This window comes from Xenopus laevis, chromosome 4S (assembly GCF_017654675.1).
Source record: "Xenopus laevis strain J_2021 chromosome 4S, Xenopus_laevis_v10.1, whole genome shotgun sequence".
In the NCBI taxonomy this organism is placed as follows: Eukaryota; Metazoa; Chordata; class Amphibia; order Anura; family Pipidae; genus Xenopus; species Xenopus laevis.
Window position 1 is genome coordinate 114,858,189 of NC_054378.1, and position 208,855 is coordinate 115,067,043.

General features: G+C 39.1%; 2 protein-coding genes across 7 annotated transcripts in view; both read right to left on the reverse strand.

Annotated features, from left to right (window-relative positions):
* The window catches only part of copg1.S (COPI coat complex subunit gamma 1 S homeolog), a 33,018-nt gene extending 25,900 nt beyond the window's left edge, over positions 1–7,118 (reverse strand). The window contains exons 1-3 of the mRNA XM_018261398.2: positions 6,950–7,118; positions 2,821–2,873; positions 2,323–2,403 (exon numbers count right to left, since the gene is read on the reverse strand). Of these exons, the coding sequence (XP_018116887.1) occupies positions 2,323–2,403; positions 2,821–2,873; positions 6,950–6,986 (171 nt within the window). The 5' untranslated portion in view covers positions 6,987–7,118. The remainder of the gene's footprint in view (positions 1–2,322; positions 2,404–2,820; positions 2,874–6,949) is intronic.
* A 27,613-nt stretch (positions 7,119–34,731) lies between these two features.
* Positions 34,732–173,242, reverse strand: LOC108715880 (collagen alpha-1(VII) chain). 6 transcript variants are annotated; one of them, XM_018261401.2, is made up of 117 exons: positions 172,930–173,242; positions 157,235–157,319; positions 153,519–153,699; positions 153,119–153,278; positions 151,240–151,333; positions 150,654–150,815; positions 148,722–148,885; positions 147,439–147,568; positions 146,375–146,497; positions 145,468–145,617; positions 144,855–144,974; positions 140,580–140,723; positions 139,125–139,247; positions 136,892–137,035; positions 135,379–135,504; positions 133,966–134,109; positions 132,275–132,400; positions 130,229–130,372; positions 127,747–127,869; positions 126,239–126,385; positions 125,849–125,977; positions 124,553–124,699; positions 124,210–124,346; positions 123,647–123,773; positions 122,152–122,295; positions 120,649–120,815; positions 119,378–119,404; positions 118,762–118,788; positions 117,367–117,411; positions 116,687–116,776; positions 116,035–116,106; positions 115,897–115,932; positions 115,704–115,757; positions 115,044–115,118; positions 114,317–114,430; positions 114,019–114,045; positions 112,957–113,010; positions 112,430–112,501; positions 111,979–112,038; positions 111,147–111,182; positions 109,230–109,274; positions 108,840–108,875; positions 108,064–108,108; positions 107,431–107,466; positions 105,466–105,501; positions 105,342–105,374; positions 103,444–103,515; positions 102,708–102,767; positions 102,475–102,510; positions 99,987–100,103; positions 99,415–99,459; positions 98,091–98,162; positions 97,965–98,009; positions 97,264–97,299; positions 97,105–97,146; positions 96,594–96,674; positions 95,922–95,957; positions 94,908–94,943; positions 93,572–93,652; positions 92,299–92,334; positions 92,129–92,200; positions 90,726–90,770; positions 89,469–89,504; positions 89,134–89,169; positions 88,663–88,767; positions 88,298–88,333; positions 87,737–87,772; positions 87,608–87,655; positions 85,784–85,819; positions 83,369–83,491; positions 82,841–83,050; positions 82,279–82,314; positions 81,326–81,370; positions 80,439–80,510; positions 79,794–79,838; positions 79,531–79,593; positions 79,354–79,398; positions 71,297–71,332; positions 69,089–69,124; positions 68,954–68,980; positions 68,209–68,241; positions 67,410–67,472; positions 67,286–67,321; positions 67,095–67,175; positions 66,162–66,230; positions 64,869–64,904; positions 64,179–64,220; positions 63,847–63,891; positions 63,103–63,147; positions 61,852–61,887; positions 61,702–61,761; positions 60,687–60,812; positions 60,428–60,499; positions 58,201–58,236; positions 57,495–57,554; positions 57,310–57,354; positions 54,786–54,821; positions 54,137–54,172; positions 53,984–54,040; positions 53,299–53,370; positions 50,697–50,768; positions 50,433–50,468; positions 50,259–50,339; positions 49,048–49,101; positions 48,483–48,536; positions 48,040–48,102; positions 47,638–47,700; positions 46,582–46,698; positions 46,206–46,283; positions 45,456–45,509; positions 44,886–44,934; positions 43,625–43,633; positions 40,429–40,527; positions 38,477–38,596; positions 37,365–37,427; positions 37,097–37,273; positions 34,732–35,188 (listed from the first exon to the last, which is right to left on the reverse strand). In XM_018261401.2, the coding sequence occupies exons 2-117, from the start codon at positions 157,308–157,310 to the stop codon at positions 35,163–35,165; spliced, it is 8,736 nt and encodes a 2,911-aa protein (XP_018116890.1). In that variant the 5' UTR covers positions 157,311–157,319; positions 172,930–173,242; the 3' UTR covers positions 34,732–35,162. The 6 variants fall into 6 exon arrangements, with proteins under 6 accessions (XP_018116890.1, XP_018116888.1, XP_018116889.1 ...); XM_018261399.2 differs by having other exon boundaries at positions 140,580–140,726; positions 172,930–173,241; XM_018261400.2 differs by lacking the exon at positions 71,297–71,332 and adding an exon at positions 71,530–71,565 and having other exon boundaries at positions 140,580–140,726; positions 172,930–173,241.
* Between the last annotated feature and the right edge of the window lie 35,613 nt (positions 173,243–208,855).

A 208,855-nucleotide genomic window follows, 5' to 3' on the forward strand; every position in this document is an offset into this window, starting at 1 on the left:
AAAGCAACTCAACTTCTCCAACAATTCGGTTGGTCCATCAACTGGAAGAAATCCAATTTACAACCCAGTCACCAAATGATATATCCGGGCCTAGAATTCAACACCACCACGCAGTTAGTGAAACTCACACAAGACAAACAGTCCAAGATCAGAAATCTAATTCATTCTCTGCTCTCCCTGCGGAAGCCTACAATCCTCATGGCAATGAAGGTCCTGGGACTAATGGTGGACAGTTCGGTGGACAGGGGTGGACGTTCGAACTAGCATACACTTTCCCTCCACTTCCAATGCTGCCTCGAGTACTCAAGAAGATCAGACACTCTCTCACCACAGTAATAGTGATAGCGCCTTATTGGCCTCGAGCACGCAAGCATTCATCTTCCAAATCATACCATAGAGTACAGCATTCATATCTCAAATGGTGTGTAGAATCACAGCTACATTTTCAAGAACTCAACATTCCTAGTACTATCTTTCCTACAAAGGGGCCTACAGTTAGGACTTAAAACGTAGCTCCTTAAAAGTACAAGTGTCAGCATTATCCATCCTTCTCTGGCATAGATGGGCCGAGGAAGACATGATATGCACATTTCTACAAGGGGTGGCATATGTCAAACCCCCCTTTCGACCACCAGTAGCTGGCTGGGATCTCAACCTAGTACTCGAAGCCTTGTTAGATCAGCCATTCGAACCGCTGAGCTCAATCTCTGAAACATGGCTGACCTCGAAAGTTGCATTCTTAGTGGCTATTTCTTCAACCAGAAGAGTTTCCGAACTGAGTGCGTTATCCTGTGATCCTTCCTATCTGGTTTCCCATAAAGACAAAGCTGTTTTGAGGACGGTTCCATCATTCCTACCAAAAGTAGTTTCATCCTTTCACATAAATCAAGACATTGTCGTACCGTCCTTGTGTCCAGATCCTAAAAATGTCAAAGAACGACATCTTCACAGTCTAGACGTAGGTAGAGCACTTCAGTGGTATCTGGAAAAGTCAAAGTCTTTCCGTAAATCCCAATCTCTCTTCATTCTACCATCTGGACCTCGAAAAGGACAAACAGCTTCCAAAACTACCATTGCGAGGTGGATCCGACAAACAATCACACAAGCCTATATCGCCAAAGTAAAATCTCTGCCAGATGGCATTCGAGCACATTCATCAAGGGTAGTTGGGACCTCCTGGGCGTGGCGCTTCTTTGGATCAGATCTGCAAGGCGGCGACCTGGTCTTCAGCGCATACCTTTACCAAATTTTGCAGCATTGAAACACTTGCATCAGCCGAGGCTTCCCACCCTGCTGTTTGGGGGGCCTGCTTTGTTAAGACCCCTAGGTCCCTGTGTCGCCCTAAGACGACAGAGAAAACAGGATTTTTGTACTCACCGTTAAATCGGTTTCTCTGTAGTCAAAAAGGGGGACACAAGGCTTCCCGCCCTTAGGACAAGTCATTGACCTGCTGGTCGCATTCAGAATAACCACCTGGACTACCGACCTGCCAGTTTAATAGTTATAATATGTTGTATACATGTTGGTTATTGTTTTTTTAGTTGGTACAAACTGAGTGGATTGGTACAGTGTACAGGGGTAAGCCCGGTGTGGCATGCCCCCTTAATAAATTTAAAGTGTCCTGCCTCCTGGAGGTTTCAGCTATAAAATGGAATTATATATGGGTATGTATGTGTAATTTCCTTAAGACTGTGAATGGTTTAGCCATAGTATTGCAAAATACATCTTCTAAACTCAATTCTCCAAAAGTGAGAATGCTAAGCTGCATGCAACAGGTTGTCAAATTAGGCGTGGTCTTTTATCAATAAGATTCAAAAGTCCCACCAGAAAATGTACAGCCCCTTAAAAACAGGACTATCCCTAGCAAAGCCCTGCATCTCAGTAGTGGTAAACTAACTTTTGGCTAGACAGTCCAACTCTGCAAGCTTCGGGCATTGTGCAACCCTGGGTCCCCATATAAAATCAGTAACAAGGCAAGTGGGGACCAAGCTATGCTACCCAATACTATCATATCATCTAATGCTGTTTAAAAAGCAGAGAAGCAGGGATGTATCTATATGCAGGGCTGAAGTTAGAGAAGAGAAGGCAGTGAGCCTCACAATAATTTGTTGCATTAGTTATAGAGGAAAAAAGCTGTGAAAATCAGGGGAAATTATTGAATAAATGCTGGAGTGTGGCAGCCTAGACACTGCTGGGGTAAATGAAAAAGACTATTAAGAATAATTACACCATACAGTAATGTGTAATTTGCATTAAAAGGCACTCTCTACCATGCCCTAAAGCCAGCACTAAGTATAAAGAGCAATCTGTATGTTTACATACCTGGTTTATTAAATAGAGTATCTTCGTCAAGATGTGAGCACATTTTCGTGGGTTAATTGGAGTCTCGTTAAACAAACGAGCCTATAATTCAAAGTGAAGGTACAAAAGAGAATTCATTACAAAAGGAATTGTTTTTATAGATGTTGAATTATAGACAAAATATCTTTCAAATTTACAATGACAGTCAAGTTGGCACAGCTGCAAAATAAATGAAAAGTAACTACAGGTATGGGACCTGTTATACAGAATGCTTGGAACCTGGGACATTTCGGATAAGGGCTCTTTCCATAATTTGGATCTTCATACCTTAAATCGACTAGAAAATCATGTAAACATTAAATAAACCCAACAGGCTGATTTTGCATCCAATAAGGATTAATTATATCTTAGTTTGGATCAAGTACAAGGTACTGCTTTATTATTACAGAGAAAAAGGAAATAGTTTTAAAACTGGGATTATTTGGATTAAATTGATTCTGTAAAGAATCAAGACCTTACCTCCTGGAGCACTGCACTTTTTTCAAGGTTCTGGAAAGGGTTGGAGCTGCCCCCTGAAATTGTTAAAGTAAGAACTTTTAAAAACAATGTAAATTAACTATAACACAAGCAGGTTATATAAATGAATGCAAATGATGTTTTAGTGACATCAGCCTTTCTACGCTGTGGTTAAAGGGTAGGTTGGTTACTTTCTTACTTTTTGCTTTCTCCACAATACATCTTTACTCACTATAGGCCCTGGCCCAGCAGGTTTCCATCCATCCAAATACATTGGAATATAAAGTAACAAGAAACTTAAAGAAGAACTAAACCCTAAAATGAATGTGGCTAAAAAATGCCATATTTTATATACTAAATTAATTGCACCAGCCTTAAGTTTTAGCTTCTTAATAGCAGCAATGATCCAGGACTTCAAACTTGTCACATGGGGTCACCATCTTGGAAAGTGTCTGTGACACTCACATGCTCAGTGGGCTCTGAGCAGCTGTTGAGAAGCTAAGCTTAGGGCTCGTCACTAATTATCAAGCAGAAAATAAGGATGACGTTTAATATAGGATGATGCTACAATGCTAATTATTAAATTCTGATGCTAGTTTCTAAGCTGCCGTGTAGTAATTATATGTATTAATTACTAATAAGCCTTATATTGTGACATTTATTCTATATGTACTGTATATTGTGAGTCGGACCCTAAGCTCAGTAAGTGCTTGACTATTTGCAAGTGGTCTTGTATTTTTGTGTGTGTTTTCTTAATGTAAATATTTTGTTCTGCACGTCTCAGGTTTGAGATTTAAACGGTTATATTTGGTTTGCTAGGGGAGAATTATCTCTGCAATCAAGAATTTCGGAAATCAATATATGAGACAAATACTAAAGACCATGAAAAGGATGTGTCCTTTGAGATGCGAAGATGTGCTTTTCCACCTACATGGAGGAGACAGGGTTTGTTCAGACCATCGGTAAAATTTGGGCATATAGGGGTTTAGCTGATGCAGAGACAAAGCCCCATACTTTCTACTTGTTGTCAAGAAGAAATACATTTGAGGGGTGCTATTAATTTGGGGTTCCCCATTGGCTGCATTTCAGGACATAAATCAGACCACAACCTGATTTTTTTTTGTGTTAAATGGAGAGAGACATTTGTTTTTGGGTTAATATTATAAATAGATGCTGATGGCTGCTAAAAAAACCTTGACGAATATTTAGAACATCCTTGAATTTCTAATAAGACAGTGCAAATAATAAACAGAACAATTACATACAAAACTGCAGTGCAGCTACTGACAGCAACTTACACCAAGCTCTTTCGTTGTTGTGCAATGTTTCATTATATAAACTCATGTACTCACAGAAAATCATATGACTTTAGTTCTATGAAAGGTGTTTAAAGGGGTGGTTAACTTTCAGTATGTTATAGAACGACCTATTTTTAGCAACTCTTCAATTGGCCATCGTTTTTTTTCTTTTATATAGTTTTTTTTAAATAATTTGCCTTCTGACTCTTTCCATCTAAAAAAGAAATGCTCTGCACGGTTATAAATGCATGGTTATTGCTGCTTTTTACTACTCCTCTTTCTAATAAGGCCCTTTTCTGTCACTTTAAATAAATGCACGGTTGCTAGGGTAATTTGAATCCTAGCAACCCAATTGCTAAATTGCAAGCTGGAGAGCTGCTGTATCAAAAGCTCAAAATCCACAAATAATAAATCTGTGTCATACTAAAAGTTAAAGGTGAACAACCCCTTTTATTACTTAGTCCTGGCACATACAACATGCACTCCAGTGCTGAACCTGCTCCTTACAATGGCGTTGCTGACTGTTTACAGCCTGCATCCTATTTGTACACCTGTATTCTGCATGCAAGTCACCATAAAGCATTTGTCCACATACAGTTTCAAATCTATTCCCTATTGGTGGATGAATGTTGCCAAAAATCAAACCCATGAATCAGCATGGAGCTGCATTTGCAAACACATCAACCCCGAAGGAAGCATAACAAATGACTTGAATTAACACGTTTATAACAGAGCTCAGTTCCTCCTCTACCTCCTACTAAATTAAATGAATTTCTGGCCACTGGCATTCCCCTATAAGGCCAAAATAAAAAGGAATGACCTGGTCGCTCTAAATTCCAAGGGTCTGTCCCCATACTCTCTGGTTTTAATATATTTATATTTAATATACAATTGTAACACCACTAGATACAGATCAGCTTCCCTTACTAATTCTAACAACATGTAGGAATGTCATATCCAATGTATGGTGTTAAACCTACCAATCCCAGCATCCTGGGATCCTTGGAGTGGACACTTAAAGGGGTGGTTCACCTTTGAGGTAACTTTTAGTATGAGATAGCATGTCCAATTCTTAGCAATTTTGCAATTGGTCTTCACTATTTATATTTTTTACTTTTTTAGTTATTTGACTTTTTCTTCTGGTCCTTTCCATCTTTCAAACAGGGATCACTGACCCCCATCTAAAAAAACAAATGCTACAAATGAATTGTAATTGCTCATTTTTATTACTCATCTTTCTATTCAGGCCTCTCCTATTCATATTCCTGTCTAATGTCAAATCAGTGTGTTGTTGCTTAGGTAATTTGGACCCTAGATTGCTGAAATTACAAACTGGCAAGCATCTGAATAAAAAGCAAATAACTGAAAAAACCACAAATAAATAAAAAATGAAAACTACAAATTGTCTCAGAATAACACTCTCTACATCATACTTAAATCTTATTTAAAGGTAAACAACCCCTTCAAAGGGGTTGTTCACCTTCCAAATCTTTTTTCAGTTCAGTTGTTTTTTCACCCAAAAAAAAGACTTTTTCCAATTACTATTTTAGATATTTATTTTTTACCATTCTACCAAAATCTAAGTTTACAGTTTAATGTCACGGTCTCTGGTGTTTGAGGTTGTCAGCTCAGTAATTCAGGCGCAGACTAGTGATGTGAAGGCCAGCTCGAAACCCGCGGGACGGGCAGGAACGGGACAGGCAGTTTCAAACCGACTCCTGCATATAATCTTCGGGATTGCGGGCAGGTCCTGGTTTGAGCTCTTCTCCTGCTCTCCCCGCCCGCGACCTAGCACTTCCGGCGCCAAAATTTATAGACTTGCCGGGTGCTGATTGGGATGGAGTGGGTGCAAGAGAAATTATCGACCCGCACATCACTAGCGCAGACTTTAAACTGTTAAAATTTTGCAACATTTAGTTGATACATTTCTCAGCAGTATCTGTGGGGGACTATTAACAAATATTGTATCAATTCTAACAGCTGCCTTTAAGGCTCTTACAAGGAGGCGTTTTTTTCCTGCGCTCCCCTGCGTTGCGCTTTCTTCTGTTTCGCCTTCTAAAGCAGCTCTGGGATGGGGTCATCGACCCTGTTAACTGTTCTAAATTGATACATTAGTTGATGCATTTGTTATCGTTGTCCCTGCTGAGCAGAATCCCTGAGTTTCATTAAGGGCTCTTATACATGGGCTCTTTTTCATGCGCTTCCCTGCGTTTTTTCCGTTCAGCTGCAAGGGATCGCAGGAGTAGACACACTCAATTATTGTGAAGGGGGCTGTACTCACACAGACGCATATAAGTGCTGAACGCAGGTGAAATGCAACATGCTGCGTCCCACCTGCGTCTGTGCGAGTACTATGTATGTATCAATTTAGAACAGTTAGGGTCGACGACCCCATCCCAGAGCTGCTTTAGAAGGCGAAAAACAATGCTTTATACTTCAATATAAAAAGTCACAAGTAGAAAATAAAGTAATTTGAAAAAGTTTTCATTTCTGATGAACTATCTGAAACCAACTAAACTGAGAAAAAGTTTAGACTTTCTGAGGGTTACTGAACGAAGTAGTGCACGACGGGAAAAGAATGCTTCAGCAGGTGTTTCACCTCTGTCACCTGACCACCTCCTCAGTCACAGGCTGGGATTCCAATGAACCCCCCGACCCTCTCAGACTTACATGGGTTCCCAGCTGGTCCCCACACAACGCCAGGGGCCTCACACACAGTATTATGTACTTCCTGATGCAGGTTTAGCCCAGTGACAGCGCTCGCCATTAAAACAGATATATAAGGGCAATAAATAAAAGGCGGCACAATAGTACAAAGCCCTTATATCACTCACCCGACTCCTCATCTTTCTTATCGAACTTCTTCAGCATCTCTGCCCCTCAGTCAGAACCAAGCCACTTCCTGCCAGGCTGTCACCGGGACACGTCACTCCTGAAAACGTAACCTACGCATGCGCCCTAGCGAGCTGTAGGATTGCCGCACACGGAGCATGCCCAGAAAGGCAAAAACGTGATTGGTCGCATGCGCGTTGTCAGCGGAAGAAACAATATTGAAACCGGAACTGTGCGCGAATCGTCCACGCAGTAAGGGGAAGACAGAAACCGGAAGTTCGAGGCAAATTGTGAACCAGTCATGTAAACGTCGAGTTAGGAGCCCTGGATTTCCAAGCAAAGTTCTAAGGCGTTGTAAACCCCAATATAGAAATTCGCCTTCGTGTACGAAAGTACCGTTCTGAGGAACTTTACAGAAAACTCTCATGACAAATGGCAAATGTTGTTTTAATGCGGCTGTTCACCTTTACTTTAACTTTTTGGTATGTTGTAGAATGGTTAATTATAAGCAACGTTTATTTTTTATAGTTTTTGAATTATTTGCCTTCTGACTTTCCAGCTTTCAAATGAGGGTCAGTGACCCCATCTAAAAAAGCAAATGCTCTGTAAGGCTACACATGTATTGTTATTGCTAATTTGTATTACTCATCTATTTATTCAGACCCTCCCCTATTTATATTCCACTCCCATATTGAATCAGTGCATGGTTGCTAAGGTAATTTGGACCCTAGCAACCAGACTGCATACCTCCCAACATTTTGTAAATAAAAAGAGGGACAAAAAAGCTGCCGCACGCATTGCAGAAATTTTTTTTGACCACGTCCATTTTTGTGACCACACCCCCCAATTACCATGTTCAATTTTCAAATTTTGAAAATTTTCAGTTATTACAGTTTTGCTAATGAAGGTGAATTGCCCTTTAAGCTGGGAGTCTAACTTCTCCCAATTACTTATTTGCTTATCTCAAACTTACAAAAGTATCTTAGCTGCAGCTGTGGCTGTTCTGGGCTCTGTGCCAAAAGCCAATTAAGTTAGAAACATTGTATCTTTTTCGAGCTGTTCAGTGCAGAGAAAATCAGGACTTTCCAGTACAAACGAGGGACTGCGGGTTGAGCTGTCAAAAGCGGGACTGTCCCTCTAAAAACGGCACAGTTGGGAGATATGAGACTGCAAGCTTGAGACCTGCTGAATAAAAATCTAAACACTACCACAAATAATAAAAAATGGAAACCAATAGTAAATTTTCTCAGAATATCTCTCTACATCATACGAAAAGATAATTCAAAGGTGAGCAACCCCTTTTAGTGGTGAACTACTTTAAAAAGGACGAGATAGTACCTTCTGTCTCCCTGTTTGCGTTCTTTAGCTTTAATAACGCTAAAGTGCATTTTTTCATAATTAAAACAATAGCTAAAATGTGTGGTGAGTATAATATTTATACATACAATTAAAAGAGGGAGGAAGGATTATGGTTTATTTGGCCAGGTCTAGGGCAGCAGAGAAAATGGCAAAACAGTAATACTTGCAATGTTTATAATTTAGACACTTTTCAAAGTGAACTGTAGGCATATTTAAAATAAGTCCCCATGGAAAGGCCTTCCCAAACTGCACTCCCCTAAATATTGTCCAAACCTTTTCCAAAAAGACAGTAGCACAAGTTTTAATATTGTTTCTTCTTCAGTTCCGGTTTCAATATAGTTTCTTCCACTAACAGCGCTTATGCGACCAATCAATCGTTTGCCTTTCTGAGCATGCTCCGTGAGCGCCAATCCTATTGGGCACCATCTTGTGCCAGTTAATCTTCTCGTTCAAGTGATCACCTGCATGGAGCATGGGTGATTGAAGACAGGTCTTGAACTGCTTCAGCTTTGTAAACTTTTCTCACAAAATCACTGTTAAGAAACGTTCAAGAAGTTTGCAATTGTATCCCCAAACAACCTTGCCACACTGCTCTGCTTTTTTCTTTGCAATGCATAAAGCAAACAGAGCAATACTGAGTTGGTGCAGTTCAGGAGGGTGGAGGGAAACTTCTTCATGAGCAATAATTATAAAAAAATGCCTTAAGTTTCCCTTTAAACTTTTCTCATGCAAGGTTCAAGCTAGGTGATGTTCAGTTGCACAATTTAAGGCTTTTGGGCCATGGGGCAAAATGGCACCAGGTCCCAATGGACCCGCCTCCCACTCCTGCAATGAGCTGGCTCGCAATGCAGTGGGCCCCAATGCAGTTACCCCCCCTGCTCCTTAATTGTGCAGGGGAGGGCGTGCTATTTTTTTATTTAGTCAGAATGTCAGTACCAAAAGTTGTAGGAGTTCTGAAACTGGCTCAAATTTATTCTATTCTTATTTCACACTTCTCCAACAACCAGTTATTAAATCCATACCATTCAAAGCAAAAACTCAAAATTATTCTATTCCTATGAATAATGTAGTTAAGAGAAATCCTTTGAAAAGAAACCTCCTGGTCAGATTCATCTGAAGAATGAACCACACAATTTTTGCTATATACATAGGGGTATCAATAGGTTGAACCATATGACCAATGAGGATGCTATGCCAAGCCGTGGGAAATGAGGTTGAACCACATAATTGATATCAAATTAAAGTAGTAGTGGAATGCCATGCAAGGTTATAGCAATTGTTACTATGTTATTTTAAGGATGAAGTCTTAACATATTTAAAAACAATAATTTTAATATGATGCAAATAAAAAAATTCCTTGTGTCAGAATCTTGGATATACAGGTAAGGGACCTGTTATCCAGAACGCTCGGGACCTTGGGGCTTCTGGATAATGGGTCTTTCTTTAATTTGGATCTTTATACCTTGTCTACTAGAAAATCATTTAAACATTAAATAAACCCAATAGACTGGTTTTGCTTCCAATAAGGATTATTTATAGCTTAGTTGGGATCAAGTACAAGGTACTGTTTTATTACTACAGAAAAAAAGGAAATACGTTTTAAAAATCTGGATTATTTGGAGAAAATGGAGTCTATGGCAGACAGCCTTTCTGTAATTCGGAGATTTTTGGGTAACGGGTTTCTGGATAACAGGTCCCATACCTGTACAATTTTAGTAACTGCCAACACCTAAACAACTATTAATATCAATTGCGGTAAGGTGTAAAATGTTGCTGTGTGGATTCAGTTCTTTGCTACTACCGCTTCTTTAAGTATGCCAGCTGTAAAAGGTGAAAGATTATAAAAGAATAAAACACAATATATAGATATAGATAGGTGAAATTATACATACTATGCTGGTATTCATCAAAAAACATGTTGTATCCAACATTAAATTCCACGGGTCAGCTGCATGTAGTATTCCTTAGTGCTGTGTTGTACACAGAGTTGCCTGTACTTTGAACGCACCTGTTATCTGAATGTCTGACTCATTTGACATCTGTCTTTTATAATCGTAAAATCAGAACATATAGGCTTTGGCTGTTGAATGGCTTTGGCCCTTATGCTGCTGTGGTTTTACCTTGAAACAGAAACTATAAAGAAGTTGAATGTATTTTATTGGCATACATGTTGTTTAGTAAATCTAGAGTGTGTTTTATGAAAGCTATTAATGAAACACTCAAGTGTGAATGAGGCTTAGAGTAAGAGACACACATGAAGCAGGGTATATAATAGAAAACTGTCAGGAGAACTAGTGGATAGACATTCCAGAAGAGATAGGTAATAGGGCTGGTAAAATCAATGCGGGTAACCGGCAATGAGAATGAGGACTATAATTCAGAGCCTAAGGCTGTAATATTTAGATATGTTAACAGGTACACATTAATGTATGTTTGTTAATGCAAAAAAACTTTACTAATGAGCTTGAATTATTATCAATAAATAAGCACTATGATGTTATTAGTATTTCTGTAGGACTAGGCAGTTCAGGGCTGATGCCATTGTAAGTCTGTCCCTCCCTGTTCATTGATGAGGCGGAAACCATATAGGTAGAAATGTTTACATTTCTGCAATGTTTAGGACTGGGTTACACATTGGTGTTTATCCTTTCCTCTCTGGGTTGTTCCACCATACAGGTTAACTTATAAACATAAAATCTACCTGTGTCAATGCTGTTCAACACACAAAAAGTTAAATATTTAGTTTAATATGAACTCACCCAGAGTAATTAAAGGGAGTTTACTCCATTTTTATTTAGACCTTTAGAAAGATCATTTAAAATGTACTCACTTTTTATGTGTAGTAAGAAAGGAACCTGGGCAGTAAGGTTGCAGTATACATAGCTTGCTTAGAGTTTGCTACAATGCCACATAAATGCTTGCTGTAAAAACAAAATTCTGATAACAACCCCAATCTTCAAAGTCTTTCGTCATAGTTTATTTCTTCCATTTCTTTTACCAATTTAGTTGCACATCTCTGCACACTTTTTAATGCCCTAGACTGGAGCCCAAAACTGCATTGCATATTCAAGGTGAGGCTTTACCAAGGACATATAAAAGGGTCAAAATTATGTTTTCATCCTTTGAGTTAATTCCCTTTTTATGCAGGACAACACTTTATTTCCTTTAATAGCCAATGAGCCTAGAGTTGAACAGCTTGTTATCCTCAAAAATCCCAAGATCTTCTTCAGTTACAGATTCTCCCAAAACACACCGTTTAATGTATAACTCACATTTATGTTTGTAACATACTAGTTAAGCCAGAACCCAGAGTTAGGTTGCTGGCACAGATCTAACTCCGGAGATAGTCCCGGTTTTCACTGATGCCCTTTTGGGCCCCCGAAACTTTGCTGCGGTTCTAGCTGGGAACCTACCAACTTCAGAAGTTACAAAATAAGGTACAGGCAAGGGTTAAACAAAGATGAGTCAAAAACAGGTCAAGTCAAGCAGCAAGTTTCGTCCTTAAAGGGCAGACCAAAGTAAAAAACCGTGATCAAATGTACAGAAGGGGTTGAGCAGGATCTAAGATAACCAGGAGCCAGCTTGGGCAGGGAGGAAATGACAGAAGGGGTTTAAATAGGGAGTTTTTGCACCAAAACTACAGGAGGAAGTGATCCAGAGTCAGAAGGACAAAAGTTTTGGCAAAATGGCCCTTACAGCTTCATTATGCGCTACCGCATGTTTTACCGTATGTTTGGTGACGCGACAACGATGATGCAGGCCCGCATGCAGAGGCCTGCAGGATCCGGGCTGCAATCGTTGGTCAACGCGAACCGAGGTAGGCAGGGGCGATCCTGGCCCCTCTGCCACCTGAGGCAGCAGCAGTTGCTGCTGCCCCCCCTCCCCCGGAAATTCACTCTTAAAGTACCAGGAGCAGCATTTTTGCTGCCCCTGGTACCTAGTGGGGCGCTGCCGCCTGAGGCGACAGCCTCAACTTGCCTCATTGGCAAAGCACCCCTGGAGGTAGGAGAGCGTGCCTTACAATGTTAATTTTACCAAAGTGCATAAGCTTGCATTTACTGACAACCTGTCCTAGTTCTTCAATTTGGTCAGATTTCTCTGCAAATCGGCAAAATTTAACTTATCACTTTGCAGAATTTAGTATCTGGAATTGAGACATTACTTACAGGCCCAACACAAGGTCATTAGTAAGCAAATAAAAAGCAAATGGCCAATGACAGAGCCCTGCGGTATTAATGTTCCATTTTCCTCAATCTTTTGTTATCTATCCTTCAGCCAGTTCTATACATAAGTATGAATATTATGTTCCAGAACTATTATCTTAATTTAATCAGATTTCTTCTAAGTAGTACTGTATCAAATGCTGTATCAAAGTAGATCACATCCACTGCCATCCTAATGTCTAGGAGTCTGCTCACCTCCTTATAGAGCAAAGTTACATTAATTTGTTTTGATTATATTTTGAAAATGTGCATAAAATATAGAGCAGAATTAAACATTCAATTGGAATATAATAAAGCTATTCATATAAAATTCTGTGACTTAACACTGGGCAAGATGTATACCAAAGCGGTCCCCTATAAGAAGCAATAAGCAATTTGCTTTAACCAGTTTACTAGAGACAGAATAACGAAAACACATGATTAATTGGTATCTACGGGTTTCTGGCCGTGAGCCCCAGTGCTTTATTTATTTTTAATGCTGCTATGCTAGTCAGTAGAAAATTAAAAGCAGAATTGGATTATGCATAAAGGCATTAGCAAGTCCAGAAGAGAAAGGATTAAGCTCAAATTGTCTGCAGATGTGTTTACTGTTTGACAAACTCATTACTGGAGGTACACATTAATTAAATGTGATGCTAAACCCACAAGGAGGTTTCTTTGGAATAGAGAGAGGCCCATGCAAACTCTCTTGACTTTATAACCTTCTAATACCAATTGTAGGTACATTTCCAAACTTTACCACTAGTCAACTAGTCGATACCTATTGGAAGATGTTGCCCAAACTGAACAATAAAGTCCTAGTGCTAATAGCTCTTGCTTTAGTACTCCTTTGAGGCTCTTGTTTGTCTGCCATATAGGGTTCGTCTGCCTTTGCACAGACAGGGGCCCAACGGGCATTTACTGAATTCACAGATGGCCAGTCCGGGCCTGCCTGTAATACAAGGGATTTGGATGAATGTATTACACCAGGGGTCCCCAACCTTTTGAACCCGTGAGCAACATTCAGAAGTAAAAGGAGTTGGGGAGCAACACTAGCATGAAAATTGTTCCTGGGGTGCCAATATGGGCTGTGATTGGCCTTTTAGTAGCCCCTATGTGGATTGTCAACCTACATTGAGGCTCTGTTTGGCAGTACACCTGGTTTTTATGAAACCAAAACTTGCTTCCAAGCCAGGAATTTAAAAATAAGCTTCCGCTTTGAGGCCACTGAAAGCAACATCCATGGGGCTGGAGAGCAACATGTTGCTCATGAGCTACTGGTTGGGGATCACTGTATTAGACTCTTGCCTTCCAAACATATTATACCCCAGCCTGTGCCAGCTGATTATTGCTGTAACAATTAATATATGCACAGTTTTGCCAAGTTGTGTTATGTACATTGTAAATGTTATTTACAATTGTTGTATTGTGCAAAAAAAAAATCTATCTCTATGCTTCTGGTAATAAGTTGACTCTACCCTATCAATATCTTGTGTATCTGGCACACAGTTGCCCTGATTAAGTCGACCCAATATGGGGATCATAGTTCATCAAGATCCAGGGTAGATGCTTTCACAATTAAACTGGGATCTGCTTTCCCACACTCAAACCAAACCAACATCCGTGTCTCTTCTACCCTTTTCTTCCTTCTTATCTCCTTTTACACTGTTACTGTAGCTGTTACATTAAAATATTAAAATAAAAAATGTTGTGCTTTTTGGTAACTTTCCCACACAGGCACTGGTGCCCTTTACACGGAATGGAACAGAACATTGCCTTCAAGATAATTATATTGCTAACCTTCTGAGTGGTTCATCACTCAAATGAAATTTACACACCACTTTATTTACTATATAAACAACTCATAGATCATATCAACTTTGTAATATATCCCTGATTATTCTCATAATCATTATTACAATAACACGCCAGTGAGATTTTGCATGTTCCCACTGGCTAAAAATGACATCCAGCAATTTTATGAAACCATAAGCTGCTAGTACAATCAACTAAAATGTAAAGAATTCCACTGTTTTTACACTAAAAGACCATTTTTGTATCTGAATGAAACTGCCTTTCTTCTAATCTCAGATGTTGCCTATAGTTACAAAATCCAGAAACTACCTCTTCAAACTACTGTGTCAGAAATCATTTCCCACTTTTGTGGCTGAATAACTACAGATTCAGATTTGCCTTTCTCTGGATCAAGTAGAATCCAAAAATCATGTACTGTAAGCATGGGGTTGCGCCCTATACTCACTGATTTCATGCTGAATATTACTACAGGGGGTGCATATGCTAGGGATGCCCAACCTTTTTTTTTATTACAACGTAAGCCATATTCAAATGTAAAAAGAGTTGGGAAGCAATGGGGGCATGCAAAATGTCAAATAAGGGCTGTGATTGGCTACTTAGTAGCTGTCAGGCTTACCGGGGATTCCAGCGAAGATGGATTCAATTACGCTAATAAGGACCCACAAGTGGCTCACACAGCGCAAATCCTATCCAAAGGTGAGACAGGAGGACAGCATGTGAAGAGAAGCAAGTGAGGCTATTATAATAGATAAGTGCGGTACCAGAGGTAGGTGATAGGCTTGGTCAGCAGAACCCAGGTCAAGGGCAGGCAGCGTAGATTCAGTCAGGTCACAGGCAGAAGGATGAAACAGGTGGCAGAGATTCGTGGTCAAAACAACCACAAACAGCAACAGGAATCACAGAAGTATATATAGGCTATGCTTCAGGAATATACCTTAAAAACCAGGCACAGATTTACTTCTGATCTTCCTAGAGTCCATTTGGATGCCCTGAGGAGAAATAAGAAATCCCAAAAAGTCCTTTTCAAAATGCATTCTAATTTTACATAAAGTTGATGGGTACAAAGTCGTGCGAAGACTTTTTTCATGTGCAATCTGTGTTTGAAAGACCAAAATGTTATCAAGGTAAATGACATGAAACGTAGCTGGTGCATTACATAAACCGAAAAGCATGACAAGATACTCGAAACGAATCTTTAAGCTCATCTTTCACAAAGTTTCTGGTCCAACTGAATGGTGAAGAGAATGAGATCATCTAGTGAATCTGGTATACCAGTATGAGCTAACTCATCTTTCTTTAGAGAGGCCCAGCCAAAACTGATGTTAAAGGGCAGCAGAATTTCAGTCAGTATCAGCAGCAAATTTACGGAATTCGACTGTATAATTCTGTTACAGACGCTGTCCTTGTGAAAGTGATCGTAGCGAAGCTTCCGCAGCAGAGGTCCTATGCAGATCATCATACAACACTGACATAGCTTGAAAGAATGTCTCAACACTCTGCAAAGTTTTACTCTGTTGCTCCATCAACCGGAAGGCCCGGGCTTGTGGCTCCCCAGCCAAGATGGAAATTATGGTTCTGTTCACTTCTGTAAGTACGTGGCTTAAAGGTGAACAGAAGCTTTCAATTATGCATAAAAGAACAAAAAGCCTTATGATCTCCAGAGAATCTTTCTGGGAGCAGAATCTTAGACTCTGGGGAAGAGGCGGAGGCGGTTGTACTCACAGAAGGAACGGGTGCAGCAGCTGACGTAGAAGGAACTTGCAGACTCTGGAGTATCCTCATCTGTTCCTGGATTTGATTATAGCCCCCAAGCAGCACTTGGACAGCCTGTGTGAGAGCTGACAACTGTTGGGTCAGGAGAGTGAGAGCTGTGGAAGTTTCAGCTTGATCCATCATGTCTCTTTATGGCCAGGTTATTCTGTCAGGCTTACCGGGGCTTCCAGCGGAGATGGATTCAATAACGCTGATAAGGACCCACCAACTAAAACTTGCCTCCAACCAGGTAATCAAAAATAATCACCTGCTTTGAGGCAACTGGGAGCAACAGCCAAGGGGAGCAAGCCACTGGTTGGGGATCAGTGTGCTCGAAATTCAGGTGTAGGTTATGCACTTAGGCAGACATTTAATAAATTAGAGTTATACACTAAATGGAAGTGTGTTGGGGGTTTCCTTAATCGAAAAGGGTCTGGGGATATTTGCAGATAACAAGTTGTTTAATTCCAGGCAGTGTCATTCTGTGGCTACTTAAAAAAAAGGACATTAACTCAAGGGATGAAAACACAATTAATTTGAAACAGTGTAGGTGGTTCTTCACAGTAAAGGCAATGAGGTTGGGGAATGCCCTGTCGGATGATGTGATGGTAGCTTCTATTAATTCCCTTATACAAGGGGTTTGGATGATTTCTTGTGAAAGCATAATATCATAGACTATTGTGATACTAAAATCTATAGGGATGCACAGTATCCACTATTTTAGGATTTATCCAAATAAGGGATGTACCAAATCCAGGATTCGGTTGGGGATTCAGCAGGATTCGGTTGGGGATTAAGCAGGATTCGGATTCAGCGGAATCCTTCTGCCCAGCTGAACCGAATCCAAATTTGCATATGCAAATTAGGGGCAGGAGAGAAACAAGGAAGTAAAATTTTTTTCCCCTTCCCACCCCTAATTTGCATATGAAATTCGGTTCAGTATTCGGGGGTTCGGCCGAATCCAAAATAGTGGATTCGTGCATCCCTAGTCCAAATTCCAAATCTTTCACAATAGATTCAGCCGAATACCAAATACAAATACTAATATGCTTAGGCAAATTAAGGAAACTTCAAATTTGGTTCATCCAGGCTTTAAGGTATGATGGTAGTCCAGACCAATCAGATGACGGGGCAGCACCTTCAGATTTCACAACACCAGCCCCTGGAGTCAGAACAAGAGAGGATGTGTAAATAAGATGGCGTGCCTCACGCGCACACTCGTTCAATTGGAAGAAAGGTCACGGAGTACATGTGGGTGAAAACCAAAGATAGCAAAAGCTGGTATTTAGTTTAAGGAACTATGATAAGAATTATTGTATGCAAATTCAACCAGAGGCAGTAACGAAACCAAGTTGTCTTGAAGAAACATGGACAAACTTCTATGGTATTGCTCTAAGGTTTGATTTGTGTGTTCTGTTTGACCATTGGATTGCAAATGGAATGTGGAAGAAAACTATGTCTTGATCTTCAGACTGGAACAAAGGGTTCTCCAAAACTTTGAGGTGAACTGGGTTCCTCGATCTGAAATGATTTCCTGAGGCAGACCATGCAACCTGACCAGGGGCGATCCTGGTCATTTTGCTGCCAGAGGCGACCTTCCTTTTGCCGCCCCCACCCCTCCCCACAGCACTCACCTCTTCAGTGATGGAGGGGGTCGGGGGGCAGTCCACGTCACTATTGCAGAGAGCGCAATTGCGCTCTCTGCACTAGAGCCAAATTTCCGGGTAGAAAAGCGGAAATTCGGCTCTTAGTTACCAAGAGCGGGATTTTTTATATTCTAGGTTCTTACGATCAGAAAAGATTAGTATGGGATGTAGCGCACCTTCGAGAAAATGTCTCCACTGCTCAAGTTCAGACTTAATTGAGAACAGTTCTTTATCATCCACAGAGTAATTTTTTTTAGAAGCGGAAAGTTTCTTAGAGAAGAAAGCTACTGGGTTTAGATCATTCTTAAGACTCTTTCTTTGAGATAACTCCGCTCCCATAGCATAATCTAAAGCATCGACCTCCAGAACAAAATGGGTTGGAAAGCTGGAGAATGGGTGCAGATACGAAGAGACTATTTATATGAGCAAAGGCAAGTTGTTCTTCCATAGACCATCGAAACCTCTTCTTCACAGATGTTAAATCCGTGATCGGATGGATTACTGAAGAAAAATCCTCGAAATCTTTCGAAATTTCAAAATTTGAGATGGACAGCCTTGCATTTGGTGCTAATAATAGCCTCAACTTTCTTAGTGTCCATTGAAATTCGAAATCCCAAGAATTCAATCTCATCCCTTTCAAATTCACATTTTTCCAGCTTGGTGGGAAACTTGTGAGAATGCAAACGAGGGGGATTCAGAGAAAACCAGTATATCGTCTAAATAAATAAACGAAAATATCAATATAGTTCCTAAAAATGTCATTAAGGAAATGCTGAAAAGTGGCGGGTGCGTTACAAAGGCCGAATGGCATGACAAGGTATTTCAAATGCCCATACCTAGTCTGGAAAGCGGACTTCCATTCATCCCCCTCTCTGACACGTACTAGTTATAAGCCTCTCTCAAATCCTGGTAAATAGAAGGCAGAAGTGAAGTTTATTTAATCAATGCAAGAGAGGCACCAGGATGAGAACTGGGAGAGTCCTTTAAACAATGTTCACGGCAAAAGGAAGGGGAAAACAGGATTTCTTTGGACATCCAATTTTTTAAAGGGTTGTGTGTAACCAACCAGGGTAATCCCAACATGGGTGAGGTAACAATATCGAAGATAACAGTCTCTTTGTGTATACCAAAAGAAGAAATCTTAGGGGGCAGAGTCTCTGAAGCTGTAGAGTCAATAATAGCACATGCTATTATTTCTTCCTGGGAGCTGAAGAAACCAGGGAACAGAAAAATGGGTGTCTATACTTTTAGAGTAAGCTTCCAAAACAGCAGGAGAATGGAACCTACCCTCAGGACGAATCGGAAAGAATCTGAGGAGGTGGCTGGCATTGCCGCAATACAAACACAATTTCAGTTGTCTTCTACTAGCCTGTTCTTCAGGAGAAATTAAGGGATGAATTAGACCTATCTGCATAGGATCAGGCGTCCCTGTTGTCACAGGAGAATCAGGAACCAGAGGAGCCTTAGGCGTAGCTTGGTAAGTTGTATTGGCCTTCTCTGACCGGCGTTCTCAATCATTCTGAATGACCAATGCGAAAAGTTTTTCCTAAGACTCAGATACGCCTACTCAAGCAAGTTCATCTTTTAAAGAATCAGATAAGCTCAACCGAAATTGATGTCTAAGAGCCTTATCGTTCCATTCAGTGTCTATGGCCCGGTGCCTGAATTCAGCAAAGTAGTCTTTGATTATGGCATAACGAAGGAATTGCCCACACCTGCCCATGAAATAGCCCTTGTGTCAATTGTCCAATTACTTTTGAGCCCCTGAAATGACGTGATTGTGTTAAAAAGTGCCTTTAGTTCCTCACATTTTTATGCAATCGTTTTGTTCAACCCACTGAATTAAAGCTGAAAGTCTGCAGTTCAACTGCATCTGAGTCGTTTCATTTAAAATTCATTGTGGTAATGTATGGAACCAAAATTAGAAAAAAAAGTTGACTCTGTCCAAATATGTATGGTCCTAACTGTATTATATTAAGTCACACGGACACTATTAAGATGTATTTTTTAGATACACAAAACCCCTGGCACCCTTGTCAGAGTTTGAGGACAGTAAATACAAGGCTGCTGTGATTATACCAAAAAAGCAAACAAGGATGAAGGTATTTACCTTGAAAAAAACACAGGAAAGACACCCTATCCATCATTCTTATAATTGCAAAGGACAATTAAATCACAATGATAATCCTTAACTTATTAGATACCTCAATTATGCCTTAATTTAGCGTGAAACTCATGCTAAGTGAGTGATATGTGCCAAAATAAATGAATCTCACCAGTGTACTAATGAAAAAAATATTGAATGAATGACTGTTAGTAGAATGGGGCAGGAATGAATGGGTTAAAATCATTAACATTAGAATATCGCCTTCCCTTTATATTGCTACATAGGCAGCAACATAACTAGAGTGCGTCGGGCCCCCCCCGCAAAAAAAGTCTTCAGAGGGGCCTGGCTCACTCCGATCCTCCCGCCCGTGCAGACCCCACCCACTCCCGTCTGACTTGCTTTCCCCTTCCTCGCTGGTGAGAGAGAGCGGCTAGGGAGGAGGTATTTTTATTAGCTATAGAGGAAGCAGACCCCACAGTCTGACTGTGGTGTCTGCTTCCTCTATAGTTACACCACTGGGCAGCAAAGTTAGTGTAGCCGTTCCATTTTCCCCATTCTTATAGAGTATGAAGACCAATACTGGGGAAAAAACTTTGCAGATGGTCTTGATTCCTAGGGTGATTGAGGGGCTTGCACTAAAAATGTTAAACGGGCACAATTGCTGAGCAAGAAGTGATAACACTGCATCACCAACAAGTCATGCTTTAAAGTAAATGGAATACTGACGCTATGGGGCCAGTCTATTAAGCCATAGGAATGAAGAGCAAAAGTGAGTGGTGAGCGGTAATCTCACATTTTAATAACTCTGCCCCCCCCAAAGGATATTGCAACCCACAGTATAAAATAAAATATTTAAACCATGTCATTCTCCCCAATAAAAATATTATGGTCTGTGTCATTTTTCTGAACAACAGAGCCTGGTCTACAGAAAGTCAGTGGCTTTAAGTGTTTATGCTCTCACTGTCTCCAGACGTGTTTGCTGTGAGGGAGACTCCAGGATGTCATTAATAATAAAGGTACACAGTATTAAAGTGTCACCTACCACTGACATTTGTTTTAGGGTGGGCTCATGCCTAGGGCATTAGAGGGTCTCTTTTCTCTTTATTTTGCTTCCCTGGACATTTTTAATAACAAGTGACCACTTCCAGCAATTTGACCAACATCACTAATAAAGACACATATATGACCTGTATGTATCTGCCATATTTATATTGATGTAAGTGTAAGCTTGTTAAAAAAGTTTCACTAGGATGAAAGTAGTGCCAGGCCTAGCCCCTTCGTGAACGAGGGAGCAGATGCACAAGTACATTGTGCAGACAGAGCAGGGACGCGCATAAGCACACGTGCAATGCTGGCATGCTGGGGTTTAGTAATATGCGATAAGCGAACATGCTTCTTCTGCAGGGCTGGAACTAGGGGTTGGCAGAAGAGGCACCTGCCTAGGGCGCAATGCTGTGGGGGCACTGGGCAGGTGCCTGTTCAAGATTCTTCTGCCTACTCCTAGTCAGGCCCGGATTTGTGGCAAGGCCACATAGGCCTAGGGCGACAAAATTTTTGGGGCAGCGCTAGGACACTGCGAACACAGGGTGGCGCGACCGGAAGCAGCAAGGGTATGGCTCGTGTGGCCTTGGGGCGCCACTTCGTTAAATCCGGCCCTGCTCCTTGTCCAGATTCACGCCCCTCTGACGCTTTCACCTACCCCCTCTGTCACTAGCTTCTCTGTCCCTCCCTCCCCTGCCCCAAACTACCCCTCCGTTTCCTCTTCATTGCACCTGTTATGGTGTGCTCACACACGCAGAGGGCAGGGTTAGCCGACCGGGTTGCCTAGGGCTCTGAACGTCTTGGCCTGGCCCTGCTCTTCTGCCTACCTGTAGTTCCGGCTCTGGAACAACAATATTGATAAACTTTCACTCAGACAATTTTTCGCTGGCTAAAGTACGCCGGCGTTCATTTGCAGAGACAAAGTTTCGCAGTTTTATAAATACGCATATTTGCCACTAAATAACATCTGAGATAGTATAAATGAAGTGAAAATTTGCACTTAAGTTAATATGCCCCTTGGTGTCTTGGCGCCTGCAGTAGCATCACTGATTCGCTATAAACTAAAACTATACATTTGGGCCAAATTTGAGAATGCTTAAGTCCTGAGCAACTTTACTGCACATGCATCACGTCTTTTTTAAAAGTTGAGTGCTGGAACAAATATGTTTTGAAAATACACATACATATAAATATCAGATATATAGTGAATAAAGTACCCCCTCTTGTAAAATATAAGGATATTAAAAGTTACCGAGGAGTTTCATGACCATATAAAAACACGAGGCCGAAGGCCGAGTGTTTTTATACAGGTCATGGAACTCCGAGGTAACTGCTAATATCCTCATATTTTACAACTGGGGGTACTTTATTTATTATAATACACAAATTCCAGTGAGTCATGTGACAGAAATGACATTAGAACTCACCGTTTATAACTGATGACATCAGAACTCACCGTTTATAAGGATATAATTTACAAGATATTCATGGCTTTTGTGTATTATATCATTATAATGACCAGATCATGTGATAAATCACAGGTACTTCTAGAAAGTCCAGTAAAATTAGCTAAACTGATTTCATATTGACAACCTACATATGTTCTTTAGAAACACCCATTATAAACTACTTATATTCTCCATTCATCCTGCTGTAAGTAAATGTCCTCCATGAAGACGAATTTAGAGACATAGAAAATGATTACAAAATAGTGCCATTGCTGTTGTGGAGAACCAGTGACAGCATGTAGATTTTGCATAGGTTATATACAATTTCTGGTTGCATGAGTTGACTGACATTTAAGTTGCTGGAACCATTGCTGGAATGCATTTTATTAATAGTGAGTTAAAAGGAAGCTTCTCCGGGTTCTTAGGGTGCAAATCAATATTGGTACTGGTGTCTGTGCCAGCACAAGGAGGGAGGAATAATGAGGGGTGGGTGTTTCACCAATCCCTTGTGAACATTACAGTTATAAATAGAAGGATAATTCTGATGAGAGAAATACTGCAGTCTCAACCCAGAGGATTGGGCATTTTCTGCTTTTACTCCAAAAGTGTCTTTATACAGGTGGGTACAAATATAACTGCATATTTTATTTTGTGTATTTCGTTTTTTTCGGGGGGCACTGGTTATTTATAGTACAAGTATGGTATCCGTTATCTGAAAACCCATTATCCATAAAGCTCCAAATCACAGAAAGGCTGTCTCCTATAGACTCCATGTGATCCAAATAATTAAAATTTTTAAACATCATTTCCTTTTTCTCCGTAATAATAAAACAGAACCTTGTACTTGACCCAAGTAAGATATAATTAATCCTTATTGGAAGCAAAACCAGCCTACTGGGTTTAATTCATGTTAATATGATTTTCTAGTGCACATAATGTACGGAAATCCAAATTATCTCTTATTTGAAAAACCCCAAGTCCCGAGCATTCTGGATATCAGGTCCTATACCTGTACAACTGAATCTTTAATGTAACGTAGAAAATAAAAATAGTAACGAGCAGGTGACTGGGCCAGTCGGGAATAAAAAAAGAATTTACAACACCTGGAACCTCACAAGGTGATATGTTTTTTTCAGTATTCACTACTGTTGAGTAGTTACTTTATATAGATGAGTCATTGCTGTGGCCTTGTAAGAGGGTCAGACATAACTAATAAATGTCACTTCAAATTATGATGTTGTAGCTTTTTACTGAACATGGCTAACTTGAGCCCAACATATTGTATTCCATAACTGTGGCTCAGTCACAGTGTCACTACTCCCACTAACCTCCTCATTGGGCTATCCCCTTGCTAGATAACCTAGCTACCTGCCAAATCTGAGCGAGCTATTAAACGGCTAACCTTAAGTAGTCATAGATACCCAGGAACAAGTACCTGGGTCTGTCCTGCCGGATCTCCGATTTTCACTCCTAGATATTAATCAGGCACAAAGACAGAGAGGTTCTTTCTCCCTCTCCACCCCAATAATATAGGTAAGATGGCTTAAGATATGACCCACTTTAGAAAGTAAGCAGGGGGTTCCTATCAGACTGATCTTAGGGGTTGCTGCCAAAAGTTCAGGGAGTCATGTGACAAAAATGACATCAATAAGCACCATTTATAAGGATATCATTTACAGGATATTTATGGCTCATGTGTTTTATATATATTTATATATATAATATCTAGTGACATAACTACCATTCAGATGGGGGCCAGGGGTGGTGGGGTCTACTGTATTTATGGTCTCTCCCTAGCCCCTTCTGCTGTTTCATTTTTGTTACCTGCTACAAACGAACAAGTAGGTGGGTGGGATGGGGCCAGGCCCTCTGAAGTTTTATTCATGGTTGGGACCAGCCCAAGGTTGTTAGACCACTGTGAATATCCTGTAAATTATATCTTTATAATACACAAAAGCCATGAATATCCTGTAAATTATATCCTTTTAAACGGTGAGTTCTGATGTCATCAGTTATAAACGGTGAGTTCTGATGTCATTTCTGTCACATGACTCACCGAAACTTGTGTATTATAATAAATAAAGTACCCCCATTTGTAAAATATGAGGATATTAGAAGTTACCTCGGAGTTTCATGACCTGTATAAAAACACTCGGCCTTCGGCCTCGTGTTTTTATATGGTCATGAAACTCCTCGGTAACTTATAATATCCTTATATTTTACAAAAGGGGGTACTTTATTCACTATATAATACACAAAAGCCATGAATATCTTGTAAATTATATCCTTATAAATGATGACTAGTGATGTTATCAGTTATAAACGATGAATAGTGATTTTATTTTTGTCACATGACTCACTAAAACTTGTAGGCCTTCGGCCTTGTGTTTTTCTATGGTCATGGAACTCCTCAGTGACTTATTATTACCATATATTTTACAATAGGGGGTACTTATTCACTTAATAATTTATCATTTATCAGTTATGATTAGTACTGTAATTTGTGTCCCATGCCTCACAAAAACTAAGTTCAGTGTCCTGTATAAAAGACTTCATATGGTTATGGAATTTTTTGTTTATATACAAATCATGATTATATATATATATATATATATAATATTGTGATAAGCTGAAAAAATTAACTGTGGTATGCAGGTAAAGTAGGATCAGGAGCATAGAGATGGGAACACTGGGCTTTCAGGCAAAACAAAGGTTTATTTAGCCAACTCTTCCCAACATATAGAATGGCATACAGGAACACAGTTCATTAGCGTTGTAACAGCACATATTCAAGATTTTTCCCCTCAGCCAGGTCTGGACTGGGAGTCAAAATAATCCCTGGCATTCCAAGTACAGAGAGGCCCAATCAGTTCCCCACCAGCCCATTAAATAGTGACTTTCTATGGCATCTTATGGCAGCCCCTCTGGCATTTGCCAGAACCCACAAATTGCCAGTCCGAGCCTGTTCTCAGCATACATGGTGGCTTCCACACTCTGGAATATTCTGGGCTTCTCACTAAGCCCTGCTGATTCTCCCCTTCAGGGATACAAATACCTGTTCTGTGCCCTGCTCAGAGAGACCTTCCTAATACTCTCATTAGAATAAAATAGCTTCCCACAGGACAGCCTTCCTGTGGACAGTGAGCTCCAATATGCAAAGTGAACTACTGGAATGGATTATCTGCCTCACCTGTTCCTCCCAGAACACTATGGGGCAGATTTAGTGAAGTGGCCGTCACTAGCGACAATTACCAGAAATCTCATCCACAGGGACATCGCCAATTTACTAACAAGCGAGCGTAGAGGACAATTCACTAGCGAAAGGGATTATTGTTGCGCAGTTTCATGCCCTATCACCAGGCGTATTTCCTAACTATTAAAGATTTTTGTGTTAACAATTTTTTTAAACCAATTTAAAGGGCATGCCACATTTGTTTTAGGGTGGGCTCATGTCTATGGCATTAGAGGATCTCTTTTGTCTTTATTTTGCTTCCTTGGACATGTGTAATAATAAGTGGCCACTTCACGCATTTGCACCAACATCAATCATAAAGACATATATAATATGAACTATATGTACCCGCCCTATTCAAATTAAATTCAAAGTGCAAGTGTACTAATGAAGTTTCGCTAGGCAGAAACGAACGTTAGCGAAAGTTCGCTATGAAATGCTTGCGCTGACCAATTAATGCCAGCGAAACTTCATCAGTGTTCGGCTGCAAAGACAGAACTTTGCATTTTAGTGAATTGGTGTACTGGTAACGAATTTACACCTGACGAAGTGGCGCAAAGTATGGCAAAGCGGTTGCTGGCGAAAATTTACCCTTCATTGATTTTGCCTCTATAGCTTCCAGGGCAGGATAGCTTCCAGGGCAGGGGAGAAACCCACCTTGCAGCTTCCACTATGGGGCAAACAGCACCTTTTAACACATTTTCTCGGGCACTCTACCACATTATTGTGGTATAGTGCCTGAGGAAATGTGTTAAAATGTATATATAAACTAGGCATTTGAGCACTGTCTTTTTAGTGTGAGCTACAGTAACGGAATTACTGCTAGGAGTGTGGCTGCACTAAGGCCCGCACAAGTGCAAATCCACCGCCAACATTGCTTGACTGCACCCGGGCCCTATTCCAGGTAGTTCCGTTACTGGTGAGCTATGTTTCAGTAGATACATAAAGATTGAATCCTCTACTTCTGCATTATATGGATTTTATTGCTTTGTTGCCACCAAGTGAGCTTCGTCTGTTTTTCCTGCAGACTGAAAATGTTCTTCCAATTCACTGTACTCCTGTGTATTTTAACTCTACCTGCTGTGTTTATGGAGGATTGCACTGACAACAGTGTCCCAACAGATGTAAATGCAGAAGATGTGAATATGGAACCAGAGTTAAATGTGGATATTGGCAGGCAAGTAGAGGACACAACAGAAACTCGCAAACGGAGGGAAATAATTGAATAAAAAGTCAGTAGAGACTTTTGATCCGGTGGCGTAAACATGGGATTCATTCTAAAGTACCAGCACACGTAAATATTTTAATCAAAACTTCAGATGTTGCAGGACTTATACTTCAAGAAACCAATCACAAGCTCAGTTGTGTTGCAGTCCTGCAGCAGCCAATCATTGTCCTACTGGCCTATCATTGCTTTCACAAAACGCTGGAGTTGGACGAAATCATATTTATTGCATTAATTGTATAAGCATAAATACCTATATAAGTGCCCTACCGGTATGCAAAAAAAAAAAAAAAGCGCGACTTTTGAATTTTGACACGAGTGACTCTTTTGTCCAAATGCATTAAATTCAATGGGCGTCTAAATAATTTTGAAAAGCGACAATCTTTTTGTCGCAGCTAATTTTCCGACTGTGAATTTTCGCTGCAGTTTCGTGAAAACATTCGCCGTCGACGGAATCTGGAAATTCTCCACCAATCCATGCCTGAATAAATTCGCCCATCACTAGTTACAACCCTGTCAATATTAATGGGCTACATACAGATTAAAAAGCAATTCAAAAGTTGGAAACAATAGAGACCATGTAAACTGTTGCATATACAGTAGTTTACTATTGGTATACAGGCATGGGATCCATTTTCAAAGCGATTCGCAGACCTAATTTGAGTACCCTGAGAAAAAGTTTATTTATGAAACTTAACATAACAAAAAAGAACTTTGATACCAGCCAAAATATTTTCCACTAGCAAAACCTGGGCACCAGATCTGGTAATATCCTGAGATCTGGTATCACCCATTTTCCAGAAAGCTCCAAATTACAAAAAGGCTCTGATAGACTTCATTTTATCCAAATAATCCAAATTTTAAACAATTATTTCCTTTTTCTCTGAAATAATAAAACAGTACCTTGTACTTGATCCCAACTAAGATATAATTAATCCTTATTGGAAGCAAAACCAGCCTATTGGGTTTATTTACTTTTTACATGATTTTCTAGTAGATATAAGGTACAAAGATTCAAATTACATACAGATCCATTTTCCGGAAAACCCCAGGTCCCAAGCATTCTGGATAATAATAGGTTCCATACCTGTACTGCTTTTTGACCATGGAAATCTGTTTTTACATTAGCAGCACCACCCTCTGTATTACCTTTGTGAAATAGCATGAAATAAGGTCATTTGGTTCACAATTAGTGATGGGTGAATAAATTCGCCAGGTGCGAATATGCGCAGAAGTTCCGCGTTTCGCCGCTGCCAAATAAATTGACGCGTCAAAGTTTACGCAAATTGACGCGGGCGGAAAAATTTGAGTTTCGCTAATTTTTTTAGGAGAAATTCGCCCATCGCTGTTCATGTGAATATGTAACACCCATAAATTTAGACATGATTTCTGTATCCAGACAGCAAGTTTGACCCTAGATTTTATTTGAATTGACATGATCTCTGTTTAATTTGCTGGGTATTTCTAATGCTTCCTTACTGATAATGGGTGGCTTTGCTAGGTGTGTTTGGGCAAGGCCAAGAGAAATGCAATCTTGTGCCTAATAAGCAAAATAAGCAGATAAACGTCTAAATCTAAATTACAGGCTTGTTTTTTTTTTAAATTTGCTTCAAAGCTGGCCACACAGCAAAGAGATAACATTGACTGGAACACATCATGTGGGTACAGGAACCTCATTATGTTCATTATAGTTTTTATTTTGATCTGACTTCTGAGCCAAAATGGGAACTGTACGCTAAAAGAAACTAGTGTATGATTGGCTCCTATGTATTATTGTCATTCTCAACTCAATAAACCATATTATCTATTCAGGTTTTGCATACGTGACGTGATTTAAGCTTGCAGTTCTCTTACCATGCACATTCTCCCAACAACTAAAGATTTGGAATACCGGTATGGCACTTATATTGCTACCAAATATGAATTAGGCATATCAAGGTCTAAGTGTCTCTTTGCTATGGTGAATAAGTAATAAAATTGTAATCCAGATTTAATGGAAAGTTATTATAAGGTTTACTATACCTGCTATGTTTACTCTTCTGTTTATTTTCTCTAATGCTGCTGTGTGATAAAGGCATCAATAAATTACTAGCAAAGCAAAAACTCGTTCCTTTTTTTTTTTTATTTTGAAGACAAGCGGTAGTGCTTTCTAGTCCCAAAGTGCAAAAGGGTACCCATATTGCCACCCGAGTTGGCCTTCATTCTGACGCCCCCCCCCCTCCCCACGGCACTCGCCTTTTCAGCGCCGGGGGGGGGGGTCTCTGCACTAGAAGAGCCAAATTTCAGAGTTGAACAATGAAAATTTGCCTCTTGAAGTTACCAGGAGCAGCATTTTTGCTCAACTCGCCTCACTGGCGGAGTGTTGTGTGCAAAGGGTGCCAAAAAAAGAACCCTCCCTAAAGCTGGCCATAGATGCAAAGGTATAGTCGTACAAAACAAAGTTTTGTACAATTTTCAGATTGTGTGTGGAGTGTCCTGACATTTTTCTTACTATGGGGATCGGTTGTTTAGTTGATTGCACAGCTTAAAAGATTTATGTCTGCATGGTATTGCCCATATAATATGCAATTGTCACTAATATTTGTCGGACATAACTTTTGTACATAGTAAGTAAAAAGACACACGTTCATCAAGTTCAACCTTTTAGCTCTATTTTAATCTGCCTAACTGCCAGTTGATCCAGAGTAAGGCAAAAATAAACATTTGAGCCTCTCCAATTTGCCTCAGAGGGGGGAAAATTCCTTCCTGACTCCAAAATGCAATGGCACTAGTGCTATGAGCTATCTTCCATAACCCTGTACCACTGATTCAGGGAGAAGCCACATTTTCACAGCTCTCGCTGTAAAAAAAATCCCTTCCAAATATTTAAACGTAACCTCCTTTCTTCTAATCGGAATGGGTGACCTCCTGTCAGCTGGAAAGACCTACTGGTAAATAAAGCATTAGAGAGATTATTATATGATCCCCAATTTGGCCAGTCTTTCCTTATAGTTAAAGGGATACTGTCATCGGAAAACATGTTTTTTTTTAAAACGCATCAGTTAATAGTGCTACTCCAGCAGAATTCTGCACTGAAATCCATTTCTCAAAAGAGCAAACAGATTTTTTATATTCAATTTTGAAATCTGACATGGGGCTAGACATTTTGTCAATTTCCCAGCTGCCCCCAGTCATGTGACTTGTGCCTGCACTTTAGGAGAGAAATGCTTTCTGGCAGGCTGCTGTTTTTCCTTCTCAATGTAACTGAATGTGTCTCAGTGGGACATGAGTTTTTACTATTGAGTGTTGTTCTTAGATCTACCAGGGAGCTGTTATCTTGTGTTAAGGAGCTGTTATCTGGTTACCTTCCCATTGTTCTTTTGTTTGGCTGCTGGGGGGAAAAAGGGAGGGGGGAGATATCACTCTAACTTGCAGTACAGCAGTAAAGAGTGATTGAAGTTTTTCAGAGCACAAGTCACATGACTTGGGGCAGCTGGGAAATTGACAATATGTCTAGCCCCATGTCAGATTTTAAAATTGAATATAAAAAAATCTGTTTGCTCTTTTGAGAAATGGATTTCAGTGCAGAATTCTGCTGGACCAGCACTATTAACTGATTCATTTTGATAAAAAATCTTTTTCCCATGACAGTATCCCTTTAATATTTCCCATACCTTTTACCAGCTTAGTTGCACTTCTCTGTACCCTCTCTAATACAATAATGTCCTGTTGAGCAGTGGATACCAAAACTGTACGGCATATTCTAGATGGGGCCTTACCAGTGCTATCTGTCAATTAATGTCCAGAACATCATTTGATTATTTTTCTTACTTATTTATCTGAATGGTTAGTATATAACTGATCTTTTATTCAGCTTGTATCCTGTGTAGAAGAAACATATAAAGCCTGGGGGGTGGCCAGATGACTTCTGCATGGACTGGAAAGTGCCTGGTTATCTTTGACTCAATGCTGAGTTGTTGTGGGGAAGTCCCTCAGTCAATTTATGTCCAAGGGGCCTAGGGGCCTAGTTACTAACAATCAAATTTAAAAAAAAAAAATCACAAATCTCTAAAATATGAGTTTTTTCTTTATTTCTTTAAAACGCAAAAAATTGAAGATTTACTAGGGGTAAACCACCAATACAAAAGTTCACCAAGTACAAGTAGTCAACGTCTTTTAGAAGTCAATGGGAGCTGTACTAATCTTATTGGACCATTTTGACCATATTCAGCTTTTTAGAGGTTTTTGGGATTTTGCTAGTAAATGTCTAAAAACTAAAATTTGTATAAGTTTTAGAGGTATTCTATTTTTTTAACGCTTAGTGCATCGTTCAGCATATTTTTCAAATTGTAATTTTTATATTTGGATCGTTTCATTTAATTACTTTCATGACATTCATGGTTTTTAATACAGTATCTCCAAAAACTCTAAAACCACTAAAATTTTGATATTTAATACATAGACCTCCATCATCAGTTTAATCATCCTGCAGAACCTACAAGAGCCCTTCACGTGACAGAACCCTTCTTTGCCAAAGCTAAGGAGGGCCCCTTTACCACCAAACCCTTAACCTGAAGGCATAAAGGGTGCCAAAAAAAAGAACACTCCCTTAAAGGACCAGTAACATCAAAAACATTTTTAAAAAAATTTGTTAGTATACCACGATAAAAAAACGATAATTAAACGTTTCAATCGCACAGCTTTTATTAAGAAATAACTTACCGAAACTCCGCTTGCGCTCCTCTTCAGTAAAGGTGATCCGGTGATCCATCGTGTGGCTCTTGATTTCTCCTTCCATATAGGAGATAGCCAGGGAGGAGAAAGCGAGTGCCGCATGATGGATCGTCGCCGTATCGCCTTTTCTGAAGAGGAGTGCAAGCAGAGTTTCGGTAAGTTATTTCTTAATAAAGGCTGTGTGATTTAAATGTTTAATTAGTCGTGGTGTTTTTTTTTCATGGTATACCAACAATTTTTTTTTTGATTACTGGTCCTTTAAAATGGAATGGTTGCATGAATCCCAAGTCCCACACCACAAACCCAATAAATTCTTGAATTTTCAGACTCTCCTTCACCTCAAGGCTGGGAAGGGGGCTTTTTGTTGGTTCGCCTGATGCTTTCTCTCCCCCCAAATTTCTTCAGTGTATTTTTCAGGGACAGCCGGAACATGATGGCCACAAAGACCTCCCTAATGGGTTAACTATACCCATGTCAGAGCAAAAACACCTAAAAAGAGTATCGGCGACACACATAAGTGCATAAAAAATAATACAATGATATGAAGCACTTAGAAAAAAATGTGTATTCCCCAAAACCTCTACACATATCCTTATATTCACCATCACTATTTGTAAAAAGGTAAATGCCATATTTAAACAAATAATATGGGCTAACTCATGGCTCAGACCTAAGGGCTAATGCCGCAAAAAAGGCAGAAGTGTAATGTGCACAGTTATATAATTCCACCTTCATGAACTGCTAGAATATGTATTTGCACTGCTCGCAAAAGAAAAGCACAGAAACTATTTTTTAAATAAACTTCTTTTATTCATTCAAAAAACATAAGTGCAGGAGTGAAGATAAAAAAAGCACTCAGTAGTACTTCTGAAGCAAGGCCGTTCTAATACTTATCTTCCTACAGAACATAGAGAACATGATTAGGATATTTCTGTTTTACAAGAAGAGCTCCAGATCACAAAGCAGCCAGAGAGTTGTTGTCAGCATGTTTTCTATACCTGTCAAATACTTAAAAACATCAGTATCCGTTTTTGCTAATGTATAAATAACGGGAAATCTACTTCCTATAAATACATTATGCCTACCCTTGGTAGAGCTGTATGCAAACAGGGTGGGCAATGGGCAACAGATGGCATCCCTTTGGATAATCCCAAATCATTGAATTGTGCAAGCTAGAGGAGCACTAGAGGCAGCAAGATGAAGGAGAACCCTGGACTTACCATCTGCCTATGGTGTAGCCTGCATCCATGGATGGGTCCTAAGGGCAAAATATAGGATTTGCAACTGAGGCCTTGGAAGGAAACGCACACTCACATGGCTATGATTAAACATGGGAAACTAGCTGGCAGGATACAATACATGGATTTTAGGAAAACCAGTGGTTTCATCCCTATTTGTAAGTAAACCCTAAAGCTGGCCATAGACGCACAGATCCTATTGTACGAATCGAGGATTCGTACAATTATCAGATCGTGTGTGGAGAGTGCCAACATCTTTCGTCCGGCAGAGCTTGGTCATTCGGTCGATTGGACAGCTTTGATTTTGACCGATCCCGTCTAAGCCCATTGCACATCGTAATCGGATCATTCGGCCATACAGCCAAACGTTCAGATTACCCCCGATATAGCCATGCTCATTAATGGCATATCGGGGAAAGATCACCAAACGAGCGGATCTTTGCGTCTATGGCCACCTTAACAGACCTGTAAAGAAGAATATCTTCGCTTGAATATTATTAATGTAGCAACCTGTGTTTAAAGGTGATGGTCACCCAACATTTAAAATATATATATTTTGCATATTAAAGAATGTGTAAATGTAAGCAACTTTTCAATATACATTAATTAAAAATGGTCAATGATGAAGTTGGCATGCTGTCAAGTGACTTGCACAAACGAGACTGGAGTGTGTATGATCTGGCCTGTGCTCCCGGGTAAAACAGAAATATCTTGGCAACCATTTGTTGCATAGAAGTAATATCTTTGGCAGGAGTTCACAATAGCACCATATTTATAGTCCCTGACTTCAGTTAAAAGCAGTATAAAGGTATATAATGTATATTTACATACAAACATAGGGAAGCTTTGGAACATCTTCCACTTGCAAACCTCAGCACCTATAAGTGACGGCGAGGGAAATTTTTGTCAAATGAAACCGTTTTAGGTCATTGATATGGAACAGAAAACACATTAGGTAGCTAAAGTATAAAATGTAAAAGTTGAAAAAGTCCAGTGATAATTAGTTTTAGCGTTCCTTCCAAAAACGGTGGCACCTCCTCAAATCACAGACTCAAAATGGGTGGAATTTACACAAAAGTTCAACAAGTGTGTAATGTCTGGGAATTTACTGTATATTAGTGTGGCCTGTACATGACTAGCGTGGATCAGGTGGGGCCAGGGTTGTTCACCTCAGTCAGTTGCATCCTTTGAATATATCTGCACCCATCATTGATCTTCCCACCAACCAGAAGTGACTGGTCCCTGTTTCCACAGGAAATAATTCAATTGTGGAAAACTCGTTTGATGCCCCTCTTTCATGTGGGAAGAACTCACTCTACAGAAACACAGGGGTCAGGAAGAAGTTTATTTTATGTCATAAAGAATTCCTTTCTGAATTTATTAAGTAATGTATGGCACAAGGTTATTTTACCCCAGATCAGGTTGAACTTACAATTCAATGGTTTATCTAGATGGACCTGAAATGTATAACTTCACTTGCAATGGAACGTTAAAGGAAAACTATACCCCTTGAACAATGTAGGTCTCTATAAAAAGATTTTGCATAAAACAGCTCATATGTAAAACCCTGCTTAATGTAAATAAATCATTTTCATAATAATGTACTTTTTAAATAGTATGTGCCATTGGGTAATCCTAAATAGAAAATTGCCATTTTAAAAAAATAAGGACAACCCCCTGGGATTGTAGGATTCACAGTGCACACAAACATGTTAGGTCACATGAGCCAATTAACAGACAGAGTTCTGTCTCTTGCTTCCTGTTACAGTTAGAGCTGCAGTATTTCTGGTCAGGTGATCTCTGAGGCAGCACATAGACCATCATGAAATGGTGGTTCAAGGCAAGAGATGTAGAAGGACAATATTTACTTAAATATATATTCCAGTTTGATAAGATTCTTTAATATGCCACTTAATTTGATATAATTTATCTTTTGCTCAAGTATTCATTTTGGGGGTATAGTTTTCCTTTAATTTATGGTCAATATATTGCCCATAGGTGGTTGGTAGAGTTTATAAAGGACATAGATTCTGTGATTATTATAGAGTCATGCTAATTTAAAATTAACCAGAAATGTGTAGATATAGCGAGCCAGCTGGGGATCCCGACTAATGATAAATGTGTGCAGAAAAGATTAGCCAAGGTTTGAGGTTCCAGTAATGCATTGTCAGATTTTATATATTTCTTATAATGACCTTATTTCACTTGATAAAAATTTCACTTTGGATGTGGTATAAAAATAGCACCATTTATAACAAGTAACAGCTGTAAGAATTATATTAATATTCTAAAATACACAACAATTTCCCAGATGTAACAGCACAGGAATACACTGGTCTTTCCCTGTTGACCTTGCAGATTGCATTGTTTTTACAAACTAGGCAAACCATACAAAAATTACAATGTACATCAGTTTTCTCCCCATTTGTAGGTTTTCTTAGCTTCTGTCTTGCTGTGTTTTAGCTGCAGAAACACAAAACAGAATGATCTTTTAATATTTATTAGTAATCACAGAAGCTTTATACGATTTATGTAACTTATTAAGGTGCAGCTACTGTAAGGACTGATCCTTGTACCTATTAAGTGATGACTTCTAGTATCAACATATATAACAACATGGAGTAGATTTTTTTTTTTTAAATCACCACTTTTAATGAGTCATGTCCACAAATTATATCACTTTTTATGTACCTGTAAATTATATCCTTATAAATGGCTTAGTGATGTCATCAGTTATAAATGGAGCTTAGTGATGTCATTTCTGTCACAAGACTCACTGAAACTTGTGTATTATAATAAATAAAGTACCCGTTGTTGGAAAAGATGAGGATTTTAGAAGTAACCTCGGAGTTCCATGACCATGACCTGATCATAATAGCCTTATATTTTACAATAGGGGGTACTGACTTCACTATATAATTTACAGGATAATTCATGGGTGTATCATGTATACGTATTAACTGATTGGTGAATGAATTAAGTGGAAAAAGTTGGTCACTAAGTTAACTGATACACGGTCCATAGAAGTGAGGGTTAAATGTAACCGTTGAAGGCAATTTGCAGTCACAAACAAGGTTCTTTGTCTCTTCTCTTTTTAAACAATCAATTTTATCCTTGTGTGTACTGTAGTTTTACGAGACACTTTAATAAAGAAAGTTAGTGAAACCCTTTTACTGGGAATATCATTTAACTCCAAAATGACTTTTAACTCCCTCATATTTTAAAGCAGGAGACATTAGAGGGGTCATTAATATAAGCTCACACAAGCAGATTTGAAAATTCGAATTCAAAAAGACCAAGGCCGAAATGAAATCGAAGGTTTTTTTTTGCCCAAATAGGTTCGTTTTTGATCGAATAGGTCCGTTTTCAGTCGAATTCGAATTGTACGAATCGAAGTAATAGCGCATTCGAATCATACGATTCAATGTTTTTCCCAAAAAAAACTCCAATTTTTCAAAGTCCACCAATTGACTCCAAATAGGTTCTAGGAGGCCCATAGGCTAAAACAGCAATTCGGCAGGTTTTAGATGGCAAATGGTCGATGTCGAAGTTTTAAAGAGACAGTACATGATAAATTTCGAAATTCGAATTTCAGATTTTTTTTTCAAATTCGAATCGAATTTGGACTATTCTCTAGTCGAAGTACAGAAAAATTAGCTTGAAATTTTAATTTTTTTAATTAGAATTTTCACTTCTACCTTTGATAAATCTGCCCCTAAGCTTAGTTTTTGTTCAAAGAGTAAAAAAAAAAAAACATGGCAGATTGCTCCTATCTTTTGCACATTTGCCCTTGCCCTGCACTAGGTAACTAACCCCTTATTTCGTATAATACCAATTTAAATTAGTTCTATGACGCAAGCACAATGGGGTGCCAACTTTTCTGCAATAAAAAATACTGGCCTTGGTATATTTCTTTTTTTATTTTCCTTCCCTATTTATAACATTGACAGAAAGTATAATTTTGCTGGCCAGGTGGCAACCCTGTTTATGAGGAGAGATCTGTGAAAGTTATTCATGTCTTTTAATTATTCTAAATATTTTTTGCAGGAGTTGGCAGCATGTGCTGTGTGGTATGACCAGCCAGCAGCCAATCTGAATAAGAGTTATCTCAACATTCCTTATTTCTTCTAATCCATCCAAGCATTCCTGAGCCCTCATATCTTTTTTTCAGTAAGCTCGTGCCCCTTTACAGGGGCTCAGATCAAAACTATTGAAAAAGGGAGGCATTTTAGTGGTATTAAAATTAAAACACACACTAGAATGAAGTAATGCATTTAAAGTGAATAATCTTCATGAATTAATTAAAAAATTAATAAATTAAAAAATAAATGAAAGAATATACTAGGTGGTAGGTTTGTATCTCTAACACACCTGCTGCTTTCCTGTGATCACATCGCTGCTCACATTGTTCCTTCTCATCAAATCGATTGAGGTTTCCGCCGCAGCCACTGTAAACAAACGGGCGGCATTCTCCGACGACATGGTTATAATACCATTTCAAGGTGTATTTGGCACAGTCTCCCTCCCCCATTGGGAAATTGCATAGATCTAGAAGGATAAACAATAACAAACCACATCAAGAATACAAAACAATATATCTACCTATAGTGGAAAATATATATATATATATTTGTGTTACCTTGATTTGATACATCTCTTTTCCTTCTCTCATTTGCAGCTGGTTCAGATGCTATAGTCACATCTGAAACATAATGAGAAGTTCTTTCCTGAGCTTTCAGGAAACTATAAACTAAAAAAACTCTTATGCCAAAAGTCTGTTCTTTCTATTACACCCATTTATATTCATTTCTATTACTGAGGCAGGGCAGATATGGCATCGCACAAATGTAACCGTACCTATTAAATGCTATTATACTATGTAATGTCTTGGATATGCTTTGTAGTAAACTCAAGGAGGTCCAGACAACTGAAGAAATGAGCACGCACTCCTGATGCACAACAATGTTGGTAAAACTTGATTTTATTCCATGAATTCATGGAATTAAATTGAGTTTTACCTACATCTGTGTGCATAAGGAGTGCGTGCTCATTTCTTTCAGTTGTCTGCACCTTCACCCCAAGCTACGGCTTCTGGGCAACTTCGGGCGACTATGGAAAATGCATTGCCGCATGTGCTTTAGCGCAGCCGACTTTTCATTATAGTCTGTGGGAAAACATGCTGAGGCAGTTCAGGGAGATTGTCGCTCAGAAGATGAGGCGATTAGTCGCCAGGCGACAAAATCTCTGCGAATCTCCTCGTGTGAACTAAACCTTAAGTGCTGTTCTTAGATCTTGCAGGCAGCTGTTATCTTGTGTTAGGGAGCTGCTATCTCATTACCTTCCCATTGTTCTGTTGTTTGGCTGCTGGGGGGGGAGGGAGGGGGTGATATCACTCCAACTTGCAGTACAGCAGTAAAGAATGATTGAAGTTTATGAGAGCACAAGTCACATGACTGGAGGCAGCTGGGAAATTGACAATATGTCTAGCCCCATGTCAGAATTTAAAATTGAATATAACAAAATCTGTTTGATCTTTTGAAAAATGTATTTCAGTGCAGAATTCTGCTGGAGCAGCACTATTAACTGATGCCTTTTTTAAAAAAAATGTTTTCCCATGACGGTATCCCTTTAAAGAAAACAGACTTAACTAAAGGGACATTTGTATGGAAATGTATTCTATGCATAGGACACAAAGCTGGGAGCTATTTACAACAATGCTGCATGCTTAAGCACAAATATGGAATGACTTGCCATCAGCTAACAGAGTACTTTCTGTTCCATCCTCATCCAAGTATTCCTTGTAATCCTCTTCTGTGTATACATGTTCATATTCAGGATCATTAGAGTTAACCACCAACTTCACCTCCTTTCCTGCAAAGGACAAACCGCAGGCAGCAGAATTAATAAATAGCCTTTAATATAAAAGAGCTGGAGAAGACAAGAAAACGAAACAGAACCAGACACAGCTTCTATCAAAAGATATGTGACAAAGAAATAAATCATTGCACAACAATGCTAGCATTGTAATTTATCAAGTAGAATGAACTCCAGGGAGACATCCTTCATGCTTTTATTATTTATTTTAAATAAATAGCAAAACTATCAGAGTAACAGAATGAAGAGCTACACAGGGCTAAACTAAGGTTGCACTGAATTCAGATTATTTTGTAATGTAGTTATACAGGTATCCAGAAACCCTATATACAGAATGATTGCAGAAAGGCCATCTCACAATTTATCCAAATAATCCAATTATTTTTCTCTGTAATAATAAAACAGTACCTTGTACTTGATCCCAACTAATATATAATTAATCCTTATTGGAAGCAGAACTAGATTATTGAGTGTATTAAATGTATACATGATTTTATACTAGACTTAAGGTATGAAGATCCAAATTACTGAAAAATCCATTACCTGGAAAGCCCCAGGTCCAGAGCATAAGAGGATAACAGGCCCCATACCTGTATATCAGTTGTGAAAGTACAGTTAAAGGAACTGTTCAGTATAAAAATAAAAACTGTGTAAATAGACAGGCTGTGCAAAATAAAAAATGTTTCTAATACAGTTAGTTAGCCAAAAATTTAATGTAAAAAGGCTGGAGTGACTGGCTATCTAAATATATTAGAAACTATATATTATTACTATATATCTAACTATATTAGAAATATTTTTTATTTTGCACAGCCTATCTATTTATCCAGTTTTTATTTTCTACACTGAACATACACTGTATGTAAATATGTAAATACAAAGGCTTGGATTTGTTCTGCTAAAAACTGAATCCCGTATTCAATACATTCTCCTTCAATAAGAGAAGACTTGGGAAAGCAAGAGGTAACATGAATGAAAAGTCCTCAAAGAGAAGGAGCAATGTGAAGGAACTATTACGTCAATGACAAGCAAAGGAAAGCCAACCATAACCACTTACCTACTGTACATCATAGAATCTTAAGTACTGGCTGTCAAGTACCTGACTGCCAGCATTGTAGACCCTAAGTTTCTTAGTTTCCCTTTGAGCTTTGCTTAACAAAATGCATTGTGGCAACATTAAAACCAGACCACAGGGAAATGGTTAGCCAGAAAGAAACTGTTGATTAGTCCTTAGTTAGAAGCAGTTGCTTAACAGAGAAGATTCAAAAACACCAGCCCCAGCTCCAGTCCCTTGAGACATGATCTGCACCATAAAAACTCTTGAGAGACCATGCCATATGTGAAGCTTTAAGAATGAATGGGTCAGCCTGAATTGGTTTAGATTTACTGGAATTGTGTAATTTGGGTCTATAAATCAGGACCTGGCATAAATTAGGCATTTGCACATCACGAATCTCCATGATTCCTACAAATTAATCAGGATGAACCAACAAATGGCACTGCTTATACTGTACATAATGTACGTGCATTATCCAATACTGACCTGTTAGACCTGTATTTGTTTAAAAGACATGCTTAGTTGAATGTTACATACCCTGCTATTCCTCTACTGAGCTTAACTATAGGAGTTATTGTTTAGACAATGAATTTGAATAGAAGAAGACCCATTGTTTTATCCCAGCAAGAGACCACAAAGCTGAGAAGACTACAGAACCAGGTAATTTATTGTCAGTGGGTATTTTATAGAGCAGAAAAGCTCCCCTTTGGATGCAGAATGCAAAAACACCATCCTCTTGTTGCAGCACACAAGGCTGCTGGTTTAAACTCACCATCATCTTCTTCAATATGAGAGAACTTTAGGGCTGGGACTGGGACAAGACGTGGGTTAGGTGGATACGATGGGGGAGATGGATTGTTGGAAAGAAAACCTGGGTGGTGTAAGGACATAACACACAATTTAAAAGAAGGCAGACATGATGGCTGACTTCACAATGATGACATGGGACAGAGTAACAAAAAAACAGTTTCAATGTTAGCCAACATGGCGGTTTTTATAGATTTTTAAATGTTTTAAGAGATACTGACATCAAATATGAGCAGGGCCCAATATCATGTGGATGGCACCTAGTTTTGTCCAAATAGCTGTATTGTTAGAGCTACAAAAGAAATACAGACCCAGGTAAGTAGCAACGATGGTCAAGTTGTACTTGTACAGCAACCCGACTACCTAAAGCACTCCTAAGTCAGTCGCGTTTGCAATTTCAAAATGTATCTTAGAAAATACAAGTGATGGCACTAGGGGGCACATTTACTTAGCTCGAGTGAAGGATTAGAATAAAAAATACTTTGAATTTCGAAGTATTTTTTTGGCTACTTCGACCATCGAATTGGCTACTTCGACCTTCAGCTATGACTTCGACTTCAAATTGAACTAAAAATAGTTCGACTATTCGACCATTCGATAGTCGAAGTACCGTCTCTTTAAAAAAAAAAACTTCGACCACCAATGTTAGCCTATGGGGAAGGTCCCCATAGGCTTTCTAGCCAATTTGGGATCGAAGGAAAACCATTCGATCGATAGATTAAAATTATTCCTTCTTTCGATCGTTCAAACGAACAAATTGCGCTAAATCGTTCGACTTCGATATTCAAAGTCAAAGGATTTAACTTTGAGGGTCGAATATCGAGGGTTAATTAACCCTCGATATTCGACCAATGGGAAATGTGCCCCTAGGTGCCATCCCCAGCATATAGGCTTGAAAACAGCAATGCCAGATGTAATTTTTCTATAGTGAGCCTTACTTTACATTGCTTCAGTACTGAGTTGTTTTGGAATCAATATAAGGCACAAATTTAAAATTATTCCTTTTACTGAATTTAATACCTTTATTATATGCTGTTTATTTTTAAATATTTTAAAATCAGAAGACCAGTGTCATTAAATAAGTAGCTCTTTATGGAATTTGATCTAACCTACATATTGTTTTGAAGTGAGCATTATACAATCCAGATTTTACAAGAAGACTCCATTATTAAAGGGGAACTATTGTGAAAATGTAAAATGTAATTTAAGCTTAAACTCATGAAAATAAGAAACTTTCTCTATATAATCGTTTAAATATTACCTACCATTTCTAAAATAATTAAGTTAGTATTCTGTATCCTCCTCCCAGCATCTGTCTCTCTTCATGCAGGAGTCGGAGAAGATTTTTCTTGACAGTTAGGTCTATTACATCTTTTAGATGGGCATTCTTTGCTTAGAAGGTGTATTAGAGATCACTCTAACCAACTGCAACAAATATCCTTACTGTGAGTAATATCTAATATATCTAGGCAAAGGAAGTCCCTCTAAACCAGTGATCCCCAACCAGTGACTTGTGAGCAACATGTTGCTCTCCAACCCCTTGGCTGTTGCTCCCAGTGGCCCGAAAGCAGGTACTTATTTTTGAATCCTTGGCTTGGAGGCAACTTTTTGTTCCATAAAAACAAGATGTACTGCCAAACAGAGTCTTCTGTAGGTTTGCCAGGTCAGATAGGCCAATCACAGGCCATATTTGGTATCCCCAGGAACTTTTTGCATGCCTATGTTGCTCTCCAACATTTTTTCCATCTGAATGTTGCTCACGGGTGAAAAAGGTTGGGGACCCCTGCTCTAAACTATCAATCCAAATTTGACTTTGACTCCTCTATGATGAGAGAAAGAAGAGAGATAGATACATGAGAGGAGGATGGTGAAAATTAACCTGATTATTTAGAAACAGTACAGAATTTTCAACAGATCCTATTTAGAAAGGTTCTGTTTCCAGGAGATGAAGCATATATATTAAATTTTCATATTCTTGATAATTTATCTGTAAATTCTCTATATCAGAGCCAGAGTAAAAGGTTAGGGGGCTCTAGCTATAATAAAAGAATGTAAAAAATGAATATTACTCAGGAATGTCTAGCTTGTATCCCTGCTGCAGCTATTGAAATCCAGAAACCTAAGACCTTTGACAACATTATGCTATTGGCGGGATGTTGTGATTTGCTGGATGGACACTGGTTGGACCTCACTAATATAAAAAGGTAAAATGACATTACATCACATCTAAAATTACAGTTTTTAGACAATATTATATACCTTATAGAGATATTTTCTATGTCTAACTAAATCACCGCTTCTCTTTAATACTGTTTTTAATTTACTCTGCTTTAAAGACAAACGTGGGATAGTTCATCATGCAAAGGGGGAGGGGGGTCATCACAAAACAAAATGCATGGGCTGAGCAGTTAGTACTGGATAAAGTGGAAACTCTAAATATCTAAGATACAGGCACAGGCTCATTCACAGAAAATAGAAACACATTGGCCTCGTGTGCCAATGTGTTTCTATTTTCACTGATTGAGGGGAGAAGCCGTACTCCTGACACTGTGCACCGGACGTTATCTGTCTAGGATTCTGTAAGAGTGTGCGCTGTCTCATCTGTATTCTCATTCACAGAAAAGACACAGACAGAACCCACAAACCTTGACTGGTGCCATGATGAAATGAGTGAGTGTCTGATCTAGCAGTAGGCAGCATATTCATGACACAAATGTGCATGGATGGATTACAAAATGTAGTTGAATAATGGGTGATTTATTAAACCAACATATGGATACAGTCATAGTTGTGCTTATCATAGGGACCATACCACCAAAGGTCTAGGGCAATAGTCTTAAGGGATTTATTATAGAGGCTCTTCTGCTAGTTCTGATAAAACTAGTTTTTATCTTAAAAATCATGATTCAGGGTAGGCCTAGACTATTGGACTTTTGGGCTCTAATCTCCCTAACAGCCTAGGTCCTCACAAGCTATGAATGCACCCCTTAATAAAAGTGACCCTTTAACATGTCAGACATATATCTCCAGACGTTGTTCCACTTCTATCGTAGTAAACTGTGCAGTAGTGCTATCATATCTCCGTTCTGTAAAGAATGATCTAAAATTGCATGGCAGTTGTAAAATATTACCCACAGGATTTACATGGAATGACAACTGACCTCCACAGGCTGCAGAAAAAAAAAGAAAAAAGACTAACATTAATTTGGCAAAAACATCTACCTGACAATTAAATCTTGACAATTTGACTTGTTCTTTCTATTAGTGATGCACGAATAAATTCGCAGTTTAAAAATCTGTCATGTCAAAAACAATTGGTGCGCATCAGAATTGTTACTCGCTTCAAAATTGCCAACCATCAAAATGATTCGGACACCTATTGACTTAAATGCATTTGGACCAAATAGTCGCGCATATAAAAATTGGCGCTTGCGTCAAAATTTACATGCTTCAATGTGTTTTGCGAATTTAAGCTTACATAGAATTGTTCACTGACCTTCAACCTAAATAATGTCCATTGCATTTAAAGGATAACTAAACCTAGAAAACATGGCTAGAAATGCTGTAATTTATATACTGAAATTACTGAACCAGCCTAAAATTCAGCATTCCTATAGTAGTAATGATTCAGGCCTTCAAAGTTGTCACAGGAGTTTACCATCTTGGATTTTGATAGTGTCTGCGAAACACACATGATCAGTGTGCTTTGGGCAGCTGTTGAGAAGCTCAGATTAGGGGCCATCGCAGAAATGAAGATGGGGAGCTACTGAAGGCAATTTTGGAGGCACGCATCATTATTGCTGAAAGGATGTGGTTAGCTTGGGTTGGTACAGAAGCCCAAATATAATGTACAACATTTGTGCTCTACTTCTTTAGTTCTCCTTTAAACCATATGAGAATACGGATCAGCGGTATGCTGCCTCATAATGGTACATGTCAAAATCAAGACAGGTCTGGCGAGCCCTCAAAATGTCACCAAACTACAATTTTCAACATCTCCTTTGACTGTAAGTTGGATGCAGGAATTTGGTATGGCACCAATAGCCTATTGCTGCCAATAAGAGCATTTAAGAGAATGACCATTTTATATCAAGAATCAAAATGAAGTAGGTGAAACAACCAACCCAGAAAACAGACGCTAGATATAGCAGGATAAGAATTAAATGCAGAATATATTTTTATTTTCAATATTTAAAGCACATGGTTTTTTATCAAGGGAACAAGGTAAAACAAGGCATAGGTTTGCCCTTAACTGGCCTAAGGCAGGACCTTAAATTTATGAGCATTACCTAAAACTATGGTTTTATAAGATCATAGCTACATATTTCTTGTTCAAAGATTATGGGATCAAACTGCTCTAAACTGGTTCCATTGCATATAAAGGCATAGGTTGTATAGAAAAGGTTTGTTCAGGTAACTCACCGCAGTTTTGGCTCATTTCCTGCCTTACAAAATTTCGAACGTCTTCTTCCTGAAGACAAAAATAATTAACAATAAGGTTGATGAATACAATCCCCATTATGATTTGGGCATGTTAATAAAGGGACATTGAACAAGTCACAGTATTGATCCTTTATCAATACTGGTGTGAACACAAATGGGCATATTGTAAATAAAATATCTGGACTATAAAATGAGTGTTGAAGTACAGGTATGGGATCCTTTATCTGGAAACCCCTTTATCCAGAAAGCTCTCACAGACTCCATTTTATCCAAATAATCCAAATGTTTAAAAACAATTTCCTTTTTCTCTGTAATAATAAAACAGTACCTTGTACTTGATCCCAACTAAGATATACTTATCCTTATTGGAAGTAAAACCAGCCTATTGGGTTTATTTAATGTTTACATTAATTTCTAGTAGACTTTAAATATGAAGATCCAAATTATAGAAAGATCTGTTATCCGGGAAAGCCCCTGGTGCCAAGCATTCTGGATAACAGGTCCCATACCTGTACTGCTTTGCAGAACTGAAATAACTGAAGAACATACCGTCATGCCTGGAGTCCCCTTTTCTCCTTTTCCACCATCTACACCAATCATACCCTACAACATGTATGAAATCGGTGTAAAGAAGAATTTGGTCAGTTACATTTATGTCAGGGTCATAATATTAAAAAAAATTGTAAATAACAGCAAAAGTGAAAAAACAGAACCCCAAGCAATGCACAACAAAAAATCATATACATTGCAAAGAAGTCCAGGCTTCTTCCCATCCAGCATCCTCCAGAAGCGAAGGCTGTAAAATCAACAAACTTAATAGGGCTTAATATATCAAAGGTTAAAAATAAGGTTCACTACAGTTAAACAGAGGGAAACGCCACAGCTCTCTGTTGACTATGATTTTATGGGCATATTCACCAAAATAAAGCTGATACTATCATAAATATAACCCTAACGTCCCATAAAAGTGTAGAATTCCCTTTAGGGACAACTGCTACTAAAATATAAAAAACAGATGCGGTAAACATAAAACCTAAAACAAGGAAAACCTGTTTTCAAATCTGTGTACACCTGCTAGATCAAGAACTACTCAATAAAGCAGGTGGTCTGTTAAAACTATTTATCCACTCCCAGAGCCTGCTGTGCACTCATTAGTATACAGTATAGGAATATCTCCTAAATAAACAAAAGTCCAATTCTTGTAGCCAATAACTTTTAAGCTCGTGTTCGCAGATAAATGATAAATACTGCAAACTCCATATTACGGTGTATGTAGAATGAAAAGAAACGACTCCACACCTGTTCCCCTCGTTCTCCTGGGATTCCTGGGATTCCCCGTGGTCCAATAGTTGATTCCCCAAGAGGGCCTCTCTCACCCTGCAAATGAAGTTAACAAGACTTTTAAAGCATCTATACAGGTGTTTAACAATAAAAAGTTTTTCGGGTCCTGAAAAGATTTTCTGTGTGGCCTTTGCGCTCAGAATGACTTGCGTCAAGGGAATACTTTGCAAAAAGTGCTTACAGGCAAACTATTCAGCATCCCTTTAAACTGAAAATGCTTAGACTAGACTGCAGACCTTAGGGAAGATGAGGCTTCTAATATCCAATGACACTTTATATAGGATAGATCGGTATCACACATAGTAATATCCATTAAAGTGATCATTTTACATACCTTCTGTCCCTGAAGACCTTCTGGACCCTTTGAACCAGTAGGACCTATAGGCCCGGGAGGCCCTGGTAATCCATCAACTCCCCTAGGGCCAGCAGGGCCAACCATTCCAACAGACCCCTAAGATTAGATCAGTGATATATATTAGGGGATCCCAACAAAGTATCTCAACAATGACAGAGAGAGACAGATTCCAAGATGGAGTACAATGTGTTTCTGAATTTACCAACTGGTTTAAAGATACTGGTAAATGTATTTAACAAATTAAAATTACTTAAAATTCTTACTGGCCCAGTAAGAAGTCCGGGTAAGATACCATACCTTGTGAGGGGTCTGGGGCTTTGTGCACCCGGACCAGCAAACCCTAAGGGTGAGCTTGAAACTGGCATTAAGCGGTTTATGAAAACATAATAATTTATTAAACGAATTGATGTGTAATAAACAGAGGAACAGTTTATCGCAGGACTCGTAGAAAGAAAAATTAATTTTTTTGAATCCTAATAAGTAACACTGAGAAAGTCTTTTTGTGACCCAGTATAATCATGGCCTTAATGTTGGTAACCTCAATCTGCTTCCATTTCTTTCTTAAAGTGATACCGACACTAAAAATGTTATTTCAAAATATTAATCTACATGAAAAGTTACCTATAGGTCATGTTGATCATTTTACGTTGATAGTTCTGCTTTTATGAGTAATTATTACTTGAAGTTCATAAACCTGACTGTTTTGTCAACCTGACTGTCCCTTCTCAACTTGCTGCACAAATATGGCAGCACCCTTATAGGGAAAAAAGGTGGTAAGAAAGGTAATGTAAAAGCATCAGGCAAATACTTTTATGGCAAAATTATAAATAGCATTCAAAGATAATGTTATGATAGATATTATAAAAGGTTATTTTCTGGTGTCCGTATCTCTTTAAACTAAGCATGGTTGGGATATAAGGTAGGAATGTCCAGCCTATCACCTTGCTGCTCTTGTAGGACTTCAGATCCCAGATATGTCCAACAGACCTTAATCAGAAGTTGGGGTCTGCCATAACCGTATAATTTAATACTTACCCTGTCCCCTTTTTCTCCTTGGTCTCCTTTTGATCCCTGCAATCCTTCCATGCCTCTGTCACCCTGGTGACAAAAATTGTGTTTAGGTGTTATCATTTGCATTTTACAATGTACTAATTAATTCTGAAATTTAGTTCCATAACTTTATTCTTCTTCTTCTTATTGTTATCGTATAAAACTTTGTATTTTTTGACTATTTTACAACAGTGGACCCAAGAACTGTGTTTTTATCAGTCTGTGACTTTGCTGTGATCTAAGATTCTAAGAGAGTGACAACCAAATCTTAAAAACATAAAGGGGTGCCCTTTTATGCAAAGGTAAGAAAATATTAAACATGCTCTAAAATAATGAATCTACAAATCTGTTTGTCCATTTTATTTTCTCTAACCATGTGATCTTTACCTTTGCTCCAACAAGTCCTTCCTTTCCAGGCAGTCCTGGATGTCCTGGGATTCCTGGTTCCCCCTAGGTACAAAAACAGATAAACGAATCCACTGTATGATAGATTATCATTTTATAATACACAAAAGCCATAAATATCCTGTAAATTATATCCTTATAAACGGTGAGTTCTGATGTCATCAGTTATAAACGGTGAGTAGTGATGTCATTTCTGTCACATGACTCACTGAAACTTGTGTATTTTAATAAATAAAGTACCCCCAAGTGCAAAATACGAGGATATTAGAAGTTACCTCGGAGTTCCATGACCTGTATAAAAAAACTCGGCCTTGGGCCTTGTGTTTTTATATGGTAGTAAACTCCTCGGTAACTTATAAAATCTTCATAATTTACAAGAGGGAGTACTTTATTCACTATATAAAGTGCACAAAGAGTTCACTCACAGAATCTCCTTTCCTTCCTGGTAGTCCATGACGTCCAAGCATTCCAGTGTCACCCTAAAAGACAGGATAAGTATTCTGTTAATAAAAATGTACATTTGCTTAAAACAAAGCTTGCAGAGGACCGGTGATTTGGTCATGGGATGAGTCACTATTTTAAGGCCAGCCTTGTAAGGTGTATATAGCACTAAACAGTGACAAGATAACAATAGTGATGGGCGAATTTATTCGTCAGGCACGAATTCGCAGCGAATTGCCGCGATTCACTTCCAGCGAATAAATTTCACGAAAAACGAATGCCGGCATCCAAAAAAACGCTGTTTCACAAATTTTTTCAGTTTTGCGAATTTCATGGGAAATTCGTGATTATTTCTGCGAAGTGAAATGCCCCAAATTCGCCCATCACTAGATAACAACCTAAACTTTTTTTTAGTGTTCAAGTAGGTGACCTCATTATGAAGTGAGAATATTGGCTGAAAGGCAATTTTTGGGCGCACGGTACAGTGCTGGAAATTAAACCTGAGTCTATTAATATAGATCATGCATTTTTGCACTTCTCATACTTTACCTTATCTCCTTTTTCACCATCCTGCCCACAGATTCCCTTCATACCATGATTTCCCTGAAACACACATCAGAGCAGAGAAAAGTTATATCTGCCCTCTTGGGTCTCATGCAAGTGTCCTAATCATTTGTTCTTTGCTAAATCTATTTTGTGTCATCACACACCCACAAAAGCAGCACTAGGGAAGCCTAGGAGACCTAAAATGGCACAGACCTCGAAGTATGTGTGGGTATGCCTGCACCTCTGTAATCAGTCAGCTCTAGAGTTCATTTACTACATTTTAAATTCAGTAGTGATGTTTCAGCTGGGCGACACCTGAGGGTTATTAAGAAGTAAGATCTGAGCTCTGACATCTGAACGTTTTTGTCTTGATGTAGCCTTTCTTCATGGTTGTGGATAGATGTAAATACATTGTAATCCAACCTTTAATCCAACAGTAGAATTGCATTATAATCCTCTATTGTAGGCAAGGGCATTTAAAGTTGTTTTAGGCCTTCCAACAGGCATTCTAGTAGGTGTAGTTTATCAACTGAAGGGCTTTTGGTTGCTCATCACTGCTCTGATACATTCATTTGGATAATTTCAAAAGTGACCTGAACAAGTAAACTTTACTTTTAGGGGGTTATTTAGTAAAATTCGGTTGGCATTTTGGATGCCAAACTCTAATTTAACAGGTTTTTTTTTTTTTAACTAAAAATTTTTCTGGATTTAATAAACTTCGATGCTGCAAAAAGTCTGAATCCAAAAATCTGCCATCTCAGATCTGCTGAGGTTGTATTTCAGTCAATGGCAGAGGTCCCTACCCTATTTGGAAGTTTCTGTGGTCTGCGCTGGAATCATCGTCATTTATTTAAACACACAGTGCTTTATTTAAACTTACACAGTGCTTTAGACTAAAAATTCAAAAAATTGGGACTTTTCAGGGAAAATGCCTGAAAAAATCGTATAATCCTGGAACAAAAAAATCATACCTTTCGGGTTTTTGCTTGATTTTATTGAGTTTTTCCCCAATCAGAATAAATAGTGCTTTTTTAATAATAAATAAGGAAGGTAAAATTGTGGATTCTAGTTTGGTCAGACTTTTTAATTTTTAAAAATCTGAAAAATTTGGATTTTGATAAATAACCCCCATAATGTAAAGTAAACGACAAAGTTGGTTTTTTTGTAGGGGCTTACAGACATGCCCAGTCGTATGACTGACAACACAATCCCACCTTTATTCCCTTTAGCCCATGGATTCCAGGTTCTCCTCTTTCTCCTCGAATTCCTGGGATCCCATCTTTTCCCGGCATGCCCTGGGGAAAAACACAAGTATGACATTTTTTAATGCTTACAACAAAACTTAAATTAGGCAATGTGTAATGTTGATAAAATATAAACAAACTCACAGGCTCTCCTGGTTCCCCAAATGCACCAGTTTCTCCCTGGGAAAACAATGGAAGAAATCAGTTATCTATCATGCAATGTGTGTGTGTATGTGGTGGCCATACCTAGAATAAGGTTGACACAGCTGACATAATTTCATCATTGGGTCATATCTGTTGGTGGTTATGGTAATATAATTATGATGATCTTGTCTTACACCAGCACATGTAATACTGACCATGCATGACATAAACAAGATATTATAGAATTAAAAAAAGTGTTCTTACTTTTTGCCCACCAGGGCCACGAGCCCCTACAAAGCCAGTGGCACCTTTGTCTCCATGTTCACCTTTGACTCCCTGTTGAAATTAAGGCAGATTATATAATATAAAGGCAATGAAGAATATAAGAGTAAAGGTGGTTTGGTGTTCCAAGAATGCTGGCAATGACAATTTGACAATATCTACAAGGTGACAAGTTTTGGCATTTCAAGGCTACAGACAACTGTAGTCTACTCCAGTAAGTTGTTTTGAGGTTAAATTCTGTAGTTGCATAGGGCAAACTGGATGTGCCCAAGGCGAGGGAACATTAGAGTGACTTTCTAGATTAGAAATATCAGATTTTTTTAAAAAGGTTTTTATTTTGCATTTTCTCAAAACTAGGGATGCACCGAATCCACTATTTTGGATTCGGCTGAACCCCTGAATCCTTTGCGAAAGATTCTGCAGAATATAGAACCAAATCAGAATCCTTATTTGCATATGCAAATTAAGGATGGGAAGAGGAAAACATTTTTTACTTCCTTGTTTTGTGACAAAAAGTCCCTCCCCGCCCGGATTCGGGTTCGGTTTGGCCAGGCAGAAGGATTCAGTTGAATCCGAATCCTGCTGAAAAAGGCCGAATCCTGGCCGATTCCTGAACCGAATCCTGGATTCGGTGCATCCCTACTCAATACACAACAGAAACATAAGCATAAACAAGCATTGCTTTGATGGTTCAGCAGCACCCCACGAGTTACCAGTGGTGGCAATAAGCTGCTCCTGGTAACTTTAAGAGCTGAATTTTCAGTTTTCAAACTGGAAATTGTGCTCTTCTAGTGCAGAAAGGGCAATTGGGCTCTCTGCACTAATGACATGGACTCCCCCCCAGACCCCCTCCAGCGCTTCAGTTGTCAAAGGGCCAAGATTGCGCCCGAGAAAGCAGTGTCGGACTGGCCTACCATGATACCAGGAAATCTCCCGTGGGCCAAGGGCTCAGTGGGCCTCTTGCTTTTAACCATTTGGCCTATTTCATGGTCATTCCCTATTTCTTTATGAGAATAAAGAGGCTTAATAATGGAAGAATAGAGAATAGTATGTAGAGAAAAGAGACTAGGAGAATAAAGAGGTTGAGTGAGGAGGGGAGGTATAGTAGTTTGTAAAATGGGCCCTCAACCTAAGGTTTTCTGGTGGGCCCCTGGCATCCCAGTCCGACACTGTGAGAAAGATATGTGCTATGCCACTTGTGTAATGACTTATTCTTGTTGGGCATTGTACTCCTACGCCATAGTAGCAGATATCATGAATTAGATACAAAGAACAATACTAGGTGCAAGGGAGCACTGTATTAAACAGCTGCTACTGTTTCACAGCCCATTTATTCCAAGGGTTCATTAGTGATCTGAGCCTGCACTCAGATTATTTAAAACTATATAGCCAAGGGGGAAGGTGTGCTGTATAACAGAGCACCTACACCATGCCTATATGATACACATATGTTTGCCCCTGTACATTTGGAGGCCCATTTATCAAAATTCGTATTCAAAATAAGTGGTTTTTTTTACCACTATAAAACAAATTTTCACTAAAACCATGAATGATAAGTAATTTATTAAGAGATCTGAATGAAGAAAGCACAAACCAATAAAAGAATAAAAGAGTGAAACAAATCCAAATCTGAATATGACAATGAAAACCCCCCAAATCCTCGTTTTCGTAATAATTCACCAACGAAAAAAACCCAAACACTTCATAAACTCAAAAACCAAGAGAAAAATTTTATTATTGAAAATGGACAGCTCCCATTGACATGATCTTTTAGATGGTCACGATTTTTTTAAAGGAAAGTATAATCCACGATTTTTAGTGCTAAAAAAAAAGATTTGTGACAATTAAAAAAATATGAGACTTAGGGGCAGATGTATTAAGGGTCGAATATCGAGGGTTAATTAACCCTCGATATTCGACTAGGAACTAAAATCCTTCGACTTCGAATATCGAAGTCGAAGGATTTAGCGCAAATGCTACGATCGAACGATCGAAGGATTATTCCTTCAATCGAACGATTAAATCCTTCGAATCGAATGATTCGAAGGATTTTAATACAACGATCGAAGGAATATCCTTCGATCAAAAAAACTTAGGCAAGCCTATGGGGACCTTCCCCATAGGCTAACATTGACTTCGGTAGCTTTCAGCTGCCGAAGTAGGGGGTCGAAGTTTTTTTTAAAGAGGCAGTACTTCGACTATCGAATGGTCGAATAGTCGAACGATTTTTACTTCGAATCGTTCGATTCGTAGTCGTAGTCGAAGGTCGAAGTAGCCCATTCGATGGTCGAAGTAGCCCAAAAAACGCTTCGAAATTCGAAGTTTTTTTACTTCGAATCCTTCACTCGAGCTTCATGAATCGGCCCCTTAATAAATCAGCCCCTTAGAGTGGGATTCAAATTGTTACCTTACCAGTATTTTATTATAGCTTTCATCTAGTGGTGGGTTTAATGATCTGTGGAACATAGAATTATTTTTGTTCTGTCCCCCGCTGCTTGTATGCAATGACTTTTGTGTCAGAGGCACAGCACTTTACTCAAAGCCAAATCCTAGCAAAATTGAATTTATGACAGCCGATCCTTACCTTTTCTCCATGGAGACCTTGATCTCCTTTGTCCCCCTTTTCCCCATCTGAACCTTTTATCCCTCGATCCCCCTAAACAAATAGAACATTTACATACAATAAAGCATGTATAAATATATATATAAAAACATTTGCCATGTAAATATTACCCACTGTACAATTAGGTAAGTAGCGAGAACACAAATAAACCTGTTTTTGATGCATTCTATTTTGTTAAATTAGAAGATCTATAATTTTACATTCAGTCTGATTTTTTACATTTTAAGGTTTAATGAAACCTATCACCTGTTGTATTTTAATAGGTACAGGCATGAGATCCATTACCCGGAAACCCATTAGACAGAAAGCTCCGAATTATGGAACGGCTGTCTTCCATAGACTCCATTATATGCAAATAATCAGACTTTTTATAAATTATTTCTTTTTTCTCTGTAATAATAAAACAGTACATTGTACTTGATCCAAACTAAGATATAATTATCCTTATTGGAAGCAAAACCAGCCTATTGGGTTTATTTAATGCTTAAATTCATTTTAAGTAGACAAAGTATGAAGATCCAAATTATGGAAATATCCGTTATCCGAAAAACCCCAGGTCCCGAGCATTCTGGATAACTGGTCCCATACCTGTACTATATCACAAAAGGACCTTAGTGATCCCAAGTTTTCACCATGTTGCACATACCAATTCTCCTTTGTTTCCCCTTGGACCAGGAGGTCCCTCGATAGTGAGTGTTTCTCCCTGCACAGAAGGAGTAAAAATAAATCTACATTAGGAAAAACCACAACAGAGAACACCTTTATGAAGAAGTACAATAAAAGCCATACAACTACTTACCTTGTCTCCTTTTAGTCCCATTGGGCCTGAGTCACCCTTAGAACACAAAGAAAAAAATGTAAATCATCATGTCATCTTACTACAAGATAATGGGAACACCTGAGCCAGGGCTGTGTGAGACTTGGGATTTGATAGAATAACTAAAACGTTTCAATGCTATATGGAGAAACATGCCCAGTTTGTTTATTATAATGTAGAGTCTAGGATAACACTGGAATTTGAGTTTTAACTGCTTTGCCTATTACCCTGGCTATACGGGAAACACTCAACAGCGTGTTGAGCATGTTGAGGCAGAAAAACTATGCAATCTTGGTGGTGGTATCCAAAAATTAGAACATTAATTCTTGAGTCATGGGCAATATCATGCATATAGCAAAGAATGGACAGAGCCACTGCATGAAATCCTATTGGGTAAAAATATCAAGACAGTAAAAATATCAAGACAGCAAAATGGTTGAACTCTTCTAAAGTGTGGTTGCACCTTTCTATAATTTGAAGCAAGAATCTAATTTTAATCTTTATTTCAACAACACAACACAGTTAATCTAAGACTTACATTACTAAGAAATTTACCAAACATTTGTAATTATTTGTAAATTGAAACACTATAGCAAACTTCTCAGATTTTAAGAGATTTCCTTTGGCCCACCTTGTCTCCTCTTTCTCCTCTATTTCCAGGAAGACCCTGAAGGAGATCAAACCAAAACATGTTATAAAGCTTTTTTTTCTTTCTTTTTCAAAAGTTTTTATTATTTTTCAAGATAACCAAGCAAGCATTTATAAATTGCAGACGATCGTAAGTGGCTTTTTAAGACGTATAATATGCAGATATGAGATCCGACAAATTAAAAAATAAAAGAATGACACATCAAACAGTGTCTTAAATTGTAAAATTTAAGACTAAAATTGTAAAATTATCAAACTGTAAATATGTATCTTGTTTCTCTCTGCTTTGTAAATAAAGAAATAATTATTCGTAAAATTAGTTATAATTTTGTGGGACACCAATTTTATATCTAGCAGCCTCTTGTAGACAAAAACTATGTAAATTAAACAAAATATTTTCTAAGCATGCAGCCATATCCTCAATTCAATGTTGAAAAAGTTACTTGCGAGCTGAGGCCATAGCCATAAATGGATAGTGCTCTGTTTTCTTAGATAATTTCGGAGCTGCTTTACCTCCTTTGGAAACAGAATAGTTTTTGAATTCTAAGAATGCTAACTGTGGAGTTAGGATATAGTTTATAGAAATTTTTGGTATAGACGGTTAAGAAATGTTCTAAAGTTGACCTTATTAAGTTTACTTTGGGATATGACCATAAATAATGAAAAACATCAATATGTAGTTGTTTACACTTAGGACAAAAAGAGAATGAATTTGGGCCAAAGCCTTTTTTTAATACATAACCAAGATGTAGGAATCTAAATTCTCGATTTCTCTGGTCTTCATTATATTTAAGTCTAATGTAAACTGAGACAAGGGTTTTCCATCTGATGTCCATATCCATATATTACCAAGTTAAATTTGTCAACTTTGTTTAAATTATAGCTTTCTTTAATATGATTCCAGGGAAGTATTTCTCCAGTATCAGGATCCACAACCTGTCCTATCTGAGAAATGCCCTTATTCTTCCAGGAGAAAACAACTGTATTTTTGTCACGGCTGGCACCCTAAATTCAGAACAGATGTTAAGCACCCTGTTCTCAACTCTTGCTTCCGCCTTTCACCTCGGGAGGAGCCCTCGGCTAATTAGATGCCGCCAGGAGAGGTGCAAAGCGAAAGGTTCTGAACGAGCAAAGGGGCACAACGGTAAAGTCTTTTGGGCAGAAGGTCGCAGTACAAGGTTTAGACAGAAAGCAAAGTCAGATCAGGCCGGGTTGGGGCAGGCAAAGTACAAGCGGAGTCAAACAGGCAAGGGTCAAACCAGGAGATCAATCAGAAGGGTTACTGAATAGAGAAGTCGGTTACAAGGCAGGGTCAGAATTTCGGAAATCAGGATCGTCAGAAGCAGACAGGGGTCAAACCAGGTAGTCAAATCACAGAATAGCAGAAGCTTTAATAGCACAGAAGCACCAGGAACTCGCTAACGGGAAAGGCAAAATACATTTTGGGGTTTAAATACTTTTAAATTTTGAGCCACTGACGTCATCACGCCAACAAGGAAGTAGCGCGCCGCGCATCTTAACAACATCACTTTTGTGGCCCAGAGGAGTGGCAGCGTGGCAAGTGTCCCCGCCGGGGAGGCTGCAGGCGTCCCTGCAGACCTCCTCCCACTAGACCACCAGGGTAAGTTGTTACCGTTTTTTTTTATTTAGGAAATATGTGTGAATGGAGAAATGAAAACATTCACTTTATTTTGTTAAAATAACATTTTCCAAAGTGGAAATGGTGTCTCTGGATTTCTATTATATCTTTATGTTGGTTCATTTTATGTAAACAAGGAACAGCAGCTTCTTGAGAGTTCTTGAGAATAGTATTTTTTTCATTCTCATATAACCATTCCACTAGGCAACTAGCAGTTGAGGCCAAATTAAATTTTCTAAAATATGGAATATTGAGTGTTTTTTTAACTTAAAGACAGACCCATAACATCTTATAAGATGGTTTGAACCTAAACACACCTGAAATGAAATTATTCTTGTGACTACAGTAGATTTGGTTTGCACTAAATGCCTTGTATCTTGTGACAGAATAAGTGGATGGAACCTCGAACATTACTAACTTATAAACAGAACACATAAAAAGCATATGATATGCTAAATCAATTAATTTGCAATAACTACTTTTCATACAGAACTCCAGATAGTATATATAGTAGGCCATGCTTAGTATATTTGTTTATATAGTAATTTTTTGTTTTGCACAAAAGTCCCGGTGTTGCTGGTCTTCTTGGATATTGTATGATGTTTTATCTTGCACTTGGGTATTGAATGGAAGCTGCATGACATCCTCCAGCTTATATATATTCAACAACATGACTATATATATTTATATAGATATATATATTTATATAGTTATATATATATATATATATATATATATATATATATATATATATATATATATATATATATATATATATAATTTAAAGAGTGCCACACAGAAAAAGAAATTTCCTAGTGTGTATGCAAAAAGAATTCATTCAAAAATATATATACTATCTACTACTTACTGGTGGACCACGGTCTCCGTCTAACCCTGGGCGACCATCCTCTCCCTACACAGACACACATTGAAGCAGTTAGAATAGTGATAAGAGAGAATGTTCCATTATCTATTTGATCTATTATGTGTATATATCAAGAGAGCTAGATACATCTGTGCATCTAATGGAGAATCAGTAGCCAAAGTACTCACCCGTGGGCCTGCATCACCTCTTTCTCCTCTAGAGCCTAACTGGCCAATTCCTGAATCACCCTATACATAAAAGAAGAATATTGTACTATTTAGCAGAAACAACAAACAACAAAAGCTGAAGTTTTATCATTGGTACATTACTACAGAACTCTCATTACTACACTGGGTTGCAAAATAAAGGCCCCCGCTCACTATATACTCTCTCTTAACCCTTTTTGCAGGGTCGGACTGGGCAGGCAGGACACTGGGAAAAAACCTGGTGGTATGATGGGGCCCGAGAAGGCTGCACGCGGCGGAGGAGGGGGGCCCCAAGAGGGTAGCCCCAGTAGGCCCCACGCCCCCCAGTCCGACCCTACCCTTCTGGAATTTTCAGGAGTCTTCCATATTTCTAACTGTTATGTAGGCTGAGTAAGGGGCATAAACAGGACATTATGGGTTCTTGTTGGAGAATGGTTTGGTGGCCAAAAATAACCTGGATTTGGATCTTGGGAGGTTGATGTTTCAGACATCAGTACAAAAGCGGTATCATTTCTGGGGCTTTGCCATTGTAACTAAATACTGCCATCAGGTTGACAATTTCTCCTGACCATGTTTTAAATAGGTTGTGGTGTTTTTAAGTAGTCTTGTTTCATTTATACATCACTTGTATTTTTTGTTTGTAATGGTAGGTTCAATTATTTTCTAATTATAAAAAATACATACATACCTTATCACCTTTTACCCCTGATGGTCCTGCGGGGCCCTTAGATAAACAGAAGTATATTAATTAAATGTATTTTAAGCACCCCCATACAACTACTTGAAAAAAGCTAAATTCCAAATTGTGGTGTCCAAAACATGGTAATATTGAGCCAATCAAATATTTCATCAGGGCTGGAACTGGATAAGGCAGAAGAGGAATGTGTCTAGGGCACAAAGCTTGGAGAAGCCAGGTACTTATCTTTTCTGCTGCTCACCCCTAGTCTGGCTGAACAAGTACTGCAAAATGCACAAATGTCAGCCTGGCCTGGCCCTGTCTTTCATGGTGAGAAGTAGATCCATGAGTGCACACAACTCTAAAGTATATGTAGGGATCCATAGGGTTAAGTTACCCTATGGTCTGAAAATCTCTCATGGTAAAAAAAATCCCCTGCTGTGGCCAGCTTGGTGTTAGATCTAAATTGGAGTCCTTTGTCCCATGTGCAATGAGCCCCGGCAGATAACAGATTTGACCAGAAGACGTCACTGTTGCGCAAGAAGTATAAAAAGCTGAACTGCTGTGTGCTCAGTCGTTTTCCCTTCAATCCCGGGATGGGACTGAGGCAAATAGATGCCACATGGGTGGTGAAGCTCTTAGTGGGCTCGGGGATACCGGAACCCAGAAAATTGTGAAAGAGGCTTGGGAGTGCTCACACTGGATGGTTTTGGAGTTGGCGTGAAGATTAAGATTCCTGTGAGATGCTGTGAATGCCTGTCAGTCAGTTTGAACCCTAAGTGAGTGGCCTGGGGAAAGGGTATTGGAAGGTCCCGGCATGTGTGCCCTGTTTGAGAACAGGTGTTGTTTGGGTGCCTGCTACATGGGAGCTACTACCTCTATCCAACAGGAGAGGTATTTGAGGCAGGTAGCACTACCTGGGGTAACGAGCTCTTGGGACTTAGAAGACCACACGGGTACCCCAGGACAAGGTTGATAACTGCATTTTATTTTTCTCAGTTATATACAATTATATTAGTTAGTGCACTTGTGTGTTTACTTTTTGTTTTCTAGTGGGGCCACCAGTAGGCGTATCCCAAGATCCCACTAGATGGAGGCAGTATCCTGCCATTATACTTTTTCAGTATCTTTTCATTTAACAAAGGGGATTCAGGACCTGTGTATGGTAAGATATTAATCATAAACATCATATTATACATGTGTTGTCAAAATAATGTTATATAATCACAGGGTACTCATTTGTAAAGTACACAAGGCACTTACTTAAAAAAACCACTAAGGGGCACATTTACTATTGGTCGAATATCGAGGGTTAATTAACCCTCAATAGTCGACCGTCAAATTAAAATCCTTCGACTTCGAATATCGAAGTTGAAGGATTTACCGCAATTCGTTCGTTCGAACGATTGTAGCAAAAATCGTTTGAATCGAATGACTCGAAGGATTTTAATCCATCGATCGAACGATTTTCCTTCGATCCCAAATTGTCTAGAAAGCCTATGGGAACCTTCCCCATAGGCTAACATTGGTGCTTGGTTTTAGGTGGTGAAGTATTGACTATCGAATAGTCGAACGATTTTTAGTTCGAATCGTTCGAGTCAAAGTCGTAGTCGAAGGTCGAAATAGCCAATTCGATTGTCGAAGTAGGCAAAAAAATACTTTGAAATTTGAAGGATTTTTCATTCTAATCCTTCACTCGAGCTAAGTAAATGTGCCCCTAAAAGTTACAACAGATTTTCCAGAATGCCAGGCAGGCTTTTATAATCAACATAACAGAAAGTTGCCACCCCCTGTCCCAGTTCCAACATATCATCATACTTGGTTGCATACTTAGCGTGAGGGGCATGACAGGACCAAGATTTGTTAGAAGGATTTTGACCTAATACTTAAGGCCTAGCTGAGTTAGATAAGGCTAGTCCAACTTCTTTCCCTTGAGAAGGCTATTTATACTATGTGGGCTCAATGGACATTTGACTGATGGTTCAGGTCAACAATTTTAAATGAGTACACAACGTTGACTTTGTGTAGTCAAAAGGGATACATTTACTTGGTGCACTGCCCATGCTCACAAACTAAACACCCATTGTATTAGATCATTTTCCTAAAACACAGTCATACATGCAAGCTCAAAACATGGACATCAGGTTAGAGAAGCAGATGTTTCATTGAAAGTTGTATAACTTTGAGCAGAATGCAATTTCCCTTGCGATACAAAAGTTGGCAAAACCAAATAGCTCACCATTGCTCCAGGTGCTCCAGGTGGACCTTGTGGTCCCACATTCCCCTCTCTCCCTGCAAATCCCTGCAAACCCTTTAGGAAAGGAAAAACAAACACTCAACTTGTTGCTTGATATGATACATGGTTTCAGATACATATGAGTTGTAAGTAATGCTGTTTGTGTTAACACCATTCTGTATAATCTGATTAGTATTTAGGCAGTAATCATATACATTTCTTTTCCCAATGTCTTTTTTCTAAAGTATGTTTGGACACTTACCCTTTCCCCTGGTTGGCCACGGGGACCCAGCTGTCCAACTTCTCCTCTTAATCCTGGCTGACCAGGTATCCCTGCAATGCCCTGCAGTCCAGGAGGTCCAGGGGGCCCAGATAAACCAACATCTCCCTGGTAAATAAAAGGAGGCAGTTTAATTAACTGCAAGTGATTACAAAGTTTGTATAACGTGTCTATTCCAAAAAATATGATTTATTTTTATTTCTTGCCTACTTACTAAAGCAATCGTTAGGTGCATAGTTTGTATTTTCTTATACTATTCACAGAGAGCTTGTAAAGCTAAATGTAGTATTCAAGCATCTTACTGGAATTATTTACAGTGGCAATGAACCTACTATTAAAACCTTTTCCTTTATAGTTTTTACATTTTTTTTTCAAAACCAATTATTTTGAAGTTCTCTTAAATTATGACTCCTAGGATTCTTTCAGCTGTTAGTGATAATACTGAGCTGCCCATAATTTTTGAGCTGAATGATAAACTAGGAATCTTAAGCTATCCAGGACTTTGGATCTGAAAGGAAAAATTAAGAATCCTGTGCTAAAAGACCATACTGAGTTAAATAAGAATAAAACCAATCCTGTATTTAATCGTCTTTAATTACATGCAATTCCTATAGGGATAGTTATACTTGGCAAAGAAGTAGCCTGACAGATTTGTAATTGATTGACCCCCCTTCACAATCTATTATTCTGTACATTCATCCATTGATATGACATTGGTGCAAAACCCTCTTTATAGATGATTACTGTAGGGTTCGGCCCACACACGAAGCTGTGCAACAACAATATTAACCAACTGATTAGCTTCGGACTCCAGTCCATTGGTCTATCAATTTAAAATCAAACATGCCTGACACATGTCGTATGTGATGCATTTAACCGAAGGGATAGTTGCCTATGATTAAGTATATTATGTACAAAATGAACCAGGAGTGTTTGATTTTAAACAGAAAAATAAAACCTCTAAGTGTAAGATTTTTTACAGGTCATTATTATGTACCTTCAAGCCTGGGGGTCCAGTTTGTCCAGCCGGTCCAGGTAGCCCAACTCCAGTCTCCCCCTAGTTAGAGAAGATAGAATAAAACATCAGACTCTGTGTATATTTCATAGCATTCTGAAACATGGAAGGGAATGGAAGCTGTGGACTCACCTTTTCACCTCTTGGGCCAGAAGATCCTTTGAAACCCTACAGCAGTAAGAAAAATACATGTTAAAATGCACTTTTATTTTTTAGTATAAATTAAAATATTCTCCTGCAGTTTATAATTAAGAATGTTGATATTGCATCTTTTTGTACAGATGGCTAAAACACTCCAGATATTTCTATAGGGGAACAATTACTTTGTGTTTTTTTTTAAACTGCATTATTGGGACTTAAGTATTTTTATTTATTATACTGTTGACATTGTGATCTTTGTGATGGCAGCCTAGCCAAGACAGAGACTCATCAACACATCCGTCTTAGCAGAAAGCATATTAACTAACTACAACTACAACGAGCTAAATCACAGTATAACTTTACATGGCACTTCATTGGAGGAAGTGTGACAAAGGATTTTAATAAACTAGTAGATTTGGCATTTAATAAAAAGTCCCAAAATAATAAGTTTTTGCCCTTTTGGTGCAATATTACTTAGATCTGCAAGTCTCCAACACCAATGTCCAGTAACAGTTCCAGTGAATGAAATAAATGTATGTTTTTACAACATGTTGAGTTCTTATATGTCCACTAATGTATGTCAGGTAACATGAGAGCAGTATATAAAACAACCACAACAGCTTTTACAGAGGTGTGATTCCTACTTTAATTCTGTTGTATTTATACAAATGATCAGATTAAAAAAAAAAAAAAAAAACTTATAAATGGAACTTTTAAATAAGTGAAGTTATTTATTGGTGGTTATCAATGTTCAATGGGACCAAAACGTTGATTTATGGATTTATATATATTTATATGCATGTTCAATCTGCCATAAGTACAAAATAAAGACAACAAAAACAAGCTGCATATCCTCTTTTATAAGTAATGAACGTAGAATACTCAAAAGCAATTCATCCAGCAATAGAATTGAGCAGAAATATTCATTTACATAAAGAAATAAAAGTTCAAACATGGAATGGACAAAAGCTAATGTTGAAAATCAATGTTTTTTAATTTAGAAACATTAAGATGATCACCATTTAAAAAGACTTTAGGTGGGAAATGTAATTATATCAGATGTTAAAAAACAATTCCTAGTTTTCTCTGAGAAGGTTTTGGTTTTATCAGTTGTAGCTCTTTAACAAACTAATCCTAGAGCTAGAGGCAGAGTTTACTAGACGGATATAGGCTAAGGATCTGGAAGAGGTGATGGGAAGGAGCAGTCCTGTTGCTTTTGTTTTTGTTGTAAAGTGTACTTACATCTTCTCCTGGATCACCAGTGTCTCCTTTTCTTCCAGCTTCTCCCTATCGGCCAATGAAACATGTATTAGAACAAGTAAAATGTGATGGGATTATTATTTATACAGTGCAGTGGGGTTGAACCATCAACAGCAATATTGTGACATTAGCTTCCATATACATTTGCATTTTATGACATGATGTGAATTCTTGCATACTACACAAATTAGCAAAAACCTTCACTCTAGTGAACCGCATCAAGATCAAACCATCTGTTTATTCTGCACAACACATATTATTCAGATATAATACTCCTTCATCAGGTATTTCATCAGGTGGTGAAGGATTATTATATCTGAGGGTTAAAAGTTTTATTGATTTGTCAAGTTTGGATGGTTTGGCGGTAACATGTCTCTGTTGAGAAGAACCCTACAACGAGTGAAACACGGGAAGTGCATCACCAGAATTACAGCACTGTAATTACTGGGACAATCAAACCTGTTTAAAACTAGGCTTTGGTAAAGTCCACATGGCAGACTCTGGGCTTTCCAAAGTTTTTACTGTAAATCGTAAGTGATTAGAGGTTCACGGGGTTACAACATTTGTCAGAAACTTTGTCCATAACCCCTCTAGGTTGCTACCTTGACATGTTCATTTCTTTGTAATTTCGGTAGATGCATGTAGCTTTTTTTATTACTTTTATGGTTAGAACATACAGTATTTATAGGTTAGTAAGAATAGTGTTTAGCATTTGCCACTGCTTACCCTCTCCCCTCTTGGGCCTGGAAGTCCTCTGTCTCCTTTCTGCCCCTGAGGTACACAAAAGATACTTTATCAGTTAAGCCTGTGTGTGATCTGTAAGGTCTTTACTTTGAGGAGAGAGTATTGTAGTTGCGAATGATTTTTAAAATGTTTGCACTAAGAAATATACTTGGTTTCTTAGAGTTATAATTTGTCAGTTTAAAGGCCAAAACACTTTGTCACCACTATAACTATAATATATATACAGATAACTATAATATATATACCGATAAGGGCAATTTCTTTGAAATAACTTAGATCTGTAAAAGGTCCTTCTTGTATGTACATTTACTTACAGTTTCTCCTGGTATTCCTCCTGTCTGGTCCCCGGGAGCTCCCTGGTAATGTAAGAAAAAAATGCTATAAACCTACACAATATAACGTTTTAAGTTATTTAGCAAAATCTGAATTATTTCTAAAATAAAGGAGTTCCGACCAAACTAGAATGCACAATTTGACCTTATTTATTATTGGAAAAAAAAAACATTTAATCGGATCGGGGAAAAAATAGATAAAATCAAGCAAAAATTAGAACCATACAATTTTTTTTTATTTTTTTCCTGAACTGCTCAATTTTTTTCTGGCTTTTTCCTGAAAAGACAGAATTTTTAGGATTTTTGCCAGAAAAGCCTGAACTAGTCTGATTTTTGCCTCAAAAGTGCAAAATAGTCGTCTTTTTGGGCTAATTCCAACACAGAAACTTCCAAATAGGATAGGGACTTCTCCCATTGATTTATATACAACATCGGCAGGTCTGAGATGTCGAAGTTTCAGAGATTATTGCCTCAGGGTATAATAAATCCCCAAAAATATGAGGTTTTTTTCCCACAAAAAATTTGCTAGTAAAAAAAACCCTAGAATTTTTAAGCATTCAGACTTTAATAAATAACTTCCTTAGTCTATTTCACAGCTAATGCGCTAATGGGGTTAAAGGCTGCAAACAGAATGTGCATGTATAGATGCAGAAAATACTTTATTTTGTGTACCTTATCTCCTTTTGCTCCAAGGGGACCAACAACAAACTAATGACAGGAAGAAAATAACAACATTAACATCATTCAAGTAATATAAAATAAAGATATACATATAAATTGAATATGTTTGAGTATATACAAACACACACACAAGATGAAGCCTATATGCTGTAGTTAAAAATAAAGTTTAGCTGATTCTTTATGGTGAGTTTGAGCTGGTTGCTATTAAGCCTCCCTCTATATGTAGAGAATGACTTTCAGTAGACAATCATTTTTCTGGAGAAACAACATACTCAGCTGTATCCTACAATGTAGAATTGACTTCTTAGCAATACAAAGAAATAATGCTAATAATAAAGATTCAGGAAAGTCATTTAACACAAACATCATTACGTTGCACTTAAGAAGTCAAACCTATAGCTATCAGTTTGCAGACTGTACCTCTAACATGTTACTACCTAGACTGGTGCTGATGTTACATTTTATTCTGATTACTATTATTCATATACTTAATTCATATAGTGCCAATATGTTTCCACAGTGCTTTATAAAGATTGTGTTTCCACAGACTTCACTTTATGACATCATCATTTTAAAGGAAAACTAAACACTAAAAATGAATATGGCTAAAAATGTCATATTTTATATACTGAACTCATTGCACCAGCCTAAAGCTTCAGCTTGTCAATAGCAGCAATGATCCAGGACTTCAAACTTGTCACAGGGGGTCACCATCTTGGAAAGTGTCTGTGACACTCACATGCTCAGTGGGCTCTGAGCAGCTGTTGAGAAGCTAAGCTTAGGGGTTTACTCTAATTGTACTGGTTTCTGTGCTGCCATGTAGTAATTATCTGTATTAATTACTAATCAGCCTTATACTGTGACAGTTATATTCCATGTGTACCATATATTGTTGATCTTTGAAGACACAGATCTTTACTGCTAAAGGTTTGGGGTTGCCTTGGGCTGGTTCGGAAGTAACATTTCTAGCTACTTCTTGAGTTAGGCTCAAGTTCTCCTTTAGTGGAATCTAGCCCACAAACATGCTATTATGTGAAAAACCCACTAAATGTAATAAATTGGACAGCACGTAACATGCAGATATTGGCCAGATCATGGACCAACTCAGGACTCCTATTCGGCAAGGCAGAAGTGATAACCACTGGGCAACCATGCTGCACCTTACTATAATACTTGTAAATGGAGCATATTTGTCACTTTCTGGTTTCCTTTGGTAACAAGTTATATAGTGTGCAGTGACTTCTGCCTCTCGTTAACAACTTTTTACAACTGAAGAACACTTACTTCTCCAGGAGTTCCTGGCTCGCCTGCTTCTCCTTTGACTCCTATGGGACCCTTTGGGCCCGGCATACCCTGCCATGACAAAGAACCGAGAAATGAGTGCTGGAATATAAGAATGCTTAACAGAATGATTCCATACCTTGAACCTTCATAGGCCTAGTAACATAAATTAATTAAGTCTAATTGTTTTTAGAGACTAGCTAATTATTTCAATCCAGGAATTGTAAAACTATTTTTATAAAGTTGATTAGCCATAATAATGCAAGTTATAACACTTTATGTATTCTGCAGAATGTTTTACCATACCTCTCTCTGTTTATTTAGGATAGTAGCTGCCATATTAGCTTCGCGTGACATCACTTCCTGCCTGAGTCTCTCCCTGCTCACTCATAGCTCAGGGCTCAGATTACAGCAGGGAGGGGGAGAGAGGAGCAAACTGAGCATGCTCAAGCCCAAGCCCTGGAGTTTTTTTGCTGAAAACAGGAAGTCTGATACAGAAGCCCAAGTATACACAATAGAAGGAAAGAAACAATGTGTTTCTTTTTATAGAGGACTCAGAGCAGCATTACTTTGAGGGTTCACTGGTGTATTTATATAGACCTTTCTGATAAAGCTTACTTCATTTTAACCTTTCTTTCTCCTTTAAGTCAGCTCCCTAAAGGCAGATATCATTAGGTTAGGCAAAATATATCAGTATATGTGTCATTGTCTTCAGTTGAACCATATGTGTATTCATGACATAGGCTAAAAGCCCTACAAAGAGTAAGTAAAGGTTCTGATTTCTAGACATTTTTTTTACTTGTGTTACTGTCCAATTACGTTGCCTCCTATATTTAATACATAAGGTATTCCCACAGCATAGTTTAATTGCTTACCACTTTTATGTTTAAAGGTTTTTCTGTGATATAAAGTTATTATTTAAGAATCCATACTCACCATTTTTCCTGGAAGACCAAGTTCCCCATCTTTGCCTGGTGAACCATCTCTCCCTGGGACCCCAGGCTTTCCTGATTCACCCTAGTGCCAACACAATTTAAATCATTAATGTTAGATATTATTTCCAGGAGGTGTCTAAATATAGTAATCTCTCAGTTGTACTCATGGGAGTGGCGACAGACAAAACATACCACTTGTCCTGGAACTCCAGGAGGCCCCTGAGGTCCCTAGAAGGAAATATTATTAAGGTCATATAGAGCAAAATCACCTTATATTGTAGCACTAAACCAACAAATTATTTATAGAGGTACTTACTATAAGGCCTGGCAGACCAGGCAATCCAGGAGGTCCAGCAATCCCTTGAGGACCAGGTTGTCCCTAATTAAAAAAACATCCAATATTACTCTACTAAATAATAACCAGAAGTTCAGAGCCATTTAAATGTCCACTGTATAATTTTTAAATGTTTTTGATTTGTGTGTTTATTTTATGTTCTTTTGTAATGTTGCCCTGACTTTTTTGAATGTGTCACTGGCTTAGCTGTTTTAGCCTTGTCAAAACTGCCATTCTCAGGCTGGCTGTCACAAGCAGTCTTTCACCTCCCATGCAGTGGTGTTACTCTTGAGGGAGTGGGGGTTCGCTTGCACCCTTGAGTCTGCTGGAGCCACTGAACTGAATTTAAGCGTGCACGTCCAGGGGGCACGGGTTCAGTCGACCTGAGCCCAGCCTAGCATCGTTATGTTACTGTGCCCATGGTCATTCTACTGTGTTATTATCCCCTAACAAGAAACCAGAAGTGTGTAGTGTAAAACCAACAGCCATTTTGAATAGATACAATAAAAATCTCGCAAAATAGCAATTCCCCTCTACTAAGCACAGTAAAGCAATAAAGTGGTAAAAAGTCCCTTTTAACACCTGAAATTTACAACAGTTTCTGCAGCAGAGGAGAATACTTTAAACTGTGTTAAACTTGAAAGGTTCTTTCAACCACCCGCCAAAGTAATGGCTGTACGTGTGTCTATAATTATACTGTATTTGGGTGGGAAAGGAGTCACTTGTACACAAGTTTGATCTGCATTGTTAATCTCCCAAGAAAGATTCCTATTGTACTTACCCGTATGCTTGGGCCTGGTTCTCCTGTGCTGCCCTAAAAAATATATTTGTCTGTTATTAAAATAGTAATTTCTGAAGGATCATTAATTTGATATACTAAAGTTTTATACTAAAGCAACCACTTTCTGTGTTCTATTTATATCTATTAGTATACCTACCTACTATTTATTTTTTTGTTAAAGGAAAACTATACCCTAGTACAAAGTAGGTCTTTATAAAAATATATTGCATTAAACAGCTCATGCATAAAACCCTGCTTCATGTAACCATTTTCATAATAATATATGTTTTATTAGAATGTTCCATTGGGTAATCCTAAATAGAAAATTGCCATTTTAAAAAATAAGCCGCCCCCTAGGATCCTACGGTTCACGGTGCACACAAACATACCAAACAAACTATACTTGTTAGGTCACATGAGCCAATTAACAGACAGAGTTGTGTCTTTTGCTTCCACACTTCTTCCTGTTACAGTTAGAGTTGTAGTATTTCTGGTCAGGTGATCTCTGAGGCAGCACAGAGAATATAACAAAATATCAAAAAATGGGGATCAAGGGAAAAGATGTAAAAGGGCAATATTTACTTAAATATATATTCCAGTTTGGTAAGATTCTTTAATATGCCACTTAATATGATGTAAACTCTCTGTTGCCCAAGTTTTAATTTTAGGGGTACAGTTCTCCTTTTTTACTACATAATAGGTGACACTTCTAGGTTTTTATGTATAATGCACTGTGTTCACTCACCTTTATTCCAGGGGGACCCTGAATGCCCTGCAAAAAGCAGAATTATGTAGGTATAAATATATACAGTAGTTAACAGCAGTACTTGAACCTTGATGAGAATCAGTATACATTATACATTGGAGGATCAATACTTACTGGGAGGCCCTGCTGACCTGGCTCTCCTGGGTTTCCCTGGATAACAAAAGGAAAAACAAAACCATATGATTCAGTGGAAAATGCTACAGAATAAACTAGCTGCCACTACAGAGTGTTACGGTCATGCAAAGTCACCTGGTCAATTGGTGAAGAGTTATTTATGTTACATATACAATGGGATGGTAAAGAGAGAAAATCAGAATTGTTTTGGCTTAATTGTTTTCACAATGTAGCCAGTCATTTAGGGAGTTATTTATAATAGTCCAAACACTAAAAATCCAAAATTTACTATACTGTATTAAATACTATATTAGTATACTATATTTGTTAAAGTCCAAATACTATAAAATTCGAATTTTTAGTGGAAAAAAACCAAATAATTTTCGAGATTCATTATACCCTGAGGATGCAAAAAGTCCGAATTTGAAAATCCGCCATCTCAGACCTGCTGAGGTTGTATATAAGTCAATGGGAGAGGTCCCTATCCTATTTAGAAGTTTCTGTGGTCTGGGCTAGAAATAGCCCACAAATCCGACTATTTCGGGCTTTTCAGGCAAAAATCTGGAAAAATCGTTTTTTTTTTGCAAAAAAAACCCCCAAAAAATCGAGCGATTTTATCCAGTTTTTTCCCAATCCAATTAAATCGAGCTTTTTATAATAAATAAGGTCAAATTGTGGTTTGGGCTGACTTTTTTAAATTAAATAATCAGAAAAATTTGGAGTTAGATAAATAACCCCCTTAGGGGCCTATTTATTAAACCTCTAATTTATCTGGTTGAGTTTTTAAAGGGGAACATTTTTTTTAGAGGAATAAAAACTAAAATTGATTGTAATTTGGATCTTCATATCTTGTCTACTAGAAAATCATGTAAACATTAAATAAACCCAATAAGATGGTTGCTTCTAATAAGGATTAATTATATCTTAGTTGGGATCAATTACAAGATACTGTTTTATTATTACAGAGAAAAAGGAAATCATTTTTAAAAAATTTCATTATTTGGATAAAATAGAGTCTATGGGAGAAAGCCTTTCCATAATTCGGAGCTTTCTGGATATCATATTAAGTTCTATCATAGGGGTGATTTTTTTCTGGTCAGACTTTTAAAGGGGAAAAACAATTTTTTGTAGAAAAAAACCCCTAAATTTTTTAGATATTTATTAAACTCTGATGGTGTTAAAAGTCTGAATAAAAAAGTACTCCAACTCAGACCTGCCGAGTTCATGTAGAAGTCAATTGTCCTATTGATAACCTGATCTGTGCTGAGTTCCATTCAATAATCCGAAGATTTTGTGGTTTTCGGGTGTCAAATCTGAAAAAGTCACAGTTTTTGGCTACAAATCCAAAAAATTTGTACGATTTGGATTTTTTTCACTATTTTATCAAGTTTTTTCCCACTTAAGAAGTATTAGGAAAAATGTATTGATAAATAGGGGAAAACGTCTTGCGCATTTGTTCGGAGTAGTTTTCAGAAAATAATGAGAACTTTTTGATAAATAACCCCATTGAACTCATTGAACTCATATCCAAGATGAAATAAAATGAGGCATTTATGTGGCATAAGTAATATTAGAATTAAACACAGAGAGACCCATTGTAAGAAACCTATTCTAAATTCAAAAATTCGCCGGCCTCAAAAAATTTTTTTTAGAAAAAACGGACGCCGGCGCAAAAAACGGGCGCCGGCGCCGAAAACGAGTGCCGGCGTTGAAAAACGGGTGCCAGCGTCAAAAACGAGACGCCGGCGCCGTTTCGCGAATTTTTCGCCGTTTCGTGAATTTCTCAAAATTTTTCGGCAAAGCGAAACGGCGCAAATTCGCCCATCACTACTGATATGTTTAAATGTAGCTGCCCCCCCCCAAAAAAAACATATTGCCATTAAGGCAAACAATAGTGACTATTACTTATTGAAAAGCTAGGATTTAATGTCTGGAACGTCATCTTGTGTCCCCCCAGCTGTTGCGATTAACATTTCCAGCATCCTTATGTAACCAGTAAATATCAATAGACCGCTCGGTTTACACCAGCTGTATCCATTTCCATCCCCTGTATATGTCATCATTGAATAAAAAATGATTTCATTATTGAAGTTAATACATCTGGGGTCTTCAGACAAACTGTTAAATGAATGAGTGGTCCAGAACTGAAAACATGCGATAAGCAGAGAGCCCAGACCAGCAAAGCCGAACAGAGATAGAAAAACCTACCGGTCGTCCAAGAACTCCAGGGAAACCGGGCAAACCCTGTGAATATTTAATTCCAGTCGCATTATTATTGAGAGAGAAAAAGTTAGTCAAGGGCATGCCCAGCAAAACTTTGGGCATTGACAGAATGCCAAATGGACAGAGGCCATAAAGAGCACACAAAGCCATTCCAAGGGCTAGTAGCACCATCTTTCACAAACGGCCCAGACTGTGGCCATGTCTGAGAGTTTACTTACAGCTGGGCCAGGAAGCCCACTGTTGCCCTCCTCACCCTGGTGCGGAATGGACATAAAACAAACATGTCAAATGATCAACAACTATATAACCCAATCCTTGGCCAAATTCTGCAGGCAAAGATTTATGGTATAACTGAAATTAATCATACTTTTGACAAAACACTATTAAAGGAGAAGGAAACCCTGTAGAAAAAAAACCCATAGCCCCCACACCACCCCACGTAGACCCCCCTCCCTCCTCCCCCTAGACTAACTGCCCCCGGGGATATGCCCCATATTTTATACTTACCCCTTGTCACAGATCCTGGCAGCAAACTTCACAGCATCCATCTTCTGGATCCTTGGTAAGCTGACTGGGAGATCGGCACTCTCTATTAATTTCGGTGCATGCGCAGTTGTCGAAAACCAGCAAATTGCTCCAATTGCTCATGGGCTGACACGCTGATTTCCCAGTCAGCTTACGAGGACCCGGAAGATGGATGCCATTTTTTCCTACAGGGTTTCCTTCTCCTTTAAGTGCACACATATGGGGATATTTATCAAGAAATGAAGTTAGAGATTGCCACAGTCCTCTAGAGTGAAATTCCGCCACTCTCCATTCATTGCTAGGGGATTTTGAATGGCTTATTTATCAAAGGATGAACTTTAACTTTCACCCACTGATAAATTCTCTTTTAAAAATTACATAGAAATGAATGGAGAGTGGCGGAATTTCACTCTAGTAGACTATGACAATCTCTAACTTCACTCTTTGATAAATATACCCCATAGCGCCCCCCACACAATTTCATTCCAATAATAATTAAAATAAAACATCCTCCCCCCCAGAAAATACATTTCTCATTACAATCTCCCTTCTTTAGTAAACAAAGTGTTTTTTTTTCATTACTTGCTCTCTCCCAGTAATGGAAAGCCTCTGCATGGGACTCACATAATGTTAAATATTGGGTATTGGAAAAATGGTTATATTCCAGTATTGATTAAGTTTGAATATGTTTCATTTGTGCACTCATGACTTGTCATTCACACATCTTTCACACACTTGTTCCCATACTCCATTTGTTCCTCAAGTCTGGAGGGATTAGGTTACAGTTAACATATGGAATTACTTATGGGTAGGCTGAGGGAGGTGTATCCCACAGGTTTTGAATACATCCCTGGACAAAGAGAAGTTTGGTCTCTCTCACACTGGAAACACACACGGACACACACTGACTCTCACACAATACAGACATACACAAAACATTTATACAACATATTGATACATACATATTATTTTGGTAGGCTGTCAATAGAGCATTTGACTGGCTAGGTATCTGTTAACTTGTATGTATTTTCTGTAACACATTTTTAAACATTAAATATATTTAAATATCACCTTGGTGAGTGGTGTTTGTTGACCATAGAACGTATACAAATTATTTAAAAAGACATTAGATTTTACACATAACCCTATTTTTAAAGATACTTTTTGCATTGTTTATAGATACATAGGTACCAGAGTGTCAAACCACAGTAAAATTCCACCACTCTCTACTCATCCATATGGGATATCTAGAGGCGTATTATTAAATAGGTGAAAGTTAAAGTTCACCACTTGATAAATATGCCTTAAAAACCCATAGCCTTGAACAGAGAGTGGTGGAATTTGACTGTTTTCTTTACGTCCTACGGCAGCACACACAATGGGTTAAATCCCCGCTCCCAACCTGGTAGGACAGAATATCAAGTAATTAGAATAAATAGGTTCAGGCAGCCTGCCCCCCCTGTGTTTTTTTCTGTCCTTCCCAGGTAGGAGAGAGGATACAGATGAAGAGCCAGGTTCTTAGGAACTTGTGGGCCGTAGGGGTTACCACGCTAGCGTGGGTAACCCTGGGGGGGGTGAAAGGAAGGAGTAAAGTCCCCCCTTAGGCTATCAGTACCTTATGCGCTCCACTGCAAGAGTTTCTTGGCAGGAGGAAGTCTGTCGCGATCGCCGATAGGTGCTGAGGGAAGCTGGCGGCTCTGGGCGCTTGGCGCGCGAGAGTGACGTCACTGCAGGCGCAAGGGATCTGGCAGCGTTCTGAATGGAGTCAGAATCGGCTGTAAGTATGGCAAACGGCTTCTGGTGCCTTATATAAACCTGCATGTTAGGTTTCTCTTCCCCTGCTATTTCCAGTTCCTGTCTGCGTGTTGCTGCCAGGCTGCTGAATTCTGAGGGCTGTTAAAGGTACAGTGTTAGCCTTTCTTCCCTACTGCTCCCAGTAAGGTTTGAATGAATTAGTAATTGTTACTAATTATTTATCTTGTTTCCTAGATGTCTCAAGCTGAAAAGAAGAAGAGGAAATCCAGACATATTATGTGTGCTGGTTGTGATCAGCCTCTGCCTGAAGATAATTCAGGATCCCTTTGTGTTACCTGCTCTCAGGAACCAGTGGATATTCCATCTAGTAACCCTGAGGATTTCATGGGATGGTTTAGAGGCATGTTATCCAAAGCTTTTGAGGAAGTTAGAGCCTCAGCTGTTCCGGGCCCTTCTAGGCGTACTTCAACGGCCAGTGTCCATGATGTCTCTGCTGATTCGGATGCTTCTGCCTCTACTTCCTCTTCCTCTCCTCAAGATGCTAAGGAGGAATTTTTTCTCTTCCCAGTAGAGAAAGTAAATAAGCTTATAAAGGAAGTTAAGAAGGTTATAGGGGTGAAGAGTTCTGTCCCAGATGCGGAAAAGAAGCAGGATCTCTTATTTTTCTCGGGGAAGAAGTCTGCCGAGTTTCCTATACATCCTTCTGTTAAACAGCTAATGGAAGCTGAATGGCAATGTCCGGGTAAGAAGCCGGATTCCTCCAAGAGGTTCAAAGTTATGTTCCCTCTGGACTCTCAGGAATTGCTGAGATGGGAGGAACCTCCAAAGGTTGATGTTCCAGTTGCTAGATTAGCAAAAAGTACAACTATCCCTGTGGAAGATTCAGCAATCAAAGACCAGATGGATAGAAGGGCTGAGTGTGCCTTAAGAAGATCATATATTAACGCTTCAAATATGTGTAAACCTTCATTGGCTGCAGTGTCAGTTTCCAGATCCCTTAAGTTCTGGCTAAACTCCTTGGAGGAGGAGATAGATACTGGCACTTCCAGAGACGACCTGTTGGACATGCTCTATCCTATCAAGCTGGCTACAGATTTCCTCTGTGATGTCGCTGTTGACACAGTCAAATTGGGAGCCAGAGCTATGGCCTTGTCTACAGCAGGAAGGAGAGCTCTATGGTTAAAAGCATGGTCTGCAGATGTGGCCTCAAAGAATGCACTGATTTCAATGCCCTTTGAACCCGGCAGATTATTCGGTTCTTCCTTAGATAAACTGATCGATAGTTTGGCTTCAGGGAAAGGGAAGACTCTTCCTCAGGATAAGCCTAAAGTTCAGAAGAGACCCTTTTTTCGCCCCTATGCTAGAAAATCTCCCTCTCACTCCAGGTCTTACACAGGATCCTTTAGGAACCGAGACAGATACAGAGATAGAGACAGAGGTAGAGATTATAGAAGAGGAAGATTTAGTGGCAGATTTTCCAACAAGGAAACTGGACAAAAGAGGGAAAATCCCCTCCCTAAGTCTGCGGGATTCTGACGCCAGAAGTCAGGAGGAAGTAGGCGGAAGGCTGTCCTTTTTTCTTCCTATTTGGCAGAATACAACAAGAGACTCTTGGGTCTTGAGTATTATAAAAGACGGTTATTTCATTGCCTTTCAGTCCCCTCCTATTCAAACATATTGCATAAATCAAGTTCTTCAGAATCCAGTGAAGCAGAAAGCTGTAGAGACAGCAATTTTGGATTTTCTGGACAAAAAGGTGGTCGAGCCGGTTCCCACTTCAGAAATTCGAAGAGGAGTTTATTCCCGGGTTTTTCTAGTACCGAAGCCAGACGGACAGTTTCGGCTGATTATAGATCTAAGCTTTCTCAATCAGTTCATCAAACGAGAAAGATTCAGAATGGAGACAGTAAGGTCTGCCATAAGTATTATCCAGGAAGGGGATGTTATGATTACGCTAGATCTGAAGGACGCCTACCTTCACATTCCAATCCATCCAGACAGCAGGAGATTTCTCAGAATGGCTGTCTATCTGAATTCAACTCTCCACCATCTTCAGTTCAAAGCCCTTCCCTTTGGGATATCTTCGGCCCCAAGGGTCTTTACCAAGGTCATTGTGGTGTTGGCAGCTTTATTAAGAGAAAAAGGTCTATTCGTCATTCCGTACCTAGACGATTGGTTGCTCAAGGCCCCTACTCTCCCTGTAATGAGTTTACATCAGGAACTGGCTCTATCTGTTCTGACCAGCCATGGTTGGATTATAAACAGGAAAAAATCCAGCTTGCTGCCTTCTACCTCAGTCAGGTTCTTAGGTCTGAACTTGGATTCTGTGGAGATGAAAGTTTTCCTTCCACAAGAGAAAAGAGGGTCTCTAGTAACCGAGATAAAGAAGCTCATACAGAGCAAGAGGATTTCTCTTCGTCAAGCGATGAAGGTCTTAGGACTAATGACGGCAGCGATAGAGGCAGTCCCGTGGGCGAAAGCTCATATGCGTCCCCTGCAACAAGATATTCTTCTTCAGTGGAACAAGGATGTGAATTCTCTGGACAAAAGTTTCAGGGTCTCCCTCAGTCTAAAGAGAGAGCTGAAGTGGTGGTTGCGGCCTCGATCCCTCTCTCAAGGAAGGTCTTTCAGGGCCCCGAACTTTGTTCTGATAACAACAGATGCTTCAGCATGGGGTTGGGGGGCCCATCTATTAGATCAGATGGTACAAGGTCAATGGTCTCCTTGGGAGAAAAATCAATCCTCGAATTTCAGGGAGTTGAGAGCAGTGCGTCTGGCTCTTTTGAAGTTCAAACACTTATTGAGGAACAGAGAGGTTATGATCCAGTCGGACAATATAACTACAGTGTCTTATCTGAATCGTCAAGGGGGGACCAGAGCTCCCCTGCTGATGAGAGAATGCCAGAGGATTATGTCTTGGGCGGAGAGCAATCTTCTTCTCTTGAGATCAGTACATATCAAGGGGGTGGACAACACCCTGGCGGATGCTTTGAGCAGGAACTCCTTAAATCAAGGGGAGTGGGAGTTACATCCTCATGTTTTCGAGCAGTTAGTTCAAAGATGGGGCCTTCCCCAGATAGACCTTATGGCCACACGCCGGAACAGGAAGGTCCAAATCTTTTGTTCCCTGAAAATATCAGACAACCCCTCTTATCTGGACGCCATGACGATCCCTTGGTCCTTTCAGCTGGGATACATTTTTCCTCCTCTACCAATGATCCAGAAGGTGTTGCAGAAAGTGAGGTGGGACAGGGCATCGGTGATAATGATTGCTCCATTTTGGCCGAAGAGGTCTTGGTTCTCGGATCTGATGGAATTGTCCAAGGGCCAGTTTTGGAGACTCCCTATCAGAGAAGATCTTCTGATACAAGATCGGTGGAAACATCCGAATCCGTCCTGGTGGAACCTGACAGCTTGGATCCTGACAGGGAGTTTTTAGTAGATCAGGGATTATCCGCAGAAGTGGTTAAGACGCTTTTATCTTCAAGGAAGCCTTCTACTTCAAGAGTTTACTCTAGAGTTTGGAGAATTTTCAAGAGTTGGTGTGCGGAGAAACATTACAACCCTAAAGCTTGTTCCACAGCTCAGTTTCTTCAATTCCTGCAGGAAGGGTTTGATAATGGACTGAGCCCTAATACTCTTAAGGTGCATGTGTCAGCCCTGTCAGCAATGTTACACAAGAGTTTGGCTTCTCTTCCTCTGGTCAGACGTTTCTTTAAAGCTTCTCAAAAGTTGAGGCCCAGAGTGTCAACATTAATCCCTCCATGGGATTTAAATATTGTGTTAGAAGCTCTCTGCCAAGATCCCTTTGAACCGATTTCTGATATTCCAATGAAGTTTTTGTCCTGGAAGACCTCCTTTCTGGTAGCGATTACATCTGCTAGAAGGTTGGGGGAGTTGCAGGCGCTATCAGCTCATCCTCCTTATACTACATTTTTTCCGGAGAAGGTAATTATGAAGACGTTGCCATTCTTTTCTCCAAAGGTTACAGCCTGGAGGAATGTTAATGCTCAGATTATTCTTCCGGCCTTTAGCAAATCTCCTGTAGATGAGAGTGAAGAAAAACTGCAATTTTTGGATGTTCACAGATGTCTCTCCATGTACATTCAGAGAACTAAACCAGTAAGGCAATCAGAAAACCTCTTTGTGGCATTTGCTGGGAAATTGAAGGCATCCAAGACGACTATAGCAGCTTGGGTAAAGAAAGCTATCTCTGTAGCATACGAGTTAGCTGGAAAGGATATGCCTCAGAATTTGAGAGCACACTCGACAAGAGCGGTTTCTACCTCTTGGGCAGAGAAGTCCTTCGTGGAGATAGCAGAAATTTGTAGAGCAGCTACGTGGTCAAATCTCCACACCTTTGCAAAGTTCTACAAGTTGGATGTGGCAGCCTCTCAGGATGCAGCCTTTGGCAGCAGAATTCTGGAGTCAGCGATCAATGCTTAACCCTCCTCTTTTTTTGTTTTGGAGTTAGCTTGCTAATTCCCATTGTGTGTGCTGCCGTAGGACGTAAAGAAAAACAAAAATTTAGTCTTACCTGAAATTTTCATTTTCTTTAGTCCGTAGGCAGCACAATTTTCCCTCCCTAAATAAAATTTTCTTGAAGCATATGTGGTTCTTGGTTTCTTTGGAAGTAGCTTGAAAAATAACACAGGGGGGGCAGGCTGCCTGAACCTATTTATTCTAATTACTTGATATTCTGTCCTACCAGGTTGGGAGCGGGGATTTAACCCATTGTGTGTGCTGCCTACGGACTAAAGAAAATGAAAATTTCAGGTAAGACTAAATTTTTGTTTTTCCACAATATTTAATCCATGCCCAAGATTAAAAACTCTTTGTTACATTACCATAATCTTAGAACTACAGGAAGCTGAGACTGAAATGCTCCGGAAAATAAGAATTGCAAAGAATATTTATTTGAGCTATTATAACTTAATTTAAAAATCAATTTAAAAAGATGTTAATTGTTTTATTAACTTTTTGTATATGTATTATAGATTGCCTAATTCTTCTTTCTTTTAAAAATACTAAATAATGTAAAAATGAAGGCCAGTTGTAGATTGTCTTAAAATTGAGCTGTCTACAACATATGAAAAGTTATTTTTTTATGGTGAACTTCCCAGTAGATATTTAGGCTTGCAAACAATATTTCTTTGAGCTGACACAAATAAATTTCCCTGGGTGTCTGCAGACTCAGAGACCACTGGAAGGCTCCCTTGGGTTTTGATTGGTGCCCATTTGATGTGATGTGTGTTTGATGCAGGTCATTTTCCCAGGATTTTGGAGAAGGTGGGCAAAAACAGATATCACACCAGTCCATATCTCATTCTCAGATGAGAAATGGGCAATACAAACTTGTAAAACCAGAAGGAATTCAAAAGGCATATCTATGGGCAGGGACAATGGAATACTAGATACTATTATATCCCAACTATTAGTCACAAGAAGGTCATTGTATAACTTTGTAAAATTTGTAGGCCTTTTGCAAATAATTCTGGTGGGAGCTATGCTTGTGAGAACTGTAATTACTATAGTAATAGCAGGGGTTATAGATATGGAAAAATATTTGAATAACTATAGGGGAAAAATGGACAAATGGAGCGATTAGGTGCTGAATGTGGCAGAATATTTGACATCAGAGAAAAATCATCAGAGTCATTTCTTTAAGGTCAAACTCTGGTACCTTGCCTATTGCTGTTGTTTTATTCCCATCAGAACTAGGTTTATTTTGTACAAACCGTAATTTTTATTGTAAATCTTACCGACTTTCCTTCTGGCCCTGCCAGTCCTCTCTCTCCTACGGGTCCCTGCAAGACACAGAACATAAATGCAGCCCTATATCAAAACAGATGTGCATCTAGTTTAGTAGATCCTGTCCATTGTCCCACTGGTCTAGAATCTAAAACAGACATAATTTCATCCACTGGAGATCTACTCACCGGAGCTCCATCTCTGCCCTTTTCACCAGGGTCACCTCTATCTCCTTTTTGTCCATCTACCCCCTACAAAAACAACATAGTAGATAATTAAAACAAAATGCATAAATAAGACAATTTCATTACATTCCTGTAATTTTCTAGGTGGAAAAACTGAGTTTTAACATACACTGTACTATAAATAAAGCCCAAAACTGCAATTACTTTGACCAAGAGCATCAATAATCATGGAAAACCTCACTTAGGACTTACTACTACAATCAGACCTTATCTCCTTTGGCTCCTTTCTCTCCATCTGCACCTGGATCACCCTGTAAAAACAATATCACAACTTAATAACTGTGACATTTTCAATTATTATTCAAATATGCCCTGTCCCGTGGAGGCTTATTTATTAAAGGTGTAATTTTAGGGGTTTCAGAGTTTTTTAAAACCACGACTAAACTCACAAACTCTAAAACCATGACTGTCATTGAATTTATTAAAAGTTCAAAATAAAAAAAGTATGAATGAAAAAACGTGCTAAACAAACGGGAAAAAACTCCAAATACCATGAAAATCTTTAAAAAAAAATGGTTTTTTGGACTATTCGTAGTAAAAAAAATCTGAAAGCCTCTAACATTAAAAATGGTCCAATAGGATCAGCACTCGCTCCCATTAACTTCTTTAGCACCTCGACAACTTGGTGAAGTTTGGCATGAAAGGCTTTCATGGTTTTTAAGAGCTTTTTTTTTTTTATTTTTTTTTTAAAGTGTAAAAATCACACAATTTTTTCAGGTGTAAAGTAGAGCTCTACAATATAAAATGTACTGCATACAGTACCTTTATTTAAGAACATTCAGGGCCTTTATTTTAATAAGGACACATGACAGCCTACAGTATGTATTTCAAAATCTACCAATCAAACTGACCTTGACACCTCTTGGACCTGTTAATCCTCTCTCCCCAGGCAATCCAGTTGCAATAATCTCTACAATTTCCCCCTAAATAAAATTAGAAAAAAACAATAGATTAACGGTTTCATTGACAAAATAAATTGAGGTGGATATGAGTGCATTTATGAACAAAAAATATAATTCATTATTTGTCATCTCCAGGGCTGGATTTACAGTGTGCGCCACCAACGCCCGCTGCTGTACGTCTCCCCTCCCCTTCATTCATGCACAAATTTTCATCATCAGGTTGGGAGTAGTGATGGGTGTATTTCTCCCAGTTTGCTTCGCAAAACAACAAAAAACTTGCGAAACGCGAATTTTGACGCTGGCAAGAATTCCGATGCCGGTGACAATTCTGATGCCGGCTACAATTCCACATTAAAGTCAATTGGTGCCTTTAATTGCGAATTGCGAGTTGGAAGCACTTTGGATTGTCATGCGTGAAAAGTTAAAAAACCATTGTATCTCATGAGCTGCCCCAGAGCTTCCGATCCAATATGCATGTGGTTGGATGGCATGCCGCCTCTAAAATCCTGCTGCCCTAGGCCCAGGCCTTGGTGGCCTTTCCACAAATCCAGGCCTGGTCAGCTCAAGATGAAATAAAAATGAAATAATACTGTTTTAGTATTTTTTAGTATATAGTACCTCCCCAAATGTCCTGATTAAGGTGAGACAGTACTGAATCACAGACACCAAAGAGGACAGGGCTCAGTGGAAGGCATGTAATGTTTAGGTGGCTTGGGATACTGGTCTCTTTAATATCCCTTTATTATATTTACAGGTTAACAATGTAATTTTTTATTATTTGGTAAAAATCTAAATAGCACACAATACTATTTAGCGTGTTGCTTGAAACAAGTTACCTTTGGTCCTGGTGGTCCAACTGGTCCCCTGATACCATCTTTACCCTAAAAAAAATAAATGTATACATTAGAACCATGTAAGTGTGCTGATCCACAAATATTATTCTAAACAAAGCATATAGAAAATGTAAATAGTTAAAATATCATGCGTTAAAGCAAAATGTTTGATTTCAGCACCCTGACCCTGACTAATAGTCAACAAGGAGTTCCAAGACAAGGCCGAGTGTTTTTATACAGCTCAATGAACTCCGAGGTTACTTCTAATATCCTCATATTTTCCAACAAGGGGTACTTTATTTATTATAATACACAAGTTTTAGTGAGTAATGTGACAAAAATGACATCACTACTTACCGTTTATAACTGATGACATCACTAGTCACCGTTTATAAGGATATAATTTACAAGATTTTTGTGTATTATAAGGATATAATATACAGGATATTCATGGGTTTTGTGTATTATATATGCTAATATGATCACAGACACAGTCTCACCTAGACTATGTTCTTGCCTGTTCTAGTTAATAATGAGTTAGTGCAACATTTTATGAGGGGGTTCAACAGTGGCCAATTATAGTATGTAAAGAAAAGAGACTAGGAAAATAGAGGTTGAGTGAGGAGAGGAAGAATAATAGTACTTAGACTGGGCCCCTGGTCTAAGGTTTTTGGGTGGGCCCCTGGTGTCCCAGTCCAACACTGGTCAATATGATGGTGGGCAGATACTGTGGGATGTCCACTCCAAGAATGAAATGTTTGAAAGAGAACAGATTACTATAACTAATGTATATTGTTGCCCCTACTACACCATCTTTAATCAGCTACAAACAGGAGTTTGCTGTTTTATGGAAAATACTGAAAAAATTCAAATATTATAAAGAAATACACAATAATCATAAAGAGGATCTAAAAATACAACACAATGGGTTTTTTTCTCGTTAGAACAAAACTCACATCATCACCTCTTTCACCCCGTTCTCCTTTTACTCCCTGTAATGTAAATAATAAAAGAGAGACAATGTTGATGGACAAGTCTCCTGAATGGACAAAGAGAGAGTTACGGACATATAACGTATGGGCACATCATCCGTGAATTAAATAAAGCATAACCTTTAATATTACCAATTGGTGGCTTCATATTAACTTAGTATAATAAAGTCTGTGTTAGATGTGCTTACTACACACAAAAGATGCCTCAGCACATTGCAGCCTCTGCTACATGCACTGAGCCAGAGACTATATAACCCCCAATAGCAAAGCCACGTAGAACTGGCAGGCCCCTTGAGTGCAGAAAATCCAGCACCAATTAGCTGAATAGAGTTTGTTCTCGGTTATATAAACAGCCCCTATAGCAGACCTGTGCTACATCTACTTCATAATTGTGTTATTGATGGTATCAACCACGTTGACTACTTTGCTTCTGGTACTTTGCAAATGCAGATGTATAACTTAACCTAGACTATCTCCAGAGTTTGGAGAACAACATATTAGAAAATCATTTTAAGTCACATCTTACTCTCTCTCCAGGTTTCCCTTGTTCTCCTGATTCTCCTGCCTTTCCAGGTATTCCAGGAATCCCAGGTTTGCCTGAATCACCAGCTTGTCCAGGTGGACCTTCAGGACCTCTCTCTCCAATAGCCCGCCCTGGTGGCCCTTGGGGCCCAGTAAGCCCCATATCTCCATTTTCTCCTTTTTGTCCTCTTTCTCCAGGAAAACCCATTGTTCCCTGAAATTAGATATTGCATTAATAAAGAATATACGTGTTAAAGAAAAATGTGAATAAATATGAACACACAAAATTTGATGTACAATAGTGACACCATTACAGATTTACAGCTATTATCTTCCCTCTCCCCCATGCACACCACCACATTCTAAATTCTACTTCACTACTTTACCATTCCTTCCTCTTTGATCGCTCTCCTAATCCTAAATTTACATTTGCATGTCATGCAACATCTCATTAAATCAAACAAAAAATCCTAGAATTCCCAGTACATGAGTAAGATATCATATATCATGAGTAAGATTTCTAAATACGCACATCTCTTCCTGGAGCACCTATGTTCCCAGGAGCTCCTGGTTCCCCTTTTATTTTCATTTGTGGGGAGATGGGGCGACCTGAACCATCATCAAAGGTGTCAATGAGATCTTTCAATGAGGAAATCTGTAGAATTAAGAGGTTGCAATAAACAAGGTTGGTCAGCTGCAGCTATTGAAAAATGTCAAGGCATTGATCCCATCAGTACTGTTGATATAACATACTACAGCTCAACATCATAGGCGGATTTTCAATAAGGCTAGGGGAGGCTAAGCCTCCCCAAACCTGTCTGACCCCTAAAATAAAAAGAAATAAAACAAAATAAAACCTGCTCCGTTGCTGACTGCACTGTTTCTTTAATCACGGATTGGTAGCTAAGGTCCGCCTCCAAACCACGATGCTGAAGAGATCAGTTGCACTCTGATTGGATTTATGTGGTTTGTAGCTTGTCCAATCAGAGCACAGCTAACTTTACAGACAGTGAAATGTACCAACCAGGTTCAGAGTAGGCGTGGCTGGGAAACCTTTACCGATTGAAGGCAGCATGGCAGAAGGGAGACTGATATGAAGCAGTTGGAACATCCAGCTGGCCATGTTTGCAACTTTCATTCAACTCACAGGTACTATATACAGCAGCTTCTACACCAGCTTGAATAAATATTAAAGGTTTTTTTAAGTTCTTTTTCTTTTTTTTGCTCTGTTTCTTCTTGCTTTATACTAGTTTTCTGACTTTTTTTCATTGTTTTCATGTAAACAGTCCTCTGTTATACCTACCATTTTTCCTGAGACTTTTATATGTAAATTAGCATTTCATTTCCCACTGAGTATAATGTGCCAGGATCCACTGTCTCCTACTGAGTATAGTGTGCCATGACCCACTGTCTCCCACTAAGTATAATGTGCCAGGACCCATTGTCTCTCACTGAGTATAATGTGCCATGACCCACTGTCTCCCACTGTATAATGTGCCAGGACCCACTGTCTCCCACTGTATAATGTACCAGGACCCACTGTCTTCCACTGAGTATAATGTGCCAGGATCCACTGTCTCCTACTGAGTATAATGTGCCAGGACCCACTGTCTCCCACTGAGTAAAATGTGCCATGACCCACTGTCTCCCACTAAGTATAATGTGCCAGGACCCATTGTCTCTCACTGAGTATAATGTGCCAGGATCCACTGTCTCCCACTGAGTATAATGTGCCATGACCCACTGTCTCCCACTGTATAATGTGCCAGGACCCACTGTCTCCCACTGTATAATGTACCAGGACCCACTGTCTTCCACTGAGTATAATTTGCCAGGATCCACTGTCTCCTACTGAGTATAATGTGCCAGGATCCACTGTCTCCCACTGAGTATAATGTGCCATGACCCACTGTCTCCCACTGTATAATGTGCCAGGACCCACTGTCTCCCACTGTATAATGTACCAGGACCCACTGTCTTCCACTGAGTATAATGTGCCAGGATCCACTGTCTCCTACTGAGTATAATGTGCCAGGATCCACTGTCTCCCACTGAGTATAATGTGCCAGGATCCACTGTCTCCTACTGAGTATAATCTGCCAGGACCCACTGTCTCCCACTGAGTATAATGTGCCAGGATCCACGGTCTCCTACTGAGTATAATGTGCCAGGATCCACTGTCTCCCACACCAGGACCCACTGTCTCCCACTGTGTATAATGTGCCATGACCCACTGTCTCCCACTGTATAATGTGCCAGGACCCACTGTCTCCCACTGAGTATAATGTGCCAGGATCCACTGTCTCCTACTGAGTATAATGTGCCAAGACCCACTGACTCCCACGGAGTATAATGTGCCAGGACCCACTGTCTCCCACTGAGTATAATGTGCCAGGACCCACTGTCTCCTACTGAGTATAATGTGCCAGGACCCATTGTCTTCAATACACTTAATATATTTTGAAAAAAAAAACAAACTACTGTTTAACCCAAACTCTATTAGCTCTATTAATGGGGTAAAAGAAATTCGGGATGACTTGTTCCCTTTAATTTAGCATGGTCAACTTTAGCCTCTCCAAACAAAAAAATCACCCTCCGCCTATGCTCAACATTCATACTGTATATTTGGCAAAGCAGTAGTGTAAGACCCACAGCAATTGATCTGTTCTCCCTGTCGTTCGGCCTAGTTGACTTGTTGCTAAATACCTAAATCATTGGCACATATATGAGAGCTGTGGTGGAACTCTATACCTAATACCATACAATAATCTACTGACAATTTAATGCGAACAAACTTTTTTTTCATTAAAAATAATCAGGTCTTGCCCACTGATATAGGCTACTAAAAGACAACTTCATGGATTACAAAATCCATAATAAAAGATCAAAAATATTCCCAAATGGGAATAAGCTTGATTTTACAGTATTATTAAAAAACTTGGTTTACCTTAATTCCTAAAATGCCAAGGGACTTTTCAACATTCTGAAAGACAAAACATTTATATCAAATAGACAATACTATGGGGTTGTTGTTAATATAATTGAAGGTTTGTATTTTAATATTTCATACAACTTTAGAAATTGTAATTCCCATAAGCAACAGCATCTAACAAATATTCTTAAGATAAAGGGAACAATTGCGTGATGAAGAGACTTCAAGGATGTTGAGCGATTGTTGACATGAAAGTCTCAGGGAGAGATATCATCAGATAAGGGGATATATGGATAAAAATGCATACTCTTCAGATGTTATGCCTCTGCTTAGGTTAAGGTTTGAATAAAAATACAGAGCAGGCACTAACTGCAAATTCCGATCTAGGGTATGAGTAAATTCTGCTGTCAAATAACATCAGTGGCCTTTAGGGAATCAAGCCCCATTAAATGTTGGTTTCATTTACTTTGGCTGTTACTACTGGGGCTACTTAAACCTGTGGTTTATAACTTTCCCACTGGTTAAACAGAAATACATTTTCTATAATTTGAAAAGGTTGTCTTTGAAAAAAAAGGTCCATAGCCAAATACCAAACATAGCAAAGACATTCAAGACAGCCATGACAGCACTGCCTGCTGCATTCCTACGCATATGCATGCTGGTCCAAGTGATTGCCATTCAAATGAATAGGTAGCCATTGGAGATGTTTTGTTGTCCCCTCACTGAACTACGTATTGCACAGGCAGCAAAACAAACGAATCCTGCTGTATGAATTTGACTTAAGGGTGAACCCAATAATCACAAATAATTAGATTAGATCTTTCAGCATGGAAGGTAAAAAAAAACCTAGTATACTATCATGTATAAATGCAATTTATACATGAAATGACAGTGTGTTGGGAGTTTCCTTAAATGGGAAGGATCTTGGGGTTTTTGTAGATAACTATTTGTCTTATTCTGGGCAGTGTCATTCTGTGGCTACTAAAGCAAATAAATTTCTGTTTTGCATAAAAAAGGGCATTAACTCAAGGGATGAAAACATAATTATGCCTCTTTATAGGTCCCTGGTGAGGCCTCATCTGGAGTATGGGGGCAGTTTTGGACTCCAGAGGGATATAAAAGAGCTGGAGAAAGTGCAGAGACTAATTGCAACTAAACTGTTTAGAGGGATGGAAGACTTAAATTATGAGGGGAGACTGTCAAGGTTGGGGCTGTTTTCTCTGGAAAAAAGAAAAATGCGAGGGGACATGATTACATTTTACAAGTACATTAGAGGACATTATAGACAAATAGCAGGGGACCTTTTTACCCATAAAGTGGATCACCGTACCAGAGGCCTCCCCTTCAGACTAGAAGAAAAGAACTTTCATTTGAAGCAATGTAGGGGGTTCTTCACAGTCAGGACAGTGAGGTTGTGGAATGCACTGCCGGGTGATGTTGTGATGCTGATTCAGTTAATGACTATAAGAATGACTTGGATGATTTCTTGGACAGACATAATATCAAAGGCTATTGTGATTCTACACTCTATAGTTAGTATATATATAGGTATATATAATGTATGTGTAAAAAGTAGGGAGGGGTGTGTGTATGGATGCTGGGTTTTCATTTGGAGAGTTTGAACTTGATGGACTTTATCTTTTTTCAACCCGATTTAACTATGTAGATAGACCATTCCAAACAATATATAGGAACTGAAGGGGTGTGGGGCATGGGTGACTAGAGGAAGAGGGATTATGTAGTGGTCACTTGCAACATACATTTTATGAAGTAGTAGGTACAGGGCCCAGTGCCAATTATTTCAGCAGGGGAAAGATTTAAAATCCAGCAAATACTTACAGCAGCACTTCCAGGGTCTCCTTTAGATCCCATTTCACCTGGTCTACCCTACACACAATTACAAGGAGAGAAAAGTTAATTTGCAGCAATTGGAACGTCTGATTTTTGTCTATTGAGCAATTAACAGACCTGTTCACCCTTGGCACCTTGCTCCCCTCGATCACCCTAGGAAAAAATGAAGACAATTTTGACTGAACTGTTGATGCCTCTAACATAATTCTATAGATTATCATTTTTTGCTTTCATTAAATATTCCAATACATCTGTTTGATCTCATAACGAATAGACAATCTGTGTAAAGCTCTGAATAGTGATCTGGTCTGCTAAAGTAGTATACACGGCTACAAATACTATTTTTATCAAGAGTTAAGTTCAGAATGGTCTTGCCAGCCTGCAAAGCCAAAAACAGCTTGGCTGTTTCTTCTTGCAGCCACTTTTTCTCTGTATTAAAGATTCAGGAAATTGGTGGGCCACCACTCATTCTTGACTGACTTAATACCTTGTCCATGGCCACTAATTTCCAAAGTGATTAAGAATTATCAATCATTAGCTCTAACTTGCAGCAATAAAAAACAGTGAAGAATGGCAGATTTACACCCAATAACATCAAATATTAATTATAAACACTCCAATTTAATATTTGTAAATATTGGAACATGTAACATATAACCAGGATAAGAGGAATATTACCTTTGATCCAGGTTGACCAGCTAGTCCAGGTATTCCCTAATAAAATATTAAAGGCAATCACTTCCATGACACATGTAACTGAATATAAGCAGCAATGCATTTCAGTAATTACATAGACCTCCATCGCATTACAGTATAATGTAGAATGTAGAGTAGAGCAGGAATATCCAACCTTGGTGAACTCCAACGACACACTCTACCAGAGCATTACAGTGTTCTGTAGCCTAGGTGTCATACTAACATTCTTTTTTTTATACTGTGTTCTTAACTTAAGTGAATGGAGCTAATGGAAATACCTTTGAGAAACCCATGTGTGTAATAAATAATAATATTTTATAGATATTATGAAGAATTATATCACCCACCTGGCCTGGAGGACCAATTGGCCCTGGATTTCCTCGGACACCTGGTAAACCAGGGGAGCCTACCGAACCTAGTTCTCCTTGTGTTCCTTTTTGACCATCACGACCCTGGGAAGTGGCAAGTTAAAGGGATACTGTCATGGGAAAAATGTTTCTAAAAAGAGCAAACTGATTTTTTTTTACATCTGACATGGGACTATATTGTCAGTTTCCAAGGTGCCCCCAGTCATGTGACTTGTGCTCTGATAAACTTTAGTCAATCTTTACTAGTGATGGGCGAATTTGTGCCGTTTCGCTTCGCCGAAAAGTGCGAAATTCGCGAAGCGGTGAAAAATTCGCGAAATGGCGCCGGCGTCTCGTTTTTGACGCCGACGCCCGTTTTTCCGCCGCCGGTGCCCGTTTTTCAGCCTGTCTGCACTTTGCATATTTGGCCTATTAAGGAAGAATCATAGAAGTATAACAAAGAATACTCACGTCTCGGCCAGTGGAACCCACGTCTCCTTTGTCCCCCTAAAGTACAAAGGAAAAAAGGAAGCTTTCTATTTGCTAATAAGAGAAGATATTTACATTTCTTTAATCTCTAAATATTATAGAAGCAGCCTTTCACAAGGAATGTGTTTTCCCTTTTTTTCCCTAAAAGGAAACAAAATGCCTTTAAATTCAAAAATACTTGCCATATAGAGTGAAACTTTCGCAAGCGCAAATTTCTGAGAGAATGCAATGCATCAACCCTCAAAGCCTAGTACTTTTAGCCATATATAAAGAATGCATTGCTGTTTCAAACTTAAAATATAATTTATTGTTCTTACCTTTCTTCCATCTTCCCCAGGAGTTCCATCCTCTCCCTAGAGATAAATGATACAGGTAAGTGATAGTCTTTGGGGCTGATTCACTAAAGGTTGATAAAGTGAGTGTTATTTATAGCATGGCGTAAAAATGTTCTCAGTTCTTATATTTTTAGACTTAACGGTCGATTCACTAAGGGGCAGATTTATCAAGGGTCGAATTTCGAAGTACAAAAAACTTCAAAATTCGACCATCGACCAATTAAAAAACGTAGAATTTGAATATCGAAATTCGAAGTTTTTTCAACAAATTTGGCAATCCTGCGGTCGAATAAAAATTGTTCGATTCGAATGATTTTAGTGATCGATCGAAGGATTTTTATTCAACCAAAAAAAACATTGCACTTCGGTAGCTTTAATTTGGCGAAGTATGAAGTCAAAGTTTTTTTTTAAAGAGACAGTACTTTGATTATCGAATGGTCGAATAGTTGAACGATTTTTATTCAAATCGTTCCAATCGAAGTCGAATGGTCGAATATAGCCTATTCGATGGTCGAATATAGCCTATTCGATGGTCGATGTACCCAAAAATTTACTTCGAAATTCAAAGTTTTTGAAATTCGAACATTCACTCGAGCTTAGTTAATCTGCCCCTAAAAGTTTACTTGTCTAACAATCTATAGCACCTAAAACATTTGGGATGCCACTGGCAGAGCAGAAGTCTCTTTTTACCGTATTCTAGTCATTCCTTTCCATGGGAAACTTAATATAATTCCATGACACAGAACGCTGAGTATTCTGGAACTGCCCAAGGTATCATGAAAATGTGTTATTGGTGGAAGGATCCAGCTCCTCATAAAGGTCTTTAATTGCTGCCCTACAGCTCCTCACTACATCTTCTTATTAATCCATGTGATGTTGTTTAGTAACGCCTACTCCTAGGAGGTGTTAAATTTCACAGTTATTATCGCACTATTTTATGCCTTTATTGCTTAAAAGATGTTAGTGAATAATGCGTTAGGATTAATTCCATTTTATAAGTATCGCAATGCGTTTAGAATACCTCTGTGCAGAAATGTAGAATTAATGCTTGCGATATGTCTATTAGTGCATGCGAAAATACTTTGAATAATCTTTCCTTAAATAACACGTCTTAAATAACGCACAAAACTATGAGTTAAGGGATAATGACCTTTAGTGAATTGGCCCCTTTGTGTTACCCAGCTTCAAGACTGGAAGATTTTACCTGTACAAACAATGCAAAGTGTACCTGATACTCACATTTTTACCGCTGAGGCCAGGTTTTCCATCTTCTCCTTGTTTACCCTTCAATAGAGAAAAATCACAGATAAATACTTAATCTCTAATGAACCAAATTAGGACTTGGTTATTATTATCACTGGAAAATATAAATGCAAAAATAAAGATTTTATAAGCCACTTTGTGTGTGCTACTATAATATTATCCCCTATGTACATACACCAAGTTCTTTTTCTGTTTTATCTATTGTGAACATGTTAAAACATTGCACCTATATTATTATGGAAGCTAATAATAATTAATAAAATATCCTAGACTTGGGGAAACACACTTTTTGTACAGTGAAATGCCATTACAAAACTTAACTTATTGGGAGCTAAAATTAAGTATATGCATATGTTTGTACATAAAAGGGCAGATTTACTTCGCCACATTAAAGCTACCGAAGAACAATATAAGCCTATGGGGACCTTCTAGAGCAATTTTCTAAGTTTTTTTTGATCTAATAAAAATCATTTGATCGATCGCTTAAAATCGTTCGAATCAAATGATTTTATCGTTCGATCAAACAATTTTTATTTGATCAAAAAAAACTCGAAACTTTTGCGCTAAAATCCTTCGAATTCGATATTCGAAGGATTTTACTTCAAGGGTCGAATTTGAGGGTTTTTTAACCCTTGAAATTCGACCCTTGATTAATCTGCCCATAAATGTATTTACTAAACTCCGGTTGGTCTTTTTGGGGCAAAACTTTAATTTTTTTTTAAAACTCTAATTTTCTGAAATTTATTAAAGCCCAAAGCAGCAAAAAGCCGGAATCCGAAAATCTGCTTTGTCGGATCTGCCGAGGTTGTGTATAAGTCAATGGCAGAGGTCCCTATCCTATTTTGAAGTTTCTATGGTCTGTGCTAGAATTAGGCTGGAAAGCCAACCTTTTTGGGCAAAAATCTGAAAAATCTGAGCTTTTTCGGGAATCGAGCAATTCGAGTTTTTACCTGAACTGATTAAATCAAGCTTTTTTTTAATAATAAATAATGTCAAAGCATGTATTCTAGTTTGGTCGGACGTTATTTATTTAAAAAATCTGAAAAATTCCTATTTTAATAAATAACCCTCTAAGGCTTTGTATTTACACCTTGTGGTTGGATATTATAGTTCAGGGCTGACTTGTAGCTATAAAACTCGGTAGGAAAGAATGAAGCAGGTGAACAAAACACCTAAAACAAAAAAACATGCTTTGTAAATGTGGAATAAGTGGAATACATCAGGACTTCCCAGTTACAATATCTTATTGGGCTTCTAACGTTTGAGTTGGCAACTGAATGGTACCACAATTTACAGCATATTTTCTAACATCTGATCAAAATACTTTCTACCACCTTTGTACCACCAATAATAAAATCATAATTTCAATAGCTGCTTACAGGTATTCCTGGTGGTCCAACGGTGCCAATCGGTCCAGGGGGGCCCTGCTCTCCTCTAAGTCCAGGAAGACCCTGTAATAGACCAGCAGTGATAATCAGACATAAGATTGTTGACAAAACATAAAATCTCAGATAACTATTTTATTGTCAGGTTCAGGTTCTGTACTTACATCCCTTCCAGGGTCACCTTGCTTTCCTGCATCTCCCTACAAAGCAAACATGTTACTGGCATTAATATTCAATAGCTGCAAGGCAATGTCTCTCCAATACCTTATTATATGATAGAATTTCAGGGTGTAGAAAACTAACATCATTTTACCAAGGGAAGCAAAATAGTGTGGTTTAGAACTCTGATCTACAGTGTGTGCGGGTATTAAACTAGAGCATTTAGAGTGGCTTCACAAGGCCCAGAGCACCAGGAGGACCAAGATATATGTGAAGATACTAAAGTCATAGGTATGTGTGTCTTAAAGGGATACTGTCATGGGAAAAAACATTTTTTTCAAAATGAATCAGTTAATAGTGCTGCTCTAGCAGAATTCTGCACTGAAATCCATTTCTCAAAAGAGCAAACAGATTTTTTTAAATCCAATTTTGAAATCTGACATGGGGCTAGACATATTGTCAATTTCCCAGCTGCCCCAAGTCATGTGACTTGTGCTCTGATAAACTTCAATCACTCTTTACTGCTATACTGCAAGTTGGAGTGATATCACTCCCTCCCTTCCCCCCCCCCAGCAGCCAAACAGAAGAACAATGGGAAGGTAACCAGATAACAGCTCCCTAACACAAGATAACAGCTGCCTGGTAGATCTAAGAACAACACTCATGTCTCACTGAGACACATTCAGTTACATTGAGAAGGAAAAACAGCAGCCTGCCAGAAAGCATTTTTCTCCTAAAGTGCAGGCACAAGTCACATGACCAGGGGCAGCTGGGAAATTGACAAAATGTCTAGCCCCATGTCTGATTTCAAAATTGAATATAAAAAAAATCTGTTTGCTCTTTTGAGAAATGGATTTCAGTGCAGAATTCTGCTGGAGTAACACTATTAACTGATGTGTTTTGAAAAAAACATGTTTTCCTATGACAGTATCCCTTTAACGCAAACTGATTAATAGTTCCCTATTAGCTTTCCTATTGACTCTCTGTGCTACCCCTCAACACTATTTGCCTTTCTGACTGAAAGGAAGGAAGGGGACTGACTATGCAGTACCCTAGAATGTCTTGTAGTTTGTACATATTTTTATAGGCATTGTGCATGAATTGGTGAGTAGGTCTGATGCAATATGTGTGTATTCTCAAGATATTTAGTGCATTGTGTAATTTGTTTTTTGAGTTGGTGATATAACATCTTAGATGGAACATTGGTGCCATTGTTTCTCTGGGCTTCATTTGGGATAAAAACAAAGTTTCTTCCTGTTTCTTTCTGTGGCCACTTACTCTCTGGCCCAGGGTGCCTGGCTGTCCTGGTTTCCCATCCAAACCATTCCTTCCATCAATGCCTGGAGGACCACGTTCCCCCTAAAAAATGAAAGTCAGAGTGTCTTGACATATAAATAGTAAGATCAATAAATGATAATCTTTAGCTTTCCTTGGTAGGTGCTCACAGGCTCAGCTAATGCACTTCATGCCACTGGGAATCTGGATTATATTTACACAGGATCCGGTGGAATGAAGGACAGCAGCAGGGGCCCTTTAGAAGGAAAATGTTTCATTTTAATGAGAAAGACATGACAAAAAACCAGCTTAGTTGTCATAGAGATGGAAGTAAATATATCTATGTGGATATATGTGTATGCAGGAAAAATTTGATATTAATTGTGCTAAATGCATTTTCCATTTTCCATGTAAATTAAATAAACTATGTAGATGAACAGAAAAAAATTTAGATTTTCAGGCCCATATACTGTACTTGCAGGCAAACAAAATTGCTAAATGATCATTTTATTGACTATAACTCCCACCATGATGTACACTATGGACCACTGTAGTGAATATTGTCTTCTACTGATTATGAACCATAAATTGATAGAACTGTCATTTTATGAGATTGAAGTAGGCAATGTAACCATTTCGATATTATTTTGCAGTCTAACTTTTGTAAAATGTAAACCAATTTTCCCCAAATTATTTTGTTTCATTGAACATTATACATGAGGTAATTTATTAAGTATCATTGTTCTGTAGATGTGCTAGTTTGCTTTTAAGCATAATCAATCCAACCTTTTTTACCCGTGAGCCACATTCAAATTTACAAAAATTTAAAGAGCTACAAAACATGCAAAAAGATTTTGGGGTGCCAGTTCTGGGCTGTGATTGGCTATTTGGTAGACCCTTTGTGGACTGACAGCCTACTGGAGACTCTGTTTGGCAGTACACCTGGTTTTTATACAACTTGCATCAAAGCTAGGAATGGAGCAACATCCAAGGGGTTGGTGAGAAACATGTTACTTGTGAGACACTGGTTGGGGACCACTGAACTAGAGCATTTTTTTTTAAAGACCACACGAACATCAGTGCAACTGTGGATTGACTGTTGTTTATGAGTCAGAGAATGCAATGGCTGAGAAAGCAACATTGCAACTCCTAGTCTTATACATAATAACCTTCTTATAGTATTTTACTAAAATGGTATACTGTTCCTTTAATAAAATACATTCTTAAATAAATATCCATGTACCACAAACCATTTTTCCAATTCTTCTGCAAACTGAGGCTGCTGCTAGAGACCAAGGAAGTCATACTGTTAGGTGTTCTATATTGAAAAGTTTTTTACCTTTTCACCTGGTGCCCCACGGTCACCCGTCTCTCCCTGTAGTAGAAATATGCACAGTGGTTTTTAACAAATATAAAGATTAATTTGGCTTATACTGTTGAAAAGCAACACAAGTTAAAACACAAGTACAAGGAGTTCAATCCAATCCGGTTTGCAGTCTCTCCGGCTGTAAGGCAATTTGGGCTTGTTTAATAAGCAAGAAAGTTGCAGCTAATTTAATTAACCACATGGAAATGTTAGCACTGACAGTTTTGGTTTATAACTAATACAGTCAAAGGAGTGGTATATACCCCCTAGTCATTGGGTCTTAACCCCCCATATGGTTCCAGAAAATTATATATATTAATAATTAAAAATTATATTTTATTAAAGAAGTGGGCCGAAGAACCCTTATGGCTTAACCCATATTGTCTTGTACAGGTATCCTGTTATTCAGAATGTTCGGGACCTGGGATTTTCCGTATAATGGATCTTTCCGTAATTTGGATTTTCATACCTTTAGTCTACTAGAAAATCATGTAAACATTAAATAAACTGAAAGGGTTGGTTTTGTCTCCAGTAATGATTAATTATATCTTAGTTAGAATCAAGTACAAGCTACTGTTTTATTATAAGTGAGAAAAAATTAAATTAGGATTATTTGGATAAAATGGAGTCTATTTGAGACGGACTTTCTGGAATTTGAAGCTTTCTGGATAATGGGTTTCCAGATAACGGACCCTATACCTGTAAATTCTGTAATGTTAAATTCACTGACATTGTGAATGTATATTGGGTTAGTGTAGCAGAAAAACCATCATGGTTATAGTAAAAAATGCTAAAAGGTTCCAAAGAGCCCTTATCAAAACAAAACATTGAGTGACAGCCTTCTTAAAACAGAAGGTATTCACATGCTATACACATAGCACTGCCATAAAACCAAAAATTCACTCAAGGAGTTATTGGTCACTGTACATTCACCACCATTTTGCTGTGTCCTATATAACATCCAGTGTGAGTAAGACTGAGACTTACCCGAGGTCCTTGAGGGCCCCTTAGTCCTTCTAATCCCTGTACAAAAAAATAAAGTTTATTAACATTTAAAAGATATTGAATCCATGATTTGTAAATATGGAACCCATTAAAGTGTGTTCTCATTTGTTTCTATGTATTCTAGAGTAAGTATGAGTTCTCAATAATATGGTGTGTTCTATAATATAAGACTTTGCTGTATCTATATAAGATCCAGAACATATATATTAGACAGAATGAGATAAATAATGGATTTTTCACCCTTGACAGTGAAACAGAGGGGCATTAGACATGGTATACATGTCACAGGCTTTTGAGGCTTATTCTGGTTCCTCCAGCCAATTGAACAATGCTGTGCATCATATAGTGATGGAGACACCTATATTCAAAACGTATGAAATATATATGCACACTAATTAGATTGTTATAAAAAAATAGCACTTGACAGGTGCTAAGCAATACCACTTTATTCTCTATATAAGAGAAAAAATAGCAGCAGAAGCAACATCAGATCCTAACACAAGATAAGAAAGAACCTCTAGCATTTGGAACAGAATGAAAAAGATAAATAAATAAATAGACGATGTCACATGCCTGGCTCTGTTGACTAAATATTTGTTTGTTGCTCCAATGAAACAAATCTTTGGTTCACCCGGCATTGTATTAGGCACCTACCCTTTCTCCTGGAACTCCATTTGCACCAGCTTCTCCCTTTCCGCCTTTCATGCCATGTTCACCAGGGTCACCGTCATCACCCTAAATACAGTGACCAGACACAATTTTATACAGCATTTTACTTAGCACAAAATTTGCAGTGTGTAGTAGGCCAGCTTTTATTCTAGTTAATTAGAGCGACCCAGTATCAATTGGGGTTGATCACCTAAATAAATAGCTGTCATGATGAAATGCTGGTAAGCCAATTGGGTCTTAGTTAACCAGAAAATGTTTTAATATATTTTCTGGCTACATCATCAGTTACTACTCATACAGAATGCCATGGTGGGATGAGCTGCTCAATCACAATATAATGTTTTTTTATTTCTAACTTTTATTAATTAAGGGGGACTGTTCGGAGGGGGGTTAATCCACAATGTATATGTATATGAAATCTATAAATCGGTATGGCAATAACTTACATGTAAATGTAAAGACAAAAATGACCAAAAAAAAAACTGTCTGCTCTCACCTTCTCTCCTTTTGCTCCAGCAACCACAGATTCCACAGTGCCCTAAATGTATAAAAATCCATTGGGACATCAGATAAAGGAATGTATGTGTCTTCCTATCAATATTATATCTCCCCTAAAGGATATACCACTTAAATATAATACTATAAACAAACTTACTGGTTTTCCTGGTGGTCCTTGTGGACCTTGTGTTCCCTAAGGAATAAAATGCAGAGTCATTTAGATTTAACGATATATCTGCTGGTAAAAAAATGCTTTACTGTGTCTGTACCACAATTCAGGCTAAACTGGCTTCCTACAGCACCATACATCTACATCTCTGTTCTACCTCTAAATGTAATACAGTTGGTCCTTATAACATCTTGTAAAATTCTGGCATTGACCTCTGCTGCTTTTAAAATTTAACCCTTTGACACCATCATTTTTGTGTGTATGGGGTGTGACAAGGCATGGTCTGAGTATGGAGTGGGCAGAGCCAAAATCAGCCTTGTGAGAGCAGTTTACATTTCCTTTAAATTAAATTGAATCTGTACACTGTTGAGGAATGGTTTTAATTAATTCACTGTTTTCTTTATTTCCAGGTTACAGCACTATAATAATAATATTTAAACAGCATGAAAATTAAATTGCGCTCTCGTGCAAGACTTGTGGCACTGTGCACACTGTAAGTTTTGGAGCACACAGTAATTTGTGTATGCACAGACGTAACTCAATATTGCCTCACACCAACTCACAACACACAAATGATAATTTGTGCATACAAAGGCTGTGACAAATTAGTAAGAACATTCATTACATTTTACAGCAAATACAAAGGTTGTAAACTACAGGAAGTAAAAAAATAGTATTTGGTAACTTACTGGATCGCCTTGTTCACCTTTAGTGCCAGGGGCTCCAGGGCTTCCCTAGAAAGAACAAATCATGGTGACTCATAAGGAATGATCTTAATATAAGAAGGAAGATGTGCACCAGCCAGTTCTACTCACATTCCTTCCAGACTCCCCTGGATCCCCAGTATCCCCCTTTTCTCCTAGAAGGCCTCTTTGTCCTGGAAGACCCTACAAAATATACAAAAGAGTGCAGTTTCAGAATACAATCAAAAAAAACCAATTCACAGTTGTATTGGTTTAATAAATTCAGAGTGTAAAGTGCAAAAAATATATGCAATGTTACCCTTGCTTAGAACCAATTCAGAAAAGCACATGCCCAATACATTGCCAATATGCCTGTTCAATCTGCTCTGCTGAATTGGATTCAAGGTGACAAGTACAAGGTGCAGGAGGTGTTACTTCCAGTGTTCCCTTACTGCACTTTGTGAATTGCACACACACACTGCTCTAAAGGCTGCATCACTTGACTAAGGAAAACTGGTGTCACAACCTATATGCAGTTTCACTTTCATCTAAGTTGAAAGGTGTGCTAATTTGCAGTTGCTTCAATAAAAACTACATTTATTCACACTGGAAAGCTCTCCAGGTTTCTTCTTCTCATATGATACTGCTGTGGAGATGGCTACTCTACTAACCTGTTGATGAGCCTGACTATAAGTCATTTGGAGGATCATTTGGGAAATTGTTGAATATATTTTGCAGTTGTCCACTATTACCCTGAAATGCTGGGCAAGACCTTGTATTGTGGTTGGTTAGAGTGACGGAAGACTTAAATTATGAGGGGAGACTGTCAAGGTTGGGGTTGTTTTCTCTGGAAAAAAGGAGCTTGCGAGGGGACATGATTACACTTTACAAGTACATTAGAGGACATTATAGACAAATAGCAGGGGACCTTTTTACCCATAAAGTGGATCACCGTACCAGAGGCCACCCCTTTAGACTAGAAGAAAAGAACTTTCATTTGAAGCAACGTAGGGGGTTCTTCACAGTCAGTACAGTGAGGTTGTGGAATGCACTGCCGGGTGATGTTGTGATGCTGATTCAGATAATGACTATAAGAATGACTTGGATGATTTTTTGGACAGACATAATATTAAAGGCTATTGTGATACTAAACTCTATAGTTAATATAGGTATGGGTATATAGAATTTAATTAAAAGTAGGGAGGGGTGTGTGTATGGATGCTGGGTTTTCATTTGGAGGGGTTGAACTTGATGGACTTTGTCTTTTTTCAACCCAATTTAACTATGTAACTATTTAACTATGTAACTATGTAACTTGTACCATTATATTTTAGACTTTTCACATAGATGAATGCATATCATTCTGCAACACCTGGAATTTCCAGGTACACCCAGCGCTTATCTAAAATATAAATGTGAATTTCTTAGAGACAGACTTCGCAGAGGTCATCCTTACCCTTGGCCCTCTTTCTCCATTCTTTCCTGGGATTCCAGATTCACCCTGCCAGTGGAAAGAGAAATATGTAAATCTTTCCAATATTTCACAATTAGGGCCAGATTTATCAAGGGTCGAATTACGAGGGTTAAAAAACCCTCAAATTCGACTCTCAAAGTAAAATCCTTCGAATTCGAATATCGAATTCGAAGGATTTTAGCGCAAAAGCTTTGAATAAAAAATCATAAAACGATTTTTAGCGATTGATCTAAAGATTTTTATTCAACCAAAAAAAACTTAGAAAAGTGCTGGGGAAGGTCCCCATAGGCTAAGATTGGACTTCAGGAGCTTTAATGTGGCAAAGTATGAAGTCAACGTTTTTTTTTTAAAGAGACAGTACTTCGATTATCGAATGGTTGAACGATTTTTACTTCGAATCGTTCTAATCATTCGATTCGATTGAATTAGATCGAATTTGACCAATTCGATGGTCGAAGTACCCAAAAAATTACTTTGAAATTCGAATATTTTTTGATTCAAACTATTCACTTGAGCTTAGTAAATGTGCTTTTGGGTTAAGGTCATTCTCTTACTGGTGTTCCTTCATCTCCTTTTTCTCCACGTTCTCCTTCTTTGCCACGAAGACCGATCTGCCCTGGTGCTCCAGGTTTTCCAGATTCCCCATTCTGCCCTGGTTCACCAGGCTCTCCCTGAACAAAGAATTTGTAGACATAATTTATCCTTGTTATATCTAAGTAGAATCTTTTGCTGGTGACCCCTAGATCACAACAGTAGACTTTTTCAAATGAAACAGCTCGATTTAAAAGAAAACCCTTATTATAATTTTTTAAATGTTACTTTACACTATAAAAAGAGCGCAGGGGAAAAGGGACCCTGCACCAGCCCATCACAATATATAACTTAGAAATAATACATCAACACCCTATACAACTACTAAGAGACATTAGCTGCTGTGAATGTACAATGAATTAATTCATTGCTTCTGTCTAAAGTGATTGAAATACTAACCTAATGAATGTGATGTGTAAATGATGAGAGACACAATGTACCGAAATAGAATATATTAATAAAATTACTGTAGTCAATCTGTAACTTGATTAAATGAATTTGCCCATATTATTTATACTTATTACCAGGATGAAAAGTCAGTCTGAAAAAGCAAATACTAGAAGGTTGAAGTAATTCCACAAGTTCCCTCAGAGTAACCAGAAGCAGGAGAAAGTCCTAGGCTGCAACCACTATAAAAATTTCCATTTCAATTGTTATTGCAAAGAAAGCTCACTGTTTTAAAATTCTAGGACGTCCAAGGAGATACTGGAAGGTATAGAGCTAAACCAAAAAGATGTAGTTTAAATATATCCAGGTGAATTAATAAAAAAAAGAACTTTGTTTTGCTATTGTAGATGACAGTGCCAATCACAAGGCCTACCCTACCTATAATATGGTGAGACATTTATTTATAGAATTTATTAATTCTCAAAATGAAAATGACAGCATGCATTTTTAACAAGTCTCACTGGTTATAACATGAGGGTTTTGATGTATTAATTAATGTTAAAATATATTGGATAAGGGGAATGTAAATGCTTGTATTAATACTTTTTTTGTATGTAATCTGTGTATAAACTGATGTATTGCAGTATTCTTTCCAGGCCAAGACCAAGGAAATAACTAAGGGAACGTGAGCAGTACAGGGAGGGAGAATATCATGTTGGTTCAAATGCATATGAATGATTAACTTCAGTCACTCTTTACTGCTGTACTGCAATTTGGCGTGATATCACCCCTCCCTTCTCCCCTACCCCACCAGTAGCCCATCAGCAGAACAATGGGAAGGTAACCAGATAACAGCTGCCTGGTAGATCTAAGAACAGCACTCAATAGTAAAAATCCAGGTCCCACTGAGACACATTCAGTTACATTGAGTAGGAGAAACATCAGCCTGCCCGACAGCAGTTCCATCCAGTGTTGGCTCTTTGTGAAAGCACATGATCAGGCAAAATTACCTTAGATGGCGCCTACACACCAAAATTACAACTAAAAAAAACGCTTTTTGGGTTAGGAATGACACTTTACATGGTGAATTATTAGCAGTGTAAACAGTGTAATTTAGAAATAAAAACTACACCATTAAAATCATGACAGCATCCCTTTAAAGGACAAGGAAAGTCTAAAATAGAATAAGGCTAGAAATGCTGTATTTTGTATACTAAACATAAGCATGAACTTACTGCACCACAAGCCTAATCAAACAAACAATTTATGCTTTCAAAGTTGGCCACAGGGGGTCACCATCTTGTAACTTTGTTAAACATCTTTGCCTGACCCTGACCCTGCACATGCTCAGTGTGGTCTGGGCTGCTTCGGGATCATCATAAACAAAGCTGCTTGAGTTCTGCATGGCTGGGAAGTAAGGCAGGGGCTCCCCCTGCTGTTCATCAGTATGATTGTTTCCCTGCTCAGCAGTTAGGGACCATCTGACAATTCCTATCCACAGCAGTAAATGAAGGGAGAAATCACATACAGTCAGATTTCTTATAAAAACGGTACACATTTTTTTAATTAAAGTATATTGGAGATAGGTTTCTTTTTCATTACAGAAAGTAAAAATGGGATTTTATTTTTTTGCCTTTACTTGTCCTTTAAACCCAGAGTTAACCATGAACGACTGAATTTGTTCATCTAGTTTTGCTTTTTGCTTAAAAAAAAAAAATGTCCCCGTAGTTGGTCCTCTCATTAGGCAAGGTAAATACATTACCTTCAAGTGCTGCAATCTGAGGAGCAACAAACTGGTGGAAGGAACATATACATGATCTAAGAATGTATCTCTAGGAGTCAAGCACCTGGAACTGATGTAACTGTGGCCCCAATACTTGTTCACTGTGGCCCTTACACATGGAAGTATATGTCTTGGCAAGAATTTGTTAGTGTTCCAATATTCTATTACTCATAAATACAAAATATACTTTAATAATCTTCTGTGTAATCTAATAGAAACCCTTTGAGGGTAGAATTCTCAGAAAAATAGTTGTTATTTTTAATTGCTGTATAGAAACATACCTTTTGTCCTGTCTTTCCAGCAAGGCCAAGGTTTCCCTAATATAAAAAAAATAACAATTTTATTGATATGTGTTAATTTTTAACCTTAAAACAATTCTTTTTAAAGGTCTACTACAGCTCTGACAATCTGACTAAGAATGCAGGAGTCCTGCTTAATAACGGCAACTAGCTCAAGATTAAGACATCATGAGAATAGAGATAAGTGCACAAATATAAAAGTAAATATTAGTTACCCGTTCTCCTTGTTCTCCCTTTGTTCCTGGCTGTCCAGGTATTCCCAATCCTGGTGGACCCTGATTTGAAAATTTAAAGGAAAGAGCTGTAGCCATGTTTGTGGTGTACATTGTTGCATACTAATCATTAGTATTCCAATATGCCAAGGGCTCAGACCAACACCTAGAGCTACAATTCCAAAATGTGAACAGCCTGCAATACCATTTAGAACCATTTAGAACCTGGTGGAAGAGGCACCAGTTCTTGTTACTTTTGCTCTCCAGTCAATGTCAAAATGGCATTTCAAATATTTAACATCAAAAGTATATATTTATATTTGAAGCCTAGGGATAAAACCAGAGAATCATTTATATTAGGGAGATAAAGTGTAAAAACAGGCAAAAAGTGTAATTTGTTTTCTATCATGCAACTTTTTTTTTTTTTTTTTGCAAGTTGGTTGTGGACGGGTCAGTTGTGCCGGGGTTTGGGGGGAATGGGGGGCAGCAGTGCGGGCAGCCTAGGGGAATGCTATTTTTAAAACAGACCATGACTGGTGAACTTTACCTTTTACTCACTGATAAATATGCTTCTAAAAAATCCCATAGAAATAAATAGAGAGTGGCATAATACTGTGTTGAGCTCTAATTTCACACTTTAACAAATCTGCTCCAAATTTACACATCTCCATGCCTCTTCTATATCATGAAATACAACCTTTCTTCTTTGAGAAAGATATTCTGCAGGGACATTACTTACTCTCTCGCCTTTATCTCCTTGATCTCCTCTTGAGCCTTTTAGCCCTTCTGGTCCGGTTGTACCACGATCTCCCTAAAATCAAATACAGTTTACTTTTATAAAAATCTTATTCACACTTCTTTCACAAGATGACAAAATATCTAAAATGATTTGATCTTATCCTGTTACTAAATTAATGAGATTAATAATGATATGTTGATGCGTTTATGAAGTGAAGACTAATATTGGCCAAGATCAACTAAAATGAGGGGACAGGGAAAGATATTTTCACAACTTATGTACTTCTGAATGGAATTCTGAATGGTTTAACTTGTATGAATAGAAATATCAATTGCTCAAAGAATTTTAGGTATTGTGTTTTAAATGTAACTGCTCAACTTGATTTTTAAAACTGATGCTTAGACAAAGAAAGCCTAAACCTTAGTCTTTAAATTTACAATGCTACTTTCAGGAATCCAAAATGCACATAGTTTATCAGTGGAGTCATATACTTTAGGGCTAGTCCACACGGGGAGATAGCCACGCGTTTGCGGCGACAAAGCGCCGCGCCAGTCGCCGCGACCGGCGCAGGCGACAGTTTTGTATGGGCGCCTATGTAAAAACGCCTGTGCTAACCACACGAGGCGATGCGCTTTTCAACAGTCGCCTGAAAAAGCCTGGCGAGGCATTTTCAGGCGACTGTTGAAAAGCGCATCGCCTCGTGTGGTTAGCACAGGCGTTTTTACATAGGCGCCCATACAAAACTGTCGCCTGCGCCGGTTGCGGCGACTGGCGCGGCGCTTTGTCGCCGCGACCGCAAACGCGTGGCTATCTCCCCGTGTGGAATAGCCCTTATTAAGTGAAAAACCATAAACACCTTTAAAGGGGTTGTTCACCTTTACATAAATGCAGTTAGAAGAGCAGATTAGGTAATTTTAATGTGTTTGGATGTGCTGTTTGGACAAACAGGACAAGTTAACTCTTACATAACCGTCTCTGCACTAGGCTGGTAAACTGTTCTATTATACTCAATTAGAAGCTACAGGTGTACATCCAATGAAATGGAATGCTGAGTATGGAACACACAGGGAGCATAGGGCAGGCAGAGTATGACACACACAGGGAGCATAGGGTAGGCAGAGTATGACACACACAGGGAGCATAGGGCAGGCAGAGTATGGCACACACAGGGAGCATAGGGCAGGCAGAGTATGGCACACACAGGGAGCATAAGACAGGCAGAGTATGACACACACAGGGAGCATAGGGCAGGCAGAGTATGGCACACAAGGGCTTTAGGGTGTGAACAATATAGGTGTTACGAGTGTGAACATTGCAGAGGGGATTACATGTGTGAACAATGCAGGCGTTTACAGTCTGAATTTGAGGTGTAAACAATGCAGGGGCCAGTTAATTTCAGTACTGATACCTTTTAAATCTTACATGGTAAGCAGACACAGAAGGCAGACTTTCATGTGGGGGGCACGAAAGGGGGGGGTCTCCAGTTGGACAGCCCTGTTCTAGAGTAATCAATATAGTACTAGGTACATGCTACTGTGAAAGTAAAGGCAGCTGTACAAGAATATCCTTTTAATTCTGTAATATTGCGAAGTCAAACAGAACCGCCTACTAACATCAGATTCATAAGCCTGTTCCAGTTCTGAATGTCACAAACTTCAAAACTAACACAAACACTAAATGCAATAATCTTTCCAAATTGTCTCCAATTAGTGAAACAATTCCAGTGAGTGCATATATAACTTTATAGAGCCTAATCAAGCAAGTAATTAGTTGCATTGAACCATTATTTTCCTGTCACCATTACCAACAAGGGGAAATTAAAACAAGACTATTGTACAGATTACTAGTTATACTGTATGCATGGCTGTATCGACATATTCAAAGGAACACAGACTCACCTTATCGCCTTTAATTCCTGGAAGATCCAAAGTCTAAAACAAAAATAAAGCAAGCATTTATATTAACCCTATAATACTGTGTGTTAAAATCATATATTCATTAGAAATGGAATGTTGTACTCACTGATTTCCCAGGTTCTCCAGGAGCACCTTGATCACCCTGAAAGGAATAAGATTCCAGGATATTGAATAGGGATGGGTGAATTTTTCCGCCTTGTTTCTCCGCAAAAATGCAGCCGCCGGCGAATTTTCGGAAAAACAAAACGGGTCAAATTCGCCCATCCCTAATATTGAACAATATACATTTCTTTATGATTATATCAAGAAGACACAGCTCTGCCTACCTGTTCTATCCACGCTGAGAGGGGTTATAGTTTGTTGGCTGAAGTGACTGCCGGAATATAATGTTCCCATGGCAACGGTGGGAATGTGGCCTACTTTTAGTAATGATTTATTTTTTTTATTTTACTAAACTGGTGGATAAGCTTGGTTCAGGTTCAGGTTTATAAAGGGATTATAAATTTGTCCAACTCCAATATACCCGGTTTGTCTTAGTCAATTAATTTCTAGTTTTGTGATACATATTTTTTATATATTGCTATACTTGGTATACTGCAGTTAACAAGAAAAAAAGACAATTAAAAAAAAACATGACTTAATACGTAATTATTGTTGTATTTATTCTACTGTAGATGATGAGTTACTTAAATTCATAAACATCCTCAAGTTTTCCAGCAGAGGCCAATACTGACATAGATTTATTTTAGATTTATTGTACAGGCTATATAATAAAATAGGGAGTTGTCTCTTCTATGTAAATGGAATTTACAGCCCCATTTGGTTCTTTAACCCCCCAAATGATGCCACACTAGCTTCTTGAAATGTAATTACATACAGTAAAGTAGTAGCCGTGTGGAAGATGGGAAGGAAGAATATGGCTAGCCTCCCAAAGGAATGATGGTTGTTACGCCAGGGCTAGATTTGAAGCAGATCCACTAAGACCTTTATAGCGGCTTTGGGTAATACAGGAACATAAGGACACATCTAGACTGGAGTGCAGAGAGTTGCACCTCAGTCTGTCTGCAGTGCTGCCTTTTCAGCATTGCTACATAAGGAAGGGGCTAGAGATGGGCAGCATATGTGTATCCATTGCAACTCCCAAAGCTTGGAGGTCATTCAGAATGCACAAGTTGGGAAGTGTTAGGGGATACAAGGCACTGGGGAGCCTTGTATGTAATTCTTTTATCCATTGAAATGTAAGAGTGCAGCTTATACCTGCCAATGACAAAGATACAAATGCTTCATGTATGATCCACAAAATCATCTAAAACTTGCACCTTTATCACTGATGGATGAGACCTTAGGCCTATCCAGCTGTACTCTAAGGGGGTTATTTATCAAGCTCCGAATATCTGAACCTGGAATAATTCTTAATTTTCAGAGCAAAAAAAAAAAACTAAGAATTTTTTGAGATTTATTAAAGCCCGATGGTCTAAAAGCTTTGAATCCGAAACCCGGCATCTAAAAGCTCTCGAGGTCCTGTATAAGTCAATGGGGAAGGTTCCAGTGTCTGTGCTGATGTCCGTACCAATATCCAATTTTGGGGTTTCAGCGCAAAAAATTCCGAAAAAATCTTAGTTTTAGCGGAAAACTTTTCAGGGAAAGCTCCGAAGTTTACCCGACCCTATTTTTTCTGGCTTTTTTCTTAAAAAGTCAGGTCCATTCTGGAATTTGGAGTTGATCGAAGTTTGATATTATAAATACAAGATACATTTGCACTTTCATAAATAACCCCCTAGTTGTAGCCTGGAGGGTACATAATGATTATAGAGAAAATTATGTGCAATTGTACAAATACTGTGGCTTGTGATGAGCAAATCTCAGACAATTTGCTTCTCCAGTTGGTTCGCAAAATGCAAGAGTTGCAATTAGATTGCATCTCCTGCTTGCCTTGGCTGCCATTTCTGTTGGCAATGCGTGCACATAGAGGAAACATTATCCTACTAGACACACGAATTACTGTTACTTCTGTCCTCAATGCCTATGACAAACAGTAGAGATACTTTTACTGATAATGTAAAATTCTTGCCTTGTCACCTCGTGGTCCCAATCCGCCTGGAGGGCCCTAGAAGTAATAAAGTGAAAAAAAAGTTGAGAGTCACCCCTGAGGAAGACCAAGACCATGTAAGACTGTAGTGGATAACAGTGGTCTTGGCCTCACATCCAACAGAAAAGCTAGAGGACCACCTAAATGTTCTAGTTTCTAATGGAACTGTCCATTTAGTGAATGGTTCCACTGAACTGCACTTCAAGGACACTAAAGGGGTCATGATTATAAAATTATTTTAAAGGCAAACTGTCACTACAATAAAATCCATTATACTGTGGTGGATGCTTTATAATCATGCTGTTTGTTAGCAGTTCATTGCAAATTGCTGTCTTATGCTAGAACCAGAAACAACATCACCAAGTTAGTTGCCAAAATGCTCATCTTGCACTGCTGATATCATTTGGGCTATTTCCAGTGATATTTCTCAATGAACACAAACAAGGATTTTGTATGGTTTGTACTACCAACACTTCTGACCGTTTCCAATTAATTATTTAATTAGTTAGGGAATGACCAATGGGAATGGTCTTTTAAAGACATTAAGGGATAGATATGTAATTCAATTCAAGGATATCTTTTATTTATATTTTAAAAAAGAAGTAGAAGGCTTACCATGGGACCTGGTGGACCAGTCAACCCATTTTGTCCTGGATTGCCCTGAAAATAAAATAAAAATTAAAATGGAGTCATTGATTCATTTACAAAATTCAAAGATGGTAAATCCTCATTGATCTGATGGCTCCACTATGATTATGATTTAGAGGAAGGCATACTAAAATTATTTGTAGTCAAGAAGACGATTAAATCTTACAGTGATTAAGATTAAGATTCCAAAATGTGAAAGTCCCTTGGATCAGTTATGATCATGAAAACGATGAGTGCATTTTGTGTGATTATCTCATTGTTGTGTCTTAAACCTGCAGAGATCAAATCCTTAGTGTGAAATAAGGCTATAGAATTGCATGTATAGCCATATATGAATATTGCTTAAAGAAACAGGTTAAAATGAGAATTTAGCTTTGTATTAGTGGTGGTATTAATATAAGGCAAACAGATAAAGAGTCCGTATAAGAAAAGTTATTTCCCACTGCTATTGCATTATTAGGATTTTGTTGAGTTTATTTATTTAAAAAAAAGTATTTTTTCATCATTCATCACAACATTACTCAATTGGCAGACATAGTGGGAGACATATTCCTTTTTAATAGAATTGATGTCTTACCCTGTAAGACACAACTGTTCTTTAAATGCACTCATTATAATATACCTGCCAAACTGAGTTTCTAATAATAAACTGAAATAAAAGTAGTTTACATGTTTGTTATTTAATCCCAGCTTTAAGAGCTCTTGACCTAGTTACATTTACATGACAAATTTAATTTGCACACCTTGAACCCTTGAAATCCCGGAGGTCCACGCTCACCCTGTAAAAAAAATCACAAATGTAAGAATTTATTTAATCCATCAAGCATGTAGTGAGGAGTCTTCATGGTTCAGCTGGCTCTTTCTCTTGTCAAGTCATGTGTTTCTATGACAGTAACATCTTAGTATAGGTTTATTACTTATTTATGCTGTCAACTATAAAATATTGTTTATTACAAAGAAAGGTTCAAAAACAAAGAATTGTCTTTTTCCGGTACAGTTGTTTATTACAATGTCATTGGGACAAAAAAAAAAAGATATATATGCTGTAAAAGAGGTCTGAAAATATATCCATGGCTTCAGTGTCTCTGAGAAAGTGTCTTCTCAGAGTTGTGTATTCAGTGATCAGGTCTTACTTTTTCCCCACCATCTCCATCCTGGCCGGACACCCCACGGTCACCCTATCAGAAAAAAGCAGGGGGTTGTGCATAAACATATGAAGAATTTATATCGGATTCAACTTAGCAGTCTTTAAAACAGAACTGGAAAAAGGAACTCCTTGCTTGTACAACAGTATTTTTTTTTATACTCAAACTACTGATTTAGTTCCTTTTTTCAAAACACCTCTGCTTAGCCAAAGTCTTGTTGTCCCCAGTCCATGTTTTAAATCAATACTCCTCTCTTGGGGGCAATTTTACTAAAGTGCAAAGTGGCTAAAGCTAGTGCAAATTCGCCAGCGTGATGTCATTTCGTTACTTCACCGATTTACTAACGGCCGCTGGCATAAATTCGCTAGCAAAGTGGACTGACTCTAGCACTACTTCACACCCTTATGCCAGACAAAGTTGCGCTATGGCAAAGGGACGTAACTATGCTAATTCACCAACTTGCGCATTTTACTGAACGTTACCTCTTGCGCCAGACTTTACTTCGCCAGGTCAGACCAGGCGAAGTTCAATACAATAGATAGGAGTTTGTCCAAAAATAGTTGAAATTTTCCCAAAAGTCCCAAAAAACGCTGGCGTCTTTTACTGTTTTACGGGTGATACGCTGAAAAATATCTTAATTTTTTTGGGGGTACCCTCCTTCCCCCCTATATTTTCTAACATTTGGCAACTCAACGATACAGTGGGCACATGTGTAGGGCAATAGAACACCTTTATTTTATTTTTTAAAGGTTTCCTGGGCTTGTGTAGTGTAATATAGTTGCTGCAGCATATACGTCCATTATATTTTAACTTTGCGCTGTATGCAAATTAAGCATCGCTAGCGATTTGCCCCTTGATCTCCCTGAGATAGGAAGTGGAAAACTCCACACTATTCATTTGTGTTCATATTCCAATATTTCAATCTTAAATCAATCCAAAATTCTCAGCTAAAGAATTCATTAAGTAAAAGTTTAAAGGGATTCTGTCATGATGTTGTTTTTATTTCTAAATTACACTGTTGGAAGGCTGTTGTTTCTCCTACTCAATGTAACTGAATGTATCTCAGTGGGACTTTACTATTGAGTGCTGTTCTTAGATCTACCAGGCAGCTGTTAACTTGTGTTAGGGAGCTGCTATCTGGTTACCTTCCCATTGTTCTGTTGTTAGGTTGCTGGGGGATGGAAAGGGAGGGGGTGATATCACTCCAACTTACAGCAGAAAAGAGTGACTGAAGTTTATCAGAACACAAGTCACATGACTGGGGGCAGCTGGGAAACTGACAATATCTCTAGCCCCATGTCAGATTTCAAAATTAAATATAAAAAAATCTGATTGAGAAACAGATTTCAATGCAGAATTCTGCTGGAGCGGCACTATTAACTGATGCATTTTGAAAAAATATTTTTTCCCATGACAGTATCCCTTTAAGTATAGAATGTTTGTTAACACCTGTGCTTGCAATGCCATAAAGTTTTTCAAATAATTAGAATTTAAGCTTGCTGAACTCACTAATTTGACTCATTATGGTTCATTCAAAGGTCCTGGTTGCACTAGCACTAAGGGGTACAATAGTGTCCCCTATTGCACATTCTTCAAGCGTCTCAACTCGGAATCACATTATTGAAAAGGAGATGACAGTACCATGGATATCAGAAAAAAACTTTGTCAAATTTTGTCAAATTAAAATCTCTTCTCTCCTCAACACTATATCTATTTTGATAAACACCAGGTTATAAAAGGTTATAAAAGAACACATAAATAAAATATTGTTTTGCTAGTAATGTCCCTTTGTAATGTCCTTTATTGCCTAGTTCCTCAGACCCTCAAAATCAATTTGTAAGCTGACTAAAAATCAAATGCAGTCTGATAAGTACCCAATAAGAAAAAAAAAGCTGAAATACCTACTTTGGCACCTTGTTCACCAGGTGGCCCTCTGGGTCCCTGAAAAGAAATAGGGAAACACAAAATTAAAATGCAGCATTTGCTGTGTTTAACACTCAGCAGTGCTATTTGCAGGAATACCATTCCAATTATGTAACAATAAATAAGGAAACTCAGGTACTACCACTTATAAGTGAAATGTGAAAGATGGGAATATCAAATATATAGAAAATAGCACATGGATAAAGGACATTGCAAATTTCAATACCACAGCCAGGCTTGGATTTGAGGGGATGCCACAAATGCCTGAGCCTAGAGCAGCAGTAGGGGGAATGTGCAGCTGCATCCTAGAATGGTTCAATCACATACTGTATTTCTTTCCTGTCTCTCACCTGACAATAAAATTCACTTGTCTTAGTTGGTGACCTTGGTCAGATATTGTCTTATTTGAACAGACCAAAGGAGGGCTAAATTCAGCATTATATTGCATTAAAGTATTAAAATAATAGCAGTGGAACACACGTTCCCTCTCTAAGATCACTTAGCGGGTATCTAATAAATCATGACCCCTCTATAGTGAGGAGGTAAGTACATTTCAGACATGGTTTGCTATATTCTCCCTGAAGCTGCATCTACTACCAGAGATAACATGTCAGCATTATTATGGATTTGTCCCTATGCCGGAGGAACAATATAGTGATAAAGTAGATATACTGCAAAGCCACAGTAGATAATAAGGGTACAACAGAAAATAAGGACACTGCAGAAATTTATGAAATCAATTATGCATTTATATTTCGGTAATTTGGTGTTTCCAGAGCAAATAGATGAACATACAAATATTACTGCAACTCACTCTGTCTCCTGGATCTCCTGTCCTCCCTGCGGGACCTGGAAAGCCTTCTCCAGCTTCACCCTGGAACCAGAAGATAATTGATTACTAATAAATAAAACTGAATGCATTTATACTTTCTAAAATTATAATTTATCATTTATATATTGTACATCATTAAATATTATATAATGATACTGTGAGCTAAAGCGATGCTAATACTGGTCAATCAAAACATAATCACACAGAATCCCTGAATATATAAGGATACTGTTCATATTAATAATCAAAGTAATAATCAGAGTAACAAAGACACATCTCCAAACAGATATTTCTAAATAGGTTCACAACTATAAATACATTCTCATTTTGGATAATCTAAGCACTTCTATTTTGCTTAATGTTTAACATCTGAGAACAGTTAATTATGATACTAACGTGCTCATCTTGCCTGGCTCCCATGCCCATCGCTCACCTTTTCCCCTTTTTGCCCTGAAAGGCCTGATGGACCCCGAGGGCCTGCTTGACCTTGAGCACCAGGTGATCCCTTGAAAAACAAAGTTACAATTTGTCATGTTTCTCTGGCAAATGCAACAAAAAAAAAACCTCTTAGTATCGACAACAGCCAAACAGATTTAGATATGTTAATGCATTTTTAAGATGTATATACAGCATGTGCATGAAGATGGACAGCTGTGACAATTACTAACAGGGCAAAATTACTATATTTATCTCAAATGAAACACATTGATAAACGTTAAATGCAAATTTTGCTTCTACTTTTCACATAGAACCAAGAGAATCATTGAGGAGAGAGCTTAGGAACCATGAAAAGCATTAAAAATGGGAAATTAACCTGGAAAGAATGCTAAAAGCATGGTAGCATATGAGGATATGTTCATTGATTATGAAAATTGAAAATAGACAAGACTTCAAGTTTTATATTATCTGCTTTGAACAATGGACCTTAGTCAATTATATTGGGGATGACATCTCACTTACAGGACTTCCTGGTTCACCTTTTACACCGACCCCATTGACTGATCCTGGGAGACCCTGGTGGAAAAAATTAATAAACCTCATTGTCAAATTTATGGAATTTGTTTTTTTTCTGTAGAACATTCACCAAGATCAAATACAGCACAACAATTCTTTGCTAAGGACCAAAGGGGAAAATTACTGGCAAGACAGGAACAAAATTAGAGAAAAGGAGGCCCTAATAATAATGGAATGTTGGGGTCTTTATAATGGGGAGGACTACTTAAATCAGGGATGTCAAACCTGTAGCCCTCCAAGCTTCAACACTTGGTGGGATGCTGGGTGCTGCAGTGTAAAATAAGGTTCTGCAAACCGGATTTCTCTGGTATACTGTATATACTAAATTATACTGTATCTAGTTCTAAAACTTATCTTTGTTTTTTGTATAATTCATATTGGTGTTTGTGTATGTGCTTTTCCATGCATGTCTTTAATGTTTCAGACAATTTTTGTGCCCAACAGATGGTTTTAGTCCGGGCAGTGAAAGAAGCATTTGGAATATATGGGCCACAAGTGGATGAGGCCTGTACCAGATAGTAGGATGAGAAAGGGTTTGGGTTAAAGAAAAAGTTTTGTGTGACAAGTTTTAACCTAGTACAGAAGTAAGATCTTTAGTGGGAGAGACCACAACTAAAGCTCAATGTGTGTTTACTATTCTTATCTGTCTATTAAACATGATGGCACTTTTCCAGTGGTGGCAAAAAATTAATCACTGGTCATTTTAAGCCACATTTGAACCACATTTCCACTTAAAAAAATTTGACAGAGGGTTTAAGCGAGATGTCATCTCATCAGATACCCGACGGGGAGTGCCATTCAGTGCCATTTGGCCCAAAAACACCATAGCTTGTGTTTGATCAAAAAGACCAACTTCTCTTAATCTGCTACAAAAAAAAATGTGACATAGAGCTGCTGAACTTCAATATCCAGTAAGGATCATGGAAACCATAGTGCATCAATAATAATACAGTTGGTTGGACTGTAATCTAACAGGTGATGGAGATAGGTAAACTGAAATACACTTACTCTCTCACCTCGTTCTCCTTTCTCTCCCTGGAGAGGCAAAAAGAACACAAAAAAATAATTGCAATAAAAATGTCATAAAAAGTACAGTCTTTGCAGTTATCCATGGTCTAGTATTCCATAATAACCAATCAGCAGTTAGCTTTTACTATACCAGTGTAGAATTATGAAAGTTTTTATGGGCTAGTGTTCCCATATTCATGGTTAAGCCCTTTTTTTCAAAATTCAATCTGTAATTGCAACATAGCTTTGTGTGATTTCATTTTTTTTCATTTTTTCCAAGTAGTACAGAAGATTATACCTTGATAGACTGCCCTGGGAGTCCTGAAGAACCACTTGGTCCTTCTGGTCCAGGGAGTCCAGGGGTTCCGGGGATTCCTCTTTGTCCTGGGGTTCCTGGCTGGCCTGGTATTCCCTAAAACATAATTATGTTAATGGTAAAGAGATCTACATTTCAATCTGCCACCTGATTCACACACCCATCACCTGGTATGGTGCAAACAACAGTTCACTGGCAGAAGAGCCTATATGATAATCAGGTTGTATTTGATTGGCTGCATATGCCACATGTGCCTCACCACATTTTATATTATCTACAATTGCTTTCTCTGAAGCAAATGACTTATATCATATTGAGGGCTATGGCTAGAGTTTTAGAACATCTCTTCTAACATCCAACAGGTTATATGTGATAGGTTTATAATGAGCCATGAAACAATATCACTCTTGCAATGATTTAACTTGTGAGCCATCTGTCCTACTAAACCCAGGGCCTTCCAACTGTTTTCTTCACCAACTTTTCAACTGGCTAGTCTTCCAAATTGGGAGTCTGAGGTCAACAACTGCCAGGTAGTCAGAGGAAGCCTGTAGCTCTTCTAAACACTAGCCAAATATTCAAGTTACACTCAGTCAGGAATTCTATTCAAATTGGAAAAATCACTTTGTGAAATTCCAGAAGTGCAGTGTGAATGTTGAGATGGTTATAGGGTTAATGTTGGATAAGTAATTAAAGCTTCCATTATTCTTACTGGATTTCCTGGCTCTCCTTTTCTTCCGGGAATTCCACCACCACCTCCACCATTTATAACTTCCCCTGGTTCACCCTGAGACAAAAAAAATACACAAAAATTACCTTTGCTATCAATCTCGCAGTTTTTTTCAAAACTACATGGTCCATGGACCATGAAGCTACACATGTCTGTGAACACAGGTGTCCATTTCTTTTTGCGCTGTACTGTGTGTAACCATAGTATTTACGTTTAAGGGACAAAAAAAGAATTCATTTTTTTTTTACAATAGTATACCATATTTAGGTTTTGGAATGATCCCTAGCCAATAAATCTTTATTCCCATCTATCAATACTTTCCTGACTGTCAGTAGGATGGGTAACGATAGCTACTATCACTGAACAAATCTATTTGCATATTTTATTATTTTGTTAATTGAGAATTATGTGTGTAGGGACAAAACAGTCTTCAAATATCTTCAATATGGAATTGATTGAAAAGGAACTGTCAATTTAGTTGGCTGATGACCTCTTTTAACTGCATCATCCACAGAAAGGTAATAATGACATCATAATTTATCAGGAAATGGCATCTCTTGGGCATATTGCATCAACCGTGAACCTTCCCCCAGATTAAAACATCTTCATGTCCAGTCTATATGGATTCTTTATGTAACCTACCGGAATTCCCTTTTCTCCCTTGGGACCAGCTGGCCCTAGAGATCCTCTTTCTCCCTAAGAGGTATAAATAAAACGAATCAATTGCATCAATTGCAAAAAGAAGAGGCCCAAAGAGAAAATTAAACAGAGCTCAAAGTACGGCTACTCGGATATACATATTAATATTATTAAAATAAAATAATTGGAAACTTACTGGATATCCCCTCTCTCCTTGTGAGCCTTTACTCCCCTGAAATCAAACATACTCAGATGTAAAAAGGAACTTGTCTTTGTTTGAGTATAATTAGGTGCAGCAAAAACACAGAATACAAAATACTGATGCCAAACTTACAGGAGAGCCTGGATTGCCAGGGTTTCCATGACGGCCCGGATTTCCGGGAATACCATCAGCGCCTGGATCTCCCTACATGGGAAGGGAAAATATGCATAATAGAGAAAAAAACTGTATAACATGGAGGAAGTAGAAAAATGTTATTTTATCTGAGACAGTTATTACCTTGTGAATTTTAATTGAGCCGAGCAGATTTTAAAGACCTGCTTAAAGGTGATGTATTTTATGTTGGCACAAATCATTATTTTTTCACTGAAATGTTATGCATACACTGAGTAACACTGATATACTGTAGGCATGGTATGAAATATATTATTTACACAGCCATTATGGAAAAAATTTGCATGTTAGTGACAATACAATCCTTCTACAATAAAAACTGGGGTTTTCTAATATTGATAATAGACCCTGTACCTTGCATCGTGCATACAGTTCCATGAATTACTTTTATCTCATTTCCCATATATGTCTTTCCAGTAGAGTGGTATGAATAAGGGACGGGGCAATGAATGGTAGCGGGCCTAGGGGCGCCTGCTATGTAAATCCAGCCCTGAACTTTTGTATTTTCAATATGTGGAGTAGACCTGGAAAACTATTGATGGATAACTACTAAAGTCACTCAACAATCATGGCATTAGTTTCAGTAACTTACTATTTCTCCTTTCTGTCCACTTTCTGTTCCCACCCCTGGGGGACCACGAGGACCAACAGGACCGGGTTGGCCAGGAATGCCATTGCGTCCCTAAAGGAGAAATAGAAATCAAGTATTTATATTTTCACATCAAGCTGCCCATTTACATGAAAACCCACAAGGAACTGGGCAATTGAGATATCTGAACGTGTTAAACACAAAGTGGATTATTTAATAATCATTTTTTTCTCAAATTTCACCAGAAACAAACTTGACCTAACTACCATCCACAAATTTGGCTTATTTACTAAAATTTCAGGTAAAAAAAAATCGGATCAAAAAAAATTCTAAATTTTTTTGAGTTTATTAAAAAAAGAAATAAATTTGAGTTTCAATTCGAATTGTATGACTTTATAAAAAAAACTTGAAAACCAATGTCAAACACCACCAAAATTCCTGAAGGTAAAAACATCTTCAAATGGTTAAAGGTACAGCTGCTATTGACTTTTACATGAATTCTACAGGTTTTAGATGGAGTAATTTCGGATTCAGACTTTTAGCAGCTTCAGGGCAAAGAAAATCTCAGAAAAGAACATTCACTAGAAAAACATTGAGTTTAAATAAATAATCCTCAAAATCTCACAAATTCAACATTGTTAGGGTATTGGTCTTCCAGCTTCCTAGAAGGAAAAGAAACTTACTGGCTCTCCAGCAGGTCCAGCTGCCCCCGGCCGTCCTGCACTGCCCTGAAAAGCAAAACAGCTAAGGCTTACATCAATGTTGAGGCAATTGTTTTTGGGTTAAGAAGCAATTCCCCCTAAAATGTACTTATTGGACCAGAGTTATCAAACATTTTTAATCATGCATGGCATTTTTCACATTTTCTAAACAAGGATTAAAAAAAAAATTAGGGCGATTATTTTTATTTTTATTTTACTAACATAAAGGGGCCCATTTACTTAGCTCGAGTGCAGGAATGGAATAAAAAAAACTTCGAATTTCGAATGTTTTTTTGGCTACTTCGACCATCGAATGGGCTACTTCGACTACGACTTCAACTTCGAATCGGACTATTCGAACTAAAAATCGTTCGACTATTCGACCATTCGATAGTCGAAGTACTGTCTCTTTAAAAAAAAACTTCAACCCCCTAGTTCGCCACCTAAAACCTACCGAAGTCAATGTTAGCCTATGGGGAAGGTCCCCATAGGTTTTTGAACAATTTTTAGGTCGAAGAAAAATCGTTCGATCGATGGATTAAAATCCTTTGAATCTAATGATTGCGGTAAATCCTTCGACTTTGATATTCTAAGTCTTAGGATTTCAATTCGGCAGTCGAATATCGAGGGTTAATTAACACTCGATATTCGACCATAAGTAAATTTGTCCCAAATATTCTCTTTCACAAATAGGCTTGCACATTTCCATCACAGGTGTCCATTGTGAGAATGTATAAAGTCCAAGGTATTTTATTTCAATCTAGATCCACTAATCTAGGACTTGCAAAAGGTTTTCTCATAAAGGTTTTGCCTATGAAACTTGGAAAATAATGCTTTAGTACAACCTGCATATTATACTTTCTGGGGAGTCAGGATCCAGAAGGGTATGAGTGCACAAGACTGTTGTTACTGATATGAGGAAATCAAAAGCTGCTGAGCACAAGGTTACACCTTTATCAACTGGGACTTTGCATCAATTTATTATAACTTAAGGTTTATGGTTAATCTGAAAAAGAACCAAACTGCTGGTCATCCTTGATAAATCAGGACCTAGTTATTTGAAGAAATCTTGACTGATTACTGATGAACCCAAAGCAGTAGGGGTCCAGACTAAAGACCAATTAAGGTGAGATTTCAGTTAGACCACATTTGATATTCTAGATATTCCAGGGACGACAGTCTCAAGAACGATATGGTTGAGATGTGGAGTAAACATATACTGTACTTGCTGTTCTGAATATTCTTAGAACTATTACAGGATAACTGGTAACAACAATATTTTGTACATATTTCTAATGTTGATTTAATATACCTGTTTATGAGCAAAAGGGAGGCCATGTCTAGGACAAAAAGTCTCAAAACTATGGGATTACTTACCAATTCTCCTTTCTGTCCCCTTTCACCCTAAAGTATAAAAAATATTAATTGTAAAAAGGCTTTTGGGGAATTAAATAAAAAAGTTACAAAGCCCTGCTGATAATTGTCTTTCGCTCCCCCTGTAACTCACTACATCTTTTCACTTGTTTTTTTAAACAAACACATCCATATCTATCGCCTTTAAACTCCTGTTTCCTAACCTTGCCTATAGGTTATTACTTACATGAAATCTCAGAGGTACGGAGAAGGAAACCAGAGACTTAAAGAAGGCAGGTTACCGTTGCAGCACCAGTGATATTAGTAGGTTTCCTCTGAACCCCAGTGGGACCCCATTATGTAACACCCAAGTGCAACCTCTTTCTGCACCTATGCTTGCCTCCACCTCTGCACTTCATCTCCATAAAAATTGTAATCCCTGGTCCTCCATACACCCCTCCATAAGTGTGGATTGGTCGAATTAATCTTAGAGCCTACCACGTAGAGCACCAGCAAAGTATCTGATATTTGCGCTTATGGCACAAACATATTAATTGATATTGGTACTTGCTGCTTTATCCCACACTATTCTTGGGGTACCAAGATCTATAATAAAAAATTAGACATCTGATGAACGTACCTGTGGACATTGAACTGTACAAGGCTCCTATACACAGGGAAAAAAAAGAAATATTAATGACTTAAACATTTAACAGAGCACAGTGGGTGGTAAGTGTAATATTTGTAATTTTAAAATGCTGGATATTTAGGTACTAGTTATTTACCATAGTGTAGTTGGGACTGGGACTACAGTAAGTATAGAGTGGCATGAAGCTAAGATGAACCACCCACAGACTCATGCATTTCAGAGATCCTTTAAATTCAAAAGCACTTAAAACACTTTCAAAATAAGGTCTTCTTCATCGTCATAACCATGTGTTAATCACTGTAGCCCCAATCACTATTTTGGCAGCTAAGCAGTGTAATACAAATCATGCACATCTCAGTTGCACATCTCAATTAGTACGATATAATAAGAGAGTACACTATAAAGATGCTGGAGAGCCTTGTATTAATGTAAAGACTTATTCATTATTAAGTACATTGAAAGACAGATTTCAGACCTTGATAGCCCTTGCATTTGGGTAAAAAAAAAATTCAATAATACAAAGCTCTATTTTTGTTATATATTACTGGTCTTGGAGTTGATGATTCCAATCCACTGTTAGAGGGGCCAACTTTACTAATATATGTGAAGGGGCAGTGAAGAAGTGGGTGGTGCCTTGTCTATGCCTTATACAGATGGGTTTTCAATGATGTATCAAGCATAAGCATTGGCTTTTAGGGTTCAGTTGAAAATTAAAAGATTTAAGGGCAGTGTAAAATTTGCAGGTTGGAGGCCCACCGGGGCTTCCACCACTGGGGCCCCCACCCGCCTTTTCTGCCCCCTTGCCTCTGGTACACCCTGCCATAGTCACAACCGCTGTCCTGTAGTTGCAACATGACTGGTGAATATTACTTCGCTTATTAAGGCTAAGCCAAGGTTAGCATTACCACATGCTCTGGAATTTCCTTAAATATTTGTGATTGTAAAATTTTATGACATGCATTGCGGATGTTCGCATAAGCTATTTGTTTGCAAACTTTGCAGGAAGTCACTGAGATCTGAAATTGTTCAAAAATTTGGGCTATCTAGTAACATGTGGAAGGGCAGTATTTGCAATATAACATTATACATCAGCAACCAACCAGCAGTTAGGCTTTTCCATTCCAGTGCAGTTAGACTGACAAAAGTAAAGGCTGAGCCTGTTTGCAATATCTTACTAAGCTGGGGCAATTTTTTTACCATATCATTACATTGCACTATATTGATATACCATAAATGTATTGGTAATACATAACAGCCCTTACTTCCACTGGGGTTATAGTGCAAATAGCCCCTGTAAGGCCATCCACAAGGCTATCAAGATTGCCAGAATCCCTGGTGTAAAAGACATTCCGGGGGCTTTGTCTGGAGACTATTCGTCGTAACTGCTCCTGATCTGCACCATTCATCCCAACGGCCAGAACTTTAAACCCTGCAAAAATGAACAAATCAGATTTAGCTTCTGTTCAGAAATAAAGCCTTAAGTGGACAATTGTTAACAAGAGCCTTAACATATTCTATGAAAGAGAGAATGGAAATAAATAAACTTCCTTTTTAATCTCCTTAAGTCTAAGAAAGCTTTGCATATTTTCCATATGATTCCTTTCAGACATTACTTATTCATCCAGTTCAACCATGATATAACTGTAGCTGTAACAGTTTACAATTGAGTCTACAGTTAATAAGAAAAGTTGCAGACACATTGTCCCTCTAGGAACCAAATCTGACAGAATTTTGCCACAAACATTGACGTCCCAACCAGGCCCTTGCCCACAATATGATGGGGTATAAATAGGAGTGAAAGAGTTGACTCATCTACATTTGGGAATGTGATACCTTCCGCTCTGTGGTGGAATAGAGCTACTGTAAGGGTGGTGGCACATGTAGTGTTCCGGGGAGATTAGTTGCCTAGTGACAAATCTCCTTTTCTTCGGGCAACTAATCTCTCTGAAATGCCTTCCCGCTGGCTAGAATGTGAATTGCCGGCAGGATGGCACTCGGATCGCTTCATTTTCCGAAGTCGGCTGAAGTTGCCTCACGAGGAAACTTTGGAAAACCAAATCGATCCCAGTGCCATCCAGTTGGTGATTCACATTCTAGCTGACGGGGAGGTTTTGCGGGGAGATTAGTTGCTGAAAAAGAGGTTTGTCGCTGGGCGACTAATCTCCCCGGAACGCTACTTGTGGCATCACCCTTAAACATGAAAAGCAAGAGAAGATGAAGAGAAGATTTTAGGAAAACCACAAAGTTATGAGTGACTCTTGGTAATGCAGATTTATTAAACATGTGATGCCTTTATGGAACAAAGGGAAAACTCTACAACAGCAACAATACAACAAAACATTAGTTATTTCCATTAGAGAAATTCAAACAATATGGGGTTGGTGTATTTCTAATACTACATTAAAAGCCAAACTAGTGGTGGTGTTGTTGCAACCAAATATCTATTTAGCTTTACCAATGTCACAGACATAAGTGCTGGAGAGCTAAAGAGTACTGCAGAGCACTTACGCATGTACTATGCTCAAGTTGTGCTCTGAAACTGGTGTTGAGTTAAATATGACCCAAGGTGCAGATCTCACCACATATAGGTGCAGGGTAGTAGTGATGCTTGACCATTAGCTGCCTGCTCCCAACCTGTCCTGGTACGCCATTCTTTTACAAGTAACTGACATTTGTCACAAGGAGGAGATGGAATCGGGAGCTGATATTGCAGGCACAGTGGGACTGTGGGGTCGTAGGCACCAAATATGAATAGAACCATTTACCTGCATCCTTGATGACTCTTGCTGATTCTGACACATCATCTCCTGAGGGTCCATCCGCCAACACAACCAAAACCCCAGGGACATTATTTCGCCTTCCATAGCTCGTTGTAAACATGTAGTTCTTTGCAAAGTTTATGGCAGCACCTGGAAAAAACAGTAATAATATCACGATTTTAATAAAGTTCATTATATATATATATATATATATATATATATATATATATATATATATATATATATATATATATACATATATATATACATACATATATATATATATATATATATATATACATATATATATACATATATATATATATATATACATATATATATATATATACATATATATATATATATATATATATATATATATATATATATATATATATATATATATATATATATATATATATATATATATATATACATATACATGTATGGACCTATCATGCAGAATGTTTTGGATCTTGGGTTTTCCAGAAAAGGAGTCTTTCTGTAATTTGGATCCCCATGCCTTAAATTTACTAATCAATAAACATTAAATAAACCCAATAGGCTGGTTTTGTTTTCAATACGGATTATATCTAATTTGGAATTAAGTACAAGCTACTGTTTTAATATTACAGAGGAAAAAGGAAACATTTTTTAAAAAAATCGGAATTATTTGATTAAATTGGAGTCTACAGGAGATGTCCTTCCGGAACTTTCTGGGTAAAGGGTTTCTGGATAACATGTCCCATACCTGTAATATAATACTTTACAAAAAAAAAATGTGAACAATTGTTTCGTTAGTTATCTTCTAATTTTGTGCATGGAATAGTACAGAGCTAAATAAGTGAAAAAGAATGTAACTAATGCTGACCATTATCTTTTTTATTAAACTCCGAATGCAAAAAACTTGAAAAATAAAAAAATAAAAAAATTTCAGGATTTATTATACACGGGGATGGAAAAAGTCCCGAAGATATCTTGATCAGTGCTAGGTTTCATGTAATAATCTAAAGATTTTGTGGTTTTTGGGCAAACATCAGAAAAAATCATAGTTTTCAGGGGGAAAATCCAAAAAAGTTTTTTTCACGTTTTTTCTTGCACAGAAAATTCTTTGGAAAATGTATTGACAAATAAGGGGAAAAAACCAGTGCGGATTTGGTTGGAGTACTTTTCAGAAAATAATGAGATAAATTCTGACTTCCAAGTGTATAGTGTAGGCATCCACACAGGGAAAGCAGAGAAGCCCCATATATATCACCTCTTTAGACAACACAGATTGTTGGCAGTTATTTTATAGTTTATTCAGGTACTTTAGGATTTTGAGATTATCTTTTCATTGGTTCTGCTGCTTGTCCTCAGTTGGAACATGCTTGCTTTTATATTTCAAAAGTTGTTAATAAACAGGCAGTACTGATTTAAAGCTCTTCTTTCCCTTTGGGTGCTTTCAATGAAATAAGCAGTTCATAACGTTATCTCTATCACAATAAAGTGACAAACATACCTACGGAGGTCCCACTTGGCTCTTCAAAAGGAATGGTCCTAATTTGTTGGAGGACTGTGCTGAGATCACTGGAACGATTCAGAAGGATCCAAGGTCTTGCTCTAAAGCTGTAAGAACCCAGACCAACCTAATGGGGAAAATGAAGGCAAATTAGACTATCTTTACTGAATAAATTAAGGATAAGTAAGTGTGATTATTAGGATGTTTGTAGGACTAGCTTATCCTTGAACCATGAAAATCCTGTGTTTGAGATTAGTTAGAGAAGTATTACTCTTTATAAACATAAATTGTTTTATTGATTACTGGACTTAACTGGAGGATTAAGATTAGGCCTATATGGGTCCCAAGAGGCCCATTGCAGTGGAGCTAAGATGAATCTGGAATGTTATGGGGCAGGGATGGGTCTTGAATGGGGTGAACCTGGGGCACCATGTGAGTTTGAGGGGGGAGGAGCAGGAAGAGGGGTACAGCTGATGTTTGTAACTTTAAAAAAAAAACATTAGATTAGTAGTTGGGGAACAGGTTTTTATCTCAGAATCCAAAAGCCTAAAATATGCAGTTACCTGGGTGGCATCAGGCCCCAGCTGTCCTATAGAAGACATCACTTTGGAAAGGAAATTTTTCACATCCTCTTCATTGTATGCATTATCCTGGGTTGCATGGACCAAGAAGACGACATCTGTACGGCCAGTTCCACATGCTAAACAAGCAGAAGGTTGCGCATATATATATTGCGCATTGTTATGTTACTAAACATAGATCTTTCACAGAGACTGAACTAACTGCACCTGTAAGAATGAACTAGAGATCATATCATACAAGTTTTGTTGCATTACAATGACATACAAATAAAGAGATGGAGATTTTATTGATTAAAAAATTGGTAGGTTGATTGAATTCAGTTACCAGTGTTAGCAAAGACTGAAACAGCTTCACTTTCCCGATTCCGAAACAAAGCTACAGCACGAAATTCATATCGCCCACCAACTTGCAAATTGTCAATATCGATGTATCTCTCATCTCTTGATACCAGCCGACTTGTTTCTGGACCCCCTACATGCAGAAAATAAGGAAAGAGTTGCATAAATGCTTTGTCTTTGAAGATGGTATAGCATATGTCTCAGAGGTAATGCAGGAGATTATGTACCACCTACGGCACATTAGAAGTGACAAAGATATTCCGTGAGGACCAATGATGAAGCCCCAGTCCAAATGCCTTAAACAGATCATGAAACTTTAATTGGGTGTTGTTACCCACAAATAAAATGATTTCCCCACCCTCCATCCCCATCTCAACGTAATTGTGGCTGTGAACTGATTTGCACCTACCACCATCTTGCTCGATGTGTTAAAACACACACAATCACCATGAATCAGGCGCAATAGTGGTAAAAATGGTTAGGGTTGGGATTTTGTCATTCCGGCACTCAGTGGTAAAATTATGATTGAGCGGAATTATTTGGGTGCAAATCCTGTTTAACATTTACAGCTGAAATAAACTGACCACCAGGGGCCTAACACCAGTCAAGGAAAACCTGATCCTTTGCCTATTATTAGGGTTGCCACCTAACCGGTAAAAATGATGGTCGATCCCAATGTTATTAATAGGGAAAAAAAGATAAATATATAGGAAGGTCGGTATTTTTTTTCAAAAAATAGGTGGCAACTCTATTATAGGTGTAATTTATGGTGAGCTTCAGGGTCCACTGCTTGAGTCTGTGTTTTTTTTTTGTCCAATTCCTGATTATTCCCTTGTCATTTCTCAACTGGTTGTTTCCCGTGTTTATATATTTTGTAGCTTTAGCTTCTGGTTCTTGAACCTTGGCCTGAATAACTTCTTTTACCTTTTTTTGGCACCTGTAATTGACCTGTACACCCAATATTATTCTATATACAATTATCTTGTCTAGTTTTGTGTACTTATGACACACCTGCTAATTCTATATACTCTAGTCCAGTTTTGTTTGGCTTCTATTTATGTTTTATTCTAAACCCCAGTCCCATTAACATTTGGCATCCTTGTCTATTTGGTGTAGCTAAACCACCCACACTATTATACCCTGCAGCAACCTAGAACAGAAAAACTCATCCAGAGGGTGCAGGGGATGGTTTAAGAAGCAAAGCACAGGAGTCCAACTACTCATGTGGCAAAGCAAACACAAAACTGACATGCTGTTCTATGAATAAAAGGGTTGCTTTTACCATCAGATCTTCGCCAATAGATCCGGTACCCAGTGCTCCCAGGAACAGTGCTCCAACTCAGTCGTATGCGCTGCTGTGACACATCTGAAACACGGAGGTCTCTTACTGGAGTTACAGAGGGAACATCCGCTGAGCAAGGGTGGAGGAAGACAGAAAGAGGGAATAACTACTTGAATCCAAAATCACACATGTAGCCTTATATTATAGTTCAAAACCCAGTCAGGTCAGATCAAGAGTCATATCTTCAACATCAAGACAGGAGGACTTAGGGTATAAAAATAAACATATGATAGAAGAAAGTTCAACAAGGATCAGAAATGAAGAAAAATGTTACATCTCTGCACTTTTTTGAAGAATGGGTGGATTAAACTGGTAATTTGGGGGACTTACGTGTTGTGACACTGGCGGTGACAGGTTGTCCTTGTCTAGTGCCTATTAGTGCTGTAACTTTCACTGTGTACCTCACTCCTGGTCTCACATTTATGAGTTCAAATGAATTGATGTTTCCAGGCACCTCCCTGGATTGCTCTGGACCACCTACAAAAAAAAGATAGGGCGTTACAGAGAAGCCATGAATGTTTAGCTATTTAATGGATTCTTCTTTTAAACAGTTTATTGGCTGTTAAAGTTTCATAGTGAGGATTTCTCTTTCTTTTTTGGATAAACAGTGTCAGAGTGTAACCTCAATATTTTATATGTATCACTGTAAGATTATTATACATACTTGTGGTGTATCATGAACAATAAATCTAGGGGTTATTTACTAAACTCTGAATTTATCTCATATTTATTTTTTTTTAAAAAACTCCCATGCCTGATTTGACCTTATTTATTTAAAAAAAAACCTCAAATTAATCGGTTCAGGGAGAAAACCCAATAAAATCATGCAAAACCCAGAATCTTCTGATTTTTTCAGACCTTTTTCCGGAATCTCTTGATTTTTTGGGGTTTTTGCCTGAAAACCCCAATTTTTTAGGTTTTTGAGCTAAACTCATCGCAAACCACGATATCTATAAAATTGAGATTGGTGCATCTCCCATTGACTTATACAGGACCTCAACTGGTCTGATATGCTTTTTGCAGCATCAGGTATAATAAATTTGAAAAATTCCTGTTTTTGCCCCAAAACGTTCAACCAGATAAATTTGAGTTTTAGTAAATAACCCCCTAAATGTTCTGTTCAAGGAGAATTGCTTAAAAGGCTTTGCAAACATAGATCACAAAAGCCTGCACAACATTGATGGATATCAAGGGGGAAAATCTGATTTCTCTTTGGTATCTCATCAGAAGGTACCCTGGGAGTGTTTTAAAACTCATTGGGTAAACTTCACTTTATAAAGTATTACATCAAGATAGAAATTTTGCGCCTTTCCAGGATTTCTGCAAGAAAGAGAAGGTAGGTGGGGAGGTGCTGGAAGGGTTGTGGCTTGGGCAGGGGGACTTGAACGGGGTCCGATGCTGGACAACACATGCATCAAACATAATTTTCATGAAGACACAAGGGTTTTGCAGAAACTTTTAATTAGTTGCTATGGATTTTTGTCTTGTAGCCAACTTTGCCTATATATATAGTAACTAACACATATTATTACATGACCCTATTTTTTTGTGATGGTACCAAATTGTGAATTCAGCCTGTATCACCAATAGCGAGAATAAAAAAATGAATTTGTATTTTATATTTACTATTTTTTGTACAGAGGGAGCTAAAATGGGAGATTCTTCCATTAATACTGCAACAGGCGATTGGTTGGGATTATTCTTAATTAAAACTTCAATACAATTTTAGTATTTTCCCCTACTACCAGAACTACTATACCAATATTAAAAATTAATATTCTTTCTCTGAATATCCCTCCTTTCAGTTTAAAGTCTTAACTACAGCTTTGCAGTTGTACCATCTACAGGGATCCAGGAAACCTTGTAGGATGTGGCTCCTTGTACTCCCACCCAGGTCACTTGGACAATGTTGTTCCTTTCGAGAGCTTGCAGACTGGTTACACTTCCAACTTGCTCCAGCGCTGCAACAGAGAGATGAACAGTAAGAACATTAACATGGAACGTTTACATATGAATTATTGTTATGCAATATTTGTGAATTTAAAAGGAGAATATAGATGGTTATAAGCAAGTTAATATTTGCTTTATTTTCTACTAAATATTCTGAGAAACAGTGGTCCCTAAAGGCTGATAGGGCCATTTTGGATTATTCATGATAGGTGATAGACCCCAGCTGTCTTCCCCACCCCTATCCCCCTCCTTCTGTGGACCCAGGATGAACTAGGTAGGGGGAAATTGATGTAGAGAACACACCTGTGTTTTATATATGTAGGGTCCCATAGGGTTAGATCCCCTACTGTCTTGGGTATTCCACTACTATTTTGGAAATCCCTTATTAGCTAATAAAGTCGTGATGCATGTAACCTATGCCCCTGGGTAGGATAATTTTCCCTACTGCCCCAGAAGGTTAGTCACCATTTCTTGTTAATGTTTAATATATTAAGAGGGAGCACATCACTCTTCCTCTTTGTCATCCACCTGCTAACCAGTTTGGATGCTGCTAGGAGCCTGAGACACAAGGTTACAGTAAAGATTAGTGCCCTATGAAGCATCTCAGAACCTACAAACCATCCCTTTAGCGTAAGCCAAGGAAGAGGCATTTACAGATTGGAGGTAACTCTCCCATGTAATACTTTGCCTGAAAGTGAAGGGACCACAGTTCGGAAAAGGACTGACTGTTGCATTTGTATGTCTAAAAACTCTTGTTTGATGAAAATCTTGTTTGATGATTAAGAATATCAGGGTTTATAAACTACAGTTCATTATGTATCTTACTCTAGGTAGGAAAAAATTAACTGTTACATACTAACTACATTATTCAACAGTGTCAGACTGAGATGACAATGGCCCACCAGAAAGCCTTAGACCTTGGGCCCACCAGAAAACCAAAGAACGTGAGCCCACCAGAAAAACGTAGACAGTGGAACTTTCCAAACTATTATTCCTCCTCTACTCACTCAACCCCTTTATTCTCCTAATCTTTTATAAATACTTACAATATTTTCCCATTATTAAGCATTTTCCCCATAAAGAAATAGGGAATGACCATGAAATAGGCCAAATGTTTAGAAGCAAAAGGGTCCACTAACACCTGGGCCCACCAAGAGTTTTCCTGGTATCCCGGTGGGTCAGTCTGACACTGTTATAAATAAAATGCTGTTGTAAATAAAATGCCAGTGACTGTTGTTGTTATTGATGCACCAAATTCAGGTTTCTGCTTGGGTTTTGGCAGCACCCCCAGCATCAGCACGCCTTGCAGAAATCTCTTTTGTCCGAATATTTGGAGGTAGATTCACTAAAGGGCGAATTGTCACCAGCGACTTTCCGATATTGTTACTTCGGCAGTGTGAGCATTTCATAGCAAAGATGCACTAGCGTTCGTTTGTGCCTATCGAAAATTCGCTAGTGATCTTACGCTTAGGTCAATTTGAAGGTGGGTACACTAAAGTTATGAACGTCTTTATTAGAGATGTTGGTGCAAATGCTTAAAGTAACCACTTTTTGTTACAAAAGTCCAAGGAACCTTAATAAAGACAAGAGAGTTAATATTATGCCCTACACATGAGCCCACTGTAAAATGAATATTCCATATGTTCTTAAATGTCTGGTGAAAAATGTTAAGCCAAAAAATGTTCAAGTTAAGACTTTGAACGCAATCCTGCTTAAAAAATGGAAAAGTCGCCAGCGTTCTTTTAAACTTTAATGCATTTTCGGCAGACGATGTGATGTAAGTAACATAAGCTTGAGGAAGATCTAGCTTCATTTTAGCAGTTAGTCTGGTCTGAGGTGGCGAAGTCAACTCTGGTGAAAGAGGTAACGTTCAGTAAAATCCGCACTTTACTGAATTTGCAGATCAACGACCATTCGACTGAGCAAAAAGTTGCCTGTCGATAGAGTGCGAATGAACGCCAGCGATGGTCCTGTTCGCTATCGACTTATCGTCTGCGCTTGTTAGTGAATTGACGATGTCCCTGATTTTTCGCTAGCGACGGCCACTTCGCCCTTCGTGAATCTGCGCCTTGGTATCTAGTGGAATGTGAACTCTATTCATGCCACTTTAAAGCTCTGGATTGTTGAACACAATTTTTTTAAGATGCATTTTTTTAAAAATTATCATCAACTTTCAATATACAAATTAAGATTTTTTTCAGCCAAACCTTTTGTGGAGGATATATTGTATACAATTATGGATTTGGTGCATCTCTGTGAGGTTGTTGAGGAGAAGTCAACACACATAGGCCATAGGCCATTGAATTGTTCTTAAAACTTTAAACATACAGTTTTCATAACTAAGGTCGGATTGGTCTCGGTACACGTTACCTGTCTGAGCAGTGATTGCAACTGGGTTACTTTCCCTGCTGCCAACAATCGCTGACACAAATACAGTATAAGAAGTCCCAGGAACTAAATCAGGAATATCCAATGAAGTGATGTCTCTAGTCACTATCTGCGAAACTTCAACACCTGTCATAAAATGTAACAAGAAAAAAAAATATATAAAACTATATACAGTATAACAAATAATCCAGTTGATCAGGGAGTAAATGTGAAGCTGTTAATAGTGACTTTTCCAACTGGTGCTGGATAAAGACATGGTTAAAGGAGGCTCAATGTAAAATATGTAAAAGGACAGTATTTACTAAAATATAAATTGCAGCTTAGTAAGATTCTTTACTATGCCACTTAATAGGATATACACGGGGAGGCACATTTATCAAGGGTCAAATTTCGAATTCCTGTGAGTTTTTTTTAAAAAAAAAAATGTATTAATAAAATGTAATTTTATAAACTTGGACGAATTTAAACGACCCGAAAACTCAAATCATATACAATTTGAACTTGATCAAACTCGAATGTCAGGAAGGCTGTAAAAATCTCCAAATTGGTCACTGGATCTCTCACATTGACTGATACAGGAATTCGGCAGGTTTTAGGTGGCAAACAGTCAAACGAATTCTTAAAGGGCCAGAGTATGATAAATTTCGAAAATCTAATTTTTTTTTTTTAAAAAAAACTCGAATCGAGTTTGGATAAATCCCTAGTTGAACTTGACAGTTTTGACCATAAAAAAAATTTGAAAATTCAAATTTGACCACTAAATTTTCACTTTTTATATAATTTTTGTGTTTTTCCCTTTTCACCATTGATTGTGTGAAAACTCCTTAAAGGGATACTGTCATGGAAAAACATGTTTTTTCCAAAACACATCAGTTAATAGTGCTGCTCCAGCAGAATTCTGCACTGAAATCCATTTCTCAAAAGAGCAAACAGATTTTTTTATATTTAATTTTGAAATCTGATATGGGGTTAGACATTTTGTCAGTTTCTCAGTTGCGTCACTTGTGACTTGTGCCTGCACTTTAGGATGGAACTACTTTCTGGCAGTCTGTTATTTATCCTACTTAATGTAACTGAATCAGTCTCAGTGGGACTTGGCTTTTTCTATTAAGTGCTGTTCTTAGATCTTCCAGGCAGCTGTTATCTTGTGTTAGGGAGCTGCTATCTCCTTACCTTCCCATTGTTCTGTTGTTAGGCTGCTTGCAGTACAGCAGTAAAGAGTGATTGAAGTTTATCAGAGCACAAGTCACATGACTGGGGGCAGCTGGGAAATTGACAATATGTCTAACCGCATGTCAGATTTCAAAATGGAATATAACAAAATTTGTTTGCTCTTTTGAAAAATGGATTTCAGTGCAGAATTCTGCTGGAGAAGCACTATTAACTGATGCATTTTGAAAAAAAAACATGTTTTCCCATGACAGTATCCCTTTAAAATTAGTTCTTACAGTAAGGGGCAGACTTATTAATTGAATTGAAAATTTAAATTTTCCATTTTTTATGGTCAAAACTCTCAAATTCAAATTGTGAATAATCCAAACTCGATTCGAATTTTAATTAGAATTAGAATTTTGAGATTTATCAAACTCTGGCCCTAAAAATTTGAATTCGACTATTTGCCACCTAAAATATGCCGAGTTCATGTATAAGACAATGGGAGAGTTCCAGGGACTAATTTGAACATGTTACTAGCCTTCCTGACATTCAAGGTTTTTTTTCGGAGAAAAAACTCGATTCGAGTGTAGTCGAATTCAGGTCGGTAATATTCGTTAGAGTTTTAGATAATAATTTTTTTTTTATTAAATAACCCCCAATCGAATTTTGAGTATATTCAAATTTATTAGAGTTATAAAAATTCACATGAATTCGACATTTGACCTTTGATAAATGTGCCTCCCCGTGTGCCCCTTATTTAAAGTCCTACATCAGCAGCACAAACAAGTAGATAAAGTAATTTGCTGAATAAATATGTACATATTATGCACAGGTATAAATATTTGTATGCAAGTCATTAAGGAATTCACTAACCATCACTACGTCTCCAAGTGATCCTGTAAGTGGTGGCCCTTGGAACGGGTCTCCATGCAATTCTGATTGTGGTTTCTCCAGCACTCACAATTCTCAGATTGGTAACTTCACTCACAGAGTCATCTTCTGTTTGGGAGAAGGTTGTTAGCTGTGTCTATGGCATAAAGCTAGAAGGGCAAGAAGCATTCAGCCTCCCTTAGGAGCTATTTCAGCACTAGGAATCTTAACAACATGATATTGGAGCATTCTTTGAAAGTAGCATTTACAATATACAGTAGCTATTAAAACAACTATGTTATTTAAAACATGTAATTACACAACCACTTTCTTTACCAACTACATCTCCTAAGGAAGTTCTTACATAATTTCTGATAATTATATACAGGTTGCCTCATCCATCATTAATTGTGTATTTCTGTCTTTAACAATTATATTTATAAGCTGTTCTTTTTCTATAGAGATGTGTTTTGCTGTCATTGATACAGTTATATTTTGTGAAACATCCAAGCAGAATGATGGGAAAATAGTGAGCAAAGATGTATATAAGGCCCTTCTCATATCTAGGTTTGTTCTGTCAATGGTCCAGATATACCATGAGATACTACGGGGCAAATTTACTTATGGTCGAAATAGTTTGATCAATATAGTTCGATCAAATAGTTCGATCAAACAATTAAATCCTTCGAATCGTTCGATTCGAAGGATTTTAATCCATCGATCGAACGATTTTTCTTCGACCTAAAAATTGTTCCAAAGCCTATGGGGACCTTCCCCATAGGCTAACATTGACTTCGGTAGGTTTTAGGTGGCGAAGTAGGGGGTTGAAGTTTTTTTTAAAGAGACAGTACTTCGACTATCGAATGGTCGAATAGTCGATGATTTTTAGTTCGAATCGTTCGATTCGAAGTTGAAGTCGTAGTCGAAGGTCAAAGTAGCCAATTCGATGGTCGAAGTAGCCAAAAAAAATTCGAAATTCAAAGTTTTTTTTCCTCTATTCCTTCACTCGAGCTAAGTAAATGGGCCCCTACGTGTGATGTGAACCAAGGTTGCAGAAGAGTATTGTGGAGTCATGACACCATTAACTCAAATTTAGGTTACATGCTTGTTTAAAAGACAATGCAGAGGAGTAGTGATGGGTGAATAAATTCGGCAGGCGCAAATTCGCAACAAATTTCCCACCGGCGAATAGATTCGCAAAACTGCAAAGAAAATTCGCCGGCGAAAAATCCGATACAATTTGGGCACGCGTCAGAATAGTAGCGTGCATAAAAATCGACTTATCGTCTGCGCTTGTTAGTGAATTGATGATGTCCCTGCGGATTGGATTTCTGCTGATTTTTGCTAGCGACGGCCACTTCGCCGTTTGTGAATCTGCCCCTTGGTATCTAGTGGAATGTGATCCCTATTCATGCCACTTTAAAGCTCTGGATTGTTGAACAGAATTTTTTTAAGATGCATTTTTTAAAAATTATCATCAACTTTCAATATACAAATTAAGATTTCTATTTGGCACCGTTTTCAGCCAAACCTTTTGTGGAGGATATATGGTATACAATTATGGATTTGGTGCATCTCTCTGAGGTTGTTGAGGAGAAGTCAACACACAAAGGCCATAGGCCATTGAATTGTTCTTAAAACTTTAAACGTACAGTTTTCATAACTAAGGTCGGATTGGTCTCAGTACACGTTACCTGTCTGAGCAGTGATTGCAACTGGGTTACTTTCCCTGCTGCCAACAATCGCTGACACAAATACAGTATAAGAAGTCCCAGGAACTAAATCAGGAATATCCAATGAAGTGATGTCTCTAGTCACTATCTGCGAAACTTCAACACCTGTCATAAAATGAAACAAGAAAAAAAAATATATAAAACTATATACAGTATAACAAATAATCCAGTTGATCAGGGAGTAAATGTGAAGCTGTTAATAGTGACTTTTCCAACTGGTGCTGGATAAAGACATGCTTAAAGGAGGTTCAATGTAAAATATGTAAAAGGACAGTATTTACTAAAATATATATTGCAGTTTGGTAAGATTCTTTACTATGCTACTTAATAGGATATACACGGGGAGGCAAATTTATCAAGGGTCAAATTTCGAATTCCTGTGAGTTTTTTTAAAAAAAAAAAAAATGTATTAATAAAATGTAATTTTATAAACTTGGACAAATTTAAACGACCCGAAAACTCAAATCATATTTAATTTGAATTTGATCAAAATCGAATGTCTGGAAGGTTACAATAATCTCCAAATTGGTCACTGGATCTCTCACATTGACTGATACAGGAATTCGGCATATTTAAGGTGGCAAATAGTCAAACGAATTCTTAAAGGGCCAGAGTATGATAAATCTTGAAAATCTAAAAAAAATTTTAAAAAAAACTCGAATCGAGTTTGGATAATTCCCTAGTTGAACTTGACAGTTTTGGCCATAAAAATTTGATCACTTCATTTTCCTTTTATGTAATTTTTGTGTATTTCCCTTTTTACCGTTGATTGTGTGAAAACTCCTTGAAATTAGTTCTTACAGTAAGGGGCAGACTTATTAAGGGTCGAATTGAAAATTTGAATTTTTTTTATGGTCGAAACTCTTAAATTCAAATTGTGAATAATCCAAACTCGATTCAAATTTTAATTCGAATTTTGAGATTTATCAAACTCTGGCCCTTTAAAAATAAGAATTTGACTATTTGCCACCTAAAATATGCCGAGTTCATGTATAAGACAATGGGAGAGTTCCAGGGACTAATTTGAACATGTTACTAGCCTTCCTGACATTCAATGTTTTTTTTCAGAGAAAAAACTCGATTCGAGTTTAGTCGAATTCGGGTCGGTAATATTCGTTATAGAGTTTTAGATAATAATTTTTTTTTTAATAAATAACCCCCAATCGAATTTTGAGTATATTCAAATTTATTAGAGTTATAAAAATTCAGATGAATTCGACATTAGACCTTTGATAAATGTGCCTCCCCGTGTGACCCTTATTTAAAGTCCTACATCAGCAGCACAAACAAGTAGATAAAGTAATTTGAATAAATATGTACATATTATGCACAGGTATAAATATTTGTATGCAAGTCATTAAGGAATTCACTAACCATCACTACGTCTCCAAGTGATCCTGTAAGTGGTGGCCCTTGGAACGGGTCTCCATGCAATTCTGATTGTGGTTTCTCCAGCACTCACAATTCTCAGATTGGTAACTTCACTCACAGAGTCATCTTCTGTTTGGGAGAAGGAGAGGTTGTTAGCTGTGTCTATGGCATAAAGCTAGAAGGGCAAGAAGCATTCAGCCTCCCTTAGGAGTTATTTCAGCACTAGGAATCTTAACAACATGATATTGGAGCATTCTTTGTATGTAGCATTTACAATATAGCTATTAAAACAACTATGTTATTTAAAACATGTAATTACATAACCACTTTCTTTACCAACTACATCTCCTAAGGAAGTTCTTACATAATTTCTGATAATTATATACAGGTTGCCTCATCCATCATTAATTGTGTATTTCTGTCTTTAACAATTATATTTATAAGCTGTTCTTTTTCTATGGAGATGTGTTTTGCTGTCATTGATACAGTTATATTTTGTGAAACATCCAAGCAGAATGATGGGAAAATAGTGAGCAAAGATGTATATAAGGCCCTTCTCATATCTAGGTTTGTTCTGTCAATGGTCCAGATATACCATGAGATACTACGGGGCAAATTTACTTATGGTCGAATATCGAGGGTTAGTTAACGAATATCGAACTCGAAGGATTTACCGCAAATAGTTCGATCAAAAAGTTAAATCCTTCGAATCGTTCGATTTGAAGGATTTTAATCCATCGATCGAACGATTTTTCTTCGACCTAAAAATTGTTGTTGTGGACCTTCCCCATAGGCTAACATTGACTTCGGTAGGTTTTAGGTGGCAAAGTAGGGGGTTGAAGTTTTTTTTAAAGAGACAGTACTTCGACTATCGAATGGTTGAATAGTCGAACGATTTTTAGTTCGAATCGTTCGATTCGAAGTCGTAGTCGAAGGTCGAAGTAGCCAATTCGATGGTCGAAGTAGCCAAAAAAAACATTCGAAATTCGAAGTTTTTTTTCCTCTATTCCTTCACTCGAGCTAAGTAGAAGAGTATTGTGGGGTCATGACACCATTAACTCAAATTTAAGTTACATGCTTGTTTAAAAGACAAAGCAGAGGAGTAGTGATGGGTGAATAAATTCGGCAGGCGCAAATTCGCAATAAATTTCCCACCGGCGAATAGATTCGCAAAACTGCAAAGAAAATTCGCCGGCGAAAAATCCGATACAATTTGGGCACGCGTCAGAATAGTAGTGTGCATAAAAATTGTTGCGCGTCAAAATGATTCGGACGCCCATTGATTTTAATGCATTTGGACAAAATAGGCGCACGTATGAAATTGTCGATGGAGCTGAAATTGTTGCACATCAAAATAATTTTGACGTGCATTGACTTCAATGCGTTTTGCAAATCTTTTTTGGGAAATTCGCAAAACGGGACAAATTGGCCTATCACTACAGAGAGGGCTTAAGTGCAATGCATGATAAATGGGAAAAAAATCCCACTGTGTCCGATAAAATATTTAGCAAGTTACCTGTCTGTGCTGTGATCGTCACAGGGCTGCCTTCTGAATTACCGACCAGGGCTGATACCCCTATTACATAGATAGAATTGGCCTGCAAACCTTCAATGTCAAAGGATGTCACATCGGCAGGCAGGGTCCTGGTCAGTTGACGACCTTAAGTGAACATAAGTCATTCAAGTCACAAACACAGAATATTAAGCATACTGATCCATAACACATTTTCAATGTGAGAACATTGTGTGTGATTTTGAATTCTTATTTACCATCAAAGCGACTCTTAAGAACATCTTCCATCATCTTAATACAATATCAATATGTCAATAACTTAAATGGACTAAAATGCATCATACCTAAATATATATTGTATAATTAAAACCTTTCAAAAAAAACATTGGGGAAAACACAATCTGACATTTTCAGTTTTGGGGTAAAAAACTATTTTTATTTTACGAACTTCGAACTTCCCTAAATAGGGATAATTTAAAAATTCTATTGAAATGAAAGGGATAACATTACATCAGAACAAGTGAAGATTTTAGAGTTAAAAAATGGCTTAAAATGAAATTGTAGACTTTTGTGCCCAATATTAAGTTGGATTCAATATTATATAAAATACAATTCATTTTTCAATGTTAGGAAAAAAATCTGAACATTAAAATTAAGTTTATAAAACAGCAATTTCCTTTTGCCTACAATTTTGAACTGTACTAAATATGCACCTTTTTTTGCAAATTTAAAAGTAAATAAGACACTCTACAAAAAAAAAATAATTTCCCTACTTGGTGAAAATTACCTATGATTGGTCCTCACTGAGGACAACCGGAAATGCCTAAAGTATATAAAACCTCTCTTGTCTTCTGGATGATTGTGGCCATCAAATTGCCCACTGCGTGACAATATAAGTGATAATTTTACTGGCAATACAAGACGGTTGTTCAGCAATTTGCTACAAGGAGTTGCTATAACACACATCAATTCATGGCAGAGAGTGTGGAAATTTCCAGTTTATAATTTACTAGGTCAAATCTCAAGTCAAGATCAGCCCAAATGGTGCCATTTTTGTCTCTTAATAAAATGGAATTAGAAATTATCCTTATAGGAATAGACTATTGAATTCTAGTCTGTTAATTATTTTTAAAAAATTATAAAGATTAGCTGGGCTAGACTAGGATAGTAGATTTAGTTATTGAAACAATGGGGCAGATCTGTTGTCTGAATTATTTTGATGAATTGATGTATCTTCTTTGATACTAGTGTCTGTTCATTACAAGCTTTTTGTAGTGTCAGAAAGTGTTGACAATAGGGGAAAATCTTATGGAATCCCATTGGATCTGATCCTGTGTCCATACTCAAAATCTGTCCGTTCTTCCTTGGATAGCATTGACGTTTGACTTGAAAAAACAGCTTGACTTAAAGGGATACTGTCATGGGAAAAAAATGTTTTTTCAAAATGAATCAGTTAATAGTGCTGCTCCAGCAGAATTCTGCACTGAAATCCATTACTCAAAAGAGCAAACCGATTTTTTTTATATTCAATTTGGAAATCTGACATGGGGCTAGACATATTGTCAATTTCCCAGCTGCCCCAAGTCATGTGACTTATGCTCTGATAAACTTCAATCACTCTTTACTGCTGTACTGCAAGTTAGAGTGATATCACCCCCTCCCTTTTTTCCCCCAGCAGCCAAACAAAAGAACAATGGGAAAATAACCAGATAGCAGCTCCCTAACACAAGATAACAGCTGCCTGGTAGATCTAAGAACAGCACTCAATAGTAAAAAACCCATATCCCACTGAGACACAGTTACATTGAGAAGGAAAAACAGCAGCCTGCCAGAAAGCATACCTCTCCTAAAGTGCAGGCACAAGTCACTTGACTGGGGGCAGCTGGGAAATTGACAAAATGTCTAGCCTCATGTCAGATTTCAAAATTGAATATAAAAAAATCTGCTCTTTTGAGAAATGGATTTCAGTGCAGAATTCTACTGGAGTAGCACTATTAACTTATGCGTTTTGAAACGCTTCCTTGGATCAGGCGAAGGGTGATCAGAAATACCAAAAACATTTACCAGGAATGCTGAAAAGAATGTATACCCTGGGAGGCTCTAAGCATGGTTAGGGTGGTTATTATCAAAATGCATAGATTGTTTTTAGATATGCATATTCTTTTAAAAGCTATACTAAAGACGCCTAAAAATGACACCACCCCCATGGCACATGAGGTGCATTAATGCTTCTCACCATCACTGTGTCTCCAGGTGACCCGGTATCCAGTTGCACGAGCAATGCCAGTCCATGCAATGCGCAGGCGGTTGGTTCCTCTTTCCAACACTCGAAGGTCTGTAACTCCACCCACTGCTGACTCTAAACACAGGTGAGTTTTTAGAAGCATGTTCGATGGATGATTAGTTCTTATTGGTAGATATAAGTGAATCTGGTGCCTATTCAATCAGGAGGGTTTGTAGGGCTAGGGTTGGTCGGACAATTTGTGTTGATCTTTATCTTAATTATCATCAGAGTTATATTTTCAACTGTAACTGTAGTGGGTAGGTTACGTTTCTATTATTATATGCTCCCATGTAGTAATGAAAAGCTGAAAATAAAAATTTTGCTGTCTGCCTTTTACATATCATAGCTAACAGTTGGGTTACTCCTCCATGAAAAACTTGGTGGTATTCATAGTAGTAAAGGGATTTAAATTAGTTCCAGGGTCAGGTCATCATGCAAAGTCTTCTAACCAGGGCCACTGACAGAGATTTTTTATTTTCACAGGCCCTATAGAAGTTCAAAATGTAGGGTGAGTAATAAAATATATTTTTCGGGGACCTAGTAATAGCTGGGTCACCTGGGGTAATTGTTGTGGTCACCCTACTATGCCTGCTATCCCACAGTCACACTCCCTTCCCAGAGACTGTTATCCCACTGTTACTATAGGCACCATCTCTCCCTACTATACCTGCTATCCCACAGTCACACTCCCTTCCCAGAGACTATTATCCCACTGTTACTATAGACACCATCTCTCCCTACTATACCTGCTATCCCACAGTCACACTCCCTTCCCAGAGACTATAATCCCACTGTTACTATAGGCACCATCTCTCCCTACTATGCCTGCTATCCCACAGTCACACTCCCTTCCCAGAGACTGTTATCCCACTGTTACTATAGGCACCATCTCTCCCTACTATACCTGCTATCCCACAGTCACACTCCCTTCCCAGAGACTATTATCCCACTGTTACTATAGGCACCATCTCTCCCTACTATACCTGCTATCCCACAGTCACACTCCCTTCCCAGAGACTATTATCCCACTGTTACTATAGGCACCATCTCTCCCTACTATACCTGCTATCCCACAGTCACACTCCCTTCCCAGAGACTATTATCCACTGTTACTATAGGCACCATCTCTCCCTACTATACCTGCTATCCCACAGTCACACTCCCTTCCCAGAGACTATAATCCCACTGTTACTATAGGCACCATCTATCCCTACTATACCTGCTATCCCACAGTCACACTCCCTTCCCAGATGCTACTATCCTACTGCTACTATAGGTACTATCTCATCCTGCTATATCTACTATCTCAAAGCACACCTGCCCCACCGCCCCAACTTCTTTTAGAAGCCACCATCTCAACTTCTTGTACCTGATATTACACAGTCAGAGAATGAACTATAATTGTACCTGTTTTTACTCTGGTTGATGCAGCTGGGCCCTCAACTGACCCATACAATGGGCTTACAGACACTGTATACTCAGTGTTGGGCAAGAGGTTTTGTAGAAATAATGAGTTTGTATTGGCTTCCACATCAAAATCCTTTGCATCTTCTCCTAAAAGAGAAGGAAACATGGCTAAATCTCAGCCTCTAAATACAGAATGGCACGTATGACTACCAAATATTTTTACATACTTTCACTGTACAGAGCTACAAATGGGGACAATTTGGGGATTGCTAAATGCATTGAAAAGTCACTGGAGCCTCAAAGAGAGATTAGATGTTGGTAAAAAGTTAGTGCGGACGCTTTTAAAGTGCACCTGTCACCTACAGTACACATACAATGCTGTATAATAAAAGTAATTTGCAAATTAAACATGAAACCCAAATTCCTTTTTTCATTAAAGCATCCATACCTGTTATAAAGGTGTTTAAATATCTGAGCTGTCAATCAAATATTACCTTCCCCGCCTCTATGCCTGAGGCATACAGGTGGGGCAATCAATTACTTTCAGTTTCTATTCAGCACTTCCTAGATGTCACTTCCCTCCACACATTCCCCCTCCCTCCTAACACTCTATCATTTGATAGGGTACTGTACATGGGCATTAGGCCCCCCATTCATGTGAATACATTAGATTTTGGGGGGTGATACACAATTTGTCTTAATAACGGTGTCCAGAAAATGGATCCTGCCTGTGTGCTGTGATTGTGTAATTCCAAGACTGAAGGAAACAAAATGTAAATAATAAATGTAATGTAAGTAAATTTTATTTTTCTCAACTAACATGATAGACAATAATTTTGAATTATTTCTTAGTGCGACAGGTCCCCTTTAATAATAAGGAATGATGAAAGGACATGTCTACTAATTAGAGATGTCTCTAATTAGAGATACGCTTCACACAATCTTTACACCTATAACGTTTATTCAGGAATGAAGATTGCTATTTTACTGCTGAGGGACAGTCAGTTGGGGCCACTGACCACTATATTTTTCTGCTAAATATATTGTAAATGGTGGACAAAACATACTATATACCAGTGCCCTGAATCTCATCCTGGCTGACTCCCTCCATAAACTCTATAAACTTGTTATCAAAATCAGCCCCCTAATCTTGATAACAGCTATGAGAATGAATTCTATAGTTATACTGAGGATTAAAAAGGGGCAAGTCTTTCATCGTCATTCTTCGAGGCATTTATTTAGCATAATGGGGCACTTAGTAGTGCAGTAAGCCATGACAACCAATTACATTTTATTTTACCTATTCTTTCTGCAGCTGGCTAATAATAATAATAATAGCTGGGCAAAAAAAAAAACAACTAAGTAACCTAAGGATTATAATTACTAATGTAAGCACCATCCTTGTAGGAAGCTGCACCTGATCTTTGTACCATTAACTGAACAACTAACCTGCATCATATTATTAACACTACTGCCGCAATAAAATATTTAACATTACTTTTAGTCAAAAGAATTTGGCACATTGGTGAGGAGGTTTGGCAATTACCTGGCCTTATCAAAGAAGCTGATCTCACTTGAACCCCTGCACATGGGGGGGCAGATTTACATATGGTCGAATATTGAGGGTTAATTAACCCTTGATATTCGACTGCCGAATGTAAATCCTTCGACTTCGAATATCGAAGTCGAAGGATTTACCGCAATTAGTTTGATCGAACGAAAAATCCTTCGAATCAAACGACTCACAGGATTTTAATCCATCGATCGAACGATTTTTCTACGACCAAAAAAACATAGGAAAGCCTATGGGGACCTTCCCCATAGGCTAACACTGCACCTCGGTAGGTTTTAGGTGGCGAAGTAAAGAGACAGTACTTCTAATATCGAATGGTCGAATATTCGAACGATTTTTAGTTCGATTCGAAGTCGTAGTCAAAGGTTGAAGTAGCCAATTCGATGGTCGAAGTAGCCATAAAAAACATTAGAAATTCAAAGTTTTTTTTATTCTATTCCTTCACTCGAGCAAAGTAAAGGTGCCCCTTAGGGTTGCATAGATTATTGGTATATGGCCTCTCTTCCTTTTTTCTCAATTTGAAGGAACATTTACATTAAAATCCTGGTAATTTAATTCTCCACGTTGCTGTTGGACATGTTGTAAGATGGGCCGACAGCACTCCCATTACCAAAGGTAATGATAAAAGAGGTGAACATGGCCTGCACAAATGAGTTTACACTCTAAAAGTTAAGGGGTTGAGGCATAAATGGAATGTAATTAAAGCTGGTAATGGAAAAAATATTCACAATTGGTGATGGACGAATTCACAGAGAATTTGACAGTTTCACTGCCGGCGAATAGATTCTCGGATTTGCGGCAAAACTTCGCTGGTGAGAATTCTCCAGCGTTGACGCCGGCAGAAACGTTTTTCCAACACCGGCGATGAAATAAACATACGCCCATTGACTTTAATGGTCACCAGCAACAACTTTTTTCGCAGGTGTCAAATTCGTGGTTTCACCAATTTTCCAGATTCGGCCATCACTATTCACAATGTGCAAAGTTATGCCTATGCCCGGAAAAAAATTCTTTGCATGAATTTAATATAGTTTTTGCGAACCCGGAAATGGATTAAATGGATAAGCAACCTCTTCCGACAGTGGAAGAAAGTTTGCAAATTTTATAGTTTGCTCCAGAGCGCAGTTTGTGGCTGTTGCAGGGGCCCAGCGGGAGCTTTGTGGCAGAAGCGGGGGGCCCCTGAGACAGAAACCCCGGTGGCCCCTGAATGTATTTAGGTCACAGTATGTGCATATTTGGAGAACTGCAGAGTGGAGAGAGCAAGTTAGTGAGAGTTGAAATATGAGCAGATTTAATTAATAATGATATAATTCTGGTTCTGGGCCAGAACATGTGTGCTTATTATACCAAAACATCTGCAGTGTTAGAAACCAAAGAAACTCATTAGGTTTTATTAAAGAGCAGCTAACAAAATACCCATCAAACATGAACATTTCCACATCACACTGGAGGTTGTTTAAGGACTTTATGCTGTTGCTCTTTCTTGTTGCTCTCACTCGCTACATCATAAATATCCTGAGCTTGAACAGAATCCAAAGACTTAAGTGGGCACCTCCCTGCAAACTCCATGAACCACGCAGACAATGCCTGGCACGGCAATGAGCTCTGGGAGGCATGTCTTTGCTTTCCACTCATCAAAGGCCAAAGGCACGTTCTGGCATGATTTAATTATGTGGTGAGATAAGGTAACGCGTGAATGGAACATGCCAACATGACTGCACAGAAGCAGAGCCAGACCTTAGTTAGGGAGAGATCACTGATAATGGGTCATGGTTTGCTTTACCAGCATTGAATGGCTATTACTGTATGTATAAAGCAGTTGTGTAAGTAGGTGCTTTTTTTATGTCATAAGGCACCTAAAACCCAAATGGCTTCTATTGACTTCATGGAGGACTTGCTAAAACCACTAGCAGAGTTATCCCATTAGAGCATTTGTAGGCCAACAACCTTCTGGACCTTCTGTGTCATGCAGTTCCCACTGACATCAATGGGAATTGCCAGGGGTGATTTTGGTTGCTTCTCCACTAGCTGAATTACAAAATCCCGGTGTAAAAGACCCACTAAAACAGAGCAGTAACTTTCTTTGCTTCTGTGCATTCTTTAATGTCCATCAGTTCAACGTTAAAGAGGTTTTATCCTTCAGTGATTTAACATTAATGTCCACTGCTGTCTCACTTTGCATGGGCATGACTAGGATTTGACATAGGAGAACATCTGTAGTGTTAACTGGCCAAGACACATTGCCAATTTTGGGATTCCAATGTAACCTAGTCACTACCCAAGAAAGTTGCTTGTTATGAGATAGACATTAGGTCACTTTCACCAAAACTAGTGCCAGTGGCAGGGTTGGGGGTCAGAGGAGAATTTTATAAACTCATGCGCTGAGCAAAGGGATTAGAGTTGAGGACATTGATGATATCAACAGTGACATAATCAATACAGCACCATGTGGAATAGAACATTCTGTATATTTTAAGTGAAATATATGATCTCCAGTAGATAGAGAAACTTGAACTTAAGCCCCATCACAAAGAAGCACCATGCAGAGCATGGAATAAGTGGGGGGAGGGTTCAATAGGCAATTCCTCTTGACTTGACTATATACATGGTGTAAGGATTTCCTGTGCCTGAAAAAATCCCATGTACAAAAAGCAGCTCCATGTATGGACTGGACAAACTGTAACACTAACATTCTCCATTACCTGATCGAGACACCCAGGAAATGCGATATCCAGTGGCGCCACTGACCCTATTCCACGTTGCAGTCATGCTCTGTGATGTAACATCCTGCAGGGAGAGCTGCACAACTCCTTCAATTTGCTCTGCAGCAAGAACAGGTAGGTGTTATTGCATGGTAGTGACATTCTTGCCAAAATTATAGTGTCTGTGCAATTGCAAAGTTCAAAACGAGCACTATGCTTTTTATCCAAATGTTATTCACAAAGGTGGTTGTGTAATGCACACTTGTCTATTGTGATTTGTCCCAAAAGACCAGTTGATTCCATTCTACTCTACTGTATAAGATGCAAAGCACAGGCCACTTGGATGCAAGCGAGCCCTGTAAATTTTATCTGCCTTGAGAAGGTGTTGCTTCCATTGTATGTGACACCTACCTATGCTCCTGGCTGCCACTGAATGGACTGTAAGCTTAAGCACACAAGGCTACACCACAAATAATGAGCACATACTACTTTTTTGGAGCCTGTATCTATACTGGAATCCTGCATTGTGCACTAATGTTAATAAAACAGAGTATCTATTAATATAAGACATATAATATAAGGCAATCAATGACAATCCCACCCGTGCACTTACGAGTGCGGCCGGTAATAGTGACAGGATTTCCAGCCTGACTCTGGTATCGAGGGTAAAGAACAAGAACATATTCAGTGTTAGGTTTTAGGTCACTCAGAGTATCTGATGTTGTGCCAGCACCCAAGGTCTTCTCTTCTGTCCTACTGGCACCTGAGGAAAGGAACAAAGAGACAACAACAACATGACTGAGGCACATTCAGCAGCTCCAGTGGACTAAAACTGCTCTTTAGGAAGAATAGATTCTGGCTTATCTGATTAAGCTCTAGGGCTGGGAATTTGTTTTCCCTCTAGAGCTGTATCTACTGTACATTTGGGTGTGGTAACGGGAATTAGTTTTAATCAAAAACAAGCTAGAGCCAGCAGCAGGCCTGCCCAGATTGGTTATAGCCAAGATTTCAGCTTCTAGAGGCACAGAACTGTCTGTTACGGCAACATTTATTTAGGTGTGTAAAATATTATACAACTAAAGGCTAGGTTAAATAAATGGTATATATTATACAGCTCCAACATTGTCCTCACGTATGATTTAATGATGTGCGTCTAAAGCTAAGTATCTGTAATATAGTCTGGCTAATGTCTAAAATTCCTTTACTATTTTACCCCACTTTAGACCTGGCATTAACCAATGAATTTTGTAGGACCCATTTTGCTTTGTAAAAAATGGTGATGTTCAATTTCATAGGCAGGCAGCAAATACATGGGTCTTGTGCACCTTGTACCTGGAGGGGCTCCCTGCAGCCATCTGAATGAAGTACAAGTGCTGCCCACTACCTCTCCCCTAGGCATAATAATAAGCCTTTCTTTCAGTGCTAAAATCTGCACCTTTGGGCCCAACCTTCCAAATGCATGTTTATGTGCAGAAAGTGTAATGTTTTGGGCATACACCAATTAACACTGGTTAACGTACCTCTTATAGCGTAGGTAAGCCTGTAGCCCACTGGGGATTCAGTTCCAGCAGGGGTCCATGCCAGTCTCAGAAAGGAGGGACCAGACTGCACTATGCGGAAGTTGGATATGCCAAGAGGACTCACTAAAACATTTTTTTAAAGAAAAAGTTTAGCATTTGGTGCCCTTTGGGGCTACAGACAATTGCAGAAGCATTACTCCATGTTACCCAGACTCTATCAAACTCCGTTAAATGGATTCAGTCATGATTTTTATGGTGTAGTTTTTTATTTCTAAATTACACTGTTTACACTGCAAATAATTCACTCTACCATGTCAAATTTAATTCCTGACCCTTTATTATTTTAGTTGTAATATTGGTGTGTAGGCAGCCACCTCAGGTCATTGTGCCTGATCCTGTGCTTTTAGAAAGAGCCAGCACTTTAGGATGGAACTGCTTTTAGGCAGGCTACTGTTTCTTCTACTCAATGTAACTGAAGTAGGATCTGGATTTTACTATTGAGTGCTGTTCTTATATCTACCAGGGAGCTGTTATCTGTCTGGATATCTTCATATTGTTCTGCTGATGCGTTGATGGGCTACTGGGGGGGAGGCCAGGGGGGGTTGATATCACTCCAACTTGCAGTGCAGCACTGATTGAAGTTTATCAGAGCACAAGTCATATGAATGGGGGCACCTGGGAAACTGACAATATGTCTAGCCCCATGTCAGATATCAAAATTAAATATAAGAAAATCAGTTTGCTCTTTTGAAAAACACATTTCAGTGCAGAAAAAACATGTTTTCCCATGATAGTATCCCTTTAATTTAAAACCATACATAGTTCTGTACAGTAAAGATGGACACCTCTCTGTTACCCTGCACTGTGATACCTGGCTGAATGCCCATACCTGTTAGCATTTCAAGGTAACCATAGCTATTGCAGTAAGTGGGACGGGCACAAGTATGCATGACCATCACCCAGCATGTCCTAATGGAAGATAGGCCCGGATGAGTATTTAGGACTACCCAATTAACTTGGTTGTAACCAGGCTCACTCAGTATCACCCAATGAGAATTACTCACCCGTTCTTCCTCTGCCAGAAACAGATTCGCCAATGCTGTTAACATACAAAGCTGTAACAGTAACTAAATATTCAGTTGCAGCTCTCAGGCCCTGCAGCACGGCGGCATTCTGCCCTGCAGTAACAGTGATCTGTAAATTAAATATCAGAGAACAGTAACTAACAGTGTTTCTTGTCTTGAATAAAGTCAAACTGAATCTATGGGATGATTGGAAACGGCTCATCGTGTATAGGAGGCTGAAACCATAACCAGTTCACAGTAGTGCCTTAAATATCTGCGGCAATGTCAATTATGACCAGCAGAGAGAGTTTTTAGCAATTCCATTTTATATGTATCAACATGATTTCGTAGCTAACATGGGGCTCCTAACGTTGTAATAAGTCACAAGTATTTATTATATTGCCAATGCAAGTTAATGTAAACACAACTGGCATGCAGAAATAACAACAGCTAATTGAAATAGGTTTCACCTAGGAGATACTCCTGGATTTTTCTTTGGAGATACTTAGGGGGTTATTTACCAAAAAAGTAGTATGTGCTCATATAATTTGTTATTAAAACAAATTTAACCAAACTCCCATCCACAATTTTACCTCATTTATCAATAAAATAACTAGAAAAATTTGCTGCAGGAAAAGGCTCGATAAATTCATAAAAAATTTTAAACGTACACATTTTTTGGAATTTGATGCCAGAATTTTTCAGATTATCGCCTAAAAACAATGAATTATTCGGATTATTTGACGAAACCCAGCGCAGATTATGATATCTTCCAATTATAAAAGAGATATCTGCCATTGACTTCTACATGACCTCAAAAGGTTTGAGATGGAGTATTCAGACTTTTAGCAGCCTCGGGGTATAATAAATCTCGAAAAATTTGAGTTGTTTTTTTTTTCAATGAAAAATTTGTGTTTTCCCCCTTAAAACCCGGCCCCAAAAAAATTGGGGTTTAGTAATAACCCCCTTAGTCTTTATCCCTATTCCTATATATCATATATCATGGTGGACATTCTGCTGTGTCACTAATCCAACTACACAATGTATGGTATTCAGGTTCTTAGCCCCCATTTTACCTAGTTTACCCAAATGGCAATCTGGCAAAAGCAAAGGCAGAGGGGCATCCAAAGGGGCAGCCAAAGGGGCAGCCAAAGGGGCAGCCAGGCCTGGATTTGTGGAAAGGCCACCAAGGCCCAGGCCTAAGGCGGCAGGATTTTAGGGGTCGGGTGGCATGCTGTTCAACCACACCCACATTGGTTCAAAAACATAAATAAGGTTCTTACTTCTCTGAGCTCTGCTGGAATCTGCTGTCCCAGACCTGTGAGAGGAACGTACAGAACTTTATAGCCAGTAACTGGGCCAGTCGCTGCAGACCATTGGATTCTCATTGAATTGGCTGTCTGATCAGAGAAAACCAGGTTGGAGGGTCCTGTATAAGTCTGGGAAGCTGCAGAAATACAAAAGGCATTAAGTCAACGAGTGTAAACAACATTTATGGTCTGTATATTATTTTATATCTCAGGTTCAAACGTGAGCAATAATGTAGGTGGTATCCAAACCATGTCCACCAAGGCTGTAATTTAAATACAAGACTGATTACCCTCCACAATCAATTTATGATAGTTGAGATTCAATAATGCTGCCAACAAATCCCTGGTTGGTTGGCTGTTTGTACTACAGGGATAGTCTTTTAATTAGATGATCTGATCATCACCCAACCTTTATTCTATGTTACCAAACAAAGAGTGGTGTTTGCTCCTCAGAGCTATGCTTTGAAAAAAGAGTGACCACTCCACGTTACTCATCGTCATAATATAGAAATTTACATTTCAAGTGGTCAGTAGATACGGGGCACTGAGCAAGTGACCTCGGGGTTATGCCTCAGTTGTCGCTAACATAAATCATATTGGTACAGTCTGTAAAAATGCTATGTATTGTCCATAAAGCAAGCCAAAAGAAATATATTACCCGCTCGCAGCGCTGACAGACTTATCCACGGGAGGCCAAAGTGTTGATATCAAATAGCGGCTTTATTAAAATAGTACACGGTGGTAAAGCAGTGGTGGGTGTCAGCGATGTGAGCAGGTAATATATTTTTGTGTATTCAAATCATCGGACCAAGTAACCGAGATCCGCGATAGCTGCTACGGACGAGGTGAGGCTCTGTGTGCGAGTGAGCTCGGCTATCAACGCTTCTCAAATACATTCTGGCATAAAGCAAGGGAATTTCCATAGCTATTATAACACCACTCACACAGAGAGAGCTTCTAGAGCAGGGGTCCCCAACCTTTTAAACCCGTGAGCAACATTCAGAAGTAAAAGGAGTTGGGGAGCAACACTAGCATGAAAAATGTTCTTGGGGTGTCATATAAGTGCTGTGATTGGCCATTTGGTAGCCCCTATGTGAATTGTCAACCTACATTAAGGCTCAGTTTGGCAGTACAACCAAAACTTGCCTCCAAGCCTGAAATTAAAAAAAAAATCTCCTGGTTTGAGGCCATTGAGAGCAACATCCAAGGGGTTGGAGAGCAACATGTTGCTCACGAGCTACTGGTTGGGGATCACTGTTCTAGAGCATTCGACAGAATAAATATAGTGTTGTAGCTAGCACTATTGTGGCTAATCTATTAGCAATAAACTACCTCAGTGGGTTTCCTTCTACTTTAACTTTCCCATTTAAAATGTTGAGCTTTGCACTACTGTATCATATGATAATGTTTAAGTTTGCTAGTTGCTGGGTCCAAAAATGTCCATTGTCAGTTGAAGACATTTAGTTACTTTGCCAATTTCCTAGCGTCTAGGCAGCTTTAATTGATTTTGACTTCAAATTTTGCCTTGGACAAGACCCTACTGTTCTCTGGCTTTCTGTCACAAACTTATGTAAACATTCCAATATCCTGTAGTGTGATAATATCCTTAAAGAGTAGGTAGTAGAATTCATAGTCTAGTAAGCAAGATACTATGGTCTTATGTGTTTGGAAGCTGAATATGAAGAAGACCAGACAATGCAGCTGTCAATTATTACAAAAAAACATTCTAAGATGCATATATAGCATAGACTTTCCCCTGTTACAGGTGCAATTCTGCAATAAACGGCTGAATTAGTGCATCTTCATAGTCTTCTGTATACAAACCAAGACATCTGCTAAATATAGAACTCAAAACACTTTGGATATATATTTTAGTTTCTGGGAAAGCTTAAAGGTCAGGCTTACTGGAATCAGTAATCAAAACACCACCAGTGCTGGTGCAAACTTTCCGAGTCACCACAGGGAGCAAGGAGCCAAGGATTCTGAAGTCATTGACATAGAAGAAGAAATCTTCAGTTGGAGTGGATGCAGCTCTGGTCAACTCCCGACTATCTGCATTCTTAATTCCTGGTGCAATGGAAATCCATGATTAGGCAGGCATGGAGAAATATGTACAGTGTAGCTACTAACCTGACCTGGTGTTGACAAGTTAGCTTTGTTCCTACAAGCCAATCCAGACAGTTTGAATCAAAGACCTGGCTTGTTTAGAAAATATATATTAAATATATATTATTTAGCTTCTAACGTATCTTCCTCAATTACCTTAAATGTGTAAGCATTATTGGGCATTCTCAGAACCTCAGTATGTTGGTATTCTCAGCCTGTAAACAAATACTTTACTTGCTGTGGTACAACCTTGTATTATTTGTACTAGCATAGTATTTTTTCTGTTGCCCATGAGAAGTATTCAGGCACCCCCCCCCCCGCCCTAGCGAAAAAAAGGACCAGTGAAGTTTCTATAGGCCAGGTCCTAGGAACTGTATTAACTTACCCACAGCAAAAACTTTAACTCCTTGATTTTTTAGTCTTTGAGATGGAGGGTCTACATCATCCTGAGATTTTCCATCTGTTATCAAAATTGCAACCTGAAAAGTCAAATGGAAAATGAAAGGTCTAGTAACACGAATAGGTGCAAAAAAAAGTACACTTTCACTTTATGTGGCAAATTCACTAAGATTCGTAGTTGCGCTAGCGTTGATTCGCTAAGCGAAGCAAAGTTACGCTAGCGATGGATAATTTGCATATGACGCCAAATTCAAATTTCAATGGAGGAATACGTAGAATCACTACAAATACCTGGGAAACCTTCAAAACATCAAATACATTTTTTTTTGCCCTACACATGTGCCCACTGTATAGTTAAGTTGCCATGAGTTAGGAAATGTAGGGGGGAAGGAGGGGAGCCCCAAAAAATGTTTCGATCTTTTTCAGCCTATCACCCATAATATAGAAAAAATGCCAGCGTTTTTTTGGACTTAGAAAAAATTTGAACTTTTTTTGAAGCAATCCCTATCTGAGATGGCGAAGGAAGTCTAGGGTAAAAGGTAGCGTTCAGTACACTGTGCGCGTTAGTGAATTTGCGTAGTTACGTCCGTAGCGAAAATTCGCCAGGCGTAAGGGTGCGAAGTAACACTAGCGAATTTACGCCAGCGTTCGTTAGTGAATTTGCGAAGTACCGAAAATGCCCAACGCTAACGAATTGACGCTAGCATTAGGCGCTTCGGCGCTTAGTGAATTTGCCCCTATGAATTATAAGTAAAAATGTATGTATGCACAACAGAGCAAGAAAGTCTATGGTTAGACAACATTTAAGAAACAGTAAAAAAAAACAAAAAACGAGTGTTTTAAAGGAATGACCATATAATGTACTGTTGACCTGCACTGGTAAAACTGGTGTGTTTGCTACAGAAACTCTACTATAGTTTATATAGACAAGCTGCTGTATAGCCATGGGGGCAGCCATTCAAGCACAGGAGACACAGTAGATAACAGATAAGTACTACTATAGTTTATATAAACAAGCTGCTGTGTAGCCATGGGGGCAGCCATTCAAGCACAGGAGACACAGTAGATAACAGATAAGTACTACTATAGTTTATATAAACAAGCTGCTGTATAGCCATGGGGGCAGACATTCAAGCACAGGATACACAGTAGATAACAGATAAGTACTACTATAGTTTATATAAACAAGCTGCTGTATAGCCATGGGGGCAGCCATTCAAAGCTGAAAAAGGAGAAAAGGCACAGGATACACAGCAGATAACTGAAAAGCTCTGTATCATACAATGGGATTTTACTGAGCTCATCTGTCATCTACTGTGTATCCGGTGCTTGAATGGCTACCCCCTTGGCTACACTGCAGCTTGTTTATATAAACTATAGTTTCTTTAGTAAACACACCAGTTTTACGAGTGCAGGTGTTATTGTTCTTTTAAGAGAACAGGTGCAAACACACTGCAGTAAATTTCCAGAATTCTCCTCTAGGGAAACCATTTTGACAAGTACAAGAAAAGAATAACAGTTACATCAGTGCAAATAAATAGAGGGTGTTATTAATCTTCGAGGCAGATGTTGTATGAAGCCTAAAGCTATGGTGACCATGATTTTGACCTTCAACTATCTCAAAGAATGGGCATCATAGATCACCATGCTTTCAACTGATCGTCAAACTCATCCTGATCCCTACAAAGTCAGCTGATGCCCTAAACAGCTTATGTGTCAGAGATCATACAGTATCTAAACTCCACCTGATACCAGATGCCTAATTGCTGGTCTGCCTTTTCATCCTGATGTTTGATTATATCCTAAAATAGAAAGAGTATAATGTACTGCCAGAATTGTGAGCACTGGGAGAGAATTCATGATACCTTAGGGACATTAGGTCGGATGATTGTAGGTCCAAAGAAATTATCCCCGGCATATCTCAACCCAGCACCGGTCCTTGTGTTTCCTTTTTTGTAGCCCACGTTTCTGATAGCTTGAATCACTTCTGTGCCATTCCGGTGAGTGGAAAATGTAAACTCTGTTCTGCAGATAATAAAAGAAGCCCAACAGCAACTTAAAAACAAGAAGTTTTTAAAGATCAAATACCAAACTGAGTAACTTGTATTGAATGGTGTGGGCTCATAATTGTACAGATTCTGATTGGACATGCTAGGAAATTAATTTTTGCATCATAGGATATTTACAGTCATTGGACAGATAACTGAATGACTCTCCAAAAAAAGTCAGCCACCGTTAATAAGTGAAGACGCTGTTAGTACCCACCTGGGATCATCACTGTATTGGACTAAGCCAAAACGAATACCTTCCCTACCGATAACATTTATAAAGGGAATGGCCACCCCTTCCATAAAGGACTTGATCATCCGAAAGTTTGCCTGACCAATGCTGGACGAACCATCCACGATGAAAACAATATCCGAGTTGTAGACATTCTCACACCTTGCTGCAAATGAGCAAATGTTCATGTTCAGTTGAATCAAACTTATTTAGTTTTAAAATCAAAATATATGTATCAAATCCATTTTCTTCCAGGTCTGTTATATTATAAATACTATAAATCCCTATACGGTGACACTCATTTTGGAATATGACCAATGAAACTGTTACACTAATCCTTTCTTTAACATTTTGACTGCTGGATATGAGGTATAATTAATTCTAGTGGAACTTTCCTCTTTTCATTGGTAAAATATCACAAGCGGGGGAAATCATAGTCAACGTTTTGTTCCATTTTCCCTCAAATAAATGTATTTCTAGGGCTCTCCAACTGATCCAATGAGAGAAGAGGTCTGTCATTTCTGTGAGTTGCTCTGCCAAGAAGTTATTGTAGTGGAAACCAGAATCAGTAACTGTCACTTGCAGTACAGATATGGGATCCGTTATCCAGAAAGCTCCAAATTACAGGAAGGCCATCTCCCGTGGGCTCCATTTTAATCAAATAATTCAGAATTTTAAAAATTATTTCTCTTTTCTTTGTAATAATAAAACAGTACCTTGTACTTGATCCTAACTAAGATATAATTAAATATACATAAATATAATTAATATTTATTGTCAGGTAAGGTCCAAATTATGGAAAGATTACTTATTAATGTTTGTATGAAATAACTTCTATCTCCTGGACCCTCAGTCAGCTAAGAACTGACCAGGCTTGATTGCCCACTAATTTAGTTATGGAAAGAAGTTATGATATGAGAAGTAGACTCCTGCTCGTAAACCCGTACTCGACCCGTACCTACAACCCCCAACCCAAAATTTTGACCGGCATTTTCTCACTACCCGTCTCGCAATAGGCCAACTAACCTTCCGACCTGGGGGACAAGCAAAACCGGAAGTGGCATTACATTTAGACGGAAGGGACATTACTCCCGTGCCTAATCTTCCAAAAAAAAAAAATGAAAACCTGGGAGAACCACAAGGGAGGGTGGGAGGGATCAAGCCTGCACCTTTGTTGGGTACCCAGCTGGGTTACCCGCAGACTGCCTGCACAGCCAAGAAATCCGGGACTTTTTGCCCTGAACCCCTACCAATTTGTGGGTATTCCACGGGTACCTGACCCGATGCAGGACTCTCAAGAGAAGAAGAACAATTTAGATCAACCCTTTCTTTTTTCCACCTGAGGTCTATATGACACCTATTACATTTATTATAATGGTTTTGAGAGTGGGCCCTCATTTTTATGTTCCATGTGGGTGGTAAGAGGCTCAGTCTGACATTGATCTCAGCTTTCTAAGAGAATGTCTATGGAGTATGATGTCATGGCAGTCCAAGGGAAATACATGGTAGACTATGGTCATCTCTGAGCAGGCATGGCTCAGCCATTAAACTGGCTATGGTAGAAAAGTGTTCCATGCTTTTAAAGTTCTTTAAAATCTTCTCAAGAAAAATTTAATTCCTTGGGATAATGAAGTGAAGCAATGATTACAGTGTGCTCTAGTCCAATAGCCATTAACATTATCAATATACATACGTTTAGGCCAAGGGAATTTCCATATTACTAATGGAAATGGTTACATTCACATATCAGCAGAATGTATTTATTGTGCCCTTACAGCAGATTCAGGGTTAACTTTGGGTGCATAAAAAGCCTGGGGTAAGATCATCCTAAGCATTTTTACATGAGTTTGTTTTGGCATTATCTTTAAAAGGGCAATACATTCTATGGGGGTTATTTATTAAAGTCAGAACGCTAAAAACTTATTTTTTTTTTTATTTAAAATTCGACTGTGTAAAGGAAATTTTTTTTTGGAGATTTATTATACCCCGAGGATGCAAAAAGGATGCAAAAAGTCTTAATCTGAAAATACTCCATCTTCAACCTGTCGAGGTCTGCGCTGGGTTTCGTACGATAATCCGAACATTTCAGACTTTTCCACTGATTTCACTAAAAATTCAGACTTCTCGGGAGTCAAATCCGAAAAATTCCCATACCTGTTCAACCTATGGACATTATTCATCAGGAATACAATATTGCAAATGCCTTTGTGACCTCATCCAAACACACTAATACACATCAAGGAGTGAAAATGGATTCTGCTTTCCTTTAGGAAGGTTGAGAAGTTTCCTCGGTTTAATTTTCGGAAACCCTTATTGCTGTTGCTTGAGCCTTAATTCTTCTGACTGCAAGTAAAGTGATGTTGATAAATTGTACCCTTGAGAAGAACTTGTACCGAATTTGGAGACGTGGATATATTATATATGCAAAGATGACTCATATCCCCTGGAAGGTGCATTTTGTAGTGAAAATAAACTTGACAAGGCTGTACTGTATTTCATAACTTAGATCTTTCAGATCCCCTAAAGGAGAAATATTCTACTCCATGCAAAAAGGTAAATGCTTGGCCTGCCATGTATTGCATTTACTCCACCAGGCACTGCCTTGCCATGTCCTCTGCAGAATACAACCCTGGCATGTGTATCAATCATAGCCAGGGGTCTGACTGAACTCTGATCATACTGATCTCATCAAGAAATATGTGTAGTTATTCTGATGTCTATCTGTCTGTCTGTCTATCTATCTATCTGTCTATCTGTCTACCTGTCTATCTATCACTGTGTTCTAATGACTCTATCACAGGGAGCCTTGGGCTCTGTTCCCATGTCAGCTATTGCTGCTTATAGCTAATTCTACACCTAATTATACTGTAGTTCTACAGTGATGGGGCTGAAATTTTTTTAAGCAGTGCATAAGAATAAGAACCAAATCTGTCTGTCTGTCTGTCTGTCTGTCTGTCTGTCTGTCTGTCTGTCTATCTATCTATCTATCTATCTATCTGTCTAGAACAGATGTACCCCAGGCAATGTTCCCACTTAACTGTGCACTAATACATGAGCACATAAATTTTGAGGCCAACGCACAAAGAGTTTCGTTTGAAAACATAAAATATTGCTTTTATTTTGATGAGCACACAGTTTTTAAAACTGGGTACACAAACTTAAAATTTGCACACAAAAGTATTTTTCTGCTCACAAAGCTGAGAAGGAAGTAGAGGGAACATTGACCCTTAAGGTGGCCATACACGGGCAGATAAAGCTGCCGATATCGGTCGTTTGGACCAATTTGACAGCTTATCTGCCCGTGTATGGGGGCTTCTGACGGGTCTTCCCGATCGATATCTGGCCACGATATCGATCGGGAAGGTTGGATTTTTACCCGACCGACCCGTCGGAGCCGCTTGGCGCATCGTAATTCGATCGTTCGGCCATACGGCCGAACGTTCGAATTACCCCCGATATAGCCACGCAGTTTAGTGGCATATCGGGGAAAGATCCGCTCGTTTGGCGATGTCGCCAAACGAGCGGATCTTGGAGTCTATGGCCACCTTAAGCCCCCAAGTTATTGGCAATATTTAATAAAAGGAAAGGTAGAGCTCTGCACTTCCATCACTGTGTTCTAATGACTCTATCACAGGGAGCCTCTAATCTAATCTCTTTACATCCACTACACATACAAATCAGTTGCAGGTTACAGTCCTTACCTTGTTGCGCTGAGCTTCTTTCAGGATAAAAAGCTAATGAATGTAGTGCCACCAACAGGGCAGTAAACCCTCTCATCTTCTGAGCCTTAAAAAATAAAAGGAAAAAACTTTAGTTGTCTGACAACTGGGTAATATTTTAGTGCTCCGGTCATTCACAAAAACAACAGAAGACAGAACTAACGTTGTTAGATGAGCACCCAAAAAAGGCCGCTCCTGTATTACTTGAACTTAATGATTCCCAAGGGAAGTGAAGAATGTTTTTACCCACATTATATGAGGCACCCATCAAGTGCTATTTTTTTCAGAGATAAAATAAGTAACCGTTCCAAGATGTTCCCTTTATCCCTATCCCTTGTTCACAGCCTTAGGGTGAAGACACACAGAGCTACTAGTAACAGTTATTTTGTCACGGCTACAACACAGACAATAGTGATAATTGGCTTTGCTGCAATGCTACTTGTGTTTTAGAAGAGGCAATTCTTGTTTTTTTTGGCAGGGTATTTTGTAGCCACAAAAATTAGCTGCTACTAGTAGTTCTGTAGCTCTGTGTGCCTTCACCCTTAGCCTGTCCCTGTGTTTTACATATTTCTGGAGAGTTAGTATATGATTCGTTGAGCACCCATCTGTTGCACCCATTCTTGAAAGCTGAAAATTACCCCCATGTTCTGGGTGGTTGTAACTTCAAGGTTACCTAGAATCAATAGGAGCACTTCTGTAAGATTCATCAGACCAGACTTAGCGGACACATTGACAAATATATGGAAGTTTGTTAAATGGATGGTGTCAATAAGCACAGCATGGCCACATTTGCACTTGCATTTATTAATAACCCTTCTGTTCTTCAGTGGTTAAGGGGCCAGCCTTTCCTTGCAGACAGCTGGTTATACTTTACTGAGCCATCAAACAAGGCTATTTCTGGCTGGTGAAAAGAAATAGGGAAAACATCCTTTCTCTAATATGGTAACAATATTATTCCAAGTGAAACTATGGATTTAAAATCTCCACTGAAAAATGAGCCTCAAAAATGTCTCCTGCTAAACCATGATAAAACATTAGCTGAGTTGCTAAATAGAGGCACTTTCTATAAAAAGAAGTTTAAATGCTGTGGACATTTAGACATTCCCACTGCAAAATCTAATAATGCTTGTCATCTAAATTGTTTGCTTCAGTCTCTTTTTTTATCTGCCTTCTCTGCAAAAAAATACAAGTCTCTTAGCAGTTACTAGAAAACTCGTGACCCGTTTCCTCATAAAAATGTCTCCTGTCAAATTAGTGTTTTGTGCAATTCCTATCTTGCTCTTGGATCTAAAGCATCTCCAGATTGTTTTACAAGAGCAACATCCATAATTCAGCCTAAGCCCCCCACTTTGACACTTTGACAATTATTTAAATATAGATGGGTGTAAGGCAATAAATACTATCAATGAAACACATTAGGTGAAACTTGGTACTCCGTGCATTAGGGTAAACTAATTAATCTTAGCAACAATAGATCACTGAATGAGAGTTTGAGAAGAGCTGGATCCAGAGAAAGTAGTCCAACAAGGGTTTACAACGTTGAAACCTCTTCTATCTTATTTGTTGGTCAAAAGTTGAACAGACCCCTCTATGGGACAAATTTACTAAGCAGCGAAAATTCGGCAGTGACGGCTTCGCAGGCAGCGCAACACTTTGCCAGGTAAAAATTTGCTCAGACAATGCAAATTTACTAACATGCGAAGTTGCACTAGCGTTGGCTAATTTGCATACAGTGGGAAGTTAAAGTTGAATGGACGTATATGTTGCAGCAAATACTTTACATTACACAAGCCCAGGGAACTTTAATAAAAGAAAATAGAGTTGTTATATTGCCCTTCACATGAGTCCAGTGTATAGTTTATGTTCCATATGTTAGGAAATGTAGGGGGTAAGCCGCTTACCCCAACAAAAATTGTACACTCTTTTGCAGCCTATCACCCTGAAAAAAGGAAAAGACTCCAGGGTTTTTTGGGCTTTAGAAAACTTTACAACTAAAGTTTGAGGAAGTCCAGTCTACTTCGCCTGGTCTGAGGTGGCGAAGGCAAGTCTGGCGCAAGAGATAACGTTCCGTAAAATCCACATCTTAGTGAATTTGCGCAGTTACGTCCCTTCGCCAGAGAGCAACTTCGCCTGCTGATTGAGTGCGAACGAGCGACAGCGTCAGTCTCTTTCGCTAGCGAAGTTCCGCCTGCACCTGTTAGTAAATCGGTGAAGTACCGAAATGACATCACGCTGGCAAATTTTCGTCAGCGGTAATCACTTCGCCCTTCAGTAAATGTGCCCCTTTGTGTTTTCAAGCCATTTGCATCATCTATGTTTTTGCGGATCGGCGAAAAATTTAAGAAAACAAGCGAGTGACAATTTTTATACAGGCGACTATTTTGCCCAAATAATTTTGACGTGCGTCAATTTTGACACACGCCAATTTTTTTTCGCTGCGGCGGATTTTTGCCGCAGTTTCGCAAATTCGCAGGTGGCAAAACAAATAAATTTGTTGCAAATCCATACCTACCGAATTTATACGCAAATCGCTACACCCAATATTCAATTTTTCTACTTTCAGATGGCACAGATTATTGACATAAGACTCATGGGTGCTTGTTTGATTTTATAAATTCAGTGCTGCTCAGTGGTGGAGGGTTAGCCAGGGGTGTAACCCACCCTTGTATGGTGGAAGGGGCTTCCAGTGATTACTCCAAACTTCAGTATAAGACAATAATAATAAGTTATGGAGCCACACTCTTTGGCCTCAAAGGAGCATATAAAATAACCATGTTTCAGGAATTTATCTACCATAACTGTGTCATATTCTAATTGTGCTACATATAATGAGATAAAGGAGGAGACATCACCAGCCCCACTTTTAAACACCCAGTGCATCCAGCGCATAAAACAGTATACATGTTAATCAGAATTCATGGTTTAAATTGATCAAAGTCCATTATAAATCGATTGGTATAAATGTCAAATTCAATTGATTGATTGATTGTTTTTATAGTTCATAACATTTGCTTTCATGTCCATAGTGGTTTGGACTCTATAATGACAACCATTAGTAATAACAACTGTATTGTTGCATGAATGTGTTGGTACTATTTACAGTAAGCACATGTAAACAAATAAATAAAAAATGATGATGAGTTCAGTGCATCTGCAATGCAACAATTAGAAAATGTAGAGTTGTTTCTTGCTCAACAATACTGGTTACATGAGGTTTTTCTCATATCTAATATAGTTTGCTTTTAATGATTTTGGTATTCCTATTTCAATAAATTGGTAGGTGAAACCTACTTTACGGATATATATAGACAGGCAAATGAGTCATTATAATCAGTTCAAGCAGTGGTGTAAGTAGCCCTTTCTGAGCCCCAGAGCAAACTCAATTTAGGGGGGCCTAGAATTTCTTAAAGTTGGCCTAGTTCACCAATATATTTTGAAACATATTGCTCATAAATTAAGCACCCACTGGGCCCTTTACGTGGATGGGTCCCCTTGAAACTACAGGGTTTGCTTCCTCTATAGCAGTGCCTGAGTTCAAGCCTCCAGCACAAAAGCCCAAACAGATTTGTGACTCTATCTGCACGAACACTTGAAGAATATTTGTCTAAAAAGTTCCAGATACACAGTATGTGCAGACTGGATATGTAGGTGTTATGTCGCAAACCAAATATTTTTGGAATAATAGCTATGAAATTATTTCAAAAACGAACACAAAAAATCAGGACAACTTATTGGAGCCGATTTACTAAAGGGCAAGTGGCCGTCACTAGGGAAAATTTTGCCAGAAATCCCATCCACCGTCACATCGGCAATTTACTAGCAGGCTTGGAGGACAATTTGCTAGCGAAAAATACAGTCACTAGCGTAGTTTTGCACCCTATCACTAGGCAAAATTTTTGCTCAGACGAACAATCGTTACTCTGTAAATTCACTAAAGTGCTAATTTTACAGAACGTTACCTCTTTCATCAGAGTTTACTTTTAAAGATTTTTGTGTGCATTTTTTTTAAAAACCATTTAAAGGCATAGGGCATGCCACATTTGTTTTAGGGTGGTCTCATGTCTAGGGCATAGAGAATATCTTTTGTCTTTATTTTACTTCCTTGGACATTTATAATAATAAGTGGCCACTTCAAGCATTTGCACCAACAGGGCTGATCCTATCAAATGTGGGGCCCAATTGGGACCATGTTGGCGGGGCCCCTAGACAAAGTGTTGCTGGCTACTGACACACCAAGTATTTAGGAAAATAAGGGCATACAGGCACAAAATAGAAAGGAAAGGGGCAGACAAGGTAAGAGAGTGAGAGGGATGAAATAGGGGCACATAATAGGGGCACACAGGGTAAGAGAGAGAGGGAGGAAATAGGAGAGTGGACTGGGTCAATTAGTTTGGGGCAGGCTGGGCCGATTCAGTTTGGGAGCAGGCTTGGTTGGATTGGGGGCAGGCAGGGCCTATCAAGGTTGGAGGAAAGCTGGGCCTATGAGAGTTGGGGGCAGGCTAGACCTATGGAGTTGGGGGATAGGCTGGCTTATCAGAGTTGGGGGTGGGCTGGACCTATGGATTTGGGGATGGGCTGAACTCTCAAAGTTGGGGGCAGGCCAGGCAGCATCATGTGCTGAGGGAAATATTATCTGTGCTGCCCTGTGGTGCGGGGCCCCCAGAGGTGCGGGGCCCTATTGGGCCCAATTGGTCCAAAAGGCCTAAGGCCAGGCCCTGTGCAACAACATCACTAATAAAGATTAGAACTATATGTACCAGCCCTATTCAAATTGACCTAAGCGTAAGTGAACTAACGCAGTTTCACTAGGCAGAAATGAATGTTAGTGAAAGTTCGCTATGAAATGCTCACGCTGACGAATTAATGCTAGCGAAACTTCACCAGTGTTCAGCTACAGAGACGCGGATCCTTCGATGGCGAAAATTCGCCCCTTTAGTGAATTTGCCCCATAGTGTGAAGGTTGGAGGTATAAGTTGGAGAAGGATAGAAATAAAGGAAGCAAATTGTTCATGCCAGACATTGGCACTCTGGGTTAACTGCGACATGCATGATGCTCACATTGGCTGGACTGCAGAAGAAAGACAGACTTTGAGCACTGTACAACATGAATAATTGCTAAAATAGTTCATACTGCTGGACTTTTTTTATAATTACACAGACCTTGGTGCAAATTTTGCACCCAGACTCGTGATGCACTAGCTACGTTGCTGTTATTATATGCTGATGATGCCTAATGTGCGTGTGACTGTGATAGAGAATGCAGCTTGTAAACTTCACTTGGACAGGCACTGATGTGAATGACTGTAAATGTGTCAGCGCTATATAAATACAGAATAATAAATAAAAGAATAAATGAAAAGTGCTTCTGCCTGTTCCACTACAGATAAACACGCCATGTGGCAGACACAGAGCAAAGTGCACACATGTGCAAGCCTTCCTGAGCGCTACACAAGGAAAGCTGAAGGCAAGCCAACACAAGGATGTCATTCTCATCATGGTAAAGAGCAGATTCCGGAAACTTTGGGATTTTCTGTGCTATTTGGGGGGGGGGGATGTATTACAGAGGAGATCTGGGAAATGTGTCAACTAACACCATACTAGAGCAAGTAATAAGCCCACAGAAGTCAACATGTTCTTCATCACTTGTATTAAAGCAATGTGACAGGCCCTTCCAACAACTAGCATACAGTAGGCATATTAACTTGTATTTTATTGTATGTGTAGGGACCCATAGGATCCGTTAGGCTCTTATAGAGTTAAATCCCTACCCTTACTCCTTTGTTATTGGACATAAGCCTTGTAACATTCATTTTAGTACACCATTAGTTATTGGTCAAAGGGTGTAATACCATTTCCTGCCACACTCCTATATAGCGTTGTGCAGGCAGTGGCCTCTTCCTCTTTGGCTCCTGGTATCTGTGCTGCTAGGTATTTCCCATTGAGCCTGGGATCACCAAGGCCCCAGTAAAGCCATTCACCCTAAAGGGACCTGTACCTTTGGTGATTAAGTCAGGGACCAGGAAACCCTGTGAACGAGGTTAGCTATCATTAGGGCAGAACTTTAATAGTCTCTCTAGGAGAGTGAGATAGTCAGCTTTATGTAGCATGAGCAGCTGTGTGCTCCATCAAGGATAGTAGCAGGGAGTAGCTTCCCAAAGGCTTCTTGTTTGCCTTTAGTGCAGGGACTCAGTGGATAGGGTGTTAGGCTTTAGACTTTGTCTCCCTAACTACTCCACTGGTAATCCCGATCCCCACAGAGGTACAGTATATCTGTCTTCTGGGAATTGATGTACACTTGACTACTATGCCTTATGGGAGTGACAGTCTTCATTATACTGTATCATCTTCTGCTATCCTCCCTCCTCTGTGATATGCTACACCTGCATCAACTCCTGCGTGAGTAAACCTGTGGTCACTTGCATTTTTTTACTATAAACCATCTACTTCATTTGCACCAAAGAACCTCCTGGCAACCAATCAATCTATTTTTATATGCAGTAGCCTGTGTGTTGTAGTTATACTACATCTTAAAGGGATAGCTTCTACTTGGCGAAGGCCCTGACCCTGATGTGTAAGTCGCATGTAGCCAATGCTCTATCATACTAGTCGGTATTTGTCTAAATACAGCCAAATAGGTGCTACATATGTATAATACCTAAATGGAAAGTGGGTAGACCTGGACTCAGACCACCAGCGCTGCAAGGGAGTAGTGTTGATCACTGTGTCTCAGTGATATCCAAAGATATCCAAACTGATACAATATATCCAAACTTATACAATATATCCAAACTGAAACCCTCAAGTAGCCATAAAAGTCTATGGGCGTCATTTCTGCGGCGAAACAAGGCAAAAAATTCACCCATCTCTACCCTCCAGCTTTAATCTACAACTCACAGTGTCCTCCTGACAGGCTCCAACTGATATATATATAGTGAAAATTAAATTCCCTTTAAATACGGAGGTCCTGTTCTTGGTCATTTTGACTAATGATGATGTTCAATATACTGTAGGATGATATTCAACGATGAGCTAAGCTCCATTTATATAAGCAATGATTTCAATATGCATTGCAATACATTTGCACCTCACATGCACATTATCCAATCAGATTGCTGGGCTGGGCCCCTTGTGAATTGCAATGTACATATAACTGTGCCTACATTTGTCTAGGTGTTGCAGAATTTAGTAGACAAACAATTATTCCTGTTTCAGAGAGATTTACATCAATCCAGCCATGTACTTTGCATTCATGAAAGATGAAATAATACTATATATAATCATTTTTTTTCCAGTTACACCTTGACAGCTGTACAGTGAGATTACTAAACAAATACTTGAGTGATTCCTCCCCGGCACCAAAGCAAGACATCTGTTAGCTGAGCAAAGCAAACCTGTGCCGAGTGGGTGTGCCTCACACAATAATGTGTAACCCAAGGCATAAAGGTGGGTAACCTGCCTACAACTGATGTACTTGTTCCTAATCTCTTCGTCAGGTTTGCTTTTATTCTATATTAACTGTTAAGGGACCTGGCACTGTGTTTTCACACGGAAACCCCAATCCTGCACTGTGTTATTGAGTATCTCAGCATGGGACATTTAATAATATACAGCTGGTGCAAAATATCAACATAAGTGATGGGCAAATCTGTGCTGAAAAATTTGAAACGGCGGAAAATTCGCATCGAAGTCAATTGACGCACGTTAATTTTGACATGAGCGACAAATTTAATACATGCGACTATTTGGTCCAAATGCATTAAAGTCAAAGGACGTTCGTATAATTTTGACGTGTGACAATTTTTATTCGTGTGACAATTTTGACACAAATTTTTCTCTGGCAAATTATTGCCAAATGAATTCTCTTACTCCGAAATTCGCCGCAAATTCGTGCCTGCCGAATTTATTCACCCATTACTAGTGAACATGATGTCCTCAAGGTGTCTCAGCATGGACCTTAACAGCTGGCACAGTAGAATAAAACATCATGGGATGGTCAAACATGTTGTCTCCGTCTGGACCCTCATCTTGCATATATGAACCATGTCTCTATATATGGGACCTTTAATTTTTCATGGTATAACAATGCATCTCCGTATGGGACTCTAGGGTTACATTGGCTAACAAGATGTCTTGTTAGGTCTTGAGCCCTTTAAGCTTGTACGGTGTAACAACAAGTCTAAACATGGGACCTTAATTGTGGATAGTACAAAAAGGTATCTCTTAATAATTTGTGTTCATTCCATATTTAGATAAGAAGCCTGTGCACAAACCTTATTGACCATATTGACTTTGGTAGCTTTTGCGAATGATGGTACCCGCTTCCCCATTGCTAAGGTGTTTGTAGTTAGGGATTTAAACAGGATTGGGATGGGAATACAGGAATGGGATCCTTTATCCGGAAACCCACTATTCAGAGAGCTCCGAATTGCAAAAAGCCCGTCTCACATAGGGGCAGATTCACTAAGCGCCAACTTTGCGCTAGCGTCACATCGCAACACTTCGGCTGGCGAAGTAGCGCTAGCGTTATTGCGGCAAACGAAGCGAAGTTGCGCTAACGTTGCCTAATTTGCATCCGGCGGGAAGTTAAAGTTCAATGGCCGTGTATGTTGCAGCCAATACATTACACTACACAAGCCCAGGGAACCTTAATACAAGAAAATAAAGTTGTTATATTGCCCTACACATGAGCCCAGTGTATAGTTTATTTGCCATATGTTAGGAAATGTAGGGGGGAAGCCGGGTACCCCAGAGAAAAATTACGCTCTTTCGCAGCCTATCACCCTGAAAAATGAAAAGTCGCCAGTGTTTTTTGGGACTATTTTTTGAGGAAGTCCTATCTACTCTATTGCACTTCGCCTGGTCTGAGGTGGCGAAGGCAAGTCTGGCTCAAGAGGTAACGTTCAGTAACGTTACCTCTTAGTGAATTAGCGTAGTTACGTCCATTCGACAGAGCGTAACTTCGCCAGGTGTAAGGGAGCGAATTACCGCTAGAGTCTATCTCCTTCGCTAGCGCTGGTTAGTAAATTAGCGAAGTAAAAAATGACGTCACACTGGCAATTTTCGCTAACGTTAGACACTTCGCCCTTTAGTAAATCTGCCACATAGACTCAATATTATCCAAATAATCCAAATTTTAAAAAATGCTTTCCTTTTTCTCTGTAGCTTGTTTATATAATCTATTGTAGTCTTTCTAAAGCAAGCACACCAGTTTACTAGTGCAGGGCAACCGCACATTACATTGTCATTCCTTTAATACAATTTCATTTTTGGTGTTAATGTTCCTTTAAGCTTATGCAGTACAGTGTAACAGGGTATCTCAATGTAGGGCAACTAGGCTTGCATATAAGGTGTTTAAATATGGAACCTTTACATTTGCACAGTATAATATGGTGTCTCATTGTGGGACCTTTAAATTTGCACAATGTCTAACCATATAAAGGTCCCCATAGACTAAAGATTTTTCGGTGGTGAACGTTCAATTTCAGTGCAATCCAACCAATCCGTCAAATTATCGCCAGGTTAATGGGAATGGAACGATCGTGCATCTTACGATTTTTCGTCCATCTGTCAGAAAATTGATCGGCCAGGTTAAAAAAATGTTATCGGTCCCAGTGCAATCTATCTATGTTTGCAGGGCCAAACAGGCAGCTCCCTCAGTTTTCCTGGCAATATCACCTGAAATGGTCTTTTTAGTTGATGGACAAATCGTCGTTTCGAGATAAGCGTGGTCTCACGATAACGATTGGATCTTTTAAAGACCTTTACATCTATGGCCAGCTTAACCCTTAAACTTTCATTGCCACAAGGATGCTCAAAACATGACACCGGCACAGTGTAACAGGGTTTCTCAACATGATGTCCAGGGCAGAGAAGAAATGCAACAAATTACATGTTTTTATGGTGATTTACCAATCCTGCTGTTTTTCAATGATAACCTGTCATTATAATCACTATAATTAGAACCTCACCTCTAAGTGGATGCTGGGACTTATAGGTAAGCCATTGATGGAGGATCACATTTTTATACTTTTTTTTTTTAATTATGTTGAAGTTCTACAGCTTACTTTTGCTTTGTTGCTTGTGGATTTGTCACACATTTTGCCGTCTTGCCTAGGAATTCGCTTTCACAATTCACAAAAACAATTCTCCAGAAAAGGTGACCCTTGTCCCTGACTTGCTTTGTTTCCTAAATTCTGTTTCGTAATTCTTAACGTAATCCTCTAGTCACCCAATGGTCTATTCTGTTAATTTGCTTGTTAAACTCCATTCTGATGTCTCCATACCACTGTGGCTTATTCACAGGCTTGTTCTGGTTCATTCTAAAGGGCAATTCCAGCACATTTAGAGCAAAGTCATTGTGCAGCTGCCAAACGCAGCCCTTCTCTTTATTTATAGAAGCAGCAGCTCTTCAGGCTCCTTCGCTCCCATTCTCAGCATGGGTGGGGGGTTTGCTCTTGGGGACAATTAATCCAATAGCAATTTGTGTGACAATTAACCTGTACTTTGTCTGAGGTATGGAGTGAATAATATGATTGTATTGTACACCGATTTCAGTTGGGGATAAACAAAGCAGACTTCAAGGGCAATTCCAGCTCCATCAATTCACATCAAAGCAAGACAAGTAACATCCTGCACATGGCACAGAGACAGCTCTGGGGAACACATGTACCAGATTCCCATGGATGACTTCAAGTTCAAGAATGTTTGTGGTAGTCCCTAAACTAAAGAAACCCCACAGAGGTAGTACTGGCTATTCTCTTCAAAAGAAGCAACAACGTTAGCCAAACTGTGTGGGCCCTGTTGCACATTGCTGTTGTTGGTAAATACACATATGTTTCAATACATAACTTTAGTCTTTGTAAGCTGCTGTGGTTCATTATCACATGCAGAACAGGGTGCAAAAACTGGTGCAATTTCCATGTTTTTGCAGCACATAGCAAAATGTCCACAGGGCTTTGTGCTCTGAACAATTTAGAGACAAAAGTTCCTTGCTGCATGCATTTGGAATCACTGTATTTATGGGCAAGTAGATGGATGTAGGGGTTGCCTTTCTCACCTCCTACCAGGCTCTGGTTGACACAGGTCACAATACAGCACTATACTTACCACTTACCCTATGGCAGGCAGTAAGGAAAGGGCTTTCTTGCACCCACCAAAGCTACAATGTGCACCGCATGCTGAATTTTTAGTTCTGACACAGGGTGCAGAGTACAGCCAGGCAGTGCACACAGAATTCACCTCATCCTTCCTTTAAAAACAGGGCAATATGTTTAGAGCTCCCTTCCTAACTTTAAGGGCAGAGACACATGGTCAGGAAGATTAGTCGCCCATTGACAAATCTCATCTATCCAGCGACTAATCTCCCGGAACTGCCTTCCCACCGGCTAGAATAAAAATCGCGCGATGGCAATCGGTGTGCTGTGTTTCCTCGTGAGGCAACTTCGGGTGACTTTGGAACAAAAAGTGCTCCGAGTGCCATTCCGCCAGCGATTTACATTTTAGCCGGCGGGAAGGCAGTTTAGGAAGATTAGTCGCTCTAAAGAAGAGGAGATTTGTCGCCGGGTGACTAATCTCCCCGAATCTGACCGTGTGTCTCTGCCCTAAAAATACTAACCTCTCTAGAAGCCTTTGAACATCTAATGATAAGGGGCATCTCAATGGACTCAATTTGTTTTATCAGCTCCCTTTAAGGGTAAGGACACACTAGACGATTTGTCGCCAACGTTTTTAAAAAGCAAATCCCGGCGACATATCGCTCGTTTTGTCTCTGAACAAAACCAAATGAAAGACGCCAGCTCCTGTGCCCACAGCACGTTTGTGAATCGCCTGTAGACCCTTTTCCGAGCGATTTATCAGAAAAAGCATGTACTTAGAAAAGCACTGAAATCTCCTAGACACGCACACACATACAGATAAGTAGCAGCAATTGTATTCAAATTACAATGCGAACGCAATGACGCAAGAACGCAAGCACGTAAAGACGCCAGGTTACAACGGGAAGCACAAACCGTTTCCGGTTTGGGTGGAGCACGTACCACACAGAGTAATGGGATACAAATCGCTCTGTGCCAATAGTCGCTGTGAATCGTCTGTTCAAAAAATACGATTGTCTTGTCGCCGCAATTTACTTTTTTAAAACGTTGGCAACAAATCGTCCGGTGTGTGTCCCTACCCTTAATATATTTCAACCTGACCAGAGTTTCTGCTGGCAAATGAGATTCACTGAAGATTAACTACTGCCAAAATACTCCTAATAATAACATTATCAAGATATCCGGCATCTCCCTATTTTGATGCCTGAGGGGTAAGATTTCAGATGGTGCATCTCCTTATACACCTTTACTCAGATATGAATGAGGTCATGCCATATGGCTCCGCCCCTTATGACTCTCCAATGGACATAGTATCTAGATGTCATGTATTTAACTCACTCCCCGCCCACTGTGAGATCATATGAGCATCAACAGTAATTATGTAGGTATGGGGTCTATTATTAGCAATGCTTGGGACCTGGGGTATTCTGGATATGGAGTTATATCCTAATTTGGGGCACCATGCCTTTTATTTTAAACAGGGGGTTCATTATGATTTTTATAAAACAAAAGTCATGTGAGAAGTCAAGTGCCACTAAATACCATTTATATAGTGAATAAAGTACCGCCTATTGTAAAAGATAAGGATTTTATGTCACCGAGGAGTTCCATGACCATATACAAGCACAAGGCCGAAGGCCGAGTGCTTTAATACAGGTCATGGAACTTGGAGGTTACTGCTAATATCCTCATATTTTCCAACAGAGGGGTACTTTATTTATTATAATACACAAGTTTTAGTGAGTCGTGTGACAAAAATGACATCACTACTCACTGTTTTAACTGATGACATCACTAGTCACCGTTTATAACTATATCATTTATAGGATATTCATGGCTTTTGTGTATTATGCCTACCCTATGCTCCCTGTGTGTGCCCTGCTCTGCCTGTGGAACATAAGTCTGGTATTTATCCTGGGGGTTTATTAGCATTTGAAAAATATTGTTAGGGGCCCATAATGTGCTGGGGGTGCTGTGTTGAATGCAAGTTATACACTAAATGGCAGTGTGTTGGGAGTTTCCTTAAATGAGAAGGATCTAGGAGTCTTTGTAGATAACACGTTGTCTAATTCTGGGCAGTGTCATTCTGTGGCTACTAAAGCAAATAAAGTTCTGTCTTGCATAAAAAAGGGCATTAACTCAAGGGATGAAAACATAATTATGTCTCTTTATAGGTCCCTGGTGAGGCCTCATCTGGAGTATGGGGGCAGTTTTGGACTTAAGAGGGATATACAGTAAATGGAGAGAGTGCAGAGACTAAGTGCAACTAAACTGGTTAGAGGGAGGGAAGACTTAAATTATGAGGGGAGACTGTCACGGTTGGGGTTGTCTTCTCTGGAAAAAAGGCGCTTGCGAGGGGACATGATTACACTTTACAAGTACATTAGAGGACATTATAGACAAATGGCAGGGGACCTTTTTACCCATAAAGTGGATCACCGTACCAGAGGCCTCCCCTTTAGACTAGAAGAAAAGAACTTTCATTTGAAGCAACGTAGGGGGTTCTTCACAGTCAGGACACTGAGGTTGTGGAATGCACTGCCGGGTGATGTTGTGATGCTGATTCAGTTAATGACTATAAGAATGGCTTGGATGATTTCTTGGACAAGCATAATATCAAAGGCTATTGTGATACTAAACTCTATAGTTAGTATAGATATGGATATATATCATTTATGTGAAAGTAGGGCGGGGTGTGTGTATGGATGCTGGGTTTTCATTTGGAGGGGTTGAACTTGATGGACTTTGTCTTTTTTCAACCCAATTTAACTATGTAACTATGTAACTATGTGTTATCCACATGGGAGGGTTAGGCATATGGATTAAAAGGTATGTAATATGACAACTTTTTTCACATATGAGTGATAAGTGATATCCCTGCAGTGAGCACCAACCATTTGGTTTTTTGGTGTTACCACAATTAATGTGGACATCATCTTGTGGATAAATGGGTGTGGTTTAAAGTGGGTGTGGTTTAAAAACAGGGAGTGGTCAACATTGGCTTCCATTATAGGCCCTCCACCATGTAGGCCAGAAAAAGTCTGGCCCTCCATACCACAGAAGTTGGACAGCACTGATATAGATATATTTTACATGTATCAATAAAAACATACAGTTAACAGTAACGTTTTAATTATAGCACCAGGCTTAATTCTGAATGTCGACTCCACTGAAGGCCCTGTTGCTGCACAAGCCAAACCAATACAATATGACTTGCAACATATTAATGGCCATCATATTTTACTTCATCTGGAGCGCAATAAATGCCTTGTTCTTATTAAGAAATTAAATTCTCACACATTAGGCTGAATATCGCTGCGTAAAGGGTAGGTTTGAGTGCTGGGAGTTGTAATTCAACAAATGCTGGAGGGCTGCACGAAGGAGCAGTGTGTTTAAATGCTCAACCCTGGGCAGAGCTGCCTGACCATTGACTTGATGGAAGAGCAACAATGTTTTTTTTATCAAAATCCAAAAAGTTCTCACAATTTTCTGAAAACTACTCCGTCCAAATCCGCACTGACTCCCCCCCCCATTTATCAATACATTTTCGCAAGAATTTCTCACGTGGGAAAAGACTCAATGAAACCGTTCAGATTTGACCACCGAAACCACGAAAACGTCAGATTATTGAAGGAAACCCAACGTAGATCAGGATATCTTCAAAATGTCAACAGGACATCTGTCATTGACTTCTACATGAACTCGGCAGGTCTGAGTTGGAGTACTTTTTTATTCGGTGTTTTACCAGCATAATATAATAAATCTTGAAAAATTCTAGGTTTTTTTTTTTCTAAGAAAAAATTGGGTTTTTCCCCTTTAAAAGTCGAACCAGAAAAAAAGCAGACTTTAATAAATAACCCCCATAATCTACTGATGTCCCTTCTTGGTAGTTGGATGCGCTAGTGTTTAATGAAGGATTGGGAACACCCTCCAGCTTTGCATATCAGGTCTATCCATCACTATCCATCACTGTCTAGCTACTCATATATTATATTAAAGCGCAATATGCTGATGTTATATAAATAAATAACACCTATTATCACTTTGGCAAATGGAAGGTGCAAAAGGTTATACATGATCTTTGCATTTGTCAACTGCTAATGAAGGGTGTGATAGGGTGACAAAAGAATATTTGTACTGTTCATATCCCAGGGAGATTAAGAAGCCAATTTACATTTTTACAGTTATTAACCCATATCAAGACAACACTGATATCTGTCCCTGCTTGAAGCAATAATGTCCCATTAGATGGAAAGTTTAGGGACATTAGATCCAAAACCTTTGTTTGTTATACTATATATATATATATATATATATATATATATATACTTTTATATATATATATATATATATATATATATATATATAGATATATATATATATATATATAATGTAAAGCGTTGGTATGAATTAAAGATGCTGCTGTCCGTCCCACATACACTAACACACCTGCAATAGCACTCACACTATAGCTGACACTTTATGTCCCATTGATTTGGGTAGTTTAGCCAATTTTGACCATGCTGACCATGGTGAGTGATTTCAACAATTATCCAGCATGAAAAGAAATAACACAAACGTTACCTTGTTTGTAAGAGCATAATCCAAAGGTATGAATCCACTTGCTTTTTGGGATGTTGGAAACTGAAGCTGGGTCACTCTTGCCCTAACACGTTTATGGATCCTGCTGTATATTTTCAGTTCCTCGTGCCTTTGGAAGCTGTCACAGGATGGGAGATTATTTCTTAATACTTGCAAGAACTACAAAAGAGAAAGATACAAACAGGGCTCCCGTAAAATCTCATCCCAGATATTCCCCTCACTGCTTCTTCCTTGCCTTGTATTTTCTGCCGTCCCCTCTCATAGGACTTTTTTTAACATGTGCCCTAAAGCCAAAAAAAAAAGTTTGACCCTGTAATTAATTCTGCAGCCCGTCCCCTGCTCCCCTCAGCCAATCCGCAGAGAGGGATTTACATTTTGGATACAACCTCTGGCCACCAGGTGAATGGATTAGGAGCTCTTTGAGACAAGAACTCTCTACTTTAAAACTTAAATAAGTACCGAGGGAAGTTTCTTACTGAGCTGTAAGAACTAGAGAGAAAGAGAAGAGCTACAGTGCAGGAATATCAGTGTAAGCCCTAACAGAATGAATGCATTAAATCTGTGTCTCCTAGGAGAAAACAAGTTAATTTAAAAAGGGGATACTATTAAAGGCAGCATTATATTCCTTTTTTAGAACTTGAACGCAAAATCTCCATGGCCCCATATATATATATATATATATATATATATATATATATATATATATATATATATATATAGAAATATGACCAGGGGTGTAATTACAGAGGAATCAGACACTGCAGCTGCAGGGGGCCAGGAGCAGGGCTGGAACTAGGGGTAGGCAAAAGAGGCACATGCCTAGGGCTCAAAGTTTGGGGGGCCCCAGGCACGTACCTTCTCTGCTGCCTATCCCAGTCTGGGCAGAAGAGTCCTGCTCTGTGCGGCTGTAGTTGCCTGGGGCACCTGGCCAGCCTGGCCCGGCCCTGGCCAGGAGGTATAGGGGGTCTCATGAGGCCTTCATTAAAGGGGAAAATGAAAATCTAATATAAGCTTCCTCATACTGAAGTAAGAAACTTTCTAAATACAATCAATTAAAAATGCTTCATTGTTTATCTTCACTATTCCTCTCAGTATCTATTTCTCTTCATTATGTCTTCTTGCAGCAGTTGGGTGTCAGATATTCATTGACAGATATCTTATAGGGGGACTTCCTTCCCTAGCAGATGAATTAGAGCTCACTCAAATAACTGATTCCAGTAGAAACAGAATCTAACAAGATAACTGCCTTTTGCACAAATTCTTTTTTTTCAAAATAAATTTTCTATTGGTTTCACACAATCCACAGTACAGAACGAAAGGCATAATAAAAGCAACAGATCACAGCGGTACATAAGATGACATAGTAGTGTGTCTTCAGTCAGACTATTTTCCGAGCTCCTACTAAGACATGACACCAGCTGGAGCGGAAGGGAGATGTGCTCGAAGTTACCGACACAGTTATGACTAAGAAAGTTCTAAGTTCCACTATCGGCCCTTCAAACAGAAAACTTCTGGTCAATTTCAAATAGGCACAAAGATGACAGTGTTGACATAAGTTAGTGGTGTGGAAACCAATGAGTATCGTTGCATATCAAAAGCTATTGTCAATAGAAAAACAAATATAACGGAAAGGATAGTAGAAGTTGGGAAAAGAGAAAAAGATCAGAAGGGAGAGAGTGGGGAGTGGGAAAGGAGGAGAGGAACTATCCAGGATTATTCACAGAATAATCAGTAAACATCCCTTAACAAAAACATGACCTTTACCTGAGTCAGCGTAGCCGAAGTCCGGGGGAGAGAGCTAGTAAGAGATATCACATAGATATAAAAAGAAACTTTTGACGGCACGGGAAAGTCACCTTTGCCTACTCTGTCTTCAGGTTTGGATAAGCTGCAGGTACTGGTCAGAATGTACGTATTGGGTCCAATAGAACCATTTTTTAGTTCTCTTTCTGATGTAGGTCTCAGCTGCTCAAATCTATAGACTTCCATCACCTTGTTACACCAGGCTTTAATTACTGGAGGATCGGTCCGTTTCCATTTTAGTGGAATTAACGCCTTGGCGGAGTCTAATAATATTGGTGTCAAAGATTTTTTATATGTAGAACAGGAAAGATGTGTATTGTGAAGTAAAGCTACGAGGGGGTCCTCTTTAATGTCATTCCCGGTAATCTCTAAAATGACATTCCTTATGGCGTCCCAGAACGGTTTTAGGACGGGGCAGCTCCAGAATATATGCAGCAGAGAGCCCGGATTGACCTTGCATCTCCAACAGAGAGGCGAGACCGTTCCATAAATCATGGCTAGCTTAGTAGGGTATTTGTACCATTTTGTGTATAATTTATAATTAAGTTTCTGCAGTTTTGTGCATGTAGATGATGTAGAGTAATTTTGTCCCAAGAGTCCATAGGTATTGTAGTGGCTAGGTCTGTTTCCGATTTAGATTTAAAATAAAGAGCAGGGCGTGGGGATAGTTCTGAAATAATCTGGTAAAAAAAGGAGATCGCTTTTGGTGGGGCCTTATCCTTTGCCCAAGCAAGTTCTATTTCAGTAGGCTCTGGACATGGAGTGTGCGATGGAAATATTGAAGTGATAAAGTGCCTAATCTGGCGGTATTTGAATCTGTCTAAGTCAGAAATATCTTGATTAGGAATGAGTTCTTCTATATGTTTTACTCGATTCCCGGTATAGAAAAAGCTGGCCCCCCGAGTGTAATTGTCGTTTCCAGCCTTTATAATAATCCAAATTTAGACCAGGGATGAATGCTGGATTGCCAAAAACTGGGGTATGCAAAGGGGGGGCATTAATCTATCTACCTGTTTTGACCAAGCCGTCCCAAGTTTCCAAAGTTTTATTACTGAATACTTAGTGAGAGTGCGGCATCCATAGGCTCGCCCACAAGGGTGTAACCATGGAGTCTTGTTCAATTCTGGTCCATAGTTTGGACTGTCTATGAAAGGACCAGTCTAAACATCTGGTTAGGACAGCAGCTTTATGATAGTTGATCCAATTGGGGAGACCCAGGCCTCCCTGTTTTTTACCTGCTGAGAGCTTTTGACGGGCGATTCTAGGGTTCTTGTTCATCCAAACATATTTACTAGTGATGCTATTTAAATTTCGAAACAGCGATTTGGGGGAGGGGTACGGGATTGTTTGGGATAGGTATAAAAAACGAGGGAGGATATTCATCTTCAGTACGTTTATTCTACCTATCCAAGAGAAAAGTGGCTTAGACCAGTTTTGGATGGCTTGTAGTAGGTCCTTATAGTTGTGTTCGGTAGTTTGTTTGGGGTCAGAGAATATTTTAAGTCCTAAGTATACGAAGTGAGAATGAGCGAGTTTTATTTGGAAATTTTGTAAAATGGCTGCGAAATCAGCATGTGGATAGGAGATGTTGAAAGCCACTGATTTTGACAAATTTATCTTAAAATTGCTAAATTTGTTGTAGGTTTGAAGCTCTATTAGTAAGTTAGGTAAGGAAATTCTTGGGGTTTTGACAAAGAATAAGAGGTCGTCCGCGTAGGCTGCTATTTTATGCTCCCGAAGGCAGATTTGAAATCCGTTTAGGTCTGGGTTGGCCCGAACTTTATTGAGAAAGCTTTCTAAGGCGAGAATAAAGAGTAAGGGTGAAAGCGGGCAGCCCTGGCGCGTGCCATTTCTAATAGCGAAAGATTCCGATAGATCACCATTAATCTTCAATTTGGCCGTCGGGTGAGTATATAGATCAGAAATCCATTTTACCATGTTAGGGCCGAGGTTAAATTCCAGTAGTGTGGTGCGAATTCTGCATGTAGAGAGACATGATGTCTGGTGATTTTAATAGAGTGAGCTCTAATACATCTTCTAGGCAAAAGGAGCCCCCCTATAAGATATATTGGATCATTCATCTGATACCTAACTCCTGCATGAAGACAGAATGAAGAGAAACAGATACTGAGAGAGGAATAGTGAAAATAAACTTGATTATTTCAGAAACGGTACAGAATTTTTAATTGGTTGTATTTAGAAAGTTTCTTATTTCAGTATGCTGAAGCAAATATTGAATTTTTGTTTTCGCAATAGTTCCCATTCAATGAGCAATTTTAACATATATTGGTAAAACAGGACAACCTCTAGATATGTTGGAGGCCCTTAAATTAATTTGCTGTGGGGTCCAGTAAAATCTAGTTACACCACTGAATATGACCATACCTCCCAACTGTCCCATTTTCTGTGGGGCAGTCCCAATTTTGAATCTTTCTGAAATGTCTCAACTTTCCCTTTGATCTCATGCACTCGAGAAAAAGATACAAAGTTTCTGAAACTTACTGCAAATAAGAGCCATTTTGGGCAGAGAGCCCAGAACAGTCAGCAGCTCAGATACTTTTGTAACAATTTAAGATAAGCAAAGAAACAATTGTAACAATTTAAGATAAACAGGTCTCTTGGAGAAACTGCTTTTGAGGAAGTGGCGAGAGGCCACGAAACGCGTCAAGCGTGGGATATTGATCACATTCATATGAGCTATATTTATGTTTTTAACTATATCCAATAAATGAAGATTTTACCTAACACACCAAGTGCTCCGTATGAACTATTGTATATCTTGGAGAAACTGTGAATGACAACTTAAATGGCAATTTCAGCTTCATTAGCAAAACTGTTAACACATAAAACATTGCACTAAAACTCCCAGAAATGTGTTCAAACTTAGATAACCTGCCAAATTTTGTAAAATGGACATGGTAATTAGGGGACATGGCAGAAATTTTTTTCATGCGGCACAAGTGTTTGTCCCTCTTTTTGGTTTTCAAATGCTGGGAGGTATGAATGACACTGCCCACACACTGGACTGGAGTTATGGCACCAGGAATACATTATATTTTTAGACTGTAAGCCCTCTGCTCCTCCTGTATAAGTCAATATTTGTATATAAATTGTATGTTTGGAGTTGATATTGAATATTATATTGAAACTTAATTATCCTTTTAAGTGCCATAAAGGAAAGTGACGTGTGCCAGACTTTAGGTGCAATTACGCTGCGGAGATTGACACAGACTGATGTGGGGACACTGGAGCTACTGTTTTGGAGGTGGTAGTAGCTCCAGGGTTAGTCGCTCCAGGGTTCCCACAGTGGCCTTCATCAATAGTTTCATCAGTACTCAGTTTAGAACAGGAGGAAAGCAGCAGTGTCACTCAAGGAATTTATGTTGCCACAAGTATCTTTAGTGAATGGTATTTTTTGAGCATCTGAACATGGGTAAATTTGCAGGCCAACAACCGTAGTGAAGTAAGTAAATGACCCCTTGTATGTTCCACCTGTGTCTGTCTGAGTTTCCTTTGAGGACTCTGGTTACTTCCCACACCCCATAAACTTACAGCAGGCTAATTTGATTTCTAATGAGATTGGACCTAGTGTGTTTGTGATAGGGGAATAAGATTGTAAGCTCCACTGGAGAAATTGTCTGATGTGACTAATGAATAATTTAATTAAAGCTCTGTGTAAATATGTTGGTAATGAAAAATAAATAACTACATAACTAAATTATACCTACAACTATAACAAATTCATTGCAGAGTCTGCATTAGGCCACTAGGTGGAGCTTGTAGGGAAACTGGCAGTAGCTTAAATCCTTGGAGAGTGGCATTGCTGCAAAGACTCTAGATATCTTTGAGAACAACCCTCTGAGCATTAAAATTACTCTCTTCTAGAAAAATACTGCAGGGCAGATTGTCTCAATGAAGGCCTTCAACATCAAAAGTGTCTAAAAGCTATGCTGCATCCAGATGAGCAAGCAATGGCTACTAAGGGCTTGGGCTGTCCTGGCCCCTGCAAAGCAGCAGCAAGCACTGACATAACTAGTTTCTAATTGGAGATAACTACATTATATGTGGAACACCAAGTTACCAACTTAGTTGGTCTATGGAAGGAGAATGCCAATAAGTAATACCTATATTACACATGTCCAGGGAACCTTAATAAAGACAAGAGAGTTAATATAATGCCCTACACATGAGTAGAGTTGCCAACTTTTCTTAAAATGTTTACCGGGCGGGAACAAAAAGGGGCGGACGTGATGTAAAAAGTCACTCAGCGATAGACTGCGAATGACCGCTAGCGACGGTCTCTTTTGCTAGCAAATTGGCGCCTGCGCCTGTTACTAAATCGGTGATGTCCCTGCAGGTGGCAACGCTAGCGAATGGCAGACAGCTTGGCTGCTTGGGGTCTAGGAGTATAGCCAGCCCAGTGTAGAACATGTGTGCAAAGTCAATCAGAATCTCAAGAGATTGCGGGACTGGGATACCTTAAACTATGATTTTATGTGAGGTTCTGTAGCTTCTAGTTCCAAATTTAAAAGCAAAAAACAAACAGCCTGCCCACTACATCAAGGAAATCAAAAGGGCATAGAGCTTGTTTAAAGGGCTCATAGGGAAACTGAAGAAGCAGCCTTTCCCCTCTGCAATGGAAGAAGTTGCTACTTACTGTAATAATACTGTTAATGTACTTTCCTTTCATCGATTACATCTTCTCGGGGCAAAGGGCCCCTCTCATGATGAGCATTTAGGGCAATCTCATTCTTTCTCTATCATTATTGGCCCCACATTGCTATCAGCCTGATTTAACCATATAAGTGTTGAACTAAACTATGCTCCCATTTGGTACCCAGCTGGGTTAAAAAGCCTCTCAGTGCCAAGAATGTGTATTAGTCGACCCAGATCTGTTTACCCTTTTGCAGCATGTTTCCAACATCACACTGTTATATGATTTCTCTGACTCACCCACCCACACCAGAGGTGGTTGCACAGCAATGGATGAGCCGGCAGCTGTACAGTGTCTGTGAAACGCATTTGGGATCTTCCAAGCAATGAATTCCCTCGTTTACTTACTCATTGCTATCCAGACTTTGGTGCTTAGTCAGCCCACCGAACATCCTGGAATGTCTTATGGATTAATATGATGGAAAGAGTCTGAACAATTCCAAAAGATGTTTCTTTGTCTGCTCTTAACCCTTCGTGGGAATGTTCCTCTACATCTTGTTGGACTCAACAGGCCAAACCTAGGGCATCCTGCACAGATAAAATCCACGTAAATTGTATATAGAGGTATATTGGGTTGTTTTATATTGGGCATAAACTCAAGCGGTATGTTGCAGTCATTAAAATTCCTTAGAGAAAATAGTTCTGCCAATATAATTATCCCTTAGTGTCAGTTAAAGCTGGTGTATCTCTTCCAGACCTGCAAAAATTGTCTATGAAGCTCTGTGCCCTCATTATTTGATACCAACTCAATATCACACATGTAAGAAAATACCCTTGCCATCCCTTTGTGATGCCCACTTTGAGTGCAAATTGTAGCAACTTGCAGCTGTAAGAGAAAGGGTAGTACATGGGCAGGGTAAGAGTGCTCTTCCATTGCAAAACATCAAGCACCCAAGTCCCAACATTGAAAGAGAGCATCAAACTTACAGTACTATCTGGTTAAGGCAGAACGCTTTTGCCCTTGCACCTGATTTATTATGTATGGCCTTTTAGGATGCACAATTCTATCTGATGATATTTGTGCACAGAACTGTGCCTATTTATTGTAAAATGGTGATTAACAATAACCCAAACAGGTGCCCAGTTTCATTGGGAATCCGTGCTAGAGAAAGTCAGAGGTAGTGATGGGCGAATTTATTCGCCAGGCGGCGAATTTGCGTGATTCGCCGCCAGCGAATATATTCGGGAAACGCCCGTGAAAATTCGCGGCAAAAATTTGCTGGCGAAAAAATGGGCGCTGGCGTCAAAAACGGTCGTCGGCGTCAAAAACCGGCGCCGGCGTAAAAAAACGGGCGCCGGCGTCAAAATTTTTCGGGGGAAGCGAAACGGCGCAAATTCGCCCATCACTAGTCAGAGGTGTTTATGCTCAATTCACGGATATGTGACATAGTCAGCACTGCATTCAACATGCTGGGAACACATGCTTTCCCTTGATACAGAAGGGTCGCAACATATTTGGAGCATGTTTGAGTGATATTTTAAACATTTTAAGAGCAACTTAATATTTTTTAATTAGTAAGAAGTGAATGACACCAAATCAGAAACCAAATCCATATTACAGAATAGGAGCAGAAACCAAATCCATTTTACAGAATAATCACATTTAAATGAGAAATAAAGCTTATGATATATTATGATTAGAATTGTGGTATTTTATACAGTGGTATAAAGGTTTGAGAGCATGTATAACAGTAATGATTCAGGGCTTCAAAGTTGACCATAGCAGCTCCTTGTCTTGGATCTTGTTTGGCCATTGTTTGTGTGCCAATGGCATTACCCATGCTTGGTGTACCCTGGGTTGCTGTTGAGACACTAGGAGAGCATAGAATCATCAAAACATTAACAGAAAGTGAGGTGAGGTTGTATCTGTCATAGAAGCTGATAGGGATGTAGCGAACGTCGGAAAAAAAGTTCGCGAACATATTCGCGAACTTGCGCAAAAATGCGAGCGGTTCGCGAACGGTTCGCGAACCCCATAGACTTCAATGGGAAGGCGAACTTTAACATCTAGAAAAGACATTTCTGGCCAGAAAAATGATTTTAAAGTTGTTTAAAGGGTGCAACGACCTGGACAGTGGCATGCCAGAGGGGGATCAAGGGCAAAAATGTATCTGAAAAATCTGCCTGTGTGTGCTTGGAAGAGATAGTGTAGGGGGAGAGCTGTTAGTGATTTCAGGGACAGATGATAGTAAGTTTGCTGGCTAGTAATCTGCTTGATACTGCTCTGTATTGGAGGGACAGAAGTCTGCAGGGATTTGAGGGACATTTTAGCTTAGGTAGCTTTGCTGGCTAGTAATCTACTGTTCTCTTTAAACAACTGCCATACGTTGACCTTGTAGGCATTGTTTGCCCAGTTTTTTTGGACGCAGCCACTGAAGCACAGTTGCCAGAAAAAATATGCCATATAAATGCTGAAAATAGTCATTTTTCGCCATACGTTGACCTTGTAGACATTGTTTGCCCAGTTTTTTTGGACGCAGCCACTGAAGCACAGTTGCCAGAAAAAATATGCCATATAAATGCTGAAAATAGTAATTTTTCGCCATACGTTGACCTTGTAGACATTGTTTGCCCAGTTTTTTTGGTTGCAGCCACTGAAGCACAGTTGCCAGAAAAAATATGCCACATAAATGCTGAAAATAGTCATTTTTTGCCATATACGTTGAGTCAACGTATGGCAAAAAATGACTATTTTCAGCATTTATATGGCATATTTTTTCTGGCCTCTGTGCTTCAGTGGCTGTGGCCAAAAAAACTGGGCAAACAATGCCTACAAGGTCAACGTCGTTGACCTTGTAGGCATTGTTTGCCCAGTTTTTTTGGCCACAGCCACTGAAGCACAGAGGCCAGAAAAAATATGCCATATAAATGCTGAAAATAGTCATTTTTTTGGTCGCAGCCACTGAAGCACAGTTGCCAGAAAAATTATGCCATATAAATGCTGAAAATATAATTTTTTTTGGTTGCAGCCACTGAAGCACAGAGGCCAGAAAAATTATGCCATATAAATGCAGAAAATATGCATTTTTTTGGTCGCAGCCACTGAAGCACAGTTGACAGAAAAATTATGCCATATAAATGCTGAAAATATAAATTTTTTTGGTTGCAGCCACTGAAGCACAGAGGCCAGAAAAATTATGCCATATAAATGCAGAAAATATGCATTTTTTGGTCGCAGCCACTGAAGCACAGTTGCCAGAAAAATTATGCCATATAAATGCTGAAAATAGTAATTTTTTTGGTTGCAGCCACTGAAGCACAGAGGCCAGAAAAATTATGCCATATAAATGCTGAAAATATGCATTTGTTTGGTCGCAGCCACTGAAGCACAGTTGACAGAAAAATTATGCCATATAAATGCTGAAAATATAAATTTTTTTGGTTGCAGCCACTGAAGCACAGAGGCCAGAAAAATTATGTCATATAAATGCAGAAAATAGGCATTTTTTTGGTCGCAGCCACTGAAGCACAGAGGCCAGAAAAAATTAAACCAGTAGGGTTTGCACCCTAGTTTGTAACGGTGGCGGAGGGAGGAGGAGGACGCTAAAGGACAGCTGTGTGTGGAGTCATGAGGCTTGAAGAGAAGGACAGCTGCATAGAAGTCAGAACAAGTCTTCCGGCGTGCAGTAACCCTCCGAGATCCACCCCTCATTCATTTTAATAAAGGTCAGGTAATCGACACTTTTGTGACCTAGGCGAGTTCTCTTCTCAGTTACAATCCCTCCTGCTGCACTGAAGGTCCTTTCTGAGAGCACACTTGAGGCTGGGCAAGACAAGAGGTTCATGGCAAATTGTGACAGCTCTGGCCACAGATCAAGCCTGCGCACCCAGTAGTCCAGGGGTTCATCGCTCCTCAGAGTGTCGATATCTGCAGTTAATGCCAGGTAGTCCGCTACCTGCCGGTCGAGGCGTTCTTTGAGGGTGGATCCAGAAGGGTTGTGGCGCTGCCTTGGACAGAAAAACATTTGCATGTCTGACGTTACAGACTGGCCAAAGGGCTTTGTCCTTGCAGGTGTGCTCGTGGCAGGATTACTGGCACCTCTGCCCCTGGAATGTTGATGAGTTCCTGAAGTGACATCACCCTTAAAAGCATTGTACAACATGTTTTGCAGGCTGGTTTGTAAATGCCGCATCTTTTCGGACTTGTGGTATGTTGGTAACATTTCTGACACTTTATGCTTGTACCGAGGGTCTAGTAGCGTTGCGACCCAGTACAGGTCCTTCTCCTTAAGCCTCTTGATACGGGGGTCCTTCAACAGGCATGACAGCATGAAAGACCCCATTCTCACAAGGTTGGATGCAGAGCTATCCATCTCCGCTTCCTCATTATCAAGGACTGCATCATCCACGGTCTCCTCCCCCCAGCCACGTACAAGACCAGGGGTCCCCAAAAGGTCACCACTAGCCCCCTGGGAAGCCTGCTCCTGTTGGTCCTCCTCCTCCTCCTCCACAAAGCCACCTTCCTCCTCTGACTCCACTTCTGGCACCTCTCCCTGCGTTGCAGCAGGTGCCTGGGTTCGTTCTGGTGATTCCGACCAGAAATCGTGCGCTTCCAGCTCCTCGTCACGCTGGTCTACAGCCTCATCTGTCACTCGTCGCACGGCACGCTCCAGGAAGAAAGCGAAGGGTATTAGGTCGCTGATGGTGCCTTCGGTGCGACTGACCATATTTGTCACCTCTTCAAAAGGTCGCATGAGCCTGCAGGCATCGCGCATAAGCACCCAGTAACGGGGGAAAAAATCCCCAGCTGTGCAGATCCAGTCCTACCACCCAGTTCAAAAAGGTACTCGTTGACGGCCCTTTGTTGTTGCAGCAGACGTTCCAACATAAGGAGCGTTGAATTCCAGCGAGTCTGGCTGTCAGAAATCAAACGCCTGACTGGCATGTTGTAGCGCTGCTGAATGTCAGCAAGGCGTGCCATGGCTGTGTAGGAACGTCTGAAATGGGCCGACACCTTTCTGGACTGGGTGAGAACGTCCTGGAATCCTGGGTACTTGGAGACAAAACGTTGGACTATTAAATTTAACACATGTGCCATGCAGGGCACATGTGTTAAATTGCGTAGTCTCAACGCTGCCAACAGATTGCTTCCATTGTCACACACCACTTTTCCGATCTGCAGTTGGTGTGGGGTCAGCCACCGATCGGCCTGTGACTGCAGAGATGACAGGAGTACAGATCCGGTATGGTTTTTGCTTTCCAGGCACGTCATCCCCAAGACAGCGTGACAACGGCGTACCTGGCACGTCGAATAGCCTAGGGGGAGCTGGGGGTGCACAGGTGTGGAGGAGGAGAAGGAGGACCCCAGCAGCAGAGTAAGAAGAAGAAGAAGACGAGGTAGAGAGCGATGGAGGAGTAGAAGTGGTGGCAGAACCGCGTGCAATCCGTGGCGGTGACACCAACTCCACTGTTGTTGTTGAGCTACCCATTCCCTGCTTCCCAGCCATTACCAAGTTCACCCAGTGGGCAGTGTAGGTGACATACCTGCCCTGACCATGCTTGGAGGACCATGCGTCAGTAGTCATATGGACCTTTGGCCCAACACTAAGTGACAGAGATGCGGTAACTTGGCTCTGCACATGTTGGTACAGGTGTGGTATTCCCTTTTCAGAAAAAAAATTGCGGCTGGGTACCTTCCACTGCGGTGTCCCAATTGCTACAAATTTGCGGAAGGCCTCAGAGTCCACCAGCTGGTATGGTAAAAGCTGGCGGGCTAAGAGTGCAGACAAGCCAGCTGTCAGACACCGGGCAAGGGGGTGACAGTCAGACATTGGCTTCTTACGCTCAAACATGGCCTTCACAGAAACTTGGCTGGTGGCAGATGACTGGGAATGGGAACAGGTGGTCAAGGTGGAAGGCGGAGTGGAGGGTGGTTCAGACGGGTCAAGGAGAGCAGAGGTAGAGCAGTAAGATGCTGGACCAGAAGGAGTGTGGCTTTTAGTTTGCCTGTTGCCTTTGAGGTGTTGCTCCCAAAGTGCTTTGTGCTTGCCGCTCATGTGCCTTCGCATAGAAGTTGTACCTATGTGGCTGTTGGGCTTACCAAGGCTCAGTTTCTGACTGCACTCATTGCAAATTACAATGCTTTTGTCAGAGGCACACACATTAAAAAAATCCCACACTGCTGACTTTTTGGAAGTGTGCGATCTGGCGGTAACAGTAGAAGTTGGCGGAGTTGGCGGTATTGGCGGCAATGGCGGGTGCGTTGGCCGGCTGAACACAGGTGCCGATACATGTTGTTGCCCTACTGATCCCTGCGGGCTGTCCTCCCTGCTTCTTCTAAGTCTTATTCTCCTACTGCCTCTCTGACTCTCCGTCTCTCCATCTGAACTACCCTCCTCTTGCTCTCTTCTACTAGGCACCCACAAAACATCAATCTCCTCATCATCATTCTCCTCAGATGCATCAATTTCTTCTGACACATCACAGAAGGAAGCAGCAGCGGGGACCTCCTCCTCATCACTCATTATGTCCATCTCTATCGTGTTCTCTGCCAGAATTAAATCTGGTGTAAGGTCCTCATCTCCTTCATCTTCTTCTGGCAATAATGGTTGCGCATTACTCAGTTCAAGAAACTCATTGGAAAATAACTCCTCTGACCCCAGTGAAGAAGGGGCACCGGTGGTGGAGGAAGTGTTACGTGGGGTGGCCATAGCAGTGGAGGATGAGGAGGATGTTGTGGTAAAGTTAGAAACGGTAGAGGATGGGGTGTGCTGTGTAAGCCAGTCAACTACCTCTTCAGCATTTTGGGAGTTCAGGGTCATTGGCTTTTTAAAACTGGGCAATTTGCTAGGGCCACAGGATTGCATAGCAGCACGGCCCCTAGCACGGCCTCTGCGTGGCGGCCTGCCTTTGCCTGGCATTATTTTTAAAAAAACAACAACAACAACAAAAACTCAGTTGGTTTTTCTGGAAACGATAATACACACAGCTAGATGGCGGGTTGAAGAAAACACTGTGCAAATAATGCCTACAAAGTCAACGTATACACTACTACAGCGGTGGATACGGATTACGTAAAATATATGAATGCTGCTTGAAAAAAAGTAACTCAAGTGGTTTTTCTAGAGACGATAATATTATCAATATTTAGACAAAATGTGAACAAGGTCACACAGCTCGATGGCGGGTTGAAGAAAACAGTGTGCAAATAATGCCTACAAGGTCAACGTATACACTACTACAGCGGTGGATACGGATTACGTAAAATATATGAATGCTGCTTGAAAAAAAGTAACTCAAGTGGTTTTTCTAGAGACGATAATATTATCAATATTTAGACAAAATGTGAACAAGGTCACACAGCTCGATGGCGGGTTGAAGAAAACAGTGTGCAAATAATGCCTACAAGGTCAACGTATACACTACTACAGCGGTGGATACGGATTACGTAAAATATATGAATGCTGCTTGAAAAAAAGTAACTCAAGTGGTTTTTCTAGAGACGATAATATTATCAATATTTAGACAAAATGTGAACAAGGTCACACAGCTCGATGGCGGGTTGAAGAAAACAGTGTGCAAATAATGCCTACAAGGTCAACGTATACACTACTACAGCGGTGGATACGGATTACGTAAAATATATGAATGCTGCTTGAAAAAAAGTAACTCAAGTGGTTTTTCTAGAGACGATAATATTATCAATATTTAGACAAAATGTGAACAAGGTCACACAGCTCGATGGCGGGTTGAAGAAAACAGTGTGCAAATAATGCCTACAAGGTCAACGTATACACTACTACAGCGGTGGATACGGATTACGTAAAATATATGAATGCTGCTTGAAAAAAGTAACTCAAGTGGTTTTTCTAGAGACGATAATATTATCAATATTTAGACAAAATGTGAACAAGGTCACACAGCTCGATGGCGGGTTGAAGAAAACAGTGTGCAAATAATGCCTACAAGGTCAACGTATACACTACTACAGCGGTGGATACGGATTACGTAAAATATATGAATGCTGCTTGAAAAAAAGTAACTCAAGTGGTTTTTCTAGAGACGATAATATTATCAATATTTAGACAAAATGTGAACAAGGTCACACAGCTCGATGGCGGGTTGAAGAAAACAGTGTGCAAATAATGCCTACAAGGTCAACGTATACACTACTACAGCGGTGGATACGGATTACGTAAAATATATGAATGCTGCTTGAAAAAAAGTAACTCAAGTGGTTTTTCTAGAGACGATAATATTATCAATATTTAGACAAAATGTGAACAAGGTCACACAGCTCGATGGCGGGTTGAAGAAAACAGTGTGCAAATAATGCCTACAAGGTCAACGTATACACTACTACAGCGGTGGATACGGATTACGTAAAATATATGAATGCTGCTTGAAAAAAGTGACTCCGGTGTTTTTTCTGGAGACGGTAATATTATGGATATTTAGACAGAATGGGAACAAGGTCACACAGCTCGATGGCGGGTTGAAGAAAACAGTGTGCAAATAATGCCTACAAGGCCAACGTATACACTACTACAGCGGTGGATACGGATTACGTAAAATATATGAATGCTGCTTGAAAAAAGTGACTCCGGTGTTTTTTCTGGAGACGGTAATATTATGGATATTTAGACAGAATGGGAACAAGGTCACACAGCTCGATGGCGGGTTGAAGAAAACAGTGTGCAAATAATGCCTACAAGGCCAACGTATACACTACTACAGCGGTGGATACGGATTACGTAAAATATATGAATGCTGCTTGAAAAAAGTGACTCCGGTGTTTTTTCTGGAGACGGTAATATTATGGATATTTAGACAGAATGGGAACAAGGTCACACAGCTCGATGGCGGGTTGAAGAAAACAGTGTGCAAATAATGCCTACAAGGCCAACGTATACACTACTACAGCGGTGGATACGGATTACGTAAAATATATGAATGCTGCTTGAAAAAAGTGACTCCGGTGTTTTTTCTGGAGACGGTAATATTATGGATATTTAGACAGAATGGGAACAAGGTCACACAGCTCGATGGCGGGTTGAAGAAAACAGTGTGCAAATAATGCCTACAAGGCCAACGTATACACTACTACAGCGGTGGATACGGATTACGTAAAATATATTATGGCTGCTTGAAAAAAGTGACTCCGGTGTTTTTTCTGGAGACGGTAATATTATGGATATTTAGACAGAATGTGAACAAGGTCACACAGCTCGATGGCGGGTTGAAGAAAACAGTGTGCAAATAATGCCTACAGGGCAAATAATGCCTAAAAGGTCAACTTATACACTACTACAGCGGTAGTAAAATAAAAAAAAGTAAAATAAAAAAAAAATGAATATTAAAAAAAAAAAATTAAAGTTGGTGCTGCTGAACTACTAGGAGCAGCAGATTAGCACACCAGTCCCACTCCCCAACACTGCTAGACTAATAGCACTGGGCTCTTATAGTAGTAGTAGTAGTAGTAGTAGTAAAACAACAAAAAATAAATAAAAGCAGTCCTTACAAGGACTACTGTTATTGCAGCAGTCAGCAGATGAGATCAGAAGCAGGACAGCTGCCCACTGCAGCTACATACAGAGCACTGCAGTAGAAGGTAGATTACTAGCCAGCAAAGCTACCTAAGCTAAAATGTCCCTCAAACCCCTGCAGACTTCTGTCCCTCCAATAACAGAGCAGTATCAAAACGATTACTAGCCAGCAAACTTTCAACTGTCCCTGAAATCACTAACAGGCAGCAGCTCTCTCCCTACACTATCTCTTCAGCACACACAGGCAGAGTGAAAAAACGCTGCAGGGCTTCGGTTTTTATAGGGAAGGGGAGTGGTCCAGGGGAGAGCTTCCTGATTGGCTGCCATGTACCTGCTGGTCTGGGGTGAGAGGGCAAAAAAAAGCGCCAACAATGGCGAACCCAAAATGGCGAACGTCGCGCGACGTTCGCGAACTTCCGGCGAGCGCGAACACCCGATGTTCGCGCGAACAAGTTCGCCGGCGAACAGTTCGCGACATCTCTAGAAGCTGATGCTACAGAGTTGATAATTCGAATGCAGTGATCCCCAACCAGTGGCTCGTGAGCACCAACCCCTTGGATGTTGCTCCCAGTGGCTTCAAAGCAGGTGCTACTCTTTGAATTCCTGGTGTGATGGAAAGCTTTAGTTGCATATAAACCATGTGTACTACCAAACAGATCATCCTGCAGGACACATAGGGGATACCAATTGCCAATAAAATCACATATTTTGCACCCCTAGGAACTTTTTGCATGATTATGTTACTCTCCAACTTTTTCTAAATTTAAATCTGGCACACGGGTGAGAAAGGTTGGGGACCCCAGTTCTAATGCAAAATCACGAGATTGGGGAGCTACTAGGTCATTTTCAGAGGCACAGATCTTCCTTGCTAAAGGGCAGTGGTTGCCTTGGGCTGGTACAGAATCCCAATAAATATGGTATGACAAATCTGGACTAAAACTGTGTTGATCTTAAAGGTCTTTTAAGATCTGTCTATTCAATAAACACTCAAAGCAGAACTCCCTGAACCCTTATATCTGTCTGAAATGTCCGGGGGTTTTTCTTGCTAATCTTATCACACATCACAGGCCAGCAAATTATTTTGGTAGTTTATTAAATAAACAAAACAAATTATTCAGAACAGGATAGTTTATGCGTGAGTGCAAAGTAAGCATCCAAACCCAGCACAGACTGGATCAGGGGTGTTTCTGCCATGAGGCAAGGTGAGAAATGTTCTCCTTCCAAACTGAAGGAGAACATTGCTCACCTTGCCTCATGGCATTGTTTTCAGATTGTTCAACAGAAATAAAGACTTTTTCCAATTGCTTTCAATTTTTTATTTGTTAAAGTTTTTCCAAACTGTAAGTTTAAAGCTTAATGTTCCAGTCTCTGGTGTCTGGCAGCTCAGTGATCCAGGAGCAGACTCTGAACTGTTACAATTTCATACATTTAGTTGATACATTTCTCAGCAGCATCTGTGGAATATTAGCAACTATTGTATCAATTCTAACAGCTGCCTCAGGGATTCTGTTCAGCAGGGACAAAGATAAGAAATGTATCAACTCACCTCGGGAAGTGCCCTCAGCTAATTGGATGCCGCAAGGTCTTACTAAGAGAGGAGCAAAGCTACAGGTTCTGGACGAGCAAAGGGGCACGATCGTCTCACCAAGGATACTGGATGGAAGAACACAATGTGGAAGGCAGAACAGACAACTCAGAGTGGGACAGGCAGGCCGGGCCAGCACAAGCAAAGTGGAATAGCCAGAATCAGGTTTGGAGACGAGTGTAGAATAGTCAGACAGGCCGAAATCAGGATTGGAGAGTGTAGAATAGTCAGACAGGCAAGGATCAGCTTAAAGAGGTCAGAGTAAACAGCCAGGCAAGGGTCAGGATACAGAGTTCAGAATAGTCAGGCACAGCAAGGGTCAATACACAGAAGATCAACAGAAATCACTTAGAAGTAGCACCAGGAACAACCCAAATGGAACCTAACAACGGGCAATGTGTTTTACTACAAAGCCCCTTTAAATACTTAGAATTTCGCACCATTGTTCGATTATGTCATCACACCGGCGCATAAACCTGGAAACGCACGGCCATGCACTCCATAAGGAAACCGGCACTAGAGGAAGATGGCAGCATGCGGAGACCCCACCGCCCACTAGACCACCAGAGTGAGTCCTTACACTTGGCTACTGGCCTTACGTGATTTATAAGCGGGGTTCCAGAATGTATTACCCAGAATGTTTGAGTTCTGGAGTTTTCCAGATAATGGATCTTTCTGTAATTTGTATCTGAATTGTTTTGCCACCATTAAGGATAAATTATATTTTAGTGAGTACAAGGTACTGTTTTATTACAGAGACAAAGGAAGTGTTTAAAATGGAGTCTATGGGAGATACCTTCCAGTAATCCAGAACTTTCCCAATAATGGGTTTCTGCTACGGGATCCCAGACCTAAATTAGGATCACAGGTCATCGCCTACTCTTACATTCAGTTGTGTGCCTGACCCAGTGGGGGGGGGTCTCTTGTCCACATTTTGAGGTGTTTATCCTTGTCAGTATTTACAGCGATCCACAAAACCAGCTCAGATTATAGGTTCAGCCGAAAATGAGAGAAAGGTAATAAACACGCTTTCCCTCCCACACAGAGACCCCAAAGGAGTATGTGATGAAGTTACGCAAACCATGATGTGAATCAAATGAACTATTTTTTTCCAAAGCTGCCAGAATAATAACTATCAGCGTGGAACTACAAAGACAGTTATTTCCACGATTAAACTATCTGAGTTTAATGGACAAGACAAGGAATTGAAGTTGAAACTAAAGATAATATCACCATGTATATATTATATATATATATATATATATATATATATATATATATATATATATATATATATATATATATATATATATATATATATATATATATATATATATATATATATATATATAAACATAGCTGACTCAGTGCTCTACAAAGATTGTTCATCATTCACATTACTCCTGTGTCCCTAACAAAACATAATAAGGTGAAAAAAATCTACACTATGGGTAAATTTATAATGGTCAATATTTCGCACTGCAGATCCATATTTTTTACTATTGATTACATTTTCATGTGTTTATCAAAGACATTGTCTCTTCAGAAATCACAGGAGATGCATTCAAACCAAAGGGCACAACATTATGGATTTTGTCACTCTATTTACTTGGAAATACTCAAGGGTTTGGGAGAATTTTTAAAACTAGGTTTCTTCATGCTTACAAAACTGACACAAGAAATGATAAATGTGAGATACAGGTATAGCATCCATTATCCTGAAACCCATTATCCAGAAAGCTCCAAATTACGGAAAGGCCGTCTCCCATAGACCCCATTTTATCCAAATAATCCAGATTTTTAAAAATGAGTTCCATTTTCTCTGTAATAATAAAAAAGTAGCTTGTACTTGAGCCAAACTAAGATATAATTAATCCTTATCAGAGGCTAAACCAGTCTATTGGGTTTATTCAATGTTTAAATGATTATTTAGTAGACTGAAGGTATGAAAATCCAAATTATGGAAAGATCCATTATCCAGAAAGCCCCAGAGCCCCACAAGGAACAGAATCTGAATTCTCGCTGGTGAGATCAAGTGAGAGTTTTTCTCATTTTTTAAATAAACCTGCTATTTAAGTCAAATCATTATGGAAGGTGCAAATACAGGTAGATTATTGTCCACAATACACCTTCCCCCTTCACAAACTTCTTGGATCTAATTGCCACTTTTTGACAGAACTTGCTCAGGTCATTTTAGGACATGCCCCTGAGCAGCCCATGGTTGTAGATGCATGCAACCTGTGCACCCCTACTAGCGCATTATTCTTTGCACACAAATAAGAACACTTATTGTCACAAAGTTGGTCAATGAGAACAGAGAAAAGGCAGAGATTCCAAACTGTTATTTTTCATCAGTCTGCACAACTGAGGAACCAGCTAATGAAGGTTTCTTATTTAATAGACACAATTCTAGTAATACAACTACTGATGCATGGGAGGAAATTCAGAAGAGACTAGAACATGTAAAGGGAAAACAACGGTCCAGAACTAGATGTATTAATCCCAGGGTACTAAATGAACTTAGCTCTGTGGTTGCCAAAGTCTTTACCTAGGGTTCTTTGAGGTCTGGTATTGATCTTTGAGACTGGCAAATTGGTAATGTGGTGCTGCTATTCAAAAAGGAATCCCGTTCTCAGCCTGAAAACTATAGGTCTGTTAGTCTGACATCAGTGGTAGGAAACATTGAAATAATAAGGAATACGATGCTTGACTACACTGCAAATCACAGTTTGCAATGTAGCATGGTTTTAAAGCATAATAGCTCTTGCCAGACTAATTTTACGAAGAGGTGATCAGGAACCTCGGCTCTGGTATGGCAGTGGATGTGATCTACTATGACTTTATTAAAGCATTTGATACAGTATAACACAGAAGGATACTGGTTGAATTATGGAACATTTGCCTGGAACACAGAACATTTACTTGGATAGAGGACTGGCTAAAGGATAGATTACAAAGAGTGGAATGGAACATTTTCTAATTGGACCAGTGTTCTTTATGGAGTACCATAGGGGTCTGTCCTTGGTCCTTTGCTTTTTTTTAATGACCTGAAGGTAGGCATTGGAAGTACTGTTTCTATTTTTGTTGATGATATGGTACTAAATTGTGCAAAACTATAAGTTCTATGTAGGATGCTGCCATTTTGCAAAGTGATTTTTGACCAAATTGGAAAACTGGGCAGCAAACTGGAAAATGAGGTCCATTGTTGATAAATGCAAGTTTATGCTCTTTGGCAGAAATAATATAAATGCGAGTTATACACTAAATGGTAGTGTGTTGGGGGGAATTTTTTGTAGATAACAAGTTATCTAATTGCATGCAGTGTCATTCTGTGGCCACTAAAGCAAATTAAGTGCTGTTTTGCATAAAAAATTACGTTAAATCAAGGGATGAAAACATAATTTTGCCTCTTTATAGGTCCCTGGTGAGGCCTCATCTGGAGTATGCAGTGCAGTTTTGATGAATTATTGGACAAGCATAATATCAAAGGCTATTGTAAAGCTAAAATCCACAACTAGTAAAGATAGTGTATACATAGGTCTATATAAGTATGTATATATGTGCATTGGGTTTCATTTGGAACGATTGAACTTGATGGAATATGTGCAGTATGTAGGGAATTCAAGGCTCCATTCCAACAATATTCACCAGTCAGTTGGCACCAGATATGCAAATGATTTTTAATCAGTGTCAAATGGAAAATTAAATCTGAAATTCAAAATATTCAAATCTTTGTAAGTCAAGACCAAGTTCTCCATTGGTCAGACTGTCAAAAAAACTATAATAATCAGTCAGGCTTTGGCTTTATTATTATTATTTGTAGTTTTCCAGCCCTCACTGAACAAGGACACTGGAAACTAAAGTTTATCAACAACTTTGGAAGCAGAGTTTGGCAATCCCTGGGCTATAATTTGAGGATATCCCTGCATAATCTATTTATTTTATCTCCGTGTGTGGTTTAGTATGTTGTTTCAGTGATACAACGTGCTGCCAGAAGAGAAATATAAACACACACTGTGCTAAGACTGAGATGAAGTAAGCTTCTTCTCTTTGTCATCTGCCTTTCTAAAGACTCTAATGACATGTTTACAAAGCAGGTACCAATTATAAGGATCTGCTGAGACTGGAAGAACTTTGGCCATGGTAAGAAAGATCTTAAGTACATGTATGATACCATTATTAGTTCAATGAGGTTAAGATCCTAAATACTGTAAGGACAAGAGGTTGAAACTACTTCCTTTGGTATTGGGATAAGTGTATATTTGAGAGTGGGTGGTGAAATAAACATTCATGCAGAGCCACTAAAAAAAGACATGAAAATCACTTCTTGTCCCAAGGTCAATGAGTGGATTAGACTAATTTTCTCTCGGTACAGGGAAAGATTTCTTTATGGTTTAGACAGAATGGATGGGGAATCCCTGGGGCTAGCTGGGGAGCAATTAAAGGTCTTTGGATGACATAAGGCTTTCAGTGGTATAGCCCTACTCAGTGGCAGTGGGGATAGTGGATAAAATTAAACTGAGGAGAAGGTTTTACATGGTGTGGCAAATGCTTGAACATGATTACAAAGCAATGGGGATTTGTGCATGGGAAATTGAAAAACTGTTGTATCTCCTGTGCATCCCCAGTGTTTCTGGACCAATGTGGGTGTGGTTGGGCATTATGCCACCCCCTAAAATCCTGCCACCCTAGGCCCAGGCCTTGGTGGCCTCTCCACAAATCGGGCCTGTTATCAATCAAGTGCTAAGTGCCACGAGTTGCTATAAACTGTTGCTACACAGTAGAATTAAACACTTTTGTAACAGTGTGGTAGATATATCACTATATATATACCACCTTGTGTTCTGCAACCGTTTGTCTATATTGGGATGGAACGTAATTAACATAACATTATTTGGACTATGCTGCCACAAATCTGCATCAAGAGAGGAGAATCTCTAGATCAATAGTCTGTGCCCTGACGCTTGATGGCAGGAAGGCTCAGGGTCTGTATTAGTAATTACTGCTCTACTTTAAAAGATTAGGGGGAACTAGTTTTAAAATAGGGAAATGTTTGGTTATACAGGGTATTTATGTTTTCATAACAGGTGACAGTTCTGATGCTGCAGGAGAGTATGGGGAAGCACTCACTCACTCACTCCATTGTGTAACCAGATGCATCTCTCATCACCAATGAATTAGACACACCACTATGCCTTAAACTATTTGTTTAAAGGATTAATGTCAGGATACCGAAGCACTGTTTCTTTTTCACTGCACTTTATCTCCTTAACTTCTTGTTGCAATAACATGAATACATTAGGACATATCCCTGATCTGCAAGTCAATGCAGCTTTCTGATAAGCCACATGCTACAGGAGACCAAGAAGTCCTAAGATGAAGAGTAGTGTATGAATTGAGCTTTCTCAATGTTTTTTTTTTATAGTGATCCATTCAAGCTCTATCACAATGGTGTCTGTAAAAATAAAGAGGAACCTACCGGCAAAATCGGGTGTAAAAGAGTTCATTCATTTAAATGAATGAGATGTTTAAACTCTAGTCTGGGAGTGTTCAATTGTCTTATGTGACAAAACTGGACCATGTGAAACGACATAAGCAGAGCTTTTGGACTATTTTGTTTCATAACCCCCTGCAACATCTAATATTGGTTTAGGGCTCCACTAACCTTATAACAAAATTGGAGAAAAAAGTTGTTGTTTAGTCATTTAGCACAGTACAGAATATCATGGGTAGCAAATAAGCCAGTGATCCCCAACCAGTGGCACTAGAGCAACATGTTGCTCACCATCCCATTGGATGTTGCTCTCCATCGCCTCCAAGCAGGTGCTTATTTTTGAATTCCCGGCTTGGAGGCAAGTTTTAGTTGCATGAAAACCATGTACTGTATACTGCCAAACAGAGCCTCCTGTAGGCCTCTAGTCCACATATTGGCTACCAATTTTGCATGCTTGTTTTGCTCTCCAGATTTCTTTTACATTTGAATGTGGCTCACAGGAAAAAAGTTTGGGGACCTCTGAAATAAGAGTTCACCTGATATTTCATCCCTAAATGACTTGCAAATTTTCTGTCTAGAAGACCATTCTCCACAAATCTCACCCTAACAGACCTTAATTCTGGGTTTAACATGGGCAAGATGCCCCAGTTAGTGGACTACTGGTCAAGTGAGTGTGTTTGGCATGGGCTTGGACTAGACGAGTCTTTTGGATGGCCCACGAAGGCTGATGTGTATGCAGAGCTGGTGTGCTGATAATATGGCTTCTCCTTTTGTTGAAAGGAAAAATAAAGATTCAGTTGCGTGTGGAAAATATACAGTAGAAGCTCAAGGTGAAGGTAACTATAGGGCTGACGTGCAAACTGAGGATGATGTGCAAACTGCCATAGTCTATAGTATACTCCTTCTGCATCAGAGTGGGACCTAAAGTAGTTATTTCGTTTTATTAAGAAAATTATTTAAATTGGTCTTCATTGTTTATTTTTTTTATAGTTTTTAAATTATTTGCCTTTTACTTCTGACTAATTCCAGCTTTCAAATGGGGATCACTGACCTACTGATCTAAAAGTAAATGTTCTGTAAGGCTACACATTTATTGTTACTGCTACTTTTTATTACTCACCTTTCTATTCAGGCCTATTCAGGGTAATTTGGACGCTAGCAACCAGACTGCTGAAATTGCACACTGGAGAGCTGCTGAATAAAAATTCAAATCACTCAAAAACCACAAATAATAAGAAATTTAAAACCAATTGCAAATTGTCTCAAAATAATACTCTCTACATCATAACTCAAAGGTGAACAACACCTTTAAGCAAATTTTGCCCCAGCTTTCTGAGTTACCCAGCATCAGATGTGCATTATATGTCTGGCACTTAATGAGTTATTTAGTTGTCCTTTTTTATATTTTATAGCAAATAGGAAAGAGACGTCCTGGAGTCAACTTTACAAACCTGCTCAGAGTTGTTCCCACAGCATTTTGTGTTTATGGGACAGGAGAGTCGTTTCCACTTTCTCAGAAGGATTCATAAAAATCCGACCCCTCTCCTTTGGCCGCATTCAACAGCCCGGGCCTAAGCCACTGAATAGGAATTTTAGTTCTCAAAAGAAAAGAATAAAGGAGGCATGTTGTTTATTTCTACTCAGCATCTTCTCTTTCAGAGGAAACTACCCATCACAGATCTGTCTGACAAACATTATGGTGATGGTTCCAAGTCACGGGGTCCTTGGTGGGAGAGGTTTAATGGGCTAATAGGGAATTACAGCATTTACTAAAGTGTGACAAGTGGATATATTTGATATGGGAACAGTCAGGCTAAAAATAGCACTAAGAGAGGATATTAATCTTGAATTAATTTTTAGTAAACAATATTTAGCATTTGGCACTTGAAGGATAATTTATTGGGCACCTCGGTGCTGCTTTTTCTTGGGAAGCAAAGTACTGTATTCCCCTTAGTGCTCAAGAGACCTGCATCCTCAGCGATTAATCTCTGCTTCTGTGGGCGACTGATCTCCTGTAAAAGCTTTCTCACTGGCAATAATGTGAATCGCTGGTGGTAAAACCCATGTGTCGCTTCAGTCTTACAAAATCTCTTGAAGTCCAATCTTGCACTTTGATACATTTAAGTTATAAAACATTGGCCTTTAGTTTGCCAACTGCCAATGTGGAAGGCATAATAGCAACCTGGTGTTTTAATGGACACCGTCAACCATATTGATCAACTGTATGGATAAGATCAGCAGTTTATTTGAACATGTGGCGACTCCCATCCTGCAGAGAAGCAGCACAGAGAGCTTAAAGGGATACTGTCATGGGAAAAAAACATTTTTTAAAATGAATCAGCTGCTCCAGCAGAATTCTGCACTGAAATCCATTTCTCAAAAGAGCAAACTGATTTTTTTATATTCAATTTTGAAATCTGACATGGGGCTAGACATATTGTCGATTTCCCAGCTGCCCCAAGTCATGTGACTTGTGCTCTGATAAACTTCAATCACTCTTTACTGCTGTACTGCAAGTTGGAATGATATCACCCCCTCCCTTTTCCCCCCCAGCAGCCAAACAAAAGAACAATGGGAAGGTAACCAGATAACAACTCCCTAACACAAGAGAACAGCTGCCTGGTAGATCTAAGAAGAACACTCAATAGTAAAAACCCATGTCTCACTGAGACACATTCAGTTACATTGAGAAGGAAAAACAGCAGCCTGCCAGAAAGCATTTCTCTCCTAAAGTGCAGGCACAAGTCACATGACCAGGCGCAGCTGCGAAAATGACAAAATGTCTAGCCCCATGTCAGCAGTAAAGAGTGACTGAAGTTTATCAGAGCACAAGCCACATTACTGGGGGCAGCCAGGAAACTGGAAAATGGATTTCAGTACAGAATTCTGCTGGAGCAGCACTATTAACTGATGCGTTTTGAAAAAAACATGTTTTCCGATGACAGGATCCCTTTAAACTTTGCTGCCCTGCAGGCTATGTCTTAATCACTTTCTTTCATAGACATGTCTATAAATTGCACTCTTATGTGGAAAGAAGGAGCTATCAGCATTTAAAAGGATTTTCAGATTTTCTGAGTCACTGTCTATACTGTGTGGCATGAAGTGCTTTCTTGTCAGCTGTGTCTCATACACTGCACTGCGTGTTTGTCTTTGTATATATGATTGTACAGATCAAAGCAACCGCAAAATGGGTGTGGGTCTAGGGACTGTCTGTATTCCCATGTGCCAGAATGCATTTGATAATTGGATTAAATACTGCTTTTGTATAGAGACAATGGGGCAAATTTACTAAAGGGCGAAGTGACTAACATGGGCAAAATTAGTTAGCGTAACTTCGCTAGTGAAGGAGATAGGCTCTACCGGTACTTCGCTCCATAAAGCCTGGCGAATTTGTGCTCTGGCGAATGGACATAACTACGCAAATTCACTAAGATGCGGATTTTACTGAACGTTACCTCTTGTGCCAGACTTGCCTTCACCACCTCAGACCAGATGAAGTGCAATAGAGTAGATAGGACTTCCTAAGAAAATAGTTGAAAAGTCCCAAAAAACGCTAGCGTCTTTTCCTTTTTCAGGGCGATAGGCTGACAAAGAGCATAACATTTTTTTGGGGTAACCGGCTTCCCCCCTACATTTCTTAACATATGGCACATAAACTATACACTGGGCTCATGTGTAGGGCAATATAACAAATTTATTTTATTTTATTAAGGTTTCCTGGGCTTGAGTAGTGTAATGTATTTTCTGCAATATATACGTCCATTAAACTTTAACTTCCCGCCATATGCAAATTAGCCAACGCTAGAGCAACTTCGCTTCCCTTGGCGCAGTAACACTAGCGCAACTTTGCCAGCGTTAGACGCCCTGGACGCAACTTTGGATTTTAGTGAATTTGCAATATCCTGGCGAATCTACGCCGGGCAAAGTGTTGCGCCATAAGAGAAGCTGTCGCTGGCGAATTTTCAGAAGTTAGTGAATTTGCCCCAAGGTTGAGAGGATTAAAGAAAACTACATGCAATCAAAGGGACATGTTTTACTTTGCACACATTTATGTGACATTATATGACATGATGGCGTGCTTCCTTGTATCAGATTCATCAGAGTTCCATGGGAAGAAATTAAACTGGAAATTAACTATAGGATCAAGTTAGCCAAACCATCAGGCCAATGACCAGGCAGAACTATAAATTACCAAGTCTTACAAACAATTAACAGTTCACAATAGGGGTAGCTCAAAACTTTCAGTCTTCTTCCTTCTGTCGATCTCTATACAGTCTCTCAGTTGTATCAAAAGCAGATCATCCAATACTGATCAATGCGCTAGAGGTGGTAATAGACACACAGATAATATCGTACAAAACACATTTTCATTCGAAATTCGTTGTGTGTATGATGGGAGATGGCAGAAGATATCGGCAGAAGACTATGCTATCAGTCGGCTGATCAATCGGGCCGGCTGCAAAATTTTGATTGGGTGCCTTTGAATGCTCCAGAACATCGGCCATTGTTAGTCGTGAATTGTGCTGAATCGAGTTTCTTCCTGTATATCTGACGATTCAGCTCTATTAAAATGAACAATCTTTCTTGGAAAGATCTTTTCCAGGAAAGATCATAATTGTAATGTCTATGGCCACCTTAAGGCTGGTGACGGAGTACAACAATATAAAAATAGGATAGGAATATGATAGATAGTGCAGAATTAATGTTTTTAACTCAATCACCGCTTGTGCCACTTAGAAATTAAGTGACCAGACCTTTGGGTTTAAATGCCCTTTAACCACATAGACCATGAACGTTGGTATTTAAGGATTAGTTACAATTTTAACTCCACAATGTACTTTTTACCAATTTGTATGGAAGGAGTGCCTACTCACAGACTCACACTCACACTGTTTCCAGTTAAAACCAATGCCTGGTGGTTAGAGTAATTTAAACCCTTGCAACAACAAGCTGCTGGAATTCCAAACTGGAGAGCTGATGAACAAAAAGTTGAATAATTAAAATAACACAAATAAAAAAAATTGAAATCCAATTGTCAGAATTGCACTCCCTACGCCATACTAATGGTTCATTTAAAAGGGAATTATTCCTTCAATTAGTAGACAGTCCCCTCCATGGTTGGGTAGAAGTAACTGGCGGGTTATAAACAGTTCAAAAAAGTTCCTCTGGAGGAAGGTGTAATTTGTTAAGCCCCACCAGGTGCTTTTGACTCGTGCTATTCAAGGGAGACTTCCAGACATCCAGTCAAAATTGGATATGGTATATATATATATATATATATATATATATATATATATATATATATATATATATATATATATATATATATATAGATAGATAGATATACATCACTATAGCTTTAGATATTATGCTTATCCAAAAAGCATCCAAGCCCCTACATTGGTGAATACCTTTCTTCAATCAACCCAACTTTGTGGGCCCTCCGGTGTTACAAATGCTAGCTATGGTAATTTTTCCAGGAATGCAGCATTTTTATGCATTTCTGTATATGTATCTAGCACCAATCACCCACTATACTTTTTTAGTTCAGTTATTTGCTAAATGCATTGAAATCTAGGAATTTTTATTAGACTATCTTAGATAAGACTATATTTAGACTATCTCAGCAAGGAGCAAACCCCAAGAGCAAAGGGCCATACATTTTCTTTTAATGTCCAACCAAACAAAGACAGATCATAAGAAGAGACGAATAGCTTGAATTAGGTATTTTTGTGCTAATATGATAAGTGACAGGGTGGGAGAAAGTAAAATGAGGCTTCAGGCTAAAGGAGTTGGGCCACTTACACCATCTCTTCCATGATGGTGCATAGTGAGTCTGAATCAGCCAATCACCCATAACTACTCTTGTCACATTTCATCTAAACACACCTGCAGCTCCCCCCATTTTTGAGGGTGACATTTATCACTGTTTAGGATCTAAGAACTGAAATTTTATGAAAATTAATGAGAAACTGAAAAAAAACGAATTCAAAGTTGAAAATAGTTTCCCTTAAAGGACCAGAATACCAGCAAGTACAAATGGCCCCCCGGGGCTGCAAAATGAAGGGCCCACCTGGCAGTCCCCAGGGGGCCCCTCCTGACCTCCAAATTCTCACCCCGGAATGAGCATTCGCGAACGCCGTGGGGCATGATGCCCCAGTCCGACCCTGTAGAATTCTTCTAAAAATAAACTCTGATGTGCTCTATTGAATACAAATGATTCTTGGAACCTCTGAGCTCCTGAGACAAAAAAAAAAAATTAGCATGAAAAATGTAAGAAAACTAATAAATTATAGAAAAATCTGCAGTTGAGATTGGGGATAAGGGAGATGCCTGGACCTTTTATATATCTTCCCTTTAGATTACTGGCTAACAAATCCCTCTGCAAAATGCTTTCCCTTGCATAAGCTTCATATTGCCAAAATAAGAACACATTACTCACAGCGATCTGCCTTAAATTGCAGCAAAACAGAAAGGAAAGCATTTCACTGCAATTGAGGAGGATCAGTGCAAGTAATGTGTTTTGCTGTATTTGTGGCGATCCAAAGCTTATGCGATTGTAAAGCAGCAATTTCAGGAGATCTGCACAAATCTCCTTGTGCCCTTAGTTACATAGTTACTTAGTTAAATTGGGTTGAAAAAAAGACAAAGTCCATCAAGTTCAACTCCTCCAAATGAAAACCCAGCATCCATACACACACCTACTCTCACATAAATTCTATATACGCATACCTATACTAACTATAGAGCTTAGTATCACAATAGCCTTTGATATTATGTCTGTCCAAAAAATCATCCAAGTCATTCTTATAGTCATTAACTGAATCAGCATCACAACATCACCCGGCAGTGCATTCCACAACCTCACTGTCCTGACTGTGAAGAACCCCCTACGTTGCTTCAAATGAAAGTTCATTTCTTCTAGTCTGAAGGGGAGGCCTCTGGTACGGTGATCCACTTTATGGGTAAAAAGGTCCCCTGCTATTTGTCTATAATGTCCTCTAATGTACTTGTAAAGTGTAATCATGTCCCCTCGCAAGCGCCTTTTTTCCAGAGAAAACAACCCCAACCTTGACAGTCTCCCCTCATAATTTAAGTCTTCCCTCCCTCTAACCAGTTTAGTTGCACTTAGTCTCTGCACTCTCTCCAGCTCATTTATATCCCTCTTAAGGACTGGAGTCCAGAACTGCACTGCATACTCCAGATGAGGCCTCACCAGGGACCTATAAAGAGACATAATTATGTTTTCATCCCTTGAGTTAATGCCCTTTTTTATACAAGACAGAACTTTATTTGCTTTAGTAGCCACAGAATGACACTGCCCAGAATTAGACAACTTGTTATCTACAAAGACCCCAAGATCCTTCTCATTTAAGGAAACTCCCAACACACTGCCATTTAGTGTATAACTTGCATTTACATTATTTTTGCCAAAGTGCATAGTTTGCACCAAAAAACTGTGGACCGTTTCTAGAAACATAACATTTGTACTTGAATCTTATGCTTCAGTGGATTCAATTTCAGATAAACCTTTAACCTCCACTGCTGACATTTCCCATCAATCCTCATCTGCGTGCTCCATGTTGGATGGGTGAGACTGGCACCACTCCATCACTGTCTAACGAGGGAGAACCAATGGTCTTGGAGGGCAGAGACAGTCATTTTTGTGCACTTACTGAACTGGATGGAACTTCATTTGGTTCTGCACCAACAGATTTACAGAAGGGGCAGGTTGGGTCTTGTCCCTTCTCAGCTTCCCTCCCAGTGTTTTTGTCTTCACTCTCTGCTTACTTCATTCTTATCCCTGCTCAGTATTCATCCCTAACAGGTTTCTGTGTTCTGACAGGTATTGCTGCTTGCTGTGGTAGCACAACAGCTAAAAACAAACTCCAAACATATAAAACATTCCAAAACACTGGGAAGGGAAACTGTCAAGAGAATTAACAGTTTTATGCAAACAAAATAGAATGTTTAGTGGTGTGTGGATAAAAAGAATTACTTGTCTTCTGAAAAAAATCATTTCTGTTTTACTAATACTTTCGGGTTTTTTTACCTCCTCTCAATGAGTTTCCCATGTTGGAGCAGGATTTATCAAGCCCTGAGATGATTCAAAGAGTTGCGCCTTTGGGTGCAAACTACGAGGTGTGTTTTTTGTACTTTGTTCCTACTTTATGATTGGTAAACGAGGCCTTGACATCAGCGTAAATACCTTCTTTAGTAATTCTTAGCAACTTTGCAAATACGTTTTCAATACAATGCAGGAAAGAACATTTTTATACTATATAACAGATTGTTTTCAGATTCAGATATCACTAAATAACTCTTGTGATTTATGGGGAATATTATTTCCTGATACTGGGGTGAACATTTCTCTTTCCTTTCTTGCTGTAGAACAGAAGTCTTGTCTTATGACACAGGGATTCTAATGTTTCTCAGCACAATTCTCTCAAGGCACGAGGCAGAATCAGTTAAAGGAACAGTAACGCTAAAAAAACGAATGTGTTTTAAAGGAATGACAATATAATGTATTGTTTCCCAGCACTGGAAAAATTGTGTGTTTGCTTCAGAAGACAATTGTAGTTTATATAAACACGCTGCTGTATAGCCAGGCAGAAAAGCTGAAAAAGGAGAAAGGGCACAGGCAGAATCAGATAACAGATAAGTTCTAAAGAATCCCATTGTATACTACAGAGCCACTTCCATTTCCCTTAAAGGGGAACTATTGCGAAAAATGAAAATTTAATATAAGCATCATCTTGCTGAAATCAGAAACTTTCTAAATATAATCAATTAAATATTCTGTAGCATTTATAACATAATCAAGTTACTCTTCACTCTCCCCCTCTGAGCAGCCTGTCTTTCTTAATTCTGTCTTCATTCAGTAGATGGAGTCAGTTTTGATTAACAGTTAGATTTAATACATCCTATGGGGGGAATTTGCACCCTTAATGTAGGTGCTCACTCTTTAAAAATAACCGGCTCTGATTGAAATCCTGTTTCTCTGTGTACAGGGTGTTTGCCAGAGTCTGTTATTTTGTTACTTTTTGTTTGTGCTGGGGTTGGTTATTTGAGTTATTCTGCTAAAAAAGGGAGTCCCCCTAAGAGACATATTAGATCTACCTGTCAATCAAAATGTGACCTCAGCATGAAGTTTGTGGAGCGTGGGATACTGAAGAGTAACGTGATTATTAATAAAAAGGTACAGCAGATGAAGCTAATATTAAATTTTTATTTTCGAGATAGATCCCCTTTAAATGGGAAGAGCATTACAGTGTGTTATTGTGTATTATTACAGTGAAGTTGAAGTCACTCACCTCCTCATTACTAGATTCTCACACACCATTCAAACAAGATATTTTCAGAATCCTGTCCTACCTTCCCATGGAGAGATTTACGGTTTCAGAGAAGCAAGTGGCTAAGTCCATAATTCTGAAATTTCTATGAGAAATGTACCCTTCTATCTCAGAGCCTATGTACTGCTATGCACTTACTTTGTTTCATGCGGAGACTTGTCTGACGTATATCAGGGGGATATCAGGTGCTTATCTGTGCAGAGCTGTCTACTAAGGGGTGCCAGTAGGAGGTGCTGTAGAGCAGCAATCGAATGCAGAGGTACGTCTATTGGACTGTGTGCAGAGTAAGGACATTTGAAGGCTCATTAACTGCAAGTGCAGGCGTGCTGAAATGGACACAAAGCTGTGAGTGTATCAACACCATTCATTGCACTCAAGCACACTCCTTGCACTTCAATATACTTGTGCTGAGTGCCAATGCAGCAGCCCAGTCTGCTATGTTGGAGCGAATGCTGCATTGTTGGAAAAAACATGGCAATTTGCACCTTTAAACAGCAATTTGTACACTGCACTGCCGTTGTAAATGAGACTTATGATGTCAGTTTAAGATTGTTGGTGGACGGTGGGAACAGTGAGTGACTAAAGTGCATTCACAGTAACCTGTTTTTATCAGTCTTTTGCAAGCAGGGTACTAAAGCGAATAGCGAATTTGTTGCTAAGGGTTACTACACAAATTTGCCTCAATTCCTATTTGGGTAAAGCAGATGCTCAGTGAGCAAAGTGCAATTTTGAGCATCTATTTTTCCACAATGCACCATTTCACCCCTGAATTCTAGTATCATTGTGGACGTAAGTAGGCAATTCTCTTGAAGCAATTGTGCTGCACACATTGACACAGGACACAACATATTGCCCACACTGCTCTCATCTAATTGCATCACAAAACCCACAGTAACTCATGCTGCATCACTTTAGAGCAGTAGATCCCAACCAGTGGCTCGCAAGCAACATGTTGCTCACGACCCCTTGGATGTTGTTCCCAGTGGCCTCAAAGCAAGTGCTTATTTTTAAATTCCTGGCTTGGAAGAAAGTTTTTGCTGCCAGTCCACATAGGGACTACCAAATAGCCAATCACTATCATTCATTATTTTGCTTCCCCCAGGACTTTCTTCATGCTCGTGTTGCTCCCCAACTTTATTTATATTTGACTGAGGTTTATTGGTAGAAAGGGTTGGGGACATAGTTATATAGTTATAGTTTTATATCCAACCTGCTGCTCCCCTGTATAGCTGAACTATATTTCCCAGAATCCCCAGAAAGCTATAGGTTCTGGAAGATTAAGAGATCCAGAGGGTTGCAGGTAGGGATGCACCTAATCCAGGATTCGGTTCGGGATTCGGCCAGGATTCGGCCTTTTTCAGCCGGATTCGGCCGAATCCTGCTGCCCGGCCGAACCGAATCCTTATTTGCAAATTAGGGCTGGGGAGGGAAATCGCCAAAAAAAGGAAGTAAAAAATGTTTCCCCATCCCACCTCTAATTTGCATATGCAAATTAGGAATTGGATTCGGTTCAGTATTCGGAAAAATCTATCGTGAAGTATTCAGGAATTCGGCCAAATCCAAAATAGTGGATTCGGTGCATCCCTAGTTGCAGGTATAAATTTTTTTTATTGATTTGAAAACATGTTCCAACTCTTAGACATTTAACATTATGACACTGTAACCGAATCATGTTAACATATAAATTACATAATCATTTTTGTGCCCTACCTGGGATCCATAGGTAAAGCAAGGCCTTTACCTCCAATACTTTATATATATTTACTCCAAAATATATCACCAAAAAGGGCTGCCCTGTCCGATGTCGATGTAATATTTTAATAGATTTCTATCCATAGAATTGAATTTATTAAGGGGGGAAGGGAGGGAGGGAGGAAATTATAGGTTTAGCAAGTCCATGTTATGCCATGTTGAGAACAAAGGACCCAGTCCGCAATAAAAAGAAACAACATTTTTCTTATCAGTACCTGCAACCAATGCCTTGTCTACTGTACTCACTAGCATGAATAAGAAGATATCAGCTTATGCATAACTTAAATCTATGTCATGGTCTGGCAGTTCCCAAACTCAATATACTGAAGCCACGCTTCCCAGGTTGCCCAGTGGTTCTGTTTAGCTTTCTGAGAGTCAGCATGTAGATCATCGTATTTGCGTATGTCCTCAATTTCTATAATCCACTCTGCTATTGTAAATTGCTGTGTAGATTTTCATTTACGGGGAATCACAAGTTTTGCTTCATTATGAGCATACTGGGTCAATGACCTTTTGTAAGAAGAAACAGAATGCTTATTGTGATCACTGCTGGATCCCTATTGATTTAAATTTGTCATTTCATATTGCAAACATCTAATATCTAATATAATAAATTTTTTATTTGGGTACATTGCCAATATAGTGAAGTAGTGTCTCCTGTGAAAGGCTACATCGCCAGAATTTGTCTGAAGAAAATTTTGCTCAAATTGAAATCTTCTTGTGAGTATTTTGTAGTTATTTGCTTGGATTCTGCAGCTTATTTGTCCTGTAAATGACTTCAAAGTGATACCTTCTATGTCTTGTTCTGTGAAATTTGTATTTAAGACTTTCTCCCATTTTTTGAAATGGGAAAGGTTTTGTATAGGAACATTTGTCTGTGATGAAAGAATCCCATATAGTGCTGAAATAATGTGAAGGGGAGACTATTCTCAAAATTTGTATATAATTGCTCATCCGTTGCACCTTTAAAAAAGTGTGTTATAAAGCTTGTTATTTGTTGATATTTAAAATGTTCCAAAGGAGAAAGCTCCATTGTTTCTCTCAGTTGTTCCCATTTAGGAAGTACCGTTTTAGGACATAGGTGAAATATTTGCAGGACTTGTATGTCTTGCTAACTGGCTTTATTAAGCCAGTAGGAAAATCAAGGTTGTGTATTAAAGGTGTGAGTAATGAGTTCTTAGAAGTCAATTTTGCTTTAAATTTAATGGCGTCCCAGATCTCCAATGTATACATTATAAGCGGGCGTTTATCTGGTAAACTGTGACGGTTTTTAGAATGTATCCAGAGAAGCAACTTCAAAGGCTGTGGAGTATATGTCTGCTAGTGATGTGCGGGTCAGGGTTTTCCTGACCCGCACCCGACCCTAACCCTCCCTGCTGCAGCCCGCCCCCGCCCACACCCGCGCTTCCAGGGTCCTTTTATAGACTCGCGCCGGCCCGCCCCACCGATGACGTCACAATGACGTCATAAAAGGAGCGGGGCGAGCAGACGCGAGACTATAAAACCGGAAACTGGAAGTCGAATGCCGGCATTTGAAGGTGGTGGGCGGGGAGGGCAGGAGAAGAGCTCAACCCGCAACCGCCCGCCACCCGCGAGGAGCAGTGCGAGGTCGACCCGAACCCACGGGTCTCGCGGGTAAACCCACGGGTCCCGCGGGTAAACCCACGGGTCCCGCGGGTATTGGGTCGGCCCTTACATCAATAATGTCTGCTCAATTGTTATC

Excerpts from the sequence above, each read along its gene's own strand:
- LOC108715880 (XM_018261399.2), bottom strand. The coding sequence starts at position 157,310 with ATGAGAGGGTTTACTGCCCTGTTGGTGGCACTACATTCATTAGCTTTT. Across the intron at positions 115,758-115,896 it reads AAGGAGAGAGGGGATATCCA|GGAGAAAGAGGATCTCTAGG; the intron begins GTAAGTTTCCAA and ends TATACCTCTTAG. Across the intron at positions 96,675-97,104 it reads CTGGAGCAAAAGGAGAGAAG|GGTGATGACGGTGACCCTGG; the intron begins GTGAGAGCAGAC and ends CACTGTATTTAG.